The sequence below is a fragment of the Cryptomeria japonica genome, chromosome 3 (assembly GCF_030272615.1).
Source record: "Cryptomeria japonica chromosome 3, Sugi_1.0, whole genome shotgun sequence".
Classification (NCBI taxonomy): Eukaryota; Viridiplantae; Streptophyta; class Pinopsida; order Cupressales; family Cupressaceae; genus Cryptomeria; species Cryptomeria japonica.
This window is the reverse complement of record NC_081407.1, coordinates 20569460-20857817: the sequence shown is the minus strand read 5'-3', so window position 1 is coordinate 20857817 and position 288358 is coordinate 20569460. Positions and strand designations below refer to the sequence as shown.

Here is a 288358-nt window from a genome sequence, read left to right as displayed (position 1 = left end):
GAGAAGTGTGGTGATACCTACAGAGTGTGATTGCAGAAGAAAAGGAGCTAAAGTGGATCTGCCTTGGCATTGTGTGCTATTATCAGATCAGTGTATTACTTGTTGACTTCTAACCATTTCAGCAGTTGGAAAATCCCTTAACTGGGTAGCCTTAATAGGCTTTTGTGTAAATCCTTTAACAGGGTGACTCAATTCAATGAGTTCTTCAAATCCTCTTGCGAGGTAACCTTTAACAGGGTTCCAACCTTTAACTGGGTATTTAGCCATACCTTAACCGGGTGATCCCTAGTAGGATCGGTTTCTAGCAAAACCTATTGTAAAAGTCCTTAACCGAACTAGGCTCCTAATAGAGCAGACTTCAAAAGAGTTCAAAGAACATCTTGTGGGTATTCATCCCCACCATGGTTTTTCCCAGTTGGGTTTCCATGTGAAAAATTAGTGTGTCATGTGTGATGCCTTTCATGTGATGGTTTAGTTTTTTTTGTCAAAGTGGTAAAACATGTTGAACTAGCAATCATTATATTTCTAATGATAGATTACTTGTTTATGCATAAGGGTGAAGTGGAAATGAGGGATTAGATTGTGTGGAAAGCTAAGAGTTACCGGTTTATGTCTTTCACATTCACACTGTATTTTTCTGGTAGTAATATGATTTAGACCGGTGTTATTGCTTGCCAGTCAAGTGCAGTGTTTGCAGTCAAACTGGTTCAGGGAAAGTGTTTTTATCTGTACTGATTCACCCCCACTCTCAGTACCAGTTTGGTACTAACTGTTTATCATTTATTCATCAAACAATTTAATTAAATGTAAATTTAATTAAAAGGAGAGAGAAGGGATTTAATTAAATAAAATGATTTATTCAATTAAATGACATGAAAGGCTTAAGTGAATTTAAATAAATAAATAAAATAATTTATCTAATCAAATAGAAGAATGTGGATGATTTAATTAAATTAGATTTAACTAAATAGAGGAATGAGAATAAAATGAACATTAAATATTCATTTAGGAAAGTGGTCATTTTTATATGTCTACATTTTGCCCCTCTTTGACGTGACGTGTGTGCACATGTTGATTCAAAGAAAATTGTGGTGTTGTCAAAATTTGATGTGATGTGATGTCGATGTTGTGCCCCAGATTTGATAAATGATATTGATAATGCCCCCTCGGGAGATGAATCAAGGAGTTTGAAAATTTGGGTATGATTGATAATTGTTATAGATTTGATCGCATTTTAAAATTTCGTCCGTGTTTAATGCGCATCAATTGATTCATTGCCCGATAATGATGTTTGCTAGGGTTATAAGCGAGAGCACGAGCAAAATACATGCCCCTATTACCAACCCTAATTTCCTTTTACCCTATAAAAAGGTGAAAAGTGATTTTATTTGTATCATTTGTGCTTGTTGACTTTTGGAGATAGTGACATTTGGAGAGTGACAAAATGCCGGTTCCCTATGCTTCACACCAATTCGAGCATGTTCATCGATACCAGAGGCCCGCCACATATGGTCTACCTATAAGTCATCTAAATTTTGCCCCTTTTTCTTTTTGTTTGGTCGATTTTAAGCACGTTTTTCATTTTTTGCGTTGGATTTTCACGTGTTAGCGTATAGGGTCAATTTCGTAGCGCATATGATAAAATATTTAGCACATAGGGTTCATGAATTAGGGTAGCATCGGGGGATGTTGGGTAGCACGTTGCGGGTTTAGGCTAGCGCATAGGGGTAGTTTAGCGCAGAAGGCTAATAGGATAGCGCATAGCGTAGGAAGGGTAGTGCGTAGGTTAAACCTAGCACTTAGGGCTAGCAGGGTAGCATAGTGGGAGAAAAGGGTAGCACGTAGGATAAGTCTAGCGCATAGGATAAAGATGGCGGTGCATAGGTGGAACAAGGTAGCACGTAGGGTAAGTCTAGCGCATCGGGTAAAGTTTGTAGCGCATAGCAGTGTTTGGCTAGCGCATAGGTGGCAGCTTAGCGCATAAGGAAGATGTCTTAGTGCATAGGTAGAAAATACAGTGTTTTTAGGAGGAAAATATGATGTTGTGAGGTAAATTTAGAGGAATGAAGATGGGTTGGGGTGAGTAGGTGTCTGCTGAGTGCTCCTAGATGGGTGTGGTAGCCAATCTATGTGCCTACTGTGCTGATGTGTGTTTTGTTTTGATAAATTTTGAGTTTGTCTTTGTTGAACTTCCAAGCTGAGTGATTGAATGATGATCTTGATTTGTCTGTTTGTTTTAGATTTTTTGATTTTTGCATCATGAATTTGATGTCCGATATGAGTTTCGATGTAGTGTCTGATCTGAGTCTTGCGATATGGATTTTGATTTTTCGATATGGATTCTTGATATGGATTGGATAGATAAAACTTGTTTTGATTTTTGTTGTTTCAAGTTGATATGAATTTTGTGATTGGATATGGTTTTGTGTTGATATGAAACTTGATTAGATTTGGATTTGTTTCAAGTTGATATGGATTTTTTATTTTGATATGGATTGGTGTTGATATGAAACTTGATTAGATTTGGATTTGTTTCAAGTTGATATGGATTTTTGATTTTGATATGAGTTTGATTGTTGATATGAAACTTGATTTTATTTTCCTTGTTTTGAGTTGGTATGAATTTGTGATTGGATATGAGTTTGATTGCTGATATGAAACTTGATTTGATTTTCGTTGTTTCAAGTTGATATGAATTTTGATTTTGATATGGGTTTGGTTTGATGTGGGAACTGATATTGGACATGCTTTGTTTGTTATAGGAGCAGCTTGGGGTTCTTCAGTCGTGAGAGTGATTTTCAAAGCCACGGTCTCTGATTCCACGATTGACACAGGCGGATAGAGATATTATTGAGAGATGCGGGTTGTCCTCTTTGTTGGACATGCCTCGGTATATCATTAACCGAGGTTTATTGACAACATTGGCAGAGAGGTGGCACAGTGACACCAACACCTTTCACTTGGCTACAAGCAAGATCACAGTCACACCAGAGGATTGTTATCGGATTTTGCGGATCCCTATGGTAGGTGCATTATTGCCTTATGAGCAGACCGAGGAGGGTGGGATAGAGGCACTTTAGCGGATTCTGCAAGATGATATGATTTGTGGGTATGAGATCCCTTGGCAGGAGTTCATAGATTTTGATTATGCCCCACTACCATCAGTACTGACAGGTTTTGTAGGTGGCTTCTTGTGTCCTGACCGTAGGTCGAAGGGACTGGTAGTGGGACGGGGGTTGGTTCTGAAGGATATGGTGACACAGGATCACCGATTTGCATGGGGGTCTTGCATGTTGGCCCATTTATACAAAGATTTGCATCAGGTGGTGTACTTAGGCTACAACAACTTATCAACTAGGGTCACATTGTTACAGGTATGGGCTTGGGAGCACATTCTCGCAGTGAGGCCACTTGCAGACAGAGGTAGGCTAGTTGGGCATGCCTATGCATATGGATATATAGGGATAATTGTCCAGCGTAAGCTGGGCAAGATAGAGCATTGGAGGAGCGTGCTAGATGATATTGATATGGTTGTCTGTATATGGAGTGTGAGGTGTGGGTTGAGGATGGGCTAGAAATGCCCTATGTATATATGTCCCTATTCTTGATAGGGCAGATGCTGTTTGTGATCGAGAGGTTCTTGCACAGTCGAGTTCAACGACAATATGGTCGACAACAGGGTATACCATAGGGAGCATGCTTATATGCTTGTTGGAGGCAGGATGTGCTAGAGTGGGGTCTGACTATTGATAGTGTTGCGGCGGTGGAGGAGTACATGCATTTGGCTGGCCAGATATGGGATTATGCCTACGGGGTAATAGATGTGGGGATGACGGAGGAGTTTGCAATGCTCTTCGTGGCTCATGCTGTAGCCCAGATATCTGATCCAACGGAGATGATTCTTGCTTTTGATGATGATGAGGATGAGCAGCTCGAGAGGCTAGGGAGACGGAGAGAGGAGGGAGAGGAGATTGAGGAGGGATTTGGGGATGGTGGAGGAGATGACGAGGGAGATGGGAGGGAGGCATGGTGATAGAGAAGAGAGAGGAGATAGAGTGAGGAGAGGAGATAGAGGAGGAGATGGTGGGAGGAGAGGATATAGAGGAGGGGATGGTGGGAGGAGAGGAGATAGAGGAGGAGATGGTGGAGTTAGAGGGATGTGAGGAGACAGAGTAGTGAGGCGAGAAGTTGATGAGAGAGGGAGGGGAGGTTTGGCGATCGGAGCTAGTGGAGTTGGCCGAGTAGGTGATGTTATAGTAGCTATAGGTGGGATGGATGAGTTTAGGCAGCCTACCCAAAGGAGGAGATCAGATGTGTTACCCCCACTGGTGCCGAGGACAGGGACATGGACAGGGGGTACCACGACACAGGTACCCCTCTAGATTTGGATACCCACCCATCGAGAGGATGCATAGTTTAGATCCTTACAGTTATCAGTGCAACATCTTTAGACACAGGTATTGGCACAATAGCGTCAGATTATGCAGATTACCACAGAGCGGGATACAGTGTTGGAGCACTTAGGTCAAGCTGAGGATCAAGCAGATAGTCTAGAGAGAGTGGCAGCTGGTGGTTCGATGAGAGACACATTGAGAGAGATGCAATATGCAGCCAAGGAGGTGGTTCCCAAAGATCATAGAGCTCCTAGCTATGCTGAGGTAAGATCCAGTCGATTCAGGCAGACTCCTTCGGGGACAGAGAGCAGAGGTGTGACTGGGCCGCCTCGCCATGATCCACCTAGAGATCCAGGTGTTGGGACATCTGATACGAGACCATCACCATCAAGAGATAGTCATACCCGAGAGACCTTGTCTCCATTGTATTTTAATCATTGTGTTGTATTTGGGACATACATGACATCTTTTGTATACTTGACCAGTTTATATATATATATATATATATATATATATATATATATATCTTTGATCCACATGTGATGTGTTTTTATGGATGATGTTTGATATATTAATGTGATGGTTGTATGATGATGATGCAATTCTTAGATAAATGTGTGTGATTTGATACTTGATGGATATGATTGGATGATGCATGATGTAATGATATGATGTATGAGATGTATCTTAAAAAATGATATGTATGATAATGATATGTTGTGAGATGTATCTTGAAAATGAGATGTATGATAATGATATGTTGTGAGATGTATCTTGAAAATGAGATGTATGATAATGATATGCAACTAATTGTAAAATGATATGTAACTAATTGATCATCCTTATTCTTCTGTTTGTCATTCCCGAATAGTCACATGTTTTTGCTTTCATTGTGCTTATCATCATTGAGCAATTGATATGTTAAAAATTTATACAAGCATAATGGTATACTTGAACCATAATGACCTGAAAATTTCTTACATGGATTTTTATATTGCAAGATGGCACAAGGGTCGAGGTATAATTGAACCAAGACGACCTGAGTGTTGCTTGCGTATAAATAGACAAGATTTAACCATTTTTATGCGCAAATTGGAACCATGTCTTCAATGATATGTTTTGAATCACTTCTCAAGGCAAGTTTTTGCTCAGTACAAGTGATCGACTCACAGACAAAAAACAAAAAAAAATATTGGAGTCTCCAATCACTTTCTCTAGCTTGATGCATTGTTGAGAAAATTTAGGGGATCCAATAGTTCAAAAAGTTCAAGTGCAAAAATAGTCAAAACTTCATGCAAGATGCAAATAAATTATACTTCAGAAAATCATCCATCATTTGTTTTGAAGTTGTTAAGTGGATCATTGTTTTGGTCTGCTGACTGTTGAATTTGTGCTTGACATGATTCTCTTGGCCTGCTGTGATTCTTGATTTATTGACAGGATGGAATATAGATGAATGTTTCCCCTAGCTAGATTTACCTATCGATGTGGATATGTATAGTGATTACCAAGCCATGGTGGGATATGATGAAATGATATTCAGATAAGCAAGGATAGTGACTACACTAAGTATGTCCTGGATAATGCTATTTTGATAAAGTGTTGGGCGATGGCCAGTGGTGTTTAATTTTGGATACAAAGGTTAAGAGAAAAGATAGATAGAGGGGTTGTTCTCTCGCAAGTAGCGCCTGTTGCCAGGTTTTCACCATTTGTTTTTATTGCACCTCTTTGTTTTTTGTATTTTTTGTATTTTTTGATTTTTTTGGAATTTTTTCACTTTTTCTGTGCATTAGACTGCTCAAGTATAGTATTTCTTTGGATGGATGTCGTTGGTTGGTTCATCGAGCACATTGCCTTCTGAAGTTGTTAGCTGATAGGTGCCTGATCCATAGGTTGAGATGATGACATAGGGACCCAACCAGTTAGGTTCAAACTTCCCCTTCTTTTCTCGATCTTGTTGATTTCTGGGATTTTCTTTGAGTACGAGATTACCAACTTTAAAAATCCTAGGGATGACCTTGTAGTTGTAGCTTATGCACATGCGTTGCTAGTATGCTTTGACATTATTATAGGCATGCTGTCCTTTTTCATCTAGAAGTTCTAGCTCTTGCAGTTTGTTTACTCGATACTCTTCATCTGGAATGAGGCCTTTCAAAGATACTCTGAGTGATGGAATTTCTAGCTCAAGAGGTAAAATTGCTTCTGATCCATACACAAATGAATATGGCATATCTCCTGTAGGTGTCTGGATGCTAGTTCTATATGCCCAGAGTCTCGGATTGAGTTGCACATGCCAATCCTTTCCTGCATCATTTACTGTCTTTTTGAGGATTTTTAATATTGTTTTATTTGATGCCTTTGCTTGACCATTCCCCTGTGGATAGTAAGGTGTAGAGAAATGATCTTGGATTTTGAATCGTTCACATAGTTCTCACACATCCTGGTTTTTGAAAGGAGGTCCATTATCTATGATGATGGAACTAGGAATGTTGTATCTGCATATCAGATAATTAAGAATAAAAGAGGCAATTTGTTTTCCAGTTACTGTGGTCATGGGGACTGCTTCGATCCATTTTGTAAAATATTATGTTGCAGTGATAATGAACTTGTGTCCATTTGAAGATGAAGGGTGTATTTTGCCTACTAAGTCCAGTCCCCACTAACAAAAAGGCCAAGATGTGATAAATGGTTGCAATTCCTATGCTGGTGCATGTATAAGATTGCCATGGATTTGGCATTTAGGATATTTCTTTGCAAAATGATAAGAGTCTATTTCCATTGTTGGCCAGGAATATCCCATTCTTAGAATTTTTTAGCAAGAGTAGGACCACTTGAATGTGTGCCACAGATACCTTCGTGAATCTCTTGTAAAATAGAGTCAGATTCATTACGATCAAGAAAATGAAGAAGTGTACCATCTAGTCCTTGACGGTAAAGAGTATCGGCAGTTAGAGTGTAACGGGCGGCTTGCCGAATAAAGTTGCATTTTTTATTTTGAGATAAGTCAATGGGTAGGGTATTGGTTTTGAGATATTCATGTATTGTTTCATATAATAGAGAGTATGAACTGGTTAAGGCATAGATAAAATGAGATGCGAAATTGTCATATGCTGGGGAAAACAGTTGCTCTACCAGAAACTCATAACGACTCCGTTGCTCTGGAATTTGTAGCAGTGAAGCGATAGTAGCCATTGCATCGGCTGCTTGGTTGTCCAACCTTGGTATTTGCTTGAAGGTGATGTGTACAAAATACTATTTGAAATCATCCACCATTCATTTGCATGGCAGCAACTTGTCAACTTTTGTCTAATAGTCATTGTTGATCTGATTTATGACTAGTTGGGAGTCTCCGTAGACTTTCAATTCCGTGATTCTCCATTCCACGACCATTTTGATTCCTGTATTTAGTGCCTCATACTCAACAATGTTATTTGTGCATGGGAACATGAGTCTATATGATCTTGGTATGGTGTGTCCTTCAGGAGTGATGAACAAGATGCCGACACCTAAGCCATGTTGAGTGTAGGAACCATCAAAGTATAGGGTCCATTGCTTGGTGGTAATAGTAAGAACATCCCTATTTGGAAATTCGATCTGCATTGGTTGTTTATCTGGTAGTGGTGCATTACCTAATTGATTTAAAATTACCTATCATTTGATAGCTCAACACTCTGTGTAGTGGATATCAAATTCGCTGAGAATCATTACCCATTTAACCAATCTGCTCATGAGAGCTGCTTTGTTGAGTAAGTACTTTAGAGGGTCAATTTTTGCTCCTAGCTTGATTGTGAGAGATAGCATGTAGTGTCAGAACTTTTGAGAAGCGAATACCATTGTTAAACAAGCCTTCTCGATGAATGTATAATTGAGCTCATATCCATTCAAAGTTCTACTAATGTAATAGATAGCTCATTCCTTGCCTTCTTGATTTTCTTGTGCTAACAGTGCCCCCAATTATATGTCCATTGTTGATATGTAGAGAACAAGTGGCTTTCCTGCTATTGGGGGTACTAGAACCGGTGGGTTCATTAAATATTACTTGATTTGATAGAATGATTCTGCACATTTGGCTTCCCATCTAAATGGTACATTCTTGTGTAGCAAGTGATTGAATGGTAGAATTTTATCTGCTAGTTGAGTGATGAATCACCTGATTGACTATAGTCGTCCTTGTAGAGATCTAAGTTGGCTAATGTTCTTAGGAGGTGGCATCTCCATGATGGCCTGTACCTTTGCTGGATCTACTTCAATGCCTTTGGCTGACACGATGTAGCCTAATAATTTGCCTATTGTTACCCCAAAGACACACTTCTTAGGGTTGAGTCTGACTTGAAATTTCTCCAATCTCTCAAAAATTTTCTCTAATATGTCCAAATGTTCTGCCTGGGTAAATGACTTAGCTAGCAAATCATCCACATAGTCCTCCATGAAGGTATGCATCATATCATGAAATATTGTTGTCATTGCTCGTTGAATGGCCGCTCCAACATTCTTTAAGCCAAAAGGCATGACATTCCAACAATACGTTCCCCAAGGACAGGTAAATGTTGTTTTATCTTGATCCTCTAGAGCTATCTTGATTTGATTATAGCCAAAAAAACCATCCATTAATGATAACATTGGATGGCCTATTGTGAGGTCTACAATTATGTCAATACTCGACAATAGAAGGTCATCCTTTGGACAGGCTTTGTTGACATCCCTAAAATCGGTGCATATCCTGATGCTGCCATCTGGTTTTGAAACTGGCACAATGTTGGAAATCCATTCGGCATAGTCTATAGGTCGGATAAATCCGATGTCTAAAAATTTCTTTAGTTCAACTTTGACCATGAGTGCTACATGTGGATTCATCTTTCTCAATTTTTTCTTAACAGGCTTAGCTCCTGGAGCAATAGATAAGTGATGCATGATTAGGTGTGGATCAATCCCGGGCATATCTGCATAGGACCAAGCAAAATTGATTTTCTTTTCTTTGAAGAATTTGATAAACTCTGGTTTTTCTTCCTCTGTCAGAGACTCTGCTAGGTGTATGTTTTTTCTTTCTTCTGTTGTACCAATGTTCATTGATTGAGTGGGCTCAATCAATATGGGTGATCGCTCCTGATAGTGTTCAGGAAGGGTGTCAAGTCTCTCATCTTTAGGTGTTGTCCTTTATTTTTACTTTTTTGTGATCTAGTGCTGCCATTGACTGGTTTTCAACAGTAGATCCTTTATTTCTTTCATTTTTGCGACTGAGAGACTTGGCACCCCCTTGATTGCAGATGTCGTTACTTTGTTTGCTGGTAGAGTTTGTTTCCAGGTTGATAGTACATAAGTAATGGATAACGGAATCATTATATGGGAAAATAGGTATGTCATGATTTTTCAGGTTCATCCCAGTCTATGAGATCAGGAAAGACAAGTGGTAGAGAGTCATTGGGTGGGTCAAGTTCAGCTGTTGTAAGTGTCACGATGGAAGTATCATCAAGGTTGGCTGGGATATTAAATATGTTAATGATTTTGTCAAGGTCTTCAATGGTATCATCTTCCATGTAGACTTGCTCGTAATATCGTTGTTTGTTTTCTTTGGCATCATAGATATTTTGTGGACCAAATTCAAGTAGTGTAGGCTATGTTCCTTGTCCTTCTTGAGAAAGGGGTGTATGGCTAGCATTTTCAAAAATATCTTCAGTAACATTTGAACAACTGCCCCATTCATAATTATTTGAATCAATCTCAGAAGTATTATCCTAGATTCTTTCAGTGTTGTGGGCAGGTATGTTGTAGGGTGAAAACAGGTCCCTGATGATTGATACTAGTCTGGTAGTTTTTTCTGATTTCGTGTCAGATCCTGCTTCTACTCTTTGCATCTACTCATATACTATCTCTCCTCGGGGAGTAGTGATTTTGTCAGGGGGTGAGTCTTCCTTGTGTGGAACAGGTTCTTGAACATGATGTACTTCCACATAAGATGCTTCTTCTCTTTGAATGGCCAATACCTCTTGTTGTTTTTCTTTTTCCTTGTGTTCTTGTGCTTTCCTTATTGTTTTTGTTGATTCATGTAGCGCCTCCTACCATGAGTCCTCCTTGTATTTCTTCTTTTCTTTCCGCTTAGGTTTTTGATATTTACTTGGTTTCTTCTTTGGGGTAGAGTGTGTTCATAGCCCAATCCTATTTTGTCTTTAGAAATCTATGAAGGAGGATCCAATGGTTCCGTGACACCTTCTTGATGCTTGCCGATAGGTCCTTTTCCATTGTATCCCATTCATTGCATGATCAAGTAGCCTTTTCCATACAACTATGTTGGTATAGCTACTTCCATTGTAGCAACTCTGACTTCTTCTTCATCCTTGTATAGCCAACTAAGGATGTCCTTTTCTTCTGATTCATGTGCTAGTGTGCCTAATTGGATAAATTTGCCATCAAACTTGGTGATGGGCTGTGTTGATTGATGTGTTGATGTAGAAGGTTGTCCATGAGATTTAGGCGATGCTGGTAAGTTGGTTAGACATATGGGTTCAAAAGAGTACTCTCCCATGCCTTGTTCCTTGATTTTCCTCTTTTGTTTGAAATCCATGGATAAAGGTTTAATCTTTTCTTACTAAGGATCTGGTGTTGAGGAAGTTTGTTTTTCCATGTTATGTGGAACCAAGTTGTCTTGGGCTGCCCCCATAGCATTACAATGTTGAAAAGGGTTATTATCTGCTGATATAGTGTTGGTGGCACATATAAAAATTTCCATTCTATATGTCTCCTTGTTTGAGTTACGCCCCCATCTAGTCCGTTGGTCGAGTCATTTACTTAGAATTCCCCATGTAGTTCAGTCTTGGCTGTTTTCCTTAAGTTTCACTGTGTTGAACTTGAACCTTGAACTTGAACCTTTTTGGTTCAAGGTTCAAAGTTCAACGAGCGTTGTATTAAAAGTTTTTCCTCCCACGCAGTTTTAAGTCTTTCCTAGTCCTTGTCGGTGTTTCACATTCTTTGAACCGTGAACTTGAACCTTTTTGGTTCAAGGCTCAAAGTTCAAAATTTGACATGTTTATGTTTTACGCCGGTTTTGTTTCTCAAAGATTCAGAGTTTGATGTTTAAGCTTTCTGGAGATCATGTGACTTGGCATGAGGTGGCAGCATAGATTTTAAGATATGATAAACAACGATAGAGAAGAGGAATATTTTTTCTTTAATGATTTGAAATCTGTCATTTATAGCAAGTGTGGTGTGGGGATCCGCATTGTCGGATACAAAGTGACTTGGTATTTAATGCATGCTCAAACGCGATCATTTCAAAGTAAGGTCGCATGAGAGAAGAGTAATGGGGACAGTTCATAGTAATCATGGGTAAGTTTTTCTTGGCTTTTAAATTGGGTAGCTGTCATGTCGAGATTATCTTTTTTTTGGTTAAGTGTTAAGAAGAGTTTGTGGAGTGGGAAGAAATTGACTGCAACTGGGGTTTGCAGATGACAGAGGAAGGTATGTTCAAACAACTTTCCTAATTGTTGCAATTTGTTTTAGAAAAGCCCTAGATATTTTGTTAGTTGTTTGTTTCCGTTTCCCTTTTCTTCTTTGTCTAGGTTAATTGGAGAAAATCACGAGCTAGACATGAGGTCCACTCTGCCTAAACTAGTGAACTCTTCTTCCCTTGTAAGTTCCTTACCTGAGCTGGGTGATACAACTTTAGTGCAACTAGATTTAGATGATTTCCTAGAAAGATTACCGAACCCAGCTGTTGATCCTATGATGAGAGATATTGTGCAGAGCGGTTTATTAGAAGCAGCCGCATTTCCCACAGCCACTCCTTGCCCTGAATTGGTTTTAGAATGCATGAGCCACTATGATAAAGTCAACAGATGCATAAGAAAAAATAATGGTGAACTTTTGTTGTCCATTGATAGACAAACAATAATGGCTACCATGGGTATCCCACATCGGGAACCCTATGAAGATTGGACAATTGGAAAATCTTATGGAATTTATTCTGAGAAAAAGCAGTATTATAGAACTGTCATTGTGCAAAATTGGCTTTGGAAGTTTCAAAAAGGGGGTTCAAGGCTGCCAAGACCCTTAACCCGTGAGCGTTTGATTCCCGCGATTAGAGATTTGGTAATATTGTTGAGCAGAGTCAAGGGGAATTCACACTCTTTCTATTGGGAAGATTGGATGTATTTCTTCATTCAGGTAACTCTAGATAAAAATCGGTTCATTGACTGGGGAACTGTTATTGTAGAAAGATTGCATGAGGGTTTGAGCAATTATCTTGGGATGCCAAATTTCTATATGTCTTCATACCTGTTATATATGCTAGCCCGTGTGAGGGAATGGTCTGGATTATGGGTTCAAGGTATTAAAATTTATGAGTATCACCCCCATTTGACTTTAAAATGTCATGTTGATGATTATCTTTGTTGGAATGACATTTTTGCTGGGAGGTTGACCTTTGAATTATAGGATAACTTGCATAGGAGAATGTCTGCAGAAGCGGTTGAACTAGTTAAAATCTATGGCAGTTTCTTTACACAGTTTAATCACTTCACTTACATAAGGGTTGGAGGTTTTAAAGGTGAACCCTTTAGACTACCTAGATATGTTTCAGACTCCTGTATCTTGATTGAAGTTTCCAGGCAGCTAGCCTATGCTGTGAAGGATTATGGTGAAGATGCTGACACAAGTGGATTTTTTCCCGTCGATTTAGGCCATTACAGTTGTAGGTCTATCTCTGATGCACTAAATCTTGAGCTAGAGTTTAAGAGATTTCATTTGAAAAACTTTATGAAAAGGGATAACTTTGATAGTAAAGGTTTTATCACCCAATATGTGAAGATGATAGTGCCTAATCAACATGTACCCTAGTTGGAGGATTATTGGGAAGATTGCCCAGATGAGTTTGAAGTGAGAAAGAGGAGTTGGTCCAGGTTAACTTTGAAAATTCATGACATGAAATTGGCAATGGATACTTTAGGTGTCACTACTGATAATGAAGATGTACTGGATTCAGAGTTTATGAAACGAGTACATAATGAACCTCTCCCAAAAGTTGACTGGAGTAAAAAGATGGAAGATAGCATTCAGACACGCACTTTCAATGTAATTCACAGAACAAAAAATTGGCTTAGGAGTTGCCGATTTCATCCAGTGAGATCAACCAGTTCAAGAAACAAAAATGGAAAGAGGAAGGCTGCAAGCAAAACTTTTGTTTTAACTAACATCCCTGTTTCTGTTGCGGGAAAAAGGTAGGCTAAGATTAAAGAAGAGAAACTTGACACTGAAGTTGCACTTTCTATTGGTGGTCGGGTTACCAGGTCAAGGCACAAGAAGAACTTTCAGCCACCTTCCGCTCATCTCATTCTCGATTTGGACGTCGAGGAAGTACAGTGTGATATGGAAACCCTTGTTTCGGAAGCTGATAAGGTCTTAATTGACTGAGATGCTACTAATCAAGATTCACATATGCTTGATATCCGGTCCAATGCAGACAATGCTACACAACCACCTTCAGAAGCTATGCAATCTAAGGAACTGACACTGGCTCCTAAATGGTTAAATGAATCAATTACCAGGAAAAGAAATGTGGTTCCTATTTCGGTGTCGATGGAAGATGCTGTAAGTAAATGCTTGGGAAGATCCATGAAGCCAAAGCGGTTAAAAATGGAGACAATGATTGGTTATGATGAAGACACAAAGCACTGGACTATAGACATTTCCAAACCTACATCTGATAAGGATGTTGCCACTGCTTCAGAGGCAGATTATACCATTGAGCGGGTTGATTTGGGGGTCAGAACCAGAGCAATTGATGTAAAACATTTGGAGACTTCAACTAAACGGATCATTTCCTGCACCTGGAAGGTTGAGAAGGACAAGGTTGATTTGAAGCAAAATTTAATGCAAATGGCCCAATACATTCATACCCTATAGAACAGTCCATTGCCATTGTCTCAGAGCTTGGTCCCCTTTAGTTCAAAATCCCTAGGGAATCAAAAGTTCTTTGATGAGGTTCAACGAAACAAAATGATCGCAGAGATTTTCTCTGAATGGCTCACCTCGATCATGCATCAAGGAACCAATTACATATCAGATTTAGTTTAGATTTTCAAGGATTCTAATGAGGTTACCAAGGAACTAGATGCCGATTTAATCTCATGGCAAAAAGAAAAGACTAAATGGGTAGCGATTTCAAAGAAAATGCGAGATATCCAGCGCTATGGCTTGATGAACTTTCTTGCCGAAAGACAAGTGCTAGGGCTGAATGAGGACATAATGTTTATATGCAGGGAAAGCATAGAGTGGAGCAACCAAATCATTAAACAAGGTCATAGTGAATTCGCCAATCTATGAGGTGAACTAACAACCTTAAGAACAACTATGCAAAAGGATTTGCGCTACGTGGATGTTCAATTGCTTAAGGAAGATAACCAGACTTTGAAAAATATTGCAGAGATGATCAATCAATTCAGTAGCCACATTAAACAAAATAAAGTGGAGAAATCCTTGGTTGTGGAAGATTTTACGAGGATTTATAAAGTGGAATCGATGCTCACGATTTGTCTGGATCACTTGGATTCACACAGGGACAAAGTATAGTTGGTAAAGAGGAAGAAAGAACTCTGGAAGTAGAGAGTAATACACATTAGCCTGCTGCACGTTATAGTAATTTAGGAGTTCTTAAAGGTGCATTGAGAGTGGAGTGCGGCAAAGGCGGTTATGGTGTCCATTCAAACCAATGACCCAGGCAATCCAACGGAAATAGAATCAACGACATGACTAGCACTGCTGGCAGTTGTCTGCCAGCGAGTCTAGCCTTTTGTTTTTAGTTTCAATTATGTAGTTAGGGTAGTTTCTCATTAACTCTTTGGAGTTAATTTTATCTTTGGTTCAAACTATTGGTCTGGTGACCTATTTATATGTTTTGTAATGACTTTATTTTGGGGTTCACTAAGTTTTTGAAAAACTATCTCTTGAATTTTGCTGAAAAACTATCTATGGAAGGTCGATAATCATCTATGAATGAAAATTGAGTAACAGTTATCTTTGACTTCGAATCTGTGTGTTTGATGTCTGAAATTTGATTTCTGTGAGAATCCGTTTCAAGTAAAGATCTGTTATAGCTTTCTATGTGCGCAGAAAATTACCAGCTGGATTCACCTTATAAGCTTTTCATTTTGTTTTAGTGTACATGTGAAGTCTGTCGGCTTCATATAAAGAGTTATATATAAATCAATGCTTGCATTCATTTGGTGTTGACTTGTGAATGCAATAACCTTTTCTATTCTTTCTGGTGAAAAGTATAATATTGGTTGTGTGTAACTAGAAGTTGATTGAATATTTGCTAGAGGGAGTTGTACCTTAATTCAGGGGTTAATCAATACAATGATTTTCCAACTGTCTGGTAAAATTTTTCTTTCATTCCTTGGTCTTAAGGGTATTCAAATTAAATAAAGTGCAAAAGACAAATCTATTTACCAACATATAGAAATCTCCTGCTCATTGTATGAGAATTTAACACACCGGTGGTAAGTTGAGGGTACTACTTGCATTTCATGTATCCAAGGTCGACCCAATAAAATATTATATGTGAGGTCTATGTCTAAGACTTGGCACATAGTGTCCCTTTGTATCAGTCCCACTTGAATTGGCAATATCATGGTTCCCTTGGATGATCTTTCTTCATCATCATATGCTTTGATGCTAATATTTTTGTGTGGATTAATGCTTAGAGAAGCCTAATGCACAGATAAGTTTTAAGGTACAGATATTGAGTCCAGCTCCTCCATCTATTAATACTCTTTTAACTCGATGTTTGTAGACCAAGACTTCAATGTGAAGGGGAGTATTATGTGGATGACTTGATGAGATATTATCTTGCTTAGAAAAGGTGAGATTATGAGGCCCTGTCATGTGAGCCACCATGGCTTGAAATTTGTCAATATCCAGATCTTGAGGTACATTTGTTTCCAATAATGTCTGTTCCAAGATGTCTTTATGCTTTGGTGAAAGTTTTAGTAACTCAAGTATGGATATTTGAGCAGGAGTTCTGCGCAGTTGACTAACCAGATCATATTGAGGTTTGGGGATAGTGTCTGTTGCAGATGTATGCCCTTTCAAGACATACTTTTGAGCTCTGGTGGTTACATTGATCAATTCATGTTCACATTTGTATTTGATTTTAATGACATTGACTTCATTGTCATATGTTGATATATGATTGATGGTGTTATTGTATATGTGATTTATGCGAGCTCTGCGTGTATCATTTGATGTAGAAGCTCCATCCTTGTTGTAATTTGGAAGAGGATTTTTAAAGGCACCATGATCGCCATTTATTTTGAGACCATGGATTGTTAAATAACCTCTATCAATCATGTCTTGAACAATGTTTTTAAGCCTCATGCAATCATTTGTTTGATGTCCTTTGTTTTGATGAAAATCACAAAAGTATGAGTCATTCCACCAAGGTGGCTTGACTTGTGGCTCAAAGTTGTTTATTGCTAGTAATGAGATAATCTTGTTTGCCAGGAGTTCTCTGAATGTTGACTCTAATGATTGGCCTAATGGTGTATAAATGTGTTGAGGAAAGTTGTTGGTGTTACCCTGTGAATTTGTATTAGGTCCTTGATTTGTGTTGTTGTTTTGGGTATTGTTGGTGTTGCTTGTATTCAGAGGTTCTGGATTGGTATTTGATGCATAAGCGTTAGTGCCTTGTTTAGCACCCTTTTGATTCTTGGTAACTTGAGGATTGCCTGATAAGGCCAATACTAGTTGTTTAGACTTCACATCATTAGCCTCGTTTCCTCCTTCATTTCCAATATTTTTGTTTCTGGTCCAGAACTTGGATTTGTCTAAGTTGTTGTTGTTGTTCTGGTTATTGTAATGAGAGTTGGGTGAATTAGTTCCTTCTTTAAAGAAATTCAATGTTCCCTTCTTAACACATGCCTCCTCTACTTGAATGCCATTTTCAATCATTTTAGCAAAAGAGGGTATGCATTGGAGCTTGAGTATGTAACTCATCTCACTATTCAAATTGTCAATAAAAATTTCCATCTTTTCCTTTTCGGGCACATCTCAAGGATATCTCAAAACCATCTGTCTCCAATGTTGAAGAAACACCATGAATGTTTCATTGTTTTTCTGTTTGGTATTGCAGACATCTAGCATGGTGATTGCATGTTGAATATTGTAGGAGTATTGAGTGATAAATTTGTTGACTAATTAATCAAAGGATATGACAGGAGGTGTGATGTTGGATAACCATTCCATTGTTTGTCCTCCCAAGCTTCTCGGGAATAGCCTCATCAAATTGGTGTCATCATGGGCAAATTCTAGGCTCATGGTACAAAATTCCCGAACATGATCACAAGGATCGCTTTTTCCATCATATTTGTCAAATTTTGGATGTCTGAATTTGGGGGAAAAGGTATCATGTTTAACCTTCTGTCAAAAGGGTAAGGGAGAATTTTGTTTAGGGAATACCACACTATCATCCTCTGTTGCATATCTGCATTTGTCTTTGTAGCATTTGTATTTGTTGGGTGAGAGCAACCAAGGGTGCATTTGCTTGCCAAGGAAGAGTTCTTCCCTCTCGTTATCCCTAGTTCGAGTATGTGTGGGTTCTGGCATGTTTTGTTCAGGTATGTTTTTCTCAGGTATGTTTTGTTCAGGGTCACATGCATCTTCTTCTCTTTATTGTTCCTAATAAGTATAATGTCGAGACCTTGTTCTAAAGGCATTAACATCGAAGTCTTCAGGAATCCCAACTCCTTTGCTTGTTAGCATGAGAAGGTATTTTTCTTTGTCGGCCTCTATGAGTTTTTCCACGTCTTTGAAATGAGGCACTTTTTTGACATTCTTGGAGGAGCTCTTCAGTAATCTTTGTGTCTTCTAGATTTGGATATTATAAAGGATTTGATAATCTTCGACCCATACTGGACTCTTGTTGTGGCTCACTTTGCTTGTTTCGTTGAGAGCAAGTGACAACGGGCATCTAGTAGAAACTTTCTGTAACAAAGGGTTCTCTTCTGTGTTTTTCTAGGGAGTTGGTGGTTCTAATATTGGTATGTTGTAAGTGATGCAAACTTTCGGGAAGAAAGCTAGATTGATCTTTTCTCCACGATTTAAGTGTTGGCTGAATGCTGCTTTTTGGCAAAATGCTCTACTTCTCAATGGCTCCTTGTCAAATTTGTTTGACTTGTTTTGAAGATATAAGTGCATATGACGGAGAAATGTGCGATGAGATTTAAAGAGTTGGTGATTGATGTAGAGAGATTTATTCTTTTTAAGAAGTTTTTGGGAACTAGGTTGTTGTTTCCTTAACTTAGTGTTATGATGAATACTTTTTCTTCTCAAAATATGAGGATTAGTCATACACAGGTGATCAATGGTTTCCTTTGATTTGTTTTGGATTAAGATACTTTGTTTGGAAACTTAAGTCTACTTTTATCAAATGAAGGTTTAGATGCCCCCTCACGACAAAGTGCATCAAATGCTATGGAATAAGAGCTTTTCCGATATGGAAACTTGATTTGACAACTTTAGTTTAAACTAAGTATGTTTTGAGGATAGAATTCGTTTGATTGGAGGACCTTTTGATGTGTGTGATGATGTTACCTAATTTTGATAGGAAAGAGTGTTTATCTTTAGCTAGTTTTGGACTTGACAACTTTTGTTTTAAGAATGTCTTGTTTTGATTGTTTTGGAATAGTTCTGATGCTCTGATTTGAATTTTTGCCTAATGAAGTTGAGTGAGGATCAAAAAGGGTCTCCCAAACTGTTTTTTTAATTTTTTTTTTCAAAAAAGTTTATTTGCTCTCCGCTTTCTCAGTTTTCGACCATGCACTAAGTTAAAGACTAGATGTGCTAACAAATGATACCAATGCGCTATAGAAAGATCCCGATGTGCTAAGCTACCTTTGATACACACTAATTTGCACTGTTTGATTCTGACTGGTATGGATGGGTTATGCGCCAATATGTTCCTATTATGCACTACCTTTTGAGATCAAAGCACTATTGTGTGCCCCCAAAGCGCTAAGTTGTTGTTCCAAAGAACTGATATGTTTTCAAGAAGCGCTAAGTTTTAACTACCAAATGTTCAAATTTATTATGCACTGTTTCTTAGAATGGTTGTGCTATGTTGAAGCTTGGACGCGCTAAAGGATGGTTTCAAAGTGCTAAGTTTTTCTCTAGATGCACTAGGATGTTGTTCCTATGTGTTAAACTGTCCTATTTGTTTTGATTTGCTTGTTTTTTTGTGAATTTTAACATTTTTTCAACTTTGATAGATTATTTTTTGAAGTATGAAATGCAAACACAACATGAAAAAGATAACCATTTTTGCATATTCTAAACAAAGAGTGTATATTCTGTGAGGATGTGTTCAAATCCCAAATGTTTTAACAGGTTTGGATACAAATAATACAATTCAATCAGACTCTTTATTCAAGGGTCATCAACAATATTATAGCCCACTAGTCTCTATACTCCGTCAGCTCAAATAACCTTGTCACTCCCTAGGGGGCACCCATTTTTTTGCCTTTTGCCAGAAGTTAACCCAAAGTGAATTGCTTCACAATTGAGTAGCTATCTTGGGAGATATATGATGAGTAATCTTGGGGGCAGATTATTCCCCACCCTTGCACTATGATATTGCCAATGTCTAGATACTGACTCAGCTCAAAGCTTCTAATGCTAAGGTTCATAATCAGGCTTCCTACTTGGCCGTCAGTGATAAACTCCCTCAGGAGGCTTCCCAACCTTTAGAACAAAGGCTTTACGTATCGTAAAGATACTGGGGGAAGGCTAATCACTGCGCGAAACCGTTGAAAGGGACTTTCCTTACCCTCCACTTTTGATTATAGTGGGTTGGAACACTTGGCATTAAAGTCATTCCCCACTTAGGTCGTTCCCCTCACATCGGCCAAAAAAATGGCTTTAAGAGTTTTTAGCTCCTCGGGAGGGCAGGCCTGCTAAAGGACTTAAATACTTAAAAATGAAGAAAGCATAAGAGTGGTTTGGCTTTTTGATCACCCAGTTAAGGGGAGAGGATATACCTTCCACTTTCGAGACAAGGCAATCAAGTTCTTTTTATCCTTTCAATTCAGTGATTTGCTAAAGTCTATTTGGAGATGTTGCTCCAAAAAAGCATGATATTCTTTTTAGTTCCCAAATCAATGATTTTCTAAGCTAAGTAATAAAATCCTGGTCAATAAAGCAAAGTGTTCGGGTTGGTCAACAAAATGAAATTGATAAAGGGGAAGGACTTTCCCTCTTTTGGTTTGCCTCAAAAACTCTTAAAAAAATGAGGTTCTTTAACTTGCAAAATAAAGTGAATCCTTTCAAACACCAAAGGATGGTGAGGTTCTTTTTAAAACATTTGCCAAAGTAAAGATTGTTGGTTCTTTTTACAGCTTCCAAAATGAAGTGTTTTTCTTCCTAAGAAAGCAGGAAAGGATTCTTATTTGTTGTTCTTTTTAAGCATCCCAAAATGAAAGGTGAGTTCAATTTTACTTAACAAAGAAATGAAGAAAATTTAATACAACTAACTTAACAAAGTTAAAAATACCTAATTAAACTTCAAGCCTAAACTTTATAAATACATCTTCCAAACCTTGTAAATAATTTGTTAGTGACCTAAAGTAAAACCAGTTAGCAATAAAAATAAAATAAAATAAAAATATATTTGTGGACTTCTACAAGTCTAATTTAAACCTCGGTTACAAATTTTATTTTCTGTCTGTGTCTGTTATGCACTACAGAATGGAACTAATGCGCTACAGAAAGGCACTGATGCACTACAGAAAGGCACTAATGCGGTAACTGAAGGCCTCTATGCACTAAACTATTGTCTAGGTGTGCTAGACTATTTAATTAAAGCACTGAGATCTACAGGACACAATAAAAATGTTATGCACTAAAATTAACTATGTATGTGCTAAAAGATGGTTCCAAAGTGCCAAACAATCTACCAAATGCGCTAAAGTATAGACTCGATGAGCTAGAGATTTTTGCCATGCACTAAATCAAGTTTTTCGTGTACCTGCAGAGTTAGTCTTGTATCAAAAACAATTTGATAAATGGGGTTATGCTCCACGATGGGTGCCAGAAATGTATGCGGGAAAAGCAGTGCAATGAAATGAGAATTACGAAATCATGAATAGTCCACGCACCAATGGGACTCTTGGTGCAAGTTATGGAGCTATGTGGAATAGCTCTGTAGCATCAGAATTAGGAATCATCAAAGCAATATATAAAAGGACATATTATTCATTATTAGCTCAATCACACATTGCAATGATCTAATCCTAAGCACACTCAATAGAGACATAAAAACAAAGCATTCAAAATGAAAGATTATGCAAACCAAATGCAGAATTGAATGCTCCTTCCATGCGACTCCATTGTTGTTCTTTCCTCTTCAATGGATTTGTGGATCTCACCTACAAGTGCACATACAATTGAAAGCAAGATTGATGAAAAGCTCAAGAGTACTAGAAGCGTAAGTTCGGTAGTTTGATTAAGGATTCGGATTCGCTTTGATTGAAAATCATCCAATTTATAGAGAAATTGGAGATAGGATCAAATTTAGCATGAAATGGATATTTTGGCAATTGATTTCAAAAATGGCACAATTGAGTGGAAAGAGGAAGGTTATGACACCTTCTATGTCATCAATTATGACATATTTCCAATGCAATGGTTAGAGAACTAGGACCTTATGACATCTTGCTATGTCAAGAGTATGACGCATGAAGCACAAAACTAGGGAGAACTAAAGACAATTTAATTAGGTGGAATTGCAATTAGGAAATTAGAAAATAGGTGGAATTAGGAATTAGAAATTAGAAATTAGAAATTAGGAAATTAATGAAAATTAGAAATTAGTGAATTAATTAATAATTTTTCATTTATTAATAATTCACAAAGAGGGAAAATTGATGAAAGATTAGTAAATTAGGTGAATCAATTAATAATTTTTCATTTATTAATTAATTCACAAAAAGAGGAATAATTAATTAGCCAATCAAATGAAACATTTAATTGCGACACGAAGACCTAGGATAAATAAATAAATAATTTAATCCTAGAGGAAGAAATGAAACACAAGGTTAAATGATTAAATCAAAAACCCTGGAAGACGAATTAGGTCTTGAAAGATAATTGACTCGATTTGATTTGATTTTGGATTGATAAATGACCAATGTGATAAATGATTTGATTGATAAAATGCGCCAATTGACGAGGAACAATGACAAATTGATCCAAATTGACATAATTAAGACAGACAATGATCGATAGCAAAATTGATCACAAAATGACAAGATCGACAAGAGGACAAGAATCGACGACAAAATGGATTGCAAGACGACAAGATTGAAAATGACCACGATCAATGACAAATTGATCGCAAAATGACAAGATCGAACATGACAACGATCGATCGCATGATGACAAGATTGAAAAGAGGACAAAACCCTAATTAGGATTGACGATGTCCAAAATGATAAGATTGATGAGAGGACAAAACCCTAATTAGGATTGACGATGTCCAAAATGATGACAAATAAGCACGCTCATTGATGCAACAAGATAAAATCGATCAAAATCATGACTGGATAATGTTGTCGACAAGACCAAATTCGAGGACGAGGTGATTGAAGAATATAGAAGAATGACTCGATGTTCGCAAATGGTAAAGACCAAGTGCGTGACATAGGAGAAATGTTAATGCGACGCAAAAACCTAAAATGAGGCAATGCGCGATTGTTAAAGTACGACTTCGCAAGCGTTGACCATTTTTGGGTGTCTACAAGCTCAACTTCCCAAGGGATGTTCCATTGTTCTCTATCTCACAAGACCCCTTAAGCCAATGGCTTTGCTCTGAGATCATTGAGCCAAGTGACTTAGGGATGACAATCATGAGAATGAGGGATGTTTTGATCAATCTAACATGAATGCAATCCTAATTATGCATGATTTTAACAAATATGAGTTAAACTAGTATGTATATGATGATAAGATGAAAAGATTAGTAAAGAACTATCCTAACATGATATACTATCTTAATGTGATTAATATGATGAAAATAAATGCTTCTAAAATGTTTATTAGATTATTTCTATTTCAAAGAGAGACTAAATGCTTGATAAAAATGAGTATAAGTGTTATGCTAAAGACTTAGATGATGATAATGAGGACACTAATACATTTGGACTAGATTTCCGACTGAGGTTTCTGATTGAGAAGGTATATTGTGGCCAAATTTGATTTTTTTTTGAGAAAATAACCGAATTCGTTGTAATTCCGACGACAATTTTCCATTTGGTTTTGACGAAGAAGGCATTAGCAATGAAAATTTTCTTTTTTTCAAAAAAGTGCTCGAGTTCGTCGTGATTCCGACGACAACGACCATTACTTAAAAAAAAAAAAGAGGGCAATTCATTTGTGCATTGCAATCCCGCGTAGGCATCCGTGGCAACTTCAACCCCCAACAATATCAAACCCACGTCGAAGGCATTTGTGGTATTCCTTGCAATCCTGTGCAGGAGATAGATTCTTCACCTTAATTTCATGTTGCAAAAAATATACCATTCAAGAGATTCCTTTTTTGTGCAAATTGCCCTAGTTTTTAATGCAAATTTGTCAATCTCGTATTCATATTGATTATCCAATCTCAGGCCGAATGGCTTCTAGTCAAAGGTGTGGTTCCTTGAATGTGTAATACCCTGTAGGAATCCACTCCTCGTAAAACCATAAAACTGTGATTGAGGAGTGAGCATTTTTTTGTCGCAGCAATTCCTTCCTCCCATATACGCGCATGTTGATTGTTCACATGAGATCACATCTCTTTGCGGCATCGTATCAAACAATTCACAAGCCTTGTCCATGTTTCCACATTTTGCATACATGTCATGCAGGGCATTTGCAAGTACAACACCTAACAAAATTCCTCTATCCATTATGCTTTGATGGATGTCCATGCCCTGTTCCAAAGCTCCCATTTTTGCACAGGCAGGGAGGATGCTAGCAAAGGTTGTGGAATTTGGCTTTATGCCTGCCAATTTCATTTGCGTGAAAGTGTCTAAAGCCTTTTTGACAAGTCCATTTGGTGCATATCCAACAATCATTGCAATCCACGAGACAAAATTTCTTTCAAGCATTCTATCAAACAGTTCACGTGCCTTGTCTATGCTTCCACATTTTGCATACATGTCTACCAGGGCAGTTGCAACTACGACATCTGACAAAATTCCTCTATCCTTTATGCTTTGACGAATGTCCATACCCTGTTCCAAATCTCCCATTTTGGCACAGGCAGGGAGGATAGTAGCAATGGTCGTGGAATTTGGCTTTACACTTGCCGATTGCATTTGCTTGAAAGTTTCTAAAGCCTTCTCAACAAATCCATTTTGTGCATATCCGACAATCATTGTAGTCCAGGAAACCACATTTATTTTAGGCAATCCGTCAAATAGTTCTCGTGCCTTGTCTATGCTTCCACATTTTACATACATGTCTAACAGAGCAGTTGCAACTACACCTAACAAAATTCCTCTATCTTTTATGCTTTGATGGATGTCCATACCTTGTTCCAAAGCTCCCATTTTGGCATAGGCTGGGAGTATGCTAGAAAACATAACTAAAGAAATGCAATGATCAGCTCCAAAGACATCAAACCACTACTAACAAAAATGAGAGTCTAAAATATGATAGGGAATAGTGTGAGCTGTCCTGAAATAAAACATTTTATTTTCAATTTCAACTAAAACATAATTACTCAACCATTTATTAATGTTATTAATAAATGTTTAATTTATGAAAGAGATAAATGGTTGGCCACAAGTACATGAGTTACTAAATACACACAAATAAGTAAATTTGATATTCAAAACTATCTACAATGAATTCAATTCTTGTCCATTAGTCATTTATGTTTGTAATAAGCATCTTTCTTTGTTTTTCTTAATCTTTATTCATAGTTATATGCATATTTCACATTCTATAATTAGGCTATCAATTGCTATGGTTGAACACTAGCATGATGTTTGCGTTGTGGTATAGATGCATGGAAACATAATTATGGGATTGTTATATTATAGAGATCATAAATCTAGATATCGCATATTAGTTATATTATAGAGATCATAAATCTAGAGATCATAAACACAATAGAGATACTGATGGAGACTTAATTGGATGTAGCATGTTGCACCAAAGTTGTTAGAGTATGCTAAGCTAGTACATAATGTTTCCTAAAGCCACATTAGTATTTTACCCAGATCATTATCTACCAAAACTAACTATAGTAATCCTTTTGAGGATTCATTTCATGGTACTAGATCTTCATTTAGTTCCACTTCTTGTTGGAGAAAAGAACAATTATTTCTTGAGGTAGATGAATATCCCATCAACAAAGGACAAGACCCTTTCTAGAATATAACAAATTCTACTCCAACAAAAGATCATGGGGGTTTCACTAGAGATATTGAATAAGAGATAGACTTCTACTGCTGCAATAAAAGCATTGGTATGTTCTTCATTTATTGATGTAAACTCTCTGTGACGCCACCACAACCAACAAAGGTGTAAAAAGTTGTTTGCAATGCATGGATTTTTAGGATTGTCCTTTGAGAAAACAAAATTAAAGTATGGAAGCAGGATCTGCCAGCTCCTGAGAGAATCTTGATGAAAAATAACTGTAAAATATTTGGGCGAGCTTATATGCAAAAACTCATGCTTCTCGATGGGTTTATGTACATAAATAAGTGGTAAAGGGGCTTCTGGAAACAAGAGGGATAGAGAGGCAGTGGAAGTGAAAACTTCTGGTGTTGTGTTTGCCCCATCTCAGAATAGGAATGGCGAAGGTGCTATAAGAGGAGCTGAGAAGGGTGTTGGAAGAAGTGGGGGTGTTTACATTCTCCCATTTAAGCTGGCTCAAATGATGAAAGATATGGAAGACAAGAGCAATGTGTAATACCAGCGCATGACATGGGATGCCCTTCGGAAGAGTATCAATGGGTTAGTAAACAAGGTAAATGCATCTAACATCAAGAACATCATTCCAGAGTTGTTTGTAGAGAATCTCATTCGTGGGAGGGGTCTATTTTGTAGGTCTTGTATGAAATCCCAAATGGCATCCCCTGGATTTACAGATATTTTTGCTGCGTTGGTTGCTGTGGTAAATACAAAATTTCCTAAAGTTGGTAATCTGCTTTTGCGAAGAATTATTTTGTAGCTTAAGAGGGCATACAAATGCAATGACAAGCACATGTTGATAGCAGCAACCAAATTCATAACTCATTTAGTGAATCAACAATTTGCACATGAGATCATTGCCTTGGAACTTCTCACCCTTTAACTAGAGAACCCCACAGATGACAATGTAGAGGTTGTTGTTGGGTTCGTGAAAGAATGTGGTTCTTTATTGCAAGACCTTTCACCCAAAGGTCTCTATGGGATTTTTGAAAGATTTAGAGGTATTCTCCATGAGGGGGAAATTGACAAATGAGTACAGTTTTTAATTGAAGGCCTTTTTGCAATTTGCAAAGCTAAGTTTGAGGGTCATCCAGCCATGCGTCCAGAATTGGACCTTGTAGAGCAATAAGATCAGTTAACACATGAAGTTTTCCTAGAAGATGAACTTGATCAAGAAGCTAGTTTGGATGTTTTCAAGCTAGATCCTAATTTCTTAGAGCATGAGGCAACCTATGAAAAACTGAAGATATCCTTGGAGATGCTTCTTCAGATGAAGTAGAAGGGGAGAATGATTCAGGTGATGATTCAGATGATGATGAGGATGATGAAGAGGAAGGTGAGGAAGCACTGAGAATACAGGATGAGACAGAGACAGACTTGGTCAATTTAAGACGTACAATTTATTTGACAATCATGTCAAGTGTTGATTTTGAGGAAGCTGGTCATAACCTACTAAAGATCAAGCTTGAACCTGGTCAAGAGACGAAATTATGCATCATGCTGTTAGAATGTTGTAGTCAAGAGAGAACATACCTTCGTTATTATGGTCTTCTTGGGCAAAGATTCTGTATGATCAATAAAATTTACCAAGAATTTTTTTATGTGTTTTGTACAATAGTATTCTATGATACACAGACTGGAAACAAATAAACTATGTAATGTTGCAAAGTTTTTTGCCCACTTACTTGGCATAGATGCTCTTCCATGGCATTGTCTTGCTTATATACATCTGACAGAGGAAGATAGTACTTCCTCTTCCCGTATTTTTATAAAGATTCTCTTCCAGGAGCTGGCAGAGAAGCTTGGTATATTGTTTCTTAATGAAAGGTTGAACGATCCAATAATGCATGAGTCTTTTGATTCAATTTTTCCAAAGGACAATCCCAAAAATTCATGGTTTGCTATCAATTTCTTTACTTCTATTGGTCTTGGTGGTATCACTGAGAGTTTACGTGAGTATTTGAAGAATATGCCAAGGCTTATAATGCAGCAGCAAAAGTCTATTCCCGAGTCAGATGAATCTACCTCTAATGACGATTCTTCTAGTTCATCAGTTTCGTCAGATTCTGATACATCAGACTTAGATTCTAAGAGTGAAACTGATAGTGAGAGTAGTAAGGAGTCACCAAGAAAGAAAAATAATTCAAAGCATGACAATGAGTATGAAAAAACAAGAAGAAAGAAAAGGGCGAGGACATTTGACTTGGAGGATGAAAGTGACAGTGAAGGAATTGCACTTTACAAGGCCTAAGAGAGAGAAAATTCATTAAAGGCCTAATAAAATGATGCAAAGAGGATAGGGTAGTCATATAGAAGGCCTAAGAGAAAGAATATTCATTGACATTTCTTGAGAATTTCAAAGGGGAAAATAATAGTGATGGAGGACTGATATGTGACAATCATTGAAACTCATATCCGTAAGGGTCAAAGCAAATAGCAATGATGCCTAAGGATAGTAAATAGTAAAGAGCTCTGTCCATAATAGCCAAAAGAAAGCATACAAGGCAAAACATGATTCCAACCTTCCAAAATAGAGAACAACATTCTTTTCATAGTTGTAGTAGTAGTTAACTTGACAATCATTATCGTAGTTTGTAGCAAAGATCCACGTGGATCGCATTTGGGATCCCAACACCATTAACAAATTCGAAGGGGAGTACTTGACGGGGAAAGGTAGATTGAGGAAAGTGAGAGGTAATTATAAGATGTTATTGTAGTCAATTAATTCTTAATCTTCAAAATAAATCGATTGTAAGACATCTATTTATTTTTTGTACAGTTGGTCGAGAGTGGGATGCACTACATTTGTATATTGCAAACAATCTTGACTGGATGACGGTATGGATTGAACGTTGTCAACATTTTGGACGCACGTTAACATGGGAAGGTGTGGCTTCATTGGTTAAAGAAGCACATCATAATGGAGATTCCAATGTTACGCAAAGGGAAATTGATTTAGCATATGGTTTAAGAGATAAACAGGTACGCATAAATTTATTAATCACCCATATGTTTATCAACTCATAATGCAATAAATTTTACATGTTTGACATATCGCAGGTCAAACACCACAACGCTATGTGCTGCAATGGTCATAAATTTCGCATAAAAAAGTTGGATGACACGAAGAAAACTTGTGATTTTGGCATCACTGCAGTCTTTGAGGTGACAAATATTTCATCGAGAAATGACATACATCCTCAACAGTCTCAAAATCGATACTATGGCATTTTGGATGATATACTTGAGTGTGACTTTAATTCCTTCAAATTAGTTTTGTTTGTCATCAAATGGTACAGGCTACGATTGAATAAAAATGATCCTGATAGAACTGTTATTGAACATGATAATGGTTTTATAATGCTAAATACAAGGTCATTTGAACCAGTTGGGGATGAGCCCTATGTTCTTCCAAGCCAATGTGAGCAAGTATTTTACTCAGAGGTTCCACATAAACCGGGTTGGTCATTTGTTGTTAGACATGATCCAAGAGGAAGGCCGATAAACTATAATGTGATTGAAGAAGAAGATACCGAAGAAGTAGAAGATGAAGTAGATGATGATCATGATCAATAGTTTCTCAATGATGATGAAGAAGAAGAAGAAGAAGAAGAAGAAGATGATTATGATGATGATGATGATGATGATGATGATGATGATGATGATGATGGTGATGGTGATGGTGATGGTGATGGTGATGGTGATGGTGATGATGATGGCGAAGATGATGATGATGATGATGATGATGATGATGATGATGATGATGATGATGATGATGATGATGATGATGATGATGATGATGATGATGTTGACGATGATGACCTTGATGTTCATGATGATGAAGAATGAAATGTATGAGGTATGCGATTAGTATATTATCTATTTAATGTTGACTTCTTGATATAATTTTTTTTACATAATTAATTTATTAGGTTTTAAATTCTAATGCCATTACATAATTAATTCATGATGCACCTTTTAATATGGAGATGGAGATAGGGAGAGTGACTATTTATGTGACATTTTTTAAAGTGTGTTTATTTATGGAAATTGGATTATTTATTACCTATGTGATGGATGGTGATTTATGATACATATGTGATGGATTACATGTTTATGATAACACATGATATGTGATGCTAATTATGATGCTCAATTACATATATGATGATACATCATGTGATGCTTCTGATGCTTATGATATGTATGTATTTATTGTTTATCAACTTACAAATGTAGTAATACTTATGATGCTCAATTGATGGTGTTGATTTCAGGTATAGTCCCTGTGTGATGCTGTCACCCTTGGTGGGAACAAGTCATTGACTACAGACATTGTCAACCATTTAGTTGAGGATCCTGCATAGTCTACATAAAGTAAAGGTAAGGAATTAAAAAATTTACAATTATTTTGATGACAACATCTTTTTATTATTTAATACTCTTTTTGTCTACAAAGTTCATGTTGTTCATGTTGTGTACTATGTAATTTTTAGCTAACATAAGGTAATTGAATTACATTGTACAGGACCCTGAACCTCTTTGACGAGGATCCTGCACAGTCTCATGGATGGACAAGTATAACTAGTCAATACACCCTATAGAAATACTTTATTTTTTAAAAATTACTTGGAAAACAAACTTCCTCAGTTTTTCAAACCTCAACATTAGCAACAAATCTAATACAGTTATCAACACTTGAGGCCCCGGTTGGACTTATTCCAATTTTCATCCCAAAATCAACTTTAGGGCTGACTTCTCCATCAACATTACCCTCATTTGAAAAATTTCTCTCTCATTACCAATTAACTCTCTCATTTCATGGAGTGCAGGTACCCCCAAATAGGTATTTGTCAGATCTGTCTTCATTGAGTGAGGAAAATGCAGGAATAGAAAATGAAAGTGACACATGTAGTAGGTCTACAACAGGGAGATCAACAAGAAGTCAAAAGATTAGAAGAAAATTCAATAAACGCATGAAATTTATCCTTGCTCAAGGGGGGTCATGTTCTTATGATGATGAGACCAAAGGCGACATTGAGGTACCACTGAGGTACAAACATCTATAGAAACAATGGGTGCCCAAGGAACTTCCTCAAATAAACACTGATTTTTGTGTTAACGATAGGATATATCGCATAACACCTTCGTCGTTACATGGTTTAGGCTTATTTTCCATGGACGGCATAAAGGTCTGTTACAATAGAGTTGCTGAATTGATGGAGTTTGTTGGACCTTGCTACAATTACAATAATTGGATGCAAATTGTTAAATATAAAAAAAGTATGCGTAGGTATGCACTGTCAGCAAATTATATACAATAGAAAGATAATGATCAAAGTAAATGAGTGGCTGTATACATTGATGGTCGGCCAAAATCAACAGGGAATATTGAAGGTTTTATAAATAGTACGCGACCTGGGTCAACTAATAAACAACCCAATTGCATATTTGAGGTGCGCGAGGGAAATCGTGTATTTGTATGTGTGATAAAATCAATAAGTGCAAGCGAAGAGCTTCTAATTGATTACAGTTTGAATTGTATAGATACAAATAAAGTTAATATCATGGGGGTGATACATACTATATACCATTTAAATTAACCAATCTCCAATTAATGAATCCAATATACCATTTTATTATGAAGTTTTTTTGCTAAGTCTATTGGTTTAATTTTGGTAACGTTTTTTACAATTTTTCTTTGTCACAGGCCGACATGGATCCATCACATATCGCAGACATGGATGTAGCTTGTGACACTTCTACCAAGCAGGTAAACCTCATTGTAATTGTACAAATTAGATAGAAGCAAACTGTTACATTATTATTGTCTTTTTTTTTGTGATTTATACTAATTTTGTAATTGTTAATTATATTCTTGACACAAACGGATGTTCAGGGAAAGGGAAAGGGAGTCGTAGTACCTGAACACCTTTCTAGGGATGTGGAATCATTAGGGTTAAGCGATGATGACCCTAAAGATCCCACACACCTTATGAAATTCTTTAAAATGCCTCTTAGAAAAATTAGAAAAGAGATTGTTGCTTTGGCAGTCGTGCATCCTATTACTGATGAGACACGAGAGAGGGTGGAATTATTGCTTTGGAAAACAGAAAACTTGCAAGTAAGCAGTAATGAAAGCTTTAATTATAACAAAATTTCAATAATGGTTTATATTTTATTCTCTTTTATGTCATTAACTAAAACATGTACATATTATTTTTACAGCAATTTATCCGCCCTCATGAAAGTTGTTCCCACAATCAGGGTGTTTCAGGATCTTCAGGTGATGACGATTTTCTTGTATTATCGCTTGCTTGGCTTATCACTCTGAGTACCCAAAACACATCATACTTGATATTGTCAATTTTCAAAATAAAGATTCATCCTTGTTTACAATTCTTGCACTTTTCATATATTTAATGTATTATTCTTTAGGTGTTGTCAATGTTACTGTGCAAATGTCGCCGCCGCCTCATCAGAGGTTACCCTCACCTGTATTGCCGACTACAATGTTGGCAACACGTAGCATGCAGACATCCTCTAGTGCACGTCATATTGGCCCACCCATTATTGGTAGATCCCTCTTTTGCTCTATCTTTTGTCATGTGTTTATTTCCCTTCAAGCATTCTTTCTTGAATTCTAATGCCATTTCATAGTGGATTCATTTTTTGCAGGAGGAGATGCACATGAGGATGTGCCAGAGGTGACTACTACTGATAACATACTATCATTTCCTGGATCTTCTTGTATTGCTAGTACGAGAACGTTGCAGGCCACATTGGTGGTGAGCGACGAAGAAATGATTCCCTTAAAGATACAAAAGGTTCTAGGTACTTTAAAATTATTATTATATATACTCTAATTGTAATTTACTTTATGATCACTCATTTTGGACTAATGATCCAATGAATTTTTTGCAGGCAATGATATTTTCTATAAACATCTTAGTGACATTGCATTGCAGATATTTGGGCCCACCATACGTAAAAGGTGGTACATCATATGTGAACTAACCTTAATCCACTATTTTGATTTCATATCATTGCTAGAATAGTTTTCCTTTGATCCATTTCTTGAAGTGTAATAAATGTAGCTTCAGTTCATTTCTGAATTTGACAGGTTTGTTTTTTCTTTAAAAGGTGGAATGACCAAGAAAAAAGGTTAAAAGATGAATTGACAAACCAAATGGTTGAGTGGTTTGGAAATGACACCTTTGACAAAACCAAGCTCCTTGAAAAAGCTGGCACATATCTAAAGTATGTGAGGGACCAATACAGGACCCATTTGGAGAGCAACCTAAAGTACAAGCATCCCCCCATGATTCCAGAGAGGGAGTGGAAGGACCTGATTTTGGATGCCAAGGAGAGAATTGAAAGGAAAAAATGAAATACACCACTAGACGTCAGAAGAAGGTACGAGATACTATTAATAATGTAATTATGTAATAATTAATTACTCTTTATATTTATATAATCTAACATATTTCAAACTTTTTATATACTGAGTGACACGTCAAAAGCAACCAAGGCAAGGCAAGAAAATCATGGGCAACACAAACTCGGCTCTAGTGGTTACATGAAACTTGCTGCACGAATTGTAAGTATCTCATGTAAATGAAATATTGCATCAAAATATTAATAAATTGCAAACGTTTTTTTTATCAAACAATGCAAGCAAAATTCACGGTACCAAGCAAAAATGCAGGGCTCTGAATTCAATAGAGTGCCCACAAAAGATGACAAGAGAATTGCCTACCAGCAAGGCTATTCAATCGTGGCTGATCGACTATGAGAATTGAGTGGGCATACACAACATTCTAGTGCATCCGTCACACAGGTAAATATGATAAATGGAAGTTGTTTCAAATTGAATACTTTACCAATAATCTAATTGATGTTGAGTTCCAACATAAAGTGACTATATTTGTTTTAAATAAGCAAGCAATGATAACAATGTGCATGTCATTGGAATGCAGCTTGCTAATCGTGAAACACCACCTGCACATGAAGGTCCGGATGTGCATCCCAGTAGTGGAGGTATTCATTTGCTATTCAAATTTATTTATTTAGCTATTAATACAATTAAACATCTTAATTTGTAATTAGATTAGTAATTAATGTAACCTTTTTTGTTAATATTTTAGAGCATGTAGTCGGTGGTGAGCAAGTGGAGCATGATCTGGGTACACAACATCAAGAATGTGATGTTCCCCACTCAGGTAAAGAGGACCACTGTTATTGCTTTAAATGAATATAATTGCAATTGGCGTTCAACATTAATGTAACCTTTAGTATTTCAACTCCAGATGATCTAGAGGGTGTTCAGCATGTTGAGGTTGAGGCTACACAAAATGATGTGGCCCCATTAGGTAAAGAGCACAACAATTATGTTCTCTAAATTAATGAAATACTTGTAACAATAATTTTTTTTTTTTTTTGAATTTAACCCATTTCTTTGTTATTGCAGAGGACCCCCCTTTGCTTCAGTGTCCTCGTCCTCAGTATAGGACTAGGCATACATCAAGATCACGAGCAGTTGGCAGAACATCTGCAAAGGGGGGAAATGATGAAGAAATCGATGTTACACTTAGTCTTTTCATAGCTTCAAAGAAAAAACAAAGAAAGAAATGATTGTAATCTAACTTATTTGATAATGACTGATTTTTATGTGTTAGTGAATGTAATTATGTGCTAATTAATGGTTATGGATGATATGTGTTAATTAATATTGATGAATGTTGCGTGTTAATTAATGTTAATCAATGTTATGTGTTAATGAACGTTATGTGATATTAATGAATGAATGCTATATTTTATTAATGGAAGAAAGAAAGAAAGAATGAATGTTATAAGATGTTAACGGGGAATTTAGAGTGATGTTAGGGGGGGGAGGGCCAAATGAGCTTCCACCTTCACGTGGTTGGCCCTGTTAAGTAGAGAAAGCTAAACTATTCTCGAAACCAAGCGAAGCTCAACAAGATAACACACTTTTCAATATTTCATTATGTTGCACAATTAATCTTATTGAATAATGTATATTGAATCTTAATTGCAGGGTCCAACAGAGCCAACACGAACAACAACACCACAAGTTGTTGGGTATAATGAACTCCCATATTGTCTTGTCTGTACATGAACAATATGAGTTGCTTCTAGTGTTGATATCCAAGGCGGGACTGCAAAAGTTATGAATATACCTCATCCTTGTAAGTTTTTTTATTACTTGTAAGTAATGAATATGCCTCATCCTTGTAAGTTTTTTTATTACTTGTAAGTCATGAATATTGCTCTTTAGTTGATTAAAATCATTTCAGTGAATGCAAATCTTGATTATTATAAAGTGATATCTGCACTATCAATTCCAAATTGAAACCCTTTCAGTGCATGCATGCTGTTTGCCAAAATGCCATCTCAAAAGTATCAACAAACAAACATTGGCATTCACAAAATCAAGAAAGACAAACTGAAAATTAGTAGTAGAGCATTCATGTAAATTGTTTGTCAAGAAGCATAGTTGAAAAGGTGCAAAAGAAATTGGTTTCAAAACAGGGGTAGACCATTACAAATTGGCAACTTGGCATCACTTCTCTTCTTACTTCTCCTCAACCCTCTTGCTTTGCACTCTCACTTTTTCACCTGGCACCTGCAACTCTCACTCTCACATTCACAGTTGTTAGCTTCTTGCTCTTTGTTTTTGTGAGTTGAAACAAAAATAGGAGGCAGTTTTATAAAGTTGGTGGGGTTTGGGTGGGGCCCATAGGCTATGATGGTTTGACCTTGGGCATGGAGTTTGAAAAAAAGTTCTAATTTTTTTTAAATCACTTATGGGATGTTGGGATGGTTAGGAGGCTCTTGGGAGTCCCTCAAACATCTCAAGGATGTCCTAGAGATGTCTCAAAGATGATGGCATTGGGTTGCACTAGGGTGGCAGGGGGACGTCCCATCCAAGTCCCTGTATTCTGAAGGTGTCCCCATTTAAAAAACAAACAGCTTTGGGGGAGGAAATGTCCTTGTGGAAACAGGAACCCAGTGAAGACATTAAGAGGGCATGAAGGCACAACCAAGGGCCATTGAGTAGAAAGCAAAGGAAAAATCTTGGAAACAAGAGGAGGAGCACTTGGAGAAGAAGGTAGGGAAAATAGTAGTCCGACCAATATAGAAGTTGAAATCTGAGGGCAAAATACTAGAGATAGCAAGAAACTCTCCAACCAAAGCAGGGGAGACAAAACCAACAATCTCTGCTTAGGGAGGAGCTCTAGACCCCAAATATGAAGAAAGAAATAGAGCTAATGTAAGTGAATTGGATAACAACAAGAATGTAAAGTGCACCCCTGATTTGCTAACCAAAATGCTCAAAATTAAATGAAAATCTTTAATGAATACACAAAACTATATACATATGCAAGCGCACCATGGTTGAGATGGTCCAACTCCCTAGTCTCACTCTACGACTAAGCTCATGCCATATCTAAATCAAAAACATCTCAAATACATCGTCAGTGGAAAATTGCAAAATGCCATTTTCATACATAAGCAAGACATACACAATTGGGCACAATCACCAAGAGAACGGTAAAAAGTGTGTTTGAGATCATTGTCCTAATTGTGGTGTGGTCACGAAGAGATCACCGTAAATTTGTCAACCTCAAACACACTTTTTACCGTTCTCTTGGTGATTGTGCCCAATTGTGTATGTCTTGCTTATATATGAAAATGGCATTTTGCAGCTTTCCACCGACGATGTATTTGAGATGTCTTTGATTTAGATATGGCATGAGCTTAGTCGTAGAGTGAGACTAGGGAGTTGGACCATCTCAACCATGGTGCACCTGATCATATTAGCTTGAAACCATGCGCCTCATATTAGCCTCAAACCTATGCCCCTATTGGGTAGGTGGTGGGGATAGAATATCATTCACTGTACATATCAATGACTAGACAATAATAATTTTTTTTTGATAAAAATTATCATCGTCGGAATTACGATGAAGACCAAGCTTTCGACCGACGATGTAATCGATGAACATACAACGTTCTTGTTGGTGAAATGTTCTGGAGTCGTCGCACTTCCAGCTCAAACCACACAAACGTCTGACAAGGATGCTGTACGTGTAATGGCACTTTGTAGTCTGACGGTTGTCAATGTCTTCGGATGGACCGACGACACAAGCGTTGGACAAACAACATCACCGTCGGTGCGAAGTTCCAAATCGTCGTCGGCTTTGCAACGAAATCTACTGATTTCGATGACTTTTTTGAGCGGAAGAGCGTTCATGCCCACCGTCGGCAGAGTCTATGGGATTGTCGTATTTTCGATGGACAGGGCATTGTCGACCAATCCAACGACGAGTTTTCGAGGGCTACTTTTGTTGGCACTCCAACGAAAATTAGTCACAATTCCGACAATCGGCCGTCAAAAATCAGCTCCGAATGTACTAGTGGGAAATGAGGGCTCTATTTATAGGAAAAACATGACAATGGATAGTCAAGATTGGATGATCCTATCAAGGGCCAAGATTGAAAGTTATCAATCCATGTTTACAATTCTCACCTATGAAATGGTGACAATTGTCAACATAAGACTACTTGAGAGGATATGTAAGAAGCATTAAATGCTTGAGAAGACCTCATGGTTACCCTAGGAGGTAAGGGTTAAGGTTAGGTTAAGATTACCCATTGGATAAAGATTTTATCCAAGGGATATACTCTTGTGCAAGGGTTAAAGGAATAACCATGGTGAAAGCAATGAATGCTTGACGAGACCCTATGGTTAAATGAGGGTTGAATTAGGCAAAAAGTCTCTAACCATGCCACAAAGGGTTAGTTAACCATTAATGGTTTGGAAGACTTTGGAGACAAATTTGTAAGAGTCCTTCCAAATTTGGGGGAACTCAACAAGTTAGCTTCTTGAAGGCATAAAGGCTTTAATGCCTTTGGAAGACTTTACTCCAAATTTGAGAAGTGACATCCTCAAATTTAGGGAAAGGGGATAATTGAAGGGTTTAGGCTAATTGATTAGGATTAGATAGGTTCTAGAAGAATTTAGAAAGAGGGTTAGGAGGCAAAGAATTTAGAAAGAGGGTTAGGAGGCAAGTGGGAGATGTAGGAGAATGCAAGTGGATGGAGGATAATTTTAATTAAAATAAATTGCTTTATTTCAACAAAAATAGATGCAAGTGGGGGATTTAAATAAATTAGATTTATTTGAAGTGAACAATTTAATTAAATGTAAATTTAATTAAAAGGAGAGAGAAGGGATTTAATTAAATAAAATGATTTATTCAATTAAATGACATGAAAGACTTAAGTGAATTTAAATAAATAAATTGAATAATTTATTTAATCAAATAGAAGAATGTGGATGATTTAATTAAATTAGATTTAACTAAATAGAGGAATGAGAATAAAATGAACATTAAATATTCATTTAGGAAAGTGGTCATTTTTATATGTCTACAATAACTATAATTGATATTAAAAACTCCTCCTTTGGTGACTTGGTGCTAAGCTTACATTTCCGTGTGTAGATAAAGAAGATGTATTTGATTAGTTTCTTGGGTAGTTACAATAACTACTTTATCACTTTAGTTATCGGTCATTTACAATGCTTTCCAAACTATTTGAAATGGTCAACAAACTCTAATAAAACTTGAATACACTCAGCCTTGATTTGTTATTGGGCCTTTGGACAAGTTATCAAACTTACCGAAATCATTGATGGTCATAAATCCATTTTTGTGTCGACCTTCAAAAAGATAGATCTAATATACTTGTTCGGCATGTTGAGCGAGGCGGCCAACTTGAGCATGTTGTTAAAATTGTTGACGAAGATGTAGAATGCTCCTTTTGGGAAGTTGTGAATCTTGGGGAAGACACCTATTTATTCCACTTCAAAACCCTTTACTCATTTTTCTCCTTGTTGGAATTTTGTAATATTTAGGCAACCTGTACAACTTATGCAAGAGCCTAATCTGATAATGTCTTCACTGGCTTTTTTGAATGGTTCTCTCTTCATTGGTGATTTGAATGGCTTTGGAAACTATGCAAAAAGTCAGTCAATTTATTTTTATCAGCATTGAAAGAGAATTCTCCAACCATTTTGACACATTGGACTGCTTTAGTGTTCATGTGGTGTGGTTGATCAATGCACTTTCATCAACATTTGAAAATATTCACAACTTCACACTAAACTGGCAACCTTACCTTGAACACAAAGTTGTCAATAGAGTTTTATTCACCGAAAGATTACATCATTGGAAAGGCCTAACATGCATACACTTCAATATGACCAACAAGACTTGCACCCTTTAGTGTTCTCCTATGAGTGCATTATGAATCTTGAAATTTCCTTGGCAAACTTCACACCTCTTCATTGGATCTTTGACTTTCTTTTGCTTGGTTGCTTACCAAATAAGGGAATTTTGACTTTGGATCTCCTTAATTAAATTTTGTGTCAAAATGATAAAAACATGTCTTCTCTATTGCTTTCATACAAAGGTATCTTAGATAGAATCAGTCTTGTTAATGATTTTGTATTTTCTATCTTTAAACTGAAGTTAGAAACCCTTATCAACCAATTGACCAACACTCAAAAGATTATGCTTTAAACCTTCTACATAATAGACATTATCAATATTATGATTGCCATCCAAAGAAATAATACCTCTACCTTTGATCATACATGCCTTGTCATCTCCAAATTTGACTTGAACGCCATTGTATTCTTGCAGGGACAAAAATTTCCCTTTATCTCCAGTCATATGATGTGAGCATCCACTATCAATTACCCATTCATCCTTATCTTCAACTTTTTCTACCAAGGCCTTTTTTTCATTCTTGATATCCAGTTCTGGTTCATCTTACTTGAAAGCATAGAACACCCATTCCTTTTCATTGCCAGATCCACTAGCAGAGTCTTCTGCCAGTTCATCTCCAGAGTCATCAGTTACTCCTTCCTCATTCGCTATGTAGCATTGTTTACTTTTCTTGAATCTATATATGTTCTGGTTAGGCTTAAAAGATTTCTTAACTCTTTCCTCAAACCTTGCATTCCTTTCAGGACATCTAGATGCAAAATGACCAATCTTATTACATGCAAAACATTTTAAATGTGCTTTTACTTCATGCTTACTTCCAGTTGGTCCTTTAGGCACTCTTCTAGAAAATAAGGCTTCGAGTTGCTCAAGTTATTAATCTTCTTTCCTCATGTCTTCCAATTCTTTTGCATATAGCGCTTTCCAATCACTTTTGCCGGTAGATGATGATGATGATGCATGAAAAGAAGGTTCAAACTTTATAGCTCCAGAAAATCCAAATTCTTCAAGCTCAAAAGTAGATAATTTCCCAATCAGAATGTCTCTGTTAACTGAAGTGTTTGCCATTGTTCTTAACTCATTAATTGTAGTTGCCTTCATCTTGTAAGACAGTGGAAGGGATCTCAAGAATTTGGAAACTATTTCATCTTCACTTAGAAATCCTCCACAACATTGAATTCCCATAACAATTTCATTTACTGGTTCCATAAATACTACAATTCTCTCACTATCTTCCATTTTCAAGTTTTCATGTCTTACTCGGTAACCATCAAGTTTAGCAATTTTGACAGTAGGGTCACCTTCATTCAGAGTTTTCAATTTTTCCCACATAACCTTTGCCGATGATTTATCAGTCAATCCCATGATCTGCTGATCAGTAAGTGCACACAAGAGGGATTCTCTAGCTTTGCAATCATTTTCAATATTCTTATCCAAGTCTATAGGAGAAGGATTGCCAGATGTCAGATCATAAGGTGTGTATCCTTTCTCAGTGATCTCCCAAATATCCTTTCCAAGACATCTATTTGAATTTTCCATATCCCATAATTTTTTCCATCAATCTTAGGGATTTCTCTTCTGAAAATAGTTGGTGGATTAGAAGTGTTAATTGCCATAGGATCTACCTCAAGCGGTTAAGCTTATGCAAAAGAGGACCAAAGCTCTGATACCAGTTGTTAGGATAACCGGTGAACAAATGACAGGGGGGGGGTGAATCATGTTGAGAAACATGTGTCTCAACCTTGCAATCTTTTTCTGGAAAATACCAGAATTTGTTTGAGGTAGTTTTCCACATGTTTATGCATTGGAAAATGGTTAGTGAGTTGTTAAAAATGAGTCTTGTCCATAGTAGAATATAGGTGGGCCATTTTTAGAGCCTTAATGACTCATTTTGTGACTTTTAAGAGAGTCTAAGCTAGGGGACAAAATTATGGACGGGATTACTATTTTAACCTGGTTGTTTTTCCATTTTGGAAATGTAAATGTCAAAAATGGGCACCATGTGGCATGGTGGTTAAGCCCATGGTTTTATAAAACCACAAGTGGTTTCCAGGTTGTAAAATCACTATAAAAGGAGGGCTTGGGGAGGAGTTTGATAATTGAGTTTTTGCAAAACTGGATGCTAGAAGGAGTCTCTCTGAGTTCGAGTTGTGGTGATGCGCTCCTGTAAGAACTTGCATTGCAAGTGTATTGTAATCAGCTTGATTTGATAATACATTGTGCGAGTTTTGGAGGGTGGGGTTTTTCTCCCAGAAGAGTTTCCCCACGGTAATCATTGTGTTATGTGTTCATTGCTATTTTGTTTATGCTTTATTGTGCATTTCTTGATATCTTAGTAATATTTAAGTTGAAAGTTGCATAACTGTCCTCTCAAGATTAGCGTAGGAAGCGTTTCCGCACACCTTTGCTTCCTTACAAGTGGTATCAGAGCCTAGCTAGTTTTGGTTCTATTTGTTGGGTACAGGGTTTTTTGAGCTAGTCAAGGTTTGAGTGGAAGCTTGTGCAGAGTATTTCATTTCTGTGTTGCAGGATTGAAAAGATGGCAAGCATTTTAGGGAGGATTGATGTAGAGAAGTTTTCTGGCACAAACTTTGAGATGTGGAAGCTGAAGATGGAAGATCTGTTGATTGATCGAGATCTATGGGATGCGATTGATGAGAATAAGCATAGGCTTGCAAATTCGACTTTAGCCATACAATATGATGTGACTGATAGAAAAGCTAAAGGTCTCATCAGATTGTGTCTTGCAGACTCTATTTTGATAAATGTCCATGAAGAATCTACTGCAAAGAAGCTTTGGAAGAAGCTAAGTGAGATCTACCAAGTGAAATCACTTATGAACAAGATCTTCTTAAGGAAGAAATTGTATTCTTTGAGAATGGAAGAAGGTGGACAAATTTCTGAGCATCTGGAAAGCTTTAATATGTTGGTAACTCAGTTGACCTCTGTTGGGGTGCCAATGGATGAAGAAGAAAGATGCCAAATCTTGCTATGTTTGCTGCCAGACTCATGAGATAGCCTTGTGATGGCCATAGGGAGCACTGCAGTCATCTTGAAGATGGAGGATGTTGTTGGTTCTCTACTTTCTGAAGAGATGAGAAGGAAGGTCTCTCTGAATGCCAAAGAGGCTCTGAGTGTTCGAGGAAGACCAAAAGAAAGAGGCAAGAACGAAAAGCAGCATGGCCGTTCTAAGTCCAAGAATAAGGGGAGATCAAAATCTCTTGGTAAGTCCAAGGTAATTTGCTAGAATTGTGGAAAGCTCGGACACTTCCGAAAGGACTGCAAAGAAGAAAAGAAGAAAAAGAAGAAGAAGCAAGATTCTGATTCTGAGTCTGAGAAGGAAGATGGAGATGCTTTTATTGTAGCCTTGGCCACTCGTGCAGGTGACAATGCATGGTTAATAGACTCAGGTGCATCTTTCCACATGACTACTAATAGAAACTGGTTTAGTAAGTATGAAAATTTTGATGGTGGTAAGGTGTACTTGGGTGATAACTCAGTACTTGATATTGTTGGTCGTGGAAGTATTCGTGTGAAATTTTCTGATGGTAGAATTAGAAGATTTGATGGTGTCTTGCATATCCCGGGACTAGCAAGGAATTTGTTATCTGTTAGCAAGCTAATAGATGCGGGTGTGCATGTACAATTTTTTGAATCAGGTGTGAAAATGGTAAGAGGTGCTATGGTGATAGAAAGAGGAAGCAAATTGGGTACACTATACCAGCTTGATGCATGCACAGTTGAGTCCAATAGTACTTCTGATAAGATTGTGAAAAAGACTACTCAGTTGGAAAAGGAGAGGGTTTCTCTTTCAATAGATGGTCGTGGTTTTTGGGTACCCAAGGGTGCTCTGTCTACCAAATCAAAGTTGCCTGCAGAGAAGACCATGTTATGGCACCAGAGACTTGGCCACATAGGTGAGAAGGGTCTACGGACCTTGAAAAATAAGAACCTTGTTGATGGGTTGAATAATTGCAATCTTGAATTTGATTTTTGTGAGCATTATATCTATGGTAAACAAAACCGCATTCAGTTTTACTCGAGTTCTCATAAGTCTTCACGTATTTTGGATCTAATCCATTCGGATGTATTTGGTCCAGTTGATGTTCCTTCTATTGGTAGATCAGTTTATTATGTTTCTTTCATTGATGATTTCAGTAGAAGAACATGGGTTTATTTTCTTAGGAGTAAAATTGAAGTTTTCAGTCGTTTCAAAGAATTTAAAGCAATGGTTGAGTTGCAGACTGGAAAGAAAATAAAATGTTTGAGAACTGATAATGGTGGTGAATTTTGCTCCAATGATTTTGACACATTTTGTAAAGATTGTGGTATTAAAAGAGAGAAGACAACTTTGTATTCTCCACAATAGAATGGAGTTGCAGAAAGAATGAACAAGACCTTGATGGAGAAGGCTAGGAGTATGTTGAGTGGAGCTAGACTAGAACAAAAGTTCTGGGCTGAAGCTGTAGCCACTGCCTGCTACCTGATAAACAGGTCTCCTACATCAGCTCTTGTTGACAAGACGCCAATGGAAGCGTGATCAGGCCACAAGCCTTCACTTAGACATCTAAGAGTGTTCGGTTGCAAAGCATATGCTCATGTGCCAAAGGAAAAGCGGACAAAATTGGACAACAAAGCTGTTAAATGTATTTTCATCGGATACAGTTATGGTGTAAAAGGATACAAGCTTTGGAATCCTGTTGAACAAAAGGTATTTTATTCAAGAAGTGTTATTTTTAGAGAAACTAAGCCTTCTTCTGTTACAGTGCAGCCAGAACAAACAGAACAAAAGAAAGATGTGATTCAACTACCTGCTACACTAGAGAAAGTTGAATTGAGGCCCTTAGAAAGACAAGAAGTCAAAGAGAGCTCTATGAGTTTTGAATCATCAGAGGAAGAAGAGGTACCTGAAGTTGAACCTGAACCAGATCTTGCTCGAAGGTCTACTAGACAAAGGAAACCACCTGAAAGGTATGGATATTCTCCTGATGATTGGAGATGCATATTTGCATTGAATGCTAACATTGATGAATCGAGATCTGTAGAAGAGGCTCTTGGTATGAATGATTCAAAGTCCTAGAAAATAGCCATGGATGAAGAAATGGCAACTCTTAAGAGGAATGAAACATGGGACTTTGTACCATTGCCTGAAGGACGAAAGCCTGTTGGTTATAAATGGGTGTTCAAGAAGAAGATGGGTTCAGATGGAAGCATTGAGAAGTATAAAGCACGTTTGGTTGCAAAAGGTTACTCTCAGGTTGAGGGAGTAGATTATGGTGAGATTTTTTCTCCAATAGCCAAAATGACATCCATTAGATTTTTACTTTCTATTGCAGCAACCTATGATCTAGAGATCGAGCAAATGGATGTGAAAACAACTTTCCTTCATGGAGATTTGGAGGAAGAAATTTACATGACACAGCCAGAGCACTATGTGATGAAAGGTAAAAGTCATTTGGTCTGTAAGTTGAAGAAATCCTTGTATGGTTTAAAACAAAGTCCTAGGATGTGGTACCAGAAGTTTGATACATATGTGCTGAGTTTGGGATTTGTGCGATCTAAATCTGATCATTGTATATATTTTAAATCTAATGGTGATCGTTTCTTGGTCATTGCCCTGTATGTCGATGACATGTTGTTTATTGGCAAAGGAAAAGGTTTGATTGCAAAGTTAAAATCTCAGCTCTCGATAAAGTTTGAAATGAAAGATCTTGGTGCAGCTAGGCACATTCTGGGAATGGAGATTGTAAGAGATAGACAAAACAGAAAGCTTTGGCTAGGCCAGAGCAAGTATGTTGGTACTATTTTGAAAAGATTCAATATGTAGGATTCAAGACCATTGAGTGTTCCTATTACAATGGGAACAAAGCTTTCTAGTTCACAGTGTCCTACATCCCCATTGGAGATGGAAGAGATGAGTCAAGTACCATATCAAAGTGCTGTTGGAAGTTTGATGTATGCTATGGTCTATACAAGACCAGACATTGCCCAAGCAGTGGGAGTTCTTTCTCATTATATGTCTAATCCAGGAAGAGCACATTGGTATGCAGTAAAAAGAGTTTTCAGATACTTGAGGGGTACTTCAGAGTACTCAATATGTTTTCATGGAATAGGAAATGAGAATTCCTTAGATATTCGAGGCTATGTGGATTCAGACTGGGCCGGTGATGTTGATAGAAGAAGATCCACCAGTGCATATGTATTTACATTATTCGGTGGTGCAATCAGTTGGATGGGCAAGCGATAGACTGTGGTCACTTTGTCCACTACTGAGGCAGAATATATGGCAGCTACTCATGCCTGTAAGGAAGCCATCTGGCTAAAGAGATTGTGTTCAGATATAGAGTTCAAACAGGGTGCAATGACAATTTACAGTGACAGTCAGAGTGCAATCTACCTAGCGAAGAACCCTACTTTTCATGCCAGGACCAAGCACATTGATGTACATTATCATTTTGTGAGAGATATGATTGAGGATGGCAAGGTGAAGCTGGAAAAGGTAGAAACTTTGGTGAATGTTGCTGATGCATTAACTAAGCCTGTGAGCATAGAGAAATTCAGATGGTGTTCAGAGTCTATGGGCCTCTCGGCCCCTAGCAATTAAGTCCATGATATTTTGGATCCCCTGAATTTTGCAAGGTGTTTGACAAGTGGGAGAATGTTGAGAAACATGTGTCTCAACCTTGCAGTCTTTTTCTGGAAAATACCAGAATTTGTTTGAGGTAGTTTTCCACATGTTTATGCATTGGAAAATGGTTAGTGAGTTGTTAAAAATGAGTCTTGTCCATAGTAGAATATAGGTGGGCCATTTTTAGAGCCTTAATGACTCATTTTGTGACTTTTAAGAGGGTCTAAGCTAGGGGACAAAATTATGGACGGGATTACTATTTTAGCCTGGTTGTTTTTCCATTTTGGAAATGTAAATGTCAAAAATGGGCACCATGTGGCATGGTGGTTAAGCCCATGGTTTTGTAAAACCACAAGTGGTTTCCAGGTTGTAAAATCACTATAAAAGGAGGGCTTGGGGAGGAGTTTGATAATTGAGTTTTTGCAAGACTGGATGCTAGAAGGAGTCTCTCTGAGTTCGAGTTGTGGTGATGCGCTCCTGTAAGAACTTGCATTGCAAGTGTATTGTAATCAGCTTGATTTGATAATACATTGTGCGAGTTTTGGAGGGTGGGGTTTTTCTCCCAGAAGGGTTTCCCCATGGTAATCACTGTGTTATGTGTTCATTGCTATTTTGTTTATGCTTTATTGTGCATTTCTTGATATCTTAGTAATATTTAAGTTGAAGTTGCATAATCGTCCTCTCAAGATTAGCGTAGGAAGCGTTTCCGCACACCTTTGCTTCCTTACAAATCAGTTGTTAAAAGTTATAACATTTAATCCACAATATAACCTTAAACCAGAGCACATAAACATTCCAATACCGGTAAAGCAGAAACATATGCCGGTAGACATAGATACCAGTAAACAATGTAACTCAACAATTAAACAAATAATCAATGCAAAGCAACCATACCACATAACACCGTGATTTAAACGTGGAAAACTCAGCAAGGGAAAAACCAAGGTTGGAAGCCTACCCATAGTCAGATGATACTTCTGCAGAAAGTATGTGATACAATGAGGGGCTTGCACATGCAGGAAGACACACTGCCTAGAGCATACTGCTCATTACAAAAGAGTCTCACTGATTACAGAGGTTAAAACCACCTCAAGATAAATGGACAACAATCCAATAAAGTGAACTGCCAAAGATAACATCTACCATGCTTGATTACAGTCCTGGTTAAGCCCAATACCGGAGGTTTTTGACCTCTTCCTTAATCCCAATTTGATCACCTATGATCAAACTGATCCTTCACATATGATATTACAATTCATGCCCACAATACACCTTTTATTTCCACACCACAATCTACAATGAGATCTTACATTCATTTATACCAACCCTAAGACCTAAACCAATTAGGTTGGCCACCTAAAAGATATTAAAATAAGATCATTACCTAATTCCATATTACAATGATATGCCATGTCAGCTTAAGACCAAAACAACAATAACAAATCCATAAATCCTCTTGAAACATCCCGATAACGTGTAGAGTACACGTTATCATGATACCGGTCCATAACCTAGATAGGCACCATACCTATTCTGGGTCCACCACACCAAAGAAATGTCTTCAAGCAGTTGAAGCATGATCAAAGAACATCTTTAACATCCTGAAATCCATCTAGAAGCCGCACCAACACCACTTATGCATCTTGTCACGATTCGTCAGCGAAAGCTCTGCTGGTAAAGCCTTAAACCAATGTCGGTAAGGGTTTACAAGATTGTATGATAGTATCCAATACCAAGACAATACCAACTGACCAAAACATGCTCCAGAAGCACGTATCACATGTAACCAATCGCATTCCATAGATCCAAACATGCCGGAAGTGTCCAACAGATAATCTCTTCTGCCGGTAACATTAGATCTTCTACTGGTAACCAAAACCTGTTTGTCGATAACCACCCATAATAGCTAGTATTGACATCAATGATAAAACATAAATGCAACACATAATCAATTCATCTATAATGCCAACAATCTCCCCCTTTGGAATTGATGGCAACACTAGATGTGGAACATCTAAGTACCAAGAAGTGCCAAACAAGTCCCCCCTGTGGAAGACAACCAACAATCTGTGTGAATGATATCTCTGTAAAGTTCTGAATAAATCTCTCCCCCTAATGTATACAACTCCTTTTTCTTTTTATTTTCACATCAATATCTCTCCCCCTTTGACATCAATGCTAGAAATCTGACAAAAATATCAATGCCAAAAATATGACAAAAATATCAATGCAATTATGTAAACCTCAAAGCTGACTACTCCCCCTGAGTAGTAGCACCACTCATCAGTGCCAGAATGAATAATATTTTTGATAATGCATGCTAGACTGATGACAAAAATGCATCAATCAAGTCTCTACTGGAGGGGCAGAAACCCCTAACCTGTCTCTCAAATACTCAAATGATTCCTTAGACAACGGTTTAGTGAACATGTCTGCAATATATTCTTTAGTGTTAACATAAACCAATTTGGCTTCCTTTTCTTCTACCTCGTCCTTTAGAAAGTTGTAGGTTATTGATATATGCTTAGTCTTAGAGTGAAATACTAGATTTTTAGAAATGTTAATAGCTGCAGAGTTATCATAGTAGATAAATACCGGTTCACTACAATTTACCCTGATATCCTTCAAGATTTGCTTCATCCACAAGACTTGAGTGCAATTAGTTGTTGCCGCAACATACTCAGCTTCTGCAGTAGATAAAGAAATGCATGACTATTTTTTGCTGATCCATGAAATCAGTTTCTTTCCAAGAAAGAAAGCTCCACCAAAAGTTCTCTTTTTGTCATCAGTATCACCTGCCCAATCTGAGTCAGTATATGCACATAAAGTGAAATAATCATTTTTGGAATACCATAGGCCATATTCTATTGTTCCTTGCAAATACCAGAATATTCTCTTTCTCTGCACATTCATGATTTTCTTTAGGATTACTTTGATATCTTGAAACAATACTTACTGGATTCATAATATAAGGTCTACTCCGAGTTAGATATAACAGATCACCAATCATAGATTTATACCTTGTCGGATTTACTGGTGTAGATGTATCCTTGATAGATAATTTCTCACTTGTCACCATAGGAGTACTTACCGGTTTGGAATTATCCATACCAAAATTTTTCGACAATTCCCTGAGATACTTAGTTTGACAGATTAAAATGCCTTTGTCAATTTGAGTAATCTGCAAACCTAAGAAAAATTTCATCTCACCAATCATGGACATTTCAAATTCATTCCTCATGTTGTTAGCAAATTCCATGCACAATTTATCTTCTCCTCAAAAATGATATCATCAACAAATACTTCAATAATCAGAATATCATCATCAGTGATCTTATAATATAAATTACTATCAGCACTACCTTTAGTAAAACCAATCTTCAAAATATATTTATCCAACCTTGCATGCCAAGCTCTAGGAGCTTGTTTCAAACCATATAAATCTTTCTTCAATCTGCAAACCATATCTTTATCATCTGTTAGTAAAAATCCATCAAGCTGCTCAATGTATAATTCTTCCTCAAGCTCACCATTCAAAAATGCACATTTAACATCCATTTAATAAACCTTATAGTTCTTATAAACTGCATAGGCAAGAAATAGTCTACCAACTTCAATTCTAGCTATAGGTGCAAATGTCTCACCATAATAAATTCCTTCCATTTGAGAATATCCTTTACAAACCAATCTAGCCTTGTTTCTTACAATTTGACCATCCTCATTTAGTTTATTCCTAAAAACCCATTTAGTTCCAATAACATTCTTATTTTTAGGTCGGGGAACTAAAGTCCATGTTTTGTTCTTCTCTATCTAATCTAATTCATCTTCCATAGCCTTTAACCAATGTTTATCCTTACAAGCTTCAAGAACAATTGCCGATTCAATTTTAGAAATAAGACATACCTCTTCATTAGCCAGTTTCCTCTAGTCATAACTCCCTTTTTCTTATCTCCAATGATTTGATCTTCATAATGATTTAATCTTACATACCTTGGTGTCTTTTGAACTTCAGGTTCACTACTCTGATCATCAGTCATAGTTGAATTTACTGATTGTGTTGGTGTAACTATCTCAGCTTCCTTTAATACTCAATTGCATTCATTTAGATGCATTTATACATCTCATATAATTATCATTATCATTTACATCTCATTTTCAAGATACATCTCATCATCATCATCTAGTCACATTCATCATTGCATCCCTCACATGCATATCTATCGCATTATCATGGAATATTTCTTCACTTTCATATCTTCATCATTCATCCAACTCTCATATATCATGTCTTATACAAGATATATCATTCCTGAAACTAGACGCTTTGATCATCTTTGTCTTATACAGGATATATCGTTCCTTAAACCAGACACTTTGATTATCTTTGTCCTATATAGGAGGTGTCATTCCTGAAACCAGACTTGATCTCAATCTTATCAATTCTATCTATCTTTTTCATTTGATCCATTCTATCATGTCTTATACAGGATGTATCTTTCCTGAAACTAGACGTTTTGATCAAGTCTTATACAAGACGTATCTTTCTTGAAACTGGACACTTTGATCATATTTGTCTTATACAGGATATATCGTTCCTGAAACCAGACGCTTTGATCATCTTTGTCTTATACAAGAGGTTTCATTCTTGAAACCAGACTTGATCTCAATCTTATCAATTCTCTCTATCCTTTTCATTTGATCCATTATATCATGTCTTATACAGGATGTATCTTTCCTGAAACTAGGCATTTTGATCAAGTCTTATACAGGATATATCGTTCCTGAAACTAGACATTTTGATCATCTTTGTCTTATATAGGAGGTGTCATTCCTGAAATCAGACTTGATCTCATTCTTAATCCCAATCTGATCAATCTTATCAATGAAATCAATCTGATCAATCTTATCAAACAAATGCATGTCATCAACTATCCACTCTTCTATCTTTTAAATAATATTTTTCTTCTTTCGAGAGATCATTCATGCCTTTAGTGCACGAATGATCTCCCGAGGGGGCATTATCATATCGAATCTCCATATCAATTTCACATCAGTTTCATATCGACACCAGCTTCATATTGACTTTTCATATCAAATCGATTCTTCATATTTGGGGCATCATATCGAATCTCGACATCAATTTCATATCAGTCTCATATCGACATCATTCTCATTTCAAAATTTCATATCAGTCTCATATTGACATCAGTCTCATATCAAATTTTCATATCGAATCAATTCTTCATATCTGGGGCATCATATCGACAATTTTGATGATAAAATTAGCGTATCGAATCTCCATATCAACCTCATATCAGCTTCATATCGACAAAATCCACATCTGGGGCATCATATTGACAACTTTCGTGACAACATCATATCGAAATTTTTTGGTAGCATATCCAACAATTTTCTTTGAATTGACATGTGCACACACGTCACTTCAAAGAGGGGCAAAATGTAGACATATAAATCTGACCACTTTCTTAAATAAATATTTAATAAAACAATTTTTTTCATATCCATAATAAAACCTCCTACCCACGTCCATTTGAACATATCCATAATAAACATCCTATTCACATCCCTTGTACATATCCCTAATAATAATAATCCCATCTATATCTTATCCATATCCGTTGTAGATATGCCACCAATAAGGTTCCGTCATGGCTTGCTTACTCATGTTTCATCCATTTCATAATAATATTTTTCATCCACCCCTCCATATCTCTCCATCCATAATAATTTTGTCCTTTCCTTGACTGGGGGAAAATTCTCTTCCTGGTTATGTAATTGGATCCTTGATGTCACATTTCTGAAGATAACAATCTAGATTTTGATACTATCTTCAGACAACAAATGACATAACAACAAACTTTAAACAAAAGCTCAACATTGAACATCAAACACTGACATACATCAGATTATAACTATCCACATCAAAACATATATCAGGATGATCGAATTTGTTATGGCAAGAAAACATATGTATGGCAAGAAGATTCAATGGTTGTGTTTTAATTTTTGTTATCATGTTTCCTATGCTACTCAAGGATGTTTGAGAGTAGAGGAGTTATGATGGAGCATGATTATTTTCTTTATTTTCTTTTGTGGGCTATCCTTTAGTAATGTATAAACTCATCTAAGGACACGATTGGTAAAAGATCATCAAGGACATTATTGGTTTATATATGAACGTGGATAATCCTTGTCTGTTGATACATGCAAGTGATTCTCAAGTCATCTTGGTTTCATTATACCTAGATGCTTGTATTAACTTGCTAAATCAAAATCCATGTAAGAGATACTTGGGTCATCTTAGTTTAACTATACCTAGGTGCTTGTATCTTCTTACAAAATTTTAAAAGCTTAATGATGAAAAACACTACAATAATATGCGAGACAAGATGACATTTTGTGCATTTAGATTAAGTGTTGCATTTCATTATAATTCATTATAAGCATTGTTAATCCATAAGGTTATCCTTTATTCCTGATATGAGATCAATGGTTTTTCTTTGAAGTCATTAAAATTTCATGATTGAGCATACTTGGACAACATAAAAATACATCATTTTCTTTGTAGTTACATCATTTATGCCATTTTGTTAATTTTTAACTATTTAGTGCTCATCTTTTGTTCATCTTGAGATTAGTTCATTCATTTGTTTATCATAATTATCAAAATTTTGTATCACACACACACACACACATTGTATGCGATGAAAAATGATGACGATAAACTACTGCAAAACCACAAAAAGATCCAACCACAAGCAAACCCTATTTTACAAAAAAACATTCACCATACACCAATGAAGAGACTTAAGAATATGCAAATTAACAAATAAAATAATAATACCATTTACATGCCAAGTAGGGTTTGATCTCTATTTTTCCTATCTCCATTGATCTTATTTGATAAATTTGCTTTCAGATTTTGTATGTACACAAGAGCTCAACAAAGATTAGATTGGGGTTGTGAAGTCACTTGATTGTAAGAAGATTGATTGCATAGAAGTGTTAGATTGTTGGATTAGTTAGGGTTGTGAAAGGATGAAAAGCTCCTTATATAGAAGACACCTTAGAAAATGAAGGGATATAATTAAGAGGTGAAATGATAAATGGTCGGCTAAGATTAAAGGGTAGGTGGGGAAAAGGATAAAAATAAGAGGGTGGGTAGGATAATTAAGAGATAAATGACATGTGCCATGGAGGAAAAAGCTAATGAATTAATTGAATAAATAAAGATTTATTTAATTAATAGAAGAAGTGAGACCAATTAAATAAACAAAATATCATTTAATTTAGGGAAAGTATAATTTAAATAGATAAAAATATTTATTTAAATTTAGAAAGGATAGAAGAGGATAAATGACTTAATAAACTAAATATAAAAAATTTAATAAATAGAAGGCTTAGAATAAAATAATTAATTAAATAAAAAGTATTTATTTAATTATGATAGGACCGTTTTAGGTGTCTACACACACATATATACATGTATATATGTATATGTATATACATACATGTATATATACATGTATATATGTATATGTATATACATACATGTATATATACATGTATATATGTATATGTATATACATACATGTATATATACATGTATATACTATGTAGGGGAAAAAGCGAGACTAGGCTAACATGTCCTAATCCTACCTTTTGACACACATTGTGGAATACGAAAGAGCCTAGAGGTATCACACAATTGGCTACTTCTTTTTGGTGAAAGAGAGAGCCACGGGCTACCTATTAGGGTTTCTATTCCTTTGTTGTAATTGAAAGGTAAAATTATGCAAGTTCAATTCCTAACCCCAAAATGCAAGTATGAACTAATAACAAGATTGCAGAATTGAAGTTAAACAATGGAAAGATGCAAACACAAGGACAAGACAAGAATGCAGATGCGTACTCGGAGTTAAAATCTGAGTGAGAATGTTCGGGACGGGGGCATGGGCGCCACTGTCCTGATTCTGTTCCTAAAACTGCACCTGAAACTGCCACTTTGCAACCTGGAAAACTGTCAGAAATGCTAAAAATTGTTGTCTGTCAGGAGGACCAGGGCGCCCAGCGCCCCTGTCCCAGGGACCAGGGTGCCTAGCGCCCCTGTCCTGGCACCAGGGCGCCCCACGCCCCTATCCTGGTCTTCTGCTCTGAAACTTGGTGTATGGTTCAGTCTCCGTCTGCTTCTTTCGGATCTGCAACTTGCGGCGTCGTCTAAATCCCGAAATCTGCACTTATATCTGAAAAGGTGTTTGGGCGGCTATATAGGGTTTTGCCTTAGTCAAACCCCCGCTTCGGTAATTTCCACCTCCACGAATAGACAAGTTGTATTGTAAAAGTAGTGTGTGTGCAGACCTTATGTGTGTGCAAGATCTAAAATGCAAGTAAGCAAACTAGAGCAACCTAGAAAGTAAACCCTAATTGCTTGTAAATGACAATGTAAATGCTCCAAATCAAGATGTAGAGTGATCTAAAGCATGAATACAAATGATGTAAGGAAGCTTATGCAAAGACATGAAAACAACATGAAATCATACCCAACCCCAAGGGGGGGGGTACAAGCCAATCTTCAGTCGGTGATCCCTTATTGCTCTTCAATGCCTTCAAAGCCCTAAATGGATGAATGAAATTGATGGATGCTTGATGGATGGATGTTGAATTTTGTTGAAGTCTTCAAAGATCTGCTCTTTCGTTGCATAGAAGGTTCCCCTGAAAACAAAATTCGGATCCTTTCAAATGAAGAAAGAGAGCTCTCATATATGAAACCCTAGGTCTTAATTTCAACTTTTGGCCGACCTAGAGATTGAATATCCCACCAATTTCTTGGGGTTAAGCTTTATTTTATGTTTGGATCGCGCTCCTAAAATTTTAGGAAAAATGTTCGGGCCGTGTGCACTCCGGGCGCCATGGTCCTGACAACTTTTCACCAAATTTTCAGGGCCGTCGGATATGATGATTTTAGAGAGAATCCTGAAGTTACAGGTGATTTCGAGATGTTTTGACCCCCGAAATCAAGCCCCCAAGTTCAAAATAGGACCTAATTAGGGTTTTTGATTAAATGATGTATTGGAGGAATAAAATGAAAGGGGCACACTTTAATGAAAGGGCCCACCTTTATGATGTGGAGGACGATGAAATAGGACCTTAGACCTAATTAATTTGATTAATTAAGTGCTAAAGGAGAAATGCAATGCAAAATGCAAACTGCGCCAAGGCGGGTGCTAAACTAGGTGTGAAATTGTACTGCTTTAGCAAGTGCGTACAATTTACGATGCTACATTTATCCCCCACTTTAGCGGTCATATGAGTACTACGTGCATATGCAAGCTAAAGTACAGGAAAGTAAACATTATTTGAAAAATGATATATCAATAAGTTCGTCGAACGAAGCCCCCAGCGGTATCTGCAGTACACAGTTAGGAACCGCACCCTACAAAACACACGTTAGATCACAAAATCACCTAATGCTTACTAAGGAAAGTGATGAAATTTGTGAGTAGCTATATGCCCCCCCCTGTTTCGGCTTGCTTATTAGGGAGGTGAAACAGGGTAGCATGTTTACTTACAACAAATTGTGTGAGCGATTATTGATGAGAGATGTTCACTACAAAGGCTTCATCAGAGCACATTTTGGAACATCAAGGGAGTAAGGGAACAAAAATACGATTCCTATGCAACAAACGGTTCGAAAATCGCATCTCCCAAACTCAAGTTATGATGAAATGAGTGATAGAGGAAAAATTAGGGTTTTGAAAGTAAAGGTAAAGAAATGAAAGTATATACCTTGAAAGTGACTATTGCATTTGTCACTTTGTTGATTCTGAGTATTGTTCATTACAGCGGAGCCCACATAGCCATCATCATGCCTTCATGACGATCGGAGCGTCCCACAAGGATTGAGATCATGCGACAGGCTATGATCGACGACGAGCCACTGGACGAGGTGAGTTGACTGAACTTTGACTTTGACTTTCTGCATTTCCGTTGACTCTAATTTTCTGTGATCGAATGCGGGCCCTAGAATCTGACCTTGGGTCCCACCCAGGGCACCATGGTCCCATCAGGGCGCCATGGTCCCTGAAGGGCGCCATGGTCCTTTTAGGGCGCCATGGTCCTTGTGGGGCGCCATGGTCCCTGAAGGGCGCCATGGTCCTCTCAGGGCGCCATGGTCCCCTCAAGGCGCCATGGTCCTCTCAGGGCGCCATGGTCCTAATCAGGACTTGGCAAGGGTGAGCTTTCGATGTTCGACAGTTTTTGCTTTTATCATAAATGATTGTGATGATTGATTACTGATTATACTGATGTTTTCTGCATTGCAGGGTCTCCCATATATGAGAGAGCATACGGCGGGACAGATTCTTCGCAGTTTGCGAGATCAGATTCCCCGGCTGACTCAGGCAGAGAGAGACACATTATCTATAGTAGGTTTGTGGTATATGATTCTTATGTCGGCCGTTCGATTTCATCCTGTGATGCTGATGGCACTCATGGAGCGATGGGATCCTGACACATGTACATTCCAGCTTCCAGTAGGGGAGATGACAGTGACACTTGAGGATGTGTACCGCATACTTCGCCTACCGATCAGAGGAGCTACTGTGACATATGCGACTGATCAGTCAGTAGAGGATCATCAGAGGGAGCAGGTATACTGCATAGGGAGAGTCATGCCGAGTGAGACAAGAGGTCGCATCATGGTCAGCTGGCTCTTACATCCTATAGGAGAGGTGCCCCTCATGAGACGTCTTATGATTGCCATCATTGCACTAGCCGTCTGCCCTAATGGGTGAGGTACACACATGCATGGGGGTCTCACATGGTGCATCAGGGCTATGGAGAGACATAGGAGAGTATACGCCTGATGTCGGAGTATGCTTGCACATCTCTATCATGACCTCGAGGAGTATGTTTTTGGAAAGGGTTGCAGCTTGATGACATGCACACTTCTGCAGGTGTGGATATTTGAGCACTTTACATGCACCAGGCCTGTCGGCTATCCGATGAGTGCAGCTAGCGAGCGACCTAGGGTATTTGCTTATCCACTTACCAGCGAGTGGAGATTTGGGGATCTACTGTATTGGAGAGTGACATTTGATAGATTGACAGCTGAGGTGACTGTATGGAGACCATATATGCGGATGCACAGATGGGATGGGATGGGATGGAGAGACAGTTAGCATGCTTACAGAGGAACCGCCTACTGAGAGGACGATATCCACATATCATAGTCCCATTCTACTTTGACTGAGTACGGAGGCAGTTTGGGCTAGAGCAGTGTGTTCCGGCCGATGTACCCATCTACACTCGACACTCACGAGTCCTTCCCAGACCCAGAGCAGTAGCGAGACCTACGATAGATGATATCGAGATCACAGATATAGAGGGGTCCGACCAGGATGTGGTCACTGATTATGCTGCAGATCTTGGGGCACAATGCAGGTATCTCTCATGGTTTGTGAGGACATACCCGGGGCCTATCTTTCCACTAGATCACCCGACAGGCCATCCAGGTCCATGGAGACATGGAGACCGAGATGAAGATCAGGGATCCAGATCGGAGGATCCAGAGGAGGGAGAGGGTCATGAGGAGGCAGGAGGGCCTGATCCACCCATAGGAGATCAGCCTAGTGCCGAGGAGGAGGAGGAAGGAGAGGAGGATGACACAGATAGAGATGATGATGAGGAGAACGAGGATGCAGATGAGGACAAGGATGACGAGGAGGAGGAGGATAGAGATGATGATGAGGAGTCGGATGCAGCTCCCCATCATTCAGGAGATGATACCATAGCCTTAGATCCTCCCGTTATTCCCCAAAAGGGGGAACACGAGGCGATACGGAGACCTGTACCCATCACGCACAGATCATTTGAGCGTGGGGAGCCTAGTAGTTCCTAGTCACAGATGCTACCATATCACGATCCCTACTGGCGTGAGGGAGATCCAGGTATAGTAGGTTTATATTGATTGATTAATGTTTTGATGATATAAAATGGTACTAATACACAATCTATTCTACTGCTACAGCTAATGTGCAGGAGTGGCGTTCTCTGATCCAGCAAGTAGTGACAGATATTTCCATGACAGCACAGATCCCTAGTTCCTCACAGGTTGCCTATAGACCTCAAGGGAACGCGGGTCGGCATGATGACTTGTTTTCCCCATTTCGAGTACAGGTGGAGATATGGAGGGAGAGAGAGCGAGCTCTATCAGAGGACCTTCAGCGGGCACAGCTTGATCTAGCAGCAGCTCAGGCCGAGGCTATCTCGTATCGCGTGATCCTTATGGATAGGGATCGTAGGAGTTCCTCTCGGAGTCACTCACGATCTATATCACGCTATACACCTATGGGTCCACCTGCACGGCCGGATCAGGAGGGAGCATCTAGTCATCACTCTCCAGCCACCAGCCCTAGGGATAGGAGATGATCTTATGATGTAGGGTAGGTCACATTTTGGATGTATAGTGACCTACCTTTGTATATTGATCCACATATACACACACACACACACACACACACACACACACACACATATATATATATATATACACACATGCTTCTTTGTCTCAAACGTGTTATCTTTAATGCCTAAAATAATGTGTATTTTGATTAAAGTTAATACATTTGGTAGATGTATATGTATGTTCTGAATTTAATTTCCATGTGATTGATTTCTCAATGCTCCATGATTAAATTGATACATGTGTGACTTAATAAAAATAAAATATTTAATCAAGTACTATATTGATGATAGAGAAGAAATATGCGTTAAGCCTAAGAATCATATAAGTAACATGATACAACTCTACTTAACGCATAAAGACATTGTATAATATGCCATCATAATGAAAATGTAAATCTTTTACAATTTACATAAATGAATTCAAGACAAACCATAAAATAAAGAAACACGCTTGTCAGGAACGAAGCAATATAGATTAAACAAAACATCATTGAATTCTATTTGCTCTAACACAGATATGCTAACATATTATCCAATTTTGAAGAAGTGCAAAGAAGATACATGAAATAAAAGATGAGGAATGAGGAATTAAGCATAGTATCTATGCAAGTGCATAGCATTTATAGGTTTTTTAAGAGGCGTACCATCTACACCCGCTATTTTATAAGCACCTGATCCATAATCTTCAATAACGATATACGGTCCAAGCCAATTAGGACTAAATTTTCCCTTTTCTTCAAGTAAGGCATTCACATTGCGCTGATTCTCATAGAGAACTAAGTCACCCACTGAGAAGGAACGTTGAATAACCTTATCATTATAGCTTCGTTGTAGAATTTTGTGATACGCTTGAATATGCTCAAGAGCATTTATATGCTATTCATCAAGCATCTCAAGCTGTTGAAGTCTTTGTTCTCTATAAGCGTCATCATCTACTATACCTTTGAGAGAAACTCTAAGTGATGGAATCTCTAATTCTAAAGGCATAATAGCATCAGCACCATAAACAAGATTATAAGGGGTGGTTCCTGTAGCAATTCGTACACTCGTCCAGTAGGCCCAAAGAGCATAGATTAGCTGAGTACTCCAATCCTTACCATGCTTATTCACGGTTTTACGAAGAATTTGTTCAATTATCTTATTGGATGATTCGGCTTGACCATTTGATTGAGGATAGTATGGTGTAGAAAATTGATGTTTGATATGATACTTCTCGAGGAATTTCTTCACGTCCTTGTTCTTAAATGATGTCCCATTATCGGAGATTATAGTGGAAGGTATCCCAAATCGAGAAATAATGTTTTCTAGAAGAAATCGACAAATCACTTCAACAGTAGTAGAGCGAAGGGGAATAGCTTCTACCCATTTTGTAAAGTAATCTGTTGCAGTTATAATGAAAGTATGTCCTTGAGATGAAGGAGGAGAGATTTTACCAATAAGATCCAGCCCCCATGCAGAGAAAGGCCAAGAAGCTACATGAGAACGAAGTTCTTGGGCAAGAGCATGAATCAAATAATTGTGTTGTTGACATTGATGACATTTCTTAACAAATGAAAAAGAATCCTGCTGCATAGTTTGCCAATAATATCCCATACGAAGCAACCTTTGAACCAAGGATTTGCCTCCAAAATGCCCCCCACAAGCACCTGAATGCGCCTCTTCAAGAGCAATAGGGATTTCCGATTTGTTAAGACAACGAAGGAGAAGACCGTTATAACCCCTTCGGTAAAGAACATTAGAAAGAATGATATATCTAGCGGACAGCTTGCGAACTCTAGCCCTGGTGTTCCTATTGGCAGAATCAGGAAAGGTACCATCGGTCAAGTATCTTACAATATGCGAATACCATTCATCTGAGTCTATAAAGTCACAACATGTCACCAAGCTAGAATCATCTACAATAGCTAGAGAAATAAGGTTGTGAATAACAAATTTAAGATCAACCACAGGGTCCTCTAAAGATACCAAAGAAGCCACACATGCCATTGCGTCCGCATGTCGATTATCTTTTCGAGGAACAGGTTCCATGGTGTAAGAATCAAATTTTTGTAACAAAGAGATAGCAAGGTCTTTATATTGTGATAATTTGTCTTGTTTCGCTTGATACAGTCCTATTACTTGTCTTATAATCAATTGAGAATCTCCAAAAATATGTATGTGTTTTACATTCAAAGCCAAGGCTGCCTTTATTCCTGCTATAAGAGCCTCATACTTAGCAATGTTATTGGTACATAGGAAATTGAGACGATAAGATAAGGGAATGGACTTCTTTGTAGGAGAAATCAGAACAACACCTGCCCCCGATCCCGTACGACACCTAGAGCCATCAAAGTATAACTCCCAAGTTTCATCTTTCTCTGTACAAAGAATGAAGTCGTCAGGAAAAGACTCAGGGTTAGGGAAGGAGAAAGGTGAAGGGGCCTCAACTAAGTGATCGGTCAACGCTTGCCCTTTAATTGCTCTTTGTGACACAAATTTAAGGTCAAATTCAGTTAACATCATAACCCACTTAGCTAGGCGCCCTGATAAATCAGTTTTAGAGAAAAGGTGCTTCAACGGATCAAACTTCACCATGACGTGGACTTCTGAATTTAAAAGATAATGTCTCAATTTTTGAGTCGCAAACACCAAGGCAGGCATTGTCTTTCTATCGCAGAATATCGGGTCTCATAATCGAGTAAGGTACGACTTATATAATAAACTAGACACTCCTTACCATCTTTATCATGTCGTGCCAGCAATGCTGTGAGAGCATGAGAGGAAGCAGCTATATAAAGAAGAAAGGGCTTAGAAGGTTCGACGGGTTGAAGGATAGGAGGATTAGCCAAATACACTTTTAAATCTTCAAATGCTTGCTGACAATCTTCGTTCCATTGAAAGGTGATATTCTTTTTGAGAAGTTGAGTAAAAGGAAAAGTACGATCCGCAAGTTGAGATACAAACCTATGAATAGCTTGAATCTTTCCTTGTAAGCTTTTGAGTTGAGACACATTTCTAGGAGGTGGCATGTTGACAATAGCATCTATTTTCTTAGTATCCACCTCAATCCCACGATGCGAAACTATGAATCCTAATAGTTTTCCACTATCCACACCAAAAACACATTTTCGGGGATTCAAGCGCATGTGATATTTACGAATCCTTTCAAAGATTTGACGAAAGATCTTAATATGATCTATGCGGAGAATGGATTTGGCTAAAATATCATCAACATAATCTTCTAAAATCTTATGCATGTAATCATGAAAGATAAGGGTCATCGCTCGTTGATAAGTTGCGCCGACATTTTTAAGTCCGAAAGGCATCATTACCCAACAAAACATACCCCAAGGAGTGGTAAAAGCAGTTTTGAATTGATCTTGAGGATTAATGAAAATTTGATTGTATCTTGAAAAACCATCCATGAAGGATAACAAAGCATGTCCTGCTGTAGAATCAACTATCATGTCAATGTTTGGGAGGGGAAAATCATCTTTCAAAGAAGCTTTATTTAAATCTCGAAAGTCAGTACACATTCTTATTTTATTATCTGATTTAGCCACAACGACAATATTTGAAATCCATGGGGAATAATCAATAGGGCGGATAAATCCAGCCTCCAATAATTTTTCAATCTCAGCCTTAACAAGCAAAGCTACCTTAGGATTCATTTTTCGAATTTTTTGTTTCACAGGCTTAGCATCAGGAACTAAGACAATATTATGAGTGACAATCTTAGGATCTATACCAGGCATGTCAGAATATGTCCAAGCAAAGATCTCAGGGAATTCACGCAATAAATCTTCATATTGTTTTTGTTCCTCTTCGTCCAGACATTTTCCAATTTTAATAACTTTTTCTTCATTGCCAGAATCCATCTTAACATCAATGGTGTCGCTTATAAGAAGATTACTTTTTTGAGGAGTATCCTTTAACTGAGGAAATTCTTTCACAATCTCATTGTTATCAGTCTCTTTTCCAAAATAGGCTTCAGTGTTCAAACAATAAGGGAATCCCCTATTATGATGATAACGAGGAAGAGTATCATATGCTCCTAAGAACTCAGCTAAAGCATCATCGGTAGGAAAAACATCCAAAGCACAGGCACACGAAGGATCAATATACTCAGGGTGTCTCATTGGTAGAGATGTAGAAATAACATTAACACTAATGCATGGTCTTTTAGAAGCTTTAGTGCACTTTCAGGGATTATAACCAAGTCCAAAGGCATAATCATAAAGATTATTCTCTAGAGGAACCTTTATTCCTTGTTCGTGAGCGCCACAACCATTTCCATTATACCCATGCTTAGCTAGAATACGAAAACCACGACCATAACGATCAGCCATTTCAAAAAGAGAAGGTGGTTTTTCATAAGACAAAGAATCAAACCCTTCAGAATTATAAGTGTGAGGAGAAGAAGTCTGAGAAGCGGCCACGAAGTTATTGCTCATAGGCTCAGGTAATGTTGATTGATTTTTAGCTTCTTCCTTCTTTTCAACTTTAAGCTCTCTAGAAGGAACCTTATATTCACCTACAAAGGTGGGATTAAAATCAAGAGATCCCCAATCGTCTTCTGCGAGAACCTTCTCAGGATCAAAATCCTTCTTATGTGTAGATTCAAGTCGAGAAGAATCTTCTTCAGGAGCTCCAGACTCATCCAAAGAATTTTGATCATCAGAGAGTGAGGATTCATCGATAGGTATCTTGTTTAAAGAGTCATCACTAGACGAGGAAGGCTTAGAAGAACCCCCTTTGGAAGTAGATGTTTGTAAACAAGCTTGGAAGTTAGTATCACCTATCAAGGTATATGTCTTATTGTTATAAATAAATTTAACTTGTCTATGCAATGTAGAGGGGACAACTTGCATACTATGAATCCAAGGTCTCCCTAATAGCAAGTTGTATGTTAGATTTCCCGACATAACATGGATAGGAGTAGGCAAAGTAACAGGCCCCACTGTGATAATACCTAATGAAGTTTTAGCCACATTATCAAAGCCTCGAATAGGACGAGAGTCAGGCTCAATTAGGGATGTATCCACATTCATCTTATGCAAGAGATTAATGCTACACACATTAAGACCAGAGCCATTATCTACTAGTGTTCATCTTATAGCAGTATCATTTATGATAACCACAATCATCAAGGGATCATATTGATGTTGAATTTCACTAGTAGGCAACTCATCTTGAGTAAACACAATATGAGCTTTAGGATTCATCACAGAGTTAACCAAAGACACTATATTACTAGATGTATTCGGTGGAGGAACATTCAAATATTTCAAAGCATCTTGTAACATTCCATGATGAGCAGAAGAAGTTTGAATCAAATCCCAAAGGGATATCTTAGCAGGGGTAGCTTTAAGTTGTTCTATGAGATCATATTCCTTACTAAGAACTTGTGAAATACGTGGAGCTTGCGGAAGAATTGGTTGAGGATTAGGAAGAGAAACTGGAGTAACAGGAGGAGGATTAGGATGCCTATTATTTCTAGTATGATAAGTATGGGCAACCGCATGATAACTCTCTCTAGTTAATTGCTTGGCATAACTATAAGGACTTATAGGCTTTCTTCCTTGCACAGTGATGATAGGTTTATTTGGATTAAGAAAGGAATCATACCCCCCTTGAACAGTAAGGAGAGGTGATTTAGGAACTTGAAAGGTGGGAGAAGGACAAGCACCTTGGACTTCAAAGAGAGGCTTATTATGCTCATTCAGGTTTATCATGTTAACTAATTTAAAAGTTTTGTTCTTGTTTAGAGATTTTGATAAAGCCACAAAGTCATCAAGAGCATCATCCAACAAAGCATGATCATATCTATTAAAAGGTTTATCTTTTGATTCAAAAGGAGACATCTCCTCATAGAGGGGATTATTGAAAACAACCATGTTACTAGATTCAGTGGAAGAGTTGATAGGAATGTACCCTTGAGAGGAATCATTCAACTTATCTTTCTCATCACAACGAAATGGCATAGTAACAAGGTTTATGAGTTTTTGGTAAAATGAAGGTTTGGCCTCTTTAGGATTCAAAAACTCATCTAAAGCTTCATCTAATTCATCTTGGCTATACTCATAATCGGCATAATTGCATACATCATCATAAATATGAACATCTTGCAAATAAAAATCCGACATTTTGAAATAAAAGTTGCATAAAACTTAGACACACAATGCAAAGAAACAAAGAAACACACTCTTTTTTTTTTTTTTGAAAATGAAACTTAAATGAAACACACTAAATCTAGATCTAGATCTAACAAATGCAATGCGAGAGAAAGAAATAATTCGATTCACGTCGGGTTCACCAAAATGTGTAGGGGAAAAAGTGAGACTAGGCTAACATGTCCTAATCCTACCTTTTGACACACATTGCGGAATACGAAAGAGCCTAGAGGTATCGCACAATTGGCTACTTCTTTTTGGTGAAAGAGAGAGCCACGGGCTACCTATTAGGGTTTCTATTCCTTTGTTGTAATTGAAAGGTAAAATTATGCAAGTTCAATTCCTAACCCCAAAATGCAAGTATGAACTAATAACAAGATTGCAGAATTGAAGTTAAACAATGGAAAGCTGCAAACACAAGGACAAGACAAGAATGCAGATGCGTACCCAAAGTTAAAATCTGAGTGAGAATGTTCGGGACGGGGGCGCGGGCGCCACTATTCTGATTCTGTTCCTGAAACTGCACCTGAAACTGCCACTTTGCAACATGGAAAACTGTCGGAAATGCTAAAAATTGTTGTCTGTCAGGAGGACCAGGGCGCCCAGCGCCCCTGTCCCAGGGACCAGGGCGCCTAGCGCCCCTGTCCTGGCAGGACCAGGGCACCCCACGCCCCTGTCCTGGTCTTTTGCTCTGAAACTTGGTGTATGGTTCAGTCTCCGTCTGCTTCTTTCGGATCTGCAACTTGCGGCGTCGTCTGAATCCCGAAATCTGCACTTATATCTAAAAAGGTGTTTGGGCGGCTATATAGGGTTTTGCCTTATTCAAACCCCCGCTTCGGTGATTTCCACCTCCACGAATAGACAAGTTGTATTGTAAAAGTAGTGTGTGTGCAAACCTTGTGTGTGTGCAAGATCTAAAATGCAAGTAAGCAAACTAGAGCAACCTAGAAAGTAAACCCTAATTGCTTGTAAATGACAATGTAAATGCTCCAAATCAAGATGTAGAGTGATCTAAAGCATGAATACAAATGATGTAAGGAAGCTTATGCAAAGACACGAAAACAACATGAAATCATACCCAACCCCAAGGGGGGGGGTACAAGCCAATCTTTAGTCGGTGATCCCTTATTGCTCTTCAATGCCTTCAAAGCCCTAAATGGATGAATGAAATTGATGGATGCTTGATGGATGGATGTTGAATGTTGTTGAAGTCTTCAAAGATCTGCTCTTTCGTTGCATAGAAGGTTCCCCTGAAAACAAAATTCGGATCCTTTCAAATGAAGAAAGAGAGCTCTCATATATGAAACCCTAGGTCTTAATTTCAACTTTTGGCCGACCTAGAGATTGAATATCCCGCCAATTTCTTGGGGTTAAGCTTTATTTTATGATTCGATCGCGCTCCTAAAATTTCAGGAAAAATTTCCGGGACCGTGTGCACTCCGGGCGCCATGGTCCCGACAACTTTTCACCAAATTTTCAGGGCCGTCGGATATGATGATTTTAGAGAGAATCCCGAAGTTACAGGTGATTTCGAGATGTTTTGACCCCCGAAATCAAGCCCCCAAGTTCAAAATAGGACCTAATTAGGGTTTTTGATTAAATGATGTATTGGAGGAATAAAATGAAAGGGGCACACTTTAATGAAAGGGCCCACCTTTATGATGTGGAGGACGATGAAATAGGACCTTAGACCTAATTAATTTGATTAATTAAGTGCTAAAGGAGAAATGCAATGCAAAATGCAAACTGCGCCAAGGCGGGTGCTAAACTAGGTGTGAAATTGTACTGCTTTAGCAAGTGCGTACAATTTACGACGCTACATATACATGTACACACAAACATATCACATGTTATCATTAATCACATCATCATATAAAAAAGACAATAATGAACATATAGGATCATAATAGATGAAACATTGTATATAAAACATGGTAGATGCATCCATTTTATTTTATCATATAGAACATCATACTGTATGCGGGAAAGAAGGGTTAATCAATTAAGAGCACAAACAACCTACATACCAATGAAACATTATATGATAGAGATCAAATGAACAAAACAAGTGAAATCATTAGTCTCCTAAAACCGTTCCATTGTTCTCTATCTCCAAGGATTCTTCAAATCAAGTTTGCTCTTAGATTATATGAGCACTTGATCTTTAGAATGACTACCTAAAGAATGAGGGATGAATTGATAAAGATCTAAATGAAAGTGCAACTAAGATCTATTGATACGATAATTGATAAGCTATGATATAATAAAGATGATGATATGAAATTTAAGTCTTATGATAACATGATATGCTATCTTAACATGATAATACTAATACTAACACATGATTATTCTAATAGTAGAATGATCCTAAATGCTTAAGCTTGCAAAGAGAGGCAAATGAGACTTCTTGATAACTTGTATGCAATAAATTAGATAAAAACACGGGATCCTGATAATGAAGAAATGAGGCCTATTTATAGAAGAAATGGGCAATTGGATGGTTAAGATTCAATTATATTAACAAGGGTTAGGATTGAATGATCGTCAATCCATGTGATACTTTCAAACCAATCCCATGTTGACAAGTGTCAATATGAGAAGGCTTGAGAGGGGAGAGAAGAGGCATTAAATGCTTGAGGAGACATGAGGGTCACCCTAGGAGGGTTTGGTTAGGGTTGAGTTAGTGGATAAAATTTTTATCCAAAGGATAAACTCTTGTGCAAGAGTTAAAGGATAACCATGGTCAAAGCAATGAATGCTTGAAGAGACCCCTGGGTTAAAAGGATGGTTAAGTTAGAGAGAAAGTCTCTAACCCAGGGTTGAGCTTGAGTTAACCATTAATGTTTATGTAAGAGTCTTTAATGGTTTGGAAGACTTTAGAGGTTAACCATTTGAAGACATAAAGCCTTTAATGGTTATTGAAGACTTTGGATGCTTTTAAGAAGTGACCTCTTCTTATTTAGGAATGTGACAATGATTAGGATAAAATTTGGTTAATTAAGAGGGATTTTGGAGGTTTTAGAAGAATGATTAGCATGCAAGTAGGTTTTGTAGGAAAATGCAAGTGGGAGGGATTTTAGGATTTTCAATGAAAATAAAGTCATTTATTTCAATTAAATGATGCAACTTGCATTTGTAGGAAAACACAAGTGGGTTGGGGATTTATAAATAAATATTGATTTATTTATATGGAAGAATTGATTTAATCAAATGTAAATTTAATTAAATGTGGGAAAGGGCATTTAATCAAATAAATATGATTTATTCAATTAATAGAAGAATTTGGCTAGGTGAATCAAATAAATTGAATAATTTATTTAATTAATATTAGAAAGGTGAAAAGGGATTAATTAATCAAATATTAAATTTAATTAATAGTTGAATAGATTAAATATAAAATTCATTTAATTAAGTGGACAGAAATACATGTCTACACATACATTAATACATAATATTATACATCAACATTAATTAAATCTCATATCTATCCTATCTATAAGTTAATGCATATCATATGTACATACAAACCACTTTATACAATCACAAATATCATATAAAATGTAATCTATCAAAATCAAACATCCATAATAATCATGTGATCATTATAATAAACATCATGGATAGGTCATCATCATAGGCATGCATACACATAAATCATATCATTATGATGTCATGGCATCATATATCATCATAAAGATCAGTGTGTATAAGCATGCTAGAATCATCATCTAAATAATCATCATATAAATCATGAAACAACATCATCATAGGTATCATCACATAACATGCATAAATAAAAGTAACTCATAACACACATATATCAGGTCCATCAATGTCCTCTAAATATCATCATAAAAAAATAGATTAAAATGTCCAAGTATACAATGATATCAATATCAGTATCTCAAGTCATTGACGGATGTGTCAATCACGACCGACGTCATTGATTGTTTTCTTTAGGATTCTTAGGATATTTTTGTTTGAAGATTCCGCTTGATCTTTGCCTTGTGGATAGTATGAGGTGGAGAATCAATATTGGATATGGATTTTTTTACAAAGTTCACGAACATCCTAGTTTTTGAATGGAAGATCGTTATCTATGACAATGGACATGGGAAGATTGTACCAACATATGATATAATTCAGGGTAAAGGATGCAATTTGCTTGTCAGTGACTTGTGTTAATGGAACAAATTTTATCCAGTTTGTGAAGTATCTAGTGGCAGTGATAATGAATTTATGGCCACTTGATGATAATGGATGTATCTTACCCACAAGGTCGAGTCACCATTGACAAAAGGGCCATGGTGTTACGATACATTGTAGTTCTTGCACTGGTGCATGTATCAAGTCTCCATGAATTTGGCATTTCTTGCATTTTCTAAAAAAATAGTAAGAGTCTTTCTCCATTGTAGGCCAGTAGTATCCTGTTCTCATGAAGCTTTTAGTCAAGAAAGGGTCACTGGACTGAGCTCCACATATACCTTCATGTACCTCTTGTAAATATGTCATCACCTCTTCTTGATCTAAACATCGTAGGAGAGTACCATCGAGACCTCATCGATATAGGGTATCAACAATGATTGTGTATCTAGAAGACTAGTGTATGAATGTCTTACATTTTGATAGGTCTGGTGGAAGGATTTGCTCATGAAGGTAAGCATATAAATCACCATACCAAGGGGAATTGGGACCAACGATTTGACATATATCATTTCGGACTTTGGGATATCATAAGCAAGGATCCATAGCTGTTCTACTAAGAACACGTAGTGTGTGGAGTTTTGTGGTTGATCCAAGAGAGAGAATATCGCAACCATTGCATCTACAACTCTGTTTTGTTACCATGGGATTTGCTCAAAAGGGATAGTTGTGAAGATTGTCTTGAAACTATCCACCATATGTTTATAAGGCATGAACCTTTCATCCTTGGTTTGGTAGTCATCATTGACTTGTCGAATTACTAGTTGAGAGTCACCATAGACTTGTAGGTCCTTCACATTCCATTGTATAGCCATTTTGAGTCCTATGATCAAGGCTCCATATTCTGCTATATTGTTTGTACATGGAAATGTTATCCGGTATGACTTTGGGCTGTTGTCACCTTGAGGAGTGATGGAGAGAATATCTGCTCCTGAACCATGTCAAGCTTATGATCCATCAAAGTAGACCTTCCACTATTGTGTGTGTTACTGTGAATATTGCTTCATCAAGAAAGGTTGATACAAGTTGGTGATTACCCTCCATGGGAGCCTCTGCTAGTTGATCTGCTATTACCTGCCCTTTGATTGCCTTGCAATCCACATACTCAATATCAAATTCACTGAGGATCATGACCTATTTTTCCAATCGACCAATTAGAGCTTCTTTACTTACAAATATTTCAAAGGATCGATCTTTGCAATGAGTTTGGTTTTATGTGTCAACATATAGTGTCTTAGATTGAGTGAGGCTAAGACCATTGCAAGGCATGCTCGATCAATAGGGGTATAGTTGAGCTCATACCCTACCAATGTCCTAGAGATATAGTAGACTACACATTCTTTTCCCTCTGCATCATGTTGTCTAGTAGTACCCCTAATGTTGTAGCAGTAGTTGATATGTATAATAATAATGGCTTGTTTGGAGATGGTGGTATTAACAAAGGTGGTGTCATTAGGTATTCTTTCAATAGCTAAAATGCTTGTTGGTATTTTTCATCCCATTTAAACTGAATGTTTTTGTGTAACAAATGTGTGAATGGATGACATTCATCGGCCAATTGAACAATGAATTGACAAATGGATTGTAGCCTCTCTTGCAATGTTCTTAGCTGATTGATGTTGTTTGGAGGTGCCATTTTAAGGGTTGCCTTCACCTTTACAGGATCAACTTCAATTCCTTTATCTGAGACAATGTATCCTAGGAGCTTTCTAGAGGTTACCAAAGACACATTTATTTGGGTTCAAATGGACCTTGTATTGTTCTAGACTTGAGAAGATCTTGTCCAGGACCACCAAGTGATTCTCTCTTGTTAAGGATTTTGCTAGGAGGTCGTCCACATAGTCTTCCATTAAAGTATGCATCATGTCATGAAAGGTAGTGGTCATAACTCATTGATATGTAACTCCAACATCCTTTAGGATGAATGATATCACATTCCAATAGTAAGTGCCTCATGGATAAGTGAAGGCTATTTTGTGCTGACCCTCAGGTGCTATCTTGATTTGGTTATACCCAAAAAAATCCATCCATGAGTGAGAGCATTGCATGTCCAGGAGTCATATCCACAATCACGTCGATGTTAGGAAGGGGGAAGTCATCTTTTGGAAAAGCTTTGTTTAAGTCCCTGAAATCTGTACAAATGCAAATGCCCCAGTTGATTTTTCCATTAGTATAATATTAGATATCCATTTTGCATAGTCAATTAGTCTGATGAAACTAATGTCTAACAACTTTTTGAGTTTATCCTTTACTAAGAGTGCGATATGAGGATGCATTTTCCTTAGCTTTTGTTTCACTGGTTTGGCTCCTTCAGCTATTGTTAAGTGATGCATCACTAGATTTGGGTCTAGTCCTAGCATGTCTGCATAGGACCATGGAAAATTGATCTCTCTTTTGAAAGAATTATGCAAAACTAGGATCTTCTTTTGGAGTCAATGATGCTGCTAAGTGTATCATGTGGGGATTTTCTATTGTTCTTAGATTTAATTCTTTTGTTTCTTCTACAAGGATAGATGATCTTTCTTGATTTGTGCTAAAGGGGAGAACGTTAAACCTTCCATCCTCAGGTGCCTCATAAAGGTTTTCACCATTGAATTCGTCCTTTATTTTTACCTTTTTAGGATTTAGAAGCACCATAGTGTGGTTTTCATTAGAAGATCTATTCTTGATTCTTATATTTTTGTGATTGAAAGGTTTGGCATTCTCTCTGAAGTAATCGCACTGTTGAGTTCAATAGAAAACCCAACCTTGTGATCCTCGCTTGGTATGTTATCTTGAAGGTCAAGGAAGTTAATGATCGTGTCATTATTTGGGAACACATCTAGGTGTGGAGGATCTTATTGGTCCTAGTCAATGAGTTGGGGATGGATAAGTGGTATTACGCCATCAACTAGGTTAAGGTCGTAGGATGTGGTGTTTAAGGTGAAGACAAAGGTATCGAGGTCATCGTTGGTACTCTCCTCTTCATATTCAGGCTTAGGAGGCAATACGTCTCTATCAGAAGGATATTATGACTTTTGTGCCATGTCTCGTTGTTTTTGAAATTTTTTTGTTTCATTAGGATCCCAAAAATTTTCAATCCATATCTCTCCTTCAAATCCTTTATCTTCAGAAGAATCATAAGAATCCCATTCATATTCATGTGAATCTATCTTAAATCACTTTGTAGATCTCTATCATTGCTTCTTATGGGTATGTCTTCAGGTGTAAAAGGTTTTTCAACAACTGTTGGGGGTGTTGTAATTGACAAGCTTGTTGATGTTGCTTGTGTGTGTGAAATGGACAAGAGCTTTAACCTTGGAGTGATTGACTTCTGTGCAACATAACCCTTTTGATTTTTTGTTGTATTTGTGGATTTTGATTGAGAAGTTATTGCTTGACTTGGATTGTATCCTAGTCCTTTGAGTTGATTTCTAGGTTGTAATGAAGGTTGCAAAGGTTCTTGCACGCCCTACTTTTATAAGCCTAAAGCAATATGTCCGTCATAACCCATCTTTTGCATCATTGTGAAGCCTTTTCCATAGTTTTCTGTTGGTATCTTTATAGGTTGTTTACCCTTGGCTGACTTCTCTTTGTAGATCCACTTTGTCAAGTCTTCATTAGCATTTTCTTTGTCTTGGCTTTTTCTTGGGATGAACTTTGCAAGTGTACATCTGCTAGCTATAGTGGACGTTTTTCATGAAGGTTGAGGTTTGCCAAGTGTACATGAACTTTGCAAGGTTGAGGAAATGACAGTTTTAGGTGTAGCTTCCTTGTTGCTAGGCACAATAGTATCAGGTTGATGCCTTATATTGTTGCAAAAGGCAAAGGGGTTAGCATCACCTAAAATTGCCATTTCCACTCCATTAAGGGGAAACTTGATGCATTGATGGTAGGTGGAGGGTATTGTTTGGATGAAATGTATCCAGGGTCTTCCTAGAAGAAGGTTATATGAGAGGGGTAGATATAGGACTTGGCAAACCACATCCTTCACCACAGGTCTTACCCTGACTGATAGAGTGACACATTCTTTGGAGGATCGTTCTGCATCATCATAGGACTTGATGGTGATCTTCTTTCTAGCATCCACTACATTTTATGTGTATCCCAGTGTTGTTACTAGTTGCAATGTGCATATGTTCAGACCAGCTCCACCATCTATCAAGACTCGCTTGACTCTGTGTTTATTAATGAAACCTTCAATGTGAAGTGGAGAATTATGTGGTTATTGTATGGATGAATCATCATTTTCAATGAAAGTGATGCAATGAGATGATTTGAGATTACCCACTATGGCTTGAAATTGATCAGTATTAAGATTGGATGGGACAAACACTTCTTGGAGAGCTTTGTCCAAGATTGTTTTATGCGATGGTGACAACCGCAAAAACTCAAGGATGGAAATTAGCGCATACATGTTTTCTAGTTGGTCAACAATGTTATATTGCTTTGGAACATATGTGTTTTTTATGGCACACCTTTAGTGTGACCTTGCTACAATGGGTAACAATATTGCATTCAAGATTCATGGCTTTGATGGTTATCATTGCAATGTGTTTAGTACCTTCAGTTATATTATTGATAGTATAATCCTAGGATGCTCGTGTATAATTGGAATTACTGTCATTGTTCTTCCCTTGATGGAAGGTATTTCCCTTTTCATATGATGGGAGTGGATTCTTGAACATTGTATGGTTAGCGTTTGAGCTTTTATGGTTGATGCCATCAACATCTACCTCCCCTCGATCAATAAGATCTTGGTTGACGTTCTTCAAGCGGTGGTAGTTGGTTGTTCCTTCACCATTTCCTTTGTGGAATTCACGATATTCGTTATCCTTCCACCATGGAGGTTTCACTTGAGGCTCATAGTTGGATGTTGTCGAAAGCGTGATAAGATTGGATGACACAAGCTTCTTTAACACTGTTTTGATGGGTTCCTTAAAAGGTGTGTAAGTCCAATTTGGTTTGTATGTAGTGTACCTTCTATTAGGTACATCATGTTGAGTGTTTCTCACTTGGTTGTTTGTGGGATTATTTTTGTTGTTCGTGTTTGGTCTTGACAATTTCACAATAGGTTGTGCGATTTTTACGGTTCTAGCATCAACAATTGCATTGTTGACAATGTTCTTGTTTTTAGACCAGAACTTTGGTTTATCACTATTGTAAGTCGGGTGAGGACCGTCTTTATTATCTTTGAAGATTTCACCAAACCCTTTTTTATAAGAGCTTTCTCAAATTTGAGTCCTTAGGCTATCACCTCCTCAAAAGAGTCTGAATATTTGACTTGCAAGTGGAATTCCATCTCTTCATTTAAGTTTGAAATGAAGATTAGGACTAATTGCTCCTCAGGAATGGGAAAGGAATGTTTGATAGCAAGGTGTCTCCAACTTTGCAAGAATGTTGAGAATAACTCTCCATTTTTTTGTTTAGTGTTGCATAAATAAGTCATTGAGACCTTGTGTTCTATGTTCTGTGCATGATGAGCAATACATTTTTGCACTGTCATCAAATGTCCTGATTCCACTTGGCAACCATGAAAACCACTACATAGCCGATCCTCCTAGACTTTGAGGAAAGAGGCACATTAAGTATGTTTCATCATGAGTAACCTCTAAGCAAGTCATGTAATATTCCCGAACATGATCCCTAGGATCACCCTTTCCTTTGTATTTTTCAAAATTGGGAGCCTCAAAGTTTCTAGGAAAAGGTGGTATGATTATGCTCCTATCAAATGGATAAGGACATATGTCCTCTAGAGAATACCTTTTCTGTGATCTCCTTGAATTTTTTATTTGTTGTGAGAGATCATTTATCTATTGGTGTAAGATATCCATCTTTGTATTGGGGGGTGGGATATAACCATGGTTGTCATGTTGGTATTGATTGCTACCATAGTTATTGGTATTTCGTTGCATGTGATCGTTTTGATCCCTATTTCAATGATTACTAGTTTTGCCTGATTAATTGTTTCTACTACTTGGGAAACATCATAGTAAGGGAGGACTTGTGCACCTTCTTGTGCGAGTTTGAGAAAGAGAGTGTTTGCATTCCCTTTGAGTATTATGTTAAAGAGCTTGTTGAACCTAGGATCACCCATTGCTTCTTTTATTTCCTCTTTTGTAAAAGTTTGTGAGTATTCTCCTCCTATAATTTTTTTATGGTGAAAAGGATTGACGTTTTCATCATCCTCTGATTCATGTTGTGATTCTACTTGCCTACGCCTCATGGATCTAGTCTCAGCCATGTGAAAATTTGTTTATGAAAATGAGATGATGAATGTGACGGTCTATCTCCTTCCATAGCTTCAATGCTTGGAGAAAAATGAGATGAATTGATAGTTGTGGATGAATGATCAACAATACCAAAGGTTCATCAATAAAGTATTCTTTGGATCTTTAGTTTAGTGTTCAATAGTTAGGGTAAGGTATAGCGGGTGTTGTGATTAATGTCCACAAGCTATCTAACTATGATAAGATGCACTCATGAGTTAGGTTTACCTACCATAGATGACTAGTATGACCTCTTAGGATGACTGATCCTAGATGCTATAGATATACTAATAAGTTGATCTATTGGTAAGATGTGCAAGATCTAAAAAGACTAAGGAAAAAACTTGTTAATGTTGAAAGTTGAATGGATTACGGTTTGATGATGGATTCTCATAGTAAACACAAACTTTGGAGTTCCTAGTAGGAGACTTCTAGTTGTGGAATGTAAGATGGTGGAATGTATTGGCTTTTGTTATGTGATTGCAATAAGGCTCTTCTTTGGAAAAAGGCTTGTGATCTCAAAGTTTCTAGCTCAAAGTCTATTGTAAAGCCATTTTGAAAGTCTTGATAATGGTATATGAATGTTCAATATTTTAACAAGAGCTTATGGGTTTTGTAAACAAAAATTCTTCTTTTCTAGATTGTCTTTTCACTAGGCTTCTTCTTAAATGGCGGTAGATGAATTTCTTGATTTATTTGAGAGACTTCCAAACACGAAGCATTGATGTTTGTGCATGATTGTTCTTGGTTGGGGTTTTGTTTTTCTCAGTTGATGATATGTACTTGTTTTGAATGTTTTGATTTTGACAAGACACATCAAGTACATGAAGACATCTTTTCTTGGTAGAGTAACTTTGACACGAACTCGATGAAATGTATATGTTCTTAGGCCAAAGTCAACCCAAATTTCCATTGGTCTTAAACAAATAAAGACAAATCACTCACTTTTTATCCCCAAGGATGGTCAATTGTAGTAATTTCAGCCCACACTTAATGCTTCTTCAAATCCAATATGCAAAACCTTAAGGAGTGTGTTGTATTTTCATCTTTGCGAGAGCAGATAGATAAGGACTTCTAGGACTAGAAAGATGACCCAATCACCCTCTTTTTAGAAGTTGAAAATAACTTGTATAACCCAAAAAATTATATCTCATCTCAAGGAAACACATATGGTGAGTATCTTGGGGGAAAAACTAGCTATGCCCTTGCACTAAAACTACCGCAAAACTCAATTAATAGAGTAGGTGGGCCTCTAGACTAAAAAGGTTCTAGTAATGTTCGATGGCTTTAGATGTAAGTTCATTCTGCAGTGACTCACTTAAGAGTCTAGTAACTCATGGTGGGGCCCATATGTCCTTTCGACGAGTTACACTATAAGAACATATACACTTAAGGTTACAACTTTAGCTCACTTGATTTCTATAGTGGCTCAAAGGATTTACTGCTTAAGGTCGTCCCAAAGGTGATGTGTCCCTTGGTAGGCCTTTCTAAAAATGACAATGGCTTTTATGCCAACAAAACATGCAAGTGGACCAATCATAGTATACACTTGTTTTGATTAGTCTTCATCGCAATTGTGAATAGCATCATGGAGATGTTGCTCCATCAAACATGGGGTTCTTTTAAACTAAGATAGCAAAATGTGAATTTGTAAGACTCTGTCAAATACGCATGAAGATTCTTTTTAAACCATCCTTGCAAAATGAATGTTCTTTTTAACTTGTCATCGTGAAATAAAACTGTATATCCTAGGATTGGTCAATTATAACAAATGAAACATTAAGAAATGATTAGTCATTTGCCAACTAATGCCTTGGTAGCTTGCAAGTAAACTTTGCTAGAAAATCCTAGGATTGGTCAATTATCACAAATGAAACATTAAGAAATGATTAGTCATTTGCCAACTAAAGCCTTGGTAGCTTGCAAGTAAATCTACCTTTGAAATGCGCCAAGCCAGACCCATGTCAGTCGATAATTAGTAATTTTTAAAAAAAATTTTAACAAATGACTTGAAGAAATGATTTGAAGAGGTAGATATTGCAAAACTTATAGAAACCCATTTGTCGTTTTTGCAAATTTCCCTACTTGCAATTGTCTCCTCCTTGCAAGCTTCTTTGGCGGCTTATAATAATGATAGTAGTACCACTCCACAAATTACCAAAGTCAACAAACCAATCACCTAGAATTGTGAACCGCAAGGCTTTTGCAGGTTCCAACCCAAAAAAATGATCACAAGGCACATGTAGGTCCCACCATCAAAATGCCTCTACATTGGGGCTAACTAAAGCATCATTGCAAGCAAGCTCCCCACCACCGAGCTCACTTGACACAACAATTTACAAATGCAATCACCAAGAAACGTAAACTAGGAAAGATCCTCTACATGTGCAATATGGGAGTATGGGACTAAATCCCACACCCCAAAACCTGTGGTCAAAGACTTGAATGAATGCAGGTCAGACACAAGTAAGTCTTTCCTTGAATGCGTTGATTGCCCAAGATTTGGATTAGCTGATGCTTTCGAAGACTAGCGAATTAGTGTGCCAACAACAACAGCTCACCATAAAGTGGATGGAGGAGCCGAACTTGTCACCTCTGCGTGGCCATCAAGGTGGATTCTTATTGCAAATTCCAAATGTTCACGACATGTAATGATTGCAGGGTCCGTGCCAAAACAGAAGTTTGGAAACTACGTATGGACTTTCATCAAAGCATAAACGATAGTGAAATCTTGTCAAAAGTTGTAGTTGCAACTGCCCTAGTCGACATGCTTGCAAAATGTGGAAGTGCAGACAAGGCTCGTGCGTTGTTTGATAGAATATGGACAGCTAACAAAGCACAATGAGTAGCACGTATGCAAAATGTGGGTGCATAAATAATGCAAATGAATTGTTTAGTAAAACGTGGTCTTACAACATGCCACGATTTGCAAGATAGGCACAAAATTGTTCTATTGAAAAGGCTTTAGAAACTTTCAAGCAAATGCAATTTAGCCCGAATTCAACAACCTTCGCTAGCAGCCTCCCTCCCTATGTCGAAATGGGAGTTCACGGGACCGGGTATGGGCATTTACCAAACCTTAGAATTAATGAAGCATTGTGGAACTTAATAATCTTAACAGAGTATTCTTCATTTGTGTTTCTATATGTATCAACCGTGTCAAACACGTCATCGCATGCAATACAGTGTGTGTGAATAGCAAAATACGAATCTGTTGAAAAGGGTCTGAAAAACTTTCAAGTGCGTGTAATTTGCGAGTGTAAAGTCGTGGCCAACAAGACAAGGATTTGCCGAAAAGGCTTTAAAATTTGTCAAGCAAATGCAATTTGTGGCCTGGCATAACCGGCACACTATAACCTGACACATTAGGTGCCGGACCCACATCTTTAATAAACTTCCCTTCTCGTGCGAGGTAATAATAAGCATTGGGATTATAATGCTCTAAAGAGGGATTATAATGCTCTAAAGAGGGATTGTAATGCTGTTACGAGAATTATTTTAACTTTTTCCAGATTTTTTTTTTCTTACATTTAAGAAGGAATCTTATTATTATTATTAAGATTGTAAATTGATATTATAAAAATAATAGTTTTTTAAAATTTTAATTTTTCTCCCATCCTCTCCTCTCCTACCCCCTCCTCACTCTCCCCAACATCCTCCCTCTGTTCGACAGATGCCTCCCCCCTCTCGTTAATTAAGGTCAAAATGATTTACTCTACCCTTGCTGACTCTGTTGATATTCTTGCCCACCTTAACAACATCTGGCATCTCTCCTGGGACCCTCAAAAATGGTATGCTAGTCTTTCAAGGTTCTAGTCTAACCCGACTGAGCCAAAAAAGAAATTTTTTGCTTGGAAACTCCTTCTCCATAAACTGCCACTTAAAAATAGCAATGGTGACCCCCTACTCTGTAAACTATGCCGAATCCCTGAATCTGTGCCTCATATTTTCTTTGAATGTCATTTTGCCAAAGAAGTCTAGAATCTGTTTGGCATCTTAGTTAATGACAAATGTTTCTCTATTGAGGAGATGGTACTTGGTTATGTTAAAGGTGGCAAGAAATATGCTAATCTTTTTTGGTCTGTTCTCTCCTTGAAAATTCTTTGAATCATTTGGAAATCTAGGAATGATGATGTGTTTATTGGAAAGGGTAGATACCTCACCGAGTCTCTTAGGAGATTCATTCGCTACCTTGTTGCTATGCAGGTCACGGTGGTTCTACGACTGGACGAAGACAAATTTGATAGATGGCTGAAGAATGGAACAACTCTAGTATTCATTCGAGAGCTCTCCCATGGCTTCACCTGGGACCGTATGGGAAGCAACAAGACACACTTTGAGCAGGGGCTGATGAGATTTATGCAGGAGATGGAGGCAAGACAATAGAGGGAGGACTTTATTGAGCTGGAGCTGGAAGGTCTACCTTCCCACCCCTTTAGAGATCAACTTGCTAAAGGAAATGTGCTGGTATGGTGTGAGGGGGAGCTAGGTTGGACTACATGGCTCCCCCCCGTGGGTGACAACAATGATCCTGAGTCTTCCTTTTTATTTAGCTAGTTGTCTATCCTCTATGCTTCATTTTGCTATGGCTCTCATCTTTTGTAATTTTGTATCTCAGCTGCATCCTATGTATATGGCCTTATAACATGGCCCGCGATCCCGCCTGACATGGTTCTATCTACACTTTGTGTTTTAACTCGTTAAGTTGACTGTGTGTTCTCCTGTCAAGACTTCTGATTTTTTGTAACTGATGTTATATGATGCTTTTAGATACAAAAAAATTAATTAATTTTTAAAATAAAATTATTTATAAATTATAATGTATACCTAGTAAAAGTAATTTATATTTATTCTTAGTAATATTATTAAAAAATAATTAAATTTATTTAATTTTTTAATTTTTTAAAATAAAATTATTCATAATTGTAATAATATTTAGTAGGAATAATTTATATTTTGCAAGAATTAATTTTAATTGTTTTAAAAACTTTTAAGTAACTGATAATTATTAAAAATAAAAAAATTAATTATAAAATTATAAATAATATATTGTTGTGGACAAGCCTAAAATTCAATGTTCAAAAAACTATATATTTCAACTTTAATTAGTAAACCTTAAATTTTAACATTAAATAAATATAATATGGTATTCTAATTTATAATATTAAGATATATAACTTCATAATATTAAGATATATAACATTAATTGATTTAGAATTTTTTAAAAAATTAATAAAATAATTTCAAATATGATTATAAATTTGAGTAATTTTATTTTTAAACTATTGTTAATAAGATTGTTTAAATATTTTTAATATGAATTTATAAAGATCCTTCTAATAGATACACTTTAGGATTTTGACATACATTATTATTAGTTATCATCATTTTATATCAATATATATGATTTTATGATGTTTATATTTTAATATAAAATTATATATTAATTAGAATGTTATCAAATAACCTCATAGAATTTTCATATGATAGGTAGGGGCGAATCATATCTAACATAAAAATAAATGTATAATTCTATGGAAATAAATAATTGTGAACAACTTTTCATTATTTTTGTTTTATCATCTTTATTCTCTATAGGTCATACCATACATACCATATAATATGCTATGATTACTAACTTGCCCTTTATTTTGAATAAATAACTCTCTTCACCACTTAAATATAAGACACCCAGAAGTATAAATATATGCCAAAACACTAAAGAGAAGATAGCTCAAAGTATCTAGATGATGTCAAGGATATAGTCAATTGCTTGCTTAAATCATGACTTTTTTTAGTAATTCAGGAGTATGGATCTATCTTACAACTTTACAACTTTACAATATTTGCGAAAATGATCAGCGTCTAATAAAATCATAAATCATGTTGTCAAAATTTGAAATATCAAAATTATATTTTTTAAAAATAATTTTAAATAATTAATCCTTAATAATAAATAATTTAAATTATTATTTAAAATTTAAGCTCTAATTACTACTTTAATAATATTTTCAATCAATTTTTTTATTTTTAATAATTATTGATTACATAAATGTCTTAAATATAATTAAAACTAGCAATCACAAGGTAGTATGCAATCAATTATTCATCCTTTTAAATACAATAAAAAAAACCTTCAAATCAATAAAATAATGATGATAAAGAGAGGGGGACATATAAAAGAGAGATAAAAAGATAGATATAACTTGAGAAAGATAGAGGAGGTGTGAAAGAGAGATACACATATAAAGAGGGAGAGATGAAAGGGGATAGGAAAATAGAGAAATAGATATATAAAACTCTAACATGAGTTAGTAACTTCTCATTTGAAACATTAAATGTGTTACAAATAAAATTGGGGTGAAAAATCAAGGTTCTTTAAGAAAGCTTAGGTTAGATTGAAGAATTATAGAATTAAAAAGATGCAATAAATATTTCAAAATTTAGATTAAAAACAAGGTAAAAATTCTAAATGTAGATTTAGACAGAAGTCCATCGGGTGGAGGTGGTTATTTATTTCTCTAGTCATGAGCTCTCTCATTTCTTTTTTGTTTGTGGCTTCCTCTCTACCTCTATCCTTCTTTTTGTCCATCTCTATCTTTTGCTCTACATCTATGTCTAACGATCTTTCATTTTCTATTTTCCTTATCTTTCTTAAAACAATATCATGATTTTATATATGTATGTATTTATGTACATTAAATTTTTTTTATATTAAATATCGAGAGACCAAAATAAGGAGAGTTTATACAAAAACGAGGATGGGAGGCAAAGCCTCAGCCATTAACTAGTGGGATTATCTGATTGAACAAAGACAACCTCCTAAAAAAAAAGAGTTACGAGAGAGAGTATATACAGTCAACCATATACATCAACTAGAGGCTACTGGATACCTATTGCAGAATCTCATCTTGGTTTTCCATCCATGTTGTCCATCCTTGAGGCCCTTCCATCCACATACCTTCTTCTGCTCCAGGACCTAGGTAAACATTTCAAGCTTATCAAAGTAGGGACCTCTGTTGTCATTAGTTTCTTTAGAGCCTCATCGAATGTAGTCTAGTTCTCTGCAATTATAGCCCATTCAAAGCCATCCTTCATCTCATATATGAACATGGTTGCCCGACCATCCCTGAGGAAACACAACAGCTTCTTCCTCTCAACATTCATCAAAAAACATACCTGCACAACAATTTTATAACGTGTGAGTTTCTTCAAAAACCCAGTAAGAGTCCTATCAGTACCTTGGAATTTTTCCTCATTTCTAAGCTTCCAAATAAACCAAAGTATGAAAGAAGACATAATTTGCCAAAAAAGGTTAGCATCCTTCTTGAGGCCATGAATGAATCCATCAATAATATCAAGAGTACAAACATGCTCAGTAATGGAAATTCCAAACATCAGCCAGACCTCTTTGGCAAAAATGCAGTAAAAAAAGATGTACATTAAATTGAATAATAAATATATCAATATAAATATAATATTAATTATATAAAAGATAAATATATAATACATAATATTAGAATGGCCACTCACTCACTATTAGAAAATATAATATCTAAATATTATTAGAATTAGACATATATCTGATTGAAATATTTATAGCTACTATATAATTATTATAAATGTTTAAAGTTTATTTTATATTTTATATACCTTCCAATCTTAAAATTGAATATTCATATAATTAAAATATACATATATAGTTTGAATTATAAAAATTAAATCTAAAATAAATTAATTAAATATATTCCAAGTAACTATAATTTTAATCACAATTTATTTTAATAATCTATAAGTATAATTGTAACTTAGTCTTTTAATATCTATAATTATAATTATAAAAATAAATTCAATCTTAAATATAATTTTAATTATAATTATTTTTTTAAAATTATAAATAAATTTTGATTATTTTTACCTTTAATTTTAATTAATTATTCTTAATCTTAATATTAATCCTCATTAATTTTAATTCTAGATAAAATTATTTTTTTAAATATAATAAAAATAAAATAAAAACAAAGTGAAACAACATGATATAAAAAAAAATTAAATTTAAATATAAATATTCTTAAATTTTTAAATTTAAATATATTTTATTTTTAAATTTATTCTTACTATTTTTAATATTAATTATTATAATTAATAAATTATAATTTATTAATAATTTTAAACAAATAATAATTACATATATAATAACTGCTAAAAAAAGACAAAACAAACATCGCATATTCGCAGCGAATTTAAAATAAAAAAGGCATTAGTTGTTATTTTATAAGTTGTATAAAGGACATTACATGGTCGCCTTTATTGCATTGCAGGCATTAGATCCTGTGCTTATTATCAACAATCACGTGTCACATAAAAAAATGGAGAGCAAATAAAATAGGTGGAGTCAACTCAACGGAAATGGGAACGGAAATGATGAATTCGAAAATGGAAATGGAGGTTTTCTAAGAGATGTGGGCCTGAGCACCTAATATGTCAGGTTTGAGCGTGCTCGTTAAGTCGGGCCGCAATTTGCAAGTGTAAAGCGGAATTCCATGGCCTATGCTAGAAATGTCCTCCCCGCCTGTGAAGCAAATAGAAAATACCATAACCAAAATCAAAAGCTTCATAAAAACAACATTTTATAGCAAACAAAAAACATAAAATACCCTTGCCATGTTTTTGATTAAATGAAAATAGGTTTTGAAGGGGCCCCGAGACCCTTTACATCAGATGAAAAGAAAGATAAAGCTTGAAAGCCGGACTAGATAGATCAACCAAAAACAAAGACATGGACTGCCCCAAAAGATAGCAGGGCCAGTAAAACCAGCCCAAACAACCAACTACAGAGGCCCTCATTTGGCCTTGTGGGAACAAAGAGTCATATCAAAAGAGGGCTTGGACGTCTTTGAATGCTTTCCCTTGACAGTATTCCAACCATCTTCAGCTTTAGCTGCCGCAACAGACCAATCTGAAAGGTCTAGCACCGATCTTCCCGGAGTGGAAAAAAGGGTGCCATAAGAGGGAGTAGCAACCGTCGCGGGCATAGAGTCCCAACCAGCAGAATTTGTGCCAACACCCTTTGAAGCAGACGACAAGGTAAGAGGTACCACCGTCGCGACCATAGGATCGCCATTAACAGGAGGGACAAAAGTTGTATTAATGCATGAAGAAACTGGCAGGGTAAGAGGCAACAATCCGTTTTTCAGTAGAGGGGACAACAACATTCGATAACACAACAACATTAGTGGCAACCGAAGAATATTTCATACTCTCTAAAGAGTCCGATCTAGCCAAAGTAGAAACCCCAGTATCAATAGGAGATTTCCTAACCATATAATGCTGGTGAGAGGCCCCCGACCACCAAGAAGCGGAAGAATTTTTCTTCTCAATCTCACAATTCCCTACCGCATGACCAGTTTTGAAACATCTACGACATCGGAACGAAATACCCTCATAATCCAAGGTCTAGACCCAACTGCTAAAAGAGGAGTTAATAACAATTTTTGCTGCCAAACCCTTATAAACATCTAGCTCAACCAGAATGCGAGCAAACGTAGTATGATAAATCCCATAGGATTAATTATCGACCATAATGAAGCTCCCAATAGCATCACTAATATCCTCAAAGAGAGAACCAACCCACAAGTGTAGAGGAAGGTAAGGAAGCCTAACCCAGATCAAAATTTTGTTGAATGTCTCTGAAAGAGGGTTAAAATCAGAGTACCAAGGTTTGGCCAACGACATATTATCTTTCTCATAGAAAAAATTTCACACAAGATTTTTCTTCTGTCATTAGCATCCTCAAATTTAGCGACAAAGAAACCTTTAGCCATAGGGAAAATGTGAACTGTACCAGAAATGAGGGGATCCCATTGCTAGGAAATTCACTTGTGCAGCTCCGGGAGGCTTGGCCAAATACCCTTGAATCTACAAATAGCACTATGCTCCGTGAAGACCTTCACATTGTCCACAATTTCTTGTTCAGACTCCTATTCACTTTAACAGAAGCAGCATAAGAGACAGGGATAAACCCTCTTCTGACCCCTTTGTGTGAAGAAGGAACCCTAGCAGAACAATGATCAACACCATGGTGAGGGCCCCCAATGGCCACAGATGCCCATGAGGGACCAACATCCTTGTCCAAACCAGGGAGGTCAAGCTCGAATGGGGGGCCTACAGGGGCACAAGCGGGAGAGTCTTACGTAGGTCATTTCAAACTTTCCATTGCGGGCGAGAGTCTCTCCTACATGAGTTGTTGTGTTTGATAGTTTACCCTTGCCATGTTGAAAGTTTCAAAAAACTACATTTTATAGCAAACTAAAAATACCGTAACCATATTTCATGCTGAATCTAGCAAAATAGACATTGAACAATGAGTTAAAAAGTAAATAGTAAGATATTTCACGTCGGGTTCACCAAATGATGCTATGAAAAATGAAGATTAGTGGAAAATCAAGATGAATTCATTTATATAACATGCCGAACCATAAGCAAAAATGAACTCAAACCATTTCAAAACGTATCAAGAAAGATTTGCAAACAAACAATTGAAACAAGCATAATACTTCCCCATGTGTTTTCAATACCTTTTGCTCTTCCTTGTCCTCCTCTCCAAGATCCCATCTAAGTTCCCATTACTACATGAAGTATGCTCTTAGCTTGAGCACTAGCACAAAAGGATGTCAAATGGAGGATTAGAGATGGTTGACTGTGATATGAAGAGTTGCTACGAGAAATGGATGCAAATGATCTAAGCTATGCAAAGAAGCAATGTGAATGCTTGCTAAATTCTCAACAATGATAACCTCAATAGCATAACCTTCTTCACAATGGAAAACCTTATTCTCAACGTGCAACTTGATCTATGGGTCTCTACAAGTTCATTTTAATTAAATAATAAAAACTATTAATTAAAAGATAATAAATAAAAAAATAAAAAATAATATAAATTAATAATGAATGTTAATGATAATAATGGATGCAAAATTATTTGTGTCTACAAGTTCAAAAACAATCTTATGTATGACATACTTTTATTTTTTCTAATTAATAAAAAAATGTGATTTATAATATTAAATGGTTGCCTCTTATAAATTCCTATTTATAAAATTGAAATCCCTATGATATTAATGGTTTTTCTCTTGGTTCTGACTAAGTAGCCTTTTTGTTGCCAACATCTTATAGCAAACTCTATGATCCATCATTCGGGCAGATAGCAAGAGAATTGATAAGATGTTAGCAGACCAAGCAGGATAAATAGATGAAGTGAAAGAGGTCGAAGATCATTATCATTGGAACCTATGAAAGCTAGGCCCTGGAGGGGAGGATTTAAAAAGGAAAGCTTAGGGTAAATGAATAAAAGGTGAAAGGGTAGGAGTAAGAATATAACAAAGGATAGGGATGAGAAGCTAACAAAATAGGAAATATTGAAACGTCCTTGCTAACAAAGGATATAATGGTACATATGACACATTATATATGTGACAATATATCAAATTACATATCAGATATAGGAGAGGGGACTATAGTTGAGCATGTTCAAATAGTTGTTGTAACATTTGTCAATTTAATGTCTAATAATTTTTATATTATAGCATTAATAGTTATGACTTTTAAGTTGTTAGTGTTCATCATGAGTTGTGATTATTGAATGAAATATCTAAAAGTAACAAATCACATGATGCCGCATCAATCCACCAAAAAAAGAACAAATCATGTAATATAACAAGTCATGTAACAAACATAACCTAGCACACAATTATTGATCTAACTTTTCATATTTGATGAAGTGGACCCAAAACAATAGTTACAAGCAAGAAACTTGTCAAATGAACTTCTGTAAAATATTTGAAATAAATTAAAATTGTTACATAAATTTTTGAGATGCCAAATTAGAATGCTCAACTATTAGGAGAAGCATAATTTTGTGCACCCACATATTCTAAATGGTACATCAGATTTTAATGATTTTTTTTGTTGTTGTCTCTGCATGCGACTTAACTACTAATAGCTATTGTTTTGACTTCTTGGTAGTAACAATGCACGTTGTGGGATCCGTTATGCGCCCAAGGGTCAAAAAGTACACTTTTCAAAATATCGCCCGATACTTGCTTAAAGATGCTCCAATAATCGTACACTTAAAATCACCAATACTTATGCACAAATGCCCAAGGAGTCGTGTGCTATGGATACCAATAAAGGTGCACAAATGGACCAATTATGATCCAAAAAAGCTAAAAAAATGAGTAGCTATTGATACATGTGTAATTTATTAATGAACTTTTAATTATTTGTTTTTTGATTTTTTTAAAGTTAATAATTGGAGAGTTGGGTGTGCAAGTAGTGAATGGTTATTGGAAGATGAATAGTAATTGGTGCTCTTCCCCTATATCTTCTCTTGAGTATGTTGTTGGCCAAAGAAGCAACAACATATGTTTTTTTTGCTAGATAAAGCAACAACATATGTTGGGGGTGCCATTATCATAAGATATTTTGGAAATTTGGCTTCTTCAAAGAGAGAATGGCCTAGTAATGGAGAACTTGTGCTCTTGAAAGAGAGGTCACGAGTTCAAATCCCACAAGGGGGTAAGATATGCATGCCTCGTTTGTAGTGCAATTAGGTGCCTCCCGTAATGAGTACTTGCTCAAACCCATTGTGACCCATATACAAATTGTTGGGCATCGTGGACTATAAAATATTAAATGGATGAATAAATGGAGTATTAACCTAAAAGATTGCTCAAATAACAATGGAGAAATAAAAAAAATATGTACAAGAAAAATTCAAAGAAAACATGTGAGCAGGTCAAATAGGGAGGAAAAAGCAATACTATATCAAACACTTCAATCCTACACATGACCATACACAAAAGAACTACATAGAAATGGACATAAAATGGAAGACAAAAATGTTAATTGCTCCAATAAGAACCATCTCACATCAATTCAAATCCGAAACCAGGAGATGGATGATACCCAAAGAGGAATGGGAAGATAGAAGATGTAAATATTGCACTCAAGGGGCGGTGAAGACTGAATGGCAACACATCATGGAGTGTCCAGCCTACAGTGACATCCAAATTAACTATGTTGAGATACTAAATGTAAACACCTTGAGTAATCTATTTGGCAAAAAAAAGATACCAAGAGTTGCAAATTTCCTAATCAAGTTACACAAAAAAAGATCCAAGATGCAGAAGGAGAAAGGGGTTTAATAGTTACAGAATCTCATTTGGGATTTGTGGAATTCACATGCCTTCTTTTGCTAGCTATCTGTGGGTCCCATAGGCTGTTTGGCCTCATGGACCTCATTAAAATCATTCATTCATTCATTTCATTTTCAGCAAAAGCAAATGCAGTTGTATTGACAGCCAAGTATGGACTCATCACTAGATCCCTTGTAGAGTTTAAATCGACAGTGGTAAGCCAAGAAGGGGTTCTCGTTGGGGGCCTACAAGCATAAACTAGAAACGCGATCAATGCCATTATCTTTCTTCTACACAATAGTATTGCTCGAGGCAAGGCCAAGAAAAAAGAGGATAAACTGTGGAGCCAAAGGATATTAGCTCCAGTTATAGTAATTAGGTTGGGGTCCCATGGAGGGAGGCTTCCTAGAAATAGAGTTGGAGTTGCAAAGATCTTTTAGAAACATTTGAAAGCTAGCAATCCCATGAATTTTGCACTCCACTTCAGCTTAAAAATTTAAGCTTCTAAATTTAAGGATGTTGGTGATCCCATGAATTTGTAGTGCAGATCAACTTAAGTTTAAACTTTTAAATTTAAGCAAGTTGGTAGAAAAATAAATTATTTTTTCCCTCTAAAATTCAGATGATTGACAAGTGGCATAAAATATTTTTAAGTTGGTGGGGCAATTTCTAGCCCCACCCCATTTGCACCCACTTAAATTTACATACCTAAAAAGTAAGATATTTTATTTTATAGGTAAAGATTCTAAATAATCCCGTAGTTAAAAAATATTTTTTCCATGGGACCACCTCTTCCTTAAAAACAAAACTTACACCCCATGAGACCCTTGCATTAGTGTTTATATAATAGTAGTTTTTCTATTCTGATGTATAGAATGTATTTAGGGTAGCACTGAGGATTATCCCATGAATCTCATGCTTTGCTTATCATTTCACATCTAACAATAAACGTATCCTTCACAGGAAACATTGCAACATTACACACACTGCTCCTGATAACTAAGGGCAACCTTCAGAGATAATATTGCACCACCGCAGGCCTGGAATTTGACGACCACCTCTGCCTGTCACATGATTTTTTTGTGACGGGTTGGTTCTTTTGATGACTTTCATTTGATGCTTTTAGAAAAATATTCATTGTAAAAAAAAATTAATTTATGACAAAATCTTAAATTTTATGTATTATGACAAGTTTCTAAATTTAGTTTGAGGACAATCTTATTTAAAATATGTTAAAAATTAAATTTACTAAGTTTCTAAATTCATATAAGAATATGCAAACTATTCTAAACAATCATATTAAAATATTTTAAAATTGATTCAATTATGACAAGTTTCCAAATTCATATAAGAAAATAGAAACTATTCTAAAAAAATCATATTAAAATATTTTTAAAATTACAAACAATAATATCTTACCATTTTAAAATATTCTAAATAAATTTGTATTTTTATAAAAAACATTTTAAAATAATATATATCAATATTATGAATTATAATACTATATAATATATATTATCTATTATAACTTTTTATGGTTTATTAATTATTTGAAATGTCATATATAGAAAAATATAGCATGTCAATACATACACTCCGATAATTTTTTAAGCTGTCATATACAGTCCAAAAGTGAAAAAACAGCCATCTAACCTGTCAAATTCCAGGCTTGCACCACCATGTAGTTGGTGAAGATGGTACCTTAGGATAGAGAGTATAAACAAGAATCCTCTTTTAACCAACTATTTTTATCTGAGTTAATTGTCACCATTACTTCTGAAACCCAAGGGCAATATATGAAATTGTTGGTAAAAAACAATGACAAATCTATCTCGCGCAAAACAACATTTCAAAGTCCATGGGCAATATATGAAATTGCTGTGCAAAGAAAAATGAGAATCTATCTTGCGCAAAACAACATTTCATTATTTCGAGATGCCTGTAGAATAAAATAGATTTCACCACCAACAATAAAAGACTGCTAGCTTTTATTTCTTTGATAAATATATGATACACAATACATAAAATGCAATTCGTTAGTATTTACATAGTTTGTTGATTATGGAACTCTGCAAAAAATCCGTTAGCAGTCTCGTCAACATTGACAGGAAGCAAGAACTTCCATGCAATACAATCTTTTACATAGCAGTAAAAGATTATTTGCCGTTAGTATTTACATAGTTTGTTGATTATGGGACTCTGCAAAAATTCTGTTAGCAGTCTCGTCAACATTGACAGGAAGCAAGAACTTCCATGCAATACAATCTTTTACATAGCAGTAAAAGATTATTTGCCAATTTTCAGAGATTTTTTCCATCTATTTACATGTCAGGAAGGAACTCCCAATGCTAAAAAGAGCTAGCCTTCAGATAGGGCAATTCTTGACATCTCAATCTCTAATTGCACAGGCCTTGAAAGATAATGATGATAGCTGGCAAAGGTTACAAGAATGTTTCGTAGCCAAGCTAATACATTTTGCATTCAGCATTGTCTATCTCCCGAGACTCTTTCCCATATTCCTCGTAACTACAAAATTTAGCTTCCCTGCAGTCAGCAAGTAACTAAGTTAATGATATACCAAGATATGCTGGTCATATTTATAAAAAAGTTCCTTGGAACAAAGAATGCTTACATAGTATAAATGTTCACGGCTACGCTCCCGCTCTAGCACAGAATTCGCCACAGATATCATAAGATGAGAGTTGGAGCTTAGATATCATCCAAAAAAATCATACGGCACTACTGGAAGATAGTGTGGATAATTTCTTACAGACCAGCAACAACCAGCAAAAAAAAATCGTCATTATAAAAATATTGACAGTTGTACATAGTCCATAAATCGGCTTCGTCTTTTAACACTTGGTGGCAGAAAGTAGTCCAGTGAGTGTCCAAAAAGAACCTTAGCCTAAAATTTTCAGACAGATCCCCCGAAACTACCTCATCAAGGTGGGACAATCGAAAGTTCTTGCAAGACACTTGAAGCTCATGGTGCAAGTACAAGAGCTTTAATTGTCCCTTGGCCATTTGCAGCCAACATTGTAGGGCTCCTACTCTTCCAAGTAACTGCACTTATAAAATGTGATGCTTTCTGATCACTGTTATCCAGATCTGGACCGTCAAAATTGTAACAAGCAGCAGCCTTTGAAATAGCCTGCAGTTCAAACTCTACATCAGACTATTTAAGAAAGACGAATATGGCTGCAAGCATGGTAAGTAACACACACTGTGCAAATAAACACTACCACATACTTTGTGGTATACAAACACCTCGTTCGTTTCACTGCCACAAGCTATGTATTCACTGTTGACTGTAAGACCGATGAAATTCTTCTCATTAGTATGTCCCTTGAATGTACGCACCTGAAAGCATATAAATTCGTTATATAGGCAAGTTAGAGAACCATTACAATCTTGGACTCGCTTCCAATAAAAGCTAAATGCCATGAAAAGTGAACTATATCTTTGCGAGTGCATACTCGAATACATAAAACATCAATTTATCATCACTTTATGCACTGCAATTTGCAATTAAAATTTAGAACCTATGTCCATTAAAATATTTGATGAAATAGAAACAAAGTAAATGAACCGAGAGATGAAATAAAAGTTTTAAGCCATTAACTATCTTTCCAACAACACATTCGGCTTCAATGGTTAATGCATGGGAATTAACTAACAGGTAAGAAGATTAATCCAGCAGGGTAAGAACTGCCTGCTTTATGGCCTATGTCCAAATTGGACCCCACTTTCAAGGATTTTGTATGTCTATCGTAAAATTTCATGAAAGTTTGTTGTTTTAAGTAATTCGTGTTCCATCTTTCAAAAGTAAATGCTTGCATATTGCTAGAAAACCTTCATAGCTATGTCATAAGTTGGAAAACTGACACAGAATTAGCTAGAAACTGTAATCATAATGGGACTCGCATGTGTTGTAATTTGTTTCAATAAACCACGAGGTCCCAAAGACAACATTCCAGAATGAAACGTGGTTGATAGCAGACCCTCCAGCCTATGTGTGGTCCTGGCGTTACAATTTCTTCCTGATGCTTGCCACTCAAAATAAATACCTACTTGGATGCACTGCCCAAGAATGCAGACAAATTTATCAAACTTGCATTAAGAAGGTTGCAAAACCTTTTTGCCTAAATTTTAACTTTGAGAGGTAGTTCCTTTCAATGAACCCGAACACAAGTGTGTCCACGGAAGTGAATTTTAGAGGGCAACTTCTTGTGGAGACACCTATTCAACGGCGAACCTGTCCATGTCATATATAAGTTGTTGTTTTGGTTGCCACTGCCCTAGTGAATCGATTAAAACTTTCCACAAGAACGTAGAAAAAAAACAAAAAAACGACGAGTCTACAAAAGAAGAGATACAAACAGACACATCAAAGAAAGATGGTTTACAAGAGAAGTGACAAGATTACAGAACTGAAACAGCCAAAACAAACATAAAAGCTAGAGATAAGAGAAAATAATTCCAGATTTCAGGCAGAGATGGTCAGCGTGAACCTACCGTACAAAAGAAAATGGGTAAAAAACTCCACTGTCATACAAAGCAAAAGCCATCAATTCACAAATGCTGAAGGAAAACATGATTGTTTGAAAGGCATGGCAGGATATTTGGCACTTCTGGTCTCCAATCGGCAATACTGACAAAGAAGCTCTTACTACCTGAGCATCAACTAGATGACACATTCACACAATGTTTCTTGTTATGATGTTAATGGTAACTTCAAAGAAATTGAAAGGGCCCTGTTAAGTTCTCCAATCTGGAATCACATTGATATTATTTTCTCCAAGAACTTGAAATCTTCAACTTCTGATTTAGATATTGATGGACAGTTGCTTGTACAGATATTTTCCTGGTATAAACTGTGATGGGCTGGGTGAGCCTGTTTGTTCTGTAATACCTTGGTCATGTTTTTTTATTATATCCAGAAACCAGAAACCAGGAAGATGATGGTGACAGAAATGGTAACACAATGGAAAATGAGATTTAAAAAGGTTGCATGAAAGAAATATCTATATATATATATATATATATATATATATATATATATATATATATATATATATATATATATATATATATTCAGTCTTGATAACCACTATATCCCTCTCTGTTAAACATCACGTATGTTTACAGTAAAATGCAATGTAAATATGCCATGACTGATCATTACGTATCCGTATAATTGCTAGCTCTGGTTGTATTGATATTTAACAATAAAAGAAGATATGGGAGGATTTTCGCATCTCAACTACTTGGAAGAACTATAATAAAAAATAAAGAAATCAAAACTCCCCAACGTAATTTGGTAAATTTGTCATTGATGTCAAACCATTTAAGTAACTTCATATACACAGATTTGCAGATGTTGAGTTTTGTGTTACTAGGATTGACCATGTTATCGATCTGAAGACAGTATTTTTGTATGTTGGCAATCTGCATATTGTATATATATTTCGTATATATTTTGTACAATGTTATTCTCAGCAGCACGCAGAAGATATACTTACAGAGTTACCATTGATGGCAAACAAAAAGAATAAATGATTGTGAGAGCATCATTCAGGTCAATGTCTTCAATCAGAACAGAATGTAATATGCCCCTTAATTGTTTTTTGGTTTTTAGCAATAAAAATTACAAAGCAAACACCATAACTTGTTAAGGTTAGAGAAATAATTCATACAACTGAAAGTAACCCTCCACTTTCTGATCATCGAGAGCCCAACCTAGGAGGGTGAAAGCATATGTAATGTCTCCACTTTAACAGTTGACCAAGTGTATGTTCGTTAGCCTATCTCTACATGGTCCTGAGGGCTAACGAAGGGTTTAAGGGGATCATGGAGTGTTTTGGCCTAGTCATTTCCAGTTTGAGCCAAAACGGAGTTGATTTACTTAGTTTCAGGCATCCTTACTATTTTTAGTAAGTCAGCAAGACACAACGGAGTTGATTTACTTAGTTTCAGGCATCCTTACTATTTTTAGTAAGTCAGCAAGACACAATGGAGTTGATTTACTTAGTTTCAGGCATCCTTACTATTTTTAGTAAGTCAGCAAGACACAACGGAGGCTAGTTTTGGTGATTGGATTCGATACTCCTCGGCGAGAGCTTTTCGACGAGCTATCACTCGCGCTATTCGGAGTCCGATTGCTAATATATTTTAATGCCTGAAGTGTTATTAAAGTAACATTTAATTTAATTGTAAAATATTAAAGTGTTACTTTAATATTTATTTTATGGGGAAGTGTGCAAATCAAAGGGGCACCCAAGGGAGACATAAGTGAATATTTTAATATGTTTTATATTGCACATCTTTTATCCCACATTGCTCAAGTGAGTTGGGTCGACCCTTGGAGAAAGAATAAAAGGAAGCTTTTGTGGCTTCATTCAGCATGTTGAATATGAGAAGAAACTGATGTGTGAGTTGCAGATCCGTTCTTGGTATTAGAGGACGTCTATCCTCTCTTGTGACATTCTAGACGTCATTCCCTTGGGGTTTGGCCTTTGGAATCCATTGCTATCAGCTTCATTAACAGGCAGATTGGGTGCATCTCCAGTTACAGGCAGATTTGGTGTTTTGCTCATACCTTCTCCACTTCTTGACCAATGCTTATGCCATTCTGAAGGGATGATTTTATGAAGATATTGGACTGATTGGAGACTAATTAATACTGTAGCAGCACTGTAGTGCAGCACTATTCGCATTACTGTAGCACAGCACTATTCACACTACTATAGCGCAGCACTATTCACGTTATTGTAGCATGACACTATTCATGTTACTGTAGCATCAAGATGGGAAGTCATTGCTGGAATATTATGTCAAAAATGCTGGAGTATTTAGTGAGTTGAAAAATCTGCTATGTATTTGATTTTAATAATTCTGGAAATAATATCATATCAACAGTAGTTCAACCTTCATGTTGCATATTATTGTAATTTCCTTCTAGTTCATGTTATGTGATTTCAAATCTATGCAAAGACTTAAAAACAAACAAACATTTCATTTCCGAAGCTATAGGGGGATTTAAACATTAAACGGAGAAATAAGGAGTTGGTTGCAAACTGTTTGACTAAATTCCTATCAACAATTGGTTTAGTTTTTGGGCATTCTAGGGTGTCCATTACAGCATATAGTGCTGAGGGGATCATTAGCACCATAAACCAAACTGAAATTACAATGCATGGGCGGCAAGCCAGCCCCTTCTACTTATCCAGCAGGATAGAAACTGAACTCTTAGCAGTAAAACAGCCAAGGGAAATAACAAGAAACTAAAATTCAATCACTCTACCACGTATTTCAGCGGGAGGACATTACATTAAGCGATCACTCTACCGCATATTTCAGCGGGAGGACAATGCATAAAACTTATCACTCGACCACTTATTCATTGGGAGGACTGAGTACATAAACTAAATTACAAAGCAAGAAAGTGGCAAGCTAGCCTCTTCCACTTATGCAGTGGGCAAGCAATACATCAGAAATGGTTAGTAGTACTACTATTTAACCTTACAATATAGAAAATAGAGAGATTGAATAGAGAAGTAATGCTGTCCAAGCAGATAAATATTCCCAAGCAAGTGCTAACTCCCCAAAAACCCTTGTGAAATTATGAAATTCTAGGAGCAATGACACGCAGACCAGCAACTTCAAGAAGCTATGACATACTCATATCTCTCTCCAAACTCACCCAAATCTCTCCAAATCACTCCCAAATCAACTAATCTACTCACACTCTTAAATGCACACCCAAACACTAACTTCTGACAGCAAGTTGGAAATGCACAACCAACAACGCCAAGACACATTAAAATGCATAAAACTCTCTCACAACTCGCCCAAATCACTCCAAACCAAACCCAAACTACTAATATATCAATAATGACCAAGAACAACCAACAAATTGACCACCAAACATCCCATTCAACTCAACTTGCTTCCAAATGCCCACACAGAGAAAAACACCAAAGCTGGAAATTTTGATTTGCAATATAAAAATGAATACTCAGAGATTAGTGCTGAAAACTTACAAACACCATCGCCTGGGACATAGAAAAACAAAGAGCCAATACCCAGAAGCAGCAAGTGATCACATAGAGACTTATGAATGAAAGTATGCTTCAGCCATGACTATCCCAGTAGCCTGGAAACACACTGAAACTCGAATTACAACAGAACCAGCAATCCCACACTTCAACAAACTCACAAAGATCACTGAGAGAACATGGAAAACAACTAGGTACTGTCTTGCAAGTACGAAACTGCACTTAGCTAGGAAGGCTCACTTCGAAGCTCAAATTTCTATTGCCAAACCGACAACATAACAATGCAATTTTAAAGATAACCAAAATAAGAGCCCAAGGCTCTTATTTATAACTTCTTGCTCGACCAAATTCGAATACAAATGCACACAAATACGCCCCAAATTACATGTCGCTTCATTACACTTCAAGGCGCTGTTGTGACCATTTCACACATCGTCCCATTAGAATGGGGACCCCCTCTTTTTGTTTTTTGTTTTGCCTGTTCTTCTCTCTGCTTTTGGGGTTTTGGGTAAGTGAGTGAGTCGTCTGGACTAGGGTTAAGCCTTAGGAGTTTCCTTTTGGGTATTTTCAAGCCGAAGTCCAGTCAAATTTTGAAAGTTTTTTTCAAGCCTCCTCCCAAAGGTTGCAATTTTGAAATAGGATGAGCTTGCCGGAAAGTCAAGTGTGTCTCAGGATGGGTCCAGTCCGGGTCTTGGGGTAAATCCAAAGTTTTGTCAAGTGCTAGTATTTCAAGGGCAAATTCAAGTTAAGTCTAAGTGTTAGCATTTTTATGATTAAATTGTGCAATTTTGTCTGGGTATTTTTGACCAAATTTTGGAAGCAAGGTAATTGATTCCTGGACTTGGAGACGACCTAACCCTGCATGATGAAGTGATCTGAAGACCTAAATTTTTGATATTTTGGCTTATAAGGGCAAAATCGCTCCTGTCCCTCTCTCAGGGACCAGGGCGAAAATGATATTTGGTGCATCTTGGTTATTGACTTGTTTCAATTGTCTTGTGCAGGCTCACCAGGGGATACAATTGGACGTAATTGAAGATTTTGAAGATTTTGAGGACTCAAGGTGATAAGTTTTTAAAGATTAAAGCCAAATCGCTCCTGTCTCTCACTGAAGGACCAGGGCGAAATGGCTCACTTAGATCGTTTTGGGCCTCATTTGATCGAACTGAAACATCAAGGACGCGACGAAGGATGAAATGAGCATAAAGGAGTATCCAGACTTGGTCGTTGGCAATGAAAGATTGAAGATTTGACCTTTAAGACAAAAATCGCTCCTGTCCCTCACTGAAGGACCGGAGCTTGATTTCCAAATTTGCACTGTCCTTGCAAGACCAGGACAATTTTATGATTGGAAGAGATCAAGAAGGACATGTTTTGTCCATTGAATATAATTTGAGCGACCAACTAGCAAGGAAATATGCTAAGATGACAAAAATCGCTCCTGTTCCTCACTGAAGGACCGGAGCTTGAATTCCAAGTTCGCCTTATCCTTGCAAGATTTGAATGATTTCGCGATTTGAGAAGAACAAGGAAAGTGTGTTTTATCCGTTGAATATAACTTGAATGGACCACAATGGAGAAAATCGATCCAAATTGGCTAAGGCGCTCCTGTCCCTCTCTCAAGGACCAAGGCGATTTTAAAGGAAGCTCCTGTCCCTCTCCTAGGGACCAGAGCGATTTTCTCAAGAGGCAAGTTTTTGGCAAAAGGAAAAGCGAGTTTTGAGTTTGAGATAAAGGAAGGAAGGCTTGATCACCCATTGAAAATAATTTTGAAAGTTGGCGAAACACAAGTGGGCTTATAAATGCAAAATCGCTCCTGTCCCTCTCCAAGGGACCAGGGCGAAAAATGTATTATCAAGACTTCCCTTCCAAGTTTGGTCGAATCCAAGCCAAGGCACATGATGGAGATGATATTGGGAATGCCTCAAAGAAGAACAAATTTGCAAAGACCACAAGAACTTGATGAAAATGGCTAAGGTGCTCCTGTCCCTCTCCCAGGGACCAGAGCGAAATCATCATATTTGCCTGATTACCTAACATTTTGAAGTGCCATTTTCGTTTAAAGGACTCGAGATGGATTAAGGAACAAAGTTTTGCGCCCTGAAGATGATTTGACATTAATATGATTAAGGATTTGTGCCATGGACTAAAGATCGCTCCTGTCCTTCACTGAAGGACCAGGGCGAATATCCTTGAAGGAGCTCATTTGGTATTGAAGAAACGAGTTAGAGCGAACGAGGAAGATCATTGATTGCCCTGCAACGTGAATTGGCGATCTAGAAGATAAAGATCAAGGGCAAAAGTAGAAAATCGCTCCTGTCCCTCTCTAAGGGACTAGGGTGAAAATGTTCCAAGGTTCGCCCCTACCAAGGATCACATGAATTGAACTTAAGGTTCCAGAAGGAAACGCCATTTCGAACATCAAGAATGAAGTTTCAAACGTAAAAAATGAAGGATGGAGGACCAAAATACATGGGCGCTCTTGTCACTCTCCCAGGGACCAGAGCGATGTGGTTAGTGTCCCTTATTCCTCCCATGCTTAGGCGCCAATATTTTCGAATTACATTAAAATGCCAAATTCGCTAAAACGTGAGATATTTAATTAAATGGGCATTTAATAAGTTCGCATAAGGCATTTAATAATTAATTTAGCCTTTTAAAAAATCGAAACTTTAATTGCAAAGGCATTTTAAATTAATTATTATTAAAATTAAATAAAAAGGAGTGCGCTTGGGGTTTATTTTAACATTTTAATAAGGGTCGGCCTCCTCTTTTATTTAAATTTTGTTTATTTTTTTGTTTATTTTCCAAGTCGGCCTATGGGGATTGCAATGCATGAGCGCCTATGTAAGGGAGGTATGTTATAGCGTTTTAATCCATCATTCAATCATTGTTTAAATGCGATTTGGAGAAGCAATAGAAGGAGCGAAATCTCATCCAAGGAGAAGTGTGAATTTTGTTGGAAGTGGAGCGAATTCTCCCTCAAAGCGTTGAAGACCCCAAGGGTGGTGAAGTTGATGAAGGGGGCGCATTTGCTAGAGGACTTCGATCTTCATTTTGCCTAGCAAATTTCTTAATTTTTGCATCGTTTTTTAGAGCTAGTTCTCAAAGGGAGGTATGGCAAGATCTCCTTCGTTCAAATTTTGAAATTTTGAATTTCCAAATTGCATCGTTATATTTAGGAAATGATAATTCAAAGATTTATCATGAAGTTTCCTAAATTCAAACTTTAATCTAGTCTATATTTCTACGTTCCAAGGTATATTGCTCATTATGAAATGTTGTGTAGGTGTCGAGATGGCGACCCCAAAGGCAGGGGCATCCACCAGTCGTCCAGCCCTCATGAAGGAAGATCAAAGGAATGAAGAAATGGAGACCAAGATTGTGTCAAAGTGGAGCAACATTGGAGATACCAACTTGGGAAACTTCAGTGTGAAGAAGTTTCGAGAGGTCCCTTACATTGGCAAGCCATCACCTGTTGCAAGGAGAATAATTGAAAGTGGCATTATTAAGGCAGCCGGCTTCCCTCCAGCAATCCAGTGCCATGAGTTGATGATCGAGTGTGCTCACCATTATGACCCACAATCCAGATCGATTGTGTCCAAAGAAGGAAACACTTTGGCTTACCTTTCAGAGGAGGCTATAAGTGAGGCTCTCCATCTTCCGAAGCACAGAGATATGATTTACAGAAGCTTAGAAGGAGCCAGGTCCATGTACGAAGATGATCCAGACACTTGCTTGAGCATCATCAACAAGAATTGGTTACTCAAGAGTCGTCCTCGCCTGAGCAAGATTCCAAACACACCACATAGGATCGACTTCCAGGAGGAGCATAGAGATTTGATAACCTTACTCAATCGAGTTACAGGGGCTCCTCAAGCCTTCTATTTTGAGAAGTGGATGTTCTTCTTCATCCAAGTGATAGTTCAGGGAAAAGGAACAATTCATTGGGCTAGAATTATTAGCCATTGCTTGGACGTGCAGTTAAGAAGACTGAAGGCTACCAAGTCCTTCCACATGAGTTCATACATCATATACGCCTTGATCAGGAGTTTTGAATATGCAGGGCTACCTCACAGAGGAGTGATCGGAAGAGGGCCCGGGGAAGTCAGAGTTTGTGATTCCTATGTACATTTGCATCATCCACTAGGAAGTGACTACAAGTTAGTCAATGATACCTTCACGATGAACATCACCAGGACATTGCAAGGCGGGATTCACAATCGGCTATCTCAAGACGCACAAGGGTTTGTAAAGAGGTATGGTGCATGGTTCATCCAATTTCAGAAATTTACTTATATTAGAGTTCATGGATGTCCTTCACCTCCCTACATGTTGCCGAGATATCCGACAGACAGAATAGTGTTACTTGAGGTGACTAGGCAGTTGGCAGCTTATGCGAAGGCATTCAGACACAGGCATGGAAATGGAATTCCTGTGCCGATCATACTAGGAAATTCAGCTGAGGTATGTCCTAATGTTCCAGCCATGGATGATGCAGAAAGGGAGTTGGCCTTATATTCATTTTCATTCTTTGCCTTAAGAGAGAGTTTTGATCCTTATGGGTATATAGAGGAGACAGTCGGTAGAAAATACAAACATGAATCTTAGGTAGAAGATTTTTGGATGAATCTCTCAGATGATTTTGAAGTAAAGAGAAAGATGCATTCCAGATTGCCTTTAGATTTCATCAGGAAATGCAAAATTTACAGAGTAGCCGATCAAGCTCAGGACAGTGGCAGACATCTCCAATCATCTTATGACCGAGAAAACAAAGCAGTAAGGATAGATTGGAACGAACCTGAGGTTTTGGATCTAGATGCTTTGATGGCTCCAGTTTTGTCTTGTACTCGCAGATGGGTTGATGTGCAACATCAAAAGTTGAGAGAACAGAACATATCTATGACTTTCACTTTGGAGGAAAGGCCAGGGGAAGGAGGAACCAGTGTAAGTGAAGGCAATCCTCATCCCAGAAACACAAGTGAAGGCAACCTTCGAAGCGCAAGTGAAGGTAATCCCCATCCGAGAGGCTCGAAGAGGAAAGAGAGACCTGAGAAAAGAGAATCCTCCAAGAAGAAGCAAGAGGCCAATCGAGATCGTTCATCCGGCACATCTTCTCGACAAGAGAAGAGGACACTTGAAATGGAGGAATCTATGGAATCAATGGTATAGAACGATAAACATGAAGAAGGACAGGCACCTCAACGTTCATCAAGTCGATCTCTCCAGGTCGATGAGCTACATGAAGACAAGAATGATAATGAAGTGACATCTCCCCTCCGAGAAGAAGAGACATTGCCTAAAGAGATACAAGTTAGGGAGACGAGGTCAGCCATTCCAGATTGGTTGAAGGAGAGACTAACAAGGGTGATTGTGATTGAGGACGAAGCTAATGTGATTGATTTAGAAAGCCTTGTTGGAAATTCTCAGGAAGTGACAAAAAAGAGGAAAGCCACTAAGATGTCCAAGATGATCAGAGATGAGACAGGATCCAGGAAATTGCAGATAGCTACACCAGCGGTGGACAAGTATGAAGGTGAGATCCTCGCAGAAGAATATGATGTAGAAACATTTGAGCTTGGTCCACTCACGGCTGAGCAAACATTGGATGAGGCAACCGATTCGTTCGAAGCACTAAAAGACAAGCTTAGGGAAGAAATGGAGAAAAATAGAAAGCTTGAGAGAGAAGTCGGTGCATGGAGAGGCTACTTTAGCCATTTCAATCAGCCTTTGGGGCGTCAGGATCCAGCAGTATCTCCTGTGCAGGCACTTCCCATTGAATCAGTTGGTGAGGTAGAAAGAGTCAAGAGTTTGGTCCAGCTTATGAGCTCTTGGATTGACAAATCCCATACAGTTGCTGTTGAATTTGCAACAAGAATGATGCAGACCATCCACCGAGCTATCCAGGTTCTTGAGATCATCCACAACCTAATGATAACTGTAGCTGCTTTCGCTCATACTAAAGATGTTATCATTCCTGTCCTACAAGTAATCAGACAAACGTCAAGGAAGATCCTAGCACAAGAGAAGATAATGGATGGAGGACCCCATAGTTTACTCCAATGGTCAACTTTACTCCAGATGAAGGAAGTTCTTTTTGAGGACATCAGTAACAAATGCAATCAAGTTGAAGAGATTATCCATTCGATCCAGGACAAGGTGTTTGAAGTATTATGTACTATTCTTGGCAGGAGGATTGAAGTTGAGACAGATGTGGATTTGCAAGAATTAGAAGAAAGAGTCAAGGTCATCTTTTGCAAAGATGAGAATGTTATTACAGATGAGCAACGGGATCAGATGTTTGCCACCATGCTCCTAATTGAGAAGAACAAAGAACTCGAGCCTGGATGGGATGCAGCTCTTCTCAAGGCTTTCGATCAAGTCATCCACTTGGAAGAACGAATGAGGAATCTTCCTGAGATTCCTATTGCTGAGATCGAAGGGATTGTGTCCAGATTCGTTGCATATGCTAAGAAAGAGCATTGGAAAGGGAATAAGATTCTAGAAGAAAGGTTGTTGTAGATGATGTGGCACCTTAATTATCATTGGTCTATGTTTCCTAGGTTTTTGTGCCAAATTAAATATTTGGCTATGCATTTAATATTGTTTAATAAAAGGGGAACTTTTGTAATAAAACCCTAATTAGGGTTTAGGTGTCAGAATCTCAGCCGTCAATCTTCTTTTGATCTGGGCCGTTCATTGTAATTGAGGATGCTATATATACCCTCACTCCTTTTCATTTTGTAATTAGAAACAGTTAGCAATAAGAAATAGTTAGAAGTTTAGAGCTTTTGGAGAGAAGAAAGTTATTTCGTAGCAAGATTGAGCTTTGAAGAAAGAATTTCAAGCAATTGTTGTTTATTTTGGCTTTGAGATCAATAAAATATTGAAGTTATGGTGTTTTGTTGCAATTCTTGTGGCTATCTTCATGGTTGTTTACTTTCTTGAATCATTCTCAATCAAAGTAGTATTTAAGTTTGAAGGACTAAGTGTTGGGCTTGATCTTTGGTGAGATTCACGTTCCAAACCACTAGCTTCTTACTGATTGTAGGAACGCCTTGTGTGGTCAACTGGAGAGACTCGAATTACTTAAACCTTCAATCGTCATTAAGATTTGGATATGTGCCTTTGTGGTAGTGTCTATTATCCTTGACGAATTGAAAGATCATTTGTTACCTTAGAAGATCGCATCAATATCAGTTGAGTTGTTATTTTATGGCAATATTGAAGTTGGTAGAATCTTGCCAAGTCTAAGCCTACATTAAGTCATTCTTAGGATTAGATTAGAATTTATCCCTTGCAAACTCTACCTTTTGATCTTTTTGAGAACTTGTTAGTTTAGAGAAATCTTGTTCCTGCAATTTGGATATGTAAGGCCCCTTGATGAAACAGCAATCACAACGACCACTGGTGCTTATCCACACGTAGAGACCCTACATAAAAGAACATTGGAGTCACCTTGATTGATCCTTTTTTGCGACATCTTCAGCAATCAGAGGCTTTATTCAAGAGAGGATAAGGTACCCTTGGGTATTTTATTCTGTGTATGATTGTGTACAAAATACACGTCAACAGGCGCCCAACACATATGAATTTTATTAAACATGTCCCCTCAAAATGGCGTCCACTTATTCCCCACTCCCCAGGCAAAGTTCGAACTTTTGCTAGGTGAACAACTTGCAATATTAAAACAATATAAACATGACATGTTAAATCATTCTCAACGCCACCTGACTAAGGGAAATAATAATATTAGTAGCAGATATTTATCCTTTACCCTAAGTCACCCAAAACACAATTAATCAGTAATAAAATAATTAAATATTGAACCTTAGGATAAGGAAATAATATTCAATTCAATAACTTATAACTCCGGTACTGATTAACATCAAAATCAAGGATGAAGTTGTGCGACGAAGACCACTGAACTGTGTTGAATCAGGACCCTATCAGAGACTGCTAAAAATAGAAATGCTCAATTCTGCCACTTGCTAAAAATAGTAAGTCATGAAATACTTCTCCAAAAATCATGATCTTCGCACCCAGAGGAAGAGCTTGGAAAGCTTAGTAAGACAACATCATCCAAATAACCAAACCCTAACTTACTAAAAATAGTAAGTTCTCACTTCACCAAGAAATCCAATGCACGTTATGCTACCCTAGAGCTCATGAAAAACCCAAAAGGAAACCATAGACAAAACTGAAGAATTCCCTCCTGATAAACCCTAGAAAGCTCGTGTAGAACTCCACAAAAGTTGGAAACCCTAATTATCCTTTCCACATAGCCTACGAGTCTCCAAAATAGGCCAATGGACCACTGAAAGCACATCATTGAGAAGGGGACATTACACAGAACCCACCGACTTTATAATGATTGAAAATAGTTACATTCGACACTTGAATATATCCGAACAAGAATCTATTGAACACGGTTGTATAGCGATGATAATGTTTTTATTGTGATCTTCGGCATACATATACATATAGATAATCTTCTGTTTTGGTAAACGAAATTTAGTTGAGACACATGGCTGGATTAGTTTGATGGAGGAGACGATGGGTGTATCCTTTTGTTTGTTTGCTCGACAGAAAGGAATAGAATTAATTGATATTGGCTATACCAAACTCTTTCAACCAATTCAATATTCTTCCTTATTGCTTTGTATAAAAGTGTGGATTGTCTTGAGAAAGTTTAAGTGGGTGTAACGTGTTATAATAAAGTTTTGATAAGATTGACATGTTAATAGTCTTTTTATTAAGAGGTGACTAAGCCCTAGAGTTGATTTGCGTATGGATATTGCTATCTATTGTGCCTTGTACACACTACTCGTCATCGACAGGGCCCCCCCCTTTCGTTGTCTTTCCTCGTTGAGGTCCTGAGTGGGAGTTTTGTGAGTTCACAGAGAAGAGTTGCAATAGTGAGGAATTTGAGCTTCGAGAAGATGATCCGACCTAAAAATTGAGCTAACTTGAGTCCTAGATCCTAGAGGGTTCGCACCTTGAAAATGAGAAGCAAAATTTCAATCTAAGTTAGATGACCAAGTTAACAAGAGGTTTTGAAAATTGAAGAGAAATTTGCCTATCTGAGAGAAAGTGCCTAAGGCAAACCAAAGTTGCACTTTCTCACTGAATTGGCCGAGATTTAAAACATGAAAAATAAAATATAAAATCCCACAAAGGGGTCAAAATGGCCAAGATTGGCAACTTAAAAGAGAACGTTATAACTTAAGACCCAAAATCACACGTTTTAGTCAAAATGGCCGAAATTCGAAATTTGATAGAGAAAAGCGTTGAAAGGTAAATTCGTCCAACTCGTCCAAAACGTCCAAAAGGCCCGAAATTTGGCAGCTTAAGGAAGGCTTTATAACTCAAAAGCCAAATTCGCACCTTTTGGCCAAATCGGCCGAAATTCAAGTTCGCAAGGTGGATGCTAAAATAAGTTAGAAAAAATTAGCTAAAAAAGACCAAAAAGCCCGAATTTCACAAGAAAGGGGCATTTTAACTTAAAAGTGAATGATGAAAATCATGCCTTTTGCCTAAAAAAAAAACACTTGTTTCCTTAAGAGCAAGACATCACAAACCTAAAAGTTGCACATTTTGGTTAAAAGGCCTGAAGTTCACAAGGGGGCGTATAAAACTAAAAAACAAAATCGCGCAAATAATTTGAAATGCCCAAAGTTTGGCATTAAAACAAAATCGTGCAAATCATTCAAAATGCCCGAAGTTTGGCATTAAAGCAAAACCGCACAAATGTTTTAAAATGGGAAGTTTGGCGAAGTGTTACAAACCAAAGTTCGCATTTGGTAGTGAAGCGCTGATAATAGAGAAAAGTCGCTCATTTCAATAAAGGAGCCCGAGTTTCATATAGGCGAGTTAGGCATTTTAAGTTAAAGCAAAGCAAAATCGCAAATTTCTTAGAATCGCCAAATTCCAGTGTTCATAACCAAGAAACAAGGAGTTGCGCAAGTCAAAGGAGAAAATCCAAGTTTCCCAAGTCGCAAGCTAGGGCAAAATTGTGATAACCCTCTACTGTATCACCTAATGTAAACCTTATAAAATACACCAATAATGATAAAGTCAATTATTAAAATGATGTTAATATATTAAATAATGTTAATATATTAAATAATGTTAATATATTAAAAGAGGAAATAAATTATTAAATAAAATGTTAATATATTTAAATATATTAAATGATGAAGAAATGAATTATTAAATAGTTAAATATATTTAAATATTAAATAGAATTTACTTTTAATATAAGTTACATGCATTTTAAAGCGGGAGGAGTTAAACACCACGGGTACCCCCCCGGCGGGAAGTGGTGGGATGGGAGTCGTAGCTTGGGTTGCGACCATTGTCACACCCCTTCCCATGGAAGGAACCTCGTGGAGGGACGCAACCTTTCCCCTCCACGGGTATATAACAAAGACAACCCACAGAGCAAGTGGAGGACACAGGGAACAAGGACGGGAGGCAGAGAAGCTGCGCCAACAGTCTGCGAGGAGGTAAGTGGTTAAGTCTTACACTAAAGGAATATATATGTGTGTGGATGTGTGTGCCACACACACACATATATGTTTATAATGGATCTATCTCTTTGACAAAGTTATAGTTTTACAGATAGCATTGTCTCATATGTAACAATAGATATGTGTATGTATGCAGAATATTTATATGTATATAGGATCAATAATAGGAATTAAGGAATATGTAAATGTAGGCATAAATTATAGATTGAAAAATGATAATGAAATATAGAATGTTATATGAATAACAATAACGTGGCTATATGATGGAGGCTATTGGGAGGAAATTCCCTTAGCCTAATTCGGGGATTATGATAATCCCTGGTAGGCAGTGTTAATGCATTAGTAGCTTCTACAAGATAAGATTTTCCTAACTCGTTAATCTCCTCTATTCTGTTTTGGTTTACTCATCTATACTACTAGATTATCCGATTTATGCTTTCCGAACTGAATATTTTTATCAGACTGTAACCTTTGATCTTGATTATGATATTGATATTGGATAAAGATGGATTAGATCGACGACCTGCTTAACACAGTTAAGCATCAATCTAAATGCTATCGGGCTAGTAACCCGATAGCATATAATGCTATTAGTTATTGTTATTGTTTGCCTTGACACCGATTCATTATCGAGTGTGTTTATAATCCATTATCATTTGCTTTGACACCGATTCATTATCGAGTGTGTTTATATCGATCTGTTAACATATACAAATGGCACCAATTAGTTATCATAAACACCGAAGTGAATCGGTAGACAGTCACGACCAAGTGACATCTTGGTTGGACATGTCTAAAAGACATTTCCGATCAAGGTGCCACTTGATTGTGGCTGCCTTGCTATATATACATCATTCAAAAGAAAAGGAAGACATTGAAATCGATACATGTTCATCCTTCAGACCTACAGAAAAGAAAGATGATAATATTATTGTCATAATAATAATACCAAAAATCAGAAATACACTATCTAGCATATAACTTGTTTATTAAATTGGAAATTGCAATAACTTTTACATGGTATCAGAGCCAAGTTGATCAAACTTGAGGCTATTCAATTTTGTGAATAATTTAAGAACAAGGTTATATACTACATCACATTTCTCCAATGGCCAGCGCTATCAGATTCGAAGACAGACTCGGAGGTGGGGATGATTTTTCAGCTTGGAAGTTTAGAATCCAGATGATTTTAAAAGAGAAAAAAGTGGATTCATTTGTTCAAACTAAAAATGATCAACCTGAAAATGAACCTGACAAAACCGCATGGATTGAAGGAAATGAAAAAGCCATCAAAATAATAGTTGATGGGGTGAGAAACAACATAATGCCCATCATAAGAAAACATTAGACAGCCTACAAAATGTTCAAAGCACTTGAAAGCACATGTGAGATATCGAATGCAAGTCGAACTCTGGCATTAAAACGAGAAATAAATTATATCACCATGAACAAGGGGGAGACAATCAACGCCTACTTTATGCGGATATCAACTCTAAGAGATGAACTAGCAACTCTAGATTACGAGATCAAAAGCAAAGAGTTAACACTCATTACTCTAGATGGGTTGCCTAGTGGATGGAGTACATTCGTCCAAGGCATCAATGCAAGGTCCAAATATCCTAAGTTTGAAAGATTAAGGGACGATTGTCTCCAAGAAGAATCAAGATTGAACAAGATGGGAGTAAAACAAAAGAACATAGATGAAGACCTTCAAGTCCTAAATACTAACACAAATAAGACAACCAAGAAGAAGCAATTTAGGAAAAGGAAGGGTCATCAAGGCAAGAACACTTCAAAGAGAGACCTATCACATATTCAATGCTATAGGTGCAATAAGTTCGGGCACTTTGTTGCAAAATGTCCAGAGAGAGCCAAACAAGCCACATTTGCCAGAGTAGGAAAATCTAAAAGAGAAGATAACTCCCAAAACTATGTCCTCTACTCAGCACTTACAAGCCATGCATCAAATAAGTCTGGGTGATCGACAGTGGTTCATCCAGACACATTACAGGGTTTAGAGAAGTGCTAGACTCCATGACAAAGGATAATGAAGAGGAAGTAACCATCGGAGATGATTCCTCACATCCATTTAGAGGAATTGGTTCCTGCACCATCAAACTGAATACAGGTATATCATTGCAACTCGAAGGAGTACTATATGTCCCCGGCATCAAGAGAAATCTAGTATCCATATCAGCCCTAGAAGATAATGGATACAGAGTAACCTTCATGGAGAACAAGGTGTTGGCTTGGCCAAAAAATTCTTCCATCAAGAAAGCTAAAGTCATTGGTCAAAGACAAGGCTATTTGTATGAGCTGTGCACAGAGCCCAACCTAGCCCTGATTCATGAAGCAACAAATGCAAATGAGGTCTGGCATAGAAGACTAGGCCACCTGAATTATAGAGCTTTGTCATCTATGGGAAACCTTGTCACAGGTTTACCTAAGTTGCAGCAATATCATTCAAAGGCATGCAAGGGATGTGCCCTAGGTAAAAATATCAAGGGTGCCTTCCATAATAGTACTAGGAAAACAAGCAAAGTATTAGAATTAGTTCATTTTGATGTATGTGGATCCATGTCCACTCCTTCTTTAGGAGGATGTTTGTATTATGTAATATTTGTTGATGACTACTCTAGGAAAACTTGGATCTACTTTTTGAAGTGTAAAGAATCAATTTAGATCCTTAGTAGGTTTAAAGAGTTTAAATCACTGATAGAAAACTACTTAGGTAATAAAATCAAAACCCTAAAAACTGATAATGGGGGGGAATACACATCAGAATTATCTAGAGATTTTTGTAAAAACTCAAGGATTAAGAGGGAGCTAACAATACCTTATAATCCTCAACAAAATGGGGTAGCTGAGAGGAAAAATAGGACAATTGTAGAAGTTGCCAAAGCCATGATTCTTGATCAAAATGTAAATATCAATCTTTGGGCAGAAGCAACTAACACTGCTATGTATATCCAAAACAGATGTCCTCACTCACATCTTGAAGATAAAACTCCTGAGGAAGTATTTACCAAACTAAAGCCAGATATCAGCCACCTTAGGATATTTGGGTGTCCTGTCTATATACATGTACCTAAAGAGAAAAGACTAAAACTAGAACCTTCTGGAAAAAGGGGAATACTTGTAGGATATAGCGAAACATCCAAAGCCTATAGAATATATATATATGGTCAGAGAAATATTGAACTTAGTAGGGATGTAATCTTTGAAGAAGACTTAGCCTTCAAAAGAGCCCTAAGTACAATAGAGCCTGAAATCTATATCCCCACTCCTAACATAGAAGAAGACCCCACTCCTGATCTTCAGAGGGAGAATCTTGAGCAAACCATAGGTGAAACTTCAAACCCACCTAAAGAAAACCTCAAGAAAAGACCTCTATGGGCCACCAAGACTGAAGTAAAAGCTCAGAAGTTTGCTGCTCCTTCAGGAACCTTCAGGGAAAGAAAAAGACCTAATAAATTCACTAGCTATGTTGCTCTTATGAATAATATTTCTAAAACTGAACCAAACAATGTATCAGATGCACTTAAACATCAAGTATGGAAGGATGCTATGTCTGAAGAGTATCAATCCATTATGAAAAATGATGTTTGGGAGATTGTTCCTAGGCCAACCAAGAAATCTGTGGTTTCATCTAAATGGTTATTCAAAATCAAACATGCTGCAGATGACAGTATTGAAAAACACAAGGCCAGATTTGTAGCCAGAGGATTCTAACAGAGGGAGGGAATAGACTATGAAGAAACCTTTGCACCCATTGCCAGGTATACATTAGTGAGAGTTATATGCCATTGCAGTAGCAAAAGGATGGAAGGTACACCAAATGGATTTTAAGACAACATTTCTAAATGGTGAGATCTCAGAAGAAGTCTACCTAGAGCAACTTGAAGGGTTTGAAATTTATGATGCAGAGTCTCATGTGTGCAGACTCAAGAAAGCTCTCTATGGGCTTAAACAGGCCCCCAGGGCCTAGAATGAAAGAATTGACACCTATCTCTCAGGACTAGGCTTCTATAAAAATGATGCAGATCCTAATCTCTACTACAAAAGAAATAAAGATGATATGCTAATGTTGATTTTATATGTTGATGACTTATTAATCACAGGAAATGATCATCTTATAGATCAATGCAAGAATGATCTATCCAAAGAATTTGATATGAAGGACTTAGGACTCCTTCATTACTTCCTAGGATTAGAAGTATGGTAGAATTCTGACAATATTATACTAAACCAAGGAAAGTATACCTTGGACATTTTGAAGAGATTCGGAATGCATAATTGCAGACCTATGACATCTCCCATGGAAACAAATTTACATAAACTTAGGGAAGCAACAACAGAGTCCCAATCCATTGATCCTACACTCTACAGACAGATGATTGGGTCCCTGATGTATCTGGTGAATATAAGGCCAGATATCTGTTATGCTGTCAATGCCTTAAGTCAGTTTATGTGTGAGCCTAAGGAAATTCACTTGATTGCAGTAAAACACATTATGAGATACTTACAAGGTACTCTAAACCTTGGTCTCAAATATGAGAAAGTCAATCTAGACCTACACGGATTTACAAACTCAGATTGGGCTGGGAGTGTGACTGATAGGAAAAGCACTTCAGGGTGTTGCTTCAGTTTAAGATCAGCCATGATATCTTGGATCAGCAGAAAACAGTCTTCTGTAGCTCAGAGTTCCATTGAGGCCGAGTACATTGCAGCTTCCATGGCTGCTCGAGAAGCAGTATGGCTTAGGAATTTGCTTGTGGGACTATTTGGTGAACCTATGAAACCCACTGTCATCCATTGTGAGAACCAGAGCTGCATAAAGCTTTCTATAAATCCAGTATTTCATGACAGATCCAAGCATATTGAGATTCCATACCATTATGTGCGAGACATGGTAGACAAAAATGTGATTAAATTGGAATATGTTAGCACAAGAGATCAGACTGCATATATTCTGACCAAACCACTTTCCAAAGTGAAGGTTGATCACTTCAAAAAAGGTTTAGGTATGATAGAAAGGTAATCTGCTTTGTAAATAAGATGTTTACTGTGTAAACTTCTTTTGTCATGTTGGGACATTCTGGGTTTCACCCCCTGTGCTCATATCTAAGAGGTGACGATCTTTCAGATTATGAACACTTGTATGTAGACATCATAAGGTGACGATCTTATGATTCTCTAAACCAGTTATCATGATTGGATTTCTGGTATGTCATGGATGTGCCATGATGGTGTTGTGATAAAATATTAGTATAAAATGTTTGTGCACATATCACAACCTGGATAAGATGAGAATCTAACCATCCTCATATGTTTATCCTTAGTATTGCGTGTTTAGGCAATACTGATATCACGTGTTTAGGTGATATCTTGTCATAATGAAATGATTAATCTTTTATATCACATGATTAAGTGATACTCTATGTCACATGCTTAGAGTGATGTTTTATATTTGTATATTATGTCCTGATGATACTTCATATCATATGTATAGATAATATATATTCTTAGAGACTGACATTATGGAAAAAGAAATGTGATGCAGGTTACTTTATCTATCTTCCAAAGCTAAGAGGGAGTGTTAATGCATTAGTAGCTTTTGCAAGATAAGATTTTCCTAACTTGTTAATCTCCTCTATTCTGTTTTGGTTTACTCATCTATACTACTAGATTATCTGATTTATGCTTTCCGAACTGAATATGTTTATCAGACTGTAACCTTTGATCTTGATTATGATATTGATATTGGATAAAGATGGATTAGATCGACGACCTGCTTAACACAATTAAGCATCGATCTAAATGCTATCGGGCTAGTAACCTGATAGCATATTAATGTCGATTCATTTATGAATCGGCATTAATATACTATCGGGGTATTAACCCGATAGCATATAATGCTATTAGTTATTGTTATTGTTTGCCTTGACACCGATTCATTATCGGGTGTGTTTATAATCCATTATCATTTGCTTTGACACCGATTCATTATCTAGTGTGTTTATATCGATCTATTAACATATACAAATGGCATCGATTAGTTATCATAAACACCGAAGTGAAACTGTAGACAGTCACGACCAAGTGACATCTTGGTCGGACATGTCTAAAAGACATGTCCGATCAAGGTGCCACTTGATCATGGTTGCCTTGCTATATATACATCATTCAAAAGAAAAGGAAGACATTGAAATCGATACATATTCATCCTTCAGACCTGTAGAAAGGAAAGATGATAATATTATTGTCATACTAATAATACCAAAAATAAAAAATACACTATCTAGCATATAACTTCTTTATTAAATTGGAAATTACAATAACTTTTACAGGCAGTATATACTGAGTATTCATATGCATATATGTTAAAGGCTTGGGTGTCAAAAGCTCACCCAAGAAGAGATGGATCTGGCCGGTCCTCTCTGGTAGACTTGGATGATAAGATGTATCATCCAAGGCAAGGAATTGATCATATATAATGATCTTCCTTGGTAGGCTTGGATGTAAGATGTTACATCCAAGACAGGAATCGAATTATCCGTCGATTTCCTGGTAAGGCTTGGAACCATGATGGGTTCCAAGAAGGTGGGCATTACAACTACCTAAGGACATGTCCCAGTACTGCATTCGTATCCTTTTTATTAAATAAGAATTGAGACTAGTTTTAATTAGGTAATTGAACTTTAATTGCAAATTAGATTAGTTATATATATATTTGTTGCATTCTAACAGTCTGTTTTGCAGGACAGTGATCTCTAACTAGTAGGGACATTACAAAAATCGCGTGAAGTCACGCATTCTTATCCAGAATCACGAATCTGAGGGCAAGAGTTAGGCGTTTTAATCCGAGTTTCATGTCTTGAGCAAAAGGGACATTTAAGCAAACAGTAGAGTTTGCTCATTCTGAGAAAAAGAACTGAAATTCATACTAGTAGATAAGGGCATTTGAAGCCAAGGTGTAATGTCCCTACTAGTTAGAGATCATTGTCCTGCAAAACAGATTGTTAGAACACAACAAAAATATATATATAACTAATCTAATTTGCAATTAAAGTTCAATTACTTAAATTAACACTAATCTCAATTCTTAAAAAGGATACGAGTGCAACACTGGGACATGTCCTTAGGCGACTGTGAAGCTTGCCTTCTTGGAACCCATCTTGGTTCCAAGCCATACCAGGAAATCGAAGGTTAATTTGATTCCTGTCTTGGATGTAATTTCTTACACCCAAGCCATCCAGGAAATCGAAGGTTAATTTGATTCCTGTCTTGGATGTAATTTCTTACACCCAAGCCATACCAAGGAAGACCATCATACATGATCAATTCCTTGCCTTGGATGATGCATCTCATCATCCGAGTCTACCAGAGAGGACCGGCCAGATCCGTCTCTTCTTCGATGAACTTTGTCAACCAAGCCATAACCTATATGCATATAGACATTCAATATATACTGCCTACCAAGGATTATCATAATCCCTCCATTAGGCTAAGGGAATTTCCTCCCTATAGCCTCCATCCTATAATCACATTTATATTACATTTTACAATTCATTACTATTTTCCATTGGGTAGTTTACGTCTACATTTACATATTCTTTAATCTTTTTAATGATCCTAAATATACATACATATTCCACATGGGTACCTATCTTTATTGCTACATTCATATATGTTAACATTAGTGATATATGTATTTCATAAATATGCATTAGTATATATGTGTGTGTGTGGTACACACATCCACACACATATATACCTTATGACTCTTAACCCCTCTTACCTGTACGCAGTTCGCAGCTTGCTGTTGCAGTTCGCAAACTGCAATTATCGTCTGCAGATGGGAGTCCGCTGTTTTGCCTGAAGTCCTTTTTCTTCATGTTTATTTCTGCTCTTCTGTAACAAATCAGAATAATACACCTTCCACGTACTCTTCTTTAATTCTGCTGTAAATTCCTCATAAGCTCCTTCTTGACTCTGATATAATCTCCATACATAGCCTTCTCTTAATTCAATATAATTTCCACACTCCACACATATCTCTCACTTCTTCCACAACCTCATTTATTCACATCTGTTGTAATAAATCTTCTCTACTTAGAATCTGAATTTTATTTTATTTATTTCACATAGTACGCATGCCCCCCTCTTACTTCTCATTTTTGTTCCTTTTATATCTTCAAATTTCTTTATGAAGAGAGACAACTCTTCATGTTAACTTTCTTCATGAGTCACGTCGTTTCTAAACTAAACCTCTCCTTTTTTCTTTAACTTAATAAAATTTTCTTCTTAGTGGATCGCACCATTTGGCCAAATAAATCGCAACCTCTAAAAATCGTAACTTTGCTTTATTAAAAATCTTTTTAACAAAATTGCTGCTTCTATCTGTGTCATTACATGATTGTCTTTGATCGAACTTGTCGTCCGGCATGACTTTTCTTCAAACATTGCTTACGTGGATTAACCTTTTCACTTTTATTAAACCGTCCTTGTGTTATGAAATCACTGTCTTTGACAAACATTAAACATAAACAATGATTATTGAGTTGCTGTCATAATAGTCTGGTTACTGATCCTTGGCTTTGACTTGGATTGCTGTGTATTCATAAATTGTTATATCAATGACTAATTGCTACCTCCTTTATTCAATAGTGGGTGTTCGCTGTCTTTACATTGATTATTATCCCCATTGTGATACTTGCTCAACACAGATCGCACAGATTACTTCAAATGCTTCTTTAAACATTACCGTGTCTTGTCAAATGAAAGAACAAACCAATCATGAGTAATCTCTGTCATTGCATATATATGACAATATATGCCTTAAGAATAAAACCATTCCAAGTAAGAATACAATCTTCCAGCACAGTATGGATTGCACATATCCTTTCATGAATCGGACTTAACACATATCTTCTGGTTTTCTAAGTCTCCTGTCTATTTATCTTTATTAAATTTCTTCTTTATCGTACTCTCCTATTTCCTTATTACACGGTGCCTTAAGTAGTTTATGTGATTATCATTATCAGGTTACTTCTTATTATTAGACTCTTGAGATGGATAACTTATATAAAGCTATGGCTTATAATTTATAATATTTAAATTATGTTTATAACATAATGTTAATTTATTTTTATTCAAGGATATTATTAGTAATAAATATTAATTAAATAATATGTAATAAATAAATAAATAAAATTCAAATAATAATTTGTTGGTAATTATTATATTAATTAATAATAATAATTGTTTCATTTAGGATATATATATAACAATCAAGGAGGGGACATGACACAAGGAGATCGAAATCTCTCATTTTCTTATGCAACGCCAAGCCTTTTTGGGAAGCAAAGTCACAGGTTTCATCAAGATTGAGGGTTTTGGTATATAGGTGAGGATCCGGATTTGTTAAAGTCACCTCAAAAGGGCGAAGTGTTGCAAGGAGGGAGTCACAACTTTCAGTTCTGCTCTCAAGTGCCAAGTTCACTCAGTAGTTTTGCAATCAATAAACTTCTTAAATCCACTGCCAGGTAAGTTTAAAAACGCCCTTCAGTGGTTTTAAAATCTTGCATCTGATGAGTATGGTCATATTGTTTAACTTGGGGTTAATATTCGAAACAAATTGCATTGTGAAGAATTTTAAAGATTTAACCCAAGGAAACATCAACAGTCAAACAATCATTCACCAAAATCGGCCCTCCAACAGAAAATTTGAAACTTAGGCAAATTAGGGATAGTGGTCTAAAAAGCTGCAAAATGTAAAATCATCTTTTTCAAACGCACACTCAAAATGTTCAAAGCAAACAAATTGAAAACTTAACACTGATAACCAAAAGCGTTCCCAACTTTCACAACACCAACAAAATAAGGAGCAATGATATTTTGAAAATTCGCTCAAACCAAAACCGCTTGATTTTCAAAATCCAAATTACATTTATCTCCAAAACGTAGAATCCAGATTGTTTAAAACTTTAAATAGCGTGTTTCAACGTATTTTCAAATTTTGAATTATCTCACTGTTTAATGATTTTAGTGCCAACGTCGTCTTTGGGGACCGCTAACCTGCGTTTTTCACCTTAAACTTGTCTCCTAATTCATGTTCGGGTGTGCAGGATAGATGCCTAATCAGGTGGTAGAATCTTCAAGGCACCTGACGCACCAAGGACATCGCAAATGTCCAAAGCCGACATTCCCTGCAAGCTTGAAAAGATGAAGTATCAGTATTAGGGAGTGATAAAAGATTCGAAGGTCTAGAGCAATTGGGAGAATGTTGGAGATACAGACCTTGGGCATGTAGACATTTAAAAATTCAGAGAGAGGGTATATGCTCCAAACCAAAGTTCCCAGACTCGGACTCAGCAAGGCCGACTCGACTCGTGACTCAGCTATGACTCGACAACGACTTGGCAATGACTCGGCAAAATTAAAAAAACCCTTGAAATTTAGAGATTTTTAATGATTTAAAACTTGTTTCATGCACCCATTATTGAATAAAGCTTAAAGACACTATAACATCATCAAATAGAAGCTAATTTGATCACATACATAAACATACATCCATCACATGCATAGAAATGTAAATTGTAGCTGAAGGAAATAAAAAACATTGATATATAGAGTTATAAATGTTGTCAAATGTATATAAAATCCACGACATCAAATGTTCCCAAACATATATGTAACTGTAAACAAAAACAAGTCTATGGCTCAGGCTCTAGCTCATCCTCATCCTCAACCTCAGCCTCAGAGTAGTTTGTCTGCCTCCTACAAAGGCATCTAAGGTAGGTCCTAGATGACTGAGTAGCCATAGTCTCTGCCTGTGAGGTGCCATAATGATCAACATCAACTGTGCCTATGTCGGATTGTGCTCTATCCTCCTCCTCTGCCATAGCCACAACCTCAGCCTCTTTGTCTGCCTGGTCAAAAAACTTTTATTTTTTTTGTTTTTTGCAAGTCAAAACGTGACCTGCCGCGGCGCGAGTCTTGGAGCTTGGACTTGGCGAGTTTGTCCATAACTTGCCTAACTCGCGAGTCATGCGAGTTATGCGAAAACTCGTCGAGTCCGAGTCACGAGCTACCAAAACTCACCGAGCTTCACTCGACTTGCCAACTCGGGAAACTCGCCTGACTTGCGGCGAGTTTTGATACTTTGCTCCAAACGCATACGAAAAGCCCAAACGGATGCTAGAAAGTGACATTGTACAGGCTGCAAGTTTCCCACTGGCAATTCAAAATTATGAGCTTGTGGTCGAGGCCACAAAGCACTATCGGCCAGAGAGCAGGGTGGTAGTTGAAAATGGAATGATGATGGTTGATTTCACTCCAAAGGCCATCGAAGAAGCATTTGACATCCCGCTTCCTGAAGGCACCAATGCGGTAACCATAGATGAGGCCCAACTCGCTTTTGATATGAATCCCAATAAGTGCAAGGTGATAGTAAACGAAGAATTGTTCAAAGTAAGGAGAGCCCCCAACACTAGGATCGTCAAGAAGACCTATAGAAGCGAGTTCATTGAGGAATGCAGGGACATGGTCACACTGCTTAGTCGAGTCATGGGGCTGCCCCACTCTAACCTATTTGAAGAGTGGATGTTTTATTTCACAGAGCAGGTCTTCAATGGAAAGGCTAAGTTCGATTGGGCTAAGATCATAAGCGACAACATCCATACACAGCTAGCCGAGCTCGCAGAGAAGAAATACTTCACCATGACTTCCTACTTGGTTTACATGTTTGCTAGACATCGCTAATTTCTAGGGTTGATCCAAACAGAAGAAATTGGGAATGGACCAAATCGGGTGAAGGTATAGGACTATTACCCTCAGCTGCATTATTACAACATAGCTCAGAGGGAGAAAAACATCGCTTATGCAATCGGCTAGTATGAGCGTGTGAATGATGCATTCTCGATGCCCATGGTCTGAATGATGCAAGGAGGATTGCATATAGGGTTGTCGAAGCAGGCTAATGTGTTGATATGTAAGTATGGATCATGGTTCATTCAATTCACTCGTTTCTCCTATATCAGAATTTCAGGCTTCGAGGGAACTCCATTCTGACTTACCCGTTATCCATCAAATAGAATGGTCCTCTTAGAAGTTGCAAGACAGGCACACTCAGTTGGACACATACTCAAAGAGAAGAAGCAATCAAATTCACATTCCCAAATTCGCATAAAGTAGGCGTTGATTGTCTCCCCCTTGTTCATGGTGATATGATTTATTTCTCATTTTAATGCCAGAGTTCGACTTGCATTTGATATCTCAAATGTGCTTTCAAGTGCTTTGAACATTTTATAGGTTGTCTGATGTTTTCTTATGATGGGCATTATGTTGTTTCTCACCCCATCAACTATTATTTTGATTGCTTTTTCATTTCCTTTAATCCATGCGGTTTTGTCAGTTTCATTTTCAAGTTGATCATTTTTAGTTTGAACAAATGAATCCACTGTGTTCTCTGTTGTGACGTTTTCACACATCGCTCCATTGCAAATGGGGACCCCCTTCTTTTTAGGCCCTCCCGGTTTTTTGGCTTGCGTTTTTGTGGTCTTTTTGCGGCAGTCTTGTCAATCTCTTTGCTTTGCAAGTGTTTGGGGGTCATATTGATTAAATCTGCTTTTTGTTTGAGTGAATTCGGCTAAGTCTAGGACTCGTTTTGTGAATTTTAGGGTTTTTGCCTTCTATCCTAGATTTTAGGGGTTTCTGTTAAGGTTTTGGAAAAACTGAACATACAACTAGAATTAGGACCCTTCAAGGAACCTCCCAATAAAATTTGAGCCAAAATGGAGCAACTTTCTATTTTTAGAAAGTTCCTATTTTTTAGGCATTTTACTGAGTCCCGGATTGGTCTAATTTTACCAAAAATCAAACTTACTATTTTTAGTAAGTTCTTTTTTTAGTAAGTTTCTATTTTTAGCAAGTGCTTTTCTGACCTATTTTGCCCAAACCTTGACATTTTGAAACACTTACTATTTGGGAAAATCTATTTTCGGCAGGATCTTCACAAGAAAACACTGAAAGCTGAATATCTCCGAAGACGCTAAAGACTGAACGTTCCTGAAGACCATTTCTAAATCCGGAAAAGTCAGAAGGCAGACAAGTTGGATTAAAAATGGTTAAGTTTGGAACTCCTATTCCAGAAGAGGAAAGCATGCAAAATCATCCAAGTCCAGAAATTCACATCAATCCACCAATGTCATCCTGATCCGAAAATGGAATGAAATTTGACTAAGTCTGGAAATTTGGAAGATCTTCCAAAATAAAGAATTTGCATTGTGATTCCTATGGACCTGAAACCACTCTCAAACATCCTGACAATATATATGAAATATAACTTTAAGTATAAGAAAGGAAAAATCCATGAATCCATGAACATGGTGAAAATGCGCCCAAGACTGGGCTGGGGCACTAATTTCAAATTGCATTCACAAGTGGAAAAATCCACTAGTCCATGGACAGGGCCAAAATGCGCCCAAGACTGGGTTTGGGCGCTAATTTCAAAAAAGCATTCACAAGTGGAAAAATCCACTAGTCCATGGACAGGGCCAAAATGCGCCCAAGATTGGGCTGGGGCGCTAATTTCAAGAATGCATTCACAGGAGGAAAATTCCATGTATCCATGGACAGGGCTAAAATGCGCCCAAGACTGGGCTGGGGCGCTGAATTCAAGAAGGCATTCACAGGAGGAAAATCCATGAATCCATGGACACGATGAAAATTCCGCCCAAGCTAAAAAATTGAAATTTTGCCTAAGGCATGGAATCCAAGGAGTCAAGGAGGAATTAAAAAATAATTAATTCCCCTCGGGCAAATTTTTGAATTTGCTATTTTTAGATACCGAATCTCGACAGAGTGTGGAAAATTTTATAGATTCAAAATCATGGCAGAATTCTCCATCTAGTGAACCGACTCCTAAATTTTAGGAGGATCCCTAAAAATAGGGATGTTGAAAAGGAGACATGGACAATTCACAAAGTAATGGAAATTCCTTCCTTCGGGACATAATTCCAGGAAAGGTGAAAAATTGACTAAGTGTTGGAAATTCCTTCCTTCATGACAAAGTTCCTGAAATAAGTGAAAATTTGGCTAAGTGTTGGAAATTCCTTCCTTCACGACGGAATTCTTGGAAATGTGAAAATTTGACTAAGTGTTGGAAATTCCTTCCTTCATTACAGAGTTCCTGAAAAAGGTGAAAATTTGGCTAAGTGTTGGAAATTCCTTCCTTCACGACGAAATTCTTGGAAATGTGAAAATTTGTCTAAGTGTTGGAAATTCCTTCCTTCAGGACAAAATTCCAGGAAAGATGAAAATTTGGCTAAGTATTGGAAATTCCTTCCTTCAAGACAAAATTCCAAGCAAGGAAAAAATACACCCAAGGATGAATTGAACATTAAATATCTAAGGCAAGGAAGGAATCAAGGATGAACTGAACAAGAAATTTCCCCTCCAGGGAAAAATTTGAAAAATCCATTCTTAGGCATCAAATCACATCCAAATTTCAAAAGTTTATAGATTTGGATTCGTAGGAGAATTTTCTCTCTCCTGGACCGTGGAACCCTAATTTGAAAATTTTCCTAAAAAATAGGAAATGTGCAGAATTGATGAAAAACCTTCTTCAAGCAAGGAAAGTTGAGGAGACTTCAAGAAAATTCTTCCTGAATCGAATTTTTCCTCTCCAACAATTCCAGATGTGCAGGAGCGGATATATGACGACAGAGTCCATTTGCATGGCGAGGATCTATTGAATGCATGGTAGTATGGTGGTGCATTCATTACCGAAATATTTGGCCAAATGGCACCCTGGTCATTGCATGTTGAATTTATGGCAGATTCCTTTTGCATGCAGCCGCCGCATGTGGAAATGATGGAGCATTTATGACATAATGGGGTGATTTTTGCATGGATGAATATTCAATGCATGTTGGGCGAATTTGGAGGTGGTGCATTTAATGTGCAATGGATGCTATTTTGGGTACTTTTGAATTAATTGTATATGGGCATGATGGGTTATTAATTGGAGATTCCCACCTTGTTGCATCTTGAGTGGAGAATCTTTTAGGGAAAACCCTAATTAGGGTTTGCATGTAATCATGGCTTGAAGCCTATATAAAGGGGTGACCCCCCTCATTTGTAAAAGGAGGGAGCTTTGTATGAAATTGTTGCGATAAGTTTTTTGAGAAAATAATAGTGAAACATTGTTCTCTGATGGTGTCCACTTGAGTTATTTTTTCAAAACTTGCATGGTTTCACCTTCCTCACTTAGATTAGAAGTAGTAAAGTGCTTTGATTTCAATGGAGAATGTAATGGTGTCTGATGAATTTCCATGGTTCATACTTTTTGTATCTTGCTGATTGTAAGTTGCAGTGTAAAGTTAGCCTGAGCCACTAAACTTGTGCTAAGTTCGGTTGTGGACAGTCATTTGGATTGCGCTGTTTTGGGTATTCAAATGTACTTTCCTGATTTGAAAATCCTTCAATATCCTCAAAAGATTGCACCGGTTCTTGCAGAGTTGTAGTTGAACTTGGCGAAGCAGAGCTTGGTTTATTTGAAATTTGTCCACCAGAGCACTATTCATTGTTATCACTGCCCTTAGGAGTAGATTTAGATCCTTCTAACCCTTTCCCTTTTCTTTTAGTTCATTTTAGTTCGTTCGAAGCAGCAGCATCGCATAATTGCCATATCCAATGATGGAGTTCCAGCCACAACAAAGAAGTGAAAGAACGATGCAAACATAAGGCCCCTTGGATTACCAGCAAACACATCAGCCGACTGAGTCACGTCCATAGCATAAAGGAACCTTGGAGTCGATTGTTTGAACTTCTTGCAATCTTAGCATGCAATCGTACTTCGATCAAGAGAGAGTGAAGTGACCGTTAGGCAACTTTATTCTGTGTTCGACGTAGTCATAAAAACACGTCAACATTCTCCTTTAAGATCATCTGGATTCTGAACTTCCAGGCTGAAAAATCATCGCCACCTCTGAGTCTGTCTTCGAATCTGATTGCGTTGGCCATTGGAGAAATGTGATGTAGTATATAACCTTGTTCTTAAATTATTCACAAAATTGAATAGCCTCAAGTTCGATCAACTTGGCTCTGATACCATTTTGAGACATGGACCAGCTAGGACTCAAACCTAGGACCTTTCATACGCTGCTGGAGCACTCTACCATTGAGCTACTGGCCCCTCTTGGACCAGTCCATCGTCGGTCCAGGTGTGGCTTATTTACAACACCAACAGATTCTTGGACTCAAATTCAAAAATGTTTATGGGATCTAAGTGATACTTTGAAACACATGGAGAGTAAATCCAATTTCATTATTGTTGTTAGGTTCATCATTCCATGCACCTTGATATAATGAAAACCAATGGAGGAACACAAAGAATATGTGTAGAATACTAAATAGAATTGTCCTTATTTTGCTAATCAACCCTATCATTTGGAATACTTACAGATTGTGGTCAAACTCAAGATTATTCCTATCAAAGAGGGCCACACATTGGGTATTTTATAACCTGTTGTTTTTGGAAGGATGCCAATCACCTAGAGCATCTATTGGCTCCATTTGATTGTGCAATCTGTTTAGATTTGATAGCTAAGGTTCACACCATACAAAGTGCCAAAAATTCTTTTGAAGGCCTTCCTGATGTGGCAAAGAGTAGACTCACAAATGTTGCACTCTTGAATGTTTATGCAAAAGAAAATTTGGCTGGAAAAGCAAAGGTAGCAATGGAAAAGATACAAAGATCTGGTTATGATATAGCTGCACTTAACTATAATGGTATGATGGATCTATAATGAATACATGCCAATTTGAAAAGGTGTCTTTGGTGATCCATATGAGGGAAATCTCTTCATTGTCAAAATAGAACCATAGGATTTAATACAATTTCATTGTAAAATGCTTCTTCCACCATTGATTTTGAAAGGAAACGAGTCCAATTTAAACTAGATTGCAATAGTGACATCTAAACTTGTTGCAACTCTAGTAAAGCATCATTTTGCATCTATTTTTGTTGCATGCCTACCTCTACATTGTGGTAACAAGAAAGGTGGTCAAGAGAAGGTTGTACCTATTCTTCAGGCCTTCAACCTACAAGTTACAATTATGTCAAAAGATGAGAGAAACACCAATAAAGAAACATATGTTTTTGTTACAGATACATTATCAAATTGATTCAGCTATTCATCCATGACACTCTTGCCACATCTTAGCTAGACTTGGTGTAATGTCCCCTTTTTTGGCCCCAGAGAGCAGAAAGCAGATGATTTAAAGTGACTTTAGCTGGGTACCAAAAATAAAACAATATAAAGTCACTTTGTGGAGGGGAAAGAATTATGAAAATTATTTAAAAGTATCTTTTAGTATATTTTCCGGAAAGTTCCACAAGTGATTATAAAAGAGGATGAGGCAATTGATTTGGGCACTTGATATTTTGGTTCAAACCACAGTTGTGGAGTTAAGAAGATTTTCTACTGCTCTAGGACGAAATCCCTCAGGTGAAGATTGGTTGCAGTGGTGAAATATTTCTCCCTAGCCAATATGGCATGATTCACTCAGGGTCATGATTTGTGCAAAAATGGAGAGTTTGTTGTCAGCTGCAAGTTTCACTTATCCAGGTACAAATTTAGTCAAATTCGCAAGCAAATAATAAATGCCTTTTCGATATTTGGGAAGGTGAAATATCACAAAATATAGATGCAGAGTGTGCAGTGACGAGACAAATTGAAAACAATATTTTACAGTGTTGTATGTTCTTTTGAAGAGTGAGTAAAAATTGTTGTTATTTTTATATGTGCTGGAATTTATTCCAGCCGTACCTCTTAAGCTCCCAAAAGGAGGTTGAACATCCATTACATGACTGCTATACCATTTAACATTCACAAGGTAAGGCAGCTATAAAGGTCTGGAAGGCGTCTAAACCAAATACTTCCCATCGCCACTTCTTTTTGCAGTTGGCAAGGAGTCAAAAACAGCTGGCATAGCTTCAATTGGAGGTATCACAGCCTTACAATCTGCAGAATAAAATATTTGTTGTTGCCATACATGCTAAGGAAAGAAAAGGTTGTAAACAACTGTTGAAGACTACAAAGCCTCTTGAATCTTCAACCCAGTCCTTGTGGAACCCATCCAATTCCAAAGCAGCATACAAGAGGTCATTTGCTAGTCACAGCAGCATTAAAAGAGGCCACTGCGCCATCAATAAAGGTGTCGTACTACCCAAACAGAGAGCCACTTCAATCCCGAGTCTTCCATACAACTTAAAAGAGGTCAAAGTTTCTGTTTGGAAAGCTGATTGGGATGTGGAAAAGTATTCATAGAAAGGTCAGAATATAAATAATCATATTGGTTGGAATTTCCAGACTCATGGTATTTGTATTGTCTTCCAAAGTAACCTACATACCATCAATATAACTACATATTCAGTAATTCTGTAAATGAAAATTTGTTATCGATGACTGCAATTATGAAATTAAATTTGCAGTTATAAGTTACAAAAATTGTGTCAAAATAAGGTAGCATGGCAACTCTTCGACGAAATGCCTCTGTACTCAAACTTGTGAAAATTGGTCACAAAATTAGTAGGGGATATTACAGTCGGAGTCCTCATTGATGTGATTAAGCAAAACTTCTATTCCTAGTACTTGTCATTGGTACAGGCTAATCTCCACACAAAATGGCACTCAAAAAAATCTCTCATATTTGCAAAACACAGCGTTTTTTTGTGGTTTAACAGGATGCAGAGCATGAAGATTTCACTCCTGAAAATTTTGCAGAAATTCATTAAGTTTTGCAATTTTGAAAACTGTACAGCAGGCTGTTTTGTGTGGAGTTTAGTCACTTCCCTTGTCATTACCTATTCCACATATACTTCAATTATCAAGGTTCCAACACCTTCAAGATGTTGTCAATTGTCATCTTTATTCGACATTTTTCAAACATTGTCTTTGGAGGCCTCTCTCATGTATTGGGTGGTCAACCTAAGTGGAGTCTGGACAATACCAAAACTCGTAGCATGCTATTTTTCTCTAATCTTAGTAAACCTAACAAAGGTAGTTTAAACTTTAAAGTCATTTGCTTGTTTATTGTCATTGGTTCATCGATTAACAATGGATGTTGATCGTTCATTATATGATTATATCAAAGAATTAGATCCTTTTCACAACTTGAGGTGCTTTGAACATAAAAGTAATTTCCATCAAGAGCTATGTTTTGGTCAAACCGCCAAACAAATTTATCCAATTTGTTGAACGTATATCAAATTGGTCTCAAGAGTTGCGTCTTGGGAGTATGTAGCGACTTGGAAATAATTATCATTGAAAGTAGAATGCATATGCAGTCTCACAAGTATAGAGAATGGTTGTGTGATCCTAATGTGGTCTTGGTGTTGGTGATCCACGTGCTATTGTTTTCCACTTGCCAAATGACTGCAAGGAGAACAACTCTTGTTTGCTAGGGGGCAAAAGGCATAGTACTTATGTACGAATCAAACGTAATGAAGGTGTCTGTGAAGAACTTGTGAGAGTTCTCATTAAGCATCTACAACAATACATATTAGATGATTTAGTGAAGAAAGTGGATCTCTCAGCAAAATGTCTTCATGGTTTGTTTTCAAGTTTTAAACTGAGAGGGGTCAAAAGGCTCTTTGATCTTTTAGATTTGTTGAAAGATCCTACATTGGGGTACAATCAAGAGGGGTTGATTGGAAGCTTTTTGAAAGAAGACTAATAAAATACAAGAAAGATTAACTGATAAAGTTGTTCCTTTAGAAGATGTAGGTCTTTGACAAACTTGTGGAAAAGCATTTGAGTAAATCTACCCACTTGTCTATTCTCTTATTCATCATATTGATGATATAATTGTAAGGTTGTGCCAAGATATTGTACTTGTAAAGACACCTCTTCAAGAACTTGTTTTTCCACATGTTGTTGGTTATTTAGTAAGGAAAGGTGATATAAGCACCCATGTTTGCAAGCTAGTTTGCACATAGGTAAGAGAAAATAATTTAACTAAGTCCAATGGAAGTTTAAGATCAATCCGAGTGGTTTTGGAACCAATGAATGAGTTTCATCTTTACTATGTTTTGGAGAGGGAAAAGTTAACATCAGAATCCACGAAAAGGAGAGATACATCAAAGATCCCTTACAATGTATGGGTGCTATCTAACAAGATGGGTGTTTAAATCGAACTGAAAAAGTGCACTAACAATGGTGATTGTGTAACACCAACAAGAGAACCATCATATATGTCATCCCATAAGCAAGATCAAATGCAGGTGATGGGAGGTGATAAATTAACTAACGCACCTGTAGATGTCCCATGGTTGGATTTAATGCTGGAATTCAAACTCTCTACTTCATCTATTGTAAGTTTCCCACCTCATCTTAAATGTAAATCAATTAAACATTACACTATTTATCCTAATCCTTTTCAAATTGAAGGGATGTTGTTCAGTTTACATCTAGAAATTTCAACAACCTATTAACATATTATCAATGTGAAATGCACAAATATTATCAATTTGTAAATAGAGTGTATCTATTATTGTTAAATAATAAATTCATCACATATTGATGATCTGATTCTCTTGAGAGTCATCTTTTGTGATCCTTACGCCAATTGTAAAACACTGTTGGTGCAGACAAAAAAATAAGAGGAATGAACATTTGTTATGACATTCTGCAATATTAATGCAAGAAGCATCAAGCAAGAACTTCATAATAGCAAGTGTTGAATGTAGTGCATGCACTAAATGTTATGGTCAGGGTTGGTAGATTAATGAAAATATGTATTTAGTAAATAAATTATTTAAATGGAGGAAAATAAACTATAAAGACTTACCTAGCAAAGCATAATCCATTTTGAGATACACTAACAACCTGCTACACGGTAATAACTCATCTCAACACACTTAAGGGTTTGAATTAGCATTATTCCCAATCAAACAAACCATTTGATTTCTTTCAAGAATTTTACTTGCCATACACAATTACTGTATTGATTATTTTCATCAGATTCTAAACAAACATTAGGTAATCTCACAAATATTCTATATAATCCTATTTCATTCCATTTGAATTCTTGAAGCAATTAAAATGGAAAGAAAACAAGAATCTAAGATGGTTAAAATTTAATAGGTGAGCAGAGCCTCCAGGTTGATGGTTCTTTACCACCACTAAAATAAAGGTCAACTCTCTTTACTTGATAGGTCAAATCCTTTCTAATGGATGAGGTACAGTAATAGATCCTTATTGCTACACTACTTGAGATTTTAAAAGTTCATTACAAAAATAATGTAAAGAAGGAAACAACAAAAGCATGTTCAATAAAGGAAGATCCAGAAAAAAATATTGTGCAAGTCACTAAAAACCAAGTGAATCTGATCAGCTAATTTGGGTGGGAGAAAACAGCAGTTTGGTGAATCTAAACATGATAAATATTGTCCCTATATGAAAATTATCAAACAAGACCGTGAGAAGAAAAGATAGTTACATACATGACAATTTTCCTTCACATCCCACAATCGCAATGTACTGTCTATTGATGCAGAAGCTAGTTCATTTGTTGATAAGAATTGGATATATGAAACTGCTTTCCTGTGACCTCTAAATACATATAGTGGTTCACTGATCCTTCTTAAGTCATAATAATGAATGTTACGATCTGCTGAACCAACCTGCCAAACAGAATACCATGACTAAGCCTGGGCATATTCCTGGCAATACAAATATAGAACCAATCAATGGAGTCACTCTTAGTGAAGCTTACCGCAATATAATTTCTTGAGCCTGGATTACACTGCACACAACAGATATTTGCTTTCACGTCTATGGTGAGAACACTTGCATCTTGCCTTGTGCACCATACCTTAACCTGTGTTCAGAGATAATTCAAAGAAGTTAACAGATGAAATTTTTCCTTTGCGAGATTCAAGCTACACCATTTGATAAGATAAACATTTGCAATGAATACCACCAAGAAGAAAAAAATTCATCACACAGCAGCACATGAGGGCTTCACGAATTACATATCCTAATAAAGTTTGAAAATCGTAACTTTTCCAATCAGACAAAAACACTTTCTGTTTACTACATCTGGCTAAAGTATGAATTGCATACAATAATAGGAACTGACAGCATACCACATAAATTCACAGAATATAACAAAATAGAATCTAAGAGTTTGCTAAAATATATATAGATAAGGGAACCCCAAGCCAAAATCAAAATCAGACACTTTCCCTGTCTAACTCTACGATTATTCACTATAAAGGGGGCCAACCATTGTAGGTTGGAACAAAGCCATCGAGAATCACCACAACTAAACACAAACAACTATCCAATGCAAACAAGTTAACTAACATAATAGCTGGCTCCACAAACTAACAAACTACAACCGAATCATTTTATACTAATTACATTGTCCCCCAACAAAAAAGTTGGATTCCTAGTCAACAAAATTATCTGACTAAGCATCAAGGGCAGGAGACATCCTAAAATGGCTCCCTTAGTTTTTTTCACTTTCTTTAATTTCAGACACCACATTGCACCCGTTAAGGTTAGAAAAGAGGAATACAATACTGCTGAAAGGTAACCCTTCCACTTTTTGATCACCAAGAGCCCAGTGTGGGAAGGTGAGAGCATACGGTGAATAGGGGATCGTTAGCTACAAAATGAAGTGAAAATACAATGTTGGGCGGCAAGCTAGCCCCTTCCGCTTGTCCAGCAGGCAAGAACAACTTAATGGAGAATCACTCTACCACTATTCAGTTGGAGGACAGTTTTACAATTCTGAAAATAGATCACTCGACCACTTATTCAGCGGGAGGACTATGAAACCAACTGAGAGAAACAAATAGGCAGCTTAGCCATCCTCTTCCACGTTTTTCAGTGGGAATACAAAATGTAAAATGCAATTAAACAAGGCTGATCAATACTACTGATTTCAGTGTTACAATGAGAACAATAACTTGCAGATTGCAATGGCAAATGGATATCCCGACACACTGAAAGATGCCAAGTAACTGAAGCAATCTGATTTAATTTTCTGATTCTGATTTCTTTGGCCAGCGGCAGGGGAATTTAGTTTTTACGTTAGTTTTTGAAATTTTATGGTTTTTTGTGATTTTTTGTAATATTTGCCTTGGGAATTTGGCAATGCAAATGAATAGCAAGGACAAAACATACACAATTGACTAGAAATAAATTTTCAGATTGACTGATTTATTAACAGCAATTAACAAATGCCAATAAATAATGAAATTCAACAATGACATGCCAAAATTGGCCTACCAAGGGTCCAACGCCTTGCCTGGAGGGCTTCCTTATTGGCTTAATTGAGTGCAGATGCTGATACAGGAGCTTCCAATGTGTTCTAAATGCTCCAATGAGTTTTATTCTCCTAAATAATAATTACCAAAAACAAATCTTGCACAAATGAATGAAGTTGCTGCTGTTTCCCTCAAGCACCCAAGAGACTTCACTGAAATTGGTCAATTTTCCCCACTGATTTGCTCATATCTCTCCCCAAAGTTGTCAAAAGCCTGAAAGAATGATTTATTTCTTTATTCCTAATGCTGACAATGAATTTTATGCAAAAGAACCAACTACAAACCCTCCAAATTATTTTCTACGAATTCCCAGGCAAGCCAGGAGTGTACGGCTGGGCTGGGAGAAGTATGGCTGGCCATAAACTGCAATAATTTCACCAAGTTATGCCCTCTATCTGCTCAGATCTGATTCTCATGTCCAAAAGTTGTTGTAGCTGTCAAAATTCCTCTAATTAAAACCCTTGTTGGTCAAATAAATGCATTCCCAGCACTCCAAATTGATAGAATATGAAAGGGTTTTCATCCTTCCACTCAGAAATGGAGGTCTTCGTCTCCAATTCCGCACTAGACACCTACAAAATACGTTGAAGACCTAAAAGAAAGTATTTTTTCTCAAAATACTCAATTATAATGTGCAAAATGAGCTCCCAAACACCTTTTATTTTCCGCCCAAACCCTAATTTCAAATTAGGGTTTCATTTCCCCTTTTATTAATAAAATAACTTTATTTTATTTATGCCTCCTTATGAAAATCGAGCCACAAGGGGCCTCCATCATTATTTTAATTTGGCCCCTTCATTATTATAGTAATATTTGCTAAAACGCCTAGGTAAGAGGGCCAATGAATTATTATAACTCATTTCCCCATAAAGTGATTATAATATCACTTTATTATTATTCTATTAAGTCCAAACTTAGGAAATATTAAAATATTTTCAAATTTCCTTATTTATTAATAAAATGAGATCCTGAGCTCAGATTGGAATTCCGTCTAAAATGCTATGATCACTGCTGACGACTGAACCCCTGCAGGCTGACTAGTTGTTCCTCCTAAAAATTAGGAACTTGCCCTAAAAAACAGAAACTTCGCTCAAAGTGCCAAAAACTGTCCAAGAGGCTCTTGCTCAGCTCCGTGGTCCCCCGGGTGATCAACTTGTTAAGTGCTAGTTCTCCCTAAAAAATAGGAAACCTCCCTAAAAAGTAGGAACTGTCGTCTGAAAGAAAAAAAGGCTCATAGAGACCCTGGAAAGCTCTATGCTCCTCGAAATGAGTCCCCTAACCATCTGGTCGACCTACCGGAACTCAAGTGAAAGGTCAACCCTCTACTCATCTCTTGTCACCTAGAAAGGGAACATTACACACACCAAAATGTTAGGAATTGATCCTCTAACAAATATAAGTTAACCAGCATATGAAAAGAATCCAAACAGGTAAATAACTCAAGTCTGATATGAAGAACAACAAACTGAAATAATAGACCAGCAAGCATAGAAATCAACTAAATGCTCGTAACTTTGTCCACGCAACTCCCAAAGAAATGAAGCCAAATGCAAATGGCCCCTAGAGCCAAGGCATCCAAAAGCAAAACCAACTAACCGCTATAACTCGGATCAAAACATCAATACACGCTTTCCAATGCACCCTCCAGCATGGTACGACCTGGGAAGAAGGGCGATTTTCTCCATCAAATCCAAAACAGCTTCAAAAATCACATAACTTAGCAAACTGAATCGCCCAGCCATGAGAAAAGCATAGGACGAATACCTAGAACCAGCAACTGAACTCCTAGAGACTTATGAACGATTTTCACTTTCAGCTCTATACAACCAGCAAACTCCAAAACTGAAACACCACTCCAAAAATCTTCATCTTTGTTGAGCTCAATTTGCTCTTCTGAATGAGAAAGTCACAAAATTCAACTATGGGCTATCTTTCAAGCTCAAAACTGAAGGTACTAGGAGGTATGCATCCCTCGAAGCAAGAGTCTAGAATAATTTCAACAGCACTTCATTATAAAAGCAATGGATACCAAAAACAAGAGCCCATCACTCTTATTTATAACTTTTTGAAGCTCCAAGGTAATAAAGTGAATTATTTTATAAAATTAACATATTTCTTTCTAAGGCATTCATCATGCCTTATAAATAATTCACTTGTAAAATATTTTTCCTCAACCATAAATTCGCCCAACATAAGCTCTCACTTGCCAAAATAGTTCCAAAAATGCTGGAAGACCAACTGCTCAAACTAACCTGCTGAAACCCTACTAAAAATAGCACTCACTAAAAATAGCATACTGCTAAAAATAGTAAGTGTGTCCAAATGCATTTTAACCACATTCTGAGCAACCGTCACAACTTATTAAAAATAGTAAGTTCGAAAAAGTCTTCAGATCCATTTGCATGTTACACCATCGCAAAGCTCTCCAAAAACCCAGAAAAATCCAAAGAAATGAGTTGTCCTCGCCCCCACTTACTAAAAATAGTAAGTTTACCAAACTCGACTACTTGCTATGCATGTACCATCATTCCAAAGCTTTCTGAAAACCCAAAAGGAATCCAGAATCAAAACTGTAAAACTCCAACATGCAAGCCACCAAAAACGTTGAGATATCCCCCTAGAAGTAGGAAACCCTAATTTCTGCTTCCGACTAATTACCACTGAGAAGGGGACATTACAGTCTGCCCTCCCCAAGATTGCTTGTCCTCAAGCAACCGCAAGTCTGGATGTTGCAAAATCTCTTCATTCTCCCAAGTAGTATCCTCTATAGGCAAATTCTTCCACTTTAGCAAATAATCCTTGATTGTCCTTCTCCTCAAAGAGCATTCTCTGAAATCAATGATCTCCTCTAGAATCAACACCAACTGTCCTTCCTCATCTAAGGGAGGTAAGTCTGAAGAAACCACAACATTGTGTCCAAGTGCCTTCTTTAGGCAAGACACATGGAAGACATTGTGAACCTTGATACTCTTTGGTAGCTCCAACTCATAAGCCACTGCACCAACTCTCTTAATGACTCGAAACGACCCATAGAAACGTGGCTTGAGTTTCTTTGCTCCACTCTTTTTGAGAGTAGATTGTCTAAAAGGTTGAAGTCTAAGATAGACCATGTCTCCAACCTCAAATGAGCACTCTACACGTTGCTGATCAGCATACAACTTCTCTCTATGATTGGTCTCCTTGTATTGATGCACCATGACAGGGGAAAGAAATTACAATAGGGCACCCTAGAAGCCATATCCTCTAGGCCCAAGGGCAGTACCCTCTGTACCTTGGCCTCATGGAACCATCTAGTGCCCTCCTAGAGGTGGTGTACCTAGAGGAGTGCCCCATCACTGTACCTCTCTTGAAGGCTTACTTTCCTTCTACCATGGCTAGAAGTGCTCAGAAAATATGAAAGATTCCAGTATCATACTAATACTTTACATATAATAAATAAGTTACAGAATTTCACAAATCAGATGCAGTTAATGGCTACTGTGATATAATCATAACAGCAACGTATTGTTCAATCATTATTGTGCAGGAGCATATTCATTAATGTAGCATTTACTCTATTGTGTTCAAAGGAAGTCATACCAAACAGTATTACTCAATCGATCTGCTTAATATTGAATGCATTATCAAGTATTAAGTGCTTGGTTTGATGGATGATTATTCCCCTTCTGCCTTGACGTGGAGGGTCTCTTTATACCCTATGCTTGTTGCTGTCTGATCACGACCCCTCACTGTGGGATGCATTGTCAAGGAGGGACATGCCCCTTGAATTGCTACCTCTTCCATATTGCGAGAATTAACTTAACTAATCCAAGTATAATCGATATCTAGTATAATCGATCTTGATTGATTATTTTTGGTGGATGTGAGAATTAATCAAGGTTGGTTGCCTCAAACCCAATCTAGTCATCTTCAGCGAATATGATGTACCGTTAATGGTTGCACAATCTGATCAGTCCGGACTTGTGTGATAGGTGATAGGGAATGTTAGTGAGATCGTGAAGTCTTACTTTGTAAGACGCTTTCAACTCCAGATTTCAATTGTGGATGAGGCATCAGATAAGGAGCATGACAGGTGAAGAGTAGCAAACATGATGACTTTGTCTTCCAACAAGCCTTAGAGATAAGTGCATGTCCAACTTCTATACTAGGCATGAATTGTACACTTGTTAGATCCAACAAAAGTAGAAAGTGTCAACTTTTCCAAAACATGTTAAAGCTCTCTTTGATATATTTCAGGCCTAGGTTCAAGTCTTGGGCAATTTCTTGTTTTATTAGAATTAATGAAATTTGTAAGAGACATTTTGGACTGAATCTTTGCTGGAAGAGCTTTGTATTCAGCCTAAAAAGCAGTAATGTCATTCATCACAAGAGTCTGAACTTCCACCTTCATAACTTCTCCCTCCAAAGAAAAGTAGGTTGGAATGGTCTACCAGCAAAACCAATAACAATTCTCTAAATGTTGTTATCATTATTGTTAACTCCTGATGAGCTCCTTTCACCATTTTGATTTTTAGATACATTCATATCATTCTACTTTGTATGAATTATTTGAACCAAGATATCTAGAAGGTGATCTTGTCCTTGTACAAGTTTGTTGTGCGATGCTTCAACTGAATCATCTTCTACCATAGCTATCTTCTCTCTTTAAGCTACAATCTCTAAATTCTGTTGTTCTAGCCCTTCCCTTGGCTATCTGTACCCTTCTTTATCTCTTTGGTAAGAACTAATAACGGTACTTTTTGTCACTAATAAGAGCAATTAATTTCAACAATCCAATTTACAATCAATGCCGAATTGACAGATAATGAAAATGCAACTGTTTGCAGATATGCCATCTAATCTTTTGTACAATACAAGTGCAGCAAATAAGTAAATCTGGCTGTATAGTCAATTGATGTTTCCCAGAAATGATCAGTTTTGTTGTTGCACAGTGGCTGATTCACCTTTGAAAATCACCTAGAATTATGCTACAGCAATTAATAATGACCAGATTTCTTGATAAACCTTCAACAAATACCCTTAGAATTAGCATGGAACACTGTAGCACATGTGTGGAACACTGTAGTCTGTACTAGCTGCTCAAAACACCAAAGCAGAACACTGTAGCTGCTGCTAAAATAATAGATATTCCCTTCCAAACTAAAAGCTATACTGAAACAAAAATCTCTAAAATCAACACACCAAACATCAATCAAAACTAGAAATACAGTGCATATCAGCTCATAGGTAATCCCTAGATGGAATTACTCCTTTGGAATAGAGGTTTTTCAACCTCAATTCCATTTGCCAGTAGAGATTTAACCTAGGGCAAACAATGAACACAAAGGCTCTATTTTGGAGACAAGGGTTTCATAAATAAAATGGCATAAGATGCAAATGAGTTGCCACTCTCTTTTTATAGACTCCCAGGAAAATAAAATAAAAGTACACTTTTCTCTCCCAAAACTTTATTTAGATTTACTTTTGTAACTCTACCCAAAATAATAAAATATCACTAAGAGCTACATAAGGCTTTATTTACCCCATTTAGGTTGCCTGAAAAATCACAAAAATAATACTATGACCAACTTAATAATTATTTATTCAAATATTTCTCTAACGCAACCCATTGCCTTATGGGAAATTAGAAAGTAGGCCAAGAGGCCATATCACAAACACAAACACAAACACAAACACTGTAGCACATGTACGAAACACCATAACAAGCATACAGAACACTGTAGTAGCTGCTCAAAACAATGTGACAGTGGTGCAGAACACTGTAGATGCTGCTAAAATGATAGATATTCCCCTCCAAACTAAAAAATATATGGAAACTTAATAAAAAAACTCTAAAAACGACACACCAAACATCAATTTGAAACTGGCAATACAAAGCATATCAGCTCATAGGTAACCCGTAGATGGAATTACTCCTTTGGAATAGAGGTTTTTAATCTCAACTCCATTTTGCCAGTAGATTTTTTGTCCTCGGGCAAAGAATGAACATAATGGCTCTATCTTGGAGACAAGGGTTTGATAGAAAAAATGGCATAAGATGCAAATGAGTTGTCACTGCCTTTTTATAGACTCCCAGGGAAATAAAATAAAAGACACTTTTCTCTCCCAAACTTTATTTTAATTTACTTTTGTAATTCTACCGAAAATAATAAATATCACTAAGAGCTACATAAGGCTTTATTATACCCCATTTAGGCAGCGTGGAAAATAATAAAGTTGTCTTTTACAATGCACACAAAAATAATATTACAACCAACTTAATTATTATTTATCAAAAAAATTCTCTAACCCAACACATTAACCTACAGGAAATTAGAAAATAGGCCAAGGGACAATATGACAAACACTTACGGCCAAAAAGGGGACATGAAACAAAATAGTTGGCTCCACAAACTAAAAAATTATGACAAATTCATTTTATACTAATTAGTAATTACACTTCCCATTAGGTTTCCTACTACTTGTAAGATGTGCTCCATTCTTTCTTCTCTGTCTTGTCACAAGAAACAATTAATGGTGTGGACTCAACCTATTAAAATTTATTCTGAGAAAATAAAGAGACCTTGCAATCATCGCTGCCTGAGACAAGCATTGTAGGATCTGTGCGTGAAAAATCTACACTCCATGCCCGTTTTTCATGCTCCTCATACTCCATAATGCTCTGTAAAATGATGACCATTTCAGCCTTGTAAGATGTCATAAAAGACCTTAACATCCTTGAGAGAAGAATGTCTGGACTCTGCAGTTAATTCCGGGCATACAAATGTTCTTTTGCAATTAATACAATTTCAGCAGAAATGAGAACTTACCTGGCGTGTATTCACATCCCAGACAGTAACAATGCCTTCATGATCACTGCTTGCAATATGACTCTTGATGTACTTGTTCCAACTCAAGCAACTCAACCTTGACCGAGAGGACATCTCAACAACAGGACAGTGCACATCTGCAGGCTCATTTACAACCTAGGTACATGCAAGCAATCTGGCTATCAATACATTGAAGCTTTGATAAGAAGCATTTTTAAAAACTTGATAAATCTGCAGATTTTGCATTATCTCTACTGCAAATTATGTGCAAAGAACAAACTTACTGAAGCAAACTCAAATACTTTAATACGCCTGGAAACACCAGCAGTAGCAAATAATTCATCATCTCGATCAAATTCTATGCTGTAATAGGCAAAACCATATATAAGAAAATTCGCTGTCAAAACTTTAGCATCTGAAGAAAAAAATACACAGTTATTCTCAAAATATGAGATCTTTCAACAAAAAACATTCTAGAACATGAATATCATGAGTAGATGGTTCACCGCATCTAAATCATGATTTCATCCGAAAGGAAAGTAAATAGCATTGCCAAGACACATTTCCTACTCAATGGTACTGGAAGTCGAAGTATCACTTTGAATTATTTATTGTGGAAAAAAGCAGTCTGCATTGTAACTTAATAGGATAAAAAAGAAGAGAATCAAGAGCAGATTAGAAGATAGGGGAAAAAACTTCTCCATTAAACTTATGCAAGACTGGTAGCACCATTAAACCAATTTATCCAGTCTTCAAAGCAACAGAAATAGGGGTCAAAGGTTTGGTGTGGCATAAGGCAATTTATGCAAAACTCTTTAGGACTTGAGTGAAAATAGACAAATTATCAATTCAAAGTGAACCTCACATAGATATGCATTATTGAGGCTCTTTTTCTGATCCTGTTTCAGGTCTGGCCTGGATTCAACCAGAGTGCTGCCCTGGGAGCATGTGGTGGACCTTGTGATCCAAACTATTTCTTTTATCATCAGAGAGATATGCCACATAGAACAAGTAAAGAAGAATCCAAAAATGAGCTTAGGAGGAAGAAATTGTGTTTCTCTTGCAAGGAGCCATGGGTGAATAGTCACAGATGTCTTGGCTAAGGATAGGTACATTACATAGAGATGATATCAAATGAAGAACAAAAAACAAAAGATCTTGAAACTGAGTTTGAAGAGAGGGAAGTAGAACTTGAAAGAAAGGAAGAAAGGGCTTCAAGAGGCACCCTTGCCATAGTTTCCGGTGTTCCCAACTATCATCCTTTCAGAGTTCACGAAATCCTACATTGGCAGAAAATCACAGTACTGAATATTCTTTGAAATGCTCAACAGGAAAGACTATCTTAGAATAGCAATAGTAATGCCCAAGTCACCACTGCCATAACAGCAGGCAGAGGTCAAAGAAGAGCACAGGCTGCACCAGCAAAGTTAATCCAAAATTAGGAGATACTGGGTAAACATAAAGGTTTAAACGAATAATATCCAAATCTAGTTCCTGCAACAGCAAAAGAGAACCAAAAAAAAGAAAAAAGGCAACCTAGAGGGAAAAATCAACACCAAAACTGAGCAAACAAAAATTATCAGCAGGTTTGTGTAATGTCCTCATTTTCATGAGCATCAGAGTTCGAGGGATTAGCCTATTATTTGGACTCTCGTAGGCTAATATGTTTGGATAGAGAGTCTTAGTGGCAGTTAATGGAGATTGTTGTCACTCCATGTCTTCAGTTCAGTCTCAATTTCAGTTCCAGGCCTTTGTATATCAGTGTTTGAGCTTAGTTTAGGAACTTACTATTTATAGTAAGTCAATCTAGCAGTGAAGCTATTTTTAGTCAGGGCACCTGGACACATGGGGGTTATACAATGTTGACCCCAGCTTCAGAGGGCTCATCAAAAGACTAAATATTGAGGGAGATATTAATATTTTAGTGGTTAAGTTATTTAATTAACTTATATGGATATTATATAAATTAAAAAGCCACTTAAATATTATAAAGTAACTTTAAAAATCACTTAAATGAAAAGTTCGCCCAAATTCATTTTATAACTATGTAAAGTAATTAAAATACATTTAATTTATTTTAAAAGGCAATTGGGTGTACTTTCTTGGAATTCGTGCCATTTGGGGTTATAAGGGAAAAAAGTGATTCAACCTCAATTCATTATTGATTATTTGAAATTGCTTGGTTTTGCTTTGCAGATTTTTTGAGACAAGGGTTTCAAAGGGTTTGCTATTGAAGAACGAAAATTCTTCATGGATCTGTGATTTTGAGGCTGTGAAAGATCAGCTAAATTATTGCAACTGAGAGGGCTTCATTTAGAGGTCTTATTGTGCTTCATCGAAGGCTATTTTCTTTAGTTATTTGCAGATTTTTCAATAAGGAAATGGCATTCAAGTTTAGTTGCCCCAATTAGCAGCATCTTTCATTTCAATAAGCAGTCGCACAAGTTCCTATTGCTGGCCGTACAAGTCTTGCTTGGCACGTGGGGTCCACAAAAGGGCGTTTTGTCTAGGAGGCTGAAACGCCTTCCTGTTTTGCAATTTGGTTGCACCATTCCCAATGCCCAGCATATTTAGGTGGTTTCATTTCATTTCTGGCCAGGAGAAATTGTATTCTGGACTTGTACACCTATTTTGGTCAGTTTCCCCATCTTGGCTGGCAAACTCTAGAATTCTTTATTTAAAATAAGTTGAGGACCTAAGAGTGTGCAATTAACATTAGATTTATTTGTAGCAGTTTCCTAATTCATAATATAGTTACAGTTGCTCTCAATTTCGCATCTATTCAGTTTTATGTGCAATTCTTGCCTGTCAAAGTTGTTATTTTTATTTGAAAATTATCCAAAACCTTTGAAAAAACACAAAAACAAATCAGCAATAGCATTTTAGGAAAGTTAGAACCAGCAGGGTTCTTACAGTTTGTAAGGAAAGCCCAGATGCGAACATTAGGTGCCAATTTTGCAATTTATGGGTGACAATCCTATTTGAGATTGAGATCTACAAACAAGCACAAATAAATCTCTTTTCTCAAGACAATATTCAAGTTGATTGCAGGCACACATATTTCCACTTCAAGCTTCTCTAAATCAAAGTAGCTTGAGAGCAAGAATCAAAGAGAGCATCTAAGTTTATCTTCTTACCCTGAATTTTGATATGAAAAAATTTGTTATGTTAACCTTCGCCATGTGTTTCATTGCTACCTAAACAAACATTTCTGTAAAGGTGTTTAGAGAATAGATAGGCTTCAGCTATTTGAAGACCATGGACATTTTCAATTTAGTCTTCATCATTTTATCAAATCTAAAAAGTAAGAAACCCTACCATTGAGTTATACTAATCAACATCGCAAACAGTCAGAAGTTCAGCAATGTGTTGAAATTAGAGCTTTCCAAATGAAAAGATATGTATGCCAAAATAATATAATACATGTCAGCTAGGAGATATTAACAATCATGTTCATTAGCAGACAACCCTTCATGCAAAAGTGCATGGTCATACCCATTACCAATCTATTATTTATTAATAATTTTATACCAATTATTGACGTCATAATTCTCCAACTAATTATTATCCCGTGATTATAGCAATAACTTAAGCACATGACACACTATGAGCAGTGAGCCCACAGCAAATCTCGCTCACCTTGATAGAATATCTATATTGTTGAATAGATCTCCATTTCGAAGTTCTGCAATGACCTGCAAACAACTACAAAATACAAATAGAGAATATAATCAACTATGGATGAGAATAATATATAATAGTAAATGTACCAAGACAATAAATAGTTACAGAAACACTTGTATATATATACTCAAGTAAAATTAAAGCCAAAGATTAATTCATAGTGAAAAAAATATTAAATGAAAAACCTGTAACGGGTAAATGTTGTGAGAACAGACTGGAATTCCTCAAGGCCTGCATGATAACCTTCTCTGACAATACTACTCCCATCTTTTTCTTTTTGAAAACCACTATCCAATTGTTTTTGCAAGGAGCAAGTAACATGTCGTCTTTTTTGCAAGTAGCATTGTTGTAAATCTTCAAACTGTTGGGGAAACACATAAGACAATTTAAAAGGAAGTTAAACCTCTTAAGCATTACATGATTGATGATTGAACTGAACCATTTTATTTTATACTAAATTCATGCCACCTTTGACACACCTTTCCACAAGCATACCAAATTCTAGGTAAAATTGTGTGTTTCTTCCTATAAAAATTTTGCAATCATCCAAAATTTTAAATAGTTCCACAAATTATACCATCACCCTTTCCTAACTTATTATGGTGATCTTCCTAATTGTGGGATTACCTTCCTGTTGAACACCTCTGTATGGAGAAAGTAAAGATGTTGTAGATTAATTCCCAACAATTGAAAATGCTTCAAAACATACTTATATGAAATGATTGATTAAGAATCACATGAAATGAATAAGCTTATCATATGATTTTCCACTGGTGCCAAAAATAGTTTAAGAAAATTGATAAATTAAAGAAGAAAAAAATGACAACTATTGAGAACTATCTCAAGAGCAAAGATAAAGCATGACCCACACCTGATGAAGATTAAAAAAACACAAAAAACAGCAAAAAACTGATGCTTTCATTGTAATGAAATGACCCATAATGTAAGCTACCTGTGCAAATACTCGTCTCTTCCTTGCAATTGTCACTCCTGATGGAATGGGCAAAACCTGAGAATCAGATCCACATAAAGAACTTCTCTTTGGCCTGTCCTGAGAACTAGATTGCACGTTGATTTCAGAACTTTTCAGTTGTAATTTCCCTGACGTAAGACTACCATGCCCACTATGAAAGGAAGCTGCAGAAATAATATTGGCATTATCAGGTGCAGGATGACCTAGTGAAGTGGCTGTTGAGTTGTCTAAAATCATACGCAATTTCATGGTGTATCGTTCTCTGGCTCTGGATAGCTCCAACCTTCGTTTCTCCACAATGGATATATCCTCCTTAATATACTGCAAATCTGCTTGTATCTATGAAAAAACAAAATTATGTTTGTTATAATTAATTTGGATGAAAATTAAATATTTTACTCAATATACTAAACCATTGAACAACTCTTAATAAGGGACTTCTCGCAGATACAAACTTTAGTATCCAGAAAGAGAATCAGCATACAAAGAGAATTATAAAAGATAAAAATTACAACATATGTCAAAAACATAAGGTATGTGCTAGAAGTCCAGAAGCTATTAACAATCAATGCATGGTCAGATTTAGGAGCAACTATGAAAAAGATGATTGCAAGCGAAGCAATTTTTAAAGCATTGTGATTTCCATGTTACATAGTTTTCAAAGTAATTTTTTTGCATTGAAGTGTCTTCATTTTTTAATAATAAGACACTTTGGTCACTCCAAATAGCACAGATAGATCATTTTTCCACCCCATTAGAAGTAACAAATGCAAGGAATAGACAACAAATTGCACATGAAGCTTTCGTATCTTTAAGGACTCCCAACAGAACACATATTTTTCCTTTCACAACCCAATATGAATGGCAGTTGCAAGTAAAAGACAAATACTTGAATAGGTAACTTACATTACAATGAAAGAAGTCTTGCATACAACAACCAATTAAATTTACACTTATGCTTACAGTTTCTATTAGAAGAAAACAATAGAATGATATCTGTAAAATTTCAAATATCTATTCAATTTATGTTTGTTGAAAGGTGCACGCCCTTGGTCTCCTTGTGTTGTGCAGAGCAACGCTCAAATTTGTGACATGGCTTAACCGCCTCCTATGGATTCTATAAGTCTCGTAGTTGTATTAGGCATTAACAAGTCGATCTTTTGGTGCAACGGCAATTGCACTTGTAACAAGTGGTATCAGAGCTTGGTCAAAGGTTCAAACCCCTCGCTTGAGCTGGGGGGGGGGGTTTGTTGCAAGGTGTACGCCATTGGTCTCCTTGTGCTGTGGAGCGCAACGCTCGAGTTTGTGACATGGTTTAACCGCCTCTTGTGAACTCTACAAGTCTAGTGGTTGTATCGGGCATTAACAGGTCAATCTTTTGGTGCAACTGCAACCGCACTTGTAACAATGTTTAGTCACAATTAATAATTGCTTCTGCAGCCAAGCATTGTATTGTTTCCAGTTATTTGAAGCTAACGATCCCCTCAACACCGTATGCTCTCACCTTCCCACATTGGGCACTTGGTGATCAGAAAGTGGAAGGGTTGCTTTTCCAGCATGTTTCAGTTTATGCTTTCTAACCTTAACGGGTTATTTGTTTGTTGATGACTATTGTTGGCTTAAAAAACAAAAAAAATAACTGGGATATTACAGTGGTATCAGAGCTGGTTTTCCTGCCATCTTGTGAGTTTTAGTGGGTTCAGAAGTCTCCATGAGTGACAGAGACGTCAGATACTACAATGGAGAACATAAGAGACAACAGTTTCAGATTCCAATAGTGCCAGAAGAGGACACATTCTCAGAAGTACTGAGGAACAGAGGGAAGGATTTAGATTATTTAGTCACAGTTGATTCAATGGCAGACAAAACTACAAAACCTAATGAGGCACCTAATAAGAAAGCTAAGAGAGAATTCAATGCCATGATAGACATGATGTCCCTACTGCTGGCCAAACTGAACCAGAACGTTGTTGGGACCCCTAACCAACCCAACAATGGACCGGAAGCCAGCACGTCTAATGCTCCTGTAGGCAATGGAAGTGGGAGTAACAACAGGAGCAACAATGGAGGTTCAGCCCCAAGACCTTTACAACCTGTATTTCTGCCAAGAGAAGTACAGCAAGCTGAAACAGAAATACCTACAGCTGATGAAATAAGAAACAGCTACATGGAGTATGCTTCTGTCCCTGGTGAGATCCGAGATATCCTAACTCTGGATCAGTTTATGAATCAGAAAATGAAGAGAGGAAGGAGGAATGACTATAAGTTTTCTGCCCCAAGAGATTATCAGCAAGCTCTTGGAAGAGTGACCTTAGCACACTTTGATGGAAGCACTAAGAGCACAGCTAGAGCATGGGTGTAGAAGTTGGACAATTACTTGTCCTTGAGGCCTATGCCGGAAGAAGATGCCATCAAGTTTGCTACCTTGCACTTGGATGGAGTGGCCCACGAATGGTGGTACCATGGGTTGGTCACCCTTGGTCATAACTTAATCACCACTTATGCTGATTTCACCAACATGTTGATTGAGAGATTCGACACTTCGACACCAAGGATCCAGAGGTGAAGTTTAGAGAACTTGCACAACTCAAGCAGCAAGGTTCATTGGATACTTATGTAACTGAATTCCAAAATCTGTCGGTTATGGTAAGTAGCATCTCTGAGAAGCAGTTAGTTGTCCTTTTCACTGAAGGACTTGAGGAACCTTTGAAAGGTTGGGTTAAAGCATTTGATCCGCCCACCTTGGCAGAAGCTATTAAGAAATCTTGAAACATGGATTTGGCTGCCCCAAGGAATAAAATTCAGTCCAAGCCTTTTCCTTTAAAAAAGGATAAGAAGAAGTTCACAAATCAGACCAAGAGGTTCCCTCCGCGTATGGATGCTGAGCTCCGTCAAGAGCTCCGGAGGAAGAATCTTTGTTACTCTTGAAGAGAACCTTGGGCCCCCGGACATAAGTGTCATGGAAAGGGCAATTTGCATCAGATGGAGTGCTATTCTGCGGATGGATCAGATTCTGAAATTTCAGAACAGCAGACTGAAGTTGAGGACAGCGAGTATGAAGAGGCTCCTGAAGCGCCTAAATTTGGGTCAGAAGATAGAGGGGTGGTTGCTCAACTTTCGCGCATTCACAAAAACGAGTCCTTTAGAGTTCGGGGTGTGATTGGAGAGCATCGTGTCATTGCTCTCATTGACACAGGAGCAACACACAACTTCATCGATGAGAGGATTGTTGCTAAAAGGGGACTAGTGGCAGAGGAAGTTGAGGGCTTCAAAGTCATGGTAGCAAATGGCTCCACTATATCCTGCAACCGAATGATTTCTAACATGTCTCTAAAGTTGGGAAATCATGAAATCAGAGATGCTTTCTTTGTGGTGAGCATTGGTGGGACTGATGATGCAGTCCTCGGGATTCAATGGCTGAGATCTCTTGGTGAGATCACACTAAATTACAAACCATGGAGTTGAAATTCATATCTGAAGGGAAGAAGGTAGTACTGAGAGGAATGTCGCATGGTGGACTTAAAGTGATATCCTTGAAAAGGATGGAAAGGCTGATCCGCCATAATCAAGTGGAGTGGGCAGAAAAGTGTTTGATAATGCCTCAAATCCATTGGTAGAAAAGGGCAGCTATTCCTCAGACATTCAAGCAATGATCACGGATAGAAGTAAGATCATGGTCATGCCCTCAGAACCACAAAAAGAGAATCGGAACTATCCTAAAGACATTCAAGCTTTGATAACCAAGAGAAGCAAGGTGTTTGAAAACCCACCTCCTGGCAGACCCCCTGAGAGAGGTGCCAAACACATCATTGAGCTTGAACAAGGAGCTAAGCCAATTATGACTACTTCTTACCAATATCCTAAGAAGTAGAAGGATGAGATTGAGAAAGCAATTCAGGAATTGCTTGACATGGGTTACATACGGCCTAGCAAAAGCCCCTTTGCTTTGGCTGTTGTTTTGTTGAGAAAGAAGGATGGGACCATGCACATGTGCGTGGATTACAAAGCCCTGAATCAGAAAACCATCAAGAATCGATATCCTAATCCGAGAATTGATGAGCTCATTGACGAGCTATATGGTGCAATGTTCTTCTCCAAGATTGACCTCAGGTCAGGGTATCATCAGATTAGAATGAGAGCATCAGATGTCAAGAAGACCGCTTTCAGATGCTACTTTGGTGGGGAGTAAATTCATTGTTAAGACTGATCACAATAGTCTTAAACACTTCATGCATTAGAAAGATTTGAATGAAAGACAACACAAATGGGTAAGTAAGCTGCAGGCTTACGATTTCGATATTGAGTATGTTAAGGGTAAAAACAATGTTGTGGCAGATGCCTTATCCAGAAGACCCCAATTAAGGTCACTATGAGAGCTTACTGCTGATTGCAAAGAGTTGTTGCTTGCTGATTATGCCAAAAAATCAGTTTGCAACCAGCCTTATACAAGGTACTTTTCATGATGAAAGGTACAAATTGGTTAAGGCATTGATACTGTACAAGGGAAGAATCTTCATAGTGGCTGAATCTAAGTTAAAAGAGAGGATTTTGAAGACTTTCCATGACATCCCCCTCGCTGGTCACCAAGGTTATTTCAAAACATACAGGCAGATCTGAGAGAGATTTTCTTGGAAGGGACTTAAAAATGATGTTTTGAAGTACATTAAGGAGTGTCATACATGTCAGAAAAACAAAGATGAGCACACTCTGCCAGCTGGTTTGTTACAACCCTTGCCTATTCCTAGTCAAAAATGGGAAAGTATTTCCATGGATTTCATCACTGGGTTGCCTCGGGCTCAAGGGAAGTATAGTATCTATGTGGTGGTGGACAGACTCACAAAGTTTGCTCATTTCTTTGCCATTGCCAGTTCTTTTACAGCAGCTCAAGTTGCTGAAGTGTTCTTTCGGGAGGTGTTCAGATTACATGGGCTACCGAAGAACATTGTGAGTGATAGGGACAGCAAGTTCCTAAGTGCTTTCTGGCAAGAGATTTTCAGATTATGTGGTACTGTGCTCACTCCAAGCACCAGTTATCACCCCCAAACTGATGGGCAGACCGAGATAATCAATAAGTGGTTGGAAGGTTATCTTAGAAACTATGTCTCGGAGCAGCAGAATACATGGGTGAGATGGCTTCACCTAGGAGAGTATTGCTACAACTCCTCCTATCACATGTCCATCCGGATGTCACCATTTATGGCACTATATGGTTATGAAGCTCTTAGCTTTGCAGATTTGGTATTTGGTGATAGCAGGACCCCTCAAGCAAAGGATATGATGCAACAAAGTCAAGATATTCTGAGGATTCTGAGGGACAACCTCCAGCATGCACAGAATCAGCAGAAGTTGTATACTGATCAGCAGTGGATTGAGTGCACCTTTGAGGTGGGCGACATGGTTTACTTGAGGCTCCAGCCCTACAGACAGTCTACTCTCAAGAAGAGTGGGGTTGAGAAATTGAAGCCATGATTCTATGGGCCTTTTTAGAGTCAGCAGGAGGATTGGAGAAGTGGTGTATGAGTTGAAATTGCCGGCAAGCAGCAGGATCCATAATGTATTTCATGTGTCTCGCCTTAAGAAGGCCCTGGCGTATAATGTTGTTGCTTCAGCTGAGTTACCTCCACTTGATGAGGAGGAAGAGTTGGTTTTGCTTCCTGAAGCTATCCTTGATTTCAGGGAACGATCTTTGAGAAGAGTGATTAGGGAGTACTTGATCAAATGGAAAAATCTACCAGTAGAGGATGCTACGTGGGAAAATGAGGAGATTTTACTACATCCAGTCTTACAATTGCTTGAGGACAAGCAATTTTGGGGAGGGCGGACTGTAATGTCCCCTTCTCGTTGATGTCCTTTCAGTGGTCCATTAGCCTATTCCTGAGACCCGTAGGCTAGGTGGAATGAAGAATGAGGGTCAAGCATTGATGAGGCGAGAACTTACTATTTTTAGTAAGTCAGGGGTTGGCCATTTTGGTGATACTGTCCTACTAAGCTCTCCATGCTCTGTCACTAGGCGCGAAGATCATGCTTTTCTGAGCAGTAGTTCATGACTTACTATTTTTAGTAAGTGGCGGTATGGCATATTTCTATTTTTGGCAGTGGACAAGGTCCTGATCCTGCAGCAGTTCAGTAGTCTTCCTGGCTCAGCTTCATCCTGGTTTTGACAATAATCAATATTGGAGTCATAAGTGGCATAATTAAATATTACTTCCCTATCCTAAGGTTTAATATTTAATTAATTTGAGTAGTTTACTACTGATTTATTGACTTGGGAAATAGCGCCTAATATCTCCTAAGTGTTAGACGAATTTTATGTCTAGAAGGGGACGTCAAATTATTAATGGAGATATTATTTTATTGCATCTCAAGTGTTTGCTAAGTGAAAATCATGGTCCTTTCTATTTGGCGTGAGGTTTGACTTGAGGAATGGCGCCATCCTTAGGGTCCACGTGAGATGTGATGAAATGCAAATGGGAAAGTTGAATTTGAAGCATTTGCATTTGAATTTGGTGATGTGAGGTTATAAATAAGAGCCTTGGGCTCCCATTCTGGGCATCTTGAAAATTTGCATTGTTATGCAGCCGGATTGGCGTCAAAACTTTGAGGCTTCGGAGTGCGTCTCCCTAGTGCTTCTCGGTTTCGTACTTGAAACATAGTACCTAGCTGTGTTGTAATCTACCATATTCTCAGTGCATATCTTAGTCCATTTTGGTGTTTGGAGCGATTTTGGAATTTGTTGGTTTGCCTGTGGCTAAAGTGCATTTTTCATCATACCTCTCTCCTGGAGTGACTGACCGTTATGGGTATTGGCTCATTCATCCTTCCTAGTACTGGTGATATACACTGTAAGTTTGTGGCATCTTTGGTTGGGCTTTGAATTTATTCGACAAAATCGAAATTCCTTAGCTAGGCGTGGGTTTTGAAGTGCATTGGGATGCGTGCAAAATTAATAAGGGAGTTATGATAGCTTGTCTTTGGTTGGCTGTCATCGTAGCTAGTCTAGTGTGGGTTTGGGACTGATTTTGGATGTTTTGGATATGTATTGAAAGAGTTGTGAGCATTTTAGTGATTCCTTAGGCTACTGGTTTTGCAATTCCAGCCTACAAATTTGATGTTAGCAGAATTTCATGTTCTTATTTGGATATTCAGCATTACTCTCTTCTCATATCATCTTTATTATTGTAAGGTTAAGTAGTACTACTACTAAGCAATTCTAATTTGTAATTCTCACCCCGCTGAAAAGTGGAAAAGGTTGGCTTGCCGCCTATTATCAAGAAAATTGTAATTTCAGTCCTCCCACTGCATAAGTGGTCGAGTGATGTCTAAGTGTAATGGTCCTCCCGCTGCATAAGCTGTTGAGTTGAGATTGTTCTGTAATTTTAGTCCTCCCGCTGAAATATTGCGGTTGAGTGATTCGTGCCTTTGTGTGTCTCTCTTGGTTGGTTCACCGCCAAGTTTCTTGCATTCCCGTTGGATACGCGGAAGGGGCTGGCTTGGTGCCCAAGCATTGTATTGTTTCCAGTTATTTGAAGCTAACGATCCCCTCAACACCATATGCTCTCACCTTCCACATTGGGCACTTGGTGATCAGAAAGTGGAAGGGTTGCTTTTCCAGCATGTTTCAGTTTATGCTTTCTAACCTTAACGGGTTATCTGTTTGTTGATAACTATTGTTGGCTTAAAAAGCAAAAAAAAATAACTGGGATATTACATAACCTTAGAATGCAGTGTTAATATTTAATAAATCATCCTGCAAGCCAAATACTGCTCAAAACCGAAATGAATTGAGGACTGAAGTGTTGAACCATCCACCGGACTGAATTGAATCTCTGAACTGCCCTACTATAAATAGAATCACCTAAACTGATACTTACTAAAAATAGTAAGTCAAACAATAAAGCTCCCAAAAACATCATCTTCGCAACCAGTGACAGAACATGGAAAACTCGGTAAGATAGCACCATCTAAACAGTCAATCCCTGACTTACTAAAAATAGTAAGTTCATGTTGCACCAATGTTTGAAACTCTAATTCTTCATTCCACATAGCCTATGAGTCCCTGAGATAAACCAATGGACCACTAAAAGCACATCATTGAAAAGGGGACATTACAGTCCGCCCTCCCCAAAATTGCTTGTCCTCAAGCAACTGTAAGGCTGGATGCAGTAAAATATCCTCATTTTCCCATGTAGCATCCTCTGCTGGCAAATTTTTCCACTTGATTTGATCACCCTTCTCCTCAAAGAACGTTCCCTGAAATCAAGGATAGCTTCAGGAACCAAAATTAGCTCTCCCTCCTCATCAAGCAAAGGTAACTCAACTGAAGCAACAACATTATGTCCCAGAGCCTTCTTAAGGTGAGACACATGAAATACATTATGAATCCTACTGCTTGCCGGTAATTCCAACTCATACGCCACTTCTCCAATCCTCCTGTTGACTCTGAAAGGCCCATAGAATCATGGTTTCAATTTCTCAACTCCACTCTTCTTGAGAGTAGATTGCCTGTAGGGTTGTAGCCTCAAATAAACCATGTCGCCCACCTCAAAGGTGCACTCAATTCGCTGCTGATCAACATACATCTTCTGCTAATTCTACGCGTGCTGGAGATTGTCCCTCAAAATCCTCAAAATATCCTAACTCTGTTGCATCATATCCTTCACTTGAGGGGTTCTGCTATCACCAAATACCAAGTCAGCGAAGCTAGGAGCTTCATAACCATATAATGCCATGAATGGTGACATCGAGATGGACATGTGATAGGAGTTGTAGCAATATTCTCCTAGGTGAAGCCATCTCACCCATGTATTTTGCTGCTTTGAGACATAGTTTCTAAGATATTCTTCAACCACTTATTCACTATCTCGGTTTGCTCATCAGTTTGTGGGTGATAACTTGTGCTTGGAGTGAGCACAGTACCACATAATTTGAAAATCTCTTGCCAAAAGGCACTTAGGAACTTGTTGTCCCTATCACTCACAATGTTCTTCGGTAACCCATGTAACCTGAACACCTCCCAAAAGAAGACTTCAGCAACCTGAACTACTGTAAAAGAACTGGTGATGGCGAAAAAGTGAGCAAACTTAGTGACTCTATCCACTACCACATAAATGCTATCCTTTCCCTGAGCCCGTGGCAACCCAATGATGAAGTGCATGGATATACTTTCCCATTTTTGACCGAGAATGGGCAAGGGCTGTAACAAACCAGCTAGCAGAGTGTGCTCATCTTTGTTTCTCTGGCATCTATGACACTCCTTGATGTACCTCAAGACATGGTGACCAGCAAGGGGAATGTCATGGAAAGTCTTCAAAATCTTCTCCTTCAGCTTAGACTCAGCCACAATGAAGATCCTTCCTTTGTATAGAATCAACCCGTCAACCAATTTGTACTTTTCATCATGAAAAGTACCCTCTATAATGCTGGTTGCAAACTGACTTTTGGCATAATCAGCAAGCAACAACTCCCTCCAATCAGCAGTAAGCTCGCACAGTGAGCTCAAATGGTGCCTTTTGGACAAGGCATCAGCCACAATATTATTCTTCCCTTTGACATACTCAATATCAAAGTCGTAAGCCTGTAGCTTACTCACCCACTTGTGCTGCCTTTCATTCAAGTCTTTCTAATGCATGAAGTGTTTAAGACTATTATGATCAATCTTAACAATGAACTTACTCCCCACGAGGTACTGCCTGAACTTTGCAAGGGCATGCATTATGGCAAGGATTTCCGTGTCATATATCGAATACAGCCTTTCAGGCCCTCTCAGCTTCCTACTCTCGAAGACTATAGGATGCTTATGTTGCATGAGGACTGCACCAAAACCTTCTCCAGATGCATCACACTGCAGTTCAAAAGGTTTGGTGAAATCAAGTAAAGCCAAAACGAGGTAGGAACTCATGATCCCCTTAAACTGATCAAAAACTGTTTGTGCCTTTTCGGACCATTCAAAAGCTCCTTTCCTTGTAAGATATCTGAGGGGGGCAACCAACTGAGAGTATCCCTTCACAAACCTCTGATAAAAGTCACATAGACCCAAGAATCCCTTCAAGTGTGTTATGTTCTCAGGAGGAGGCTAATCAATGATGGCTCTAATCTTTTCAGGGTCTACCTTCACACCACCTGCACTTATAATGTGACCAAGGTAGAGCAATTCTTCCATTCCAAATTCACATTTGGACTCTTTGGCAAACAGGGATTCGGATTCTAGTATGCTTAACACTTCATCCAAGTGTTGTCAGTGCTCCTTCCAAAATTTGTTGAATATGAGTATGTCATCAAAGAATATGAGTACGAACTTCCTCGACTGTTTTTGGAAGATTTTGTTCATGCATGACTAAAATGTGGCAGGGGCATTCATCAAGCCAAAGGGCATGACTAGGAACTCAAAATGCCCAAAGTGGCATCTGAAAGCAACCTTCTCCACATCTGAAGCTCTCATCCTAATTTGGTGATACCCTGACCTGAGATCAATCTTAGAGAAGAACACTACACCATGGAGCTCATCAATGAGCTCATCAATTCTCGGAATAGGATACCGATACGAAGTAGTCATCACCAGCTTAGCTCCTTCTTCAAGCTCAATAATGTGTTCTACACCTCTTTCAGGAGGTCTACCAAGAGGTGGATTCTCAAACACCTTACTCCTCTTGGTTATCAAGGCCTGAATATCTTCAAGATAGCTCTGATTCTCTTCTAGTGGTTTAGAGGGCATAACCATGACCTTACTTCTATCTGTGACCAATGCTGGAATGTCTGCCGCATAGCTACCCTTGTCTACCAATGGATTCGATGGCATTATCAAACACTCTGTTGCCCACTCCACCTGGTTATGGCGGATCAGCCTCTCCATCCTCTTCAATAAAACAACTCTAAGTCCACCATTCGACATTCCTCTCTATACTACCTTCTTCCCTTCAAACATGAATTTCAGCTCCATGGTTTGTAGGTTTAATGTAATCTCAACAAGAGATCTCAGCCATTGAATCCTGAGGATTGCATCATGAGTCCCACCAATGCTAGCCACAAAGAAATCATCTCTAATTTCATGATTTCCCAACTTTTGAGACATGTTGGAAATCATCCGGTTGCAAGATAAAGTGGAGCCATCTGCGACCATGACTTTGAAGCCTTCTACTTCCTCTGCCACTAGCCCCCTCTTTGCAACAATCCTCTCATCAATGAAATTATGAGTCGCTCCTGTGTCAATGCGAGCAATGACACAGTGCTGTCCTATTACACCCCGAACTCTAAAGTACTCATTCTTGTGAATGCCCGAGAGTTGAGCAACCACTCCTCTGTCTTCTGACTCAATTTCAGGCCCTTCAGGAGCCTCTTCATACTCGCTGTCCCCAATTTCAGTCTGCTGTTCTGAAATTTCAGAATCTGATCCATCCACAGAATAGCACTCCATTTGATGCAAATTGCCCTTTCCATGACACTTGTGTTCTGGGGCCCAAGGTTCTCTGCGAGAATAGCAAAGATTCTTCCTTCGAAGCTCTTGACGGAGCTCATCATCCATTCGCGAAGGAAACCTCTTGGTTTGATTTGTAAATTTCTTCTTATCCTTTCGGAAAGGGAAAGGCTTGGACAGAATTTTGTTCCTTGGGGTAGCCAACTCCATGCTTCGAGATTTCTTAACAGCTTCTGCCAAGGTGGGCGGATCAAATGCTTTAACCCAACCTTTCAAAGGTTCCTCAAGTCCTTCCGTGAAAAGGACCACTAACCGCTTCCCAGAAATACTACTTACCATAACTGATAGATTTTGGAATTCAATTACGTAAGTGTCCAATGAACCTTGTTGTTTGAGTTGAGCAAGTTCTCTAAATTTCACCTCTGGATCCTTGGTGTCAAACCTCTCAATCAGCTTGTTGGTGAAATTGGCATATGTGGTGATCAAGTTATGACCAAGGGTGAGCAACCCATGGTACCACCATTCGTGGGCCACTCCATCCAAGTGCAAAGTAGCGAACTTGATGGCGTCTTCTTCAGGCATAGGCCTCAAGGACAAGTAATTGTCCAACTTCTGCACCCATGCTCTAGATGTGCTCTTAGTGCTCCCATCAAAATGTGCCAGAGTCACCCTTCCAAGAGCTTGTTGATAATCTCTTGGGGCAGAAAATATGTTGTCATTCCTCCTTCCTCGCTTCATTTTCTGATTCATGAATTGATCCAAAGTAAGGATATCTCGGATCTCTCGAAGGAGAGAAGCATATTCCATATAGTTGTTCCTTATTTCATCGGCTATAGGTATCTCCATTTCAGCTTTTTGTGCTTCTCCTAGTAGGAAGACAGGTTGTAGAGGTCTTGGGGCTGAGCCTCCAGTGTTGCTCCCATTGTTACTCCCATGTTAATTTCCTACAGGAGCATTAGAAGTGCTGACTTTTGCTCCATTGTTGGGGTGGTTAGGGGTCCCAACAACATTCTGGTTAAGTTTGGCCAACAATTGAGACATAATATCCATCATGGCATTGAATTATCTCTCAGCCTTCGTATGAGGTGCCTCATTTTGTTTTGTAGCCTTATCTGCCATTGGATCCACTGAATCTACAGAATCCAATTCCTTCCCTCTGTTTCTCAATACCTCTGAAAAGGTATCCTCTTCCGGCACTACAGGAATCTGAAACTGTTGTCTCTTCTGTTCTCTGTTGTAGTAACAGACGTCTCTGTCACTCATGGAGAATTTTAACCCCTTCGAAACTCACAGGCTGGCAGGAAAACCAGCTCTGATACCACTGTAATATCCTAGATAATTTTTATTTTTATTTTTAGGACAATAAGAATTACAAACAAACAAGTAATCCGTTAAGGTTACAAAATATAATCTCAATGCTTGCTGAAATTGTAACCCTTCCACTTTCTGATCACCAAGTGCCCAATGTGGGAAAGTGAGAGCATACGGTGATAAGGTGTTCGTTAGCTCATTGATCTGCTGGAAATTATAAAGCAAATACAATGCTGGGCGGTAAGTCAGCCCCTTCCACTTTTCAGAGGGATGAAGAACAAGAACTTGGCGGTAAACCAGCCAGAGGAACAAAAGCATAACTAGAACCAAATCACTCTACCGCTTATGCAGCGGGAGGACTTATGCATAAAAACTATCACTCAACCACATATTTCAGCGGGAGGACAATACCACTCAACCACTTATTCAATGGGAGGACAGAAGCACAAAGAAATTACAAACACTAGGGCGGCCCAACCAGCCTCTTCCACTTATGCAGTGGGGATTACACTAAGCACTTCAAGTTCAATAAGAGGTTAGTACTACGTAACCAATGATACAAGATGATTACAATGAAGTACTACAACATTCAATCATAGACTAACACTGATTTCAGGCTAAAACATAAAAACAACAACTGTGATATAAATATCAGCATCTCCAGAAATGGGCCAGCAACATAGAAATGCACATAACTCTTTTGAATCAGCTCCAAAATGCTCAGGAACTCAAGCAAACAACTGCTATGACCAGGGCGAACCAACCAACAACTCAAACCAGCACCAAAATCACCATACACAAGTGGCATGCAAACCAAGGCACTCCAGGAAAGATACGACTAGCTGCGAATTTCGATTTGCTCTTAAAAAATCTACTCAACACAAAATCCAACGCCCTTCCAGAGGAATGATCGCCTCTCCAGTACGCTTCCAACGAGCCTATACCCAGAAGAAACGGACACTCAGGCAGAGGGTTATGAATAGAAATCTGCTTCAGCCACTCCAAACCAGCAACATAGAAAACTCACCAAAACTCTAAAACTGAAAATCCTCACACCAATAACAACTCTCAATCACACCCACCAACTAGGTACTATATTGCAAGTATGAAACTTTGCTAGCTAGGAAGCCTCAACTCTGAAGCTCAGTTTTGCTCTCCATTTCGGTAGCATAACAATGCAAATTCTTTAGATGATCCAAATGAGAGCCCAAGGCTCTTATTTATAACTTTTTTGCTCCCTAAATTCAAATGGAAATGCACCGAAATACATCCAAATTACATGTCACTTCATTATTTCCCCCAAAGGTGCCCAAATACATTTGAAAAATATAAAATAAGTCCCTCAAGGATGGCGTCCCCTTCCCTTAGGCAAGTTCGAACTTTTGCCCAGGATAATAACTTGCAAACAAGACATTGAGTGATGCTCATGAAATAATTTGGTTTCCCTTATGCCATTGACTTAGGAAAAATTGATAAATCACTTGAATAAAATAAACTTCTATTTCCCAAAGTTGTCCAAAATAATTTAATTAAATATTAACCTTAGAATGCAGTGTTAATATTTAATAAATCATCCTGCAAGCCAAATACTGCTCAAAACCCAAATGAATTGAGGATTGAAGTGCTAACCATCCACCAGACTGAACTGAATCTCTAAACTGCCCTGTTATAAATAGAAACACCTGAACTGATACTTACTAAAAATAGTAAGTCAAGCAATATAGCTCCAAAAAACATCATCTTCGCACCTAGTGACAAAACATGGAAAACTCAGTAAGATAGCACCATCTAAACAGTCAATCCCTGACTTACTAACAATAGTAAGTTCATGCTGCACCAATGTTTGAAACCCTAATTCTTCATTCCACATAGCCTACGAGTCTCTAAGATAGGCCAATGGACCACTGAAAGCACATCATTGAGAAGGGGACATTACAATAATCCTATTCAAGGATCAACAGAGAGCGTTGAAGGTTGGGTGAGAACGAAAACCCTCATTCTCGATACAATTTGAGATATCAGGTTTGCAGTTCAGATTTTTTGTCGTCTTAAGTTGTGTGCTCATGTGCTTGAATGTTGAAGATTATATTTTCAATTTTATCAAAATATGGATGGTTTGATATCTTATTATTTTTATCCAAAGTTTGTTTTAATGGAAGTATTGGGAAGAGGTCAATTATTTGAATTTCCAAAGGGGTTCCAAGACTTATATCACACCTTACCAAGGGAAATCATAGCAGTGAAATAAGACAAAAAAATTCAGATAAGATAGAGAATGAAATCGCATGTCAGAGTTGGGCGCTAGAAGACAGAGAGGCGAGTTGGGTGATATTTATAAGCTAATATTGGGTTATGATTTTCTTTCCTTTCGTATCGATTTGATTTGGTTATGATTTTCTACCTATTGCTGAAGGCAACTGAAGAGGGTCAATATTATAGTCTTTGCATGAGGATAGAAATATTTATCGAGAGTAGCTTGTGTTTGAAAATCATTCTTATGCTGGTTATGTGGACCTTATCAGGGTTGTGACAGAAGCTAGAGGTCGTGGGTAAACAAATTGAGCTTTATTTAGGGGACATTTTTGTTCATAGTTTTTAAGGACAAGGCATATAGAGGGACAAAATTGCATTTATAAGGGAAGTCGTGGGAGCCTAAGGAAATCAAGCCTTTGGTTGTTGTTCAAGGTGATTAGTGAGATTGAAACTTATGTTGGGCAACATTATTTCTAGGAGGCGTGAGATTATTGCTAAAAGACGTGGAGCATTATGAACAGTTGTCAAATCTAATAGGTGTTGATATATGTAGCTAGGTCGGAGCCCTTCTAGGGTCGACCTAGCACACCTAAAACATTTGTCTTGTGTAACGTGTGGACCTAATTTGGCGCCACCTTAATGTATTTGTTTGTAATTAAATGTGTTCCTTATGCTAGCCGACTTGAAGAATCAAAAGGCTAAGTCGCTTATATATACAAGTCAGCATTCATTGCTCAAAATAATTATCATCACTCAGCAAATCTATCCTATCAACGAACTACCTCGGTGATCAACAAATTATAATCAGAGGTTAGCGAACTGCATTTAGAGGACAGCAAACTCCCTTGAAGGACTGCGAACTGGTTTGAAGGAGGCAGCGAACATCATCTGAGGGTCAGCAAATCAACCTTGTAGACAGCAACCTCAATCTGCCTTTCTCCTTGTCACAGCAACAGTTGTATTGCAAACAAGTTTATAATTGCTATCTGCTGTAGGGTTCTGTGCATATTTACTGACAGCTTCATGTGTTGAAGCTCATTGTAAACTCAATTGGTTATTGCCTAATCTAGATCTATTGGTTGCTGGGTTTTTTTCCTCCAAGAGGGAGGTTTTCCCAAGGTACATGTGTGTTATGTGCATGATTTACTTAGCACTATGATTTTCATTCTTTTCATTCTACATTGCTAATCTGATTACTTAAAATCAACAATAGGGATGTTGGTTGAAAATTTTGTACACTTGGGGAAATATACAAAATTGTGGTTTCAACCACAACGTGTGAGTAAAACTCTCCTAATTAAGGGAAGGCTCCCCCTATCTAACTACAACTTTGAAAATAAAATAGGATGGGATAGCAATCTTTCTTCTTCCTTCAAGAAAGACAATATCCTTTTCTCTTCACAGAAAAGGATAGCCATTTGGTATAAACAGCAGTAACCACTTTCAAAATGAAATGAGAGAAAGGAAATGAAGTTTCCTGAAAGCGCAAAGACTTCTGTCACTTCCTTCGGGACGGGGCAGCAATATCACGCTCAAAGAATTGATTACGTGAAGTCCTATCTACCCTTTTCTATACTAATGCTATAAAGAACAAATTATAGCAACTCAAAGACTGAAATATCTTATTCTTTTCTACTTAAAAGAATGGGAAATAGTATAAGCTCAAAGACTTACAGCTATTTCTCACAAAATCTACTCCTAAATTCTCCTAAGAACGAGTGAAAGCACAAAGACTTGCAGCTTTTCTCAACAAAATAATTGTTTTAATCTATATTAACCTCAACTACTTGCAACACAAAGACTGCAAATCAGATGTGATTAATCTCTTTAAGGAACACTTGCAAGAAAGATAATATAGAACACAAATTCAAGTATGTAGCACAAAGACTCAAAGTTTGAGCAATTTGCTTCTATTCCTTTCAATTCTTGAATTTACACATGAAAGCTCAAAGACTTCTTTGCCATAAATTTGACAGAGTTTTTGCTTGTTTTCCAAAAAGATAAAAATTACAAAAGACACCCTCAAGTATATATAGGAGATGAGTCATGAGAAAAAGGTGGGAGGATCCTAACTAACTTGAGAAATTCTCTCAACCACCAAGACTTATTAATAAATAACTAAGATTTAATAACTAACAAAGACTTATTCCAACTACAGTCCTAACTGAACACAACTTGTAGTTGCCTTACATATAATTACAAAAGTGCAAGTAATGAGTTAACTTGCATTTTACAAAAATACTTTTACAGGTAACTTGTCGAAAGGAAAACTACAACTAAAGATTACAAAAGTGGGAAAATACAACCATTTGTAGTTCCTTTAAACTTTTGGATGATCATTTGTAGTTCCTCAGGATCCGGTTCATGGGTGTTCTTTGCAACAACCATGGTCTTCACAATAGTATCATGACACCGAAGGAGCGCAGAGCTGTTTTTATCCAGGATGGCTTGGATTTCATGCAAAAAGACTTGGTGTTTCATCAACATTTGAATTGAAGCGGCCGAGAATTGTTCGCTCCTCCATTCATTATGAACCCTCATCTGTAAATCAACAAGAACTTCTTCTTCTGGAATCAGCTCTCCATCTTGACTTAATATGTTGCAAGAGGCCCTTTCACAATGTGAGACAATATCTCGGAAAACTTCACCCCGGAATCTCTTTGCATCACCGATCTCTTCAATGAGGGATTTAAGAACAAGGGCCTTGTTTTCCAGAAGCTCTTCAAATTCCAAGTACATGACCTTGGAAGAGATGATGGCATGCTCCTGTAAAACACTCAGCTATTGTTGGGGCATGATACGCCAGATCGTCAAACTTTCTTCAACACTTTCCAAATTCTTTTTGAAAGTATCAGAAGTCTGATCCAGTTTCTCCTCAATAGTTTCCAGCTTAGACATCATCTGAAAAATGTCTTTCATTACCTATGCACATAGATCATGAAGTTGATCAACCCAGGAATCCAATGCTTGTACCTTCTGAGCAGCCCTTTCCACTCCACGAATTGATTCTTGGGAACCAGAAGAACCTATGGAGTTACTCCCTTCAGCAGCAGGTTTTGTGATTTTATGAACGGCTGCCATAAGTTGGATTTTCCTCTTATAGCTTGTCTTTCTTTGCTAGAAGTTCATCACACCTTTGTACCAGCGAAGCTACAGAAAACTGAGCATCATGTTTAATGACCTCATGCGTTTGTTTGCCCAATTCTATCCTTGTAACATTATAATCAACAGCTAACATTTGTTCAAGTGGCTTATCTGCAATGGGTTCTACAATTTCAGCTACCTTCATCTTGTTACTGTCAACGGTTACTCTGGAGATAGTCTTGGCCTTCTTAGCAACCTTGGATCTAGACTGTTTTAGTTGTTGATAATCAAAGGCATCAGGTGAGATTTCTTGCTTCTTCTTTTTGGAGTAAAAGAGCTAAGCCATGGGGGTAAAGTCATCAACTCCCCTTTAGTAGCAAATGTAGGCAAAAGAGAAGCAGTTTCTGTTTGAATCACCGTGGTCATCCTGGGAGGAATATTTGTTTGGAAAGCGACCACGGTTTGCTTAGTTACCAATGGGTATGTGGATTGCCTCATAAACTCTTCGAAATCAGAAGTGGAAGTATCAATTTCTGATAGCTAGATGCAAGTAGGAATATCCTCAGGAACTTCCAAAACACTCTCTTGTTGATGATCAGGAGGTGGCTCGTATGCTGAAATGGGAATAGCATTCTGAGGAGATTCATCCACAAGCAATTCAGGAGGAGAAAGAGGCGTCTCAATGGAAACTGGGGGAATGATCTCATGAGGCAAGTCTGAAACTGGAGATTTAGGAGCATCATCAGATTGTTGCCCTTCTTCTGGATTATCTAGATCAACCACTTGAACATAAAATTGTGATTTTTTCTTCCCACGAACTGTCGTCTCCTCAAGAGGAAGCACTACTGCTCTACTAACTCTCAACTTGATCCTTGTGCCCAAAGATGATGCACCTTCCTTGTTGTCAACCTAAATCTCAGACTTACGTCCAAGAGGCCCTGTAGAATCATCTTCTTTTCCAACCTTGATTTTTATGTCTAACAACATTACTTTTCAGCCATGTGTTGGTGTTAGCCAAGATAGGCTGAAATCTCTCAAGGATGGATACACACTCTTTGTGTGACCATTGGACCAAAGGAAGTGGAGCTTTCTCAACCCTTCGTGAAATATATTCAGGATCAAGTACATGCCCATCGTCAATCATCCCTTGTGGGATGTCTACCAAGTTCAAATCAACAATTTGCTCAACAGTGAGCCTGCAATAATCCATCTTCAAAACTTTGACCTCTGTGCAGAGATCTATCCAGATATCCTCAATGCGATGCACGTGCACAAAGGATTTTTTGATCTTCTCCTTCATACCCCTATAATCAAAATCAGCTCTAGGTTTAAACCTTTTAAGTTTAATTTCCTGCATTTCAGTCTCCATGGCCTTCGCTTTTACGGATGTGACAAGATAATACATGCCAATTTTTAATGGGTTTGTTATAGAGATCCCCATTCCAACCTTGTGTTTAGCAGACTGAAAAGTGTGGACAGCCATGATCTGTCTTCCCAACTCCATAAAAATGATCCTATCAGTTGGGTATCTAGGAAGTATATGGCTGACCACTATAGCGTCCAATTCTCATATAGGTGAAGGTGGGGAACTGTAGAAACAAACATCCATACTCGCTCACCCTTTCCCATGCCTCATCTGATACCCTTTTGTTCCTCAGAGTTCTATCAAACTGACATATGAAGTAACCGAAAAATGCATCTTGGACTCTTCTGAAATGCAGTCTGCTGGGTCTCAACGGCAACTAATCATAATATTCCCAAACTAGTATAAGTGAGTGATCACCCTTGGTAGAAAGACCTAGAAAATGTCTAAGTGATGCTGCCAAGTACACCAAGTATGAATTCATGTAGAAAGTCATGGTGGAAGGGACTGCTGCAAGTTGTTCACACAAGGCATCGTTGATGACTTCTCCCCACGATATATGATGACTACCTTATGAACATGATGAACTGGTACATCCAGGGCTCAAAAACATTAGAATGTTCAAGGCCCATCATCTTGCTGAGAAGGGTTATGGTGTCTCCTATCTCCCATTTGAAATCACAGCGGTACAACTTATCCCACCTTGAGAAGGAGGCTCGTGGCTCTTGGATCCACCTGTTGATATGTCGCTTACAATCTTTTTCTCTCTTCACGTAATACTCAGCTGCACTTTCTTTGGAGATTTCCATGTAAACAGGTGCGGGAGTTATTCTAAAGACCTTCTCGATTGTATCTGCATCAAGACAGATTATTGCTTCACCATCATCATTTTTTATGACTCTTGTCTCCTTGTCAAAATGATGGGCGCAAGCGAGAACAAATTCAGGTTCTAGGGCAGCCACCGGGAAAGAAGATGCATGATGGATATGGCTGTCCAACAGCCGCTACATATAGTTATCTTGTGGATCTTCCACCCTCTTGACAAATTCTGACATATCCACGTGCCCTATTTCTATATCTCTGATACGATCCAAAGGGGAAGAAAATTGGGAAGGCGCAACCTTTGTTCCGATACTTGTCATATTTGTACTTCATCTTTTTTGGAACTGGAGATGACGGCAAGTCTGACATTGATTGAAAACCTGGAATACTGTGATGCAGACTTAAAAGTGTTAAGGCAACATCATATTCAGTTGCAAGTAACATTCTTCCTTCTTCAAATGGGAAAAACTTCGACTCTTGAACTTCACGATTTTGTGAGAGAAAGAGGGGAAATAAATGGAAATGGGAAAATCTTGACTTTGACCAATTTCGGATCTTGGGGAAATTTTTGGAAGTATACAAGTTGGAAAGAACATACATGCAATCGGATTTTTAAAACCCGAATGCAAGTACACTTGTAATTTTGCAAATGGAGAAATGGATGGAAAATGAGAATTAGACTTGCAGAAAATGACAAAAATGGAAAGTACGGATATGGGAAACATGAATGAATAGAAAGGGGAAAATCCGGGAATGTCATTTTCATGAAAATGAGAAGAACTTTTCAACATGTAATCCGGTTTTTAAAACCCGAATTTGAAAGGGAGGGTACTTCACATCTTTTCAACTTGGAATTTCAACCAAAAATGGTTAAATTCTTTAAACGTAAGGGAAGAACAAAGATTTCCAGCCAACTTGTAATCGAGATTTAAAATCCCGAATACAAGTAGAGGGAAAATGGGGAAGAACATTGCAATTCAAAAATTACATATCAAGGGGGAAATCTCTCTCACAAAACTGATTTTTGGGTGAAGAACAACATATTTACAAAATTACAACTAGAAAGGAAAACTAAGAAAACAAAAAAATAAGAAAATGAAAGAAAGGAAGAAAGGAAAACATACCTTGATTCAAACTGAAAATGCCTCTCCAAAAAATGCAATCAATCTTGGAATGAAGAAGACAATCCAATAAATAGAGAGAATCTACAATGACAAACCCTAGCCACGTTTTTGCAAAAACACCTTATGTATAAAAACGTGGCAGCAAATGCAAAAGAAATGGCATGAAAAATGTTTGAATCTCCTTCAACCCTCAATGCCTTATCATTCCAAGCAAAAACGATTTATAAGATTGCTGATTCGTGGCATTTCAAATGGCAAAAAACGTGGTTTTTGGTAAAAACGTGGTTGCTGTTATAAAGCAAAAAACCAGCAATCTTAACCTCCAAGTGGCGTGAAAGGTGTCTAACAATGCATGAAAATAGGAAGGAATCCTAAACGCCTTCCTCCAACAAATTCTCCACAAAAATTTGCTAAAAATCCTCAAAAAATGTTTTTTCCATGCAAATCGGGTTTTTGGAGACAAAGTGCAAGTTTGAATTGCATAAAACAATGAAAATCAGGTTTTTTGGAGGATATAACAAGTTTAAAAATTTCACTTTTTCAACATGTTAGGCAAAATCGGGATTTTTTGACCAAATAGCAAGTTTAAAATGTCAAAATGCACTTTATAAGCAAAATCGGGTTTTTGGAGACAAAGTGCAAGTTTAAAAGTGTCACTTTTTCATTCACAAGGCAAAATCGAGATTTTTAGAGAGAGATGCAAGTTTAAAATCACTTGCAAAGGGGAAATAAAATCCCCACAACAAGTTATAATTTACTTGCACACATGTAATAGGGGTTTTTGGAAAGAATTACAAGTTTACTTGTAACTTAACCAAAAAATCCCTATTTTAACTGAAAAAGCCAAAAAACAACAAAAACAACAAAGGGGAAATAAAAAGCAAATTACAAGTTTTAATTTCTCAATAAAGTGCACATGTAATAAGCTAAAAATTTCCCTACAAAGATCAAAACAATGGAAGTCATTAAAACTTGCAGTTCGAGGAAAATTCTCCACTTGCAGTCAGGGAGAAAAAACCCGAGATTGAAGGAAAGACATAGCAAACGAACCCAGAATGCGACGAAATTCGAAACTCAGTTCGAGGATGGACTGAGGATTAAGCCAGTCCAAAGATTAGTCGAAATTATGCCTCGAGAAGCATGCCATAGAGTAAAATTTTTCATAATTTCATGTAATGGTCCTTCATTTTTGAAAACAAAAATGAGGACAAGGGAAGGCATCAAAATTAGTAGGGAATTGCAGCAAGAGGAAATCATGGTTTCTTCTATCGATTTGGCCTTGAGCACGTTGTGAGTTTACCTGATGCTCACATGGTTGTCTGAAGTTCATGGAAGCAAAAAGGGGCAAATAATAAGACAAAATTAGGAAGTGATTAAGCCTAGCGCATACTTTGGAAGAAGTTGATTTGGTTAAATACTACGAAAGAGACAAGCGTAGCGAGCTAAGGAGTCAAATGCATTATAAGGAGAATTATGTGACATTTAAGTCTAATGTGCTTTGAGCAAGTTTTCCAGTGCGTGAGGTTTAGAAGTGTTTATGTGTGTTTTAGGCACAATCAAACAAAGAATAAAATACCAAAGTATTTTACCCTCTCTTGAACAAAATCACCTCATATGCTAAATATCTGATCAACTAAGACGATTCCAAGGTTTCTACAGTCAGTTCTTGACATGTGGGTAAGTCAATGGCTGATATGATTTGCTGTTTTCACTTGGGGACTTACATAAATGTTCTAAATGATTCAAGGTTATCATGAATGGACATGGATTTGCCAATGGTTTTGAATGATTTTGCAATTTGAGCTCAATCTATTCTAACAAAGGCTTTTCAAATAGAATGCAAAAGGGATGAGGGTTTAGAAGTTCTATTCTAAAACCTAGAGTGCAAGACGTAGTGAACAATTCAATGAAATTTTACTAGGCAAGGTTTCACCATCAAAGAACAATTCAACACATACTTAGTGCAATCATCTAAGGTAAATTTATAGATGTTCAAATTACTACCATCAACATCAATACCATCAAGGCAATGCATACCAATGGATGAGCAATAATTGAAGATAAGTTCAATTCAAAATCCAGTTGACCACACAAGGTAAACTTACAATCAGCAAGAAGCTAGTGGTATGGATTATACGAATTTTATTCAAATGCATACAAAATCTAAACAAAACCACCACACTTCAATGATTTGTATTCAAACTTGCAGCATGTAGATGACAATTCTCAAAAATCTCTCTTACAAATGAGAGGCAAATGGGTTTATATAGAGTCTCAAATGAAATGAATGGCCAAGATTCATTTAGAATCAAAGGCCAAGATCTTGCGTAGAGTGCCCTAAAATAAGCCTAATTAGGGTTTCCACCAAAAATGGAATCAAAAAATGTCCAATAGGATGACGCCTAGTCATCAAGTAGGGAATCTTCTATAAGATTTTGGCTTGCATCCCTCTCTCTAGCTACATACTCCATGAATCTGGCTAAGACTGAATTGAGTTCCTCCATCGCAACACTAGGTAAAGCTTCTTGTTGTGCATCGATCACATCAAAGGTATCTAAGCAACTATCAAAGACACTTTCCCAATCCGGCATAAGCTTTTGCAAATTGTTGATGTGAACCACAAGAAAAACCAAATCATTTATTTGATTCTTCTTCAAAGATTCTTACTGACTGAAGTAGATAAACTTCATCTTTTCTTTCAATTATTCCAAGTTCAAATTGTTGAAAGCATGGACATCTAGTCCCAATAATTCTTCAATGGATGTAAGGATCTTGGATTGTATCTCTTGGGTCGATCCTTCCATCACTGTAAAATCCTATCTTACATGATCATAAGCTTGACTTCAGCAGAGTCAATGAACAATACCATCCCTGAAAAATCATAAACATTTCCTACCTAAATAACTCCCTCTTGGATTAATATGAGGGTAGGGATCCTCTTCAACACCCTAAGGTGAGGAATAGTCTTCTCCTGCACTGGTTGAAATCATCCCAAACTTCTTCCAAGTATTGTATCCTAAATATGAACATTGATGTCTTGGAAAATGCTTGGACAAACTGAGTTAGGAAATCATCCACTTGATTTGATACATCCTGTATCCATTTTCCAACCTCCTTATGTGTATCCCTTGTTGCCACATGATCAAAGGGGAATCTGTGATCAATAGCAATGGGTGAGACAAAAGTAGGATCCTCACGCCTTTGGGAATTCATCCCTTCAATATACTCCTTGAGTCTCCTATTCTCAGTCTCAAGCATCTCCTTCTCAATATTTCTATTCAATCGCGCCTCAATTGCCTTGACCGTATCATTCAACTCCTAGGATTCTTGCTTCTTAGTAGTGCGTCCAAGGTCAATTGTGGTGACCTGATAATCCATAGGAGTGACAACATCTTTAGCCTTATCACCCATCAGGACTATCACTTGTTCAATTCGCACAGTTGTATCATCTCTAGTGATCTTAGAGACCACCTTAGCTTTCTTCTGCTCCTTTTCCTTGCCAACTCTGGCTAGGAAATCATCAATATCCTATGTGGGTTGTGCCTCGATCATTTTCTTCTTCTCCATGCTCAACAACAACCAATTGGGATTAGTAGAAATTTCCATCCCATCTTCAAGGCTCATATCCTGATCAAGTACTCTCAAGGCTGAAATAACATCATCATCTATATCCTTATCCTTAGTCAAATCCACCACATTGTTGCCCGAGTTGACCTCTAACTGAATTGCAAGAGATCCCAGTTGTTCTTCATCATCATCGTCATGTGGTGCCGATTGTGCTATAGCATGTGACTCCTAATTATTCTCTGGTAGGATTTTAGTATCGGAATCCTGTCTAGACTCATCCTCTTTCTCTGTCATATCATTCTCCTTCACAGATGAGGAGCTCATGGTGGACTGAGGAGTGTTGGACTTATGTTTCTTCTATCTTGAATTCTGGTTAACAATCTCCTTGCCCTTCGCTTGTGATTCTTCAAGCATGCCCTTTCTTCTCTTGGGAGCCTGACTCTCCTCATCATTATGCATTCTTACATTCCTGATCATTCTTTCATCATCATTGAGAGAAGACTCCTAATTTCTCATCTTATCATAGGTAAAGGAGACCTTCATCTTTCTCAACTCATTGGCATACTTGTCCACCCATTCCCTAGAGTAATCATCCACTTGTCTCATCAATACATTCAAGTCTACCAATTCAAGTTGTGTCCAACTGGGTAACATGATAGGCATGTCTTTCTCATTTACATATTGTGGATGAACATGGTCACCATAATCCTAAACCTAATCAAGAATGGAGAAGAGATTACACTTCCTAATGAAATCCACTAACATAGGAGACCACATCCTCTTCCTAACTGTGAGATCATCCATGAGATTAGCCCAATACGCCTCGATGTCGATTCTATGTGTGAATCTTCCTCCCTTGATCATTTTAATATTCTGCAATGGATCAAATCAATCATTGTTCTTGTAGGTTCCCAGTCCATAGAACTCCAATTCTTCAATAACTGAATTAGTTGAGGTTGCGGTGTGGCATACCTCCAATGTCTTTCCAAGTGCAATTGGAAGAGTTATCCATGTTCTACGCTTTTCCTTTTGGAGGAAATCATACTCCAAAAGTTGTCTCAATACCTCAAGTAAGATCATCCTGTTTGTTAGATACCTAGGAAACTTGTATGGTTCAAATTGAAATCCTTGAATCCATAGGTAGGTGAAGGGAGGAAACTGTATATACCACGATCCATACTTCTCAACAAGTTTAGTTGCCTCCTTGGATAACCATTCGTGGATCCTGCCTTGCAACAGTCTTGTGATGTACATGGTGAAAGCATCATTCACCCTTCTGTAATGTTCAACCTTGTGTAGATGGAGTTGCGGATAGCACTCATAAACTTTGTGTTGTCCTAGCCCATTCCCGACTTCACCCTTGCATATCAATCCCTTGTACACAACAAACTTGGCAAGTACATATACAAAGTAGGTCATATTGAATGTCTGCGTTTTCTACAAACCTCTCAACTACAAGTCAAGGTTATCACTGATTATTTTCGCCCAATTGATCACCGTTCCCTTTGATATCTCTCCAATAAAAAAATACATCCAATTCTCAAATAGTGCCCCTTGAGGCACTCCCATGACTCGATTGAGCAAAAACACTAAGTCGTTGTACTCATCCTTGAAGTCTGAAAATAGAAGTCTCTTGGGCAATTTGGAGTGGTGATGCCTTGTCTCAAGGACCCACTCATTGTTCACAACTGTCATACATGCTTCCGCTCTCTTTTCAAATTTCGCTAAGGCTTCATCCTTAGTCATCTCTTCCATGTCCGCATTTCTAGGGATTGCAAATACTTCTCCAATTGATTTTTCAGCTAGGTACACAAGTACTACTCCCTTAAGTGTTCTAATAATTCTGGTTTGGGGATCATAATGCTTTGCACATTTAATTATAAGTTCACTGCATTGGATGGATGGTGGAAAGCTAGTTCCATTGTAAATTCCACTCTTCATCATATTAGTCGATAGGGTTGAAGGAAGATGATTCTTCACTCCAAACTTCCTTCACCTCATCTGCTTCATGTCCAAGTAATCCATGTTCATGTCCGTAACCTTCTTCCATCGGGATGATATTAGTGACTCCAGATATAAGCCCTCTTGGACAACCTTCGGTTGATGTTTCCTCGCTGCTATCCCTGCCTTAAACATAGTACCTGTATGAAGCTTGAAGTTAATATCATGATATAAATATCTCTAGGAGTTTGTTTTCAAAATTTCCTAAGTTTCGATTTCTAATAATTTTGTTACATTTAAAGGCTCAAAATCAGAAATTTCAATAATAAGTAACATAAAATATGAAAACCTCATGAATTTCAATCAAAATGGGGCACAAAACCCCTCTGTAAACGTGATTTCCAGACCTATGTGAGGTCTGATCACAAATATAAGTCTGAAGATACCCTGGTAATACTCAGAAAATGGAGTATTTGAAGCTCAAAAATGCATACCCAGGTCTGAATTCTGAATTTGGAGGTCTGAATACACTCAGAAAATGACTGATTTTTATGTCAATGTTATAATAAAGTCTGATTTTCTAAGGACAAAGTCTGAATACGCCCTCCAAAGGCCTGAAAATGTCTATCAAAAGTCTGAAAACACTCAGAATAAGATCCACATTAATGGCTGGAACTGGTCACAGCCATTGCACACATCCATATTTAAGTTATTTTGCCTCTCTAGACTCCAAAAGGGCCATGCCTGGGCACTAACAAGTGACTGGGAATGGTGTCTCAGCCTAAGCATCATGCTGGTAATGGTGCTTCAGACTGGGCCAGCAATGGTGTCCTCACACAATGTCCTCAACCCTTCAATAATGGTGCCCAAAACAAAATCCCCTTCCCATGAACAATGGCGCCACATACAAATCACTTCAAATTGCCCCATGATGTGGAACAATCAGCCACAAACAAAGTCACTGCCCTCCCAATAATGATGGCGCTACACACAAAAGTCGCCTCAATCAGCAATGGTGCCCCTCAAAAGAGCTTGCAAATCCTCTCCAAAAATGGTGCACCCCTACACTTGGACAAATTCCAACCAGCAATGGTGCCTTCAATTAGCCACAAACTATGAAACCCGAGGACGCGTCCCCTACTTGAAAACCCCCGTCCCAGGCCCGGGGACGTTTCGGGGACTTGGGGACGGCCAAGGGACGTCCCCCCCCCCCAATCCCCAAATTGTCAAAATTTTGAGGGGACGTCCCCGAAACGGGGGGACGGCTTCCCTCGCTGTGGGGGACGTCCGTACGTCCCGGGGACGACTGGGGACAGATTGGGGACGTCCCAGCCATCCCGGGGACGGCCAAACGTCCCCCACATCTAGGGCTAGGGAAAAATATTAAAATAAAAAGTCGTATTTTCAATTTTTTTTTAATGATGTTTTTTTGCGTAATTGAGGGAGTGAAATATCTCATGAAGGGTTTTTTGCCAATAGAAAAATAACACCCGACGCCTATATAAAATAATAAAAGTATTTTTGCCCTCGCGGGGCGCTGCCCCTCGACCCCGCCCTGTATCGCGACAGGGAGCGCGCAAGGGGCGATGCCCCTTGACCCCAAGTTTGGGGCGCTGCCTCCAAACCCCCGTCGAAAAATATAGGGGGGAACTGCGCTGATGGAAGTAGTGAAAATTTAACCTCTGAGTCTGATTAGGCTCCATTATGTATTTTATTTCTTTAATATCTATTATGATATGCATATTGACAATGTGAATGAATTGAAATTCTGAATTATGAGTGAATATTGAGTATTGAGTCTATTGATAATGTTGTATGTTCGATGTTTGCATTCTAAAATGTTTTCATAGTATCATACACATGCTATATCCATGTTTTCATATGAATATAATGTATAGATGCATGCTTTATCCATGTTTTCATATGAACATTTAGAATTTTCCTATATATTTTAATTTTTCCCTATATTTTATACAGCCGTCCCCTTTGCCGTCTCCCCCCCGTCCCCAAATTTGGCAAAAAAATTTGTCGTCCCGGAAACTCGTCCCCCCATCCCGGAAACTTGGGGTAACGTAGGCCACAAACTATCAAATCAATGGTAATATAATATTATTTTAATGCTGGCTGGGTCCTTTTATTCATGTTTTCACCTTGAGAATACACCACACAAGCAATGTGGGATTAAAAAACTTGCCTTATATCAGCCTGGTGGTAAATCGATTTGCATTGGGTTTCCACAATTTGTCATTAAATGCATTACACTTGATCGTTAATAATTGGGGCAAGGCAAAATTATTTGGGCACACTTGTCATTTAAAACTTTCATCTCATTTAATTCCAGACACCTGGGGGAAAATCGATCCCCATTGGGACAGATAATTTGCATTAAAATTCGCCCAACTTGCACATTATAGTCTTCAGAGGAAAATTAACCCTCATCTGGACAACAAATTTATCACCTTTTCATCCATTTTGTCCACAAATTGCATTCCAGAGGAAAATCAATGTCAATGCCTATCAAGACAACTTAATTTCATCATTTCATGCAAAGGCACCTCCCAGTGGAAAAAACATCCTTCATTTGGACTCAAAACTTGTCAAAATAATCTCCAAGGGAAATTCGAACGCCATCTACACAATAAAAGTTCATCAAAAATTCATTAATTCATCCGGTGGAAAAACACACCTCATCGGGACAACATAATTTTGTCCACACTGTTGTCCTCATTTTTGTTTTCTAAAATGATAGACCATTACATAAAAAAATTGTCAAAAAATGAAAATTTTACTCTGTGGCACGCTTCTCGAGGCAAAATTTTGCCTTAAATAAAAATTTATCAAAAAAGAAAATTTCTCTATGGCACGCTTCTCGAGGCATAATTTCACCTTACCCCTGGACTAGCTTAATCCTCAGTCCATCCTCAAAACACGTTTCAAATTTCATCACATTCTGAGTTCATTTGCTACGTCTTTCCTTCAATTTCGGGTTTTTTTCTCCCTGACTGCTGGTGGGAAATTTTCCTTAAGTTGCAAGTTTTAATGTTTTCCTTTGTTTTAGTCTTTGTAGAGAATTTTTTAGTTAATTACAAGTGCACTTATGAAATAATAACTTGTAACTTACTTTTTATTTCCCCCTTCTTGCTTTTTGGCTTTTTAGTCATTGTAGGAACTTTTTGGGCATATTACAAGTGAACTTTAAATCATAAAGTTTAAATAAACTTGTAATTTATTTTAAAAGTTTCACTTTAAGTGATTTTAAGTTATGGTAGGGGTTTTTCTCCTCCATTACAAGTTTTATAAAGTCACTTTTAGTTGTAATAGGGATTTTATTTCCCTATTACAAGTTTTATTTTTAAGTTGTTTTTGTTTAACTTGTAAAAGGAATTTTATTTTCCCTTTACTAGTCTTTAGTTGAGTTGTTTAAAACTTGTAATGGGAGTTTTATTTCCCTATTACATGTATTTTAAACTTTTTGTTTTCTCTCACAAACCCGATTTTTTCTTATGAGGGGAAAAGTGAACATTTTAAACATTTAAAAAGGTTTAAGAAACCCGATTTTCCTTATTGCATGCATTTTAAACTTCTTGTTCTTTCCCAAAAACCCAACCAGCATTGTTGAAGGATTTTGTTAACAATTTCCACTGATTTTTGTTGAGAAATCTTAGGAGGAAGGCGTTTTGGATTCCTTGCTATTTTCATGCATTTTCCAACTCTCTTCATGCCATTTGGAAGACATTATCGCTGGTTTTATGGTGTTTTAACAGCAAAAATGTATTTGAAAAATGTCACGATTTTCCTCATCTACATGCCACGAATCTTACTTCTTCCAAGTCGTTTTTGCTTGTCTTGCCTAGGCGTGGAGGTTAGATGTCTTTCTTGACCGATTCTTCATGCTATTAATGGACATTTTGATACATATGGCATTTTGGCAAAAACGTGGCTAGGGTTTTGGAATGTGGTTTATTATCTATTTAAGAGTTTTCCTCTCTTCTTTCAAGAATTGTTTCTTGCTTCTTGGAGGATGTTTTGATTGATCAAGGTATGTTCTTTTCCTTTCTTCTTTGTTTTCATTTCTTGTTTTTGGTTTGTTTTGATTTCCTTGGTCAATTTGTATATATGTTATGTTTTGTTCTTGCCTAAAATCGGTTTTGTGAGAGTTTTCCCCCTTTGTTCCAAGTTTGCAAAGCAATTTGTGAATTGCATTGTCTTTCCCCATTTTCCCTTTTTGCTTGCATTCAGGATTCAAAAACTCGATTGCAAGTAAGATGAAAATAATTGATCTACCCCTTTGGTTGAAAAACCTTAATCATCTTTTGGTGAAATTCCAAGTTTCTAAGTTGAAAAAAACAAATCCTTTCAAAATCAAGTTTTTAAAATCTGATTACAAGTTAAAATTTCTTCCTATTTTCATAAATATGATCTTCCCTGAATCTTTCCATTTTCATTCATATTCTTTGCCATTATCTGTACATGCCATTCCCACCATTTCATCCACTCATTTCACACCTTCATTCATTTTTCCCATTTAAAGTCTACCTGCAGTCAGCTATCCAAAACCTGAAATTCACTTGTGATCCCATTTTTGCATCAGTTTATCCCTTCCCTTGTCAGTTCGGTTTGCACACACGATCTACCAAATCAATGGATTAAGGCATGGGCCTTATTTTGCAAGCAGATTTCAAGATTGGAGGATGATACAAAGAAGAGATACAACAGTTATTCATGGTTGAAAGCATAGAATGCTTTCAAGACAGAGATGGTCATGACATTAAAAGAGGAAGGCAGCCCTTTCCCTCCTGAAAAGCCAGTATTACCCCAAGTAAGAAGATAAGGTTGAAGTTCATTGGCCAAGGACACAAAGATCATTAAGGATGCAAATTGCCGTTCCGATTCAAGATGTCTTGACCAATCCAGAATACTCCAAGTTCTAGCATCCTGAAGCAGCATGAAGATCATCACAGACAAAGGATGATGCAGTTAGAGTCGTGTCTTTGGACACATAGAATAGTTTTAATTGTGCATTTGTAATTTTGTTTTGACAAGTTACATGTAAGAAAAAAATAACTTTGTAATTGCAAGTTAACTCATCACTTGCACTTTTGTAATTACATGTAAAGCAACTACAAGTTGAGTTCAATTAGGACTATAGTTGGAATAAGTCATAGTTAGTTGTTGAATAAGTCATGGTGGTTGAGAGAATTTCTCAAGCTAGTTAGGATCCTCCCACCTTTTTCTCAAGGCTCCTCTCCTATAAATACTTGAAGGGGTCTATTGTATTGGATATCATTTGGCAATGCAACAAAAATCTGTCAGTTTGTATGTGCACTCTAAGACTTTGAGCTTAGATGTAAATCAAATTGCTTTCAATAAAAGAGGCAAGTTGTGTTGAGACTTTGTGCCAATTCAAGTTGTTATGTAACGACATTTTCTGGAGTTGATTGTGATTTTTGTTCTATTGTGAAAGAGGGATTTAAATTCAATCTTGCAGACTCTGAGCTGCTAATTGCATTTAGATTTAGTCTTGCAAACTTTGAGTTGCTTATCAGATCTGAAACTAGTGTGGAAAGTTAAAGTGAGAAGATAACTTGTAGACCTAAGACTTGTGCATGTAAGGTGAAGTGCATCATGTAGTTAGACTTTGAGCCGCTACATATTGTGCTTAGTTAGCAGAAAATCCTCTAAAAAGGTTGATAGGAGAATAGATAGTTGAAGACTTTGAGCTTTCTTTATGTTTTCCCGTCCTCGGGAAGTGACGGAGGTCTTTGTGCCTTCATGGAAACTTTGCTTCCCTTTATGTTCCAAAAATCCTACAAAAAAGTCTCATTTCTGTATTTATTGTTTTAAGTTAACTTGCTATCACTTTTTTGTTAAGAGAAAAGCATATTGGCTTTCTTGAAGAAAGACTGTTGTTTCATCCTGTCTAGTTTTAGATTAGATATAGATAGGGGGAGCCTTCCCTTAATTAGGAGAGTTTTACTCACACACTGTGGTTGAAGCCACAATTTTGTATATTTCTCCAGGTGTACAAAATTTTCAACCAACACACACTTAACTCCGTCACACTCATTTTCCAACCTAGCGGAAATTGGAACCTCATTTGGACACATTGTAGCACTTAATTTGGTCATCTTCATCCCTAGTGGAAAAACGTGGGTCATCTGGACTCACCTTCCTTGTTCAATTTCACTCAAAAGGTCTGATGCAAAAACAACCTCCATCGAGACAATTGCAAAGGAGAATCCAAATGCATCGGGATTTTCCCAAAAAACACATGAAACTCAGTGGAAAAACGCCCTCCATCTGGACAGAATCCATTTTGCCTTCAAAACTTAGTGGAAAAATGCCTCCCATCTGGAAACTTGATTTTATGCCTTAATTTCATGGGGGAGAAACGTTTCCCAACGGGACTATGGCAATTTTCACAATTAAAAGTCAAAACTTATCAAATTCTATCATTTCGCATCAAGACTTTCATCATTTTAACTGGATTTGAGTGGGGAAAATGGGAATCCATCGGGATTTTGTGCATATTGACTTAACCTCCTAGGAGTCAAAATATGACTCCTGTGAGGACTCTCAATGCTCTAGCACAAAAATAACATTGGTTTGAAACACTTAGACATATTTTGTGCTCAAAATTTAAACTTGTTGCAACCTGTTGTGACCATTTCACACATCACCCCATCAGAATGGGGACCCCCTCTTTTTCTTAGGGTTTTGCTTTCCCTTAGTTTTTCTCTCTGCTTGCTAGGTTTTGAGTGAGTGAGTGGTTGCCTGGGCTAGCTAGATTAGGGCTAATCTCTGAAAGCTCGTTTTAGGGTTTCTTTCAAGCTGAGTCTAGCCTAGTTTTGGGAGGTCGTTAGTTGTCTGCCTGGAACCTTAAGTTTGCCTTAATGAAGTATTTCCTTTCGAGAGAATTAGGATGGTGAGATTGAAGAGGAGGGTGACTAGGTCTCAGGTCAGGATAGGTCTAGTTTGATGGTTTTCTTGTTAGAGTCCTGTTTTCTTCCAGGTCTGAGTCGTTTGAGTAAAGTCAGTGGTCAGAGAGGGGTGAAAGTGGTAATTTCAGAAATTGATGAATGAATGCACTGGATGATGATTTAAGGAGTTTTGGAAGGAAATGATTAAGATTGTTGACTTTTGAGGCGTAATTGAGAAAGTTGATACATTTTTCGCCTTGAAGAAGAGTTTTTAGGCTTTGAAATGATGAAAGCCAGTCTAGGATGAGATTTTCGCTCCTGACCCTTCCAAAGGGTCCAGAGCGAAATCTCCCTTTCTTGCCTCCCTTTCTTGCCTCCCTTTGGCCCTGAAAACCCAGTTGGACCTTGCCTAGACCAAATTGGATGGAGAATTGTCTTGATAGTGAAAGAAGGAAGTTGATTTAATCAAGTTTGATGGAAAATGAAATGAACGAAGGTGAGGAAGTAGCCAAGGGGATGAATTTCGCTCCTAACCCTCCCGAAGGGTCCAGAGCGAAATTCTTGAAAGCTCTCATTTTTACTTGGCTAAAGGCAGGATCTTGAAGGGGATGCATGAAGAAGGGTCTTTGTTTGCCTCTCATAGAAAATTGGAGTTCAAAAGGTCAAGAATCAAAGCTCAAATCTTGATTTTCGCTCCTAACCCTTCCAAAGGGTCCAGAGCGAAAATCTTTGTAACCCACATTTCCTTCCCAATTTTGGCTAAGTGTTGGTTTCTAAGGCATGTTTGAGGATGAATTGATATGTTTTTGCCTAGAGATGGAGTTGATTGATTTTGAAGAACAAGATTTTGGCCTAAAGGAGAATTTCGCTCCTGACCCTCCCAAAGGGTCTAAAGCGAAATTCATCATAAACCTTGTTTGTTGCCTTGAATGGACTAGAAACCTTGTTCCTAATGTGGAAAATGATCTAATTTTGCCTTATGAGATGGTTTGAAGTTTGAAAAGTGAGCAATCTAGCCTGGAATGAGATTTTCGCTCCTGACCCTTCCAAAGGGTCCAGAGCGAAAATCTTCTTGAAGCTCATTTCCTCCTAAGTTTGGCTAATTTTTTATTTGCAGGGTATCTTGGAAGGGAGGTTGGACATTCTTGTTGCCTTTGAAATGTTTGAAAGCATTGAAAATGAAGGATTTTGAGCCAAAAAGGAAATTTCGCTCCTGACCTTTCCAAAGGGTCCAAAGCGAAATTCCTAAAAGCTCTTATTTTTGCATTGAAGAAGGTCAAGTTCTTGGTCTTTTATGAATTGAATGGAAGGGAGATAGCTTGTCTTTGCCTTTTAAAGATGTTTTGAATTGAAAAAATGAAGAATCTAGCCCAAGTCAAGATTTTCGCTCCTAACCCTTCCAAAGGGTCCAAAGCGAAAATCTTTCTAAGAAGCATTTCTTTCCTTGTTTGGCCAAATCTTGATGTCCAAGGCATGATGAGAAGAAGAATGAACATGATCTAGCCTTTGAGAGTGTTTGGAAGTTATGAAAATAAGGGATTTTAGCCATGAAAGGAAATTTCGCTCTTGACCCTTCCAAAGGGTCCAGAGCGAAATTCCTTATGAGCCTACTTTTTGACCTTTCTTGGACATGAAACCTTGTTCCTAGGGCAATGAAGGATGAAATTCTACCTTGCAAAGAAGTTTCAAGTTGAAAATATGATGATTTTTGGTCAAGAATGAGAATTTCACTCCTAACCCTTCCAAAGGGTCCAGAGCGAATTTTCTGAAAACCTCTCTTTGCTATCAATTTTTTGCTAGATCAAGTGTGGGATAAGGTAAAATCAAGGAGAAGTTACCCCTAAGAGTGACTTTGAGTTGCTAGAAACCATGAAAGATGAAGGAATTGAGCATAAAAGTGATTTTCGCTCCTGACCCTTCCAAAGGGTCCAGAGCGAAAATCCTTAAAATCATCTTTTCTTCCAAAATTTGAGCAAAGTCAAGCTTGGACAAGGGTGCGAGAAGTCATTTAGATTGCCTTAGAGTGGATTTTGGTTGCCAAGAATGCAAATTTTGAAGCCAAATGAGATTTTTGCTCCTGACCCTTCCAAAGGGTCCAAAGCGAAATTCTTAAGATCACCCTTTTTCCTTGCAAATCAAGTCAAGATTTTGGTTTTTATACCCTGGAGAGGAGTGAGGCAAGATGTTCCAAGTCTTGGAGGTAATTTTAAGTTATAAGGATGGCAAAATAGCCCTAAAACAAGATTTTTGCTCCTGACCCTTCCAAAGGGTCTAGAGCGAAAATCCTAAAATATACCTATTCCTTTCAAATTTATGCTAAGCTATGCCTAGACCAAGGTAAAAGATGCCCTTGAGATTGCCCTTGAGTTGATGGTTGTCTCCAAAAATGATGATTGTAGGCCAGAGGAGGAAAATCGCTCCTGACCCTTCCAAAGGGTCCAAGGCGAAGATCCTTCAATCACCTATTTTGCCTTGCAAAATCAAGTCAAACTTGGATTGGATGAAAGAAGCGAACTATTTCCTAGCCTTGTGAGGTGGATTGAAGTTGAAATGATGAAAAATGAGCTACAAACAAAGAAATTCGCTCCTGACCCTTCCAAAGGGTCCAGAGCGAAAAACCCTAAAAACACTTTTTCCTTCAAGACTTGAGTGAAACCAGGCCTGGACTACAGTGAAAGAAGCTATTTAGAGTGCCTTGGAAGGATGTTTTACTTTCAAAATGTGAATTTTGAGCTCAAATGAGAAATTCGCTCCTGACCCTTCCACAGGGGTCCAAAGCAAAATTCTGGATAGGTCTTCTCCCTGGCTAGGTTGTTGAGCAAAATTGACCTTTTTCGCCTTGTGAGGATCAAACCAATGCTAGCAAGTTGAGAAGTGGATTCAAACTGAAGGAATTTTGATGAATTGAAGTGAAGGAGATTGGAAATTTGGCCTGAAAGGTGAATTTCACTCCTGACCCTTCCAAAGGGTACAGAGCGAAATTCCCAAAATGCAGTGTTTCCTTCAAAATATTGTTGAGCCAAGTCAATGGTTGAGATGAATGGACCTTGGAGAATGCCTTAGAGAAGGCCGATGATCAAGCAAAGGTGAATTTTGACCTAAAAAGTGAATTTCGCTCCTGACCCTTCCAAAGGGTCCAGAGCGAAATTCCCATTTGCACCTAATTTACCCATGTGAAAGGCTAAAAATTGAAATCCTAAGCTTTGTTAGACCAAAACAAGCATATGCTCGCCTTCCGGAGGATTTTGAAGTGAAGAAAATGAGGTATTCAAGGCCTAGTCAAGAAAATCGCTCCTGACCCTTCCAAAGGGTCCAGGGCGAAATTCTTGAGAACACCTATTATTCACCTTGTTTGGGCTAAGTTGAAGGCAAGTTGCAAAATTATGATGGCAAGAGCATGGGAGATGGCAAATCTAGGTTGTAAGGATGTTGATTGATGAAACAAACAAGCCTAGATAAAAAATTCAAGCAAGCCTCCTTGGAGAGACCTAAACTTTGAATATTTTAATGCCTAAGGAATGAAGATTCATCAAGCCTTAATCAAGCTTTAACATTCCCTAAAGCTAGCCTATAGTCTTTCACTAAATTTGCCTATTACAACACATTTGGGAGACTAAGACAAATTCGCATGAATAAGGACATTTATAATTTAATTAATTAATTTCTAAGCCTTGAAATACATGAAAAATCCACCTTTAAGCTTTGGAATTAAATTAAAAAATAAAAAAATTACGCTTGAGCACTCAAAACTCATTATCGTGCCTTTACAAGCAAGTCGGCCATCCTTTAAGAGGAGTTTTATTTTATTTTATTTCCTATTTGCCAAGTCGGCCTTGAGGCAAAGCAAGGTGAGTGCCCTATATAAGGGAGGTGTGTTTTGACAATTTTAAATCAATCATTAATTTTCCCTTGTGCGAACTTGAAGAGCAGATTTGGAGGTGCGAAATTGAGCAGGTTGGAGGATAATTTCCAGATTTTGGAAGATATTTGAAGACTAGCTGAAGGCGAATTTCTGATTGAGAAGCTGATTGGAGGATAATTTCTAGACTGAAGGCTGATTGAAGGTTAATCCATTCAAAGAGAGGACCAGAAATTCAGATCAAACATCTTTGTCCAGCAAATTCTCATTCTTCCTTCATTCATTTTTCAAAGGTTGATAGCTAAAAATCAAGGGAGAGGTATCAAATGACGACCCCCAAGGCCGGAGGATCCACTACTCGACAGGCTCTCATCAAGGAGGATCAGAGGAATGACGAATTGGAGAACAAGATCGTGTCCAAGTGGAGCAATATCGGAGACACCAACCTAGGGAACTTCAATATGAAGAAGTTTTGAGAGGCGCCCTACATCGGCAAGCCGTCACCCGTTGCAAAGAGGATAATTGAGAGTGGCATCATCAAGGCTGCAGGTTTCCCTCCCGCAGTCAAGTGTCATGAGTTGATGATCGAGTGTGCTCGGCATTATGATTCACACTCAAGGACGATCGTAGCCGAGGATGGAACTATCTTAGCCTATCTTTCGGAGGAAGCTATAAGTGAAGCCTTTCATCTCCCGTAACATAGAGACACGATCTACAAAAGTCTAGAAGGAGCTAGGTCTATCTATGAGGATGATCCTGATTCCTGCTTGAACTTCATTAAAAGGAATTGGCTACTCAAGAGCAGACCTCGCCTGAACAAGATTCCCAATACACCACACAGAATCAACTTCCAAGAAGAATTCAAGGACTTGATAACCTTGCTCAATCGGGTCACGGGTGCCTCTCAAGCTTTCTTCTTCGACAAGTGGATGTTCTTCTTCATACAACTAATCGTCCAAGGAAAGGGAATGCTCAATTGGGCTAGAATCATTGGCAACAGCCTGGACGTGCAGTTGAGAAGACTAAAGCCTACCAAGTCATTTCACATGAGTTCATATGTTATAAATGCCTTGATCAGAGGTTTTGAGTATGCAGGACTCCCTCACAGAGGAGTTGTTGGAAGAGGACCCGGAGAAATAAGAGTCTGTGATTCTTATGTTCAACTACATCATCCGCTAGGAAGTGACTACAAGCTAGTCAATGAAACCTTCACGATGTATATCACCAGGACATTGCAAGGAGGGATTCACAATCGACTGTCTCTGGATGCACAGGAGCTCGTGAAGAAGCATGGTGCATGGTTCATTCAGTTTCCAAAATTCACATACATCAGAGTTCATGGATGTCCTTCGCTTCCCAACATGTTGCCGAGATATCCTACAGATAGGATAATACTACTTGAGGTGACTAGGTAGTTGGCAGCTAATGCAAAGGCATCAAGACACAAGCATGGAAATGGAATTCCCGTACCCATCCTACTAGGGAACTCAGTTGAAGTGTGTCCTAATACTCAGGCCGCGGAAGATGCGGAGAAGGAATTATCTCTATATTCATTCACATCCTTTGCCTCAAGGGAGAATTTTGATCCTCATGGTTATATAGAAGAGACAATCGGGAAGAAGTACAAACATGAGTTTCAAGTGGAAGACTTTTGGATGAATGTTCAGGATGATGTAGAGGTCAAAAGAAAGATGCATTCCAGATTACCCTTGGATCTCATCAGGAAGTGCAAAATTTATAGAGTAGTCGATCAAGCCCAGGACAGTGGTAGATACCTCCAATCATCCTATGAGAAGATAAAGAAGTGAAGGTAGATTGGAATGAGCCCGAGGTTTTAGACTTAAGAGCTTTGATGACTCCCGTTTTATCTTGCACTCGCAGATGGGTAGACGTACAGCATCAAAAGTTGAAGGAGCAGAATGTATCCATGACATTCACCTTGGAAACAAGACCAGAAGAAGAAGAGGCAAGTGTGAGTGAGAATACTTCTCATTCCAAAGGTTCAAAGAGGAAAGGACCTAAGAAGAGAGAGCCTTCCAAGAAGAAGCAGAAAATGAATCCTGATCGCCCACCAAGCACATCTTCTAGGCATGAAAAGGAAGCAAGTCAAGGAGAAGATCAGAGGCAGATAGTGTATGAAATTGATGAGTCTATGGAATCCATGGTACAAAATGATAAACAAGGAAAAGGACAGACACCTCAGCATTCATCGAGTCAATCTCCCCAGGTTGGTGCTAATGAGCAACAAGAAGAAAAGAATGATGATGAAGCAACATCTCCTTTTAGGGAAGATAGACCTCTGCCTAAAGAAATACAAGTAAGGGAAAGGAGATCTCCCATTCCGGATTGGCTAAAAGAGAGGTTGACAAGGGTAGTTGTGGTTGAAGAAGAACATGTATTTGACTTGGAAAGCCTCATAGGAAATTCTCATGAAGAACCAGAAAAGAAGAAGGCCACAAAGATGTCAAAGGTAATTAGAGATGAGACAGGCTCCAGGAAAGAGCAGATAGCTACACCAGTGGTGGACAAGTATGAAGATGAGATTCTAGCAGAAGAATACGATCTGGAAACATTTGATCTTGGTCCACTTACCACTGTGCAAGCCATGGAAGAAGCAACTGATTCACTGAAAGCACTTAATGACAAACTCAAAGAAGAAATGGAAAAGAATAAGAAATTAGAAAAGGAGGTCAGTGCTTGGAGGAATTATTTTAGCCATCTTAACCAGCCTTTGAGACGACAGGATCCAGCAATATCTCCTTTGCATGCACTTCCTCTTGAATCAATAAATGAGGCGGAAAGGGTAAAGAGCTTGGTCCAACTCATGAGTTCTTGGATTGATGAATCTTACAAGGTGGCCATGGAATTTGCAACAAGGATGATGAATACGGTCCACCGTGCTAACCAAGTTCTTGAGATCATCCATAATCTATTGGTAACTGTGGATGCATTTGCTCACACTAGAGATGTTGTCTTGCAAGTGATAAGAAGGACTCCAAGATAGATTCTAGCGCAAGAGAAGATAATGAGTGGAGAAGCCCATAGTCTTCTGTAGTGGTCAACTTTGCTCCAGATAAAGGAAATTCTTTTCGAAGATATCAGTTCCAGGTGCAGCCAAGTTGAGGGAACTATCCACCCTATTCAAGGCAAGGTATTTGAGGTATTGTGTACGATCCTTGGCAGAAGAATTGAGATCGAGACGGATGTGGACATCCAAGAATTGGAAGACAAGATCAACATCATCTTTTGCAAAGAGAACACAGTCACCGAGGAGCAACGAAATCAGATGCATGCTACTATGTTCCTAATCGAGAAAACAAAAGAGCTTGAGCCTGGATGGGAGGCGACTCTTCTCACTGCCTTTGATCAAGTTCTTCACTTGGAAGAACGAATGAAGAATCTTCGTGAGATTCCCATTGCTGAGATTGAGGCGGTCACGTCCAGATTCATTGAATATGCTAGAAAAGAGCATAGGAAGGGGAACAAAGTTCTAGATGAAAAGTTGTTATAAGATGATGTGGCAGCTTAATTCCTATTGGTCTGTCTACTCGTTATTTGTGCCAATTTTTATTGGCTATGGATTAATAATGTTTATCTAAATGGGGACTTTTTTGTAACAAACCCTAATTAGGGTTTAGGTGTCAAAATCTCAGCCATCGATCGTCTTTTGATCCAGGTCGTTCATTGTATTTGAGGATGCTATATAAGCCCTCACTCATTTCATTTTGAAGGATTAGAAAGGTTAGAAAAGTTAAAAAGTTGGAGAGAAGCAAGTTTAATTTTGTTAGTAGCAAAATTGAGTAGTGAAGAGAGAAAGTTGAACAATTGTTGTTTATTTGGCTATGAGATCAATGAAATATTGAAGTTATGGTGTTTTGTTGCAATCCTTGTGGCTACTTTCATGGTTGTTTATCTTCTTGAATCACTCTTAGTAGAGATAGCATTTAAATTTTAAGTTTGAAGGACGAATGTTGTGCCTGATCTTCGATAAGACTCACATTCCAAACCACTAGCTTCTTACTGATTGTAAGAACGCCTTGTGTGGTCAACTGGAAACATTAAGATTGGTTAAGAGTTCAATCATCATTAGAAGTATTGATATGTATCTCCCTGATAGTATCTATCTCCTTGGTGATTTGAAAATCATTGAATACCCTTAGAAGATCGCACCAATTCCAGTGAAGTTGTAATCCTTTGGCGATACTGAAATTGGTAGAATCTTATTAAGACCAGTCTTCATTAAGTCATTCTTAGGATTAGTTTAAGTATCTCTTCCTCGAAACCCTTATCTTTTGATCTTTTTTGAAAATCTATTAGTATTAGGAAAATCTTGTTTCCTCATTTGGAAAGTTAGTAGCTCGGGCAAGCTTTCTTTGAAAGTACGTAAGGCCCCTTGAAGAAACAGCAAACACAACGACCACTGGTGCTTATCCGCGAGTAGAGATCCTACAAAGTAGAACCTTGAAGTCCTTCCGATTGATCCTTTTTTTGCGATATCTTCAGCATTCGGAGACTTTACTTAAGAGAGGATAAGATACCTCTGGGTATTTTATTCTGTGTTTGGTCGTGTACAAAATACACATCAACACAACCTCAAAATTAGATAAAATTTAGGATCACATTGACATATTGACATTTCTAAACATTTGATCCTAACAACTTCAAAATATAAACCCTAATTAAGACTCGGGCACCAGAAAGCTCAAAATTGCCACCTGACTACCAAAAACCCTAAGCTAACAAAGCGCGGAAGGTAGGAAAGAGGGGGTCCCCGTTTGCAATGGGGCGATGTGTGAAAAGGTCACAACAGGAAGGAAGGCGTCTTCTTTGGTGGTTATTGTTGAAGATTAATCAAATTGCATCTTTCATTAATCCTGAAGCCGTGTAATGGGCACCCCCTGTTCGGCACTAAATTTAGGTCCTTTTTACTTAGTGTAATTTTGTCAAACAGTTGGCTTGCAAGCTGACTATTGGTTTTTTTTGGTTCTTGATTTGCAATAGGATAAATTGGATAAATTGATATTTATTGTAAAGCTTTCAAAGTTTATTCAATATAAAAACACCCAGACATATCAAATACCAAAAACAAGAAGATTAATGCTGATGGTATTTATTTGATTCCAACCCCAAGCATACAAATCAGATCTGAAGAATATTACAGACCATATGATAATAAACAAATTCAAGCCTGAACTCCACAAGTATAGAACCTGCTGAAAACACTGTTCACACACTGTAGCTGCACTATTCACGACACTGTTCACGTACTGTTCACGGCACTGTTCACATCACTGTTCACCGCACTGTTCACGTTACTGTTCACGACACTATTCACGTCACTATTCACGCACTGTTCACAGCAACTCATATATCTTCACTATCACCTTCAAACTGCTCCAAAATCTTCTTAAATCTGCCCTGTGAAAATCTAATGAACCCAGTGTGTTTCCTAAATGAAAACACCATAAATTCCCCTGACTGTATCTCACAACAGCGAGAAGAATGTTAACCAAGAGGGATTTCGTCCTCCGAGCCTAACGAATCAGATTTCTCAAGAAATCCAACAACAAGATATTAAATCTTCTCCAAGCATACCCCAAAGAGAGCTCTCAACCTCAATTTATATCTTCTTCCTGGATGCAAACACTTCGTTTCCTAAATGTGGGATAATACATTTTAGAATAAAATATTATTTCCCACAATGTACACATTAAAGGGAACTTTTAATATTTTAAACATTACTTTATATTCCCAACCTTACAATATAACGATAAAGTTAAATATTTAATTTAACTTTACACTTTATCGTTAAATATTAAAATATTGTTGATAATCCCTTTAAATCATTGTCGCCTTCAAATATTTTTTTACTGATAATTATGCCAACCAAGGAACACTAGAAATTTCAAGTCACCGCTTGGAGACTAACTTACTATAAATAGTAAGTGTATAGAAACCCTGTCAGAGTAGCACCGATTGCCCTGAAACTGAAAACACCTAGGCCAAAACACCTCAGGTTCCCACCAATGTCCTTGTTAGCCTTCGGGACCATGTCAAAATAGGCTAACGACACCCCATATCATGTTGCGCTAAAAAGGGGACATTACAGTCCGCCCCCCTTGAAATTGCTTGTCCTCAAGCAAATTCGGTCCTAAATGTTGCAATACCTGCTCATTCTCCCATGTAGCATCCTCATCTGGCAGGTCTCTCCATTTCACCAAGTATTCCTTAACGATTCTGTTCCTGAGTATCCTTTCCCTGACATCCAAAATAGCTGTAGGGATTAGCACTAGTCTCCCTTCCTCGTCTAACGGAGGTAAATCTGCTGAAGGCACCACACCCTGACCAATGGCTTTCTTAAGCCTCGATACATGGAACACATTGTGCACACGGCTACCCTCTGAAAGCTCTATCTCGTAGGCAACCTCACCTACCCTGCGAATGACTCTATAGGGGCCATAAAACTGAGGTCTCAACTTCTCTGCTCCGCTCTTCTTGAGCGATGACTATCTATATGGCTGTAGCCTCAAATACACCATGTCACCAACCTCAAAACTGCGCTCCACCCTGTGTTGATCGGCATACAACTTTTGTTGATTCTGTGCCTGCTGTATATTCTCCTTGAGTGCCCTCAGAATGTCCTGACTATCCTGCAATGAGTCTCGGGCTTTGGGTACTCTATTATCCCCCAAGACTATGTCAACAAAGCTCGGCGCCTCATAGCCATAAAGTGCCATGAAGGGTGTCATCCTGATAGACATATGATATGTCGTGTTGTAACAATATTCCCCCATGTGTAACCATCTCACCCAGGCCCTCTGTTGTGCAGTCACATAATTTCGCAGATAACCCTCAACCCACTTATTCACAATCTTTGTCTGACCATCTGTCTGTGGATGATAACTAGTGCTGGGTGTGAGCTCCGTACCACACAACCGAAAGAGCTCCTGCCAAAAAGCACTCAAAAATCTGCTATCCCGATCACTCACTATAAACCTGGGCAGCCCATGCAATCTGAATATCTCCTTGTAAAAGAGGTCTGCCACCTGCGTTGCTGTGTAAGTAGATGGTATAGCGAAGAAATGGGCAAACTTTGTCAAGCAGTCTACCACAACATATATACAATCTCGCCCTTGCACTCTAGGTAGTCCGGTGATGAAGTCGATGGATATGCTTTCCCACTTCCTATCTGGAATGGGCAAAGGCTGAAGCAACCCTGCAGGGAAAGTGTGCTCTCCCTTATTCTGCTGACATACTGCACACTCCTTCACATATCTCTGCACATCATCCTTAAGTCCCCTCCAAGTAAACCTTTCACGGATCTGCCTGTAAGTTTTGAAGATCCCAGGATGTCCAGCTATAGGCGCATCATGGAACGCCCTTAAAATTTCCCCCTTGAACAGTGATGTAGGAATCAAATAAATCCTATCCTGAAATCTGATCAACCCATCCAACACCATATACCTATCATCCTGTATGGTACCTGCAACTATCCCAGAAGCCCAAGTATCCCTTGCATACTCTGCTATAATCCGATCTCTCCAATCCCCTTAAATCTCAACTAGAGCGCAAACATGCGGTCTCCTGGATGAAGCATCGGCCACCACATTCTTCTTTCCTTTGACAAACTGTAAGTCAAAATCATAAGCCTGCAATTTAGTGATCCATTTTTGCTGCCTGTCATTAAGATCACGCTGGCTCATGAAATATTTTATGCTATTGTGATCAGTTTTGATCACAAACCGTCCACCTACTAAGTATGATCAGAATTTGGCCAATGCATGCATTCTGGCCAACATCTCCCTATCATAGATAGAATAGCTCCTCTCAACACCTCGGAGCTTCCTACTCTCGAATGCAATGGGATGTTTCTCCTGCATCAATACTGCCCCTATCCCATCACCCGAAGCATCACACTGAAGTTCAAATGGCTTCGTGAAATCTCGTAGAGCTAAAACCGGACAAGATGACATCACTTGTTTGAAGTGGTCAAAACATCGCTGCGCTGCTTCTGTCCATACGAAGGCTCCCTTTTTAGTGAGGTCTGTCAAAGGTGTTGCAGTCTGTGAAAACCCCTTAACAAACCTCCTATAAAACCTGCATAAACCAAAGAACCCCTTAAGCTGTGTGAGGTTCGTGGGAGTAGGCCAATCTACTATAGCTCTAATCTTTTCGGGATCAACCCGAACACCATCTGTACTAATGATATGCCCAAGGTAGAGAAGCTCGATCATGCCAAACTCGCATTTCGATTCCTTGGCATACAATGACTCCCTCTCTAGAATGAACAACACCTCCTCAAGATGTTGCAGATGCTCTTCCCAAGTCCTACTGAAGATCAAGATGTCATCAAAGAAAATCAAGACGAATCTTCTCAACTGTCCCCGGAATGCCTGATTCATACAACTCTGAAAAGTAACAGGTGCATTGGTTAGCCCAAATGGCATAACTAGAAACTCAAAGTGACCATAATGACACCAGAAAGTAGTTTTCTCAATGTCCTCTGCCCTCATCCTGATCTGATGGTATCCACTATCCAGACCATAAGTCTATTTTGGTGAAAAAGCATGCTCCATGCAATTCATCAATCAACTCATCGATCCGAGGAATGGGATATCTGTTTTTTATTGTTTTCTTATTCAATGCCCTATAATCGATGCACATGCGCATTGTCCCATCCTTCTTCTTTACCAGAACTACAGCTGAAGCAAAGGGTCTTTTGCTAGGCCTGATGTGCCCCATTTCCAACAACTCCTTAATTGCCTTCTCTATCTCATCTTTATGTTTCTTAGGATGACGATAGGGAGTGATCATCACTGGTTTGGCTCCCTCCTCAAGCTCAATAACATGCTCTGCACCCCTATCAGGAGGAACCCCGTGAGGAATATCACTGAATACCTTGGCATGTCTGTCAAGAATCTCCTGTATATCTGGTGGATGACTCTTCACCCAAGGCTCTGGTGAAGTTGGCATAACTAAGCACTCTGTTGCCCACTCTATGTCATTATGTCGAAAAAGTCTCTCCATTCTCTTCAAAGAGACTACCCTGCAACTCCCATCCGAAAGTCCCCTGAGAACAACAGTCCTACCCTCATGCTGAAACCTCATTTCCAACTTCGCTAGGTTGAAAGTGAACTCAACCAGCAATGCCATCCATGTCATACCGAGGATGACATCGTATCTCCCATGTTCACAACATAGAAATCATCCTCCAACTCATAGCCATCTCCAAATCTAATGTGAAGATTTGAAACCTTCTGAGTACATAATAGCTTTTGGCCATTAGCCACCATGACCCTAAAACCATCATGCTCCTCTGTCTATAAACCTCTCCTGGCTACCAACTGTGTATCTATAAAGTTATGTGTAGCCCCAGTGTCAATGAGAGATATCACTTTCTGCCCTTGGATAGTACCCCTGACCTTAAATGTGATTGCCTTTTGGGCCCCTGTCAAGCGTGCCAACGATCTATCATCCTTAGGAATGCTGCTCTCCTCTATCGTGTTACCCTCATCTGAATCGGAGTGCTGATCCTCCCCCTCTGACTCTGACTCCTCTGCTGAAAAATACTCCATTTGATTTGCTTTAGCCTTGAGAGGCATTTATGAGATAAGTCCCAAGGCTCTCTACACTGGAAGCACAGTTTCTTCTTTCGAAGTTCATTCAAGGTTTCACTGTCTAGTCCTTTTGATCCTTCTTTGGGTTTGTTATACTCTTTTTGAAATGGTTTTTTGTCTTTGTCCTTGCGGTAGGAAGAATCTGTTGAATGGTATTTTCCTTTGTATACTGAAGGGGGTAAATCTTGTGCCTTTTTAGTTGCTTCTGCTAAGGTGAGTGGATCATGTCCCTTCACCCAACCGCGTAATGGATCAGCAAGCCCATCACAAAATAACACCACCAATCTCCTAGGAGAGATATCAGTAACAAGTACAGACAAACGCTGAAACTAGGCGATGTAAGCATCCACAGAACCTGACTGTTTTAACTGTGCTAGCTCCTTGAAATGTAACTCGGGATCCCTAGTGTCAAATCTCTCAATCAATCTTTCTGTGAATTCCTCATAGGATGTAATCTAATTATGCCCCAGAGTCACCATGCCATGATGCCACCATTCATGCGCAACGTCGTCCAAATGCATAGCCGCATACTTGATAGCCTCCTCCTCAGGCATAGGATTAAGCTGCAAGTATGTATCTACCTTTTGCACCCAAGCTCGTGCGGTCATCTTCCCTGAAGCATCATAATAAGGCAAGGAAAGTTTTCCAACTTTCTTTCTTAGCTCAAAATTCTGATTCCTCCCTCCTGCTCTAGGCATATGTCTCATCCTCAAGTCCATATAATCTCTGAGGGAAATATCTGCCTGAAACTCGGGTCCACTGGCCTCCCAGTCCCTCCTAAACTGACCCTGTAACTTAGTAATCTGCGGTTCGTTCACTGGTTGAACCGGATCCCTAGGTGGGAAGGTGGGTAGAAGAGGTCTCGAGCTCGCTATTCGAGCTGGGCGTGCAACGTGTCTAAAGTTATCCGCCTCATTCCCATTGTTGCCATGTCCATTATTACCATTAATGTTATTCTCAGGGCCATTGTTGTTGCCTCGGCCTCCATTATTATCATTGCCCCTATTGTTATTGTTTCCCCCATTGTTATTATTTCCATTGTTGGCATCACCTGGATTAATATTGACGCCCATCTGTCTAGCCATACGCTGCAACATCATGTCCATTCGCCTATTCTACTCCTGCTGCATACGCTGCCCTTTCTCTAATGTACCCAGTAACTGTCTGAACATTACCTCTCCCTGATCTGGACCGGTATTCCTATCATCTTGGTCACCCATACTGCTGTCCTGATCAAAGAATATCTCCTCTATCTCTGTATGACTGGATTCTATGTCCACCTGCACGGATGAACTAGACTGCTCGCTCTGTGAGTTCAAATTTTTGTTTTGTCTTGCTTTGATATGGCGGAAGTTATAAGGCCCCTGTTGCATGCTTAAACATACATGCTTAGCATGTTTTTTAATTCATTAATTTCTGATTTTAGTGTTTTGATATTTTGTCAAACACTTTTCCCTCTATCCAGCTGTTCCAAAGTCTCTGTAAGACCTCCACAAGATGGCAGGACTTATAGCTCTGATACCACTGTAATGGGCACCCCTTGTTCGGCACTAAATTTAGGTCCTTTTTACTTAGTGTAATTTTGTCAAACAGTTGGCTTGCAAGCTGACTACTGGTTTTTTTTGGTTCTTGGTTTGCAATAGGATAAATTGGATAAATTGATATTTATTGTAAAGCTTTCAAAGTTTATTCAATATAAAAACAACCAGACATATCAAATACCAAAAACAAGAAGATTAATGCTGATGGTATTTATTTAATTCCAACCCCAAGCATACAAATCAGATCTGAAGAATATTACAGACCATATGATAATAAACAAATTCAAACCTGAACTCCACAAGTATAGAACTTGCTGAAAACACTGTTCACACACTGTAGCTGCACTATTCACGGCACTGTTCACGGTACTGTTCACGGTACTGTTCACGACACTGTTCATATTACTATTCACGGCACTGTTCACGCACTCTTCACGTTACTGTTCACGACACTATTCACGTCACTATTCACGCACTGTTCACAGCAACTCATATATCTTCACTATCACCTTCAAACTGCTCCAAAATCTTCTTAAATCTGCCCTGTGAAAATCTAATGAACCCAGTGTGTTTCCTAAATGAAGACACCATAAATTCCCCTGACTGTATCTCACAACAGCGAGAAGAATGTTAACCAAGAGGGATTTCGTCCTCCAAGCCTAACGAATCAGATTTCTCAAGAAATCCAACAAGAAGATATTAAATCTTCTCCAAGCATACCCCAAAGAGAGCTCTCAACCTCAATTTATATCTTCTTCCTGGATGCAAACACTTCGTTTCCTAAATGTGGGATAATACATTTTAGAATAAAATATTATTTCCCACAATGTACACATTAAAGGGAACTTTTAATATTTTAAACATTACTTTATATTCCCAACCTTATAATATAACGATAAAGTTAAATATTTAATTTAACTTTACACTTTATCGTTAAATATTAAAACATTGTTGATAATCCCTTTAAATCATTGTCGCCTTTAAATATTTTTTACTGATAATTATGCCAACTAGGTAACACAAGAAATTTCAAGTCACCGCTTGGAGACTAACTTACTATAAATAGTAAGTGTCTAGAAACCCTGTCAGAGCAGCACCGATTGGCCTGAAACTGAAAACACCTGGGCCAAAACACCTCAGGTTCCCACCAATGTCCTTGTTAGCCTTCGGGACCGTGTCAGAATAGGCTAACGACACCCCATATCATGTTGTGCTAAAAAGGGGCCATTACAAGCCGACTCCAAAATCTGAAGATTTAATCAATAATTCTTGAGAACGTGGTCTTCTCCTGTAGCTGTAGTTTGTAGGGAGTCGTGGAAATGATGTGGCTGTTGACTTAGTCCAATCTGGACATTGATATTTCCTGTTCGTACTTGCAGATTTGTTGTTGAGTGCTAGCAACTATATTTCCAGTAGCTTTCATTGAAGCCTATGAACAGAATTACAGATTTTGTAAGTGTTACTTTTAAATTTTGTAGCATAATTTATTGGTTAAATGTCTCTATAACCTGCATCAGCAACAATTGGCATTCTAGTAATAATTTTATGTTTGTTCATGGTTGAAGTGCAGTGCAAACTTAATGTGTTCAATCATTGAAGCATTATTGCATTTCTGAAACTGCAACAGAAAAGACATATTTCTCCTCACATATACAGAATGTTTGACAATATGCTTGAATACTTGAGCATTGAAATCTGAAAAGAGAGTGCAAAAAATTTTTTAGCACAACAGGGTAGCCTATTACAGTGGTGTCAGAGCCTGCCAACCTGTGACTTGTTTTGAGTACTTGACAATTGCCACCAACGAGAAGAATCCTTTTAGAGAACAATTTAGGAAATCTTTTGGAATTGTTAAGTCTAAGCCTCCATTGGAAGTAGTTAAAGTGAGTGGCAAGCTCTATGCTTTGGGAAAGCAAGTTGAGCTTCAACATCAGTCTAAGCATGTTCTTCTTAACAAGTTGGGGGAAATGGAGCAGTGTTTGACAAAATACCAGTCAAATTTTGAGGGATTGAAATGTGCAACATGGGGGCCTTTGGTTTTTTAGTTCTGTCACAGATGATGAGGCATCCAGATAATGATGTGAGACTTGCAGTCACCAGTTGTTTTAGTGACATTATGAGAATCTCAGCTCCTGAAGTACTTTACAAAGATGACATAATGAGAAAGATTTTACAGCTGATTATTGACAGATTTCTTGGGTTAGGTGATACTACGAGCTCTTCATATGGTAAGAGGGTGAAGATTTTAGAATTGATGGCTAATGTTAGGACTTGTGCTCTCATGATTTGGATTGTGACGATCTCATTCTTCAAATGTTTCAAATTTTTATAGCCATAATCAGTAAGGATCATGAAAAAACTATATTTTCTTGCACACTAACCATTATGATCCTAATAATTGATGAATGTGATTTTGTCTCCCAGCCCCATATGTCTATCCTATTGGCTGTTCTGAGACAAGAACAAGATGTTTCTACAGCTGCATATAAGTTAGTCAAAAGTGTTTTCAAACAATGTGAGAAGCTTAAACCTTAATTAATGAGGATATGCATCAAAAATTGATGGTGACCGTGAGATTACTAAGGAGCAGGATATATCACCTATAATGTCCCCTTTTCTAAGTGACATGAGATGAGCAGGGGTTGACCTACCATTCCAGTTCCCGTAGGTCAACGACATGGTTAGGGGACTCATTATGAGGGTCATGGAGCTTTGCAGGGGCTCTATGAGCCGTTTCGGACAAACTGGCAGTTGACTAAATGACCACCTGGGGGACCAAGGAGCAGAGCAGGATCCTTTTGAGCAGTTACAGGTGTTTGGAGAGAGGTTCCTACTTTTTAGGGAGATTCCCTACTTTTTAGGAGGTTGTGGCAATTTCCATATTTGAGGTTCCACGGGACCATACCATGGTTTCAGTTTCAGGAAGATTGGGTGTGTTTTCTAGTTTCTAGGAGCATCCCTAGATTTTAGGGATGGGACTGCCAGTTGGTCCATCTTGTCCGGCATTAGTCACAGACAGGTGACAAAGTCAGATTCATGTTTGGTTGGTTATTTTGGGGCTATTATTGGATCTATGGAAATATTTTAATATATTTAAATATTTCCTAAGTTAGCGATTAAATAAATTAAAAATAAGGCTATGTATATAGCCATTTCGGAGTAATAAGGGGTTTTTGGCTCCATCTGGTTTGATATGCCTATGTGTTATAGCTCGTTGGAAAGGTCTTGAACTTTGCTACATGATTCTCACCTCCCGGAGTCTTTTTGGATGCTTGAAGCTATTTATTCACAATAAAGTGATATTTTTCTATAGTTTGACACCATAATTGGGAAAGTGTCACTTTAATTATAAAGCGCAAGCTTTATTATTCTTTAGGGTTCGACTTGCAAAGGGAAAGGAGTTATAAGGAGATGAAAACCTAATTGATAGCATCTTTCATCATTTTGAAACTTGCGAATTTGGGAATTGCTTTGGAAGAGTGATTTTGGTCTGGGACGTAAACCCCAGGCCTGAACTTGCTGGGACTTAGCCCTCAGCAGGAGTTGACAGTGGATTTATCCAGGATTGCACAGAGATTGTCAGAGGTAGAAGACACATCTTCTTGGCCTAAAGATTCAGCGTGCATATTGGGGGTTTCAACAGGGCGGCTGGTCTATTTCAGCTAGCACGTGATTTGCAGCAACTTCCACGCCTCCTTTGCAACCACGCCTTGTTTGTATGTTGGCTTGAAGGGCTGTATTTAGCTTATTTGGTCTTCCTTGTTCGTTGCCAGTGATATGCCTCCATTTGGCATCAACCCAGATTGAGAACAGCTCCAAATAAATGTATGGATTCTTGCTGAATACAAAACTAGGTTATTTGCCTGGTATGATTTGCAGTATTTTCAGATTGTTTAGGTGTTCTTACATATGAACATTGTTTACTGTTTTATTTCACAATTGTTGCTATTTATCAATTACTTTACTTATAACATCAAAACCCAAAAAGAAACAATCCCTTTCTGCAACTTCTATCTATTCTATAAGATCGCCGGAAAATTACAAAAATACAGTATGTTTAATTAAGAATTTACAGAAGCAACAGCAAAAGGATCCATTTGGGATTTTTCATCACCTATTGCTCGTGAGTTCTCAAAAAGATTGGTTGAGTATAAAACTGAAAAGTTCAAGAAACTATTGACTATAGAGAAGCTAACCACATTAGATTTAAAAGTTGCAAGATCTCCCAAAAAGAGAAAGAACCAAACGAGAAGAGAGCAGATTTGTTTCACATGTCATGGGGCTTAGACACCAAATCACATATGTAGGGTTAATAAGGAAACTTATTTATTGCAGCCAAGTGATGATGATAAAAAAACAAATGAGGCTACAAAATTTGAATAAGATGGCCTGACTCAAGGAGGGAGTATGTTAGAGTCTTAGGGAGTGTATAGACCCACAGCACAACTCTCTAATATCCAGAAAGAGAGTGCATTCAGAATTTGTGGAGTCTTAGGTGGACAACGAGTGATTACCTTGTTAGATACAGGTGTTACTCATAACTTCATTGATGAGGGTCTTGTAGCCAGAAGAGGACTCAAAGCAGAGGAGTTTGAAGGACTCACAGCGAGAGTTGCAGATGGTTTCATCCTTAATTGCACTAGAAGGATTCTTAACCTAACCATTCAATTGAGTGATTATGAGTTTCAGGCAGATTATTATGTGGTTAGTCTAGGAGAGATGGATATGGTCCTAGGCATGAAATGGCTTCATGCTATCGGTGAGTTTTACCTCAACTTACGAACCATAGAGATGGAGTTTGAGGTAAACAGGACGAAGTATGTACTTAGAGGAATGTCAAATGGGGGATTGTGCATAGCTTCATTTAGACGGATGGAGCATCTTCCTCAGCATGACCACAGAGAATGGACAGCAGCACATATGAGTATGCCCACGACAACCATTCAGCAGAAACAAGAGGTATTATTCATAAATATTGTTGAACAACTTCCTCATGACAATATAGTTTACAATCAGGAAATACCAGTCCTAAAACAAGAAGATATAACTGATACCAAATCTCCTGATGATGACTCTCAAGATTCAAGGATTATTCATCATACTTTGGGTTTAGATCTACTTCCAAACAGGTCTAATTTTGCACTTCATGCCATGGAAGGTGTTAAGATAACCCAAGATATGTGTGACGGATGGATACAAAGAGCTAGAAAGGCAAACTTGTTGACTGCTCAAGCAAAACAACACCTCCAAGGGATCAAGAAACAATGCAATTTGATGGATCAAACTAAACAGCAAAGAGAAACCAATCTTTGATCACTATTCCTTCCAAGGGAAGAAGGCGTAGGGAGGGAGCAGACAAGGGTTAAACCCCTTGAGATGTGGAAACAAGAAAAGGGGTATGGTTCAAAAAAATCTGATTGTAAACAAGAAAAGGGGTATGGTAAGATAATTTGGCACCCTAGTATCATTTTCGGTCTCAGTTGGATTCAGACAAATGAGTACGGATTTACACTGACATTGCTTGGGGACGAGCAATCTTGGGGAGGGCGGATTGTAATGTCCCCTTCCACTTAGGCCAAATTCAATATAAGGTTAGTCTATTATTATGTCCTCGTAGACTAGCAAGTTGGATAGAGGACTCAAGCAGGTTGGTCAACACAAGAACTTATCAGGAGGTTTCCTTCTTGACTTGCCATAGCATTAAGCTTAATTACTCTAGTTAAGTTGCATTGAATTTCATAACTTCTCTTTGGGATCACTTAAACACACTTAGAGCCTTAAGTTATCATTTGTCTTAAGTGATTAATCTAGTGAGAGAGTGAATGGGGAAGAGAGAGATAAAAGGTGCGGACAAAAAGCAAACCATATAATTCTAAGTTGGTTGTACCATTAGTGAGGAATTATTAAATGGGAAATAATCTTAAAAGTCATATTATAAATGGACATTGAGATGTTAGGGTTTCAACCCTAATTAGGGCGTCCCAAGGAGAGAAAATAATAAGAAGGCTTGAGGAGTCATTTTGGAAGGCATGCTTGAAGAATATTCTCTGTTTTACACTAGGTTCTTGGACCAGCCAAGAGAGCAGCTTGTAACCTCCATGAGACTTAGCTACTTGCAGGGGTGAAACATCTCCCAAGGGTGGCAAGAGAGATTCCAGCTTAGGGGTCTCCATTGTGCAACAAGTTTTGAAGAGCTTTCTCAGCCAAATCTTAAGTGTACTACTTGCTTGTGTGGCCGTACCATTCCAAGGTGGCAAAAGCTTAGTAAATACTAATTTAGGATTATCTTTTGCATAGTTGTTATCAGCAACTAACAATCAGAGAGTAGAAGATTTTGCAGCAGTTTGGAGAGGCATTTTGGGTCAGATTATGGAGTTTCTTTAATGGTGGCTGAGTGACGTGGTTGCTTGCCTAGCCGACCCCTTTTGCAGCTCACTTGAAGGTCATTCCATTCCAGCCCCAAACTTCATTCTAAGTAGCTGTCCATCAGCAGAATCACATCTCCAACACAATAGTTCAGTTTACAAGGTTACAGCAGTCAAAAGGGGTTTAATACAAAAATCAGACCCATATCAAGTAATAACAGCTATAGGATGTGGGGTCTTTAAACACTCCCAAACTTAAGGTTTAATTATAGCATATACCCTCCAATATAATCACCTACATCAAACCTCCGTATGACAGTAGTTTAGAAAAGGAAAGAGAAAATTTCTAAGTCACTGTGAATCATTTTCAGAGTGAGCAGATTGGTTGTATGCTTACCCAAAAACCAACTTGTTAACTTCTCTTATACGAGGAGCTATCCGGGTAAGTTGATAGTGATTTGAAAGATCCTGTTTGATTGTAATAGCATCATTATCTTTAAGACTAGTGTACTTGTTTATAGTAGTAAACCTGTTTGAAAACATTAAGCTTGGCTGTAATTTATTAATAGTTTTAGTTTGCTTCATTTCTTGCAAAAGCAATACAATCGTCTTCTCTCTCAAAACTACAAACATATATCAAAAAACATATCTTCTACAACTTCAGTCTAGTTTTGAAAGACCACCAACAACATACGAAAAGATAGTTTATTAAACTAAAATTAATCAGCAGAGCGCTACAGAACAGTCTCAGTAGTTCCACTTCGGGTGGGACATTACAGTCATATGTTTAAAGTTGCTGGAGTTTATGCTAATGCATTGAAAGAGAAGGAGGACGAATCAATAGGATCTTCATAGAGCTTAAGGATTCTAAGGAGACAATGCAGGATACACAAGAGGCTCTATAAGAAGTAGAAAACCAGCTTGTTGTCATTGAACAGTTCAGGAAGCACGAAAACAAAAAAATGGCAAAGGAAGTCAAACAGGTGATTGATGAACTTGACCAAATCCAGGAAGTCTTTGACTTAGAGTGGTGTCCTAAATTGGCATTTTCAGATTTAGGACAGCAAGATAATTGGCCTAAGTTGGGAAGAGGGAATACTTTTCAGATTGTCTATAACCCTCTTTTTAGGTTGAGTGCTGATTTGACTTTGGATAATCCACTCTTTGAGTTGGATAAAAAGGTGACTCTTGTTCATGATGACATGAATGAGATGTGGGATCCGGGTATGGTATGTGATTATGAGTTAGAACAGGATGAGTTTTCTATTGGGCTACCGAGGATTGTTGATGACTTACTTTCTATAGAGGACTGTGATGATGTGGATTGCCACGGTTTGACCGGTTGACATTGAAGGCTTACCTCAAATCAAAGGGTACATTGGTAGTCTACAATTTGATGAGGAGGATTTCATTGATGTTGAACCTACAAGTATCATCATATGCATTCTCGGTGGGGGCCAAATGGGAAACAGAGTAGAGCAGCAGCAGCAAGGTGGAGTCACTCTTTGGGTTGGTATTAATGCACCCAATCCTTTTCAAGAATTGTGGGTGATTAATGATGTTGGTAGAAGCATACCATGGAAACTTGAAATGTGATACTAGTACTGCTGTTACCTCTTATTTTAGTTATCATATGAGTCCATTTGAATTCCTACAAATGGATTGGAGAGAGATTTTGATTAAAACTTGGTATTCTACCAAGTTGGAGAAGACAATTCTAGCCATGGCAATGAGTAGAAATTTTGTTGTTCATACTTGCAGATTGGTTGTTGAGTGCTGGCAACTGTGTTTCCTGTAGCTTTTCACTGAAGCCTATGAACAGAATTACAGAATTTGTAAGTGTTAATTCTAAATTTTGTAGCAGATTTTATTGGTTAAATGTCTCTGTAACCTGCATCAAAAACAATTGGCATTCTGGGAATAATTTTATGTTTGTTCAAGGTTGAGGTGCAATGCAAACTTAATGTGTTCAATCATTACATTGATCTCTTCACTTTCCGAGTATTCTCTGCTATAGATATGTTCAAATGAGTGAGGTTATCTGTCAAACATGCCATGAATACATGTGAACTTCAAACATTATTGCATTTCTGAAACTAAAACAGAAGAGTCATATTCCTCCTCATGTATACAAACGGTTTGACAATATGCTTGAATACTTGAGCATTGAAATCTGAAAAGAGAGTGCAAGAAAATTATAGCACAAAAGAGTAGCCTATTACAGAGGTGGATCAGGTTGAGTTGTCTATTGGGCCACCGAAGATCGCTGGTGATTTATTTTCTACAAAGGACTGTTATGAAGTGGATGGCGTTGGTTTGATGGTTTGTAATGTCCCCATTTGGGAATTTCCTTTATTTTATCCTGAAACAACAATTCCAACTTAAGGTGAGAACTGTAATACAAAATTTACCCAAACTGAAGACATTTTATTATGATGTTTTAACTTAAAATTTTAAGAATAGTTCAAAAAATAGGACTTATCAATTATCTTCATAACTTTCTCTGATATATATATATATATATTATACAGTGTTGCTGCTTAACTGAACCCTCAGATTAAAATCATAATAAGATAGTGTAGTCACATAAATCTGTCCACTTAATTAAATGAATATTTAGTATTTATTTAATTATTTAACCATCAATCAATAATTAATTAAATTAATATTTAATTAATTCATCTTAACCCTCTTCTCCTATTAATTAAATAAATTATTCAATTTATTTGATTTAATTCACTAAACCAAATTCAGACCATTAATTAAATAAATAAATCATATTTGTTTAATTAAATCTTCTCTCACATTTAATATTTATTTAAATCCCCCAAAATCACATCTCTCACATTTAAATAAATTATTTAAATCATCTTTATCCTCCACCCACTTGCATTTTCCTACAAATGCAAGTTGCACAACTATTTTAAATAAATAAATTATTTATTTAAAATCCTATTTATCCTCACCCACTTGAAACCTTTAATGGCTTCCCTTAAAATCTTCAAACTTAAAGGCTTCTTTCTAGAGTCTTCTTAAGCCTTTAATGGTTTCCCTTAAAGTCTTCAAACTTAATGGCTTCTTTCTAGAGTCTTCTTAAGCCTTTAATGGTTTCCCTCAAATTCTTCAAGCATTTAAATGCTTTATCTTCCTTTTTCTCATGTAAATAAATTAAGATTTATTTAAATAAAATCCAAAATTCACATTCACATTTAAATGAATTAATATTTATTTAAATATCTATCCAAATGCAAATTACACCATTTAATTGAAATAAATCATTTTATTTTAATTGAAAATCCCAAAATTTCTCCTACAAAATCCACTTGCATGCTTAAATCCCTTCTTGATTCTTCTAACTCCTTCTAATTAGCCTAATCATATCCTAATCATTGTCACATTCCTAAATAAAAGGAACTCACTTCTCAAAAACCTCCAAAGTCTTCAATAACCATTAAAGGCTTTATGTCTTCAAATGATTAACCTCTAAAGGCTTCCAAACCATTGAAGGCTCTTACATAACCATTTATGGTTAACTCACCTTTTACCTTTGGTTGGAGACTTTCCTCTAACTTAACCATCCTTTTGACTCATGGGTCTCTTCAAAGCATTTATTTCTTTGACTAAGGTAACCATTTAACCCTTGCACATTCATTTATCCCTTGGATAAAAGGAATATCCATTAACCTAACCCTAACCCAACCCCCTAGGGTAACCATCATGTCCCCTCAAGCATTTAATGCTCCTTATCTCTCCTCTCAAGCCTCCTCATGGTGACACTTGTCAACATGGGATTGGGTTGAAAGTCTCACATGGATTGAATATCTTTCAATCCTAACCCTTGTTAAGATTTCTCAATCTTAACCCTTCATTTCCCCATTTCTTCTATAAATAGAACCCTTCTCCTCAAGCAAAGAAGGAAGCATTAGAGTATTGTTGTTATACTCGTATTAGCATAGAGTTTTTTCATAGCATCACTATCTACACTTGCATAGCATTTGCTTATCATATTCAACCATCTTGAATCTCCATATGGCATCCATGGCTAGTGCTAAAAGCTGAGAGCTACACTCATGTGGAATTTGGAGAGGAGAAGAACAAGGGAGGAGCAACTATGAACATCTTGATTAGCATTTGGAGGAGTATAGTTTATCTATTCTATGTTTGTATGCTTTCTATTTCATGCTTAATATCTCTCTTGATATGCTTGTTTAGGATAATCTTTTGTTGCTAACACTAACGTTTGTTTCTTGTGCTCTTGTGTGTGTTGCCATCAAATAGATTTTCTAATCCTTTTTGCAGAGCATCAGATAGATTCTTCACAACTTAGGCCATAGTTCTCTTCTCAAATTTCACTATAATCACCTTCTCAAATTGGTTATAAGTCTGCCACAAAATATCTTCTCAATCTACAACCATTCCTTCTCGAATCTGATATAAGTCTGATCACAAATCTGCGACAATATATTTACAATCTCTCTCTCTATCTCTCTTAACATTCTGTTACACGCATCCTCATATGCTGGTCTGATGCGATCTTCTCAGACACATCTTTCTTCTAAATCTCGTGTATGTACTTGATTTCCCTTTTATTTATTCACACCCCACCCTTTGTCAGTCTCCCCCTATATTATCTTCCTATTTCTCCATTGGTATATATGTCCCAATCTCTGTATATGCCTTTTTAATCAAACTGTCGCATACTTTGAATAGAAGACATTACTTCTTATTCAATTGCATACCTTCTAAATCGTATCTCTTGAAAGCATTACATATTGCTTTTCTTTAATAATACATCTCTCTTAACAAGTCAAATTACATAATCTCCCTAATCGCACCTTTTGGAGATGCACATCGATCAGCATATAGATTTGTTTGTCACCTTCATATTGTTAATTCTTGTAACGTCGGTCGTACAATTTCATAATTCCGATGCATGGATTAATTACATGTTAACATATATGTTAATAGATAAACTATTAGTATATACACTAACAATAAATAATAAATAAAATCTAAATCGAATTATGGTGTTTGCCAATGGTCATGTTAACGGGCTATGATTAAGCGATTCATAATCGCGTTCCTCACGATCAGCGATGATCTTAATGGTGTTAACGTGCTGGATTATTATGAGTGGTATGTAGGGGAGAGATGTGTCTTCCCACGTGGGAAGACATATCTCTTCACTACATACCCCCTCATTCACATATATATAACACGCATACAAAGAGGAGGAACACAATAACGAAATCGATAAGTGTTGTGCATCCTTCCAGTTACACTACAGTAGTTCAAATTTGATTTCACATTATATATTCATCTCTTCTATCCTCTTGATCACAGAATTTGAATAAACTTAACATGGTATCAGAGCTAAGTTAAGGAAAATCAAATTAAATTCTGTAACGATCATATAGACTTTCACCCGGCTCTTAGTAGATCATATTCCTATAATCCTAATGGCAACCGAGTTAGGTTTGAAGATCGACTAGATGGAGCATCAAATTTTGTATCTTGGAAATTCAGGATCATGCTTGTTTTGAAGGAAAATAAAATTGACTCCCATGTCAAAAGTGAAATTCCTGAACCCTCGGATGATATAGAGAAAATTTAGTGGAGCAAGGATAGTGAGAAGGCTCTTAAGATAATTGTGGATTCACTAAGAGACCACATTGTGCCAGTTATTTCTAAATATGAGACGGCTTTTCAGATGTTCAAAGCCCTAGCTGACATTTATGAAATCAACAACACTAGCAGGGCTCTCACCTTGAAGAATCAACTACACCATATAAAGATGAATAAAGGAGAGATGGTTACATCCTATTTCTTGAGGATCACTGAGCTTAGGGATCAACTATCCACTATTGGACATCTAGTAGACAACAAAGAACTTGCTATGATGGCCCTAAATGGACTTCCTACCTGAAAGATCCCTGATGGATCTCTTTTACCAATCTGCTGTAATTTTTATTTATTTAAATTGATTTTTCTTGCTTATTAATATTTTCTTTCAGAAATAGACAGAAGTTGCAGAAGGGTTGAATTCTTTTTGTATTTTGATGATTTTTCAACAAGTAAATAATGAAGTACAAGTACATGAACAAAGTACTGAAAATGAAGTTCATATACAGCCAAAACAAATTCGATTTAAGGCAGATTTCTGAATATAAAATCAAATATTTGACCAGATGAAGATTTCCAATAATTTCAGGAAGATTACAATCAGGAATAATTCCAACCTGGATGCTGAAAGAGTAACATAACTAGGAATGAAGTTGTGGCAAGATTCCAGCCCTCCAAGTGCTGCACGTGGGAAGGAAAGTGGCTGCCAGGTACAGCCGTATGGTTGCCAAGTACACCCAACTGGTTAGAAACCCCAAACCCCACGCTGAACTCTGTCAGAATTGCTGAACCTCCAGAAAGAATGCCGTACAATCTCCAAGATGCTAATAGCTGCAAACAAATCCAAACCACTGTATTGGGGGCTACGTCCCAAACAGGCAAGGCATTGGGGTTGGCGTCCCAGATGCTGAAAAGCTCTTCCAGAGCCAAATCTCAAATCCAAGATGTAAAATGTGTAAAAGATAATCATAGAATGAAGCTCCTATCCCCTTATAACCCCTCTCAATTGCAAATCGAACCCTAATTGTCTCCAAGTGGCGTGGTCTAGTGGAAATGTTATAATTTCTTATTTTAAAGTGGTCATGTTACTAGAAAATGACCTTTTTCCCCATAGACAGAAATCCGCTCACTGAATTGCCCTGAGACCAAAGAGAAAGATTTAAAGAATTTCAAGATCTTTCCAACGAGCTATCACACAATAGGATGCGCATCCAGATGAGACCAAAAATCCCCTTATTACCCCAAAATGGCTAACAACTTAGCCTTATTTAATTATTAAACGCTAACTTAGGAAATATTAAAAATATAACCCAAATAGCCACAAAATGCCCAACTGACATTACAAACCCTAAAATCATCCTGTCACCTGTCTGTGACTGAAGTCGGAAATCAAGGATTCACTGGTAGTCTCATCCCTAAAATCTAGGGATGTTCCTAAAATTTAGGAAACAAGCCCAATCTCTTTGAAACTAAAACCATCTAAAAGGTCATGAATAACCTCACGACTGGCAACTGTCACGACCTCCTAAAATTTAGGGATACCCCCTAAAATCTAGGAACTGCTCCAAACTGCCTGTAAAGCCAAAATCCAATCACTATATGCACTGAATGAGTCCCAATCAACCTCTGCTAGCCTACGAGACTCCAATGATAGGCCAACTCCTCCGTCTCCGATGTCCACTCTAGAAAGGGGACATGACACTACCTCACGGGAATCTTTCATTCAAGGGATTAGTGCTCGTTCTAAATTTCCTAAGTTTTATAGATTGAAAACCGATTGCATTCAACAGGAATCTCGACTTGTCACAAGAGGAATAAAACAAAACAATGGTAATGAGGGCATTCAAGTTCTAAACTCTAATTCTCACAAGAAAGAAAAGAAGAAGAGCTTTAAGAGAAAGAGGGACAATGGCTCAAATGGAAAGGAGTCTTCAAAGAAAAAGAGAGACATTTCTGAAGTACAATGTTTCAGATGTGACCAATATGGGCACTATGCAATGAAGTGTCCAGACAGGATCAAGCAACAGGCTTCAATGGTAGAAGTTAAGAAAGGGAGTGATTCCGAGAAACTAGTCTTCTACTCAACCCTCTCTAGTCAAGTCACCTCCAGTTCCAACACATGGGTGATTGACAATGGAGCATCTTGACACATCACTGGATTTCGTGAGCACCTAGATACACTTGTGGAAAATTCAAATGAAGAAGTGACAATTGGTGATAACTCAAATTATCCAGTTATGGGAATAGGAACCTCCAATATCAACCTAAAGTCAGGCATATCCCTACAGCTGACTGGAGTTCTATTTGTACCTGGTATAAAGAGAAACCTTGTCTCAGTTTCTGCACTTGAAGATAAGGGTTACAGATTAACCTTTATGGAAGGAAAGGTACTTGCTTGGCCAAAGAACTCCACCATCAAGAAAGCCCACACCATCGAAGTAAGACAAGGGAGCCTCTACAGACTTTGCACCACTCCACCTCAAGCCTTGATTCATGAGACTCCAGATTCAAATGAACTTTGGCACAAAAGATTAGGGCACCTTCATTTCCTTGCCCTACCTAAGATAGAGAAGATGGTGATTGGTTTACCCAAGCTAAGTCACAGTTCTGAAGGAGCCTGCAAGGGGTGTGCCTTAAGAAAGAATACTAAAGGGTCTTTCAATTCTAGCAACAGTAAATCCAAATATGTATTAGAATTAGTTCATTTTGATTTATGTGGACCCATGTCTGTACTCTCCTTAGGGGGATTTTTATATTATGTAATATTTGTAGATGATTATTCTAGGAAGACCTGGATATATTTTCTGATGTACAAAGAGTCTGAAAAAAATCCTTTAATTTAAGGAATTCAAAGCTCTTGCAAAAAACATGACAGGTAAGAAAATCATAACCTTAAGAACAGACAATGGCGGGGAATACACTTTTGATATATTTAAAGATTATTGTATAAATGTTGGGATTAAGAGGGAGTTAACTGTACCTTATAACCCACAACAAAATGGGGTAGCTGAAAGAAAGAATAGGACTATAGTAGAAGCTGCTAGGGCTATGTTGTTTGACCTAAATATAGAAACGTCATTTTGGGTTGAAGCATCTAGGACAGCTGTGTACATTCAAAATAGATGTCCTCATTCTCTTCTTGATAATAAAACCCCTGAAGAAGCCTTTACTGGTAACAAACCTGACATAAGTCATCTTCGGATCTTTGGGTGTCCAGTCTATGTTCATGTTCCCAAAGAAAAGAGATCAAAGTTAGAACCTTCCAGAAAGAAAGGGGTATTTGTTGGGTACAGTGAAACCTCTAAGGCTTACAGAGTATACATACCTGGACAAAGGCAAATTGAACTAAGCAGAGATGTCATCTTTGAAGAAGACATAGCATTCAAGAGGTCCAAAAGCTTTAATGAATTAGAACACCAAGATCCCCCTACAAGCATGGATGAGGATCCCACCCCTGAGATTCAGAGGGAGACCCCTGAAAATGTTGAGCATGAAGTTCAAGACTTACCTTTAGATGAACATTATCCCGAAACTAGGAAGAGACCACTTTGGGCTAAAAGGATGCTTCAAGAAGCTGAAAATTATGCTGCTCCAAAGGGGACCTTCAGAGAAAGTAAGAGACCTAACCTATTTTCCAATTATACTGCCTTGTGAGACCACTGATGCAGAACCTTCCTATGTTGGAGATGCTCTCAAGCATCAAGTTTGGAAAGATGCTATGTCAGAAGAGTATAAGTCAATTCTGAAAAATGATGTCTGGGATATTGTACCTAGGCCTAAAGGCAAATCTATGATATCTTCTAAATGGCTCTTCAAAATCAAACATGCAGCAGATGGCAGCATTGAGAAGCACAAAGCAACGTTTGTTGCCAGATGTTTCTCACAGAAAGAAGGTATTGACTATGAAGAGACATTTGCTCCTGTTGCTACATACACTGCGTTTCTGAATGGTAAGATTGAAGAAGAAGTTTATTTGGAGCAAACTGAAGGTTTTGTGATTCATAAGGCTGAATCACATGTCTGCAGATTAAAGAAAGCCCTATATGGACTGAAACAGGCCCCCAGAGCATGGTATGAAAGAATTGATCACTATCTCTTGGAATTAGGATTTTCCAAGAATGAAGCAGATCCAAATCTCTACTACAAGGTAATAAATGGTGAATTATTAATTCTTATTCTTTATGTTGATGATCTACTAATCACAGGAGAGGATAATCATATTTCTCGATGTAAGAAAGAATTAGCCTTTGAGTTTGATATGAAGGATTTAGGAATTCTTCAATACTTCCTTGGATTGGAAGTTTGGCAGCAGGCAAATGGTATAATCCTTAATCAAGGAAAATACACCATTGATATACTCAAGAGATTTGGAATGATGGATTGTAGATCCATGACCACACCTATGGAGACAAATCTACACAAACTAAAGGAAGCAGTTGCAGAATCAGAGTTTGCAGATCCTACCCTCTACAGACAGATTATTGGATCTCTGATTTATTTGGTAAACACAAGACCTGATATATGTTATGTTGTTAATACACTAAGTCAGTTCATGTGTGAACGTAGGGAAATACATCTTATTGCTGCAAAGCATATTCAGAGATATCTTTGAGGAACTAATGGTTTTGGTCTAAAATATAAGCATGTAGACCTTGACCTACATGGATTCACTGATTTTGATTGGGCTGGAAGCATAGTTGATAGGAAAAGCACATCAGGATGTTGCTTCAGTTTAGGATCGGGAATGATCTCGTGGATATGTAGAAAGCAATCTTCAATTGCTCAGAGTTCTACAGAAGCTGAATACATTGCAGCCTCCGTGGGAGTGTTAGGGGTAAATAACATATGTTAGTAAGAATAATATTTATAAGTGTGTTTATGTTGTGTTTATGGTTATGTTTGTCGCCGAGAGGTTCCCGTGGGTAGTTGGGAGTTGGTGACGGTTCGCAACTTGGCCAACCGTCGGGTCTATATATAGTTTAGATGGAACCTCAGCAGGGGAGATTATGTATGAAGATATTCAGATCAATCAATAAAGATATAACTCCTCTGGTCTAGTTGTTTATTGTTATTACTTATGCTGTGACATATGAATGTACTGGTACATGAATAATTGGTACGTGTGGAAAACACTGTGTTATCTGTGCGTTTTACCAACCTTACACTAAGGACTAAATATTTTGGCGCCATTGCCTGAACGAACCTGGAGATAACTATGGCAGCAAGCGGAAGGAATTAATGGGTCGGCCATTCAACCAGCAATTAATTGTCGTGGACAGCGACACGCACGAAGAGAGTACCGCGGAAGAGGCACAAGAGGATCAGTTGACAGCAGACTTGGTAGAGTTGTGGGATGTGTCGGTCATGCAGTAATGCGGAGAGAGGCACGGTAGAGAGCCATCTCAAAAGGCACGGTACGTGGTGAACTCACCGTTAGCACTCCTGTCTTTGACTTGCTCAGAAGTATTCCAAGGTTACTCGCCAGAAATCTGATTGCACTTCAAGAACGAAGGGAGGAAACTACGCAAGAACTCTGTCGGCAACAAGTACTACGAAGGTACAAGGAGCGGGAGACTAGTCGACGCCGTACCTTTGGCACTTGATGCCCCTACGGCCAAACAAGGACAAACATACCACTGCCACCAAAGGAGTAGACGATGGAACTGTACGGAGATCCCTCCGCATAAAAGAACAGGCCGACCAGAGACGACGACTGAGGGAGGTTGCTAACTCAAAGAGCTCGGAGAAACGCAGCAGAAGTCAAAGTGTGAGTCGGAGTCGTAGTCGGAGTCGTAGTCGGAGTCGTAGTCGAGAGAGACAAAGGTCGTGTACGTGGAAGGAGTTGGCCGAGGTTGCTAGGAACCTACCAGTTCCAGACGTAGTGGAGGAAGATCTCGCCAACCAGGCCCCACACTCGACATCAAGTGAAGAGGACTTCGGAGCCGATTCGCAGAGCAACCCATCAGAATATTCTGAACAAGGACAGGAGGCAGTACGAGACCTACACAAAGAGATCGCCACTATTTTTGAAGCAACATTATCTGGCATTAGGAATTTGTCCTTGTCAGAGGGTATCAAAATAGGAGGGTCAGATCCAGAAACCCCGGGAAGGAGGGACTATAGGAGCAAGGGTGACCAAAGCCCTGTGGACAAGGGCCCAACCAGGCCAAGAGCGTACAGTACCTCCCGGACACATAATACCTTTCCAGCATATAGTCATTTCCAGGCGCTACATAAAACTATCTAGGCAAGAACAATGGCACACACCCCAGAGAAACAAAAGCTTCCAAAATTCATGGGCGACGGGTTTGAGGACCCTATACAACATTGTAAGACATGCGAGACCATTTGGGAGGCAAATGGCCAGAATGACCAAGATTACTGGTTGAAGGCATTTCCAGCCACTCTGCAAGGAATAGCCATTGACTGGTATACAGACCTAGATGCCCAATATAAAACTTCTTGGAGCAATCTAAAGAAGGCTTTCAAAGAGGAGTTCAAACTCCTACGAGACGACAACGAAATTGTGGCGGAGATTTACAACACCAAACAAGGGAAAAATGAAAGTCGCGCGCATATAAAAGAAGGCTAAGGGAACTACTTAACAAAATGGAGAACCAGTCGGCTGATGGCCTCAAGAAGCAGTGGTTTGTGGAAGGATTGGTACCGTCCCTAAGACGGACGATGAAAGTAGTCCCTCCACCCTTTTATGATGAAGCGTACAACCGCGCGATGGATATTGAAAGTGAAAACAAGACATCCCGGGGGAAGCAACGGGTGAGCAACGGTGACAGTACGGATGAAGACAACGATGGGGGGTCCAAAACCGTGCAAGCACTCTGGAAGGATATGATGAGGATGATGAAGGAATTAAAGGGTGACAAGGAAAGTGGCAGGGAAAGAAAAGAACTATGGTGCACCGACTACAAGACTGAAGGACACACTAAGGGAAGTTGTTCCCGCAAAGTTTTTTGTGACATCTGTCAAGTAATGGGACATTCCACCAAGGAATGCCTGTACAACTTGAAAGCACGGAGCACGCAAGTGCTCTACGCCCAACCCGACCAAGCCACACCACCAGCGACACCTCCGAAGCCAACAACAAACTCTAACACCTCCCTTGGGGGGTACAGAAACAATCGGCGGGGTAACAATAGATCCAATAATAACACACCAAGGAGTAGAATTCAATACGACATGAAGGGGTGACCCATGATTCAATGCAGGAAGTGCAACGAATGGGGTCACTATGCGCGAGAATGCCAAAACGGGGGTGATGCAGGAAGTTTGTTGTGCAGATGGTGCGACCCAGGAAATCACGAGGACATAGATTGTCCAAAGCAAAAAGAGGTGAATAGGCTGGATGTGAAAGGACCAAGAGAAGGCGTATTGGCAATCACAAGATTGCAAAACAAGAAAGCCATGTATCCTGACCCGCGCACGGAAAAGGAAAGGCTTCAGGAAGCCAGGGCATATATCGAGCGGGCGATGGCAGACGAGTGGAGGGCCTCGCACCTGGCCGCCAGTACACCACTCCGGTCAGGACCAAAGAAAACTATCATTAAGCAGATGTTACAGACCACAATACCCATTCGGGTATCCCACCTTCTGCAGACCATGCCACAATTGAGGATGATCCTGACAAATGCAACTGGGGACACCATCCTCGACCAGGAACACCAAACGCTGACCCAACCATGTAGTACGGATCCGGTGAAGGGACTTGGTACAGACGCCATGAACCCTATGCTACTCACGGTAAGAGTTGGACGGAAACCGGCATTAGTAGAGATGGATATAATGGGACAAAAGCTCACAAACACCATTATGGATGGCAGGTCCAGAGTCAACGTACTACCTGAGGAAACTTGGAGAAGCCTTGGCAAGCCTACACTCTGGCCACCAACATTCCACCTGGTCGGAGCAAACCAACACGGTATCAAACCCCTCGGTACCCTCATGGCACAAAAAGTGGTAATCGGGACGCAGCAATTCCTTCTAGATTTCATAGTCATCCCACTGGAAAGAAAAGCATACGACGCCCTCCTGGGAAGGGGAAGGCTGATCATGGCCACAACCAATCATAACTGGTAGAAGAATACACTCTCAATTGAGAGTGATGGTCATAAGTATGTAATCGACCTAAGGAGCCAGTCTGTCAATGAAGAGCTCGCGTCATTCGACTCCGACTCGGAAGATTCAAATAGATGGGAGTGGGGTTCTGAAGGAGACAGAGGAGGGAAAGAGACCAACGAGGAAGGAGTGTTGGAACTGGACGGATGTTTTGAAGATGGAACTAGTTCACTGGTCGGACTCTTTCATTGGCAAATGGAGGACTATGAGGTCTTCCACCCGAAGTGTCACGTGCTACAAATATGTAAAATAGGGGAATCAAGTGGCAATATGGAAGAACAGTCATTTCCCCCGGAGTACGATAGGTACCAGGAGGGAATGGCGCGTATGGACGATACGCCAGCTCACCAGTTTGAACGAGATAAACCCATCAAGTACGAGGAAAGAGATGTGAAGAAGGTTAATCTCGGCAATGAGGAAGAACCGCAGATGATACTTACGTGCACATTTGTGATCAGTTTTTTGTTTATTGATCCAAGGGGAAACTTTTGTTATCACCAAATAGCACCAATCTTTACTAACTTCTTTTCCTTGGGCACACTTTCCCTAGCCCTCTGCCACACTTTTGGTGCATTTTTCTTGTGGCATTGCCATCCACTTGTGTACCTAATTACTTGATAACTTAAACACTTTACTCTTGAGCAAGGATTCATCAACTCTTTGCCACTTTACATCAAAATTAGTAGAGTTTTATGCTGCTTTTGTCACCTAGAAACTTTGTTGGAGGAGTTTACTCAATCATTTGCTAATCTCAATACTTTCAACCCCAACCCTTAGCCATTTCACACTTGGCTTTGACTGTTCTAGTCATCATCAATCATGAACCTTTTCAATCTTCTCTTTGGAATAGTGTAACTTTAATCACCATGCCAAAATAGTTAGGTACAATACCAAACCAAGGATGGACAAGCTTTTGCAAGCTAACTGAAAATACCATCACTAATGTTGACTTGACACACAAAAATTGGTGACAAAAATGGACACTTAGTAGCACAAACATCGATTTTCATACTGGCACCAACACAAGTATATGGTACTAATAAATTGTAAAGCAGTTTAGGCCACAAAATTGCAGTCCTCTATATATGGCACAATCATTCACAACTTCCTCATTTTCTGTGTATTTTGCAAGGATGGGAAGATTAATACTAGTTTCAATTATATGGATGGAAAGAATCTAAGGATTATCTTGTCCTACAACTGATTGTACATCTAGTAGAAGCTTTAGCAAACCCTTTTTTGTTTCCTTAGAAATAAGGCTGGAAACCTGTCATAGTTGTAAACAAAAAAACATTTTGATGTAGAATATAGTGAAAGATGGGGACGCGTTCCCATCCCCTACCCCAAGCCCCACGTTTTCAAGATGAGGAGATGGGCACGGGGAATCCCCCTGCCACCACCGTCAGGACATTCATAGACAAGGACGCCCATGCATCCCTCAAGCATCTCGAGGACATGTGGATGTCTAGAAGTCTCCCGTCCCTAGATGTGTATAAAGTGCCATTTAAAAAAAATCTACTTTTTGGGGTTAGGGTCAAACCCTAATTTGATGTGGACCCCATCCACGCCCTCTATGCCTTAGAAAACCCCCTCAAATCCTCTCATTTTCTCACATTTGTTTTTTTGATTTGGATCTTGGCCGTGAGAAGTCCATTAGTTCAAGTGATGAGGAATTTGGGGATGATTAGAGGCCTCCCTTCACAACATTTTAACATTTTGTACTTATTTTGATATCATGCTACTCATTGTAATCATCTTTATGATATTTTCGATATAATGGAAATCTCCAATTTAGCAATTTCACTTGTTAAATTTTATTTAGAATTAAAGAAATCTTCGTATTTAATATTTGCAATTTTGCTATTTTACTAATTTGCCAAAGTTTCATTTGAAATGTAATTCGTATACATCTTTTCATAACTAGTTTTTCAGGTATTATATGTATATCAGCATTGGCCGCCCCCCCCCCCCCCCCTCTTGCCATTCTGTTGGTGTGGTTTTTAAACTCAAAATAAAATACCCAAATATATCCTATTCTCTCTTGATCAAAAATCTTCTATCTACTAAATAGCTGAACTGTGTGATCACAAAGATGACTCCAAGGTTTCCAAATTCTTACGGATAGTCTCAGTTGGTTCATTGTGATTTGTTGGTAACCTCAACGGCGACTTACATAATTGTTCAAGGAATAAATCAATCTAAGGATTTTGTTGATTGTCGACACTTGTAGCTTTCTTCTTTTTTGGAATGATTTTGCAATAAGCTCTTTCCAATCCTACTTCTACCAAAACTTGAAAAAAAAAAGGAAAAAGGGTGAGGGTTTAGGAAGATAATTCTAATCTTAAGCTAATCCTATGAACTCTGGAGACAAAAATTGCAAAAATGGAATTTAAACCAATTCTTGCTTCGCCAAATTTAACAACTACTCAAGAACAGTGCTATCTTCTAAGGAATTCAAAATATTTTCACATCACTCACATTCACCAACATTTTGAACAATGAATATAGCAATAGAAGTTAAGTTCTCATTTACTGTCCAGGCTAACATTGTAAAATAATTGAAAATCATCCAATTATAAAAAGTATGAACACATCAACTCCACATTAAGCAATTTTATCAAATCCTTCATTCAATCTATCAACTTGGAAATGAAATCTATTCTAATGAGAGCCAAGAAACCATGCTAACTTGCAAAAGTGGATAAAGATTCACCAACAATTGAACAAGGAATCGTGTCTATTAATTGAGAAGTATCACTACAACAATTTCTCTAAAATCTCCCCCTAACAAATGAAAAGAAGAGGGTTTATATAGACACCCCAATGCAAAGCAACAGTCTAGATTGATCCATGATCAATGGCCAAGATTTTAGAATAAAGCACTAATTAGGGTTTGTTACAACAAACTCCTTTTGGCCAATGAGAAAATTACAATATTTTGAATAACCAATGAGAAAATAAGAGCCATTGTAAGTCATTTTACATCTTTCATTTGCTGAGTCAGGTTTATTGAATCTAGACGTGCTAACTTGGAATCTCCTGATTGGACAAGTGATGACTGGGCACCACCCTGACTTGCCTTGTAGATTTGATTTAACTTGCCTTGTTCCATTGAATCTTTCACCTTGGAATACTAACAATAATTCTTTTAAATTTCAGAAGGAAATTCAAGATTGCAAAACATCCTTTTGTCTTTGTTACTATCTTCCACCAAGACTTAACATGTTGATCTTCCTTACTCGCATTTGTGTTGTTGTCTCATTTGACTTCCTTGAACTGATCTTTGAGTTAAAAATCCTTTGCCCTGGTGAAGTCCTCCCTTCCACTTGAATTCACATCCTTGTACTTCATCTTGTATCTACTTGTATATCATTTTTCATCTTCTCCTGAATTTGAACCTTGATTCCTTCTCATGGTATTGTTCGAGTTTCTTCATGAAGCTATCCTCAATTCCATGCAACCATACCTTGAAAACCTTTGTTGGCAATCAATTGTGGGCTTTGATTTTCGATCAGCCCCTTTCCTTCTTTATTTTCTGCGATTTTGAAGGTCTGATTCTTCTTGGAAAGTCGCTGGTCTGATGCCTTGATTTTGAAATTTGAATGGTTGTTAAGCAAATTTGCACTTCTTAGGGACTGATTCGTCCCTGCCTTTGATTGCTTAGTAGTATTCCAGATCGTTCCACCGAATGGAATGGTGGAGAATCATTCCTTAGGAAAATTTCGCTCAGCCTTACATAATCTTCTTTAGAGGGAAATCTGATAGCTATAAGAACACATTAATCCTTATGAAACTCGCCTTACTTCAACACTAAGGGGAAAATTGATATGTATAGGGACTATTTACTCCCTACGTTTGTCCTTAACTTCGTGCTTGAGGAAGATTGCTCATTGAAGGATTGCATTGTTTGTAATAGAGATGAACTTCGAATTTCGATCACTCTTGATTCCTTCTATTTTATGTGCTTTGAAATTCTGATTTTCCCTCAAACTTGCTGGTCTGTTCTGTTCTTCATTATGCTGGCTGCCAAAGAAGATGGCATTTGATTCTAAATTGCATATATCCTTTGCCTGGTCCTTCAAGCACGTTCTTCATTTGTGTCTTCCTTGGGGCTATTCCAGATTTCAATCCTGACATGATCTTGTACAAAACTTGAAGTTAATGGATTTGAAACAACAATTGAAATGTCAAGGATGATAGATTAATTGCAGAATTCCTTAAGTTCTGATTTTATTTATGAATTCCAGACATTTTGACCTCCTAAAATCTGAATTTAAAACTATGAATGCTCAAATCTTAACAAAATCTGGAAAATGGAGTTTTAAAACCTGATTTTTACCTTTCAAGGAAGTCTGATTACAATTGTAATTTAGAGATATCAATCCACTAGAGGTCTGGAAATTAAATTTCAGTCCCAAAATCCAGAGACAAAGGGAGAAATTCTGTGATTTTATCTGCAAAGTACGATCAGCAAGGCCGAATATAATCAACTTGGGTGTTTTTTCCTTTTCTTTTGTTTTAAAGCAATTTAAAAAAACAATAAAGCTTTTAGTTTCTCTTTAAGTGATTTGGGGAAAAGTTTGCCTTATTCGTTTTCTTTTTTTCTCTTTTTTTTCCTTCTAGGAAATCAACTTATGGATGAATTGCTCTTCAATCTCTAAGTAAATTTTCTAAGTGGATTTTCCACTTATCCTCAATTACTTCTTCACTTGGGAAATTCAAACTCCAAGTGGATTTTCCCTTTTACCTTACTTCTTCACTTGGGAAATTCAAACTCGAAGTGGATTTTCCCTTTTACCTCACATGGAATTTTCAAGTACTTCAAAACTATTTGCTCACCTATACTTGGGAAAATTGGACCTCAAGTGAATTTGTCCTCTTCTTTGCAAGTGGATTTGTTCACTTTGCCTTCAACTTGGAAATTTGACCCTTAAGTGAAATTTCCCAGTGGATTTTTTTACTTCTTCTTTCCAAGTGGATTTTTCACTTCTTCTTTCCAAGTGGATTTTTCACTTTCTTGAGGAAATTGGATTTTCAATTTCTCCTTGGGGAAATTTCATGCCTTCAACAAGATTTCTTATTGAGGAGGTCGGACTTTATAGGATTTTCATTTCCTTGCACACAGCAGTAAGCTCTAACATCTCCCAAAATGGAAACTCCTAAAAATAGAAAAAGCAAGAAAGCAGCTTCCCGGATTGGCCCCAAAATGCCAAAAAAGAAAAAAGCAACTATCCTAAAAAATAAGTTGTCAGAATTGATCCCAAAAAATTGTGTTTTTACTCTTTCAACCTGTTTGAACGCATCTATGCCATCAAAATACTCTTTTGATCATTCTTTCTCCTTATTGATTTGATGACTCCTTCGAATTTGAAAAAACTTGACTCATTTGTGAAGGCGAGAGACCGGAGACAAAACCTAAGACGCCAAAACACTACCCTAAAAATCCTAAGAGGTCCCCCACTTGCAATGGGGCAATGTGTGATTACGTCACAACATGTCCGAAAACTTAGGCCCCTTGTCCCGACATCCCTATGACCCCCCGTCCTAAACCTCCATGGAACACTGGTAGAATATCTTAGTGCAGGTTTATAGGAGATATTAAGAATGACTTCAAGTCTTAATTCTTGTGGCATAAACTAATTCATAGCATGTAGTTACCCTACATATCTCAAAGGACAATTTTACCTGCTGCTTTCAGACTATCCACCGTCAACGTGTTCTCATGGTTTTCATGAAACTCAACTACAAATAGGAACCAACAATACCCCAACCTAAGTGCTGATTTTTTTAGTATTATGCAGTGTTAATAATTTAACTAAGTTATCGGTTCGGGTTCGGATTCAGGTACGGATTCGGGTATGGATTCATGGATTCGGCAAAAAAAAAAAAATCTTGGGTACGAGTACGGGTTTGGGTTCGTCCATACATATATGTATGTATATATATATGTTCAAACATCAAGATTATAAAATATAATTATATAATTTATAAACTATCACTACCATTATTGATTACAATGATACAACCCATACAAAAATGAAATATACAATGTGACTGCTGCAAAGATATATTACAGCAGTTATAAACATATCAGATATTACAGAGAATAAAATAATACAACATCATTCAACCACGAAAAAAGGATCCTAAGTTAGAGCATGATAGAGATGAATAAGAATAGCATTAGGATAGAAAGATGAACAGAATAAGGACATATCACATAAATAAAAGCAGATCTGCAGTAGTCTAGAACAGCTTGGTGCAATAGAACAAGAGAATATATGAGCAGCCTTATGTAGAGGATAAGAACAGAATTCGGTGCAGACCGGTGAAGCATATTGGAAAAGATCAGAGAGACATGGGTTTACATGTTTTAAAAATATTAAAAAAAGTATTTTCTTAATTAGTTTTTGTGTTTTTATGACCCTGGGCCCCATTTTTGGGAACCCACGGGCCTAGGTTCTCCTGGGTCCGCCTGGGTTTTCCCTAGGTTCCACCCGGGTCCTACCCAGGTGGATGGGTTCTCTGTGGGTCCTGTGAGAACCCATCCACCCGAGCAGGGCCCAGGTGGAACCCAGGGAGGACCAGAACCGGGCAAGAACCAAGACCCGGACCCAGCCTAAAATGCCAAGAACCGGTATCTTGGTAATTTAACATAACTAAGGTATCTTTTCCTCTATTATCAATATGTTCATTTATCCTTTAGCACCGTTATAAGAAAAAAGTACAAAGTTATAAACATTAAGCGCCTCCGAGTCCAACTATCATTTTAAATTTACTCCCTTCTTGATCTTATCTAACATAAATCACAAGTTGTTTAATTTCAAGTGCATAGTACAATGCAATTGGCATAAGTAGAAATCAGAAAAATGTGATATTAGACAACATCATACACAAGATACCTCACCTCATTCAACACCTCCCGTTTATGTTGCTTCAAACGTTGCAAGAAGTCAAGAAGTATCTCAATATTTGTTTCAGCTTCCTCTTGTTCCAGCTTACGCTTCTTCTCTGCAAGAAGAGTCAAGAGGCAGTCCAACTCTTTTACTGATACTTCTGCTCCCTATATAATCAAATACAAGAACAACTACCAGTTATTAATTGAATGTCCCAATGCCATCCATGCTTATTTATGCGTAATGAGTAACCGTGTACCCTTAGCTGAAAGTATTGATAACATAAATACATACACACATACAATTAAATGTTGTATGTATGTACCACACATATACACAAGCCAAAAAAAAAGTAAAAAATTCAATTACAGCTAGTACTACACAAAATTAAAGGATTAGCTCAAAAACTAAAAAATCATACAAAATAGATTCGTGTGTAAAAATTTCAAAAGATCCAATTACAACAGGCAAGGCAAAAAATTGCTATATCAATTTTTTTAAAGAAAAATTAAAATAGAAGACTATATTACATGCATCTTATATATGGACCAACAAATTATAAAAATCCAAGCCTTCTCTTAGAATATTGTTATATTTCCTAAATTCTTTGTAGTTTCTTGCTCATGATAGATCTAGTATAAGCACTAAATGGATTGATATAAGCATTCTCATAAAAGCTTTTGAACTATGAGCCAAGTTGATGCACCAATAACCATATATTATCATGAAAGTTTCTTGTTGCAATACATATGGTCTGGAACTGCCATTAGGATTATATGATAGATTCTGTTTTCATTTTCTTTTCTGCACAACTTTGTGAGTTTTTCAAATCTTAAAGTACATAAGAGAGAAAGAACAATCAGACTCTACTTTTATTGTTCAGATCCATGGTTTTGCAGTTGGTTTTTCAACTACACTAGCATATATTGGTCTTTCTTGTTTTCCTTATATTAGGTACAATTCGGAATATAAAAGAGTTACATTTGGTTTGTTTATTTGATATTTTAAAAAAATTGGCATTATCCTTTCCTGTTTCATGATCAAGATTTGAATAGAGAAACAAACTTTCTGATCTCGGTAAAATTGATAAGATAAACGAACTCAAATTTTAGATTTTTCATTCAGATTTTGACGTTTGGATGTCAGAATTTCAGCCATATCAACAAATTTTGGGTTTCAATCAGGTATTGTAATGTCCCCTTCTCAAGCATGAACTGATTGTGAACGATAAGCCTATCTTTCAGGCTTCCCCGCAGGCTAGTTGGTAAGGATAAGTCCAAAGTTCCTGGAGAGCATAAGATCTGTCTTACAAAAATGTTGTTCATGGCAGTGAGTTCAGATGGGTGGTGAGCCTCTAGATGCTTTGAGAGTTAATTTCCATCCTTTTGGGAGCTCTCCGAGCTTCTAGGAAGAGTTTGCTATTTCTACAAAGTCACCCTATTGTTTTTATTCAATGTCCTAAGACTTTGGGATCACTTTGATATGGTCAGAATTGCATATTTGTGTCATTTTAATACTTTCTGTAACTTAGTTAATTATTGAGTTAATAAATAATTATTCACTTAAGTTGTCCAATGTTGAAAATTTTAAAAAGACAGCTTAGTGCAATAAAATATAAAATAAGCATTATAAGTTGTGCATCAAATTGAATGCCTAGGCTTGGAGGTCTTTTTGCACGTTGCATTATTTTTTATTTTTCAAAAAAGCCTTTGTGGAGGAAAAATGATTATTATTTTATATTGTTTTTATTTTCCCTCTAGAAAAATTATAAAAAGAGGTTGAGAACTTATTTAGAAGGCTAGACATGATATGTTATTTGATTCTGCATTTGGAAAGAAAATTATGTTTTTCTCAAAATTTCTCGACAAAAACCCTGTAGAAATTACTAGTTTCGGGGATGAAAACCCTCTACCAATTAGAGCTACATCAAAAAGAAATTTCATATAATCATCATACTATTTATTTGGAGGTTGGTGACTCCTAATTGTGGAGATCAAGAGGTTAGTGCCTCTCATTGAAAGAGATTGGTGTCTCTTGTTGGGTTGGTGCCCAATTGTAGGGGATTGGTGTCTCCTATGGGTTGATGCCTATGAAAGAAGCTTTGTTAATAAAGTAGGTCAGTGCCTACAAAAAAAAGATCTATATAAGCAATATTTTGTCATGGCTGTCTCCCGCAAGGGTTTCCACGTAAATCATGAGTTCGTGTGTTCCATATTGTTAGATCTTGCACGTGTAATTGCTATGGATAATCAAGTTTTGAAATATTATTGTTGTGGTTAATTAAGTTTTGAAAAATTAAAAGATTGTTGTTATACTGATAAAGATTTTTTTTGAACTTGATGTTGACAACAAGCCAGCTAGCGAGCATTAGAGTGTCAGTGCTAGTGGCATTGGTTGTGGTTCTTCTTATATACCAATACCTACATTGTCTAATATGGGTGGTGATAATAATATTTTTGAAGACACATAAAACATTAATGTTTGATCAATGATGCCTGATTGTTGATAATTAACATTATTATTTTTTAATTTTAATATATATCATGACACTCAAGTTTGACCAAATTAACATTGTAATTTTTTTAATTATTATGTTGGTTTTGTTTATTATATGATGCTATGCGGTATTCTAAACTTAATTTACTGTTGCAATTATGTATATTTTTTCTGATATTTTATGCTTTTGTATGGACAAATGCAAAACGAGCCCAACCCCCCAAATATTTTTTACCAAACCCACAAACCCAAAGCCATACCAGTAGCAAGACAAGTAAATTAGAAGTTGTCCATAGATTTAAAATTATCATACTTCAAATCTTCTAATTGCTAATGAATGTGAATTTTTCTGGAGTTATCCGCATGTTGTACACATTTTTTAATTTTCCAAATCCACAAATGTAGTACAAGAATCTATGTAAATATGCAATTTAGGGGACAAAGAGATGCCCCTATCGCTGAATGTTTTTTCATTTTAAGTGTTCTTCCTTTCTAAATCCTCGTTTGAAAAAAAAGGTCCAAGTATAGATTGTTTATCCATAACTATTCTCAAGAGAATCTTAAAATTAAAAACAAACAACAAATGATATTTCCAAGCATCATAATAATAACTAGTAAGCTTAACTTCTGGAAGTAATGTAAACATATACCAAGGTGAAGAAGGATGGACAAAATAATCTAGATTACAATAGAAAATGAAGAAGAAGATTCTACTAAATATTTCGATTACAAAATAGGCAGAAGTACTACTGAACATTCAAAGAAAATTTAGTTATCATTTTAAGTTGAATCTGAAGATACTGTAAATAAAAAAGTTGTCTATCTCATCTTTATCTTTCCAACATAAAAGATTATCTCAAAATCCAATATAAGATGAAAAAACACACTTGTTTCAATGAAAGAGATGTATACTAGAATTTAATTAAAGATTTCATAGCAGAGAATGTGATGGAAGAAAAATATTAACAATGAGCTGCATTAAAAAGGCTAGTGCGAGATAAAATCTCTAACAAAGAGTTGCACAAAATGCACCCAATAAACTCAATCCTAACACACTTACATCCATGGTTAAGTAATGTAGGTCTCATATCATATTAAAAAATTAATGTTAATTATGGATCAACTATTGAACATTAAATTTTAATTTGAAATACAAATTAACAAATTAAAATAAACTCATACACAAAGGTGTAGACAATTTTTTTGAAGTAAGAAAATCATTTGAGAAAGAAAAACAAAACAAACAAGAAAAAAAAACCCTACATTAATGAAGATGGCAACTTGAAATCTTACAATATCTTAGGATGCTTTCAATCTCTCCATTACATAAACAACAGAGAGTTTTTTAAAATAGACCAATGGTGAGGAAAAAGTATGGGCTTGCAAACTTAGATTTCAATAAAAATGGAGATGTAGATTTACTAATTATTAAAAAGTAAAATTATCACTGACCATTCACAGAAAATTTAGATAAATTTTAAACCAAATCAAAAAATGTTGTAAAACAAAGAAGTTGTAGATAACTGTAGAGTTAATCTCAAAATCTAATAGGAGATAAAAAAAAATACACCTGTTTTAGTAAAAGAGGGGTGTCCTAGACTTCAGTTAAAAATTTCAAAACAAAGAATGAGAATCAAAATAAAACATTAATAATAAACTACATAAAAAAAGTCAGTGCAAGATATAATCTTTATGAAAGATGCTGACTTAGGAATGTAGCAGACTGACTTACTTTTCAGACTTTTGTGTTCTTTGGCCAGCGAGAAGGAAATTGGTTTTGTTTGTTTGTTTTGTGGGTTTTTTCACTTTTTTTGTGTTTTTGCAAACTATGAATGCTTGGAAAATTAAATGATGCAATTGAAAGAAAATAATAAACATGAGCTAAAGACTGAAATTAATTTTCAGATTGACTGAATTTGTAACAGCAATTATTTAAAGTCATTAAACAATGGAATTCACCAAAGACAAGCCAAAATTGGCCTACTAGGGGTCCAACGCCTAGCTTGGAGGACTGCTTTATTAGCATAAATGAGTTCAGGTGCTGCTACAGGAGCTATCAATGAGCCCTAACTGCTCCCATGAGTTTATTTCCTCTAATAAATAATTACCAACAACAAATCTTACATAAATAGACTAGATTGTTGCTGTTTCCTTCAAACCCCCAAGAGAATTCACTGAAAATGTACAATTTTCCACATTGATCTGCTCATATCTCTCTCCTGTGACATCAGCAGCCAAAAAGAATGATATCAATCCTTATTCCTACTGCTGACAATGAGATTTGTACAAAAAATTCCAAGTAAAACCCTTCAATTTATTTTTAATGAATCCCAAGCAAGAAGGGATGGTACGGCTGGCCTTGGGTGATGTAATTTTGCCCTTTGAATGTCACAATCTGCTGGAAAATATATGAAAACTGCACGGATCAGATGGATCTGACCTGACAATGCTGCAAATGGTGACTTCCTGCTGTAACCTGACCCCAATACTCAAATGCTGGTCAAATAGTGCTACCGTGGGGATGTTAGTGGTGTGGGTTTATGTCCACACAAGCAAATACTGGAAGGGTTTCGTCCTCCAATGGCTGCATAGGCTGGTACGTGCTGCTGCAAGCTTCCAAAATCAAGAAATGCCAAAAAATAATCAATCAAAAAGTGTCTCCAAAAACCCATGACTTCCTCCTTTATTCACCGTTACCCTAAATGTATCACAAAGGCGTCTCCCAAAGATTCCATTGGAACCTCTCTCTCTCAAACTTGGCGCCTAGCTAGGAGGGTGAATTCATCATGATAAAAGTTAGCACCTTTTAAGTTATATTATTTGCCTAGGGAATTGAACCAAGGGGTGAAAGTAAGTTGTGACTTAAATAAGTTACTTTTATTAAAATTTTCTATTTATAGAAAAAGTAACTTATAATCTTTTATAAGCTTTTATTAGCTTATAATATGAACTTTATTAAATAATTCTTTACCAGGCTCCAATAATTGACTAAGTATAGCTCCTCCTGGTGAATCCAACATCTCCTAACCCCATCATTTGTCTGCGGAGATGACTAACAGGCAAATCTAGATTCTTGAGATATCACTAGAAAAATGGGGACATTACAGTCCTCCCTTCCCGGGATTGCTTGCCCTCAAGCAACATCAAGCAACACGCTGCTCCACTCTGATAAAATTTCCCAAGCAACTCAATTCCTGGATCCCTATAAAATTCCTTACTAAGCTGGCTTCATATAATAGTTTTTATCTAGATTATGCAAAAGAGTATTTATAATTTGACCAATTGAACATTACATAGCCTATGAATTCCATTAATGTAACTCGTGCAGTTCCAAGTTAATTTTCATAACATTGATTGTGCAGTCTACATACACATTCTTTATGATTGGATTAAATGTTTCATAGTGCACCTAAAACTAGCAGTGTTGTCAGCGTCATTGTTGCTGTCGCAACCCTCCGGAATCATCCTCGCATGTACTCGGGTTGATGGCGTGAAGAGCCCCAGCCATGTCTCAATCCTACGGTTTCCTCTTGATCCTGAACTCTGCGGGTTGACTATTGAATACCGGCCTGCATCCCGACGCTGTTATTATGCACTGTTTGTGAGACTTTCCGCGATATACACTGCCTGCGGGGATTTCCGTTGATCATCCGCAGACCTTCTGTGAGTGTTTATCGTCCCGATATGAGATACCGTGAATATGTCAATCCCTGTGTCACAGCATAAGTGTGTAAAGTGCATTTGAAGACTTCTCTGTTTCTGTTGCATTTGTTACTTACGTCAATGCAGCACCTTTCCGTCTGCACTAACCCGACTCCTCTCTATACTTTGCGCAGCCTCTACCACGACTCGCAAGGAACAGCAGCATACAAATGATCGTGTGTACTGCAAACAAGTTCTTGCAAATCCCCAATCTTCTGCTTTTATATTACTTCCCGATCCTTCATGTCAATTCTAGTAGGCCAGTAATCGCTGGCGAAAGGAATGCTTCATCACAAGTTGATATCACGTGGATATCCAAACTCTACTTCCAGGTCTTCTCTTTATTCAAACTCGTCCCCCCTCTTTATGTGCCAGGCATTATTTAAAGAACCAAGGTGGTAGAATTCCCATAGGGAAATCCGTAGGAAAACCAACTCCCGCAATAGCTAAACAAAGCAACTAATATTTAACGCTTAATTAAGCTTTATTGAAATAATGAAATAACTATTATTATAATATATTAGTCAATTTCAGAACTAATATAAGATAAGAAAAGTTAATTTTATTCATAATTAATACCAAATAGTATTAATTTGACGGGGACATCACAATACCATACCAAGATGAGAAATCCCCTATAGCACCTAAAGTAGGAGAGCATGATGTCACAACAAGGATAACGCTGCCACACTAAGAATAACCAATAGCAAACTCAAAGGCGAAATATATATGCCATCATAGGAAAAGTCAAAGCATGTGTCACGTGTATTCAACACTGCAAAATTTCTATGGCTCACTGCCCCGTGATTATATGCATCAATGCCATGAGGAGGGAACAATAATTCACTATTGTTATAAATCTGAAAATTAGAACTGAATAGTTCCTTTGTATTCATTCCTTTGTTGTCATCCAAGTTGGCGCTAACTAACATGCCCTTTGCTGTCCCTCCTCTAAAATCATATCCAATTTCATCAACATTATATGGAAGATGACCAACATCAACTAAAAAATCAGAACTAGACAATTCCAATTTCTCCTTATCATCCGTGTGGCAAATGTCATGAATATGAAGGAGACGCTTCTTAGCTTGTTGGGCTATCAATTTGGCATGTCGTGCTCTTGCCAACCAATCCTCATTCAACCTCTGGGATTGCTCTATAACAGCAGTTCCAAAGTGTACAAAATCTGATTTACAACAAGATGCAACAATATTAGCTTCCAACCAGTATGTTGTCTTACTTTTAGGCTTGCCATCTGTTGAAGCTCTCAACACCATTTCCTTTCAATCCACTGAGAACTCTAACTGCATCTTATGATAATCAAAAGTGTACCTACCAATGGATTGTAGCCACTGCATACCAAGTGTTTACCTCACTGGGTAAACCGGAAGAATACAGAAACTGAACAGCAATGCACAATGCAATTACAAAGGATGTAGCTTTCCATTAATGTCAAAAGATGTTCATATTATAATCTGTCGTCAACATTACATGTCCTCCAACACCCGGAGGTGGTACAATATATGACAGCCGAAGGGGTGCGACACAACCGTCGTGACTCCAACTACCTACCCGTCGGCTAACTAACTTACCGCCGTAACTCATTATTACCGACGACAACATAAACATAATATAACAACATAACATAATGATTATTCCCGACAACACCAAGAACCACATCGTATTGCTCTATCGGTATCACATAGAAATCATCAGTCAAGAGATAAGTTCCCAACTGAAGGCTAAGTTGAGGAACTCTTAAGTGCAACTCAAGGTATTACCACTAGCAGCTATCACTCTAAATTCTGAAAATTTCTCATCTCTTAATCCAAATTTCTCTACAGTCTCCTTACTAAAGAAGTTGTAAGTAGCACCAGTATCTACCAAGCAATCCACTGGCTGCCCCTTAAGAGTTCCTTTCAATCGAAAGGGGTAATACCAAGGTACTCTGGACAATGATGCAATCGTAACATTGGCAGAAGCCAATGTATCCTCATCACCTGTATCCTGCATCTGCTCATTCTCACCATCTGAAAAGACCTCTATAAGATGTGCCTTGACTTTTCCAAGGCATCCATGACTTGGTTCCCATGGCTCCTTGCATGAGAGACACAATTTCTTCCTCCTTAATTCATTCTATGATTCATGATCCATCTTAAGAGGAGGTGGTGCACTGGGTAACTGTGAAGATGAGCTCTGAGAAGGTTTAAAACCTTCGGAAGATTTCATGTTCTACTGAGATGTAGAAGGTGGAGGTGTGGTGTCCAAGTCCAAGGTAAGTTGTATAGCCTCTTGCAAAGTCTTAGGCTTCAAAGCCTTGACTAAACCAGGGCATCTCTCATGAAGTCCCTCTATGAAGGGCATAACTACCCTCCTAACGGGCATCTCAGGTACCATCACTGCTATACGCTGAAATTCATTAATATATGTATCCACATGTCCTGACTTTTTCAGGAGGGCTAAATCCATGTAATAAAGTTTTACATCTTTCCTGTCAAATCTGGAAATCAGCCTCTCTGTGAACTCTACGTATGAATGAGTAAGAGCGTGATTCTACGTGACCAATCCATGGTGCCAATAGTCATATGCAACACCCTCCAAATGCAAGATAGCAAACTGAATGGCCTCAATTTCAGCCATGGGTTTCAAGGAAAGGTATATATCTAGCTTGTGAACCCACGCTCATGCACTAGTGGAACCACTGCCATCAAAAGTGGATAAAATCAGCTTATCTGTAGCCTTCTTCAAATTATTATTCCACTGTTGTTTGGCTCAGCTGTCATTCTGTTCCCTCATGGAATCATGGTGCTACATACAATATTGATGCAATGGAAATGCATCTCTAACATGTGCTGGTAGATGTGCCCACTTATCACTGGCAGCCATAACTGTGTCCTAGAAGGTGATTTCATTCTGAGGATCAGCCAATGGTGGTTCATCTCTAGGAGTGAACCATGAGAGCATAGGCCTATCTGCTGTCCTAGTATGGGTCCTATCCCTCTGTGGTGAGATGGATGCATTACTCAGGGAAGATGGAATTTTAATGCTGCCCCTACTTCCTGCAACTGATATTGTCCTGCTACGGCTCCTGTGCCTTCCCCTATTATTTCCCAAATCCATTTTGTCAAGTGTGTCTTGTAACCTGTTGATTGCCTGAACAATTCTTGATTGTGCTTCAGCCAAATTCCTCATAATCTCATCAAGATTGAGTGGATTTTGTCTCTCCTATCTGGGTGGGCTCCTCTATCCTTCTGGTATATCACCCATATTAGTCTCAAGGGGTGGTTCCGTGACAAAATTTAAATCCACTCTAGGTCTCCTAATGTGTAATATCTGTAGGTACCAAATCTGCCCTGCTGCATAGAATTACTCTATTAACCCCCAAGCTGGCAGGATCATTGCTCTGATACCACTGAAAGATGTTGACTTAGGAATGTAGCAGACTGACTTACTTTTCTGAATTTTGTGTTCTTTGGCCAGCGAGAAGGAAATTGGTTTTGTTTGTTTGTTTTGGGGTTTTTTCACTTTTTTTGTGTTTTTGCAAAGTATGAATGCTTGGAAATTTAAATGATGCAATTGAAAGAAAATAATAAACATAACCTAATGACTGAAATTAATTTTCAGATTGATTGAATTTGTAACAGCAATTATTTAAAGCCATTAAACAATAGAATTCACCAAAGACAAGCCAAAATTGGCCTACCAGGGGTCCAACGCCTTGCTTGGAGGGCTGCTTTATTAGCATAAATGAGTCCAGGTGTTGCCACAGGAGCTATCAATGAGCCCTAACTGCTCCCATGAGTTTATTTCCTCTAGTAAATAATTACCAAAAACAAATCTTACATAAATAGACTAGATTGTTGCTGTTTCTTTCAAACCCCCAGGAGAATTCACTGAAAATGTACAATTTTCCACATTGATCTGAAAGAATGATATCAAATCCTTATTCCTACTGCTGACAATGAGATTTGTACAAAAAATTCCAAGTAAAACCCTTCAATTTATTTTTAATGAATCCCAGGCATGAAGGGATGGTACAGCTGGCCCTGGGTGATGTAATTTTACCCTTTGAATGTCACAATCTGCTGGAAAATGTATGAAAACTGCTCAGATCAGATGGATCAGACCTGACAATGCTGCAAATGGTGACTTCCTGCTGTAATCTGACCCCAATCCTCAAGTGCTGGTCAAATAGTGCTACCGTGGGGATGCTAGTGGTGTGGGTTTCCATCCACACAAGCAAATACTGGAAGGGTTTCGTCCTCCAATGGCTGCATAGGCTGGTACGTGCTGCTGCAAGCTTCCAAAATCAAGAAATGCCAAAAAATAATCAATCAAAAAGTGTCTCCAAAAACCCATGACTTCCTCCTTTATTCACCTTCACCCTAAACGTATCACAAAGGCATCTCCCAAAGTTTCCATTGGAATCTCTCTCTCTCAAACTTGGTGCCTAGCTAGGAGGGTGAATTCATCATGATAAAAGTTACCACCTTTTAAGTTATATTATTTGCCTAGGGAATCGAACCAAGGGGTGAAATTAAGTTGCGACTTAAATAAGTTACTTTTATTTTTAATTTCTATTTATAGAAAAAGTAACTTATAATCTTTTATAAGCTTTTCTTAGCTCATAATATGAACTTTATTAAATAATTCTTCACCGGGCTCCAATAATTGACTAAGTATAGCTCCTCTTGGTGAATCCAACATCTCCTAACCCCATCATTTCTCTGCGGAGATGACTAACAGGCAAATCTAGATTCTTGAGATATCACTAACTAGAAAAATGGGGACTTTACACTATCAATGAGCTACACAAAACACACCAAAAAAAAATTGATTATGAACCACCTACACTCTTAGATTCAATGTTTAGTAACCTGGCTCTAATATCATGATAAAAAATTAATGTCAAGATTAACTATTAAACATAAAATATTAAAATCATCAATTACAAAAAATTAATTACTATAAATTCATGCCCCAATAAAGGTGATACAATTTTTTTGAAAGGAAATTGTTTGACAGAAAGAAAAAGAACGTCATTGCATTAAATGAAAATGGCGACTTGAAATCTTCCAATATCTTGCAATGCATGCAATCTCTCCAATACATAAACCATAAGTTTTTTTAAAAAACAAGACAAATAAATAACATTCTAAAGAAAAATGATAGAGAACCCCTATTTTATAGAATTAAAAAGAGTATGCATGTAACTCCAAGCCTCAATATTTGTCACCTTCATTAGTCTGTGCCTGCGTCATACTCATGACAAAAGGTGTGCCCATGTGCACGCTAGAAAGCACTTACACTCTAATATTCTTTCTAAAGATTATACATACTTAAAAAAGAAGTTGCACTTTAAAAAATCTTAACTAAAATAATAAAGTGTTGAAAATCCAAGATAATGAACATAAGAATAATAATAATCCTAACTAGTTTAATAAAGACGAGCTCCTTAAATATAAGAAAAATCCATAGAGAAAAGGAGAAAAAAATTAAGTAATTTTTTTCTTTAAATCAAATAATAATTCTATCAAGCTAAAAAATAAATAATACAACTAAATAAAAAAGGGCCCACCTAGCCTAGTGACAATTATAAGAAAAATTGCTTTTAAGATCCAATGTTGAACTATGTTGGGCATCAACTTTTGCCAGCATGCAGGAAAAATTTAGGAAGAAAGGCCTATATGAATGGATACAATGTGTCGCTCTGAGTTGTTAAGACATCCCATTGTTCTTTAAAGGGTCTGAAATAAATTCAAACAATTAACCAAAAATTTAACAGAAAAATTATTGCATCACAAAAAAAAATATTCAAACAATGAAATGCATGAATCAGCAGATGATAAGAATATGATAGAGATGATTTAATGAATCCTTGGAAAGAGCAGTCAAAAGCAGCACTAACCTGTTCTAAGGTCTTTCGGAGATGCTTTGTTGGTGATGCCATACTTGCTATTTGACAAACAGATGCCTTCTTCAAAAGCTACAAGATGTCAAGGAATGGTGTCATAAAATATTATACAAATGATTGCTTTTTTTACTTTCATTCTGTTATCCACACATGTATATAAAACAGATTTCTGTAGCAAAATAATGTTTGTCAATTGCTATAAAATTATTAGATTCATATACTATGATAATTTGACAATCTTATAGAATTGGTTAAAAAAGGGACACAATGATGATCCGATGCCCACAAAGACAAAATTGAATCCAAAGCAAGAGAGGAAAAAGGGACAAAGGACTCTGAATCTTCAACAGGATTAAGCTAATGTATATGCAAATATCTGAGTCCTTCATCTCTGAAAGTTGTGGTTTACCTTTCAACAAAAACATCAAACCCAAAAGGCTGCACCTTTACAAAATTGGAAGAATAATTGTTTTCCTTTAAAAGTTGGAAGTGTAATTTTGAGTATCTTACATCTTGAAATGCTTATTCAATCCTATTCATGGGGTGGGAGGTTCAGACTCCACTCATAATCATAAAAATGATAAATGGATGCCTCCGAAATCAGGATGGATGAAACACAACTTTGATAGTGCAGCCATAAGAAATTGGGAGGAACCATGAGCAGAATGTATAGTTTGCAATGTGTAGAATGAAGTAATGTTTGTTGGTTCAAAAAATCTCAAGAACAGTTAAAACAATGAGGATGAAGCACAGGTTGTTCTATTTGGATTAGATGTTTGCAGTTGAAACAAGATAAGAAACATTCAAATTGAAGGAGATTCAAAAATAATTATAAATACGATTAGTAAAAAAGGCTTACCATATTGGAAACAATCTACCATTCTAAAATCAGTTTGGTCCCTTGGAAACCTTCAAGGATTATACATTCCAACATGTGTATAGCAAGGCCAACAAGTAAGCTGATTTCCTTGCCAATTTTGCAATTGATAATGAGTACATAATAAGTTCAGGAGTAAATGCATGGAATAGTTTTGGGGAAATCTTCAAATTCAGATAAACTGTCATAATCCCTCCTTGATCGTTATATATATACTAAATAAAGCAATTATTATTATTAATATAATAATTACCAACAAATGATTATTTGAGATTTATTTATTTATTAATTAATATTTATTAATATTTATTACTAATAATGTTCTTGAAATATTCAAATAAAAATAAATTAATATTATATTACAAACAAAATGAGCAAATGACTAAAGAATTATCCCTCAACAATGACAGCGGTTGATGATTAAGGAGTTGATTATATACTTCTTGTAAAAGCAAAGCCACTGAGATTTAAGAAGAACGTAGACTATGTTGTGGTCAAAGATATTTTCTTTCCATGACACAATGTTTACATAGTTTAGCACAGTAAATTTATTATGATTAGTGCCCAAGTTCATAAATTGAAGATGCTATTTAGGGGCAGCAAATGAAATTAGATTAAATTTATACTGGTCGACTCTTTGGTAATATGAAGACTACATTGTTGGCCGACCACACAATGTTGATCGACTTTCTTATGAAATAACACAGTTAATTATGCTTTGATTGCCCAAGTATTATATATAATAGATAACAATAGGGGCAGCGATGGAGAAAATATACGACAGTAATCATTATTTATAAGTGCAGCAGCAAATATGTATTATCAACGCAGCAATTTAGTAAATCAAAGTAATTCACAAAGAGAAGAGTTTAATATATAAAGTTGTGATTAGCAAAGAGGTGTGATTAAGAATGCCAAGAAGGGTGTGTTGAAAGTATGCCGAAGGGTGCATTGAAAGTATGTAATGTTTTTGTTTGAAAAGAGTAAGCATTAAAGAAAGACACAATTATTGCTAAGTGTTGTGTTTTGGTTGAAAAGTTGTGAGTTGTGACTACTTGGTAAAGGGAAATGAATCTTGAAGATAAGAAGATATAAGAGGAAGATTGATCGTATGTAAGAAAGGGGAGAAAGGTGTGGAGTATAGAAATAAAAAGAATATATTTTAGAGAGTGGATATATGATAGGGAAGAAATAAATATGGCGTTATAAAGGAATATATCTCATATGTACCAGCAGTCTCATGTGTAGAGAAAAGATTATTTGAAGAAAGAAAGGAAATTCTGACTAATAACAGTCATCACACAGCATAGGGAGAAGAGGAAAAAAAGCAGAATGCCACGATAGGAAAGGGGACAAACAAGAGGAAGTTGGGAAGGTGTTCACACAGTCAAAAGAGGTAACTCCCTACCCGTAAGGGAGACAGCAGGTATGAACCATTACACTGTAGGTTCATAGTATAAAGATAATAACTTTGATTAAATTCACAGTATTGCTGTATGTTCACAGCATGATAATGATAACTTTAATCACTGTATGTTCACGGCTTTAAAATAATAACTCTAATCAGATTCACAGAATCACAGCAAATTAATATAACATAATAAGATATGGGACTGAGCATACTCTAAACACTGGGAACAATTAATCAGAATATAGATAGAGATTAAATCTAGTTCATTGAAATTTTATTCATAAAGTAATAGATCTCTGCACTCTCAATCTTATTTGAATAAATGGAGTCAATCAGATCAGATCAGAACTGTTATTAAGTTACAGGCAGTAACATCTTGGTTCTTGGTGGTTCCAGACCAAGCTTTAGTTGACGTTAGTGTCCTTCCATTGTTCTCTCTATGTATTAAAATTATGATTCTAGGACAAAATTTAAGAGGGTCCCATTAGGGGACATTACATAAACATATAAACTCATTCCTATACGATAGGTGAAATTCATTAAAATCATAATAAATCCGAATGCACACACAAACAAGTTAGCCATATTCTATTGTGGTGGCCAATAAGGCCATTCAAATCATAAATCATAATGGCAATGGCAGTTAAAGGATCAAGCATTAACTATTCAGCATTAAGCTTGTATTGGAAGTCTCTCAAAAAGATTGCTTCTTTAATCTACCTCCCAACAAGCACTCCTTCCATTCAACATAGCAACAGTTTTGGAAACCATGGACACTTGTGTCAGGCTCATTTGTTATCAGCACCAAATGGCCTTTCTGGAAAGCATCTCAATGCTTACTGTTGGCGGTAATATTGTACGGGAATAAAACAATAGTTAATTAAGTAGTACTTGTCTTTGTTAGTATGGTAACCGAGGGATGGTAGTCACGGGTGCGACGGTTGTCCCTTGCACCCCCTCGGTACTTTTATATACCATGAAGGTCACTTGTAAAGATGCATGATTATGAATGGAATAGTATCTCTTATATTTGCTTGATCTTATCTGGTATCTATGGCATTATTGTTTTGCATTGAGTATTCTATCTGTATGTTCTAAACTGTTCACCCAGAGGGTAAACATCTGACGTCGTTGCAAAAATTTATCCGAAGCATGGGAGTATACTACATGGCACACGGATAATGGGACAACCATTGGCCGAAGGGACGAGCAGTAACCCGGACGAAGAACCAGAAGAACTGTTCGAGGGAGAACTAGCACTCACGAAAGATTTCTCCTACATCCTTCAGGTGGCAATTGAAACTCACGTACGAAGGGAAGCCACCACCGAGGATGTTCCAGAGGACGTTGTGTGGAGTGTGCTTGGTGTAAGCCCGGCAGTAAATCGGTTGATGAGCAATTTGCCCAACCTTCTGGCACAGGTATTTTTGGCTCTCCAAAACCGCAGGGAAGAGACCTATCAGGAGAATCGACGCCAGCAAATCCTACGGGAGTTTCATGAGCGCCAAGAGGAGGAGCGCAATGAAACCAACCGAGGGGTAAATAATTCCTGAATGTGTACGAGCGAAGGAGAATAAACAAGAACACCCCCACTGTAGTGACATACATTGTATACCAAGGATGAATTAATAAAAGTGTTCTTTTCAATATGATGTCTTGCTCTAGTGCATAAGGAGAATTTAGAATTAATGCCCAACCTGCTAAATAAGGACAAAAATAAGGAATACATAGGGGACTCTGAAGCCGCTCAACGGGCATTAATTCTCAAGCAACAAGTAGAACGAAGAAGAAGATTCAGGAGGATTGTCGAAGAAGGAATCGGCGAAAATAGCAGCAATGGGTCTAGCGAGGGCCAAGTTTCTACACTAATAGAACCACCAGGAAACGGTTGGGGAACTGTTTAGTCCTAAATGTATAGTTGGTGAATAATCAGATAACACAGTACTTCCTGCACGTACCAAGTATTCATGGAACAAAACAATTGTACATCATAACATAAATGACAGATGATAATAATTAGACCAGAAAGTTATATCTTTATTCCAATGTCCAGAATTGTCCATACATTCCCCCCTGCCGAGGTTCCAACCAAACAATATATAGACCCGACGGTTGGCCAAGTTGCCAACCATCACCAACTCCGAACTACCCGACGGGAAACTCTCGGCAACAGCAAAACATAAACACACATAACACACTTATAATTTTTATTCGTACTAACATACGTTTTTACCCCTAACATTAGCCCCCCCAAAAACGTAGTCGTCTTCTAGACGACTCAGACAAGAGAAACTGAAATGAAAAACATAGCTAAGACCGAGAAGAGGGAGGAGGCGTCCCTGTAGTGGTCGCAATAGGAGGCTGCTATCCAGCCTGGAGTTTCAGGTTCTTTTCTGCCATTAACTGTCGTTCCCGAGCTTTCTTTACCATGTGAGCAGCTTCCAATATCTTTTTATCTTTTTGTTCCAATTGTGAAGTGAGCATCACCACCTGGGTTGCTAATGCCTCCAAGTCACCCGTACCAATTTTTGCTGGTACCGTACCGGTTTTTGCCTCCAAGTCACTCGTACCAGTTTTTGCTGGTACCGTACCGGTTTTTGCTAGTATCGTACCAATTCCTCCTGGCACAGTACCAGTTCCTACTGGCACCGTACCAATTCTTGTTGGCACCATACCAATTCTTGTCGTACCCGTACATGTTGGCACCATACCAATTTCTATCATACCAGTACATGTTGGCACCGTACCAGTTTCTGTTGTACCAGTCCATGTTGGCATCGTACCAGTACTTGTTGGCACCGTACCAGTTCTTGTTGGCACCATACCAGTTTCTGCCAACACCGTACCAGTTTCTGTCGACATCGTGCAAGTTTCTGCTGTCGTCGTACCAGAATCTACTATCGTTGTACCAGTTTCTGCTACCACCGTACCAGTTTCAGTTTCTGTCGACATCGTACCAGTTTCTATCGACACCGTACCAATTTCTGTTGCTGTCGTACCAGTTTCAGTTTTGTCGACATTGTACTAGTTTCTGCCGACACCATACCAGTTTCTGCTGCCATCGTACCAGTTTTTGCTGTCGTTGTACCAGTTTCTGTTGTTGTCATACCAGTTTCAGTTTCTGCTGACACTGTACCAGTTTCTGTTGTCGTCATACCAGTTTCTGTTGCCGATGTACCAGTTTCTGCCGACACCGTACCAATTTCTACCAAAACCGTACCAATACATGTCAATACTGTACTAGTGCTCGTCGTACTAGTACCTGAACATGTCGTACTAGTACCAATTACCTGTACGGCGACCTTGTTTTTCCCTAGTGCGGCCTCCTCTGCCATTGTCTGGTTTGTCATACTGGTACGGACCATTGGACAGACTGCTGCCTCTACACCATACGGATTAACTCGTGCACTTCCGCTCCCTGGTCGTACAGCCTCTTCAACTTGTGCCAATTCTTCACTCAGCTTCACATGGATGGCACAAATCTTTGCACAGATACCCTCAAACTTTTCATACAACCGCTCCCTGCGTGTACAAACACCGCAAACGAGGGGATTGTACGGATCCTGCATTTACGGTTTGTCTGTTTTTTGACCATACGATCTTTCTCCTTTATCCGTTGCTAGTCGTACAAGATCGTATGACTTAGTTTCCTGTGGGTGCAATGTTCTGCCGTACAGTATTCCTCCTCTTGCAGGTCGTACACCGTACGGGCTATGTCAATCTCCCTTCTTTGTCGACCGTACGCCGTACAGATAACTCAAACACTCCCTCGACTGGCCTACGTTGTACAAGTGATCTAGTACGGGGTTCCAATCATCCCCTACGAGTATCACCTGCGGATCCTTGTCCTTGCCTAGATTGATTTTTTTCACATCCCTTTCCTCGTACTTGATGGGTTTATCCCATTCAAACTGGTGGGTTGGCGTGTCATCCATCCGTGCCATTCCCTCTTGGTATCTACCGCACTCCGAGGAAAAGGATTGTTCTTCCATCCCGCCGCTTGATTCTCCTATCTCACATATTTGAAGCATGTAACACTCTGGGTGGAAGACCTCATAGTCCTCCATTTGCCAATGAAATAGTTCCGCGAGTGAACTGGTTCCATCCTCGGGACATCCGTCCAGTTCCAACACTCCTTCCTCGTCGGTTTCTTTCCCTCCTCTGTCTCCTTCAGAACCCCACTCCCATCTATTTGAATCTTCTGAGTCGGAGTACAATGACGCGAGCTCTTCGCTAATGGACTAGTTCCTTAGATCAATTACATACTTATGACTATCACTCTCGATTGAGAGCGTATTCCTTTTCTAGTTATGATTAGCTTTGGCCATGATCAGCCACCCCCTTCCTAGAAGAGCGTCGTACGCTTTCCTTTCCAACGGAATGACTACAAAATCCAAAAGAAATTGCTCCGTCCCAATTACCACCTTTTGTGCCATGAGGGTACCGAGGGGTTTGATACCGTGTTGATTGGCACTGACCTGGTGGAAGGTTGGTGGCCAGAGTGTAGGCTTGCCGAGGCTTCGCCAAGTTTCCTCTTGTAGTATGTTGACTCCGGACCCACCATCAACAATGGTGTTTGTAAGTTTTTCTCCCATTATATCCATCTCTACCACACAAGGCGTCCTTACAATCAGTAAGAGGCTAGTGGTATGGATTAAACGGATTCCACATAGGTGCATTCAACAATTTCCTTCATTCGATCTAATCATCTACCATCTAGAATTGAAGATTCAACAAGAAACCATGCATATTGCAAGAAACGACACACTTCACCATTACTTCAATGAAAATGGAGTTTGTTTACAATCAATGGCAACAATTTCTTGCCTTGTCCTCCTATTCTACTCTAATTGCTACTCTATCAACTGACTATTCACCTTCTAACTACTCTCTATCTCTCTTCTATTATTATTCTTTCACAAATGAAGAGTCGGGGCTTATATAGTGCCCACAATACAATTCGATGGCTAAGATCAATTTGAGATCAATGGCCAAGATTCAATAATGAAAACCCCCTAATTAGGGTTTGTTACAACCATTACATAACATTTAATGCTTGACCAATGATAAAATTACATCTTTAGGACACATGTCTTCTCTGGAAAAATCGACCAATGGATAGCTGGGGTAGGTACATCGAAGTTTGTGCCACCTTCCATGAGTTAGTTACATTGAATCTGGTCATGCTGAGGTACACCGACTGGAGAAGTGATGACTGGGATGCCACCTCGTCTGACACTTGGTTGATGCCAATTTGATGTTGCTGAGAAGCTAGCTTTAATTAACTCTTCTGAAACTATCTGCTTCTTCAACGAACCCTTGCTCTAACTTCTTTTGTCTTTGATGTGCAAGATGATGATGTACCTCGCCTTGGAACGCTGGATTGGAAAAGGTCATTCCTGATGATGCTTGACCGAAGAAGGCCGTCCTTGTTGATGCTAGATTGGAGGAGATCATCCTTGTCCTGGACTAGATCTTCTTTGATGAGAACCTGCCGACTTGTAGATGCTCCTGCCTTTGGAGTCGCCATCTTGACACCTACACAACATTTCACAATTAGTATTATATCTTGAAGTGTAGAAATTAGACTTAAAAGGAAGATTTAAGATTTTAATTAGGAAACTTCATGATAAATCTAGAGTTATCATTTCCTAATTAACTATGCAATACTTAGACTTTTCTAAAAAAATGTCTAAAAATCAAACCTTGAACAAGGGTGTTAAGATGATTTCGCCATACCTCCTCTTGAGTATTAAACTCTAAGAAATGATGTAAAAAATAGGTTTCACTAGGCAAAGTGTAGATCAAAGCCATCTCTAGGATGAATTGCGCCTCCTCTAGCTTGGAAAGAATAAACTACACTTCCTTCTAGCCTTCAACAATTGAAAGAAATTCGCTCCAAACCAGCACTATTTTGCATCTCCAATTAGCTCTCCAATTTCGCACTTAAGGCAATGATTGAATGATTTGAAATGTGAAACAAACCCCTCCAATATATAGAGCGCTCACCTCTCTTCTCTCCAAGGCCAACTTGCCAAATAAAAGGTGAAATAATAAATAAAACCTCAAAAAGAGTAGGCCGTCTTGTCAAACAAAGGCAAAATAATGCCTTGTGCGCTCAACTTGTAATCTTTTATTTTTTTAAATTAATTTTAATACCTCTAAGATGCTTATTTTGATTATTTCAAGGTACAAAATTAATTTATTAAATTAGAATGCCTTTAATTTAATGCGAATTTGATTTAATCTTTCCAAAGGCTTCGAAGTGAGCAATTTTGAGGAATTTGAGGAATATCAATGCTCAAATATGGTAAAAATAAAGAATGCTACTAACTTCACCCTGGACCCTTGGCAAGGGTCAGGAGCGAACTTTCAATTTAGGCCTTGCATACCTCATGTCCAAAACTTCATCTAGGCATTTAAATGGCATCTCTCATTGGAGTTTTGAATTTGATTTCATTTGATCTTTAGGAGGAAAGTGTATTTAGGGTTTTTTCACCCTGGACCCTCAGAGAGGGTCAGGAGCGATTTTTCAATTTTGCTCTTAATCCTTCATCTTTCTAATGTCAATCCACCTTATAAGGGTAAGCAATGATCTCCTTCATTCATTCCATGCATGTTTGATTTGTTTTTTTAAGGCAAAATAGGTGCTTCAAAGATTTTCGCCCTGGGCCCTCAGTAAGGGTCAGGAGCGACTTTTGCAAATTAGGCTAGGATCATCAAGCTCTGGAGGCAAATCCTTGTTCATCACATTTTGGAAGACCTTCTCTACCTTAGCACAAACTTGGGAGGAAAATGTTGGTTTTGTGATTTTCGCCCTGGACCTTCAGAGAGGGTCAGGGGCGATTTTGAGTCTTTTGCACAAATTCTTGATCATTCCAACTTCAAATTACTCTTAAGGCGTAGAACATCATACTTCACTCCCTACTGAGTCTTGAGAACAAAAATATCATCTCGAAATGCAAGGAAAATGGGGCATACTTGGAAATTTCGCCCTGGACCTTCAGAGAGGGTCAGGAGCGATTTTCCCCATTGTCATCAAAATTTGCACTCTTAGCATCTCAATTCCACTTCAAGGCATTTCAAACATCGTTTCCAACTCGTGTCTAGGCTTAAGCTTCATTCAATTCTGGAGGAAAAGGTTTGATTTTAGGTTTTTCCCCCTGGACCCTCAGCAAGGGTCAAGAGCGATTTTTCCTATCTAGCTTGATTGTTTCTCTGCTGGCCATCCAAATTATCTTCAAAGGGTAAAACATGCCTTTTCACATCCATTCCAATCATAGAACATCATTTTGACTTTGCAAAAAAAGGTGTTTTTGAGAATTTCGCTTTGGGCCTTCAGAGAGGGTCAGGAGCGATTTTTGCAGTTGTGACCAGAATACTTCACCTTTCACCTTGAAACTTTTTGCTAAGGAGGATTTCACCTTGAATTATGCTATGAATAGGACTTCACGCCCAAGAGAGGGCAAGAAATGAGTTTGAAAAGAACTTCGCTCTAGACCCTCAGAGAGGGTCAGGAGCGTTTTTACCCTTCCTGGGCAAAACTCCTTCATTTCTTCATCTTCAATCAAGTCTGGATACTTTATCATGCTCATTTCATCCTCCACCATGCCTTTGACATCTCAATTTGACCAAACAAGGCCAAGAATGACTCAAATAAGAATTTTCGCCTTGAACCCTCAAAGAGGGTCAGGAGCGATTTTTTGGTTTTAGGCAAAATCCTTCACTTTTCAAAGTTAAAACTTCTTTAGGAGGCAAAAGGAAGTTGTTCTTGTTTCACCCATGCCTAAAACTTGACTTTTTTCATTGCAAGATGAGAGCTATTCAAAATTTCACCCTGGGCCCTCAGCAAGGGTCAGGAGCGAATTTGCTTTTGTTGCCCAAAATTCATCAATTTTCAAGCGTCCAAACCTTTGAATGATGTTCAACCTTCCTTCCAAGAGACCCTGCACAAAAAAATTTAGCCAAAATTAGTGACAAATAGGCTCAAATAAGATTTTCGCTCTGGACCCTCAACAAGGGTCAGGAGCGAATTTCACAATCTAGGCTAAACTGCTCAATCTTCAAGTTTCAAATCACTTCACAGGGCAAGGTAAGATCGTTTTCAAAGCCAGGAACAAGATTTCAAGCTCAAACAAGGTGGCAAATGAAGTTTATGATGATTTTTGCTCTGGACCCTCTGCAAGGGTCAGGAGCGAGATTCGCTTTGGACCTCTTGAGAGGGTCAGGAGCGAAATTCGCTTTGGACCTTCAGGAAGGATCAGGACCGAAATTTGACTTTTTGAACTCTCTCTCAGGATAATTTTATGGAATATAACATTTAAGTATAAGTTTCTTATACTTTAAGTTATATTCCATATATACTTTCAGGATGTTTGAGAGTGGTTTCAGACCTCCAGGAGTTATATTGCAAAATCTAGTTTTTGGAGGTTTTTCAGTTTCCAGACTTAGCCAAATTTTAGGATCAGGACTTTCCAGACTTAGCCAAATTTTAGGATCAGGACCTTCCAGACTTAGCCAAATTTCAGGATCAGGACATCACTCCAGCAGGACCTGCTATCCAGGTGATCCCCTTGGCGACACTCAAAACGCAAAGGCTAACAGACAAAACCCTAAAAGACCTAAAAACAAACCCTAGAAAGCAAAAAGCAGGGGTCCCCATTTGCAATGGGGCGATGTGTGAATACGTCGCAACAGGCGTAGAGCACTTGTGTGCTCTGTGCTTTCAAGTTGTACGGGCATTCCTTAGTGGAATGTCCCGTTACTTGGCAGATGTCACAAAAAACTTTACGGGGGCAACTTCCTTTAGTGTGTCCTTCAGTCTTGCAGTCAGTACACCATAGTTCTTTTCCTTCCCTACCACTTTTTTTGTCACCTTTTAACTCCTTCATCATCCTCATCATATCCTTCCGGACTGCTTGTACGGTTTTGGATCCCCCGTCGCTGTCGTCGTTCGTGCTGTCACCATCACTGGTTCGTCACTTCCCCCGAGATGTCTTGTTTTCACTTTCAATATCCATGGCGTGGTTGTATGCTTCATTGTACGATGGCGGAGGGACCACTTTCATCGTCCTTCTCAGGGATGGTACCAATCCTTCCACAAACCACCGCTTCTTGAGGCCATCTGTTGACTGGTTCTCCATTTTGTTAAGTAGTTCCCTCAACCTTCTGTTATATGCGCGCACACTTTCGGTTTTTCCTCGTTTGGTGTTATAAATTTCTGCCACAATTTCGTTGTCATCCCGTAGTAGTTTGAATTCTTCCTCGAAGGCTTTCCTCAGATTGCTCCAGGATGTTTTATGCTAGGCATCGAGGTCCATGTACCAGTCGATAGCTATTCCTCGCAGAGTGGCCGGAAATGCCTTCACCCAATAGTCTCGATCGTCCTGGCCATTTGCTTCCCAGACGATGACACATGTCTTGCAATGTCGTACCAGATCCTCTGACCCGTCGCCCATGAATTTTGGGAGTTTCTGCTTCTCCGGGGTGTGTGCCATCCTTCTATTCTGTACGGTTTTATGCAGTGCCTGGAAGTGGCTATATGCCGGAAAGGTACTATGTGTCCGGGAAGTACCATACACTCCTGGTCTGGTCGGGCCCCTGCCAACCGGGCTTTGGTCACCTTCCCTTCTATAGTCCCTCCTTCCCGGGGTTTCCGGATCTGATCTTCCTATTTTGATTCCCTCTGACAAGGACAAATTTTTAATGCCAGACAACGTTGCTTCAAAAATAGTGGCGATTTCCTCGTGCAGGTCTCGTACCGCCTCCTCTCCTTGTTCGAAAAATTTCGATTGGGTGCTTTGTGATTCGGCTCTGGAATCTTCTTCACCTGACGTCGAGTGTGGGGCCTGGTCGGCGAGATCTTCTTCCGCTACGTCTGGAAGTGGCAGGTTCCTGGCGACCTAGGCCGACTCCTTCCACGTACACGGTTTTTGCCTCTCCCGACTACGACTCCGACTCACACTAACTTCTGCTGCGTTTCTCCGGACTCCTCGAGTCGACAACCTCCCTTAGTCGCCGCCTCTTATCGGCCTGTGTCTACTCCTTCGGTAGCAATGGTACGTCTGTCTTTGTTTGGCCATAGGGGCATCAAGTGCCAGAGGTACGGCAGTGACTTGCCTCCCTCTCCTCTTCCTCCCTACGACTCCGTTCCTCGTACCATCGGAGGACTTGTTGCCGCCGAAGTTCCTTTGTCGTTTCCTCCCTTTGGTCTTGGAGTGCAATCAAATTTCTGGCAAGTAACCTTGGAATACTTCCAAGTAGGTCAAAGACGGGGGTGCTGATGGTGAGTTCACCACGTACCGTACCTTCCGAGACGGCTCTCTCTGGAGCCTCTCGTCGTACGTATTGCGTGACCGACACGTCCCACAACTCCACCAAGTCTGTCGTCAACTGATCCTCTTGTTCCTCTTCCGCGGTACTCTCTTCGTGCGTGTCGCTATCCACGACAATTAATTGTTGGTTAAATGGTCGACCCATTAATTGCTTCCGCCTGCCGCCATGGTTATCTCCAAGTTCGTTCAGGCAACGGCGCCAAAATGTTTAGTCCTAAATGTATAATTGGTGAATAATCAGATAACACAATACTTCCTACACGTACCAAGTATTCATGGAACAAAACAATTGTACATCATAACATAAATGACAGATGATAATAATTAGACCAGAAAGTTATATCTTTATTCCAATGTCCAGAATTGTCCATACATCCCCCCCCTGCCCAGGTTCCAACCAAACAATATATAGACCCGACGGTTGGCCAAGTTGCCAACCGTCACCAACTCCCAACTACCCGACAAGAACCTCTCGGCAACAACAAAACATAAACACACATAACACACTTATAATTATTATTCGTACTAACATACGTTTTTACCCCTAACAGGGACCTTTCCCTAACATTGGAGAAGATTGGTGACGGGAGTACGGTAGAGCTGTACACGCCACACAAAGGTGCCGAGACCAGCAGGGAAGACAGGACAGAGACCGAGAACAGAGAGGCCGAGGATACCAGTGCGACCGAAGGTGTCGAGAGGACACAAGGTCACAGTAGTAGAAGCAATCTGTTCGGTGCAGGCTCATCACACCCTGGTAGTCAGAGCAACTTGGTGGGACCCAACGGACCAAATCTCAGCAGAGTACCTTCGGGAGGACCAATGTCTAGAGGAGGAGTTCTTGGAGGGTCAAATTCGAGTTCCGGAGGGCAAACCGGGCCGCTACCAAGAAACGTAATGGCGAATCGGCAAAAATTGCCAGAGTTCACTGGAGATGGGAAAGAAGATCTCGTACAGCATTGTTGTACATGTGAAACAATTTGGTCGGCCAATGGCGTGGCCGATAGGGCGGAATGGGTGGTGCAATTCCCCGCCACCCTACGAGGAGTAGCCATCGATTGGTACTCGGACGCTGACAAAACCCAACTAACAACTTGGGATGAAATGCACAAAGCCTTCGAAAAGGAGTTTCGACTCCTCAAAGATGATAATGAAATCGTAGCAGAAATCCTGAGCACCAAACAAGGGAAAAGTGAGACCATCCAAGCATATAGCCGATGCCTCAAGGAACTGTTGGGAAGAATGGATAACCAGCCTGACGATGGATTGAAGAAAAGGTGGTTTGTGGAGGGCTTACAATCGTCATTCAGAAGGAAAATGAAAATTGTACCCCTCACATCCTACGACGATGCCTATAACCGGGCAATGGACCTGGAGAGTGAAGGGAAGACATCCAAGAAAAAGAAGGACAGATCCTCTGGAGAGGAGGAGGACTTCGACAGAAGTAGCAGAGACGAGGGGTCAAGTAAAAGGGTGCAAGCCCTTCAAAAGGATATGCACGGCATGATGAAGGAATTCAAGAGCATGAAGGGAAGCACCAGCAAAAATGAGGAAGTATGGTGCGCAGAATGTAAGGAGGAAGGTCACACAAAAGGCTCTTGTCCAAAAAAGGCCTTCTACGATATTTGCCAAGTGTCGGGACACTCTACCAAAGAATGTCCCTACAACATGAAGACACGCGGGAACCAAGTGCTCTTCACCCAAGAGCAGCCGTCAGCGACAGCAGGCACATCGCAGCCTCAAGCCAACACCACGACATCATCTAGTGGTTACAGAGGTAATCGAAGGGAAGGAAGAGGCAAAAACAATAATAGCAATAATCAGAGTAGAATGCAATATGATGCCAAAGGATGACCGATGATTCAGTGTCGGGCATGCAACCAGTGGGGACACTTTGTGCGGGCATGCAATATGATGTGATCAATGTATATCTTTTGCTGATTCTATGCATGCTGTAAATTCTCCCTGAGAGATCTCATGATATCCTAGTTCTCCTGTAACCAATCCTGAGCCAAAGGAACTCTACTGTCACTCAGAGCTAAATCAATGAAGGATAATGCCTCATAGTCGTAGAGAGCTCTGAAAGGCGTCATACCAATGGACATATGGTGCGTAGTATTATAACAATACTCGCCCAAATACAACCAACGTACCCATGCCTTCTACTGCCCTGACACATAGTTACGCAAATATCCCTCAACCCACTTATTGACTATTTCGGTCTGTCCATCTGTTTGAGGGTGGTAACTAGTACTAGGTGTCAACTCAGTGCCTGCTAGCTTGAAAAGTTCCTACCAAAAGGAACTCATGAATCTGCTGTCCCTATCACTCACTATGGTCTTGGGAAGACCATGGAGTCTAAACACCTCTCTGAAAAATAGCTCAGCCACCTAAGATGCTGTTAAATCAACTGCAATGGGAAAGAAGTGGGCATATTTTGTTAGCCTATCCACGACCACATAGATACAATCCTTCCCTTGCACCCGAGGAAGACCTGTAATGAAGTCCATAGAAATCCCAGTCCACTTCTGTTCCGGTATAGGCAAGGGCTGTAACAACCCAGCAGGATAAATATGCTCCGACTTGTTCTGCTGACAAGTCATACACTCACGAACATGCCGCAAAACATCATCTTTGAGACCCTTCCAAGAGAATCTCTCTCGAACCGCTCTGTAAGTCTTAACATACCCTGGATGTCCTGCCGTAGGAGTATCATGGAAAGCATGCAAAATTTGTTCCTTCAACTGTGAACCCGGAACAAGATAAACCTTGCCCTGTCATCCACTATCAAACCATCCATGACCTCACAAGCATGGTGATTTTTGGAATACTCAACCAAAAGTTGAGCCTTCCAATCTGCTAAAATCTCGCTCAATGAACATAGGGCAGCAAGTGAGGGTTTCCTAGAGAGTGCATCAGCCACAATATTATTCTTCCCCTTTATGAATTCGATATCGAAATCATAAGCCTGAATCTTGCTCACCCATTTTTGTTGTCGATCATTGAGCTCTGTCTGATCTAGGAAATATTTCAAACTGTTGTGGTCGGTTCTTACCACAAATTTGCTGCCAACAAGATACTGTCTGAATTTGGCTAAAGCATGCATAATAGCCAACATTTCCTTATCATAGGTAGAGTACAACCTCTCATTATCTCGCAGCTTCCGGCTCTCATAGGCAATGGGATGTCTGTTCTGCATCAACACAACTCTTATGCCCAAACCTGAAGCATCACACTCTAGGACAAATGGCTGCGAGAAATCAGGTAATGCCAAAACTGGACAAGTGCTCATAACCTCCTTGAGTCTATCAAAGACTCCCTGTGCCTGTTCTGTCCATCTGAACGCTCCCTTCTTTGTGAGGTCTGTCAAAGGGGCTGCCAACTGAGAGAAACCTCTCACAAATCTTCTGTAATAAGCACATAAACCAAGGAACCCACGTAACTCAGTAATGTTCTAAGGGCAGGGCCAATCCCGAATCGCCTGAATATTCTCCTTATGCACCTTCACCCCATCAGCACTGATCACATGGCCCAAATATAAAACCTCCCTAAGTCCAAACTCACATTTGGATAACTTAGCAAATAGAGACTAGCTCTCCATAATGCTAAGTACCTCCTCAACATGTCTGAGATGGTCCTCCCAATTACAACTGTAAATCAATATGTCGTCAAAGAATACTAGAACCGACTTCCTCAACTGCTTGTTGAAGATATGGTTCATACAGGACTGGACAGTGGCCGGTGCATTGGTAAGGCCAAACGGCATTACCAAAAACTCATAGTGCCCATAGTGACAACGGAAGGCAGTCTTGTGTACATCCTCTGCTCGTACACGTATCTGATGGTAACCTGAACGAAGATCAATCTTAGAGAAGTAGATAGCTCCATGAAGCTCATCCAACAACTCATCAACGCGTGGAATAGGGTATCTGTTCTTGATTGTATTCTTGTTCAAGGCTCTGTAATCTATACACATCCATAGAGTCTCATCCTTCTTCTTAACAAGCACTACAAAAGAAGCAAAGGGGCTAGAACTAGGCCGAATGAAACCCATATCCAACAACTCATGAATAGTCTTCTCAATTTCATCCTTATAGGCTCTAGGATGACGATATGAGGTAGTAATCACTAGCTTCGCTCCATCCTCCATCTCTATACCATGCTCAAAACCTCTATCTGGAGGCACTCCAGAAGGTATGTCACCAAATACTCTCCCATGACGGTCCATCACTGATTGAATATCAACATGAAATACCCTGCCATCCTGAGGTGTAGGTGTTTTGGACTTCACCAAACAATGTGTAGCCCAAATCACATCATTATGTCTAATAATAGTCTCCATCCTACGAGAAGACACCTCCTTAGGTCCACCATTTGAAGCTACCCTCAAGATAGTCTTCCTCCCCCCAGAAAGGAACTCTAACTGCATACGGTGGTGATCAATAATGTAACGCCCAATACCCTGTAACCACTGCATGCCCAAGACCACATCACAATCCTCTAATGGAAGCACATAAAAATCATCGGTCAGAGTATAATCCCCCATCTGAATACTAAGTTGTGGAATCCGTTTAGTACAGCCCAAAACTGCACAATCTGCCACCTTCACTCCAAAACCACCAAACTCCTCATACTGTAATCCACGCCTCTCCACTAACTTCTGATCAATAAAGTTATGCGTGGCACCTGTGTCTACCAAGCTCATGACCCGCTTGCCCTTCAGTGTACCTTTCAACCGAAAGGCATGAAATTTAGGATAACTAGAGAGGGCAGCCATAGTTACTTTGGCTGTCACCAAAGGCTCAAGGGTATCTAACTCCAACTATGTCTGCACCTACTCAACATCCTCCATGCTATCCTCAGTGTCAGTGTCGGGTACCTCCTCATCCCCTAACTCAAATGTCACCTCAATCAAATGAACCTATCCTTTACCCATACAACGATGTCCTAGTTCCCAAGGTTCCTTGCAGGAAAAGCATAACTTTTTCCTTCTCAATTCGTTCCTCGTCTCCTGATTCATCCAAGGGGGTCTAGATGATGACCCTCCTTTATTCTGTGAAGTATTGGCCTTCTGTGTAGGCCGAGAGTCCTTGAATGACTTCTTATCTGCTTGATAAGAAGTGGGAACGGTATCCAGTCTCAATGTCACATCAATGACCTCCTTAAGAGTGGCCGACTGGAAAGCACGTACCAATCCCTTAAGTCTATCTTGCAATCCCTCAATAAATAACATCACACTCCGCCTCTGGGGCATATCAGGTACCATAACCGCAATACGCTGGAACTCATTAATGAAAGCTTTTGCATGCCCAGTCTGTCTAAGATGTGCTGACTCTCTATAGAGCTCTGTATCCTTACGGTCAAACCGTGTAATGAGTAGTTCAGTGAACTCGGTATAGGAACGTACCAAGGCGTGATCTTAGGTGACCAATCCATGGTGCCACCAATCATAGGCAATCCCGTCTAAATGCAACACAGCAAACTAAATAGCCTCACACTCAGGCATGGGCCTCAAGGATAGATATATGTCCAGCTTGTGCACCCAAGCTCGTGCACTCGTATCACCAAAGCCATCATATGTAGCCAATGTGATCTTCCCAGTAGCTCTATTCAGGTCATAGTTCTGCTGCTGTGGTGGTCTATAACCATGATCTCCTCTGAACCTAGTTGTATCTCTACGCTGTGCACAATACTGGGGAAGCGGGAAAACATCCCTAACCTCTGGGGGTAGGGCTCTCCACTCAGCTGTGGCTGCCAAAACTGACTCTTGGAACCCAACCTCTAGTGGATCTACCTGTGCTGGCTGTTCACCTGGTACAAACTAAGGAAGCAAAGGTCTATCCATAGCAAGTGTACGATGGTGTTCCCGCCTAGAGGAATGAAGGGAGCTCCCAACTGATGAATGGGACTGATGGCTATGCTGACTGCCTGCCACTGAAACTGATCTGCTCCGCCCATGTCTGCCCCTATGTCTATCCAACTCCATTCGTGCCAAGGTTTCTTGTAATCTGTCAAGTGTCTGGACTATCCTGGGCTGTGTAGTGATGAGAGTTCTCATCATCTCCCGTTCTTCATCCTCAATCCGGTTCTGTCTAGCACCCCCTTGTTCATCCGCCATACTGGGTACCTGTTCAATTCCACTCTCACACTCCTATTAAGCTACCCTGCGTGTATAATACCTGTGTATCTCCTCTCTACCCGTATGCATAGAATAAAATGTAACCCTAGTGTGAAAATTCCACACAAACCCTACAAGCTGGTAGGATGATAGCTCTAATACCACTGAAAGATCCCTGATGGATCTCTTTTGCTGATCTGCTGTAATTTTTATTATTTCAAAATTGATTTTTCCGGTTTATTAATATTTTCTTTCAGAAATAGACAGAAGTTGCAGAAGGGTTGGATTCTTTTTTGTGTTTTGATGATTTTTCAACAAGTAATAAATGAAGTACAAGTACATGAACAGAGTACTGAAAATGAAGTTCATATACAGCCAAAACAAATTCAATTCAAGGTAGATTTCTGAATATAAAATCAAATATTTGACCAGATGAAGATTTCCAATAATTTCAGGAAGATTACAATCAGGAATGAACCCAACCTGGATGCTGAAAGAGGAATATAACCAGGAATGAAGCTGCAGCAAGATTCCAGCCCTCCAAGTGTTGCACGTGGGAAGGGAAGTGGCTGCCAGGTACAGCTGTACAGCTGCCAAGTACACCCAACTGGATAGAAACCCCCAAACCCCACGTTGAACTCTGTCAGAATCACTGAAACCTCCAAAAAGTGTGCCATACAATCTCCAAGATGCTAATAACTGCAAGCAAATCCAAACCATTGTATTGGGGGCTACGTCCCAAACAGGCAAGGAATTGGGGTTGGCGTCCCAGATGCTGAAAAGCTCTTCGAGAGCCAAAATCTCAAATCCAAGACGTAAAATGTGTAGAAGATACCCAAGAATTAGGTCTCAACTTCCTTATAACACCTTCCCACTTAGCTCGAACCCTAAAAGTGACTCAATGTGGCGTTAAGGGTTAAAATGTTATATTTCTCATTTTAAGTTGCCAAGTGCATAGAAAACGACCTTTTTTCAAATATAAAGAAATCCATTCACCGAAAGGATATGAGTCAAGAGAGAAATATTTAGAAAAGTCCAAGACCTTTCCAACGAGCTATTACACCAAGGGATACGCATCCAGATGAGGCCAAAAACCCCTTATTGCTTCAAATTGGCTATAAACATAGCCTTATTTAAATAATAAATGCTAACTTAGGAAATATTAAAAATATAACCCAAATAGCTGCAAAATGCTCAAATGACACCACAAACTAGAAAGTCAACATGCCACCTGTCTGTGACTGAAGTTGGAAATCAAGGATCCACTGGCAATCTCATCCCTAAAATCTAGGGATGCTCCTAGAAACTAGGAAACAAACCCAAATCCTCTGAAACTGAACCCAAGGAATAATCTCAAGGAGATCCAACTCTGGGTATGGTCATAACCTCCTAAATAGTAGGGATATCCTCCATAAACGTAGGAACTGCCTCCTCAAAATAAGGAACTGCTCCAAACTGGTCAACTACTACTAGAACACCAAGTCCCAAACACTGTATAACCACACTGAATCTCTATCCATCATTGTCAGCCTACAAGACCCCATAATAAGCTGACTCAAATGTCTCTGCTAGACAGAGCTAAAGAGGGGACATGACACTGATAGCAATGGATTCCAAAGGCCAAACCCCAAAGGAATGACGTCTAGAATGTCACAAGAGAGGATAGACGTCCCCTAATGCCAAGAACGGATCCGCAACTCACACATCAATTTCTTCTCATATTCAACATGCTGAATGAAGCCACAAAAACTTCCTTTTATTATTTCTCCAAGGGTCGACCCAACTCACTTTAGCAATGTGGGATAAAAGATGTGCAATATAAAACATATTAAAATATTCACTTATGTCTCCCTTGGGTGCCCCTTTGATATGAACGGGACAAGCATAGATCAATAATTGACTATTTGGGACAAACGGAGGTCATTTCTTATGCACCCAAGGAGTTCAAGAAGGTTTTTGGCATTCCAAGTAATGGGGATTCAGCCATGAAACCATCAGCAAGAATGTCTACAGAAGAGAAGCGGCTACTGGAATACATCTGTGGTAATACGCTGCCAGAAGAGCAATCGGACAATTTTTGGCAGAATAATAATATAAGGGGCTTGAAAAAGTCCTACATCACCTCACCAGAATGGAGATGCGTCGTGGATGTCCTGAAGAGTAAGCTAACAGCAGCAAACCGAGCATCAGATGTTGCCATATGGATGCTATGCCTCATATACGGGCTGAGCAACGACAAAATATACAACTAGGGTCGTTTCCTTTCCAATCGGATAAACGAGGCTATGCTCCTTAAACATAAAACCCTGTATATGCCCCATCATATCATTGCCCTCTTCTTGGAAGCATTGAGGACCCAGGTGGCGCCAGAACATAGAGGAGTTTTTGTGGCTGCGAATCGAGTGGAGCCTTACAAGCCTACTATGTACTATTGGCTACATTTGGACACTTTTACAATAGCGCCCACGGAGACACCCAGGAAGAAAGCAAGACAAGATCCTGCAAGGAGCACGGAGGATGGAGGGGAGGAAGACAACTCGGAGGAAGAGGATGTAATGGACACCCTAGAATGCCCAAAAACTAAACCAACTACTGATAGGAATTTAGTCAAACAGTTTGCATTCAGCTCCTTATTTCTCCGTTTAATGTTTAAACCCCCTTATGGCTTCGGAAATGAGATGTTTGTTTGTTTTTAAGTCTTTGCATAGATTTGAAATCACATAACATGAACTAGACGGAAATTACAATAATATGCAACTTGAAAATTGAACTACTTCTGGTATGATATTATTTCCAGAATTAATAAAATCAAATACATAGTAGATTTTTTCAACTCACTAAATACTCCAACATTTTTGACATAATGTTCCAACAATGACTTCCCATCTTGCTGCTACAGTAACATGAATAGTGTCGTGCTACAGTAACGTTAATAGTGTCGCGTTACAGTGGCGTGAATAGTATCGTGCTACAGTAACGTGAATAGTGTTGTGCTACAGTGCTGCTAAAGTATTAATTAGTTTTCAATCACTCCAATATCTTCATAAAATCATCCCTTCAGAATGGCATAAGCATTGGACAATAAGTGAAGAAGGTATGAGCAAAAACACCAAATCTGCCTGTCGCTAGAGATGCACCCAATCTGCCTGCTAATGAAGCTGATAGCAATGGAATCCAAAGGCCAAACCCAAAAAGAATGACGTCTAGAATGTCACAAGAGAGGATAGACGTCCCCTAATGCCAAGAACGGATCTGCAACTCACACATCAATTTCTTCTCATATTCAACATGCTGAATGAAGCCACAAAAACTTCCTTTTATTCTTTCTCAAAGGGTTGACCCAACTCACTTGAGCAATGTGGGATAAAATATGTGCAATATAAAACATATTAAAATATTCACTTATGTCTCCCTTGGGTGCCCCTTTGATTTGCACACATCCCCATAAAATAAATATTAAAGTAACACTTTAATATTTTACAATTAAATTAAATGTTACTTTAATAACACTTCAGGCATTAAAATATATTAGCAATCGGACTCCGAATAGCGCAAGTGATAGCTCGTTGGAAAGCTCCTGCTGAGGAGTATCGAATCCAATCACCAAAACTAGCTTCCGTTGTGTCCTGCTGACTTACTAAAAATAGTAAGTATGCCTGAAACTAAGTAAATCAACTCCTTTTTGGCCCAAACTAGAAATGACTAGGCCAAAACACTCCAGGATCCCCTTAAACCCTTCGTTAGCCCATGGGACCATGTAGAGCTAGGCTAACGCACATTCACTTGGTCAACTGCTAAAGTGGGGACATTACAGTCTGCCCCCCTTGAAATTGCTTGTCCTCAAGCAATCTCAGTCCAACGTGCTGTATCACCTGCTCATTCTCCCATGTAGCATCTTCCTCCGACAAGTCTCTCCATCTAACCAAATACTCCTTCACTATCCTGTTTCTGAGTTTCCTCTCTCTGGTGTCCAGAATAGCCTCAGGTACTAACACGAGCTTCCCCTCCTCATCCAAAGGGGGTAAATCTGCAGAAGGTACTACACTCTGACCAATGGCTTTCTTAAGCCTAGACACATGAAATACATTGTGTACCCGACTGCCCTCTGGAAGCTCAAGCTCATAGGCGACTTCGCCACTTTGCGAATCACCTTGTAGGGACCATAAAATCTAGGCTTCAGCTTCTCTGCTCCGCTCCTCTTGAGCAATGACTGCCTATATGGTTGTAGCCTCAAATACACCATGTCCCCCACCTCGAAACTGCGCTCTACCCTATGTTGGTCAGCACACAACTTCTACTGATTTTGAGCCTGCTATATATTCTCCTTGACCGCTCTCAAAATATCCTGACTATCCTGCAACAGATCCTTGGCTTTGGGCACTCCGTTGTCCCCCAAAGCCAAATCCATGAAGCTTGGTGCTTCATACCTATACAATGCCATAAATGGAGTCATCCTGATGGTCATGTGATATGTGGTATTGTAACAATACTCCCCTATGTGTAACCACTAGACCCAAGCTCTCTGCTACGCAGTCACATAGTTCCATAAATAACCTTCCACCCATTTATTTACTATCTCTGTCTGCCCATCTATCTGAGGATGGAAGCTCGTACTAGGTGTAAGTTTTGTACCGCACAGCCTAAACAACTCTTGCCAAAAGGCACTCATGAACTTGCTATCCCTGTCACTAACAATAAATCTCGCTAGCCCATGCAACCTAAAAATCTCTCTGAAGAACAAATCTGCCACCTAAGCTGCTGTGTAAGTAGAAGAAATAGGAAAGAAGTGAGCAAACTTCGTCAATCTGTCTACCACCACATAAATGCAATCTCTTCCCTGCACTCGTGGTAAACCAATGATGAAGTCCATAGAAATGCTTTCCCATTTCCTGTCCGGAATGGGCAAGGGCTGTAGTAAACCTGCAGGAAACGTGTGCTCTCCCTTATTATGCTGACAAACTGCACACTCCCTGACATACCTCTGAACATCATCCTTGAGCTGAGAACCGCTCTCGGATCTGCCTGTAGGTCTTGAAGACGCTCGGATGCCCAGTTGTAGGCGCATCATGAAATGCCCTCAATATCGCCTCTCTCAACTGTGATGACGGAATCAAATAAACCATGTCCTGAAATTTGATCAATCCATCTATCACCTCATAGCGATCATCTTGTATTGTACCTGAAATCAAACCAGAAGCCCAAGTATCTCCGACATACTCTGCTATAATCTTATCCCTCCAATCTCCTATAATCTCTGCAAGAGCACAAATGTGAGGTCTCTGGATAAGGCATCAGCGACTACATTCTTCTTCCCTTTGACAAACTCAATGTCAAAGTCATAAGCCTACAATTTAATGACCCACTTCTGCTACCTGTCATTCAAGTCTCGCTAGCTCATGAAATACTTTATGCTATTGTGATCCGTCTTGATCACAAACTTCCCTCCAACCAAGTAGGATCGGAATTTGGCCAAGGCATGCATGATGGCCAACATCTCACGATCATAAATAGAATAGCTCCTCTCCACACCTCAGAGCTTCCTACTCTCAAAAGCGATGGGGTGCTTCTCCTGCATCAATACTGCTCCAACCCCATCACCCGATGCATCACAATGAAGCTCAAAAGGCTTCGTGAAGTCTGGTAGAGCTAGAACTGGACATGAAGACATCACCTACTTGAAATGCTCAAAACACCTCTGTGCTGCCCCGGTCCACATGAAGGCCCCCTTCTTAGTAAGATCTGTCAAGGGAGCAGCTCTTTGAGAAAACCCCTTAACAAACCTCCTATAAAAACCACATAAGCCAAAGAACCCCTTAAGCTAAGTAAGGTTCGTAGGCGTGGGCCAATCAACAATAGCTCTAATCTTTTCAGGATCCACCCGAACTCCCTTTACACTGATAACATGACCAAGGTACAAAAGCTCTGTCATCCCGAACTCACACTTAGACTCCTTGGCATACAGTGACTCTCTCTCCAAAATAGATAGCACCTCCTCAAGATGCTGCAAATGCTCCTCCCATGTCTTGCTAAAGACCAAAATATCGTCAAAGAAAATCAAAACGAATCTCCTCAATTGCCCCCTAAACACCTGGTTCATGCAACTCTGAAAAGTAGCAAGAGCATTGGTTAGCCCAAATGGCATAACCAGAAACTTGAAATGACCATAGTGACACCGAAAAGTTGTCTTCTCAATGTCCTTTGCCCTCATACTGATCTAATGATACCCTGATCTCAAATCTATCCTTGTGAAGAAGCATGCCCCATGTAGCTCATCTATCAGCTCTTCTATCCTCGGAATGGGGTACCTGTTCTTAATGGTTTTCTTGTTCAAGGCCCTGTAGTCAATGCACATGCGCATTGTTCCATCCTTCTTCTTGACCAAAACAACTGTTGACGCAAAAGGGCTTTTGCTTGGCCTAATGTGCTCCATCTCCAACAACTCCTTGATGACTTTCTCTATCTCATCCTTGTGTTTCTTTGGATGACAATAGGGCATGATCATAATGGGCTTAGCCCCCTCTTCTAACTCAATGACGTGCTCTATCCCCCTATCTGGAGGAACGTCATGTGAAATACTGCCAAATACCTTGGCATGTCTATCAAGGATGTCCTGCATATCAAGCAAATGACTCTTAACCTGTGGCTCTGGTGATGTTGGCATAATCAAGCACTCCGCTGCCCACTCAACATCATCATGTCTGAACAACCTCTCCATCCTCCTCAAAGAAACTACCTTACAACTGCCATCTGATAATCCTCTGAGTACCATGGTCCTGCCCTCATGCTGGAATCTCATCTCTATTCTCTCCATGTTGAGAGTAAACTCTCTCAACGATGCCATCCAAGTCATCCCTAAGATAACGTCATAATCACCCATGTCCACAACATAGAACTCATCTTGGAGCTCATAACCATCTCCCAATCTGATGCGAAGATTTGTAATCTTCTGTGTGCATAATAGCTTGTGACCACTAGCTACCATGACTCGGAATCCTGAATGTTCTTCAGTTTGCCACCCTCTCCTAGCCACTAACTGTGAATCTATGAAATTATGTGTGGCCCCAGTGTCCAACAAAGCAACCACCTTCTGTCCCTATATGGTGCCATGCACCTTAAAAGTAATTGCCTTTTGAGCACCAATCAATCTAGCTAAGGACTTCTCATCCCCTGAACCCTCCTCAGTGGCACTGCTCTCACCATCAGACTCTGACTGCTACTCCTCATCCTCTGACAGCAGAGAAGTACTCCATCTGGTTGGCCTTAGCCTTCAAAGGACACTTGTGAGATAAATCCCACTGTTCCCTACACTGAAAACATAGTTTTTTCCGCCTCAACTCGTTCAGTGTCTCATCGTCTAACCTCTTTGATTCTTTTTTCTGAGGCTGAGAATCCTTAAATAGAGGTTTCTTATCCTTATCCTTCTTGAAGTGTGGATCCTTAGGAGTGAACTTACTCCTAGAAGCAGAAGGTGCAAGATCTCTCGCCTTCCGAATGGCATCCTGCAATGTGAGGGGATCATGTCCCTTCACCCAACCACGAAAAGGCTCTGACAATCCATCCACAAATAGTACAATCAACCTCCTCTCCGAAATGTTCGTAACCAACACTGATAGACTCTCGAAATCTGAGATGTAACTATCAATAGGACTCCACTGTCTCAACTGGGCTAACTCCTTTAAATGGAGTTCTGGATCCTTCGTATCAAACCTGTCAATCAACCTCTCAGTGAACTCTACGTATGTGTCTTCTGGTTATGGCCCAATGTGACCATACCATGGTGCCACCACTCGTGTGCACTCCCATCCAAGTGCAATGCAGCATACTTAATCGCATCCTCCTCAAGCATGGGATTAAGCTGGAAATAAGTATCTAATTTTTGGACCCATAGTATGGAATAGACAACTTTCCCAACTTCTTCCTCATCTCATAATTTTGTTGTTGGTTTCCTCTCATGGGCATATTCTTGAGTCTAACATCCATATATTCCCTGAATGTCATCTCAGCCTGTAACTCAGGGCTAGAGTCCCTCCAATCATCCATAATCATATCTTGAATCTCTTGTTGTGTAGGACCGGCATTATTCTGGTCATTCTGTCTCGGAGGAAACTGTGGCATGGGTGGTCTTGTAGTAGAAGAACCTGCTCTAGCATATGTCCTGGTTCCCCTGTTAACTGATGCATCTCCATTACCTCCAATACCCTGTCCACCTCCCTAGTTAGCATTATTACCCTGATTGGTATTATTACCTTGGTTGCCATTATTGCCTTGGTTGCCATTATTGCCTTGATCTGCTCTCGTCAAATGTTGTGTAATGGCTATAGCCATCTACTGCAATGAAGCCTAGAGCTCCCTCTGACCCCTAGCAAGATCACTGAGCATCTCCCTAGTGCTAGGTTCTCCCCTTTCCCCATCTCTGTCACCCATGGCTGGTGCTGAAAAAGGGTCGCCCTCCTCTTCAATCTCTGGTGATTTCTGTAAGTATTGGTTTGACCTGTTTCTCCTCAAGTAATACTGATGTGCTAGACGTACGAAATCCTCACAGGATGGCAGGAAAAACAAGCTCTGATACCATTGTAATGCACACCCTAGAATGCCCAAAAACTAAACCAATTGCTGATAGAAATTTAATCAAACAGTATGCATCCAACTCCTTATTTCTCCGTTTAATGTTTAAACCCCCTTATGGCTTCGGAAATGAAATGTTTGTTTGTTTTTAAGTCTTTGCATAGATTTGAAATCACATAACATGAACTAGAAAGAAATTACAATAATATGCAACATGAAAATTGAACTACTGCTGATATGATATTATTTCCAAAATTAATAAAATCAAATACATAGCAGATTTTTTCAACTCACTAAATACTCCAGCATTTTTGACATAATGTTCCAACAATGACTTCCCATCTTGCTGCTACAGTAACATGAATAGTGTCGTGCTACAGTAACGTTAATAGTGTTGCGCTACACTGGCGTGAATAGTGTCGTGCTACAGTAACGTAAATAGTGTTGTGCTACAGTGCTGCTACAGTATTAATTAGTCTTCAATCAGTCCAATATCTTCATAAAATCATCCCTTCAAAATGGCATAAGCATTGGACAAGAAGTGAAGAAGGTATGAGCAAAAACACCAAATTTGCCTATAGTTGGAGATGCACCCAATCTGCCTGCTAATGACGCTGATAGCAATGGATTCCAAAGGCCAAACCCCAAAGGAATGACGTCTAGAATGTCACAAGAGAGGATAGACGTCCCCTAATGCCAAGAACGGATCTGCAACTCACACATCAATTTCTTCTCATATTCAACATGCTGAGTGAAGCCACAAAAACTTCCTTTTATTCTTTCTCCAAGGGTCGACCCAACTCACTTGAGCAATGTGGGATAAAAGATGTGCAATATAAAACATATTAAAATATTCACTTGTCTCCCTTGGGTGCCCCTTTGATTTGCACACATCCCCATAAAATAAATATTAAAGTAACACTTTAATATTTTACAATTAAATTAAATGTTACTTTAATAACACTTCAGGCATTAAAATAAATTAGCAATCGGACTCCGAATAGCACGAGTGATAGCTCGTCGGAAAGCTCTCGCCAAGGAGTATCGAATCCAATCACCAAAACTAGCCTCCGTTGTGTCCTGCTGACTTACTAAAAATAGTAAGTATGCCTGAAACTAAGTAAATCAACTCCGTTTTGGCCCAAACTGGAAATGACTAGGCCAAAACACTCCAGGATCCCCTTAAACCCTTCGTTAGCCCACGAGACCATGTAGAGCTAGGCTAACGCACATACACTTGGTCAACTGCTAAATTGGGGACATTACAAATAGTGGTTGGCATCCTGCGGTAGTAGAGATGGGAATTCTTGGGGCTATCCTCAAAGACACCATCGTGGACGGAGGTTCAGGGGTGAATGTGCTGTCGAAGGATACGTGGAAGAAGCTCAGGAAGCCAACACTATGGCCACCCACATTCAATTTGGTAGGTGCAGACCAGCACGGCATCAAGCCACTTGACACCCTGATGGCCCAGCCAATGACCATCGGCACACAACCCTTCCTACTGGATTTTGTGGTAATCCCACTCAAGAAGAAGGGGTATGACGCCATCTTAGGGAGAGGGTGGCTACTTACAGCAAAGGTGAACCACGACTGGAAGAAGAACACCCTTTCCATGGAGAAAGGGGGGCGGAAGTACACCATTGATCTGAGGACCCAGGTTGTCAGCGAGGAACTTGCGTCATCTGACTCAGATTCGAAGGATTCAAACAAATGGGAGTGTGACTCCTATGAAGGTAAAAACAAGAGGGAACCAAACGAGGAAGGAGTGCTTGAACTCGGTGGATGTTCAGAAGATGACACTTCCTCATTGAATGGACTCTTCCACTAGCGAATGGAAGACTATGAAGTGTTTCACCCTGCTTGCCACATGCTACAGATTGAGGACGAGCCAAGTGAGGAGGAGTTCCCACCAGAATACACGGAGTACAAGGAAGGAGACGCCAAAGTGAATGATGTTCCGGCGTACGAATTTTCAAAGGATAGACCAATGCGGTACTAAGACCCCACTGTGAAAGAGACAAACTTAAGAGACACAACCAACCCCCGAAATATCTAGGTAGGCAATAATTGAAGCCCGGTGCTAAAGGCCGCAGCATTCAAAATCTTCATGGAAAACAAGGACGTATTCGCTTGGTCCTACAAGGATCTGAAGGGGGTCCTGCCAGAAATGTGCATCCATCGGATACCATTGGTCCCGAGAGCCCAACCGGTACGGAAGAGGCCGTACTGAATGAATAAGAACTATGCTGCCAAAGTGAACGAAGAGATTGAATGGATGCTAGAGGCCGGCATCATATTTCGGGTGGAGACAAGTGAGTGGGTCTCACCGGTTGTGATCTCACTAAAGGAGGCCAACCAGATCCACATCTGCATGGATTTTCGATGCCTCAACACAGTCACCATCAAGGATCCATTTCCTATACCTTTCACAGACAGCATCCTCGAGGAGGTGGTTGGCCATGAAATGTACTCATTTCTAGACGGCTTTTTGGGATACAACCAAATTTCGATAGTTGAGGAGGACAAGTTGAAGACCACCTTTGTGGTGGAGGACAGAGTCTACACGTAAAACCGGATGTCGTTTGGGTTGTTCAATGCTCCTGCGACCTTCCAGAGGATAGTCCTTCACATCTTCGATAAGATGTTTGTGGGAAATTTTAAAACCTTTTTGGATGACTAGTTGATTTTCAGTAGCAAAGATGCTCACTTGGTGGCGCTAAGAGAGTGCATGGAGAGATGCCGAAGGGCCAAGCTCGGCTTAAATCTACGGAAATGGAGATTCATGGTACCACAAGGGAAGTTGTTGGGCCATATCGTTTGTAAAGCTGGACTGAAAACTGACCCGGATAAGGTACGGGTAATTGTAGAAATGGAGTCGCCCATTGATGTGACGAGAGTCAATTCATTCTTGGGACACATCGGATATTACTAGAAGTTCATTAAGAACTTTGACCAACTTTCACTTCCACTGGACAAACTGACAAGGAAGGGCGAACCGTACAGATGGGAATCGGCACAAGGGGAAACATTCGAGGAACTCAAGAGGAGACTGGTGGCAGCACCCATTCTAGCTTATCCAAACTGGGACCGAGAATTCCACGTACACGTGGATGCCTCGAACTATGCCATTGGGGCTACACTGGTGCAATAAGGGTGACATGGGTTGGATCATCCCATCTACTTTGTCAGTCGGTTGATGTCGAAAGCCGAGAAGAACTACAGTACCACCGAGAGGGAAGCCCTCAGAATGGTCTATGTCGTATAGAAATTTTGACACTACTTGTTGGTGACACCCTTCACTTTCTATGTGGACCACCAGGCTTTGATGTACCTGGTAAACAAACCCATCATCCAAGGCAGGATAAGCAAGTGGCTACTGCTCCTTCAGGAGGTCACGTTCACAATAATTGTACTGAGAGATAGTTGGACCATCAGCTCAAAGATCCTTGATTGGAAAGGCTTGGATCATTGGCCGATCAAACTCTCAGCTTCTTTCTTTAGATCCTCTAAAAATACTTCTTTCAAGTTCCAACTTATGTGGCTTCAAGACTCTTCCTTACACGAGTTTATTTCAAAATGGTGGTCCAAAGGAAAGCTAGCATTTGGGACAGCAATGTTCTCATTGGCCAAAAAGGCTTCAATTTGTTAAGTACATGCTGAAAAGATGGAATAGACAATGTTATTGCAATGTCTTCATGGCTAGAGCGGCTGCCCAATCTCATTGGGATGACATCACTTGTCTTATTTGAGATCACGTGTTTAATAGAGGAATTTTTCTGATTAGAAGCAAGTGTTGTGAAAAATCTAGAGGAATGGAAGTCACGTGAAGAAATCTTCTAGAAGTAGAAGTCTTGTATTGACTAGTTACAAAAGGGAGATAGAAACACTGCGTTTTTTCATAATTCTATTAAAGATAGGAGACACAGGAATCTCATTACTTCTCTTAGGAGCTCTAAAGGGAATTGTTAGAATATTTAATCTTTACTTGGCTTAGGTTTATTTGTATTTAGTTTAAGATATTCCTTTGGAATTCCTACATGTAATTTGTCCTCTAGTACATGTGTGAGGACAAGTCATTTCTTTTATTTTCCTTTATTAAGGAATATTAGATTTCCTCCATAAGAGGATGTGGACACATGGCACACACATTTTATGAATGGTGGCATTCATAGATTTGGGAGTTACTTTGTAACTCTTCTCCTCATCTCTATTTAAGAGATGTCTCCTCTCTCATTTCTTCTTAATGACAATATTGTAAAGAGCTTCTTGCTCTCTCTCTCTCTCTCTCATTTTAGGCATTGCCTCATTCATAATATCACAAGGGGTTTTTCTTTGTTTTTCCCCTTTCAAAAGTTCTTGTGCCTCCTTCTTCACATTTGGGTGATTGCTCCAAGGTTTTTTGCATTTCTCTTGGTAACATTTACTTCATCAATAAACTTACTTGGATTTCATTTTTCTTTCCTTGCTCTTGTATTTCTTTTTATGGTATCAGAGCAGGTTTCTAATCCTTGTTTTAAGTTGACATTGATGAAGGTTGCCATTCTGTGGAGTTCACCTTGTTGGAGGCATTCTTGAGAGGAGAAGAAGTTCTTTTTCTAATATTTTCTATTGTGTAAGTTTTGGTTTCAGATTTTAAATTTTTTTTCAAACTTGTTAACAAGTTTGCCTGCAGGTTTAATCTTCTATTATAGTTTTTTTAATTAAAAAAGAAAAGCTTTGGAAAACTTGCCGCCAAAGTTTCTTCTTTCTGGTTTAAAGTTGTGGCTTTGGAAGGCTTGCCGCCAAAGTTTTTGGTTTTTTTTTTGTGAATAGCTTGGAAGGTTTACCGCCAAACTCAGCCTCCTTAATCTGTTTGGTCGGCTTGCCGCCAAATCTGATTTATTATTACATTGCATTCTCTATTTGTTTGCAGGTTCTAACATTGCCTTTACTTGCAAATTTTTTTGATAAAAATAAAATTCATATTGTTTCTTCATTGAATCTCTGTGTATTTTTTTTTTTTAAAAATCAGAGTCTAACATTACCTGCAGGTTCTATCATTTTTCTTGCTTACAGGATTTCGTTAAAAAGAGGTTTCATATTGATCTCTGTGTAATAAATATCTCTGATTTTTTTTGTATCTTCTCATGTTTGTGTATTGCAAGATTTGCTATTAGAAGTTTATTTTTTTAATACTAATGTATTCTATCTTTGAAATCTATTTTTTTCTTATTAGTTATTCTTTTACCTCTTCCTGTTGTGTAGGGAAAAAAAGCGAGACTAGGCTAACATGCCCTAATCGTACCTTTTGACACACATTGTGGAATACGAAAGAGCCTAAAGGTATCACACATTTGGCTACTTCTTTTTGTGGAAGAGAGAGCCACGGGCTACCTATTAGGGTTTCTATTCCTTTGTTGTAATTGAAAGATAAAATGATGCAAGTTCAATTCCTAACCCCAAAGTGCAAGTATGAACTAATAACAAGATTGCAGAATTGAGATTAAACAATAGAAAGCTGTAAACACAAGGACAAGACAAGAATGCAGATGCGTACCCGGAGTTAAAATCTGAGTGAAAATGTTCGGGACGGGGGCGCAAGCGCCACGGTCTTGATACTGCTCCTGAAACTACTGTTTTGCAACCTGAAAAGCTGTCGGAAAATGCTGAGACTTGCTGTCTGACTGAGGGACCAAGGCGCCCAGCACCACTGTCCCAGGGACCAAGGCGCCCAGCACCACTGTCCTGGCAGGACCAAGGTGCCCCACGCCCCTGTCCTGGTCTTTTGCCCTGAAATTTGGTGTGTAGCTCAGTTTCTGTCTGCTTCTACCGGATCTGCAACTTGCGGCGTCGTCTGAATCCTGAAATCTGCACTTATATCTGAAAAGGTATGGTGGGCGGCTATATAGGGTTTTGCTTTAGTCAAACCCCCGCTTTGGTGATTTCCACCTCTACGAATAGCCAAGTTGTATTGTAAAAGTAGTGTGTGTGCAGACCTTGTGTGTGTGCAAGATCCTAAAATGCATGCAAGATCCTAAAATGCAAGTAAGCAAACTAGAGCAACCTAGAAAGTAAACCCTAATTGCTTGTAAATGATAATGTAAATGCTCCAAACCAAGATGCAAAGTGATCTAAAGCATGAATACAAATGATATAATGAGGCTTATGCAAAGACATGAAAACAACATGAAATCATACCCAACCCCAAGGGAGGGGTACAAGCCAATCTTCAGTCGGTGATCCCTTATTGCTCTTCAATGCTTTCAAAGCCCTAAATGGATGAATGAAATTGATGAATACTTGATGGATGGATGTTGAATGTTATTGAAGTCTTCAAAGATCTGCTCTTTCGCTGCATAGAAGGTCCCTAAAACCAAAATTCTCCTCCTTTCAAATGAAGAAAGAGAGCTCTTATATATGAAACCCTAGGTCTTAATTTCAACTTTTGGCCGACCTAGAGATTGAATCTCCCACCAATTTCTTGGGGTTAAGCTTTATTTTATGATTGGATAGCGCTCCTAAAATTTCAGGAAAAATGCCCGAGACCGTGTGCACTCCAGGCGCCATGGTCCCGACAACTTTTCACCAAATTTTCAGGGCCATCGGATATGATGATTTTAGAGAGAATCCCGAAGTTACAGCTGATTTCAAGATGTTTTGACCCCCGAAATCAGGCCTTAAAGTTCAAAATAGGACCTAATTAGGGTTTTAGATTAAATGATGTATTGGAAGAATAAAATGAAAGGGGCACACTTTAATGAAAAGGGCCCAACTTTATGATATGGGAGATGATAAAAATAGAACCTTAGACCTAATTAAGTGCTAAAGGGGAAATGCAATGCAAAATGCAAAATGCGCCAAGGCAGGTGCTAAACTAGGTGTGAAATTGTTCCACCCTAGCAAGTGCGTACAATTTACGACGCTACACCTGTACACAATTCAAACAAATCTTTCCACCGTATTCTATTTGTTGTGTATTCTAATGTTTTCTGTGTTCAAGAAATTTGAACGTCTCTGCGTTTTCCCTGTGTTTTCTCTGTGGATATCTCTATTTATGCTTTTTGTCTTCTACGTTTCTGTATGCTCTGCGAGTTCTGCATTTTCAAGAAAACGTATTTTTAGTAACGGTTTTCTCTAGTTACTAATCATTTATTTTACCTTGCATTTCTTACGTTTTTTTATAATCTTCATTTCTGCATTCCTTTCAATAATCTTTATCCTTACTCACGTATAAAGCAAGTCTTTTTTCAAAATTAAAGTAAAGTTTCAAAAAGTTTACTTCTTTCAATATAAAATCTTAGTTTGTTTTAAATAAGTAAAAGTAAAAGTTCAGGTTAACTTATTTCAAATGAAAGTTTAGTTTAGTTGACTATTTTTTTAAAAAAATAATAAAGTTTATAAAATTCTTTAATAAAGTTTTTTATTAAAGTTTGTTTTTAAAAAAAAAAAAATTAAATTAAATTTTGTTATTAAAGATTTGAAAATAACACTTTTTGTTAAATAGGTTTTTCTAAATTGTTATTTTAAAAAATATTATTGAAATTTAGTTTAATTTTTAATCAAGGAGGTTAATTTTTTTTTCATTTTAATCCAAGAGGGCATTTTTTTTCAATATTAATCATAATTTGTTCATTGTTTTGTTATCATGTCTACTTTAATTCCTGAAACTAAGTTAAATAGTAGTAATTATCATTCATGGAAAACACATATCTCTTTTATTTTTCGTTTCAAACACCTTTTAAATGTTGCTATTGATAAAACCTTTGAGCCCGCTACAACTGCTCCTCAAGCCGACCAAGACAGGTGGAAGGCTCAAAATGAGGAAGCACTTGGTTTAATTGGCATTTCAATGGGTTCTGATTTGTATGTTTTAATTGGAAATTGTACAAAAGCGTATGAAGCTTGGGAAATTTTAAAAACAACTTATGATAGCTCAAATGAATCCCGAAAAATTCAGCTTCAAGATCAACTTGAAGATCTAAGGTATACGGATTTTAAAACTATGGATGAATTCTTATTAAAGTTTGATTCTGTTAATAGTCAATTAACTGGTTTAGGAGTTACTCTAGCTGATTTACGTTTAATTCATCTTATTCTTAAAAAATGTCTTCCTCGTCAATTTCAACAATTTATTACGAATATTCATGCTCAACTTGTGATTCCTAGTTTAGCTACTCAATTAACTTATGATATTTTTCATAATCTATTACGTCAAGAGGAAGCTAAATTAATTCAATTTGGTACTCTTAAAAGTAGTGAACATGTTTTTCTGTCTAAAAATCAAAATCATAATAATAATTTTAGATCCAATAATAATAATCATAATCATAATCATAATAATAATCACAAATCTTCTAATTATCAATCTCATTCTAAATCCTATCATAACAATTCTTATAATAATAATCATAATAATACATACAATAATCAAAGGAATAATTCTCAAACAAGACCCCATTGCACATATTGTGGGAAAGATGGACATATTACTAATAATTGTTTTAAGAAGCAAAATGGTAAAAAGCCAATGAATCAAAATAATCAAAATAATCAACAACATAAACCTCATTATAAGAAAGGTAATAATAATGGTAATTCATCTCGTCATGCATTTACATGTACTTATAAAGTTTCTCAACCACTTGAGTGGATTATTGATTCTGGTGCATCTCAGCATGTTACTTCTCATAAAGAATGTTTTGAATCTTTGCATCCTGATACTTCTAATATTCCTATTCAATTAGCTAATAATCATAGTTGCAAAGTTGAAGCTATTGGTGATGTGAATGTTCCTAATGGGAAATTACATGATGTTCTTTATGTTCCTGAATTAAAATCAAATTTGATTTCAGTTCCTAAACTTTGTCAAGATTATAAGATTAACTTTTATAGGGGCATATGTTATATCATTGATCCAATAACTAATCATGTTATTGCTACTGCTAAAATGGAAAGTGATAACTTATTCAAGTTCTATGAATTTGCTCCTCCAAAGTATTCTTTGCTTACTACTGTTGATTTTACTATATGGCATGAAAGACTTGGCCATCTCAATTCTGATTATATTTCATTGATGCAAAAAGCAAATATGGTTGATGGATTGCCTAGTATTGTTCCTTCTCAAATTGTTTGCAATGGTTGCATGAGTGGTAAGATGCATAGGGAACCCTTTCCTCATGGTCAATCTTGGAGGGCATATACTAAATTGCATTTAGTTCATAGTGATCTCTTGGGTCCCATGGAGAATCCCTCCATCCAAGGTTCCAGGTATGCACTTACTTTTGTTGATGATTTTTCAAGGAGAACACGGATATATTTCCTTCATAGTAAGGATCAAGTGTTTGATGTGTTTACTGAATTTCATATGTTTGTAGAAAGGCAATCTAGTTCTAAAATTAAGATTCTTCGCACTAACAATGGAAGAGAGTATGTCAATAATGCATTTAATGCTTATTTGAAATCTTTTGGAATTAAACATGAGCTTACCATTCCTTATACACCACAACAAAATGGTGTGGCGAAACGGAAGCATAGGACCATTGTGGAAATGGCAAGATGTTTATTGCATGCAAAAAATATGGATTACAAGTTTTGGGCTGAAGCTATGGCTTGTGCAACTTATTTAATTAATAGAACACCTACCAAAGCCTTAAAGGATAAAACTCTTGAAGAAGCTTGGTCTAGTAGAAAGCCCAATTTGCAGAATTTAAGAATTTTTGGTTCCATAGCTTATGTTCAAAAACCTAAGGAGAAAAGGAAAAAATTAGATGCTAAATCTTCTCCTAATATTTTTGTTGGTTATGATGAAAATACTAAAGGTTATAGAGTTTACAATCCTATTACTAACAAGGTAAAAGTTGCAAGAGATGTTTGTATTGCAGAAAAAGGCATTCATGATTGTTCTAAAGTGGAGGATGATGAACTTTCTCAAAGCCAAGTTGTGCTTGTGGAGGACCAACCTCCTTCTCTTAACCCTACTCGTACTGCATCTCTTTCTATTCCTTCTAATGATAGTGATGATGATAATAATAACTCTACTCCTCATGACTCTTCTTCTAGTGATGAATCCATTACTTCTAAAAGAAGACCTAAATGGTTTAAATCTTTAATTCAAGATAGCGATGAATACTTAGCTAGAATGGATAGAATTCAAGCTAGAAGAGTTAATTATTGTAATTATGCTTTAATGACTACTATTATGAATTTTAATGATCCTAAAACATTTGATCAAGCTAAAAATCAACCACATTGGTAAAAAGCAATGAAGGAAGAATATGATACTTTAATTTCTAACCAAACTTGGGGATTTAGTTCCCTTGCCTCATGGTAAAAATCTTGTTTCTTGCAAGTGGCTTTATAAAACCAAATTGAATGCTAATAATCAAGTTAGTAAATTTAAAGCTAGATTAGTTGCTAAAGGTTTTTCTCAAATTGAAGGCTTAGATTATACTAAAACTTTTGCTCCTGTTGCTAAAATGCCTACAATTAAACTTGTGCTTGCTTTAACTTCTAGAATGAATTGGCCTATTTTCACCAAATGGATGTTAAAAGTGCTTTTCTTAATGGTGATTTACATGAGGAAATTTATATGTCTCAACCTCCTGGTTTTATTAAAGAAGGTAATGCACACTTAGTTTGTAAATTAAAGAAATCAATTTATGGATTAAAGCAATCTCCTAGGGAGTGGTATTCAAAGATTAATGTATTCTTTCTTTCTCAAAGCTTTATTAGAAATAAAAATGATCCTAACTTGTATATTAAACATAGTGAAGATGATATTATCATTATTATCTTGTATGTAGATGATCTAATTCTTACTTCAAGTTCCAATACTTTAATTTCTGATATTAAGTTTCAACTTAATCAAAAATTTCAAATGACTGATTTAGGTCTTTTACATTATTTCTTAGAAATGCAAATTTGGCAAACCTCTAAAGGAATTTTCTTATCTCAAAGTAAATATGCTCAAGATCTCATAGATAAGTTTAAAATGAATGATGCTCACCATGTTTCAATTCCTATTGAATTAGGCACTAAGTTAATGCTTGATATGCAAACTCCTCTTGTTGATCCTACTTTGTATCGACAATTAGTTGGAAGTTTGAATTATTTAACTCTTACTAGGCCAGATATTGCTTATAGTGTTGGTTTGGTTTCAAGATTCACGTCTAAACCTCAACAAACACACTTTAAAGTTGCTAAGAGAATTTTAAGATATATTAAAGGAACTATTAATATAGGTTTGTTTTATGATGTAAATTCTGATTTTACTTTAAAAGGTTTTACTGATTCCGATCTAGGTGGAGATCCCAATGATGGGAAATCTACTTGTGGTTATTGTTTTTTTGTTGGATCAGGAGCAATTTCTTGGAATAGTAAAAAGCAGCAATCTACCTCTCTTGGATCCACTGAAGCTGAGTACAAAGGATGCACTAATGCTTCCAAAGAAGTCTTGTGGCTTAGAAGACTACTTGAAGATTTGGGTCTACCTCAACACGAACCAACTCAATTGTATTGTGACAATCAAAGTGCCATTGCCTTGGCCAAAAATCTAGTTTTTCATGCAAGGACAAAACACATTTCTCTCCAACACCACTTTATTAGAGAACAAATTGAAGACAAGCAAGTTTCACTCCTCTATTGCAAGGGGGAAGACCAAGTTGCAGATATTATGACCAAGCCACTTTGTAAAGAAAAGTTCCAATTTCATTGTAAAAATCTTGGATTGCAACCCATTAAAGGGTTTGATGTAAACTCCCCAAGTAAAACTTAAGGGGGTGTGTTAGAATATTTAATCTTTACTTGGCTTAGGTTTATTTGTATTTAGTTTAAGATATTCCTTTGGAATTCCTACATGTAATTTGTCCTCTAGTACATGTGTGAGGACAAGTCATTTCTTTTATTTTCCTTTATTAAGGAATATTAGATTTCCTCCATAAGAGGATGTGGACACATGTCACACACATTTTATGAATGGTGGCATTCATAGATTTGGGAGTTACTCTGTAACTCCTCTCCTCATCTCTATTTAAGAGATGTCTCCTCTCTCATTTCTTCTTAATGACAATATTGTAAAGAGCTTCTTGCTCTCTCTCTCTCTCTCATTTTAGGCATTGCCTCATTCATAATATCACAAGGGGTTTTTCTTTGTTTTTCCCCTTTCAAAAGTTCTTGTGCCTCCTTCACATTTGGGTGATTGCTCCAAGGTTTTTTGCATTTCTCTTGGTAACATTTACTTCATCAATAAACTTACTTGGATTTCATTTTTCTTTCCTTGCTCCTTTCAGGAATCAAATCTCTTCTTTTAAGTTAATCTCAAGAGAGATCATTCAATATTACTCCACTTTGTTTACTAAGGATACCCCTTTGGCAAGGGAGGAAGAGGATCTTGTTTTGGAATATGCATTCCCTCATTGGTTTCTACAGAAATGAATGATTCTTTGAACAAACCCATAACCTTTGATGAATTAGCAGAGACTGTCTTCCAAATGAAGAAAGGGAAAGCTCTTGGACTCTATGGTTTTCCTATTGAGTTTTATCAGGAATTTTGGTACATTGTCAAACTAGATCTTCTGGAGGTGATTTTGGAATCTCAAAGGAATAAACAAATGCTAATAGCCATGAATGCTACATTGCTTGCTCTTATTCCAAAAAGAGAAAGAGCTAATTCTTCGGGCCTATTTAGACCAATAGCCCTATGCAATGTGGTCTACAAAATTATTACTAAGTTGATTGTTGAGAGACTAAAGTAGTGGCTTAGTTCTTTAATTTCAAAGGAGCAAGGGGGCTTTGTTGCAGGTAGACAAATCTTGGACTCTGAGCTCTTTGGAGCTTCTCAGGGTCTTCGCCAAGGGGATCCTCTTTCACCTTGTCTATTTATTTTAATGGTTGAAGGTTTGGGGAGATTTTGTAAGTCTCATGTGAGGCAAGGGCTTATTCATGGTTGGAATTGGGATGACAGAATGCCTCCTCACTCTCACTTACAATTTGTGGATAATATTGCTCTAATGGGATTAGCAAGAATTAATGAGGCAGTAAATCTCAGAAGGTTGTTGGATATTTACTTGCAGCCTCTGGGCAAAGGATTCATCAGGACAAGTCCTCCATATTCTTCTTTAATACTCCTAAGCCTATACAAATCAAGATTGCTTGGATTCTTAGATTCCAAATTGGTACTCTACCTTTGGTGTATCTTGGCATCCTTATTGCTAAAGGTTCTTTGTCTACCAGGTTTTGGCAAGATGTTTTAGACAAGTTCAGAAGGAAAGTTGCTCACTAGACCTGCAGGTGGCTTTCTACTGTTGAGCGGGTGACTCTTCTAAAGTCGATGATTCAGGCTCTCCTTCTTTACATGTGTTTTGTGTAGGTAGCTCATTCTAGCTTTATATAGGAGTTTGATGCCCTTTCTCAGCAATTCTTATGGTCCGATAACTTCCTTTCAAAGAAATAGAGTTTGGTTAAGTGGGTTTTGTTATGCCTAGCATATCTATTTCCCCATTACTCTCCTTGAGTCGAAATGTGGGCCCCTTTTTGTTTTTTTCTTTTTGGTCTTTTTTGGTTTTTATTTTTACCTCGGTACTCCGAAACCCCGGAGTCCCGAGGTCCTTTTTGTTTTTGACCTCGGTACCCCGGAGTCCCCGAGTCCCAAGGTCGTCTTTGCCTGCCTGCTTCGAAACTCCGGACCCCCGGAGTTCCGGGGTAGGGTGTTTTCTTTTGAGCTTAGAACCTCAGGACCCTGGAGTCTTGAGGTCGTGATTAAGGTTTTGTACGGACAGGTTTGTGATGAGCTATAAATAGGGTTGATGGACTTTTTAAAGTTCATTTGTGCCTTTAGAGCTCCTCTTTCCTAGCTCCAAGTTGCGAACTTCTGGACCTCCGAGCTTTCCTTGGCGTTTTCGGGTATTTCGATTCACTAGGTTGGTGAATTTTCTTGCCTTTCTTGTGGTTTCTAGTTTAGTTTTTCTTTTTTGTTTGTTTTTCTTTCCCTTTGTTTTCGCATGCCTTTGTTTTTCGTTGCGTGCCCTAGTTTTTGCGCCCAAAACCCTGGAGTTCTGAGTGGTTGGCCATTCCATGACCCCGAAACCTTGGATCCCCGGAGTTCCGGGTCTTCCCATTCCATGACCTCGAAACCCTGGATTCGCAGAGTTCCGGGTCTTTCCATTCCATGACCCCGGAACCCCGGATCCCCGGAATTCCGGGTCTTTTCATTCCATGACCCCGGAACCCTAGATCCCCAAAGTTCCAGGCCTTCCCATTCCATGACCCCAGATCCCCGGAGTTCCAGGCCTTTTCATTCCATGACCCCGGAACCCCAGAGTTTCAAGCCTTCTCCACTTGTGCCTAGCCCGGGAACCCAGGACCCCGAAGTCCTAAGTAAATCAAAGTTTATCCCTAATATTTAAGACTGAAGATTTGTGTTTTGCTTGCAAGTTCGAGTGGTTAGATGGACTCATCCTCTAGCAAAAGAGGCAAAGAAATTGATAGACTCCCAGCCACCATGAAGTATCATTATCAAGGACAAGTCTACGTTTCAAAGCTGGAAGATCAAGTCAGATGGGTCACGAATACTGAAATAGGCCACATAGAAATTGAAGATATCAACACTCAATTGGACAAACCTAGTCTGGAGGCCCTCCACAGGAGAATCAAGAGATCTGGCCTAGTTGAGGCTACTGTCTTCCCACAGTCATTACAGGCACCAAAGTTCATAATGGCCATTGCCCCATTCTATAACCCGGAAACTAGAAAGTGCACAGATGCACAAGGAAAGACAGTCATAGACTTGTCTCGAGATATGTTGGGGTTTGTCTTTGGAATCCCAACCAGGGAGGAGGTATTTCTATTAATTGAAAAAGAAGCTTTAAAAGCATGGAATGACAAAATATCAGCCAGTAAGAGGCACATGAATACAAACTGGCTAGAAGAAGAAAGAAAGACAAGTTTCAAGGCAACGGAGATCTTGAGGGCAGATTTCAAAGAGCCTCAAAGAGATTTAATCATTATGCTTAGCAGGGCCTTTGGCAAGCCGGATTGCAAGCAAATTCATTCGTGGATGTTCCAATTCATGACCACCATTTTAATAGGGAAACAATACTTTGACTGGCCGCAGATCCTCTCCGACAATATCTGCAAACAGATGAAAGAAGCTCGGCATACCCAAAAGTTCTTTTTCACTTCATATGTCATCTGGGTAGCTGCTAGGGCTGGAAAGTTTCCAAGGCTGCAGGTAGAAGGTCAATTGGGAGAGGAGGAAGGACAGAAGAAGATATGGGGGTATTATCCTCAACTCACTCTAGCCAATGCCAAGACTCACTTCAAGAGAGTTAATGATGCTTCCATTTTTCCGATAATAATCAAATTAACAGGAGATGCAGGATATCGGGTTAGCCCGGAGGCCATGGCTATCATCCGAGAGTGGGCATGTTGGTTTATCCAAAACCCACTCTCTACTTACATCAGGGTTAGCGGATTCACAAGTAACCCAATGCTCCTGCCCCGGTACTGTAATGATAGGATAATCTTGCTGGAGTATGTGAGGCAGCTTGTGGGCCTCCAGTCACTGTTGTCCTCAAAACATAAAACAGGTATCGATTTCTCGGTATCTATTGTATACTTTGCATGTTCTAAAATACAAGTGGCGAAGTTAGCAGAACAAGAGCTCCAAGATTTGAACTTGAAGGAGTATGACCATGCTAGGGAGTTCTATGATCTCTACGGGAAACTTAAACAAGCTATGCCGAAGGCATATGAGGGGCATAGGCCTAGCTTGGAGGACTTTTGGGCCAACCTACAAGATAGTTTTGAGGTTAGGAAGAAGAGCTATAACAGATTATCTGTGCCACAGATAAGAGATTTTGGGATTGAGACTAACCTTCCTAAACACCTAAGGGATGGTGGAGAGTTACTTGATCCAGTTTATAGGGAATCAGGGATAGATAAGAGGCCCCTCTCCCCAGTAAAATGGTCTGCAAGCGAAGATACAAATATGGAGAAGGTCTCCCAGGTGGTCATCAACAGGACTAAACAATGGTTAGGCTAGAGGGTAAGGCCCAGCGTCTCGAAGACAAAACAAAAGGAATCCACTTCAGGGGTACCTCAGTCAAGAGGCCAAAAGGAGTACGCTCGAAAGACAAGGTTAGCCTCAAGGCAAAATACGTCCACCAACCCAGGTGAAGAAGACAAGCCTCAAGAGAGCACTAAGGACTTATTGAAGAAACTCCAAGAGAAAATGAGGGAGTCTGAACTGTTGAAAAAGGTTGCAGACCTGGGAGTGACCAACGGATTAGGAGCAGTACCACTGGCCAAAGTTCTTCCACCAAGGACGGCTATAGGGAGCACTGAAGGAGAGGGTACCCAAGAACAAGAAGAGAATGTAGAAGCTACTAAGGAGATACCCGCTCAGCCACATTCAACAAATGCCACAAATGCTCCACGCACCACTGCTCCTACACCACTATTAGTCAATATATCCGCAGGACAGCCCGGAGTGCAAGGCTTCACATCTACCCATGAAGGAATGAAAGTTAGAAACATCGAGTCTAATTCCAATCAGGAAGAAGAGGATCTTGAGCAACAACGGCCGCTAGAAGGCAAACAAGAAGGAGATGAGGCAGAAGACATATTGAATGAGAGATTGATTCTAACTCCTCAAGATCAAGAGGACCTTCTTAAGGATATAGCAGCCGGGCAAAGGGAAACAGAACCAGGTGATGAAGAAATGGCATTCAACGAGGAGGTCAGTGGCAAACTAGGAGAGTTGCACAAACAACAAACTCTCCAAGCCAATTTAGCTCACCAAGTTATACCACCTCAAGATCCTGGGCAAACAGAAGCAGAGGAGCAGGCAGAGGTTCATGTCATAAATGCAGATATAGTGTCACATCAAGGTGATAAAGATGTAGATATACCACAATGGCTAGAGTTTACCTTCAGGAAGAAAAAGAGAAAAGCAGAATTCCCAAAGGTCACTCTACAACAAGTAATCACTGAGGAACCACCAAAGGATAAAAAGCTAAAAAACATCCATCATTTGTCGAAAACAGATTCCGGTGAGGTGATTGCAAATGTGGCAGTTCCACACGAAGTTGAAGGAAAGGTTTCTCCCGAGTATCAAATATCCCAGGTAAATTTGGGTAAGCAAACCAAGTGGGGAGAGCTAGATACTTTGGAGCTAGCCACAAGTGTTGTCAAAGGGCGTGTTGAAAAGGAGCACACCTCAAATATGGAGCTTAAGACGCAACTTGGGCAATATAAACAACTCCTGATCGAAATGAGTAAACCTCTAGACTCTTATAGAGCTGATGACCTACCTTCAACCTCATCACTACCAGAGGTATAAGTAAAGGCACTAGTAGAGGTGAACGAGTGGCTGCTGCCGCCAAATCTTGGACCCAGGTAAATGCGGCTAAGATTAGGTTGTTCTTGCAAAATACAGTAGAAATATACCGTAAGGCGGTATAGGCAGGTGGAGCTTTGACAACCTGCTCCACACAATGGGAGCAGAAGGCAAACACTTTCAATAAACAGTTCCGAGTTTTGAAAAGGATATTGCGGCTAGGAGAAGAGATGGTAGTAAAAGAAGACCTCTTAGGTGGCGACAGCTATAAAAACTTACAGTCCTATGTATACATTTTGGAGCTGAAGATTGAAATGTTTCAGCAATATATCAAGGATATGACTGAGATTCGGGACCCTCTCCTCGGGGAAATTTTGTCATACGAGAGTTTTATAACGAATATGCTGGGACCTTTTGGCCTCAGAATAACTGATACGGGAATAATGGACCAGCAGCAAGTTTTGAATTAGTGGGATGCATATGAGGCACAACACCTAGGACCCGCGGCCAAGTTTGATGTCACCCTTATGGACAAATACACATATCTGATTACTCAATGTTAGGAGGTGACGGACACAGTGAAGGAGTTAGAGGAACAAGAAACACATGCGGATGAGGTTTTGAAGAAGTATAAATTTAGAATTAAGCATGTAGCTAATCCTCCAGTCCAAGCAGTTGCATGTATAATTGAAAATTATAAAGCTTTTACCAAGAAATAAGGCAAAGCTTTAATTTTGTATTTTGAGCTGCAGCTCCTACTCGAGTTCCAATTTTGAGAGAAATTCTGCATGATTACGAAAACATGGCTCACCTAGCAGGGTCTTCGTAGTGCTCGTGCAATCCCCAGTTTGTAGTTGTTAAGTGGAGTGTCAAGGCAGAAACTTGCAAGTTAACTGCGACTCCTAGTTTCAGTTCTTAATTTAGGATAGGGTTATTTCCTAGATAATAGGCTAAAGAACTTCTATAAATTGAGAAGTTAGATTCATTTGTAAGGGTCCCAAATTGATGATTTGTGGCCTACTTAGAGATTTTTTTTTTAGAATATTTTGCAGATTGATTAAGAAGTTTGCGTCATTTTTGTTATACACTCAAGGAGATTAATATGAAAAGTAGCTTGTAGATTGCCTAATCTACGTTCATATTCTACCAAATTGTTCTGTGTAATCTGGTAACATCGTTTATTTTGGAGTTAGCAACGTGGTTTAATCTTTTTGTCTATCACTTTATGAATCATATTGCGCACGTCAGTGGTGTATGAGAATCATTGTGATAGGCCATATTGTTGATGATTTTATTTCCATAGACTTGTGAAATTGATGTTTTTGCAGGTTTTCTGAAGGTCCGTTGTTGAATGCCAATTTGGATAATATTTGATAATTGCTTGGATTGCAGGGAACTAATTGAGTAGTTCATTAAGTTGTCATTATATTGGTCTTTATCGTTATTTTCTTGTTTCCCTTTATGCTTCGCATTTTATTTCCCAGAGAATCTTAAACCATAAAAATACAAAAAGAGAGGAAGTGCAGTTATCTATGACCAGCGAGATTTAGTTCTAACCAGCAAGCCCCTTTACAGGTATAACCACATCAACCAGTGAGCTGCCCATCACCGTCGAGACCCGATTATAGAGACCTTGGAGTGGTGAGTTCTTCCGGACTCGTTACTTTTCAGGATAGGTGGTGAGTGTTTGCATAAACTACCTGACTGTTGGTGAGTGTGTCAAAACAGTCGTCAACAAATTCTATTTGTAGACCGAAGCAAGAAGGGAGCCTTGGTCTTCAACAAACTAGTCTTGATGGTCAGGCCTTAGCTACTAAACTTTATTGGAGGTGGTGTTGTCATCAGGACCTAGATTGGGCTAGGATCCTTCCTTCAAAGTATCTAAGTGGGGTGGAGAGCAATGATGTTCCCTGTTGCAGCCTGAAGAGTAAAAGCTCTATAATTTAGCGTAGTCTCAAAAGAGGTGCTAAATTAATCAAGCAAGGTTTGTTTTGGATTTGTAATAGAGGATCAAAGGCTTTATTTTGGTTTGATTTTTGGGATGGGAACCCTCCTTCATATCAATGCATCCGCATCTACGATCTTTATGTAACAAGTTTTTGGAGGTAGGTTGGAGTAAGGTTAGATTACAAAACTTCTTAGAGTCTAGGTCCAATTAAAGTGTTTAGATGGAAAGACCCTCATGAATGGCCTCCAGGGGCTTAGAGGAGGATCGGCAAGAGCTTGGAAATATTTTGGCAAGAAGAGCTTGCAACACCTTGGAGGAGATAGATATTCTTGCTTGGGGCCCCAATCCAAAGGGAAAATTCTTAGTTACTTCAAGGTTTTAGGAGCTAGATAGACAAACTCACGAGAGATTTGTCATTTGAGGTTTCTTGGTGGAAACAGGTGTGGAGCAAATTTTCTTGGCCAAATTCAATTTCTTCATGTCGTTGGTTGCTCGAAATAGGTGCCTCACCAAGGTTAATTTGAGGAAGAGAGGATTTCAAGGCCCTTTTGTGCACGTTCTATGCAACAACGGTGAGGAATGCTCTTCACACATTTTCTTCCTTTGTCCCTTCTCAAGGGAAATTTGGCATTGCAGGTGGAGAGTTTGGAGTAAAGCTTGTTTCCATGCTTCCTCTTTGGTTGAGTTTTGGGTCTTTTGGAGAATTCTCTAGATAAGACTCTTTTCTTCACATTGCCTAGAACATAGGCCCTTCTTTTATTCTTTGGCAAATTTGGTTGGAAAGGAACAAAAGGATTTTTCAGAACAAGAAAATGTTGATTCATCAATTATGGATACGGATTATTAGTGTTCTACAAAAAACCTTATCTGCAAAATGTGATCTGTTTGTCTACGTGGATCCAAGTGATTTGGCTATTGTTTAGAGAATGGGTTTGGCGGGATGCGGTATGAAGCCTCTCTCTTTTAGGCCGGGTCAACAACTCAAGCGCAACGTCCGGTAGGATGGCTGCTAGACACCCCCTCCTCGTGATGTTTTGAAGATAAAATATTGATGGTTCTTCTCGAGGTAATCTCGGTCATGCTCAGATTGGTGGAGTTGGTGGAAATAATTATAAGGTTGTCCTTTTCTTCTTTTCATTGTATAAAGGTCAGTATACTAGCAATTTTAGGGAAGCTCTTACTATACTATATGCTTAGGAGAGAAGTTGCGCCCTTGGATGGAAAAAGATCATTTGTGAATCTAATTCATAGATTTATTGATATGCTAAATAAGCAACGGGTGGAGGGAGTGAGCTAGCAATTGGCTTTGGTGGTGAATCAAATTGGGGGACTGTAGCTTTTGGATTTTGTTACCTTCTGCCACATTCCTCAGAAGTGGAATAAGGTCAATCAAATTGGAGGACTGTAGCTTTTGGATTTTGTTACCTTCTGCCACATTTGTCAGAAGTGGAATAAGGTAGCAAATTGTCTGGCGAAATGGATTCTGAGCAAATGGGGATGTGGAATGTGAGGGACTGAGCACATTTGTCCACATAGTACTCTTGGATATTTAGAAGAGCTAGTTATGAAGGATACGAGAGATTAATTAGGGGTTTCGAGTGATCCTTGATTGTTTGGTTGGTATTTTTTTGTCCGGCCAGGTTTTGACCCTGCTGGCTCTTGCTTCTATGTATTGAGTTCTGAAGATTAATAAATTTTCACCCCTTTCCAAAAAAAGTGAGAAAATTTATGTAATTATCAAAAAGCCTCCAGTACGTTATAGAACATTAACATAACACATAAAATTAATAATATTATTAAAAAAAACAGAAAATTTCCACCGAATTTTCTGGACGTCAGAAAGTGACGCTTAAATGCACATTGAAAAAGTATTTCTCCAGCAGACAAATCATATATTTGCTTTAATTTTTTACAAAATTTTCTAACTTAGATCTTAAATTTAGAACAACAATTAAGTAAAACGATAGAAAACTGACCTTATCAAGCAAAAAGTTGGGATAGAGCTGTTCGTTAGTCAAATACTGTCCACAGCAGGGGCAATTTTTCTTATCATTCAGATGCGTCATAATGCATGTATAGCAAAAACTATGTCCGCACGCTGTCAGAAAGGCATCCTTTATCATCTGCATACAAATAGGGCAAAAAAAATCCTTGTCTATATCCAAGTTTTTTACACCGGGGTGTCCCAAGTTCGATCTCTGCGAAAGCCACTCTGCATTACCGTTATCCTCAATATTCAGGTCACTTGACCGGGCCTCCTGTACCGTCAATGCCTCCGCCTTGACGGAACTAAGGAGGCGATCACCAACGGATCCTACCATTGTTTTCTTTCCTTCGGTCAATTAACAGAATATCAGAGACATGTAGACTGTTTTGTTTACTAGTAAAAAGGCAAGCCTCGGCTTGAGGCTGCTTCAACTCGTCTGGAATCATACAAGCTTCAACTAGGGTGAAGTTAATGTGCTGACGAGGTATGCGCAAAATGTGAGGCTATTAGTTTCCCACGATGACGTCGTGAATCGGACGGCATTTTTTAATTATTTTTCCTGTGTCGGGGATGATTTAATGTGAGATGATTTAATGTGAGATGTTGAGAAGCGTGTACAATGTGAGGCGGGGGTTTGAAAGGCGTGTAAAGCGCAATCGAGATCACATTCTTCTTCATTTTTTGCGACGTCATATCAAATCCGATGCATGCGGGTGAAATATGATCGAGATCCTTTCGTTGAACGAGTCGCGCTTTTAAAATTGGGACGTGACACGTGGATCATGCAAGAGTTATTTTTATTGATTAATAATAGTTAGGTTGGGGTTTTAGGGAGGGGTTTTCTAAAACTAGCGGTTGCACGTTTTATTTTCGTGCAAGGGGAAGCTGATAGGTGGTCAAGCATGCAAGAATAAGAGCATGGGGCAGCGATTTGGTATAACACAACAAAAAGTTTCTGAACTTTACGAAAACAAAATATACAATAACAATTAGCATTAACAAAACATTTTTTAAAAATGAACACAGATATCAATTGTCAATTGCAATTATTGTATATTTATTGACAAAATAACATTGATAAAAAAATGTCAAACAGTAAAAAGTTTGCACAACTGAGAGTTAGATTTGTTAGTCTTCAAAATTCATATGCTGTTGAAACTGGATGAACAGTGTGATCTGCAAAGAGATTTGTTAAATTGACATAATATTTGGAAAGAGTAATTAATCGTCAAGATCTAGTAGCATATGGGTGAACATTTAAGCAAAACATATCTAGAGAGTTATATTTTGGCATATATATAAGCAATCATAAATAAATATCATATTTCTAAATTGTATGCATATTAATCAACAGTGAGCACTCATAAACAAGATTTGGCCAACAAAAATGATGAATTGTGCTTCAACAGCAATGGTTTTTAATGAGATCTTCAAACTACAGTTCCAGCATCAGTGGGATTTTGTACGTATATATTTCATAAAGGTTGAGATTTAGTGACTTACTGTCACCAATATTTCTGCTATATCTCAAAATTGAATTCATTGTTGAGAAGATAGTAGTCAAATTTCAAGTATGTACATCTTCCTTGCTTAATATAGATTCAGATGATATGCATAGAAAATATCAGTGCACAATAGTTTTATAAGAACATGGTTTGCTCTTGGTGATGGTAATCACTTGATGAATTTATTGGAAAAAATTTCAAACAGTACAATTGTTATTGATTGCCGGTAGACTACAAAAATCTAAACGTAGTAACTTGTTTGTTTATAGCAAAGCATGTAATGTCTATTTGGCATGCATAAGCCAAGCAATGCTGAGAATTCCAAAGAATTACCCATTGTAAATGGATAGGTTTTGCAATCTATTTGTTTGAAAAAATGGTTTGGGTTATAAGCATCTCAATTTGTTTGAAAAATGGTGTAGGTTAGACCTTTTTTTAAGAAATCTTGGTTGTGGTTTGATTGTGAGAATGATGACTTTCAATGAGTGTGAGGCCAACACATTTTCTAGAACCCAAAAAATACAATTTGCTTGAATATTTTGGAAATTGTGATTCAGAATGCCAATGAATAGTTGGGTTTGGTAACATTGGAATCCTTTCGCCCAATTGTTGATCTGTTATCTTAATCTCAATGAATAGTTTCATCAACGTAAATTTCATTCCTTATCTACCAAATTGGGTGTCAACCAAAAAGCTTTGTTATGCTTCAGCCAATCACTCAATACAATGCTAAAGTCTGAAAATGTAAAAGGAGCCCATAGGGTGAAAACTTGTGAAGGAAACATAAGTTGTTGTTCAGGTTAGAAGAAATTAGTGACAAATGTGTGGAAAGGCAAGAAAGAAAATATTGTTTGAAATAGAAACAAACCAAAGAAATATAGCTACTCAGCAGGGAAAGATGATCTCCAATGTGGATGGGAGAAATACAGAAAGTCATGACAGAGGTAAAATAAAAACAGTGCTAGTAAAAAAATCAATGAAAGAGAGAAGCGTATTAGACAATCCCTAATTAATAAAGATTTGGTACACCCTTAAAATAAAGGGGTTTCCATCATTACATGTTATCTACAAGTGATCTTTAAGAGTACTATTGGTGATACTTGACAAATCCTAAACATACACAACAACATTTAGCGAAGCCTTAAAAAGCACAATTTTGCATGATGATAGAGATTGTAAGGTTGTGCAACTATAATATAATTATCAAGGGTCTTTGTGTCAGGAAATAATCAGAATTGGTTCTCAAATTGAAACACAAAATGTCCACACAAATTTTTCTACGAGATAGGGTTATATTTGTATCTTTGTTGCACAGTTCATGTGACAAGAATAGACTAAGCAACATGAATAATTCTATGTAAAAAAAAAATAAATTTTTCTTTCAAGGAATTTCTTGTATGCAATAACAAATAAAAATAAAAAACTAAATAACTAATTCAACATCACCAAAATTTACAAAATAAAATAAAAACAAATGCAAAAAAAAAACAGTATAATGAATTTGTTAAGATAAGTTAAATAACACTTGTAGGAGACATGGAGATGTTAACAAATTGGAAATTATTGATGTGGGTGTGGAAGATTTGGGTGAAACTTTAACGAGCAATTGCCTTTAAATGATTTCATACTTTTTACATTTGAGAAAGGCATGGGGATTTTATGCAGGATTAACGAACAAGTTAGATACTTGTATTCTTTGTTGTTGTGCATCTATTTTTTGATTGCAGGGTTTAGGTGAAAATAGAATTACCTAAACCCTGTCATATATTTTGATGTCATATATTTCGTTTATATTATTATTTTTTTTGTTTTTAATATATTTTATTTATATTATATTTAATATAAAATGAATAAACATAAATATTAAATATTGAGATATAATATATCTTTATATAATGTAATATAATATAAAATTGAATATTAACATGTCATATATTTTGATGTCATATATTTCGTTTATATTATTTATTTTTTTGTTTTTAATATATTTTACTTATATTATATTTAATATAAAATGAATAAACATAAATATTAAATATTGAGATATAATATATCTTTATATAATGTAATATAATATAAAATTGAATATTTAATATAACTTTTTATATATTTAATTTTATATTATATTATATAATTCATAAATAACTATATATTCTCCATTTAATTATGTATTATAATTTAAATTATATTTTTTCTATACTTTATACTATAATTAACTTTGTACACTTATAATTCAAAATTCAAAAGTGCATAAAGTTTATTATAATATAACCTTTATATACTTTAAAGTTTATTCACTTTTGAATTATAATAAACTTTGTTTCACCTTGAAATGAAAGCTTATTGATTTATTAAATTTATTCACTTTTAAATTATAATAAATTTTATTCACTTATAAGTGAAAATTTATAAGTGTATAAAATTTATTTATCTACTTCTGAATAAACTTTATAAGTGAAACTTTATTCACTTTTGAATTATAAGTAATAATTTTTCACTTTGGAATTATAATATTAAGTATATAAAAGCTATATTATAATAAACTTTATACACTTTTGAATTATAAGTGTATAAATTAAAAGTTCATAAAGTTTTATTATTACGGCGAGAGGCGTAACCTACAGTGGCAGTAGCACGGGGTGGAGTGGGATGGCGTGACCGTGTTAAAAAAAATTTGTTAACTTTTATAAATTGAAAGCCGACAAGTAATATTTAATAAATATTATATCTTTTTGAACCGACAACTAAATAATCACAACGTTTCAAACTAATATAAATACCGATGAATGTGTAGAATTAAAAACATATTACTATGAATAAATACAAAAAAAAATTATCACCAGTGAGTGCGAATAGTGCGAATACTTCAAATAAATTTACCAGCAACTGAGAATAGTGCAAATAGTGCGAATAAATTTACCCAGAATATAGTGCAAGGTGGTGCAAATAAATACTCTAAAAAAAAGTAAGTCATTTTCACTTTATTTTACCTATAATGTAAAATGGGTATTATATATACAATGGATAATGATATCTTTTATTATCTTTTTAGTAAAAGTAAATATTTTTTAATTCTATATTATTTATAGTAGTTTATATATTAAGTTGATATTAAATTAATTTATATAATTAAATAATATGATTAAGTTAATATTTCTCATATATTTTGTATATAATTAAGTTGATATGAACCTAAATTATATAATTAAGTTAATATTTTTTTTAGTTTTTAAATATATTTTATTTATATTATATTCTTTTTTATTTTTATATTTAATTATATTATTTTTATTTATTTTTTATTTTAATTAAATTGATATTAATTTGGTATGAACATATTTAAAATAGGTAGTATAAATTATTAATAAGGATATTTTTAAATATGTAATAATTTATAATTAAATTCGTAGGATGCCTCGTCGTCCAAGGACAAGTTTTGAAAATGAAGAGCAACGAAAAGAGCATCGAAGAGAATATGCTCGAAATTATATGAGACAACGACGTGAACAAATGGCTAATGCAGAAAGAGAGGAAGTAAGAATTCATTCAACTGAAGAGCAACAAAGAAAAAGAAAAGAGAGAATATGCTCGAAATTATATCAGTCAACGATGTGAACAAATGACTGATCTACAAAGACAAGAAGAAAGGAATCATCGAAACCAAAATGATAGACAAAGAAGTGCTAAACGTAGGGCAAAAATGATAGTGACAGAGATTGAAGAGGAAATGAGACAACATGCAGATAAAATGATGAAACATCGTGCACAAACATCTCAAGATGATGGATGTATATTAAGAAGAAGAATACAAAGAGCTATGCATTCTTATCAATTGAATGAGATGGAAAGACAACAAATACAAGTGCGTAATCGTGAAGCAGTTGAGGTTAGTTCCGAAGGGATGAATTCTTTGACAATTGATCGTGTGCTACAAACACCAAATGATAGAGTTCAAAATGTAATGAATGTTGATTTTCAAAATCATATGGAAAATAATAGTTCACAACAAGAATTAACAACTCCTCTAAGAAGACAAAGACAATTGCAAAGAACACAAAATAGAAGAGATCAAGGAGTAGTTAATAATGATGGAAATATTGAAATTGATTTGAAGACTTTACAAATGATATTTCGACATGGACTCAATCAACTTTCTACACCAAGTATGTGCTACATTTGTCAAAAGAGTTATCCTGCAATGAAGGTTGTGTGGGTACTTGAGGGCCCTATTTGCAATCGATGTCGACAAGAGAAAAATGAACATCGATTTTCAGCATCAAACAATATGGATCCTGGTCCACAACCATTAGAACTTGCAAATTTAACACAAATAGAAGAAATGTTGATAGCACGTGTCAACCCAATTCTTCAAGTAACACATGCAACTGGGGGTCAATACAAATATAAAGGACATACCATAAGTTTTCCACAAGAAGTGAGAGAAATAGCTAAAATTTTACCACATCAGATAAAAGATTTGCAAATCATCATTGTTCGAAAAAAAATCAGCGTGGAACAAATTGTATGGCTTTTCCTGAAAAATCAAACATGAGTTTTGGTGGAAGATCAATCATTTTGGTAGGAGATTTGGGACAACTACCTCCTGTTAGTGACAAACCACCTTATGATAGTAATGTGCGTGCAAAATTATTATGGCAAGAGTTTAAGACAGTTGTTACTTTGGATAAGGTGTTTAGACAAGATGGAGAAACTAAAGACCAACAAAGGTTTCGCCAATTACTCACAAATATTAGAGATGCACATCCAACTATAGATGATTGGAAATTATTGATTACAAGAATAGATGCTTCATTACATCCAACAATTAAGGAGGAGTTTGATAATAATATTCATCTATTTGCAACAAATGACAATGTGCATAACCATAATAGAAAAAAGTTATATGCATTAAGAAGACCAATAGCCTGAAGCATTGCAAGTAAAGAAGGTAGTACTAATCCAGCAGGAGGTCAAAATGATGAGTTAGATGTTGAATTATTAATTTCTAAGGATGAAAGGGTCATGTTAACATCTAATTTATGGATAGAAGCGGGTCTTGTGAATGGAGCTTTAAGATACATTTGAAATATCATATACAAACCTGGATGTGCCCCACCAAATCCACCAACATATGTTATGGTTGAATTTGAAAATTATTTTGGACTTCCTTTTGAAGATGCATCTCCTAATTTGATTCCTATTTCACCAATACAAAGGGGTCGTACACGTCAATTGCCACTACGATTGACTTGGGCACTAACAATCCATAAATCACAAGGATTGACTCTTTTAAAGGCAACAATTGACATAGGACCAAGAGAAAGAGCGGGATTAACATTTGTTGCTATATCACGTGTTAAGGCCTTGGATGGAATTAGAATCTCACCACCATTTTCATATGATCGTTATGAAAAAATGAAGACAGGAAAGCAACTTGCCAAAAGGAAAGCAGAGGAAGAAAGACTCAAATCTTTGGAAACATAATATTTTTATGTAATGTATACATTGTTGAATTGAACTCTTTTATTAAAATTGGGATTAAATTTGTGTTTTTAAAGATGAAATGTTGCATTCAATATGAATTCCTATTGTACACTCCATTGAATATGATAGGCATCATGATTTGTAAAGGATAAATATGCTTTATTTAAAACAAAAAGTGATAAATTAATACTTTACATGTCGCGTTGCAGATGCTACTAGCCTAGATATCTTAATACATCTATCTAAAATACGCAGAGAGATATCAGTCTCGAGGCGCCTAACTATTCTCAACAACAATTTAAAATAGGCGCCTCGAGACTGATATCTATCGGCATATTTTAGATAGATGTATTAAGATATCTAGGCTAGTTTATATCTATATTATTTATAAAGTTTATAAACATATCTAATAATAAATTTTATAAAGTTTTATAACTTTATATATAAATATGAAACTTTAAATTATAATATTTAAATTATATTATGATGTTAAACTTTAAAGTATATTAAAGTTTAATATAGTTTATTAAATTTTACATTTTAAATTAACATCATGTTTAATATTTTATATTTAATTCTATTTTTTAATATTAAAATAAATGACAATAAAATGATAACCAAAATGTTAATAATTTAAATTTAAAAATAATATTCAACATTTCAACATAAATATTAAATATAAAGATATATTGAAAAATAAAAAAATATAATATAAATATTATACATTTATATAAAAATATATTAAAAATTAAATAAAATTATTAAACTAATTTTTTTAAAATTTATTAAGTAAAATATAAATAAAATATATAAAATTTAAGATATATATATATATATATATATATATTGATAGGTAATTGGCCGAAGCCTGAATAGCTTTTGACTGGAGCTATGAACCAGTGGGGCCACAATAAGGGGCCCCATCCCCATTATATATCTTTGAATTATTATTATTATTATTATTATGTTTGATTAGATTGACCCCAAGACCTTCCTCATCCTATGGAAGGCCAAGAGTCACAACTTAGAATTCCACTTTAGATGTCCCTATTGGGAATTGAACTTGGGTCTCCACAATGCGAACCCAATGTTTTAACCAGTTAAGCTCAACCCCTTCGACTAAAATTTAAGATATATTAAAAAATAAAAAATTATAATATAAATAGAATACATTAAATAATAAAAATAAGTATAAATAAAATACAATTTAAAAATATATATTTTAAAAATAATATAGAAAAAATATATTAATTTTTTTTAAAAATACAATTAAAAATTTATTAAATGCGGTGAGAGAGAGAGAGAGGTAGGGTGTGGGCCCAAACCGAGCTGCATAAGCCCACTGACAGGAAGGATTTGATGGGTTTCCGTCGTATGCCAATGCAACGCAAGTTGCCCACCAAAGAAAATGGTGGCCAGAAAATATGACCAGTGGGAATTTACCGGGATATTGACACTTTTCCGGTAAACAAAACTCCATACAAAGAGCCTATCGGCTCAAATATATCTGGAGTTGCTGAGAATTTAAGGAAGTAGGTGGTTTCATAAATACAATATTGTGTCAAGTTTTTGTTTATGTCGAGAGGCATTTACAATGACATCAAAATATCTGTAAACAAAAATCTATTTTCGAAACAATTTAACATGCAAATGACATGTAAATGCATGAAATATGCCATGTTTTAGCTTTTGTGGAGGTGTTATTTTATTACTCCAACCACTTGTCTCGAGCTAGATTCACAACTTTTTGCATGGAGGACTTTAATGGATTTGTTTTCTGTGTTTAGTATTTTAGAAGAACATTTATTTTATTCTCTTCTACCACTAGATATCTCTTGGCATATTTTACATATGATTTTTAAATATAAGTATACTAGTATAGTTATAGTGATGTAAAGTAGTTGATTATTATGTCGAGTTATGTCTAGAGGCATCTACAATGATATCAAAATGTTCGTAAACAAAAATCTTAAATGCATGAAATATGTCATGTTTCAGTTTTTGGTGGACGTGTTGTTTTATTACTCCAAATAAAATTGAACTCTCGCCACTTGTCTCCAACTAGATTCACAACTTTTTGCATGGAGGAGTAATGGATTTGTATTCTTGGTGTTTAGTATTTTAAAATAACGTTTATTTTAGAGTGATTCTCTTCTATTATGAGATATCTTGACATATTTTACATATATTTTTTTAATATAAGTATGCTAGTTGTAGTTAGATTAGTGGAAACATAAATAATTTATGTACATTGTTAGTCATCTAATTAATTGCTCTTTTTTTATGTTCTATATTAGTCACATGGTTTATTAGGTTCATAAAATAAATGTGTGGGAGTAGTCACGCTAAAATTATAAAATATAACTATGTATTTCAATAAATGACTTGTTGATTCCATGTATGAAATGCCTTTGGCGTAAAAATATTATTTAAGTAAATTAAATATAATTAATAAAAGGTTGTTATTGATTAGAGTTATTGCACAGATCTAAAATATTTGTATCTATTTATTTTTATATAATAATAATGTATTGTATATTATGCAAATAATAGATACGTAAAAAATAACAAAGTATTAAAAAACAATCAAAACATTAAATATGATCAATTGTAAAAAAAAAATGATAATTGTTGCATAGATGTCTAAGATTTTTTTTTAAATTGTATATTTAATTGGATACATATGAGACAACATAATGTTACAGTCAACAATGTACTCTTATGATGATGTATAAAATATTTTATATGTCGTTCAAGTCATTAATTTTTTAAATTTTTTTATGCCATTAAGTCATTAATTGAACTCACAAAATTTTGAAAAAAATAATAATTTGATTTTTGCAATGACCATTCCCAACATAAACCAATAGAAAGAAAGATAAATGACATTTTTTAAATTATTAAATGAGCAAAATAATTATAGAATATAAAATTATTGTTCAAAAATTTTAATTCTATACAATGATTGGTTGAACTAATTAAAAAGTTGGATGGAATGAATGCATTACTATTCTATTTATGACAAAAATTAATAGCAAGTTAAAAAAACTTATTTTCCCTCCACAATTATTTTTTTAATAGCAATCTAAACTTAGATGTTTGACAGGTGGCAAATATCATTCTTACATTGGTAGGGCAATTTATAGCCCCATTGAAATATGCACTCCTAAAAGTAGGGATATTATTTTTTAGGAAAAGATTCTAAATAATCTCATAGCCTATTTTTTTTTGTTTAATGGGACCTCTTGCTCCATGAAAATAGAAGCTTAAGCCCCGTCATAGGACTGCACCCATATATTATTTTTTATATTAAAAATATTTAAAAAATTGGTATATATTTGAAGTTTATTTAAGATCAAATTTGTAGAGGTCATTGTCATATGCTAAACCTCTTTGTCTAAGT

The 288358-nt window shown here is 37.9% G+C and overlaps 2 protein-coding genes across 2 annotated transcripts; one reads left to right on the top strand and one right to left on the bottom strand.

The window, feature by feature from the left end:
• Positions 1–90011: 90011 nt before the first annotated feature.
• LOC131068616 (E3 ubiquitin-protein ligase COP1) lies at positions 90012–278538 on the bottom strand. Its single transcript, XM_058003846.2, has 14 exons — positions 277956–278538; positions 229404–229481; positions 217309–217464; positions 141449–141808; positions 140682–140857; positions 140452–140517; positions 137097–137175; positions 136813–136968; positions 136566–136664; positions 128443–128547; positions 128171–128350; positions 91317–91427; positions 90700–91218; positions 90012–90611 (listed from the first exon to the last, which is right to left on the bottom strand). The coding sequence occupies exons 1-13, from the start codon at positions 278298–278300 to the stop codon at positions 91051–91053; spliced, it is 2079 nt and encodes a 692-aa protein (XP_057859829.1). The 5' UTR covers positions 278301–278538; the 3' UTR covers positions 90012–90611; positions 90700–91050.
• Positions 278539–284607: 6069 nt separating this feature from the next.
• LOC131068584 (uncharacterized) lies at positions 284608–284955 on the top strand. Its single transcript, XM_058003814.1, has one exon. It carries the CDS (start codon positions 284608–284610, stop codon positions 284953–284955), a length of 348 nt encoding a protein of 115 aa, XP_057859797.1.
• Positions 284956–288358: the final 3403 nt, after the last annotated feature.

Coding starts and splice junctions, on each gene's coding strand:
- LOC131068616 (XM_058003846.2), bottom strand. CDS start 278,300: ATGGTAGGATCCGTTGGTGATCGCCTCCTTAGTTCCGTCAAGGCGGAG. Junction 229,482..277,955: donor CCAACTTTTTGCTTGATAAG/GTCAGTTTTCTA, acceptor GACATCTTGTAG/CTTTTGAAGAAGGCATCTGT. Junction 128,548..136,565: donor CAGGCAGCGATGATTGCAAG/GTCTCTTTATTT, acceptor CTCTGAACACAG/GTTAAGGTATGGTGCACAAG.
- LOC131068584 (XM_058003814.1), top strand. CDS start 284,608: ATGGTTGAATTTGAAAATTATTTTGGACTTCCTTTTGAAGATGCATCT.